The sequence below is a fragment of the Magallana gigas genome, chromosome 3 (assembly GCF_963853765.1).
Source record: "Magallana gigas chromosome 3, xbMagGiga1.1, whole genome shotgun sequence".
Lineage (NCBI taxonomy): Eukaryota > Metazoa > Mollusca > Bivalvia > Ostreida > Ostreidae > Magallana > Magallana gigas.
In genome coordinates, this window is record NC_088855.1 from 36539415 (window position 1) to 36776728 (window position 237314).

Here is a 237314-nt window from a genome sequence, read left to right on the forward strand (position 1 = left end):
AAGATCTCTATCAAACGTTGTCTATACATACTGCAATGACAGGAAAGCAAGCCACCTTGGTGCACCATTGCAAGATCAGCTTTCTTTCTGATCTTCAAATTCGCCATACCTAAAATTTTTGGACTGTTTTCAATTCCAGGTTAAATGGTTTCAATACTAATGCTTGAACTTTGAAACATATATAAAAATTTCAGTCTTTGAAATTTCATAACAATCTTAAAGAATCATTATTTGTTATTCATTACCATGAAGGAACATTGAAAATTTACTGGCTAATATTAAGTAGAAGGACACAGTTTTCTACATTGTAACTGTTTTTGGCATCGGCGATACAATACGGCGAATCTCCCACAGAAATGCTCCCATCTGGCAGTGAACGCCATGAAGAAAATAGCCGTAAAACGGCGAGTTCATTGTAGTCGGTGTTTGGGTTAGACTTGTGTATTGTTAAACACAAGTATTCCTTTTGTTCCAGCGTATTACCATTTGGCACCAGACGCTTGCAAATCTGTCCTCGGCCCTGTCACTGGCGAGTCCATCAAATTTACAGAAGCCCTGTCTGTGTTTGGGGAAGCAGTAATGAGTTTCCTTTAATTTGAAGCCCTGTTTACTCCCAGGTCTGTACCAGTCGTTTTAGAATGGATCCTCCAGGAGGCGCTTTGCGTTTGGAGGAGCGATGTTACGCTCCCTTTCAAAAGAAAGCAATTTGCATAACCCTATCCTTGAACCTATAATGATTGTAATCATGACCCTTTAATGAGGAATCCAGAAACTGTATTGGAACTTTGAAAAGATATACACTAAAAGCTAACCCACAGGCAAAAATTAGTTACTGAAATAATTATTTTCGCGAATCACATGATTTATAATTAAGGTTCTGGATCTTTTAAAGATACTTTTTAGGTTTTTGGATCGATATTGGGGAGGGGAGGTGGGGGTGATTTGAACATAATGAATGATCGTACTTTGGGGGGAAAATATAAAAAAAATATTCTATGAGACGAGAGTGATTATGTAAATTGAGTGGAACACAAGTTCTCCTGTGTTGGGCAATTCGTCAGGCATTGTTTATCTTTTGTATCGAAGCATCCGTCTGAAGGAATATATATTACCTGTCGACACAGCCTCTCTTTGAATGATAAAGTTATTTTGATTGCTTGCGACGTTTTCTGAGGAAACCGTATCCTTGTATAAACACATCAAAATTAATTTACTGATATCGAAACAGAGAGGGGAAATAATACCAGTTGGGTTTTGAAAGCAAATTTACAACAAAACAGACGGAATTCTTGACGAGCACGTTATAAAAGGGACGTTCTTTTTGGTCAATATTTGAGGTCACAGAAATAGCAGATTTGAATATAAAAAATGGACCGTTAACAAGGATTAATATTAATTGTCAATACAGAGCATTGTACAAAATCTGGACCTAAAGTTGTAAATACACGCTTCTTTTTACCACGACCACCAATTTCTTAATGATAAGTTTAATCGCTGCCAGAGACAGTTGCATTTTAATTATGAAGGAATATACAATTTTTATATACAGAGTATAAAGAAGAAGTACAATGTAGCAACATGACAAGCGTTGGGTTATCAGTGCTGTTGGCACTGTCAAACAGAAAACTGAAGCTGTCCAGCAAAAGAAGTTGTCCCTCATTTTCATATTCACATAGTAAAATTTTAAATTGATAAGGGAAAAAAAATGAAAATAATGGTAGGTATAACAGAGACAAATTGACAAAATAATCAGAAACAAATGACTCTTGGCCTTTTATCAACAAGAGGCCCTTTGTATGATACTGGCTTTTTAACCAAACTGGTCTTTTAATGGGGTAAGTTCATACATATTTACACATTTAAATGACACAGGTCGATTTCTGCATCATTAGTAGTTTTTCTAAAGGTTTTCTAAAGATCTCATTAAATTATATTTTAAAACAATAAGCATAGAATTTTGTTTAAAATGGACAGGCCAAACATGTATTTTGTCTTTAATCATACCCCAATCCATTGAATCACTTCTACTGTTACAGCAAATTAAACGCTTAATGGCATATTGACAAATCATAAACATATTAATTTTCCTGCCCATTGCAATCAACACACAACCATTTACTTTTTCAATATCTTAAGCAAGAAAATATGCGGATCAACTTACTCTTTTTGTATCCTAGTAGTTAAAGTAATAAGATTAAAAAAATAGTGGTATATTTTGTTCACATTCAAAACATGCATAAATTAACCTTAATGTCAACAATGCAATGGGATAAATTCTACAAATATAAATTAATTGAAGTTTTTGTAAATGAACAAAGAATTAGAGGACAGAAACACTGCTTTTATCTATGTTTAAATGGGTATTTTGCAGTTGAATTTTTTAGAAGCGTATTAAATATTATTTATTCGCAGACTTAATTATGCAGAAGTAATAAATCATCCAAATTCTGAGTGGTGACGTCAATGAAAAAAGTTGCTGAAAAAATATTCGTCTGCAAAATCTGTCTAAGCTTAACTTTCTGTTAAATAAACCCAGAGTGTTCTATGAATATAATGACTCAAAACAATAAAATAATATGCAAGTAAGCTGGTATATGCCAAAAAATAATTATCTATACTTTAAGTGTATCGTCACAAAATTGGACTGACTTGCTGTGCATACAAACGATGACGTCATATGTCTTGACACTTGATTGGGAAAAAAATGTGTAATTCAACTTTTAAATATCAAACTAAAATTGTAGATTTTTATTTGAAGATTTATTTAAATACAGTGAATAGAGATGATACAATGTAAACGGATAATGATTAAAAACAAAACTCTTCCTTAAATTATCACAAAGAGGTCTCATCTGTTTTAACTGACAAATGCAGTTTCCAATTATGTTAAAACCATTGTAGAATAATAAAAAAAAACATCTCCAGGAAATAGGAAACGTAACTAAGTCAAATTCTGGGCTTGTTTATTTTACATAAATCTTTTTTATGGAAACCCATGTACTTTACACAAAGTGTTTCGTCAACAGATACATGTTGATACATGTGATATATATTTAATATTTTCCATGAATTTGAAACTTCCTTAAGAAAAGAGAGAAAATTCTAAATATGTGGACATCGAGAGATAGAACGCCATAATCTAAGTAAGATTTATAAGGTAAAAATTTTACACGAACAAATGGATCATGATAGATAGACCGAAGTAAAAATGTCAGCGACTACAGGGAAATATATCACTGGGTTTTTGTAGGTATGTATAAATTGAATTACTTGTTTCTTATCGTAATTATATACATGATTACATATAGTAGAAATGGAGGCATCTTCTATGACAATCATTACAAGAACCGGTTTATCAATTGGTTGGTTAATTATTTTTCAATACAAGAATATTTCCTGCATGATAAAATGCATGGTTAGATTTGGAGAGATAGTTTAAGCTCCAAATGCAGAATTTGTATCAAAATTGGTATCAGTGGCCTCATTGGACAAGGACTTCGGACCAGAACTTTAATTTTGTTTTAAAAGTATATTGTAGGTAGGGATTTTTATTTTGAGAATACTACTTTTTCACTATAACTGTGTTGAATTTGATTTTTTTGTGTTTGTTTGCTACGAAATGGTGAGGTTTTTTTTATTTGTTTTTGTTTTCTTTTTATAAATTTTGGCAACAATTAACATTTTCAGACGAACATCTCGAAAGTACTACTGATGGGGAAATCTACGTAAAAGATGCGCATGCGCGTCACTCGTTTAGGACCAGTGGTCTAGCGGGAATATTACAGATTGATTTCCTGGTGTCACGTCATGACCTGTGAAAACTGTCACTGATCGAGCACCCTATTAATTAAACTGCTCGCCCCTCTTGCACCTGGCTGAAGTATACACATAACAAGAAAATTTCACCTGTACAAAAATTGGCGTTAAACATAAATACTTTCTAGCATCTCTAACCGTTGATACATTTTCATTATAGCATGTCTACATCAATTTTTTTTTGGTTTGTTTTGTTGTTGTTTTTTTCTATGGTTTGCTTTTTTTATACTCAATGTGGATATAAAATAAGGTGTTCGATTTAACAAGCCATTGCATACTGTATATATAAAGTGCATAATTTGTATAAAAAAAAAATAACATAAAAATTCGTGAATGAAATTGAAGCTAATTAAACAACAAACTACAACTTCCTGCTATCGAAATGCATGGGGATTGATAGCCGCAAATAAGATTTAACTTAAACATCGACGAATTACTCACAAACGTTAATCTATCGATAATCGTTAAGGCCGAGATTAACTTAAGGTTTGGTTTTATTTATGACAGTGCAGGACCAGTGCAGCTGCTAATTTCCTTTGCAACCGAATGTATTTCTCAAGTATTTTATAGCAAAAAAACATGAGGGTTTAAACCACATAACAAGTGTTTGAAGTTTGATTTCGTTGGAGATTGTGGGAGAGGATGGAACACATGGTGCTTAAAGAAACGCGCATAATTACTATTTCAATTCTTTGATAACAAGTAATGATGCGAGGTGCAGAAATCCTCAATTACAAGAATTTTTAACAGTAAACTCTAATCCTAAATCTAATCCTTATCGGGCGGGGGAGGGAGGTGGATGGTTGACTATAGTAGTTTTGTTCTGTCTCAGGAGAAAGGAGAGTTACAATTATTTAGCTGGTGTGGAAATAAAATGACTAATGCATATAGCACTATGAGAGTGATCATCATTTTTGATTGATAAAGTTATTCTGGTTAAATTTAAGGATGATTGACTCTAAAACAAATAGCAATCACCTACCCTCGTGAACTGCTTATTAGTTCATCTAAAATGATTTTTACAGAATGTCCTCTCAAAAGTTTGTTCGTAAAAATATTTATTTTTTTAATGACAATTAATAGCAAACGTTTGTATTTCCGTTTTACTAGTATATCACAATTAATAAGGAGGCAAATGAATGAATGAAAAAAAAAAATAAGGAATGAATACTAGTGAATGAAAAAAAAGAAATATTTTCGAGAATATTGAACTTTTTTGTTGCAAAAATCAGCTTAATTTGTGGCGAAGGAAGTCGCCAAATTAGTTTTTGCTTTGATGACATTGCAGCGTTATTCACAATAAAACGCCTTCTCATAACCACTGGTTTACAAATATTTAAAACATTACTGGAATTTTCCTCAATTTATTAATCCGCAAAAATTCAGAATGAACAATTCCCTTCCGTTTCATTTTCTAGATAAATAAATAAAATAGTTCTGTTTGAAATGTCATGTCTTTTATTTCAAGAGTTGAGTTTTTTCGTTGTTTTTTCTATCGGGGTCAAAACAAAGAAATGTAAAATGTTGTTTAATGTTGTAACCTACACAAATCAACATAGGGAAATACATAGCACATAGCTAACATTGTGTTAATTGTATGTTGCACGAAATCTCTTAAAAAGTTCAAATCTGAAAATGCGGAACTCCTCGGTTATTGAAATGCAGAATATTTTCATATTGTTTTAACTATTCGGATTTATAGCGTCAAAACATACTGTATAGTTCTGCACATGTAGTCATAAAGTTCCTTGCATCAAACATAGATATATAGGCCTATGTAACTTTTATTATAAAAAGATTACTTTCGTCCAATTGCGGCTTCTAATTTTGGTTCTTTAATTCTAACGGGCGTACGATAGTTTTCCGATCATGTCACATGTTACATATTTGATCCCGTTTTCTTGTCATATGTTTCATATTCGATCCCTTGAACAAACAAACAATATTTTCTAATTTTGTCTTTCAGGTATTGCAACTCTTTGAGTACTTAGTGTAGCTACCGGTTGATTCCTCTTTGGTAACGATGCGTTTTGAATGTCATTAATTTTTTTTTACTGAGATACGATGGTTCACCGATTTTGTATCATGGGGAAAAGCTGGGTTCAAAACACTGTTCATATTTTTCTTCAAAATCTGATATTCAACATGGCTTGGGTCTCTCTGCCTCTGTCAAAAATAACATACCGCCATGATGATTTGCGTACAAAGAAGCACTTAGTAGTCTCCAAGTATGTCTTCACTCTGCCTTCTGCTTCTTACCAAAAATAATCTTATAACATGTCAAACCACTCGATGGAGGTGAAGTGGATTTACAAGAAGTCTTGTTTCTCAATTAAAGGCGCGGGAAACAAGACGATGTTCTCCCCCACAGCAGACGACAGGAACAACAGGTTTGTGAGCAATCAAGGCGCAGGCAGTTTAATCAGAATTTGTTTAAACAAACTCACAGAATGAAAAATACACACACTGTTGTAATAAAACAAAGATTCTAGAGTAATAAATAGTAGAAAAAAAGTTTCCCCCACCAAATCCAATTAAAACAAATTCTTAACCATATACTGTGTTATCCGTGAAGAAATTTATTAATATAAGAAAAAGAAAAGCAAGGTTTTCTACTACCAAAACACATATACTGTATATTTTATAAATATGACCAATAAGCAAACATGTTCAATGCAACTGAAATTGAAAACATTTTCATTTATGATAATTTTATCGGATCAAAAGTGAACAACTTGAGGTGAAACAGAGCAAGAGTTCCAAGGTAATTTGCATATTTGATCAATGACGAGGATTGGGCAACCTTTTCAGCGTTTTAGACCGTCTTTTCAAGAAACCTCGAGTATTTTTGGTAAAGATGGCACAGTGCAAACCGATTATTTTGATCGTCATATACCCATACGCTGATTGATAATTAAACGCTCAAAGTATTTCTAATTACGACCACCCTGCACAACCAACTTCTATACGGCCAAGAAAACCACCGAGTTTTCCCCCTTGATATTTCTCACTACAATGTATTAGTGTAGACATTTTAAACATGAAAATGTCAAAGGAAAATATTTGATTGATTTACACCCCAAGAAGAAAAAGGGTGTTCGCTGATGACGTAGAAGTGAAGTGTTAAGATACCAAAAATAGCCCAGATTCAGATCGTTTCAACATTTTAAATTTAGTATCAAACCACAAGCAATTTATATGATGTAATCGTTATTAAGGGGGTCAGAGGTGATTTAGTTTGTTGCCAAGAAGCAATAAATTCACATGGATAAATCCTTTGCTAGTATATGCCTCCATCCAAACTACACTAATCCCTTTTTGGAATAGGACATCACATAGCATAGTGGAAGAATCCACTCCAAAACCGTATCTATTTTTTTAATTTGAACTATATCTTATTATATGTTTAAACATAATAAGACTTGGCAACCTATTCAAGCCCTCTACCAATCTACCTTTTGCGCTCCTCTACATATATTGCGTTTATAATTGCATGAAACGAAATCGGCATATTCTAAACATATTCAATACACAGTTCTTCAGACAATATAGAATTCGGGTGAGAAAATACACACTCTCGCTCGTGATCTCTGGTTTTCTACAACTGACAGTTTATTTTGAAGAAACGCAGACAGTATATACTATTTTAGATTCACGATTTTAAATCAATTTTGAAACAGAATATATTTATTTTGTGAACCTAAGCAATCAAATCTATTTAGAGTCAACAGTCTACATATATTTCGGGAGTGGAGATTTTCCCAGAGATACGAAATGGAAAGCACGTCTGATATAGTCTGAAATATTCCGGCTTTAGTTAGATGAATCTTTTTTTGTTCTTTTTTTTTTTGGTTGTTGTTTTGCATAATTTGGTTGTCAAACTATACTCTGTTTATTGATTTCAATTTGTATATGATAAAAAAAATTAAACTTAAAAAAAATGCATACATTACATTGTATATATACATATATATAAAAAAAAGTGGTAAACCTATTTGATGATGTCCGACCAGCATCTAGTGCCTAAAAAATTCCCCGTTTGAAATTAGGCGTGGAGTTACGAAATCGAAATTAATCTCGAAATAATGATTGAACCCCCCATGGCGAACACGTACCGCTCCTTAGGATTACGTGACCCAAGACGGTATCATGTCATGAACCTCACACAATGGACGTGCACAATAATCAAGGATACCGATCCAAGCATTGTGTTGAATGCAGCTGGGTTTGATTTACCTTTGAAGTTTATACTACGCTAAATTCAAACCCAGTAAATAGCAAAGCCAAATCAAATAGGTTACTATGGCAAAGAAAGGTTCAAAGCAGATATGTGAAAAGTGCTCATTTCAAATGAAGAGATACAGAAGAGAAAGCAAGGTATATTGTTCATCTTTCTTAACAGAATGATTCATACAAACCATTAATCTGGTGCTGGGATTCGCAATTTCAAGCCAGGAGTAATTTTTACCAACGTCTGTTGTTTCTAAAGATCCCGATAACCTTTTTATAAGGGAGACTGTTACATCATCAAATTTCGAACCAAAGTGGGCCATTACACAATGACGAGGCTACACCTATCTCGTCAATTCAAGCAGCCCTGTTACTAAAGCACTGCTGAGCTTGATCATAAACCAACTATCTTCGCAAAGATTTCATTTCTGATACATGTACGTACATTTCAATACATTTTTAAGAGGTCTTAATCAAATGGATTCAAATTAATCGAAGATTTTTTTGCCTCCATTGTGTGCAAAACTAATTACCCTAATCTGTGATCAATAATCTCCTCTCATCAAATAATAGAAATATTGTAATTCATATTTTGCCTACTTTGGGTGGGAAATGGTATAGACTTTGCTTGTTGCCCAATCCTATTGAGCTATCAGTAAAATACGTTTACATTAAATTATGATTTCTAGCTCACTAAAACCATTATCACTGTGTTTTAAGTGCATTGTTTTCAATGATCTATGACAAGAAAGTCCAATGTCATAAACCTCTTATATACATAACAAAATATCGTTAACATGAAGTATAATTTGTTTTGCATCTTGAAGTCAATTTCACATTCATCAAAATACACAAACTGTCTATATATACGTTTAAACATGAACAAGTCAATAACATCTGCTTTTCTGGATTTAACTATATACACAAATAACAATTTTGTTTTCATTCATCTACAAAAATTTAGGACATTTGTATAAAACTAAACTTTATTCAATATACAGTCAAACCTGTTTATCCTAAACTTAGTGGAACCAAGAAAGTCAAACCTTGTTACCTTAAACTAGATGAGACTGGTTTAAAACTTCTAGATATCTGAGTATTCTAGATATCAATGGTAAAATACTTAAAGTTTAGGTGGTTGGGACTTACAGATCACTTTGAGATATCCATTGTATTCGAGATATCAGTGTTCGAGATACAGAAGTTCAACTGTATATAAAGCTTCATAATACTAAGGTTAAAATAAATAAAGAGACAGTGGTTGTGACTAAAGACCCACTTCCACAAAACTTTGGTATACAAGATAATGTTTGAGATAGTAATATTCCTATGTATTTGATCAATAACCAGCATATCTAATTCCAAATATTATATGTCACATTGAAGCACGAGATTTCTAAACTTACTGGTAAATACATGTACCGGTACATGAAATACAATTTGAACTGCATTTTCAAGAGCAAATATTTTTGTTTATATTCTAGAGGACAAACACAGAATTATACAATTACTGTCATGAACAACATACATACACACGTCTCTTCATACATTTAGGGACTACATTCATTGTGGATAAGAATTGTCCCTTAGGATATCACAAGAGTAAGAATAATCAATTTGGTTAGGGAAACATGTTGACCATGATAAACAAATATAATAAATTGATAAAAAAAAAAATAACTTACTCTAGATCAATGTAAATATACATCATGTGTACTCCATATGTACTATGGTACTTTATCAAATGATTCATATTTGAAAATGTAATATTTGTAAGAAAGCAGAATTTTTAAAGCTTTCATTTAGTTTTCCAAATTCCAGATTCTTTATACCATCTATATACTGCAATAGTTTTGTCTGGTTATCAAACATTTTTTAATCATTTCAAATTAAATCATAATTAATAAATCATAATATGAAAACTGTCTACATGTACTTGTGTTTAGCAATTTCTATCATTACAAGAAGGTTTTACGAAAGTTAACTTTAAACAAGAGGCCCATGGGCCACATCGCTCACCTGAACAGCAGTTCCTTGTAACATTACATTTCGTAGCATAATTATGCTTTTTCTATTTTAAACATTGAACCCCTTTCTGGGGACCCAGTTATGGTCCAAGGTTTATGGTTGGCTTGAACAACATAAATAGTAACATAGGAATGAAAATGTGAAGCACTGCGGTGGGACCGCACGTACACAACCTGAAAAACTGAACATAGCAGAGTTCCACTTCAAGAGGAATAACTCTCAGACTGTACAGAACACAAGAAAGATAACTCTTGGTTCCACTACATTAGAGTTTAAACAATTTGAGGATCCTTGCATAGTAATCTCACAAACTGTAGCATTATAGTTCTCGAGAAAAACTTTTTAAAAACATTTTCAATATATCTTTCTATGTTAAACTTTGAACCCCTCTTGGGGCCACAGTATTAGTCCAGTGCTAAAGTTTTAATTATTTGGAATCTACATTATTTAAGGATGCTTGCCTAGTTATCTCACAAGCTGAAGCAATATAGTTCCCTAGAAAAAGATTTTTCAACATTTTCCCTCTATATTTCTATGCTAAACTTTGAACACCTCTTGGGGCCCCAGTATTAGATTGAGATCACGGCTTTTATAATTTCGAATCTACACTATTTGAGGGTGCTGACGTAGTTATCTGACAAATTGATGCATTGTAGTTCTCGAAAAGAAGATTTTTAAACATTTTCCATATATACCGGTACTTCTACATTTAACTTTAAACCCAGCTTGGGTCTCTAGTATTAGTCCAGGGGTCACTATTTTAAAACTGTCGAACCTTCATTATCCAAGGTTGTATGCATGATAGTAATCTCACAAATAGAAGCATTGTAGTTCTCGAGAAGAAGATTTTTTAACATGTTACCTTTATATTTCTTTAATAAATTTTGACCCCATCTTGGGGCCCCAGTATTGGTCCGGGGGTCACGATTTTACCAATTAGGAATCTACATAAGCGAAGGATGCATGCATAGAAATTCCACAAACTAAAACATTGTAGTTCTTGAGAAGAAAATTTTTAAACTTTTCCTTTATGTTTTTTAAAATGTTTAAATTTTGAACCCCTCTTGGTGCCCATCAATTGTCCGGGAGTTACAATTTTTTGAATCTACATTATTTAAGGATGTACATGTATGCATAGTAATATCCCAAACAGTTGCACTATAGTTCTTGAGAAGAAGATTTTAAAACATTTTCCTACATATGTTAAAATCTAAACCCCTACTGGGGCCCCACTTTTTGTTCGGGGGTCACGATTTTTACAATCTTCACTATGTATACAACCTTTTGTGTATGTATTGGCATTTTTGGTGAAGTGGTTCTTGAGAAGAAAATTTTTAAACATTTTTCATATGTAGTTCTATGTTAAACTTTGAACCCCGCCTGGGGCCCCAGTCTTGGTCCGAGGGTCACGATTTCTACAATTTAGAATCTTCATTATACATACAAGCTTTTGTGTAAATATTGGCATTTCTGGTGCAGTGGTTCTTGAGAAGAAGATTTTTAAAACATTTTCCTAAGGTATTTCTATGTTAAACTTTGAACCCCGCCTGGGGCCCCAGTCTTGGTCCGAGGGGCACGATTTTTACAATTTAAAATCTTCACTATATATACAAGCTTTTGTGTAAATATTGGCATTTCTGGTGCAGTGGTTCTTGAGAAGAAGATTTTTAAACATTTTCCTATGTATTTCTATGTTAAACTTTGAACCCCGCCTGGGGCCCCAGTTTTGGTCCGAGGGTCACGATTTTTACAATTTAGAATCTTCACTATGTATACAAGCTTTTGTGTAAATATTGGCATTTCTGGTGCAGTGGTTCTTGAGAAGAAGATTTTTAAAAAATTTTCCATATGTTGTTCTATGTTAAACTTTGAACCCCGCCTGGGGCCCCAGTTTTGGTCCGAGGGTCACCATTTTTACAATTTAGAATCTTCACTATATATAAAAGCTTTTGTGTAAATATTGGCATTTCTGGTGCAGTGGTTCTTGAGAAGAAGATTTTTTAAACATTTTCCTATGTATTTCTATGTTAAACTTTGAACCCCGCCTGGGGCCCCAGTTTTGGTCTGAGGGTCACGATTTTTACAATTTAGAATCTTCACTATATATACAAGCTTTTGTGTAAATATTGGCATTTCTGGTGCCGTGGTTCTTGAGAAGAAGATTTTTAAAGACATGCACCCTAAACTTACTGTTTCGCAATTATCTCCCTTTTGAAAAGGGCTGTGCCCTTTATTTTAACAATTTATAACCCCCTTTCCATAAGGATGCTTTGTACCAAATTTGGTTAAATTTGGCCCAGTGGTTTTTGAGAAGAAGTTGAAAATGTGACGGACGGACAGACGGACGGACGGACGGACGACGGACAACGGGTGATCAGAAAAGCTCACTTGAACCTTCGGTTCAGGTGAGCTAAAAACTCCAACTTAAAGATAAACAGTATATGTATACCAAAAAAGTCATGCAAAACATTTTCAATTTATAAAATTATGACAAATATAACATGAAACAGATAACAATATAGAAAACAATAAAACATGTAAATAGTTTATGCTTGTAAAACATATACATGTAAAAAAAAAAAAAAAAAAATTGTTAGTTCTAACACCCAAGACACATTTGAACTTGAATAGAAAATTGAACATTTAAGCAAAAATCGATAAATTAAACTGAGTGCATATGTTTTAAAATAAATAATTCACAATTAATGCTAAATGTTGCAAGACATTGAAGTAGTTGTTTTAAAAAAACAGAGAGGAATAATTCTATGATGCTCCACACCTAATGGCTACAGATAGTCTGGTAAATAAACTTATCTGATTACGGATGTACAACTTTTCAACCTCCTCATTGATGGTCAATCTATGAAAAAATAGCATCAAATGAACTACATGTAACCTGAAAAATCACCAAAAGACTATAAAGAGTTCCTCATTAGTAAATGTCTTCCTTATTTACCAATTCATTTCACAATCGAATGAATTTAAGTCAAGAGTCCCAGTTCTCCTACGTGTTGAGATATCAAGCATGTGAAGCAAGCACACAGACCACAATTATGATAGAGACCATGATTAGGAAGGGTAGCCAAGTCTTCAGAAACCCACAAACACTGAAACAAAACAAAATCAACATTGTTATAATATGTCACATGTCATTACATGGCTATCACATGGTTATTACACATCACATGGTTATCACATATCACATGTCATCTAGCATCATATTGTTATCACATATCACATGGCCTGCACATACATAATACCTGTCAATATCACATGATTATGGCATATCACATGTAAAACTCATATCATATGGCTGCCATATATCATAAAATACAACATGACTAGCAAACATCATCTAATATCATTGAAAGTTATGCAGTCTTACTTTTCATATTTTATTTATAGTACTGACATTGCTAAAAAGGACCTGAAGACACTCAAAGGCCTATTTCCTTTATAAACTACATAAATGAAGATGAAGTGCATCCCCTTTTTGTTTTCCTATGTTGTAAGCTTTTCTACCCGTATGGCTCAAGGAAAAATGTACAATGTACAAGGCTTGTTTGTCAGTCCTATAATTCATAACATGTCTTTATAAAACAATACATGTATCACCATCTGAAAGGTTTTACATACTGTGATAGTGCAGTATTACTCCTCTGAGCAAATCCAACCCCCCCTTCTTTTTTTTTACTCCTCACTTATTTCCTCAGCTAATGGATAATATTGTATTGAAGTATTTGAGGAATATGTTTATTATTATAACTAGAACATTTCGCAATGTTGGAATATCATTTCCAGCCACTGATACATTAGATACAAGAAAATAAAAGTGCATTAGGAAGGAATGGGTTTCTGTGTTAATTAACTACAATCCACTTATACAAGTTCAAGGTTATTTCCAATAGTGCTGCAAATCTCTGAAACGCATTACTGCAAAATGGTTTGATCAATTTCAAGGAATACAAACACATTACCTGACATATTTCCCATGGATGAGCATCAGTATACACAGAACTACCATGTTATAGTTCGATTTGTTGTCGTAGTTCATTAAGTTCAACGCCATGGCAACGTGGGAGTGACAATTATCACAGCAGAGATTGTGCTGAAAAATAAAATGGATTCTACTTTTATGATTTAGAACATTATGAGAAATGATACTCCTATAAAACATACTGGTATTATAGTCATTGATATAACTGTGCATTTATTTTTATTTTTTTATCAGAGAACAATTTGGTCAAATGGCCTTGAAACCTGCAAGCTACTTTAATTCATCACCATACATCAATAATATATGGACTGACACTAATATGATTTCTTGTTCATCGGACATCCAGTGTAAAAAGGTATAAGTGAGCGAGTGATTAATTAACAAAATAGTTATTTTTTGAACCAAAATTTTTAGGCTTTAGATAAATAAATTTGTGCGGATGGTTATAGTTTTTCTTCTTGTTTCTGATTTATAAATTTAATATGGATATGAAACAGCGCAGAATTTCCTGGATGCGGGAAATTAATAATAATATTATTTGTAAAGTTTTATTTTAATACAAGCGTGCGGGGTCTGACGAACAAGAAATTATAATGGTGTGGCCTTATTTGCTTTTTCTTTTTTATATTGCAGATGCTGTTGATAGAAAAAATTAAAGCTTGATAAACAATAGGGTATTGATGACAATTTAGAGGCAGATTATCAAAGATTCAAGATCATACAATACCTAAGATCCTCGTCTTTACCAAAACAGGTGACGCATTTGATTTAGTAAAAAATGGTTATATTTTTAGAAGCAACCAAATAGATATTTCTTGTGTGAATGGTTATTTATACAAATGCCAGCAAGTAAAACAGGACCCCAATACACATAAAAAGAGAAGTATATACAACACTAAAAGTTTATTGATAGAATAAAATAATTTGCACTAAACAATAATTTTTGGCAGTGATGAAGTACATCTTCCATTACAATAAATAATAACCTACGAGGAGCTTCTTGCATAACTAACTCCTCATTAAACAAGCATAAACTTGGAGTGATAAACATTTATCTCCACAAATCAAAATATTTTCCCTGCCGTCTCTAACTCTTGAACCGTCGGGAGAGTGTTTGTAGGGAGAACAGAATACGTGGGGGTAGAGAAATCATATTGCATAACACACCTCACAATGGGGGTTCAATTCCTCTGCAATAATAGTGCACAGACACCTGTTCTCATACACCTTGGAAAATGTAGCCGTCTTCACGGATATAGATACATCTCGTTATTGAATCAGAAATTAAGACCCATTTCATGAGCAGACTAAATTAAAACAATTATCTGATTTTCGTCTCTGATAAGGGATTCTACCGCCCCATGCTGGTTTTATGCTGTAATCAAGGTAGTGATCATCAATTTTACCTCCAAACTTTTAATTAAAGAAGTGGTTTATATGGTAATGGATTTCATATACCCTGCCCTCCTGGATAGGTAAAATGGTGTAAAATCGCAGATAAAATCAGAATGTACATAGGAACAGCAGAGATGTAAATTGTACATTGCAGTAAACAGGAATGGGTAGGGCATAATTCCCCTATCATATATGTGAATCTCCTATAAAATTCATATTAAGAATTCAGGCACTTTTTAAAAAAAAAAAATGGAAATTTGAAATGATTCATTTTAGTTAATAGACTCTTGATATAGAATAGGTATCTATATATTCTTGCAGTAAAAAATGTAGACTCATCAATTTTCTCATTCAGATAACCTTGAACCCTAATAGAACTACTTCAAAGGAGGGTAAAAAGGTCATCATCATTTAAAGTGCATTAGATAATTGAAATTTGTCATAGAAAGAAACAAAAAATCAAGCAACATGAGGACAAATGGTTATTAAAGAATTCACACTAAACTGATCAACACTTCAGATATTGCAGGGTACATCATACATTATAGGAAATTTGAATTATCTTTAAAGACAGTTTGACTTCTGGTTTTTTAATCTGCTTGCTGTGCACAGCATGTTTGCGGAATTTCATGAAACATCACTGATTTTAGGGATTAACCTCTTATAACATTCTGAAGGGTTATTGGCACAATGTAAAACTTTTATATTGTGGCTTCATCATTATTTGTTGAGTACATTTTTATTGTGGCTTCATCATTTTTTGTTGAGTACCATTTTAAGTGGATTTTGTTGTTGAGTTGATCTACAAAGTTAATGTTAATTGAAGTGCAATTTCTGATAACATATTGTATTGATAGGATCAGTGTCCACAAAATAAGGTATCTTTGAAACTAAGATTCGCATTAAATCCAAAAAATGCCAACCAATAATCTAATATTGATGTAACGTTCCTGTAGGTTTGATGTATAGCTTTTGAAAATGTAAGGTGTCTATAAATGGACATGATGAGCCTTAGATAAATAAGGTTATTTACCATTCTGTGTTTGTATTCCTCCGATGCTTCTGAGACAGACTTGTCCCACTTCTCCTTGCCCTTCGGAACATTGTTCAAATCCAGCTGCCAGTATCTGGTGATAGATGAAGGGAAATAACTCTAATATCAAAACAGCCAAGCAGTTGCCAGACACATTGTCAGTGGACACACTGAACGGTTCATTTACTTATTCAAAAATGAATATTTAAATCGACTGAGTATTTTCTCCTCTATTTCTTAAGAACTAAATCTTGATTCATTGTTTTATATAAACTGACAGGACTGAAATCTACATGATCCAGTTCTAACCAGTTTATTGATCGACCGAAACATTCAGCAACCTAAGAAAAATTTGGACCTGCATGAAATAATGATGATGATATGAGACTCAAATTCCTATATTAGAATAATTGACAATAATTACTTTTTACACCAAAGAAAGCATTTTCATTGTTTTAAATAAGTTTTATGAAATGGAACATGTGGAAAGAGTTTTCTTTATTGGGGGGGGGGGGGGGGGGGGGGGTTAGAAAAATGATACAGAGCTGTCAAATTCTTATAGCAAATTTAAGAGTTTTGAATCAGAAAAAGAATACCTTACACTGAGTATATCTGCCAAAATTTAAAATCATTAGACAAAAAAAAATCTTTCAATATTTTACAAGCAAAATTCTTACGCATTTACACCAAATATTCAGGTAATTTGATTTCGAATGAGTATTTAAGACTCTCATGAATCAGAATAGTTCTATATTATTTATGCATAATTAGATATAAATAATTAGTATGTACTTACTTTGCTGGTCTTCCAAAAGCCATGTCATCTTCCTATTGAGTGAATAGAGAAAATAGAGAAAAAAAATATGTAAGATTTTAAGGGGTAGTGAAGGGGGGGGGGGGGGGGGGGGTGGATATAAATGTTTAGATTTTTAAAAGTTCTTGTGTTAGATCTACTGTACTTCATTGTCAAGATATTTTGAATTTGATACATGTATTATTATGCTCATTTAATCAGAGTTAATTATGGCTATTGTTGCTCATGTGAGCGATGTTGCCCCTTGCGATTTTGATTCACATATTACCAAACCCCTTTTGTTGTTTTAGATTTGTCTTTATTCCTATTTAATTACCCCCCCCCCCCCCCACCCCCCTCTTTGTGGTACCACTTTTCTCTAGGGAATCATCATCTTCGCTAGCCAAGGGTTTTCAGTCCACTTCGCTTTCCATTTATGGGGAACAAAGTGGACCGAAAACCCTTGGCTAGCGAAGATAGGGAATCATGATCAAATTTCAATCTGCACAATCTATGCTTGCTCACAATTTTCAGCTCTTCTTTGGCTGAATGCTTTTTCAGAAGATCAGAAGATTTTTAAAGATTTTACTTTATATCTTCCCATGTAAAAATTTAACATCCCCCCCCCCTCAATTATTGCCCCACCATACCCTGGGGATCATGATTTGAAAAAACTTGAATCTATACTACATGAGGATGCTTTCACACAAATTTGAGCTCTTAGCCTAATGGTTTTTGAGAAAAAGTTTTTTAATATATTCCTTTGTAAAACTTGATTCCCCAATTATGGCCCAACCCTACCCCTGTGGACCATGATTTGCACTAATTATAATCTACAATACTCGAGGATGATTATACACAAATTTGTGCTTTTCTTGCCAAATAGCTTTTGAGAAGAATTCAATAATTATAAATTATCTCCCCTTCAGATAAAGGACAAACCTTGATTGAGCCTTCCGCTCAGGTGAGATAAAACAGATAAAATAAAAGCTTTTAATAGTATAAAAAAAAGGAATTTTGCATTTACCGACACAAAATATGGTCCAGCAAAATCCCTGATCACACCTGCTGATGTGGCAATTCCCATGTGTCCAATGAATGGAAACAGCCATCTGCAAATACATAAGATTAAGTAAAATAATTAAACAGAGATAGGTAAATAAATGTATGAAAACATCTTTTACTGAAATACTTAATTTCTTTGAGTGTTTTGGTGAGTTCTCTCTCTCTCTCTCTCTCTCTCTCTCTCTCTCTCTCTCTCTCTCTCTCTCATATTCATATATTAAGGACAGTCAAGATGAACAAGGTTAGAGAAGGATGCAAATGAAACACAATTCCCATGGCCCGCATTGCTCAGCCAAGCAACAATATCTTTGGACCAAAGTATATAGCTTACTTGCTATACTGTATTGTAATTAATTAAGGAAGCTGGCTAATGATGTGCAAAATAGGAAAGTTTGGAAATCATTAGTGTTTGACTGATACAAAGCTCATTTTACCAGATATTCATGCAGCAGAAACAATTATGTCACCAGACATGGTGCTGCCATCCAAACAAAGCAAGATGAAAGTACCTTGGGAAAAAAACTGCAATAAGATGCATCAAACTGAAAGAAAGAGCCTGAAAATACATGGTGCACCTTGAAGACGAATATAAGCCTTTCTGTCTACTGTTGAAGTTGGTGAGTAGCCCTGTGAGTAAATGCTGTTCCAAATTTTGGAAACGGTGAGCAGAAGTACAATAAAGAGGAAAGGCAGCAGAAAAGTCATCCTGTTTGGTGTGGCACAGACAAGAGAACCCAAACTTGGTGCCTATATCCAATGAGTAATTGTTTGATCACCACTGCTGACCCCAAAATTGGAGAATGGTCAAGTGAGCTCTGAGAATGCAATTGGTAGGAGAGAGAGAGAGAGAGAAAGAGAGAGAGAGAGAGAGAGAGAGAGAGAGAGAGAGAGGCTACACAGGCCACTAATGGAATGGTAATGCTGGAGTCAACAAGGAATTCCAGTCCAACCACCAATTTATTCATGTTTCTCTCCTTTAGCACGTACATGGTCAAATAAAATGAAAGTACACAGATGAAAACTCTGAAAAATTGCCCAGATATTTTGAGACTTCTGAATAATTAACAGATAAATGAGATGATGCGAGATTTTCTCAATACATCTTGTTTGTGTATTTTCCAAGAGTTGATATGCCAATGAATGATACTGAATTTTTCTTACATTGATTTTCAAAGTACATTAAAACTGATAGGTATGAGTATGATTTATTTTTACAAATTGTCAAAAAGTGAAAGGTATATGTGGCGTATTTGGAGTAAAATTCTTGACATGAGTTTTAGTAAAAATATACATCATGCTTCTTATAATTAGCCGTTTCACAAACTAGGCCCGTAAAACATGTTCTTTCTTTACCGTAGTTATTTGTCTCTAAACTTTGCTACACGTCTGATGAATATTAATGTGATCGGCCATTTGTAACGCCACTGCGCATGAGTGCAGGAAAACCTGGTATCGAAAACACGATGGAAGAAAAGTTTGTTTACAAATTAGAATCACAATTTTCATGTCTAAAATTAGATAATTCTTATATCAGATGATACCCGAAGCATTATTATTCCGTTATTCATTAATGTAGAACGATATAAATTGCTAATTATGTGTAATAAAGATGAAACACTATGTTAGCATCGACGACACGGTAAAATGAGTGAATAACCCCTCTCCCTGAGGGATGCATGTACTGAGAGTGTTTTTTTATTCTTTATTCAAAAATTTCTCTAAACGAAAATCCACTTGTGGTTCATAACTTATAAAGTAAAGACATGGAACACATGGAGCACGTACGAACCTGACTAGCAAAACCCCTACAACTTCATGATAAAAACTTAAGTTTAATTCGGCTTTAATTCCTATTCCATCAATCTACATGGTCTCCGACGAAAATCTTCCCTTTGTTCCTATTCTTTTCAGTCTGTGTCTTTTTTCTTTCTTGGCCAAATTTGTCAAACTTAACGGTATTACGGGTATACCTATCTTTCTCTTCGTCGCCATTGTTGTGATAGACTGAGTGTGGTATCACGTGGCTGATTTAAGGCAGGGTATATTCAAATGCTCTATTTATCGTGGACTCGAAAATAATTATGAAAATTATTTATTAATTTTTATATCTTTTTAACCTGATTGATATAAACTGCGTAATTTATTGTGAAAATATATCTTTATATAACATATTTAAATAAATAAATCAATCAAATATTTCTTAGAAAGAAAAATATGCCACATATACCTTTAAGGAATAGAAAACCTAGGATGAAGAAACTTACATCACTGAAAGATTCATCAGAATAGCTGGTTATTTTAACAAACACCTTCATCAAAATGTCAACCAAATATTAATGCAAGCAAAACCTCAGTGGAGAGACTAAACTAATTAAGGCTCAGAATTTGAGCACTTAGCTATTCATGGATACCCTGGAATCTTGTCAATACTAAGTTCTATAATTGGGTCATAATACAAAACTACATTACTCACTAACTTTTTCCAAATAAATTTGATAGTATAATATAAATCAATAGTTTACCAACGTGAACCACATAAAGTTTCTAAAAAATTAATATACCGTCTATAAATAATAAAAAGTCATGAAACTGGAAATTGTTTTGTATGTGTTGTAACTGCTACACAGTTTTCTCAAATACGAATTAATTTATGCTTACGTCAGGCATGGAATGGGTGTCCAAACAATGCAGTGTGGATACCTGCATTTAGCATGGTCTATTCGTACACCATTGTGTACTGGTAAGTGACCTGGCATGTTGTTAAAAGCTACTTTCTCTGACTCTCTTGTTTTGGTTTCTTCCATTCCTACGGGATGAATAATTATTCGTCCTGCACCTGCTAAAAAGGAAATAGTAAAATTAATTAAAACATTTTAATTAAAATAACAACTATTGTCATATAGTTAATACAGAAATTTAGATAGTACTTAATATTTATGAATTTAAATTTCTATTTACTTGTCTATTTTCTTTCGATCACTATACTTTATTCATTTTACAACAAATAACTACTCCCTAAATCTACATAGGAAGTGTAACTTGCATTTTATTATCAAAAATCTCATTATATGTGGAGTAAAATATTTCCGTTTGAAAATTAACTGAACAAAATCATAAATTTTGAATTTAATAAAATTTTACTGTGTAGTAAAGAATTATTCATTTGATGCAATTCTTATCTGATTATGGAAGTAGGTTTTGCTATTTTCGAGCACAAGGAGAAGACCGGAGAGAGGCTATATTATCCGGATTCCAAAATTGCGAATACACAATTGGTTTTGTCTTTTATATGTAAATATTTTATGATAATTTGTACACCAGCTTGTACCAATGAATAATCGTTTTAATGATAAAGAGATACATTTAAATGTTCTTGTCCCGTTGTGAATTTATCATTTCACAACTACTCTTCATTATATAAGCAAAATTATTGTCAAAACGGGAAAATTAGCGGGAAACATACATTGAGAGACCCAAGGTCAAGGTTGGCTTGTTCCTGAAAATAGCGTGTGAAATTATTTATGGTGTAGTTGAAACATTTGTTGATGCCAAATGGGCACCGGAGAAACGACCTCCTATCACTTACGGAGGATAGGACCCTCCGCAACATGTATGAGCATTTCCAACATCATGAAGTAAGTTGAAAGATCTACTTTCTGTTTGAGAAAGAATCCTTTGAAATACAAACAAGGATGACAGATCAACAACGTATCAACACGCCATTATTGAAGTCGTTAATTTCATTACTTCGTCAACATTTGCGAAGTGATGTGCATATTTCGCATTGCATTCACACCAAAATGGAGTGAAAATGAAAACATCACTATTTTTTATATATTTATTCTGGCCTAAATAAGCAATTTCAAGTGTTATCTGTTTATGTCTCTAATATCACGTAGATCTTATGGCGATCTAGCCATTCTATGTCCAAGAAAGTGACTCTTAAAATAAATTGTGATTATTTACACAACCCATTATAAAACTTTGATTGAAAAATGTTCATCAGATTCGTTGCACTTCATTTTTAACTTGTTTAATTTGCCATTTTAATGATTTTTAATAAAAGCATATATTTGATCTACATGTGCCTAATATCATGTATCAGTGCATTCAAAATTACCTTAAAATTCTATTGTTTTTATATTATTAATCTATTGGTGCATCATGGAAACTTTTTATAGGTCAAAGGAGTATCAAAATAAAGATTAAAAGCATACATGCTTAAGATTTTACAAAATATATATGATTGTCATGCATGTTTTCAATGTAATTGTGATTAACAAGATTTCATCTACATATTTAGGTTGAAATATGGTGTGACAAAATTTGGTCGAGCAACCAGCAACGATTATTACTTGGATTCTACAAAGCTAAAGAACTTCATATCTCGGATACATGCAGAAATCCATGCAATACCCTGCGATAATGGAGATGTTCAGTTTAGAATTGTTGATAAGGGCCTTAACGGGACCTTTATCAATGACACAAAGGTATAAACTTGTGTGTTTCTTTAGTAAATAATTATAACTTTCTTATTCTACCTCACGCACAATGTAGCTGTGTGAATTGAGTAATAGACAAATAGTCAATAAAAAAATGGAAGGATTGTGAAAAGAAACTGTGAGCATCAAGGTACACAATAATGGAAGATTTATGGAAGCCAGTTGCTTTTTCCAAGCTCCTTGTCTTGGTTCTTCATGAGATTTTTTTTACCTTGGAATAAATACTTTCTAGTAATTATCTTTTTCATGAACTAAATACTTAATTATATTCATCATAGCATTTGGTAATCAACCTTTGATATTGTGGTCATGAACATGTTGTTCAGTTTGATGCATACATGTATTTTGAATGTATTTTTAATAAAAAAAAAAATTCTTTCTTTAGATGAGTGGACCATATATACTAAAGGTTGGGGACAAAGTTACGTTTGGACACACAAATGGTTACAAACTAAAAGCTGGAGATTATGCAAAGCAACCAAACTCAGAATTTCAATTTATTGTAAGTGTACAGTCTTTAAGTACAAGTGACTAAAGTGCTTGCTAATGATGCAACAAAATTGAAATTGCATGTTAGTTTTATGGGGCAATCAGGCATAAACAATCACTTTTCCAGAACATGCATTCTTTTAAAATGGCATCGTTTAGTTAGATGATGCAAGGCGTATGCAATTTAAATTTCTCATACACATTCAATTGTGCATTTTATTGTTCCCTTATTATTGAGTTTCTTTTGTAGATCACTTCATTTTGACAGATTTATGTGAAATTTTATTTCACATAAAAGGGAATATTTGTCATTTATTCTTAATATGTAATGAATATTTTTGTTTCTTTTGTTTAAAAGAAAATATATTTGAGATATTGTATTATTACTTGTAATTACAGTTTGAAAAATTGATACAAAAAGAGGAGGAGCGAGGTTTTCGAACGGGAGATGAAGCAGCTATTAATGGGCATGTGCCCGCAAACGCCTCTAGCAGTGCTAACACGATAACAAGTCACAGCATCAAAAAATCTCCCAGCAAAACAGACCAAAAATACAATCTCTCAAAAGACTCAACTGTGACTTACACTGCCTCACCCAATGTGAATAGATATTCGGGATTTGATTTGAAGTCTTCGCCCTCAAATAGTGAAGACAGTGAGGAGGAGGATGACGATGATTATAAACCCAAAGTGAATACTCCCATCAGAAAGTCGTTCCCTGCGCGGAGCAGGTTTGAAGACAGTGATGACAGTATGGATTCTAGTCCCTCTCCCAAGCCAGTACGGAAAAGCTCGGGGTATCCAGACAAAAAGCAGAGCCCACCGGGCAAAGTGAAAAAGTCGGCCAGCCGGCTGTCGGGGGAGAATGGCTTTACTCCCCTGAGTGATCTCGCCAGGAAGGATAAAAGTTCTAAGACAAAGACCAGTCGAGTGAATGTTAACATAAACATCAATGTGGAGTCAACTGTGAAAAACAGTGGCAGTAGAACTAGCAATTCCATGAGGGAGCGAGACACTCCACCCTCCACTACACACCTGGAAATCCCCAACATACATCGGAGAAAACTCCTGAACGAAAAACAGCGCCATAGAAGCAGGTACAGGTACATATTGATAATGCGCAAAAACATCAAGCCATATTTGTTCTTCCTCAGAGTGTTTAATTTAATCTATGTGTTGCATGTTACAGAAAATTTACTTGTTGAACTATATCGTTACCTAAATAATGCACAAGCTTTTTATAGGCATCAACCAGATGCTAAATTCTTATGATAATTTTTCTTTAATAAAAATGTACTGTGAACAACATATTTCCACATTGCTAATTTTGAGTCTAACTCAGTAAATAACCATAACTGTGTATTTCATTGTTCATTGATTTTGAATGTATTAAAAAAATACCCTTGTTGTGTGTTAAATGTGAATATATTGTATACGCAGTATTTCAGGTACATTTGGAGTACATTATGTATTACTCAAACTCGTTCTTTACAATCTGCTGGACATTGCTATTTCAGCAGCAGCTCGGACGATTCCAATGATTTACCCACCCCTGACGAAGACAGCAGTCGAGATCCATTCTTCTCTAGCGAGGACAACACGGACAGTAAGTCTTATAATCCTCTCTGTTTTGACCTAATATTATAGCCTTTCTGGGAGCTTTGTTCTTAACATAATCTTGCCACCCTGCAGATTTAAAGAAGGTCCCAGGTGCCATAATGTTATATAATCTTTTAATTGGTTTATTTAGATAACATTCCAGTCCAGATAAATTTTTGACTTCTTCCATACTGGTTATGAAACCAGATTATCTTTGCCTGGAAAATTTATTCATGGCTATTCAACTACATTATGTACTTTAAAAGTAATACTACAGATCTTTTTTTCAATACATGCATATGTTTTTCTTTAAATTTGAAAAAAAGAAATATGTGTTAATAAGCTTGTGCTTTTTAAACCACAAACAATTCATTAAAGATAGAGTTTAACCTTGTATTCCAAAGGTCTGATATGAAAGAAATCATCAATAACAATTAATCAAAATGTGCTTTATGGGAGTAAAATAATCACTGAGGCTTTTATCTTCTTTCTTTTTTTTTGGATTTATTCATGTGATGTCTGGAGTGTGATTAGATTAGTAGATTTTTAAGGAAACAGGAAAATCATAACATACTTTCATTTTTTAAGTGTTTAAGAATGCACTGTATATTTTGTTTTGTGAGATGAAATTATCTGAATACCAAACAGTGCATTACATATACATGTATCCCAAACAGAGGAAGTTGCCAATCAGATAACTTATGCAATTCAAATCCTAGAAAAGGAAGGTATATGTTCCTATTCAAGTCTTATCATATTGATTTTTTTTCGTAAGTGAAAGAAGTGTTTACATGCTTGAATTGGATAGTAAAAATAAATACACCTCTTAAAAGGAAGATTTCTATATTGTTATCAGAACATCTTTTGTCACTTAAAGCCCATTTATTATCTGTTTATGTAGTAGTAACTTGATATGAAGAATGAGTTAAAATATTTAGACACATCCAATTCTTTATTTAAGCATTTCTTTATGTTTGTTTATTTTCATTTTTTGTATTGGGTTTTAGTTTTCTAGTTGTTTTAAAGTAACTCTTCAGTGCATGCAAAGTTTAATAAACTAACTTAATAAGTATGAAATGATTCCACAAACATTTTTAATATAATTTATTTAGAATTGAAAAATCAGCTCGTTTATTGCTTCAAAGATTTTATTATTCATTTGTGATCGTGATGTATGATATCAATTATGACATGTATATCGTATTATATGGTTTCTAATACCAAAATAAAAGACAGGAGATTCCATGTTTACGACTATTTTGCATGACTTGAACTTATCCTGTTTATACACATGAAGTTGTGGGAAAGGTTAATTCATTTTATTACTTAAACAATTCAGTGTTTGTTTTTGCTATAACAAGCATTTTAAATGTGTTACTTTTCAAAAAGAAGAGTGTACACATATAAATGTATGCTACATAAAGATGAAAGGTGTAAGGTATTGTACATCTGATAAATAGCCCAGCTTTCTTTATTGATTAAAATGAATCAGGCCAGAGTATACGCAAAAGAAATCAATATCTGCAGATTTGTGTTCTCATTAGCAAGTTACCTGTTGGGGTCTCCATAATGAATGAATCGAGGATTACAGATGCTTAAGATATCTGTCACTTAGTTCATATAAAGTATGATGGGGTCTCACAAGGAGAAGTTTTTGAAAAACTATTGAACTGGCAGTTCAGAAAATTGAAACACATTTAATCACCTGGATTTGTAATTAATCTGTTAATTACATTAACACATCCATCATGTTGTTGTTGTTTTACCATAATAGTTGCATGCTTTAAAATCTTTAGGTACATGTTATGATGTACATTATTTTTTAAAGTTTGTAAACTTCTTTTTTTAATTTAGTAAAAACCAAAGGCAAGAAGAAATCGCCAGTAGAGAAAAAAGTCGCAAAACCAGCAAAAGTGCAACGAAGCAATAGTAAAGGATCTGTGAAGGAGGCAAAGAAACGCAAGCCAGGGCCTGTAAAACGTAGGTCAAATTAAATAAACCAGCAAATGTGGAAGTTTCATATCATTTCATAATGAAAGTAGTTTAGAGAGCAGGATTTGATAATTGATATGAAAAGCAACTAAAGTGTATTGATTTTTCTTTATCTGAAAAGGAAATATTTAATTGGAATTTACATGTACTATGTTGCTTTCAGTTTTCTCACATTAATTTTAATAAAGTGACTTTATATGAGGATGGGAATTTTTTTAAAGGGGGGGGGGGAGGGGATACAGATATTTAGCATGCAGGCTTGTGGCTAGTCTGGTGCATATGTATTAAAGATGAACCTGATTTTTTTTTTCTCTAAAACAGCTACTATAGTTTAATATTTAAAAATTAACATGCAGAGAACCATAAGAACATTCATCAGAGGGTTATTCTAAGGTAGAATATCACACCTGGAAAAAGTCATCTCAAATTAAACAGTAAATTATTTTATTATGAAAGATATAATGATAAATAAACTGTACATATGTCAAATAAGAAAAAAAATTTGCAGTTTGGGGATAAAAAATTAAATTCAGTAAATAGTAACAAAAGCCTCTGCAGGAATCAAAATTGGGATGTATGGATCACAAGCCCAACGCTTTATCTACTCAGCCATGGAGTAAGTTACATGTTGCTGTCAATAAAATCCTTTTAATAAAACAAAATGTTGCTTCGATTAGAGGTCAGCCATTTTGTGATGATGTGTTATTCCACCTTAAGTCTAAGTATAGCACATACAGTGTATGATCTTGTATCTTCAGACATAGGTATTGCAGATATTTAAACCAACTTTTTTCATGCAAAGAAAGCCTCTACAAGGTTCACAAGAAACTCCAAGTCATAAATTTTTCCCTGCAAATCTGCCCTAAATGTATATCTGGTATTTGTTTATGAATATAGCCTTATTATAAAATTAGTCTGAGAACTGTTTTCTAATGGGTATATTGCAAAATGAAGTCTCTGTTAATAAAAGTTAGTTTTGCTTTCCTGTATAATAATTTTTATTAGGCTTACAAATTATGACAAATAATAACTTTACTGTTCTGTACAGCCGGAAAACCGGGAAGAAGAGGTCGACCCCCAAAGAAAAAGAAGAGGGATTCTGATGAAGATGATGATGATGACGACGATGATGATTTTTTCAATCGCGTGGAAACTGAAGATGTGCTAGAAGATGGAGTAGAATGGTTCGAAGAAGATAAATGTGCCTCTGGGGAATGTAAAAGGCCCAAAGGAAAGAGAGTGGCATGGGTAAGGAGTCAGGCCAGCAAATTTCAATGCTTAGTAGCATAAGTGTCTGTGCAAGTTATCTGCCCAAAATTAATTGGAACAAAGCTAAGAATTTGGTAATGACCATGCAAATAACTGTTAAATACACCTTTCTCAATTTCATCTCTAAATTATTGCTGAAACAAAAGTTCAGTATAGAAAAAAAAATTAAGTGATGTTTTTTATTAATATATTTTAAACAATTATTACGTCATATATGTCTTTTTGAAATGATGTTTTAGATTAAGAGGTTTTGTAATTAAACCTGCTACAATGCTAACTTGTATAATATAAACACATTATTTGGTTTGTTTTTCTATTATTTATAAATGTTGAGTTATCCTTCTTAGAGGATTAATGAACCTTAGATGATAATAACAATAAAGAGACACCCTCTTGTTTGACACAAACAATAGATGATATACTGGTGTTGTAACAATAGATGATATACTGGTGCTGTAACAATAGATGATATACTGGTTCTGTGTTTTGCTTTAGGTTGCATGTGATGATTGTGACAAGTGGTACCACACAGAATGCGTTGGATGTCGTTATGACCACGTCAAAGACTCGGACATCAAGTTTAGCTGCGGATGTCGATGAAATCCGACATCAAGTTTAGCTGCGGATGTCGATGAAATCCGACATCAAGTTTAGCTGCGGATGTCGATGAAATCCGACATCAAGTTTAGCTGCGAATGATGATGAAATCCAACATCAAGTTCAGCTGCAGATGTTGTGTAAATCCTGTCATTGTTTAATTTAGTAAATCTTGGATATTTAGTTAAAACTTGCAGGTATTCTATGGTTAAAAGTGAAAATTGTTCAATATACTGCCACTATGTTTCGTATGCACTGTTCAATTTTTTCACACAATCTCAGAATTTACTATTAAGTACTGGTGTATGTATTTCTAAACAATTTGGAAAAGATCTTACAATGAAAATATAAGTTTCATAAAAAAAAATCTGGCTTAGGGTCACTGATATTGAAATGTAGAAATATATGGAATCCAAAAGTGGGAAATCAACAGCATGTAATGGGAATATCGAAGTTTTTTTCTTTTATTAGTAGTAAACTCAAAATTACTTTGGTTGACTGTTCATAAAGGTTGGCATGTACATAAGCATATATATTTATTATACAATATGTATGACGTGCACACTGTATAAGGGTATTTTTACAACATTCTCAAGGAATCGCATATTGTTAAGTTGATTGCACAGTATGTATTTTTCAAGTGATGCTGCAGTCTTACCTTACATTGATCCAGGTTCTATGAATCTGATGTTATTCAAGTGTTTGTACATGTAATATGCATCGTTACTAGAACATAGGTGCATTATATATACATGTACTATTAGAAATACATTTATTTCACATCTAACTGCAAATACATGTATAGCATTAGCAGTATAGAAAAGTTCATGGGTTTTTTTCTATTTTGTTTGCAAATAATTTATTGTATGAAAGACAAGAAAGTAATGATAATGGAATGGACTTTTTTTTTTGCAAATAATTCATATTTACTATGTTTTGTGTTTTGTTCATGTAATGTCAAATGCTTCAGAAATAATCAGCAATATTTTTATGTTTTTAATGTATTCACCCTTATTATAATTGCTTTTTTTGCTTTGCAACTACCTACATAACTTTCGTAATCTGAAAATTGAAAACGAACATGTTCATATTTTTTGGTACCTCATGTTTGTATGTGTCATATCTATTTCCATGCATGTATATATATATCTACATGTTATATAAGCTGTTCCAGAAAGTGCTTATATACAGTACAGATGCAACTTCATAATGTTCTATTGCAATCATTTTTACTTTTCTTCCATTTTCTATTTCTTTTTGTCTGTGGGTTTTGTTGTTTTTTTTGTTAACTTAAAATTTTGCATATGAAACTTTTTAGTTTCTTTGAGATCTTACTATAAAAGCTATGTTTTAAAAAAGAATGAAACAGCAATATCATTTCAGCTTGTTGTGGGAATGAGCTATCGAGATGACTCAATTGGGCTGTTGTTTGATTGATATAACTGGGATAAGATTCTGAGATACTTCAGACCTGTATACTGTAAATTCCTAATTTAATGTGAGGAATTAATATCCGCGTAAAATCGCGAGAATCATCCTTCGCGGATTTTAAAATCTCCCCATTATTTTCTGAGAGTTGAAAACTATAAGAAATAAGGAGAAAATTTCAACGTTCGCAATTTTATATTCTCGCGATTTTATACAAACAAGCAGGATCACGGAATTAAGTACTCTCATAATTTTAGGAATTTACAGGATTCAGTGCTATGGCTTACACGCACCCTACGTTATATATTTTTCTCATAATAAAAATATATACCCTATATCTAATACAAGTACATGTGTATTATTAGATATAGGGTATATATATTTTTATTATGAAAAAAATATATAACGTCAGGTGCCTGTGCTTTGGCTGCATCTTGTAAACATAGTCATGGTTATGTAGTGCATTATTCTGTTTCGCGGTAAACTATTTTGTCAACTTATAGTTCACTCACAAAAATTTCTAATACTGTGTATTAGTGTATGCAGTACTCTCTGTAAATGTTGTTGCAGCAAAAATCACACAAGCTTCTTTGAATTTATAAAACAATCTTTTGATATGTGTTTGAAGTTTGTTCAAAGGATGATAAAATTGGGTTTTGTGATTCCTTTTATAAAATGATAAGCAGTTCTGCATAATATGCATGTTTTAATAGTGACATTACAGATTTCATGTTGACATTTTTTCATCATTGAGTCATTTGTACCTATGTTGGCAGTGATGCATAGGATAGACTGTTTTTAAAGCTCCTTTATTCCTTTTTTTTTTTTTTGCATTGCAATATTAATTAGTGGTACACATTTGTGTACTTATAGAGCATTTAGCTGCTGTAAATTACAACATTGTAGACATTTTTCTTTCATGATGTATCTATATTATTGTATATTACTGGTAGTCATTTTTGGTCAGTATATAGCTTTGTGTGGCATAAACTTAGTTATTGTATTCGCCTATCAATATTGCATGCCAGCTAGCATTATAAAGTACATTTTTTTTAAATATATGTAAATTTTCCAAATTTTGATTAAATTGTATTGCTTCTGTATCAAATATTAACTAGATGACTGGTAGCTTTCAGTGTGTACATGTATGTTTGTGCAAACTTTTGTAGAGGATCTTCAACACCCATTATGTGCTAAACTTTCAAAAATTATGCACTGAATTGTCAAATTAGAAGAAAAAAGTGTCGATGACATTGTACATATATATTCAATAGGGCCATGATTGTGTGTTAACTGAACTCGAAATGGTTTATTCAAATGTTAACATATTAAAAAATTTTATTCCTGTTGATTTCGCGACTTGAATCATACTACATTTGAATTCAGAATCTATATTTCTACATCATATCAGAGGTTTGAAAACGCATTTGGACAACTTTTTTTTCCTGTCAACAACATTGATGCTCTGAAGAACATTTTTTTTTAATGTTTTTTGGTTTTTTTATCATTGTCTTTTTTAATACATTATGGATTCAATGTACAGAAAGACATGAATGTTGACCTGGTCTTATTGTATAAATATTTAAACACAGTAGTGTTTAAGCAAAACCTTGTACAATAAAGACTGTTATTTGATAAAGTGTTGTTTATCTATCAGACTTGGCCATCTAGATATTTATAATTTAATCACATGGCTTTCATAGAAGATGGCAAAGAACAGAATGGGGTTAGAATAAACCATCCAGATGTAAATGAAAAGATACATATCATTGAAGGAGGAATAGGACTTCAAATATAAAATGGATGATGCCAGATCATCTTCAAAATTAACAGCAATTTAACAGAAACTGCATTTATAACTTGTTTGTGACTAATTGATTGGGGAACTGAGCTAAATTTGTTTGTAGGGTAAAAGTAGTAATAAAAGTATGCCACCAATTTGATGTGTCTATTTCCACTAAAGCTGGTGAAAGCAACTTGCAATTCATGCATTAATATTTTGGCTGAAATCTACTACCCTAAGGGAGTTTCAGTATGGATAACACTTGCCCCAATATATACAATAATTGATAATTCAAAACATCAATTTACTATGGTTATTGTAAATCTTTATTAATGAAGGTCATGCAAATATACATTTTGATAAATGCATGAATAATGCATTACATATAACAAAAAATATCCAGAAATGCATAGTACCTTGATTATTTGTAGTAATTAATGTTTTTAAGATATGCATATATGATGAAATGTTCAAGAGATTCATGTTTGCAGATACATGTACATGTAACTGGGTATAAATAAAAATACATAAGTAAAAGTCTTGAAATTGAGAAATAACATTGAAAATATATATAAAATATAGATCTATACATGTATATGTAAATGGCACATTTTTATTTGAAATGTGGAAGATGATATTCAATGTAAAATCATTCTTCAACTTCTCTTGCAGTAACAAGGCATCCATCTTTACTTTAGATAAGGTCTTGAGTATTAATAAGAGATGGATAAACATAATACGGTACATTTTCTAAAAAAAAAATCTAGGTTCATGATGTCAATTTGTTAAAATTGAGGTTTTCATTAAAATAGATGAGTAAAACATTTAACCAAATACAAGCACACAAAAAGTACTGGTATATATACTAGTCAATGAGTTTCAATACTGATATTTCTTAACAAGTACTAATAGAAGACCAAGTAGAGCACTCCAAAGGACCGGGGGAGTTAACTTGGAGCTGCCATTGATGACATCTGTGCAGTCTGTCCGGCGGCAGTAACACACACTACCCACAAAGCGAGTTAGCACCACCGTGTTGGAGAATTTACTTTGCAGGATGTTCTCGAAGTGAAGATTGTCCCCAGGAAGAGGAAACTCGCGGGCCGTGCACCCCCAGTCTACATTGATGTCAACATTGTAGCATGTCATAGAGAACACGTTCAGAGAAGCAGTCCCTGTAAGTAAACAGAAGTACAGTTTGTTAATGTAATATATGACAACAACTATTAAATTCAAATGAAGTATTAATTATAATCATTTGATTTTTTTTGTATACCTGTCTAAGGAACTCATGTATAGTTATCCTGTTAAATTCAAAGATTTTTTTCAGTGTGTATACGTTATGAACACCTTTTTTTTTGGCCTTAAACTCTACTTCTATGTGAGTAAGGCCATGCATCCTCCCAAGTTATTAGAGTTTCTGATCTGCATATATAATGTTATGTACATGATATTTCAAAAACCCTCGGTTTAGGAAGATACTGTAGGGTAATATACTTTCTTAAATTATTAAAAAGTTGACTGGTTAAAGGACATTTTAATATAATATTTATACCTATGCCATCCTGAGACATGACCTCTATGTATCCTTTGTAGAAGCCACACCTGATCTCTGTGTTAGTGCCCCCCACTGCGCTGAGGGTACAGGTGGTTGGGAGCACTGGCTGCTGATTGAAGGGCTGCATGGGGGTGGGGGTGGTGGTCATCAAGCTATGGTAGGCCAGGCCACACTGGGGGTCGTGGAGATTGGGGAGTATGGACTGAAACACGGTCCCCATGTTCATGACGCTTGTTGCAGTCAGTGAGTGACATTGTGTACACATTAGAGCTAGGAGAAAATAAGAAATATCAAAATAAAATGTTATGTAAATAAATCTCTCTCTCTCTCTCTCTCTCTCTCTCTCTCTCTCTCTCTCTCTCTCGTGCGATTTCCTAATAGCTAAATAAAATTACTTAACTAAACGATTAACAACAAAAAAAACATCAGTTTTTTATAACTGAAAATCAAATAATAATATTTTGCGCGAGATTCGAAAACTGTAATCAGGTAATACTTCCTGGAAATATTTTCAGGTAGATAACGTGATTGACTTACCTGAGCAAAGCGGAAATCCAACACATATCAGTAAAAGCAGCATGGTAAAATCCATTTTATTCAATAATCTTCTACTGGACGAGCAACAAGTATCTTACAGTTATCTTAGTTATGCTACCTTAACACACCTGTGCGCGGCCATGTTATTGCATTAACAAAGAGAGACAACTTGGACTGTTTCACAGGTTGCAAGCACCCCAGGGCGCATTTGCCATAAATATTCAAACAGGACAGATGTTGCACCGCGAGTTACATGGTATAATTAGAGCAACTGTCTGGTGTAAGTCTGTAAGCATACAGTAGTTTCCTAAAATACCTATACAGCAGCCTAGCTCAGGCACGTATCATTTTGGTGACGGGGGGTGGGGGGGGGGGGCTTCAGCAGCCCCCCCCCCTTCCCCCGTTTCTCGTAGCAAGCAGACATTTTTCATTGAATTGTCACGGAGTAAGGAAATTAATAGTGACAATGTAGTACTTAAATGAAGAACTCGTGGCTTTCTTGAGAAATGGGTAGAGTATGAGACATGCATGCATGACGCTTTTTAAGAGTATTCAAAGAAGCTAGAAATTAAAGAACATAAAATTTTTTCGCGTTACGAAGTATAGCGAAAAATAATTGTCCTGACGACATGTAAACAATTACGAAAGTGTGGGGTTACTAAGTTTACCTTGTTATGGAGTATTTAGCCAATGAAATTTCAGTATTGAGTGTACGTGTTCGAATTGATTCATGGGTTGTCAGTAAGGTTCACTTTCTAGCGCACGCCGTCCCGAGCAAGTCGTGTTTTTCGTCATGGACGCCAGACAAATACAAAGCTCAATTTCAGAAGAAGTAAACAGAGTTGTTTCACGTCAGCAGTCCGAATTGTTAAGTAGTTTGCAAAATATGATGGACAGTCGTTTGTCAGTTTTTCAACAAAATATTCAACAAATTTCCGCGTCTCAAATATGCAAAATTGAGGACAATTTGAATGAACATTATGTGTTTCGTAAAAAAGGAAACGAGAATCAGTATAAGCATGAAGCCCGAGTGCTCACGAAGTTAAAGGAGGCCAGGGAACATTTAAACTGCGGGAGTGACGATGGAGTGGAGTCGGCAAAGAGCAGTATCGCTGAAGGTATTGAAATGGTTAAAAATCGCCAGAAAGTGATTAAGTTGGCAGATTCGTCTCAGCTTGGTTGGAAAGTAGTCCAGGAGTATCAAGCCAACCCCATAGCAGACGATTCGGACGATGAGAAGAAGATGTACAGAGCACAGATGAGAGCCGAGCGGAAAGTTTTCAACGGGAGAAAACGTCAGAGATTCGAACCCTATCAGAAGAAACCAGCGACCGTCTCCCGTATGGAGACAGATGAAAGATCAACGAGCAGTGGAAAACCCGGCAGATGTTTTGACTGCGGAGCTAAGGGACATTGGAGTCGGGATTGTACGAAGAAAGATGACAAAGCAAACAAGATAAGTGAAAATTTAGAAAAAATTTTGCCTATTTCAAATTTGGCGCTTTTTAATGATATAAGTAGTATCATATCTCCAGTTGGTCGTTTAAGATCACGTTACAGCGAATGGGAGAAAATTGGGTCAGGTAAAACAATATTAGATATTATAAAGTCAGGATATAAAATTCCATTCAAAACAAATCCTTCTTCTATTGAATTAAACAACAATAGGTCAGCGAGAGAGGAACCAGAATTCGTCACAGGTGAGATAAGGAATTTGATAGAAAAGGGATGTGTGTCACGGGTAAGGGAAAAACCTACAGTTGTAAATCCTTTGACGGTGGCCAAAAATAGAAACGGTAAGCGAAGGTTGGTACTGGATTGCAGGCACGTGAATCCTCATTTGCACAAGTTTAAGTTTAGATACGAAGATGCTGTCACTGCAAAAGAAATGCTTAAAATGGGAGACTTTATGTTTACTTTTGACTTAAAATCAGCCTATCACCATATAGAGATTTACGAGGAACACCGACAATATTTAGGTTTCTCATGGGAAGAAAATGGCAAAATTTCATATTTCGTATACAATGTTTTACCATTTGGCATTTCCACAGCAGGGTACATTTTTTCAAAAGTTCTTAGAGAACCGGTGAGGCATTTAAGATCAGAAGGAATAAAAATTATAACATTTTTAGACGACGGTATAGCTGCAGGCAGCAGTTTCGAAGTGACATCAAACGTAAGTTATTCAATAAAAATGCTTTTTCAAAATTTGGGTTTCTTGTTTGCAGACGACAAATGTAATTGGATTCCAAGTCAAAACTGTGATTGGTTAGGTTTGCATTGGAATACAGAGAAAGGTCAAGTTCACATCAGCAACGACAGAATTTATCGTCTAAATTTGTGTTTAGATACTATACATGGTGAGGTACAGAAAAATGTATTGTATTTTCGTGCAAAATTTTTAGCAAAAATTGTTGGTCAAATTATTTCCATGAAAGTTGTTTTTGGTGATATTGTTAGAATGAAAACAAGATTTTTGTATTACTGCATATCAAGCAAGGCTAGCTGGGAAGCTCAGGTAAAAATAACAGCAAATGCTTTGAGAGAAATTGAATTTTGGCGAAAAAGTGTTTCAATTTTGAATGGAAACGGTTGTTCCATTGATTTTGTAAGTGCATCAGATGTATGCAGCTTATTCTTATATTGTGACGCCTCGGATGTAGGCTTTGGTGGTTATTTTGAATGTATCAATGATAACAATGAAAATGTTTTTATGGGGAGTGTAGTAGGAAATTGGACAGCAGAAGAAGCGATGCAGAGCTCAACATGGAGAGAATTAGAAACTGTTAACAGGGTCATGAAAAGTAAAGTCAGTATTATAAAAAATTCAAATTTAAATGTTATATCAGACAGTAAAAACGTTGCAAAAATCATGCAAGTTGGAAGCAAAAAACCATATTTGCAAATCATTGCAAGCCAGATATTTGAAACTTGCACCGAAAACAGCACTCAAGTAAGTAATGTATGGAAGCCCAGAAATGAAAACAAAAGAGCAGATTTCTTAAGTCGTGTAACGGACATGGACGATTGGTCAGTACACGATGATGTTTTTAACAGTTACGAAAAACTATGGGGTATGCATACTGTCGATAGATTTGCTACACATTACAATAAAAAGTGTGAAAGGTTTAATTCTAAATATTGGTGTCCTGGTACAGAGGCAGTCGATGCGTTTACCCAGGTTTGGGTAAGTGAAAATAACTGGTTAGTTCCTCCGCCCAGTTATATACCAAGAGTTATTAACAAAATGATAGCAGAGAGGGCCACAGGTACATTGATTATTCCGGAATGGAAGTCGTCCTCATATTGGCCTTTGATATTTGAGGGAAACTGTTATAAAAGTTTTGTAAAATTTTGTTATTATCTACCTGACAAAAAATTGATAACGCATGGCAAGAGTAATAAATCAGTTTTTGCAAAATTTCCACTGAAGTTTAAGATGTTGGTATTGAGAATACAGTTTTAGAAATAAATACATGTTCATAATATTAGGATATTTCATTTTGGTGATGACTAATTTTTTCCAGGACTAGGAGTACAGTCACATATAAACAAAGCAGTTACCGATAGCGGCGTTTCATTGGACAGCAAACTGGGGACTTTCAGCGAGCACATGTGTGGGTACCTTTTATCATCAAAGAGTGACAGTACCAACAAGACCTACAAACATGGTTTTCAACGATGGAAGAAGTTCATAAATGACCACGGACACAGTGAGATTCCAGCACAGCCAATTCATGTTGCTTTATATATTACTTATCTGTTAGATTCTGGTGCTTCGTATTCTACAGTAAACACTACAATTTATTCAATAAAATGGATGCATGAAATCAGTGGTTATCCAGATCCCACAGATAATTCCTTTGTGAAATCACTACAAGAGTCGGCTAAACGATTAACGGGTAGACCAGTGCGCAGAAAGGATCCCGTCGACCGTCAGATGCTACAGACACTGTGCGATTCGCATACAGATACTACGGATGTTCTTATGCTTAGAAATTTAGCTATGATTTTGATAGGTTTTGCAGGTTTTTTAAGATTTGACGAACTAAGTTCCTTGAAATGTAAAGATGTCATTGTTGAACAAAATTATTTGAAAATTTTTATTGAAAAATGCAAAAATGATCAATACAGAGATGGAAACGAAGTACTCATCGCAAAAGGTTTTACTAGTGCTTGCCCATATGACATGGTTTTACGTTATACAAAGGAGGCGGGAATTGATATGTGTTCTGATCATTTTATTTTTAAACCCGCTTTAAGAAGCAATGGTATTTCCAAATTAGTGACAAAAAATAAAAAGCTTAGTTATACTGCAGCAAAGCAAAATATTGTTAATCTTTTAAAAACTGTAGCTCCGGATTTAAATATCGGTCTACACTCCCTTAGATCAGGAGGGGCAACTGCTGCTGCAAATGCTAGTGTCAATGAAAGGTGTTTACAAAGACACGGGCGATGGAAATCGGTGTCTAGCAAAAATGTTTGTGAAGGATTCTGTAGAAAAAAGGTTATATGTGTCAAAACAATTGTTATTATGATTATTATTTTTTTTTTCTCTTCTTTTCTCTCCCTTTCTTTGGTAATGTCTAGGATCAGCCTGCTCGGTGCGCTGCAATGCAATTAAAGGGTGTTTTTATTATGTGTAGATATGAAATGAAGTGTGGACTAAAATTTTTTCGCGTTACGAAGTATAGCGAAAAATAATTGTCCTGACGACATGTAAACAATTACGAAAGTGTGGGGTTACTAAGTTTACCTTGTTATGGAGTATTTAGCCAATGAAATTTCAGTATTGAGTGTACGTGTTCGAATTGATTCATGGGTTGTCAGTAAGGTTCACTTTCTAGCGCACGCCGTCCCGAGCAAGTCGTGTTTTTTGTTTTGTTTTTTTTAACTATATATATGTATATATATATACATAGGTGTATTTTATATTTCCTATTTCTATAAATTATTCAAAGAGTGAGGTTCCGCCACTCGCATGTTTGCTGACTCCGCATTTGGCCGCGGATACACAGGTTTCCATAGTATTTTCAAAATTCCTGGGCGGCGGAGGAGGCTTAAATCATGTTATACCAAAGTGTTATGGATGCACATATTGTAATTTTTTTGTTACTCAGTATTAATGCCTTGTCCAATGGCTTGTTTATGTGTTTGAAAAATAAACCTGGCGTCAGCCTGCTCGGTGCGCTGCAATGCAATTAAAGGGTGTTTTTATTATGTGTAGATATGAAATGAAGTGTGGACTCGATATTGCAGGCACATAGCATCAGGGGGGCCAAGGGGCCTACCCCCCCCCCCAACTTTTTTTTCGCAGAAAAGATTTTTCTTAAATTTACATACAAAAAATTGACTTAACATGGAGATCCCCCCCACACACACACTTTTATGAGACCACGTAAAAAACTGAATTGAAAATAAGGAAATAATCAGTGGAATTGAAGTTAAAGGTATACCCCCCCCCCCTTTTTCCTTTTTTTTTTTTGGTCAAGTTTTTTGGATAAGTCTGCCCCCCCCCCTTTCAAAAACGATGCTACGTGCCTGTATTGTGAATGCTGCTGAGGGTTCTGTCCCGATACGCGGAACGTTTCTGCTTGTTTTGCCGGATTGTTCTGTATACATAAGGTTGTCAGGTATTTCATAGCCAGAAGTGCTGGAGATTAAGATATCATAATGGTGATTTGAAAGATGAAAGTGACCCCAGTGTAACAGCCTAATTTAAGTGTGAGTTGCTATAGGTTAGAATGAGAAAGAAGGAAAAAGTTGGGGGGTTTTTTTTTAATGTAAAAGAAGAATGATAAAGACTAAAGTCATCCGTAATGTGTGAGAACGGACTGTGGCCACTGATAGAATGCTACTGACGGTGGCTACCTAAGGAAGTCCAAATCTAGACTGGGTTTCCCTTTTACTTATACGCTCGTATATGTATCAGACTTTAAGTACAATGTAAAACAATGTGTTTGTTTCGCGTATAAAACTTCATGTACATGTTTATTGATAGACAATGCTTTAGATTTTCTGATTATTTTAAGCGACATTTCTATGTTTCACCAATGAATTTTAAGGTGTAAAGTTCCTATCGTGAATTTTTCGTGAAGTTGGCGTTAACTCGGTAGCATGCCACTCGGCTTTCAACTAAAATACTACCCAACTTTCACAAGCGTATCTTGTATTCGATTTGTATTGTAAATTGTAATGTAAAAGTTCTTAAAATTCTTATGGTGAATTCAGGGGAAAGCTCAATTCTCGCTCAAGTTTACGCTGAACAAAAATTAAAACCGTCCAAAACGAAACAAAAGTTCAAGAAGTTGCATGTATTTAAGTTGGTGAAATAAACGGTACATGGTATTCCAATGAAAACCGATTCTCCGAGTTCCGAGAGAACAACTTAAAAACATGCGGAGTAGCAACCTCTAATGATACACCGTCTTCTAATGATATAATGTTGCATTAGTGGTCAGGATGTTGACCACTAATGATACATGTATAATTTTATCCCGAGTCAATTTTCAACCCGGGTCAATATTCTATGTTACACGACATGATCACTATTGTTTAAGTAGTTTTAATTCAACCAACTTTAATTGATATTCAACTTAATAACAGATTAGTGATTCAGTTGTACCACAGACCACAATAGCAAATACTTTATCAATTGGACCTTTTTATGTTAATGAAATCCCTTTAAAATTAAAGTTTTACAATAATTTTTTAATATCGTAAAATTGTTTTTCTTCAAATTTTTCCTCAACTAAAAATATCTAGCACAACTCATCTCCTTTTTGTTTAATGATGATCAATTTGAATTTTGAACTAAACAAACGAAGTCACAAATTGTATGTATTTTGTCTGTATGCGACTATTTCATTTCAAGTAAAACGGCAAAATGTCAGGGGCAATGTCAGAATGGTGTATATTACAGTAAAGGACTATATATATGATCAAATACGCCCCCCAACTTTAACCAATTCTTATGTCGTATCGTATCAAAATCAAGTCTTTATCCAACATTATACAGAGGTTCTCTAACATATTAGACTCAACTTAAGTCACTATTGTCCATGACCTGTCCATCTATGACGTCACTTAAGTAGATTTTTTTTGCAAATGTAAGTGTCGTCATTTTTCCCCTGATATTTTGCCTTTGTAAGTATAGAGCGCAGATATATTATATTATATCATATTATATCATTAAAGGTTGCATATCCATCCACTAATGCAATTGAAAATGTGTGCAAATGTATATCATTAGTGGTCAAGGTAGTACGTATTTCACATTTTTTTGCCATATCATTAGAGGTTATGATTTTTGACCAAAATGATATAAATCTGAAATTATATCATTAGCGGACTGTTAGGTTGTTCGTTAATGATAAAATTATATCATTAGTGGTCAACATCCTGACCACTAATATGCAACATTATATCATTAGTGGACGGTGTATTCCAGCACGGATAGTCCGATAAAATTCAATGCACAAAATCGACACTAACGTGCGGAAATCCAGCACAGTTAGTCCGATATCACACACACTCCACTAACGTGCGGGGTTATAGATACATGTAAGTTTAGAAATATTCGATTTTAAACTTTTCATGTAATATGTAGAAAAAAAACCCACCTAATATACAGCAATTTTCCGGCCGAGCTTGTGATGTACATATATATATATATATATATATATATATATATATATATATATATATATATATATATATATATATATATATATATATATATATATATATATATATATATATATATTTTTTTTTTTTTTTTTTTTTTTTTTTTTTTTTCATTTTACTGCGTATCACAGCTGTAGCCAGGTCACCTTACACGTAATGAGCCAGGCTAAAGAGACTTCAGTGTACCTTTTCCATATGGAGCGTAAAAAAATTAAGGCTATGAAAAACAGTTAATATATATCTTTCGAATACTAGTATCACATGTGTGTAGTTGTCCTATTTATTGTAATTAGCAATTTTGCCTACTAACAGTCAGGAACGTCTTGTTAATAAACTGGTGCATGTACCAGGCAAGGAATGTACTTTTTGCAGTTAAATACATCTTTCAGTCACACAAACATTGCTCATGCGTTCCAACTGTCGAAAATAATGTATGGGAATTGTTTTGTAAAATAAAAAAATATTGATTGGATTTTATATACATGATCAGCCATACATGAACAAAGAACGCTGTACACAGAGTGAGAGAGAGAGAGAGGATGGCGTCTATTTAAAAACCATGTACTAGAATTAATGCTTAATATATCCATTATCTAAATTTGTTTCTAATTCATTTTGAGTTTATCAGATGTGGTTTTGTACATGTGAATTTTATTTTTTATGAAGTTGGTATCTCATCATTGGTCGAGCAATCATATTAATCAACAAGCTGCATATTGTAGAAACAGTTGAGTGTGCGCTACAATGTCCACCATTACGAACGTAAACAATTGATTTTTGTAGAAATAATAGTAGTGATATGATAATGATATCCAGATTTTAAATCATAAAATATCATTAAAAAACCTCCTAATTTTTTCAGATTGATGGCATTTTCTTAAAGTCATTACCCTCTTAGTCATGTTTTGATGCGTTCCACTGTCCAATCGCTCTCTTTTCATGCTGATTTTGTCAGGTTTTTTTTCGCTGTGCGTAAAACACGTCAAGCTGCCACCGATCGAAGTCAGTCAGTAACGCAGTAACCATAACGCTACCGCTCTTAGGACTTTTACGTTACGTCAACCGTAATCACCTGTGTGTATCCATTTGTATTATATATATATTTTTACTTACATAATGATAATAATCCATTCACAAAACATTAAAATATTTTTTCTAATGTTATGTCACGTCGTAATACAAAAATATCGCAACTTTTAGCGGAGCTCGGCGTTCGAGATATTTGATGAAATATGTAGCCAGAGTAATCAAATACTGTGAAGAATAAAGATAACCCTGTCATCATTTTCACTGTATCCATAGTTTTGGAGAAAAATTACAAATTACATTAATTTACAAATTGCATTCAAAACAAAATACCTTAGTCTTTTAGAACATTCACAAGTTGCATTCTGTTGTTGTTTCTACATGAAAAACTCCAACAGATGAATCCTTCATTTATATAATTTTTACAAGTACATAGTTATAACAATTTGACATATATATTTACAATAAAAAATTCAACAAATGACAGTTTTATGCCTCTGTTAAGTCATCATTGAAGTACAGATGGATTGCCTGGAGGAATGTGTCATCGTTCATACTGAGTTTATAGAACTCTTCATCCTCATCTGGAATACCATTGTCTTCCAGCGTTTTGTCCATATCCAGATTTCTGCCATCATACTTCCATGTGTAGCTGGCAGCATGGGCATTGTATCGGAGATATCGGGCCAAAATCTCTGTCATTGTTTCTTCTGAACACACCTTTAAAAAATCAGAACTCCTCAATCAAATGCACATAAGGTCTTTTATAGCACAGGCACCAAACATTTTATATTTTTTGATAGCTTGTAATGAAAAATGACAGGTAAAGGATATTAACAGAAAAAGACATATTTATTAGGTCATGTGCCTGATCAATCAACGAATATGCTTTTAAAACTAAGACTTTTGATACTGAAAATTTATACATGTACATTAAAAAGATTATTGCATAACTTAATTAATTCAGCAACCTACCTCAATCACTTGGTCTTGTGATGTTAAGGTATTTATTATCTTAATGTGTCGTGTTTTCTTTGACAAAATTCCAACAAGATAGCCCTCATCTCTCCACCAAGGGCGCCCAAAATCATTTGCCCAGTCAGCATCTGGATATGGTGGGGGAATGTGAATAAATCGTCCATTTGGACAGTATGGAATGACACATCCAGTCTGTGGGTCTACATGTGTACGGATCTGAAAGCATACAATCAAGTACACTGGATAGAAAAGACTTATTGCATGTTGTTCTAAACCTATGCATGATAAAAAAAAAATATCCTGACATGTATCTATAATGAGGTTTAAACAAACTGAAATCAAGCAATTTATATTGATATACATCAAAGTGTTTCCATTATGATATATGTGCTGTACTATGGAACTGTTAAGTAAGTCACATGAATAAACAGTTCGTCAGATATGACAATTAAAGTACATTTTGGCAATATTAGGTATTTTGTCAAGAATTCGAAACTACGTAGTAATTAAACCCAAATTATTGATATGTCTCTAAAACTGACTGAACAAAGTCATTATTTTCAAAACACAGTTGATTTACCTCTTTTGTTTTTGGATTAAACCAATGTGATATATCTTTTCCTGCTGACTGTATAATTGGTTTCAACAAAACATCTCCTGTAAATAAACAAATTAAACCAACTATTAATTATTATTCATAAAAATGCACTAAAAAAGTACATAGATTCTTCAAAAATAATGTCAACAACAACCTATGATATATCAATGAAACTTAGCTGACATGACATGCATGTGCTAGGCCTATTTAATTCTTTTCTAAAGAAAGATACAAATGAAATTTTTACCTTTATATTTTTCACACAGGGGTGTTAAGTTGTAGACTTTTCCCAAAAACGAGACCCATAAATCATCAGCTGTGTTATGTACTGAAACCTCATTTGGCGTGAAGTATTTTGGTCTCCCCATTTTGCCTTCACTCTTCTTGAAGTTGTCAATATCAACTTGACAACGAAATAACAATTTATCAGAATGTTAGAAGAAACAAAACGAAATTGTTAGATAAATAATGTGAAAATACGTATAATTATTTCTGGTGATATAAATATATATGTATTCACGGACAAATAAAATGTGATTAAAAATACAGTCAAATTATATATTATAATTGCAATATTACAGTTTTAATAAATTCTTTTTCTTAAAAACCATTCCATGTCTAGACTTTAAACTGGTTCTCTCATTGGCAACCAATCGTAATGGCAGGGGAAGTTGTGGTAAGTAAGGGATTCTTGATTTGCCTTTTAAATTCACATTATTTGCAATATATTTGACCTACATTCTTTAACTCTAACGCACATTAGTATGATATTGAGCTAGGTCAAAGATGCTTGATATATTTCGAGTTTCCTCAATACGTATTGCATTGTACAGTTATATATTAAGAGGGCACAGAGGCTTGTATTGAAAAAAAAAGCATCAGTCAAAAAGGGTTACTTCTAAACAGAGAACTCTAGAGAACTCTAGAGAACTCTGGCGATTTTTTCATATTTAAAGTATTTAGAACCTATTTTTGCATTTTATATGATAAAAAAAGTTGTATTTTAGTCGAAATATATATTTAAAATATTTGGATTTAAGTATTATTAATTATTTCATGCTAAACATCAAGTTGGGGGAGACTAAATTATTCAAAGGATCTCGATCCCAAGCAATTTACAAGTCCATTAAAATTATTCTTTCAACATTTAATATAATTCTTGATATGGATTTTATTTAAGGTTAATTATATTTTATAATTTCTAGCGTTAGTGACTTTATTCTCCGTTTGTGATTTGTTATGATTTTAATTAAGATACTGACTTTTTGCTTGCACAGTCGTCAACTTCAAATCTTGATAGTTTTACCTGAGTGTAATAAAACAACTCTTCTCCATGAATATGCATTTATAAATGGACAATCGAAAGAATATCCGAGATCCACTATGGCACAATTCTGGTGTGGTTACACATAAAGATACTAAGAGTTTCAGCTGGGAGTTGCCATGAAATTTAAAATTTACAACAATAAAACACTCTGACAGAAATCATTTTAAACGAATTAGTTTGACTTACTAGTATTTCCCTACAGTCTCAAAAAGTAATGAAAGTATTCATTTAATAACTCCCCTTATATACAGTCATTTCATGTACACGCAGTTTGTAGAAAAATTAGAAAACATACAGACACCAAAATTCATGTCGATTGTATCAATAAAAAGATATGATAATATATATGTGTTTTCAATAAAAAAGGCATAATTAAAAATAACTTTTACAAGAAACAAAACATCAATTGTGAGCAATAGAACGATTAACTAGTCAATATTAAATGGAAGCAAAGTCACAACACAGACAGATTGAAACATTAGATGCACCAAAGATGTGTCGAGATGTTGTCTCTTCATGGCATACGTCATAAAATAACCAGGGGTAGCATCAAAGCATAGGTCATTTGAATTTGTTGGATTGTACATAACAAAATTGATTCGTAGTGTTATTGCAAACAAAGACACTAGAAATTGTAAATATTAATTAAGTGATTAAAGGCTTTAAAAATAGTGCATGAATTGCCTTTTCCTTACAGAAGAAATTAAAGGGGCATGTTCACGATTGTGGTCAAATTCTATATTTCTGTTTTAATTATTTACAATATGCTTTAGGAATACATTTTTAATGATCAAATGAAATTTAAGAGTCATTCGTTAAGTAAAAAGCAAGATACATTTTTTCTGTACAATAATAATAACGTACGTAAGTTGTTATATTTATAACAACAGAATATGATCATTGAAATGTGATAGCTTAATATATATTATTTTGTGTTTTTACGTGCATTATTATACCAATGGCTTGAGGTAACCTGTATATAGAAACAATGTCTAAATGACATTAGATCGGGATTGGAGTTTGACGATCACGCCGACTAGATTTTCTACGGGAATTTGTCTTTAATTAGTTTAAAATCAACTTTAATGAGTTTATGTATGTAGTATAACGTTACTGAACAGATACATGCATAATAAAGCATTTATTAGCCCTTTTAAAAAAAAAAATCCCAGAGTTCTCTAGGGTTCTCTAGAATTCTTTAGAGTTCTCTATTTACTAATACTGGTAAAAGAGTTGGCATCTCGGAAGACATTTTTCTGTCAATGTTCTCACTTTTTATAATTTTTTCTGTATAAGGCCGTGGGAAGAGGCCTGGATGGTCGTGGCCATTTTTAGACCATGTTGACCCCCTTTAGACGAAGAGCTCTATGTAAATTAACATTTAGGAACATGTTTGTAATGTTAAAGATAAAATATTTGGATGTTTCTTTATTATATGATAGGTTATGGCCAAAAATATCGTGCTTAAAAGTTTCAAGGCAAAGTGTTGCATGTGTTGGCAGACTTCTTACATGTTTTAAAAGAGCCAGGATATAATTTACTGTCGATCATATTTGTACAAAATAGGGGTTTTGCACTTAAAAAAGTTATTTGTCTCCGAAGTTGGATGTTTGGACAACGCTTTAAAATTGATAATTTTATGTTTTTCATGGAGTTTTATCGATATTTAAAGGTAAATTGCACTAAATTTTTCATTTTCCGTATAGTGTTACAATTAAAAATCACCAAACATAAAAATTGATAAAGTGCATAAACGAAAAGAGCCGTAGCTATTACCAACAAAAACTGGCTGCTCAAGCGATGATTAAAAACGTCTTATATGTATTGAAAAAATAGGAATGATGGTTTTGAAGCCTAGAAAAATAAACAAATCGTCACTCTGGATACAACAACTCTTTAAATTGAACAGGTGATTATCATCAAAACAATTATTTAGCAAAACAAAAACAAACAAATCAAAAATTATGTTTCCGATGTTTGAAAACCATGTTAAATACATAATTTTTCATGATACCGGTAATTGAATAATTTAGCCTGAAAATGATTAAAATGATACTATACTTTTAACACACGATGATAAATAAACATATCCAAGCATTTAAATGATTTCAAAACATTTATAATAGTTGTGCCCGATCAAAGTTATGGTTGAATTTTTTATTTTAAAAATTAATCTTAAGTAGTACAAGCAAACAGTTATGAAATATGACACATAAACGTTCAGCAATGTTTTTGAAAGTTTGAAATTAATTTTTGGCCAATTTAAGAGATTTATTTAGAACTAAGGGGCATAACTCACATATTGTTTACATTAGAAACGCCATTTTCCACAATGCATGATGGAGCCGAAGACTCCGTTTTTGGAATCCCGACAAGACTGCTTAAGGTGGCTCATTAGACATTACACCTGGAAAAAAAAAATTATTTTCAAAAATTTGATTTAGAAAATGTGAACATAAGCCCCAGGCAGATTTGAACTCATTTTCTGCTGTTCACAAACTCGATTATTTAACCACTGAGTTAATATGATTATATTCAACCAAATTGGTTGATACAAACATTTTAACAAAACATTCGAATTGCCATCTTGTGACGTAGTGTCTTAAAAAGTATAAGTCTGGATGTAGTGAGGTACCTTAAATGTAAAAAAAAAATATCTGTATTAAAAAAAGTATACCTTTTATGTATTATATTTCTGAAATTTTGAAACACCTTTACCAGGAAAAGAAAGACACTGATAAAGATGCAAGTGAAGGGAAGAAGAAATTGTCCAGCTGGCTGAACAAAAGTATGAAGGTCAAAATGACAGATGGAAGAACTCTTATTGGTGAGTTAATTATTTTCTTTTTTATTACCGGTATTTGTTTTATTATTTTTATTTTGATATTTTGTTATTGTTAAAATCCTCAAATAAAGAGTGGTGGAACTTTTGCCGATATGATCAGTAAGAAACATTAAAACTATATTCAGTGAATTTGAAATTTGTAACTGGATATAAGATTTTAAAATAAAGTGTTTCCCTACTTTACATGGTATACAGACTTGAAAAAACTATATCATTTATTGTTTTGCATTTAAATCAATAATCATTATAATTTTTAATTTCAAGTCACAAAATATGATTAAGTTTTAAAAAAATTTAATTGAACCGAAATGTCTAATGCATATAAGGGGAGGGGGAGGTGCTTAACATTTTGTGCTGACCTATCTAATTTCCTACCAGGCTTATGAATCTTCAGTATTTTTTTGAGATTGGAATTGGAAATGTTCCTATTATCTATCATAGTCCTTAAAAAAAACATTTATCAAACAAAATAAATGTGACTAGGTCTGATTGGTAAGAACTTACGGTACATAGTTCTTTTTAAACATTGCTGTTGAAATATGTGTTTTATATATAGGTGTGTTCCTGTGCACAGACAGGGAAAGAAATGTCATTCTCGGAGGTTGTGAAGAGTACCTTAAACCACTAGGTATATGTTCTTGATATATGTGTACTTACCTGACCCCAATAAAATTACACTGAAAATTATATATATAACATATTGGTTTGGTTTTTTTTAACCAAATGTTGCTTTTCTTTGAATCTTAATTGCTTTAATGCCTGTTATGTCTAGAAAACATTCAAATCATTGAAAGCATGTATTTAACCAAAGAGTACTTCTACTTTTTAGAGGGTAATGAAAAAGAGGAGCCGCGTATATTGGGATTAGCCATGATTCCAGGTCACCATATTGTCAGCATCTCGATTGATAAGTCACAACTTCAGGACTCAGAATTTCAGTGAAGGGACAGAGAAAGTTATCACTGGAGTGGCTCTATCAAATGTGGCTTCGTGTCAGTGGAAGAAGGATCAATATAAGAACATAAGAGCCAATGTTGTAATAATATCACCAGAAAAGGACTTTGCAGAAAACAATCCAAACTGCTTCCATGTTATGCAATATTAGATTATCTTAACATTTAAACATGTATTATTGTTATACTCTGTTGTTGATATTTCATTGTTATTGTAATGAATTGTATACATCCATATTTCTATAATGAATTGGACAACAATAAAACGATTAAAAGAAACTCTCTTTTGGCGTTTTATTTCTTGAAATTTATTAATACATCATACAATTTAATAGTACCGGAGTACTATATTTTTTTAGTTTATGATACAAATATACTGTATTGTTTAAATACCAGTTTGCAAGTATATGTATTTTTTTTCACTGTTAAAATTTTTGCTTTGCTATTAAAACTTCATTAAGTAGCACTATTTACTGTAAGAAAAAACGATGTATGAGTTTTTTTATGGCAATAGCAGATGTTTTCAAAAAACCTGGCCCAGTATGTTCGAATTTAGGAATAAATTTATATTGATAATACAATGTTAAAGTATACAATTTGCTAATACAAGGATGGCATTCAATACTCTAAGAAAACATAAACCCAGTTCTTTTATTTTACTATTTTTATTTGATATTTGTAAATTGTACATAAAATTTTGACAATTTTTCATGCACTTGAAAATGTGGATAAAGGTAGTACATGTACTGGACACCATCTATTAGACTCTTTTTGCTGAGATGATAATTTTAGCACAGAATTGGCACTTGGTTGGCACTAGATATGGTATTAATAATGATTTAAAAATTTTTATTTTATTTTTTACCCAGTAATCCTGCCAAAGCTCCTAGTCCCCCTCCTCCCCCACCCCCACCTAGCCCTGATAAAACACCGTCCAACCCTCCATTCTGGAGCATTCCCATTGCAGCATTCATCAGCTGACCACCTTGTGGACCACTCATCATGTCCTTGACCTTTGACATCATCTGTTGACCTTGAGGACTGTTCATCATCCCTGCCATCTGGTTCATGTCTATTCCCTTGCCTCCCAGCATTTTAGAAATGTCACCCCCTGCAGGGCCATCTAAAATTGCAGACAGATCAGGCATTCCTCCTGCACCGCCACTTGGCCCACTTCCTCCAGGTGGTGCTCCTCCACCCATCCCAGCAAATATGCTGCTCAGGTCAGGAGTGTCACCACCACCTCCGAATATGCTGTTGAGATTGAGATCCTCTGTGGGTGGTTGTGGTTGGGGTGGGTTGGGCTGGGCTGGAGGCTGGGGGTTAGGTTGTGGAGCTGGGGGCTGTGGTTGTGGGTTGGGATTTGATGGCATGATGTTTGGATTGACCATTGGCTGCCCACCAAATTGGTTGTTAGATGGAGGTTGCTGGTTTCCATTATTCATGTTTGGTCCTACACTCGGATTTAGCCCCATGTTGTTGTTATTAGGAAACTGTTGCTGGTTCTGACCACTTGGAGCAGTTGGTCCAAAGTTATTTTGATTTTGATTGAAATTATTTTGATTTGGGTTGAAATTATTTTGACCAAAGCCATTAGCACCAGATCCGGCATTTGGATTAAAATTGTTGTTTGGGAACTGGCCACCATTTTGCCCTTGAGCAAAGTTGTTATTCTGTTGCATGTTGGGATTTGATTGAAAACCATTTTGATTTTGTTGAAAGTTTTGCTGTTGTTGATAATTATTCTGATTTTGTGGATAGTTTTGTCCTTGAAAGTTTTGAGGATAGTTCTGTCCAGATCCCATATTCTGATTCTGGTTGACACCACTATTTGGGTTAAACTGACCAAAATTCCCATTCTGTTGTCCCATTCCTTGAGACTGTTGGAAGCCCATTTGATTGGATTGATAATTGGGTTGCTGCATCTGATACTGGGGATTTGGGTTGTATTGGGGTCCACCCATGTTATTTCCCATAAGGGAATTTTGTCCAAAGCCCATTTGTCCTCCCATAGGGGGTTGTCCAAATCCCCCCATCTGTCCACCCATGTATGGCTGTCTTGGAGCACTGTTTCCTCCTCCCAAGTTTCCAAGAATTCCAGACAGACCCCCATTTCCACTCAAACTCTTAATCATGGAGGACAGTGGATCAATTGGTTGTGCTCTCGATTGAGTACCTTCAATCAGTTCTGGTCTTGGTGCTTGATTTGGTGTGGCTCCAGGATCAACACCAAGCATTGCAGCTAATCCATTATTTCTGTTTGAATTCCGTGTCAGAGATGATGCTGTGCCCAGGTTTCCTGCTCCTGCCCCTCCGCCTAGAAGTCCACTCAAGCCTCCTGTACCACCCAGTGCTCCTAACATCCCTCCTAAGCCTCCTGCAGGACTGCTTCCTCCTCCCATCATACCTCCCATACCACCAGGTTGTCCTCCTCCCATGCCTCCTAAAAGACCACTGAGAGGATCACTTCCACCTCCTCCTAACAATCCACCCAGGGGATTCCCTCCCCCACCACCACCTAAAAGACCACCGAGTGGACCTCCTCCTCCACCCCCAAGTAAACCTGCCATGGGATTCGATGATCCTCCACCACCTCCAAGCAACCCACCTAAAGGATTTGAAGAACCACCCCCACCTCCTAATAACCCACCTAATCCCCCACCACCCCCTCCTCCCCCGCCAAGTAACCCTCCCAGTAATCCCATAGGACCCCCACCCCCTCCCAACATTCCGCCAAGACCGCCTAAATTTTTCATACCCATCATTATTGGCAAGAATTTCATGATCCCATTGATTCCCCCTCCCCCTCCAAGAAGTCCGGACACTTTCCCAAGTATCCCTGATCCTCCTCCACCGAACAAGCCTTTGACTTTTCCCAGCAAACTGGTGTCCTCCAGCATTTTTTCGACTTTCTGTTCTTTCACCGGGTCGTTGTTAGCAATTTTCTTGATCTCGTCTGTCTTCTGGACCGGTGGAACCGTCACTACCGGAATCCCTTGGTCTTTTGCGTCTTTCTCTTGAACCTTGGCTTTCAGCAGCTCCAGCAATTCTGACGCGCTGTCGGCACCGACCTCTTTCGCTAGTTGGTCCAGCAGAGCTTTCTTCTCCGTTTCTTTGTTGTCGGTTGACGGTGGCGATGGGGTGATGTACGTCACTGTGTTGGGGTTGGGATTGGATGGCGGATTGGGCTGAGGAATCGGTATATCTGAAATGATCCGAAAAATTACCGTATGATATATATCTTTTCATTTATTCTTAAATAAAATCAACGTCCGTCAGATTGTAAGTCTACACACCTTTATGGGCCTCCACGGTAATTATTGGAGACATAATTCCCTCCCAGTGCGTCTTGGCATCTTTTACAATGGTCGCTCTATTTTAAATAAACAATATACCTTTAAATTTAAAATTTTCTTCTACAAACGAAAAGCAGACAAAAAAAACCCACACACATCCCCCAAACCCCCCCTAACCCCCACCCCCACCCCCCCCCCCACCCCCCAAAAAAAGGAATAAAAAACCACAAAAAATAACCCTAATTTACTAGTATTTCTTTTTAGATTATTTTATCTCTACGAAGTTCTCACCGTATTCTGAAGTCTTTAAGGTTCTCTACTGGCGCTTGCCATAGCATGGTTAGATTTGCCTTGAACTGGTTATTGGTGTGTGTCACTGTGTCCGCGTTATGGTGACACCCCATGGTTTTCGAGGACCTGCCCCGAAGCATCCATGTCCCCTCCGGTCGGGGGTTGTCTCCAAATACATCGGCAGGGAACGCCTGCACAATGAATCCTTTGAAGAAATCAAACTTCCCTTGTCCGTACAAGGTAACTGGAATAGCAAAATTTTAAAACAAATTCATTTAATGAATGGCAAATCCCCATCGAATATTTTAAGAATCTCAAATCTCCAAGAGTTCTGCAGACAATAGTGTCTTGGCTTCTAAATAATATATAGTCTTTCTTAAAAGGTTACCTATTTCCAAAGACTACATGAAAAATATAAAAGATATTCAGTTACATAGATTGTTTCGACAATAATGAAAACTTCATAAAAGTTCTCACAGAGAGTATGTAAAACAATGGAAAACGTAAAATGTATTAAGTTGTGACAAAGTAATTTATCCGGCAGTCCTTAAAGAAATGGTTTCAAAATCCCGTTTAGAAAAAAGAGTCTTGATTAATTAATTGACATTCGCTTTGTAAATTGTAAGTTTATTTGTATCGCATTTTACTTGTTATCAAATTACTTTTTTTTTTTTTACTACGGATTCATGTCAGAAATTATGGAATATACGTATCCCATTTGCAAAAATGTACTTCTTGCTTTTTTCCGTCTGCATGGCTTTTTAACTAACTTCAGACAAACAATTCTGTTGTTGTTTAAAAAATTATATTATTTAAGGCCAAAATTGTCTTCCTATTTAGAACTGCGATAAGGTTTTGTAGGTTTTTTTCTAATTCTTTGCCTTTAAAAAAAACCACGATGTGCGTTTTTGTGTTAAAAATTACTGTGCATATAATGCGACAAAATTACGACGTACTTGTCTATTCATCGAAAATGATTATAGGCAAAGATCTCTTATATAATTAAGCATAAGATAAACGCTACGATTATGCATGCCCCCAGGCTGGCTTGTTTAATTCATAAGATTACCTCTTTACAACATCTATCTTGTTTTCAATATTTGATAAAATCTTCTATAATCTCTAATACATTAGCTTAATCTGATGCCTAGAATGCGTTCTTTCCCTAATATACTATTATCCTTTTAATAGATAAATTTTGATTGGCGAAAATCGAGTTTCGAATTGCCGATGCAGCAAGGAGTATCACTTTCCCATTGCTCTTTAATGTTAAATGAGTCGTGTTCTCCAAATACATTACCCCATAACCAATGTTTATTAGAAATTAAAGAACCGATACTTTTCACAATATATTAATATCGAAAATACATAGGGTTAAACACTTAAAAAGAATACATTTGCTTTATTAAATGACGGGAAAAATCCTCACCGCTTTTGTTTAATTTCTAGAAAATGAACATACAAAAAAATGTTACCTTCAACAATATCCCCTTTGTGAACATGCGTTGTATTCACAAGAATTTTATAGGGGGATTGCGTGTATTGTGGGGGGTAAATGTCCGTTAAACTCCCCTCCCTGTTGTGTCGGACATGTCCATGACACCCGTATCCGTTCAAAGGTGCACCGGTTGGATAACACGTAACGCAAGTCCATAAAGTTAGTGAAAAACACAACAAAAATAATTTAAACATGTCTATAGGATAATAAATCCCTTTGTCATTAAGGAAAAATTCTCTTCACTTATGCAGCAAGGGTCCAGCCCTTGACAAACGAAAAGTCGAAAATAAACACTCTGATTGCTTCAACGTTATTTGACGTAATTGAGGCTCCAAAAGGTTGAAACAATTCGATTGTAAAATCTTTGGTAAAATAATCCAGGAGTTAAACAGGAATTAAAGCTTTGGGTTAGACAATGGCACTTTCGGTTACTTCTTGGTAAATGTTTCAATGCTAATAGATAACAAACTCTTCGAAATGGACATTGCACCGGTGTGAGGGCCTCACTTGTTTCAGGTGGTAATAAATATGATTGACGGGTATAACACGGCTATATACTGACTGACATTTTCTTGTTGGGAAATCACTTCCGTCTGTACTCACCCCGGGGCAGAGCGTGGAGCTGAGGGATCGGCTATTGGTTGAGTACCCGAAATATACTGTACCTAGGCTTATGTATTTACGAAACGTATATAAATCTTGCGGGGAATACACAGCGCCATGTCACGGGACGATGACTAACTTTTGCTGACAATTTGGCGCTCTATGACGCTAAAGTTTACCTCATGCAGAATGGGCGTCATTACGAAAATGACCAATAACTGCGGAAGTTCTTTTTTTTTCATAATAAAAACGTACAATATTCATCATGTTGAATCAAATTCCCATTTAAAGAGGATTTTTAAAAATGTTACTTGTTGTGTAAACTATGATTCAAAAATATGAATATCAATTGTTGACTGTACATGTTTTGAAGGCAATGAAACACAATGTAACAAAATTATAATGCTAAACTTTATTTAGTGAAAGAGAAGTTCAACTGTATCCGTATAATCAAGGTTTCCTGCAAGAAGTTCTGAAACAGCCTTTTCTGTGTCAGATGACTCCGTTTGCTGGGAGCTACCTCCTTTTTCGACCATTTTGAATGGTAAAGAGTTCAATATTTCTTTGGAAGCCATCACATTGTGTTTGTTTAGAACACCACTGAAACCCGTTGAAAACCTGGAACGGATGTTTGCGTCAAGTTGTTGCGTTCCTCCAGTTGTACTTTTGGCTATCTGAACCACGCTCTCTAACCATTTTCTCGACAAATCATCGCCGCTCTTGGAAACATCTTGGAAATAAAGAACACAGTTATGTAAAAGATAGCAAACACAATTAAACATGAAATGAAAGAAATTGTAATTAATTTTGAACTCAATATTATACTTACTTGTTGCTTTCACTGAAACAACTGGAGCCGAAATATTCATCCAGTATTTATTGTAGGACTGCACAACTGTTGCTCTAGAAATATACAAAAGCTGCAAGTGATTTCGTGGTAAGTGCATGCAGTTTTGCTAAACAAATAAAATTATACGTATTGAACTGACATTACCTAAATCTTATGTCAGCATCTGTATTCGGAACTTTGAATAATAATGCGATGTGTTGCCTAGAAGTTGACGAAGAATGGGTCACCATTCTCTGGTTCCACGAACATTGAACCTGTTTAATTTCTTCTGATGGAAAGAATTCTCCGCTGGATGGGAGCTCACTTTGCTTTTCTTCCATATCTAATACAGCTTCCACAAGGAAACCTTTGAAGCTTGTCTTCTCGTCTTTCAATGTAACTAAGAGAAAAATACAAATTCTGGTGAAAAAAGGAAATAATAATGAATGATTTGGAAAATGGGGAATAAGAATAATGATACAGCAAAATACCTGTTATGACACTTCCTCCGCTTGTCTCGGTGACATCCGTTGCCATGGATACAGAAGGTGTCCCGATTTGCGGTTGGATGATTTCTCCTCCAGATCGATGAAGAGGTTGACGTTGCTCACAAACTGACGTCATAGACGGCGCACCTGAACTGTAAGCCATTGTTTTCATAGCATAAAAAAGCACGAGGCAGGAGTAGAAAAATCCAGCATAACATCTTCCCACCATCTTCGTCAGTTCATGTACAAGGAAAATACACATCGCCTGGGGCTGTATGTACCTGTATATATCATATGTATTACGTTGTAGTTGTAAAATGATTCATGCGATATCGGATAGTGACAAAATAAAGGACACAGACATACAGTTCAATACTTGTAATTTGATTAAATTTTAAACATTTGATTGGTTTACGTTTTAATATTTTATTTTGGAATTAAAAAGAATATTACACATGGCAGATATGTTTCATCAGGCAACTGCTGGACAAAAATCTGTAACCAGATTTGTCGCTCTTACTGCCCATTTCTGTGGGTTTTTTTTCATCTAAATGACTTTAATAAAAGTACATGCTTGCGTTAAACCTACGACACCACCATTTACAAATATTATTTTTAAGTCTCAAAGGAGAAGTCAGATAATGGCTTTTCCTGTTGTTTAATGCTTTGAAAATTATCATTGTATTGGTATCCCCAACTATTCAGACTTCTCGTCTTCTTTATCATTCATTATTTCTTATGAATTTTCGGCAAAACCTTTACAAACAGATATTAGGATCAGTAGAGATGTAAGATCGGCCCTTCTGTACGCAACATATTTTATATACTGTATAAATCATCAGGTTATGAAACATTCCAGGTTGTTATTCATTTCCTTGTTCTACATGACGTTGAAAATTTGTGCAAAACCTGATATATTAAGGCAAATCAGGCCCCACAGACTGTAAACTGGGAATCGACAAGCACGTCAAAATTCCAAATTAATGTAACTATTGAATTCCAAACTATACAGTCTACATGTAACGCGTGATCCCCCTTACACTTTATACCCGTATGGTTTAGAATTTCTGCATAGATTTCCGATAAAGCGTGGTTTAATGCAAATTATGATGCATTACTTTATTAATCATGAAAACACCAGGTCCATTTTATTAGTTACTGTATTTTAAAATTCCTTTCCATAAGGGGGTACGAAAATTTTTCAATTGAAATAGGCATTAAGTCAAAGCATTATAATTACATGTACCATTACACAGAAGGCTACTTTATCATTGAAATCATTTCATGTTTTTGATAGCAATAAAAATATTCGATATTTTTTTTTTATTTACTTAACATATTCCCCTTCCTTCGTGAAACGACAAAGTGTTAACTATGAATGTCCAAAACGCAATTTTTGTATTTTATTGAACATGGAGGTATTACTGCTCAGTCATAAAATGTACAGCTCAGGTGGAGCGGAGAGTATAAATTTTGTAATAACTTAGTAAGCCTATTTTCATTTTATATGCAATCTTGGGACCAGGTAATTGTAATGAGAGAGACAAAACAAAGGGAAACCAGATTTTATATATATTTATTGTGATATCTTGTGTACTTCTGAACACCTAGCAGTCATGGAACCATATTGCTTTAAAATCAACTGTTCACAAAAAAAACAAAACAAGCCATCATTCTGAATTCAGTATAGACAAGTTCATCGTTCTCAAAATTTCACAAAGTGACCTCTGGGTCTCTGCAGTTTTTCTTTCACAGTAACAGTACAAACTCCAATCAACAGAAATTAATTAAAAGAAGCCAGTTAAAAGAGGTAAAATTAGGAGGAATTCATTCTCGATATCAAATACAATATGCATAAATCAACTTGTAAATTCAGCACCAATTTCATTTCAGATATGATATATTATTTTTTGTTTGTGTGTGTTCTTACAAAAAGCAATGATTTGCGAATGATTCTTTTTACTTTGACATCAAAATACATTAATATAAAGTAACTGCTGATTCAGGCATTGAGAACAACATTTTTTCCTTTCAAAAACAAAACTCTACAACACAGCCAACAAAATTATTTTGCCAACAGAACTTGTCTTCACCTGTTTGGGATTTCATACAGAAACTGAAATGAAACGGCATAAAAAAAAGGATTTCTTTACTATTTTTTCAAATGTGAGAAGAAAAAATAAATCAATAGGCATGAATATTAAAATCACATTTGTCTTTTAAAACAATTATCAACATAAAAAAAAAATATACAAAAAGTTAAAATGGTGGTTCATCTGACCTCATATTGGAATCACTAACTCAATGTTAAAAACTAACGACAAAAAAAAAAAAAAAAACCCATTTAAAAAAACAAACCTTTCTGTAAGAAAAAAATTAAGACAAGAATTGTAAGAAGACGACAACCACATCATTTGTAAATTTGCTTGCTTTACATTAGTTTTATTCAGCATCATCAGTATAAACTTTGCGTATACTATTTACAGCACTATCGGAATTTACAAATTATATACAGAGTCAAAAAAACAAAACAAAATGATAATAAAATGATCTACAAATTATACACTACATGGAGTACTATACACAACTTGGTGGGGCTAGGGGTGGGGGGTTGATGTTTGAAAATAAATGGAGAGAATCACAAACAATGAGGAATGGATCACATAGATTTACAATATACGCATTAAATTGAAGTCCTTTAATATAAGTAAGTTGTATTGTGTTTGATTGTGGAAAGCAACTGATAATTTGCTTTGACATCGATAAACACTGAAATTTGTGAGGCTTTGATATGTACAAGTTATTGTTGGCATATAGGCATTTTACTTTTCCTAGTTGAAATTACTTTAAAATTGTAAATATTTTCACATTTGAGGAGTACACGGCAGGTATGCAAAGATTTTATCAAATGAGTACACTATGTTGGCAAAAGTGGGAATATCTTGTTAGTGGAATGGTTCAAATGTTGCATAGAAATTAACCAAACAGAAAATATCTGGGCATCTACAAAGCACCTTTAAAAAAACTGAATTGAATTTGAACACTAAATGAAATGCACTACAATGTATCATTTAAACTAAATAAATTTGATAGTACATGTATTTGTAAAAAAAAAAAAATCTTAAAATAACCAAATTTGAACTAAAGTATTTGGTACCAATTAACTGCTGATTAAACAAAAATTCTACGGTTAAAAGAGAGGAGAGATTAAAAAGTGTTGAGACATATGAAGTAATTCTCAGTGTTCACAAACAAGATGTGGCAGAGTGATATAAATACTGATACACTGCTTCTGACTTAAATAATAGTAAATCAATGCCCAGTTACACTGGAACCACACAAACACATACATACAAACAACAATACTAATAAACAGAAGTTTGCTAGCTTGAGAGACAGCCAATTACATTGCATACTGTCGCTGTACGATTAAAAAAAAAATCAACTAGCAAATAAAAATCCCTGGCATACACTCGCAAGCAAAATAAAGGAATATGACCTTTTCTTTCTTTTTCACACACTCATTTACATTTCTCACTCTGGCTAACTCACGGACAGTATCATCCTTAGGGCGATCATAGTATAAAGTCATTATGCAAAAAACATGACAGAACTTGACAGTTGTTTGCTGTAAAGGGCGGACAACTCTCTTTTTCTTGTGGACACAAGCAGCGAGCACAGACTTCCGATTTTGTTGCAGTATTCCTTTTTTTGATTGAATGTAACATTCAGAACATCTCTTTGCTTCTCTTTCGAATCAAATTGCACAGGTTGTCAGCATCACAACTGAAAAAATATTTCGATAACAAGCACACTACGAAGAACCAAGCACACGTGAGACTATACAAGGAATCCTTCGGAAACTTGTGGGAATTGTCCGAATCGTTGTGCACGCAGAGTTTGGATACTGTTCATGATTTTCTTTTGATGTCCTATTAATGTGACCCCCACCCTTTGCTCTAAGTCCTGCTGAGTAATTTTCAACACTTGCTCTATTGTCCTGTAACCACAGTTTAAGAAATTGTCCATGTATTTCTCCATTTTGATGGATATGAGCCAACCTTCCACATTGGTGAAATTAGAAACTTCTCCTTGTCGATTCATGGGTAGTGTACGATTGGTGTCCATCAAAAACTCAGGCCTATAAAATACACATTTACAACTTAAGCACCTTTTTATTGCAAATTTAAGCAGGAGCTCAAAAAACAACTTAAACACTTTTCAACACCATTAAAAATATGATTTTATTAATTGATGTAATTGGCATAGGTAAAACAATTTAAACTAGTCATGTAGTCATTATAATAATAGACAGGTACATTTAGTTATATTGACAGACCTTGGCTTTGCAATTTTCCTTAGCAGTTCTGGAGCTCTGATGAACTTGTCTAGACTTTTGACAATGATGTCAAACTTGGGCCGGTTTCCTCGCTCTTTCTGCCAGCAGTCCAGCATCAGCTGATGGAGAGCCTCTGGGCAGTCCTGTCAAAACCAACACAACACAATCAGTCAGGCTAATTCACTTTCAGGACTGACCGTCCCTTACCAGCAACGGCAATTAATTGAACATGAATTTTACATTAAGGGAATGAAATATTGTTTGCATTCATTATCTTCATATCGTATGGTTGACCATGACATTAATTTTGCAAAAGGAAAAATTAAAGAAAACAGTAATAAAGTCTTAGCTTATATATGTCACTATTTACTTCATGAAAATCATCACTTATATCAAATATATAATTAAAAAATGAAATTGAGCCCCTACCATTGGTGGTGGGAGTCTGTACCCCCGGTCAACGGCCCGGATGACGTCTTGATTGGACCAGTTCCAATATGGCCTCTCTCCATAGGAGACCACCTCCCACTTGACAACTCCGTAACTCCACACGTCACTGGCCGATGTAAACTTCCGGAACGCTATGGCCTCTGGTGCTGTCCACCTCACAGGAATTTTTCCACCCTGCATACAAATATAAAAAATATCAACTTGGTCAGAATGATAATACTGCAGTTTATTGATATATCTATAAAGAATTTTTAAATCATAAGAATTTGTCATCAGGAGATGTAAATTACCCTTAAACCATTCCATATCCAGTAAAAGTATTAGATGTGTTCTCTTGAGTTTTGATATGTCAGTTTATTCCAAACTCAATTTGCGCATAAATGCAAAATGAGTTAAAGTGAAGTAATCTATTCTCGATCAGTGACGGAGAGGTTATGAAGGCGGTACATGATGCACCAGATCTTAATCTCCCTACCTTTGTAGTGTAGGCCCCATCAGTAGTGTCTATGTCGATTTCCCTGGACAATCCAAAGTCAGCCACTTTACAGACCAAATTATCATTAATCAGAATATTCCGGGCAGCTAGGTCCTGCAAACAATCACAAGAGAGTTAGCATTATATAGGCCATGCATTTCCTTCTTTCTGATGTGTAGATACTAACTCCTTAACGCAGACAATTCTGTGAGCTCATCATTAACCACTTAGCTATTACATCACAGATAAAATTTGTTTGCAAGTTTAGACTTTTTCTTAAATTTATCTGATATTTTGATTGAATACTTCTGAATCAAGATGAAACTGTAGAGAGATCTCTTGTTGAGATTTGAAAGGTATCCAAATGAGGATTAATCAAAGAATAAATTGGGTTTTCCCTTTCCTAAGCTGTTAACAGTGTTCTATATTCTTTCAAATGAGCCAAAATTTAATTATATGTATAGACTTTGATTGGAATTTTTGTACATGCTGATGAATGCTTGAGGTTCTTACTCTGTGTACGTAGCCCATGTTGGATAGGTATCTCATTCCTGATGCAATTCCTCTCATCATTCCAACCAGCTGTATTATTGTGAACTTCCCATCGTTATTCTGAAAAAATATTGAAAATCATAAATCTGTGAGGACACATTCAAACAAACAGTCGCCACTATGTCAAGCAGGCTCCTTCAAAATGATTTGTGAACTAATCGAAACCCTTATTAAAGAAACTGGCTGGCAACAAGCATGTGATGTGCCATAAAAACCAAAGCATTGCGCAACTTTTTACTGGGCAAGGTGAAGAGGTGACTGACAAAAAGATGGTAGAGATTCCTCTTAAGATGGCGGGAGGTGATCATAAGGGGGGATTATGTCAACAATAAAACGTCTGGGAGATAGTGAATTTCTATCAGACGCAGCAGTTATAAGAAACAATGAAATATGGGTCCTCCGTCAAACGGGATAGAAAACAATAAATTAGACTTACGAGGAAACCTCTCTTGATGAAAATCAGCTTATTGGGGTTCAAGTTGGGTTTTTTTTTGCAATGAGGGAATAATATGGGCAGACATGCATAAAACTTGCCCACAATAACCAGATTCTGCATTTCCGACCAATCCATCACTCATTTTTCCCCTTTCTCTGTAATCCCCCTGTCCTTCATCACAAAATAATTGATAATTTGTCTCTATAGAATGTGTTTTTTCTGTGTTCAGCATTGACTGGGATACTTTCTGTCCGTGTCAGGATTTTATTTTATGTGAGTATAAATAACTAGTCTTTTTTTTCTTCCTAGGTTTTTTGGTGAGAAGATTAATGGAGGTTTGATGGTGTTTGCGGGGATCTGACAACAATTGTCATGAAAAATGACTGGAAGGGGACAGAGCAGGCTTGATTGCATTGCAGCCACTCATCAAAATCCAGTCAGCTTCCCCTTGCCCTCTGCGATTTCTTCCTCCATCCATTTATTTCTCCATAAAACATTAGACAAAAAACATTCAATAAAAGTCTTGGATTGCAACAACAACTCAAAATTAATCTCATTTCATCATTCAGCAGGAAATATACACGAATCCTTCTTTCTTGCTCCAGTATAGTGAAAAAAAATATGGGACCAAAAATAGTTGACTGTGATTTCATGATAACATGTATTTATATGTAAAATGGTGCACAAGAGATTTTCAAGGCGTTGGGTAGAGGATAGGATTATGGGACAATTGATTACTAAGTAAATCCTATAATAGTAAAATAAGGGTTGCCTGACAATTTTTACAGGACAAAATAAAAGAAATTCATCTTAATATTGCAGGGAGCCACAAATACTTGAAAGCAAGAATTCAACCTTCATTTCATAAAACATTTAATCAATCATGTTTCCTCCCAAAACTGATTGTGCAATTTTACAAGCCCTTTATTAACAGAAAAACCCCTCTGACATTTTTCTTAATTAATTTTCTGCACCAGAAAACTTTCACATTCAAATTGAATAGTCAATGTGGAAAAAAGAGTTAGAAAGCTTCTTTAATACCACCCGTGGAAACCGAACGATTTCAACCTTTAGAGAAGAAAAGAAGGAAATTTAAAGACAAATGAGTCTTGAAATATGCAAGAACTTCAGTAGATTATTTCCCAAATTGGTAATTATTTCTCCCCCTGCAGCAAATTTGTCAAGTGGAGCCAGCTAGTATGGCACTGTCATTACAGCAGACAGAAAGGATGAGTGCTGCATTTTACAAACCCTTCAGCTCTCCACCAGGTGTTGACGGATAGAAGAGACTAATTGATATTTATGTCCCTTTGTTTCCTAGATTCTTCACCCCCAATTTTTGTTTTTTTGGAGAGGGGGGTCCCGACCACAGTTTAATGAATGTACATCTGCACTGGAGGATAACCAATCTAAATTGATTAATTATTTCTGGGCATTACATGACTGGACCATGGAATGAGTTATTACACTTCTTAGTTAATCAGAAGGAATTTTATGAGTCCTTTTATTTGGATGTGCCAGGATATTTTATGACAAGACTGGAATATCAACTAACATTAACTCATCAATAAGGATATTTTTCTTGATTACTTCAGGAAATCTATGGCACATCAGGGTGGGAAAAAAGAGAAGGCAAATTTCCATCTCCCAGTCATCTGTCTGGGTAAACAATTGTCCCCCCATAAAAAGTGAGGGGGATACTAATTGAATGATATTGCCTTGCCGTGATGTCTATTTTACCACTCACTGTGTCAGATTAATTCCAATCCACATTACAATTTATTTTTTATAAAGACAAGAGTTTCAAATATTCCATTATGAACACCCCCCCCCCCCCCAAAAAAAAAGACTAATGTAAATATGTACCATATATAAAAAAAAGAAAAAAAAAGAAAATTCATGGTAGACTTACTCGTAAATATGTGTCAAGCGATCCGTTTTCCATGTATTCCGTGACAATCATGATTGGATGGCCTGCAAAACAAATGATTACTTCTGCATCTTCATCTAAAAGCAATTTTTATTTGATAATGAAAATTCAAAGCAGAACAGATTTAATAATGATGGAAAACTGATACCAAAATTTTTTGGAGAATTTTTGGTAATGATGTAATTTTTAATCAGCAAAGCGGAAGGGAGTTGAAATTTTTTACAGTGTGTGTCTTTTTTATTTTAGAAAACATTTCCGAAGTGGTAGAATGGGCTTATGGAAAAAGTGACAAAAAAATCTTCAAATTACTTTTTGTGACAACTCCTTCTAGGAATATAACATTCTGATCGTCAAACTGTCCCATTATGCTGGCTTCCGTCAGAAAATCTAAGCGGTTTTTGTCTGTTGCACCAGGCTTCAAAGTCTTTATGGCTACTGACATTTCTGGCTTTACAGGATTGCGTAGTTTTCCTTTGCAGACATCGCCGAACTCTCCTAAAAATGGTAAATTTAGAAAACTTGAATTGTTGCACACAAATTGGAGTTTTATGGGCCAAAATGTTCATCAAAATACAATGAAGTTTAGAAATAGTAGAAATAGTATCATGAAAGTCTCATAAAATGGAGAACAAGAAAAAGCGATAAATTTGATTGTTGCGGGTTAATCATGTTATCTACCTCCTCCTATGACAGATTCAATGGTGATGTGTGACGCATCAATTTCTCTGGTGAACTCTCGCACTGCTTGGTTTGGGTCTTCATAAGTGTGAGGGTCAACGTAGGACTTGACACAGTCGTTGGGAGGAAACAGTGGCATGGTCACTGAAATTGTAGAGACACACAGTGCAGTATATACCAGTCACACAAAGTATTGGCATGAGGTTTTTTTTCAGGACCGTAAGTTGAAACTGCATGTTATCCTCTAAACTGTGTGGGATTCATTTTTTCCTTACACAATCAGTAAAAATGGACTTTTTTCCATATAAAATCAATAACTTTACAAGTTTCTTCTTTTTATATCATGAGACTTGTTAAACCAAATAATTAAATTTATTGATAAATTGTTCTAAATTCATGGCGTTAATGCACATGTAGTCATAGTACCAGTATAAGAAACATGATTTTGGTAAAATCAAAAAATAGATGGGATCCTAATAAGCATAATTTGTAAATGTTCGGAAATTCTAACCAAAGGGATTTATTTTAATCCAACTTTGTTTCATCTTATTTAACATAATGAGGAAGGACAACTGCAATCACTTATTAGATTACAATAAATTGTTTGAACAACTGGCAAGGAATGTGAACTGTCACAATATTTGTATTTTCTCTCATCATGTCATTAGCATATCAATGGGCGATTCCTTGTTAATCAAATTAGCCAGTTTCAGACCAAGCCAATCATATTGTACAAGCCAGCTCATTAAACGCAAGCACCTAGTAATTTTCACATCAAGGCTGGTTTTCTGGAGGAGAAACAGATCCATATTAATTGGAATTGAGAATTAGAAAAAACCCAAAGAAATCTTTTTTAAAACTCTGCAAATCTCTGTGTGTTATGGCTATCAGTGAAATGAAAAAACAAGGGTATTATAAGTTTTTGCCTCTTTCATCTTATCTTTTAAATTGAAGCATTAAATCTTGAAGCTTGTTTCACAAGAGCTTTGATGCATGTAGATTTTGGTTACATAACAATCCGGGTTTGAAGTCGCTTCCTTGTTTGAATGTGATAACAATATTAATTTTCAATGAAAGGACTCCACCTCTTGTATCAATACTACTCTGAAAGAAAGTTTCCATCATTTCCTTTCAACAATCTAAAAAGATTTTTTATTTTTCGACATTCACAGAAATATAAATGTTGTCGATGACAGCAATGGGAGGGGAAATAGGGGTGCCAGAAATCGTTGATGTGAAAATTTGGTGATATGAAAGAAAGAAAGATACATAGAAACAGTACAGAGTGGGTACGCAAGCAAACACAGGAAAGCAGTGTGCAAAAACTGTGCAGCACTATTGCAGGTGCACTCAAATAAATGCAACGCATAAGACATGAAGATCACACAAAGAATGAAACAATGTTAGTATCTGCACTACAAATTAAAACTGTGTTATGAAAATGTAAAAAGTTTGCAGAAGAAAAAGTTAGAAAGGGTGTACGTTGTTCAGAGCTCAGAAATTCTCCCCAGTTGTGGCCTTTTAGTAAGAATCTAAAACGCTAGAGTCTATATAACTACGTTAAGACAAGTATCCATGCTACTTACATCCACCATTCAAATGGGGCTCCAATGGGGGACAATGGAGAACTACAGGAATAAAAATTTATGAGTAAGCAGAAAAAAAAATCAAAATCATAATTAAAGCACAAGCCACACCAATTTTTTTCCTCAAGAGTGACACTTTTAGCTTGAATGTATAAACCATGATGGCAAAATTATATTGAAACATCAATCTTTCTAAAGATGATTTGTGAATTACAAAATATCTGTAGCAATCCATGGGGAGTTCAAATACACATGCAAATCATTCAAGTATAATACATGTAAAGAGATACATGTAATAGCCATGCACTGGTCAACTACGGATTAAGATTATTCTATACCTAAGCAAACAGCATCATAATAACTACTTTCTACTGGTCTACCGACAGACTTCATTTACAAGAACAGGTCACTTTCTTTGAAACCGTAACATTCCTTCAACTTAATGGCTGTATACACTATAGAAATTCCTTGCAGACATGCTTACAAATGAAAAACATGAAATCTCTGGCTGATAATGAGTGATAAAAGCAGACATTGATGGATAAAAAAAGACAGACGAACATAGTAAAAGACATACTCTGACAACACAAGGTATTGTGTTTTTGGTAAATAAAATTATACTGCATCATGCATACATTTTGATACATCAACCATTTAAGCATGCTATAAAGAAAATAAAAAATTTCATTTTTGCAAGAACTATGTTAGTTATTAGTTGCTTTGATTAATATGGCAGCTTTACTGTTAACAAAAATCATTCTCTCGCACATAGAACAAACAACCTCTCCATAATAAGGAGGGAGAAATAATTAATGCAAATCCAATTGTGTTCATTCACATTCCTTACCAAATGCAATCAAAAATGCTTCAAAGTGACACGAAGTGGGGTTATAAAACAATACACACGCAGTCCTAGCGACAGACCGACTAGTCTCTACGGTTTCTGTCACTAGCTGTTACTATGGCTACAATTCTGATTAGTACGTGCAAAACGTGCATACCCTCACCGGGATTATACGGCGGGTCGTACTCCCCTCCCCCTTTGTCGTTTTGGCAGTTTCCTTGATTCCTGCAACAGAACAACACAGACAATTATACAAAAATGCATCCCAGATTTATCGGCTGCTCCAAATCTCTGGAGCAACACTATTTACTCTTTTCTCCATCACCAAATGTCCACAATATGGTGTCACTAATTCAATAAGTTTAATTTATCAATTTTACAAGTCAATTAACTTCTGAATAATTGGCTTAGCAACTAATCTATCAAAATCAAGTAAATCTTGAACTGCCACTAGACATTGATAATTTCAGCGTTTTAGTATCCAAAGACACACCTTTTGATAAGTATCACGATCATCCCGGTCGCTATAGCCATACACAGGATAACGGCCAGAACAGCAGCAATGATGATCCCCACCGACATCTCCGGAGGGGGATCCATCTTTTTCTCTCCTGTTAAAACAACCCCAAAATTAGGACTACTTTCACTCCTATAAGGACTTAAAATACATGTACATATTATGAACAAAAATATGACAAGGTCAATGCAATTTCAAGGGAGCATGCATTTCATTCAGAATAGATCATTTTTTGAGGAAGAGAAATAAAAATATCTAGTGTAAAATGAGGGGGAGGCTGTATATGTGTAATGTGCTAAATAAATCTGGTTCATAAAAAAGATCAATATTGAAGAGGAAGCAATAATGTTGAAATTTTAAGTAATGCCAATAGTTAGCATCAACCAAAGGTTTAATAAATCAAATTGCTTTTGTACATGAAGACCAAAGATGAGAATTTATTTATACTTTATCTACACATCACTTTACTTTATAGCATTAATTTAGATACAATGGATCTCCTATTAACACAAAAGAGTATGTCTACAAGCACCAAACTGCTGAGTTTTAATTAAAAGAAAGCTAATCACTTGGATGATAGTTTGCAAAGAGTATGCATGTATCACAAGAACAGTTTTAATTAATTCCCCTACCATGCAACAAGAGTTTCTGAGTACAAAAGTACATCATAAGCTTTTAAAGGAAAGTAAAATCTTTAATGCATGCTTCTTTTGCATGCATGCTAATATGATGGGATATTTTTTCCTAGATTTTATTTTAACAACCTTTTTCACGTTGGGCCATTCCATTCCATCCACCTATTTCAAATTTGGACATTTTTTGTATTACAAAAACCTTTTCATTAAGTTTTTTACATTTTCAAATCAAAACAGGCAAGTACATGTACAGAAATTACGTGTTGAAATTGGCAGCAGAATCCTTTAAAATTATCACAGAATTCTAATTTTGGCAGAGAGAATTACGAATGAATGAACGTACCAGCAGTATCTCCCGGTATGACGTGCAGTGGCTTTGTGAAGTCGCCCCATCCTTTGTCTACCAAGTAACACCTCACCTACAATACACAAATACTCAAAAACATAATCAGTGTGTCAGGCTTCCAATTAAAAGGCTTGTTCAATATCATACAGGCACATGTATCAATTTAAACAAAACTCATTTTCTCCAAAAGATGATGTTCTTTGCCATAATTACATCCAACACTGATCTTGGCACAAGACTCATTGTTAGAATTCATGCAATACATGTACCACTTATTATATGATAACTTGTTTAGCATTTATCATAACGGAAATGCAGTTTTTATTATTACGCATACTTTTTTTTTGGGGGGGGGGGGGGGGGGGGGGTTGGTTAAAGGGTGTAATAGGGGTTGGGAATTAATTTTCGGTATGAACATATGCTAAGACAATTACAATATGCTGGTTATGAATTTTGAAATTGAAAATGGAATCATACAACTCAACACTCCCCAACACACAGACAAGACAAAAACTTAATTTTTCAGTTCAGTCAAATAATATATATTCACACAATTTTTATTTCTTCAACCACAAGAAACATTATCAGGAGTGCAACTCCTCTTAAAGTCAGACTGCAAGTCCCAGAATGATTAGGTTTATTGGAAATAAAATGACAAAACACTACACACTCTCAACTCGAGTCTCGAGACATGACAGCAACCATTCTTCCCATCTCAACGTCTGACCACTTCATCAATGATCGCACAAACAAAACGCCAGCTAACACCGACTTTACAAGGCTGCTCCGTTTTATTCTCATTATCTGTGATGTAGTCCTGTTTGGCTGTTATGGATTCCCAATTAGACCAAAAAAATGTGGAAATAGATTGACTGCATGCAAGCAGAAATATATATTTCAGTTTTGATTGATCATCTATAAGATTCTCACATAGATTTCAAACTTCTACAAATTTATTGTCATTTCATTAAAGTAATATCTATATGTGGCATTTGTCCTTTTTTTCTTTCAGTTTTAGTTACTGCTTATAGATTTAAAAAGTGAGTAATCTTTTTTCAGTGGATCCATAGTGTTGTCAGAAAAATTGAACTTAAAAAACTTTGTATTTATCTACATGCACTTCTGCAGTTTTTGTCAAATTTTTCTGTTTGTGTCCTTATCCACCAAAAAAAAAGAACTTCACTTCTGAGATAAAAAAAAAAGAAAAAGATTATTTTGGTACCAGTATATGGCAATAAAAAATCTATTCAGTGAAGCATAAAAATACTTGCAACATAAACAAGAGGCCCGTTTTCAAGATAAAAAAGTAAAATTATTGGGTTAGAAAATCATCATTACCATATGCTCTTTTTAAAGAGCAGCTTCAGGCCCTTCAAAAACCCCAACCCAGGAAATAGAGACTGATCTCTGATGAATTCGGTTCTGATCTAAGATAGACTTTAACTGTCAATTAATATCCTAATTTGCTAGGATGAAAAATAAACAGGTACTAAAACTTAAATATTTAACCTGTATTAAACACTTAAATTCCACAATTAAAGCCCCAAATTATAGGGTTTTCCTTGCTTCAAAGCTGGAGAAAAGTGTCTATTTGAAAAAAGTGCACTCGTCTGTGACTGTAATTCACAAATTTTTTCTTGCCTGCTGGCGACAGGTTTCTCCAATGGAACCTTACATAAAGCATGATAAAGTCTTCTGCTTCTGCATGTCTCGGGATTTTTATTAGAGCACCGACAGAAGCCTTACATCAGACTTACAGCCCTCTGTAACATTTATCTTGAGAGAAAAAACATAAGTTCACGATCTGATTAATTACAGGTTTGGTGCTTTTTCACCTTCCAAGCATAAAATAGCACAATTTTTATCCCGCTGATTGTGTGCAATAATTATTACTTTCAAGATTAGGGACCGCCTAGAACGAACTGTTGGCATCAATTTTTTTCTTTAAAAAACACACTGCTACTATCTAGTAATATAATTTGCTTTTCACATATCGGTGGAAACATTCATAAACAATATATTCTGTCATTCTAATCTTTAAACAAACACTTGTGGTATTATGAAACTCGTATTTGATCAGAGCCATTTTGCTGTTCAAATAACACAATTTCAGACAAAATACAACATGCACCACAAATCACGTTTCCCAACTAAAAAAAAAAAATTGACGAAGTTTGAAAAACATAGAGTAGGTAAAAAGCGCCTTTCCATCATTTTATTGCTTTTAATCCCATCTGTTGTGTTCAAATTGGTATTTTCGCTCAAAATTTTGACTCGATTTTTGAACCATTTGAAGATAAGAAATGTTTTGGTATCATCCCCCTTGATAAGTTTTGATGAATTAGATTACTGAATCACACTTGGAGGTGTAAAATTTCTTCCTTTATCAACACAGAGTAAAAATTCAGATCCCGCATGACAAATGTTATCTTGTTTTTATTCCAAGCGTTAATCACTAAGCAAGTCAGGCAACTCTGGTTGATAAAGGACAATAAATATTCTAAAATCTACCCACTCCAAACCATCTCTGTTTTTATACCTCCCGAACAATTGCCTTCTTGATAACTTGTTCATAAATATGACTGTCTTGTCTCTATCTGCATACTCAAATAACAAGATCCCCCAAGTTTTCCCTTGTTCTGTTATTCTAAATCAAATAAATATTTCTGACTTTTGCAAAAAGGAAAAAAATAGTCAAATCAAGAAGTCTAATTGCAGCAACTTAATTAAATGATGATCCACATAAAGAAGGGGAAAACAGAAAAATGATACTCCTACGGCAATTGTTTTTGCATGTCTCGATTGGTTAAATCATTGAACCATATGTTTTGTCCCCTGTTGTGACAAAAATGAAAGGTCCCTTGTTGATTTTAACTCTTTCTCCACATGACATGTTCAATATGCCCCTTAATTTCTTAATTCCCACACAACTCTGATTTTCTCCTAATACCTCGCATCCCCTTCATCAACCCCAATATGAATATTGAACAGCAAGCATTTACTGAGCCGTAAAAACTCTTCAATTCATTCCATCTTTTTCTTTTTGTATGTTTTTCTTTTTACACATTGAGAAGGATGAATTAGTTCAATGATATATTAACATTATAAGGTGACTGCATGTAGCAAAACATGTGAAGCCAAATATTACCAACTTGAACATTCGTTACCCCGAAGTTTATTTCCCGTAACATCACAGCATGGACATTCATTTTTTCATACTTTATTTCTTTTTGACATCTAAGACTGAGGACAATTTTTATAGCCTTAGCGTGTTGCAGTGTCATTAATGTTTTACTACAAGTCTGACACAAACAATAACAAACCCACCACCATTCATAAATATGCAGGATGTTAACTTACAATAATTACTTCTAGTGCATTTTATATGTTTCAATAATCTCCAATTCTTTTTGGTACATTTCATATGTTGGTTAATCTGGAGGAAATGCATTGATAAAGAAACGGTAAAATGTCCGGTGTTTGCTTTGATTTCTATCAGATTATGCAAGCGTACAGAGTTTATGATGATTTGAGCCGCCAGAAAAAGAAAAGACTCCTTATTAATTGATATGCTCCAAATTACTTTGCTTAAAACAAGAGGGAAAAACTGCAACCCACCAAAAGAAATGCAATGCAATTACAGGAGCTTAAGCTTAACAATTCAGTTGTTTTCAGGTAAAGGGCACCCATAGCAACATTTGATTAAAAGAAATGGGACATAAAAATGGTTCACCCTGAATGAACAGGGGCCATAAAATGCTTCAATTTTGTGCTACCAATCAATCCACATCACAGCGTTCAGGAAAACCTGGCTATTCCCAAAACATACATTTGCAGCACGCAGGGTGAATCCTCTGACTTCACCCTGTCCACTGGATCACGATAATCAATGATACAGGTCTCTGTGTGGATGGGGATACTAGAACACTTAATGCAACTATGGAGACAGTGTAGTGTCCATTATAATAGGTGATGAGAGAGAGAGAGAGAGAGAGAGAGAGAGAGAGAGAGAGAGAGAGAGAGAGAGAGAGAGAGAGAGAGAGAGAGAGAGAGAGAGAGAGAGAGAGAGAGAGAAATCGTCATGGTCCCAAATGAGTAAAAATAGTACTTTTAGAAAACTTAGGTTTTAGACACTGTCAAAACTGAACAACGTTTATCATGAGAAAGACTTAAAAGAAAGGGGGGATGTCGAAAGGTTGAAAACCTGACATTTGCTGACATTTGTGTCAATTTGACAGAATTTAGGATAAGATAACTGAAGAGAGTAGACATAAACAATTGCAATAATCCTCTCCTCCCAACACTTAATCACATCATTCAGTTTGCTCACAGATTTGAAAAGAACGCATGTGTTTTATCATTTACTGATACATGCACAGATAGGGACTCCGTTTTTATGCATTTAAGGCAGCGCTTAAAAAATCACAACAAGTCTTGACGCCTTTTTTTCTTTCTTGGTTTTCTCTTTAAATACAATACCAAAAACACTTTTATGAAGATCAGATTTTCAAGAAAATGGCTTTCCTTAAAGGAAATTGAAAAATGTCATTCAAAGGGTTTGCTTAGCTCTCTGATGCAATCAACCTGTGGAAAATTAAGTGGAGTGCTGCTATTTTATCCCAGAAAACTGGCTTAAAGACAATTTCCTCCATCAAAAATGTGTATGGCTAACACAAACACAGAAGCTTCAATAAATTGTCAAGCATTTGTAAATGTCCTAGTAACTCAATTATGGCATTCTCCAAGAGTTAGATCTTGTATTGAAAACAAATATCAATACACTTGCGTTTCTTTAGTTGTTGGAAGTGATACTTTTATGGACCATTCTTCATCTGACTAACCGCTTGTTTATATTTCTTAATGTTGATACTGCTATTCACAAAGCTTTCAATATAAAAATTCTTTTTATTTGTGTGACAATGAAATCCTTCAATAAATAAACTAACACTCTTTTTATAATGAGTCAAACAGATTTCAGAAGTCCCAGCAAAGTTAAAAAGGCAGATTACTTTGAAAGAACAATTTGCCTACTTAAAAACATTGCAGCACATTGCCGAAATAATGGCATGTTTCAATAAACGGAGTTTGTTTTGCTTCTCTGAACAAAGTCATAAGGTGAAGCATGTTATCTAAAACAACTCTCGTGGTCGGATTTAGCTCTGCAAAACAACATGCAAACCCAGCACAAATTTTTGAAATATATTTGCAATGTATGCAATAACAGAGATCATTAAGGTTTTTGATCATATACATATATCTATATTTCAAGAGTTTCAGTCCAATACAGCTCAACAAAAACTTTAAAACTTTTTACCTTGCTATACAAAGATCATGAATATTAACTGGTAAAAGTATCTAAGGCACACTTTCTGCATAGTACATATGTTTCTTTTTTAAAAATTAAATTTTGGTGGTGTTGGAAAGGTATGGAGTAGGGAGGGTGAAGGGGTTAAGGGGTGTCCCTTGATTGGTCCCTGAAAAAGTTCAGACACTTGAAAACCTACCTGAAGACTGTACTCTGTGCCAAGATTCAAATTCTTGAAAGTATAATTCTGATGCATGGAGGAGGTATTCTTTAGGAAGATGTCCCCGTATCCACCGAGCCTGGGTGCGCTCTTGACCTGGTAGAACAGGACCTGGTTCCTGATCCCTGGTACAATGTCCCAGGTGACCGTCACCTCGGCCTGGTTGCGGCTGCTGATCTGGAAATGCTGGATGGTCTGGGTGCTGGCTTTGGTCACGAACTGACCCTCGTCAAACTCGATTGGGATGTTGCTCTGGTTGCTGACGCCATTGACGGCAGACACTCTCACACTGTAAGTGGTGCTTGATGTCAGGCCAGTAATGGTCACCCTGACAACGACACCAAAACAAATTGTCTATGTTAACAATACCATAAGGAAATCTTGAAAATTTATCATTCTAATAAAAGGACAATGTTTTCAAATACTTTAAAAAGGCAATTATTATGACTCAAAGATTGGAATATAACTTTGAAAGGAAAAAATACGTTTTTAGCAACATGATTATATAGATGGATCATAATGTGATTTAATCTGCTCCTGCATCATACCGGGTTTGGTTGAGGTTCTGCCAGCCAGGGTTAAAGGACACAGTCTCACAGGGACTGCAGGTGATCCGGTACTGGACATCCTTTCTCCCGCCATCCGATACCGGAGGAATCCATGCCAGTGTAATAGAGTTATGGGTGATCTCCTGAGCCACCAAGTTCCTGGGCTTTGAAGGTGGCTCTGAAAAATTAAATAAAATACAATCAACTCATTTCAAAATTAATTTGAGGAAAACAATATGCCCTATGTACTTCAAACTGAGTCCATTGAAAAAAATGCTTAAAATTTGTGGACTCTTATGAGGGTTATGAAGTTCAGTGATCTTGTAATAAATGTTGAGGACAAAAGATGTACTTCATTGACATGAAAACTCAATGGTCAAACCAAGAAGCCTGAATATCTTTTTTACTGGGTTACCTCCCTTAACATGCTTAAAGACTACAGGTGTTTAAATGTGGAGTTGATAAAAATCTTGAAACTTTCTATGTGTGGCAATGTGCGAAATATCACCCTGTTTTAGTGTGTGCTTTAAAAACTTGTGCCCACAGAGCCATGACTATCTTCTTCCACCACACATTTGAGCTGGAAATTGCTCTCCCCATTATAAGGGCATTTCACTCTAATTTTCATAATTCTAAACAAGATATCAAAAATTTACACGATCAATTATCATGTCAATGATGAAAAGTCATAACCATAGCCGAGATATATCAACTATCTGTCTGTAAACTATGACTAAGGGAGACCAAAAGTCTCTGGGTTTTTTGTTTTGTCAACCACATGCCTCAGAAATCTTCATTTTAAAAACATGAAATAAGAAATGATGGTTTTCCTTTACTTTCACATTGACTCCCAGACAGGTATTCATAAAAGAGAGAAATCAGCACACTGAATACCCCATTATCAACAAATATTAAAGAACTCCATTTTGTTAAACATGAATTTCTGGTAATGTTCTGGTGACATGCGATTTTAAACCAAGATAGCTGCATGCTGGTGCTAAATTTGTTGCCTTCAATTCCCATTTACAAGAGAAAGGTGTAGGCCCAAGGCTAGAAATTTCTTTTATGACCAATGCTGAAATACATTGAAATTGCACTCTCTGTTCCCTTGGGTGTTCAATATTCCCATAATCTATCTATGAATTACCCTCATATGCTTTTGACTGAGGCCCTATATGAAACTTGATCCTTAAATTGGAATTTTTTTTCTAATTTCTAATTCTTGTGTACACAGTTGAATGTTCAAACACACTGGTTCTATTTTTGTAATCTATTAACTCATGAAAAAAATAGAACCTGTACTACATTTTCTAAAACATTGCCTAATGGACTACTTTTAGCAACTGATTATACTCTAGCTTCAAGTACTAGGTGTATACCTATAGAATGTTGGAGATAAAATAATGGTACATGTGTGTATGTATGTTGGGGGGGGGGGGGGGGGGGGGGGGGGGGGGGCTAACAGGATTTAAGTAGATAAGGAATTGTATTTCAGTAATAGGAAGTTACTGGCATTGCACTTACGGGTGCAGGATGAGTTTTTGCTGTCCCTGGGGTTGCGGAAGTACCCGTCCGCACAGTTACACTCCACTGACTTGGGGGCGTTGGTGTAGCTATTGGCAGGGCAGGGATAACAGGGTGTGTTCCCTAGCAGCCATTTATAGAAGCCAGGTCTACATTCTGAAAAAAAGAAAGGAATACTTTCATTGCATGGTCAAATGAACACTTGGCGAACACAGACATGACAAAAAATTCAACAGTCTGTTTGTAAATGAGCAGAAAAATTATCAAAAGTTTCAAACATATTTTTACAATTTTGGCATTTGTGATTAGTACCAGGACATGTATCTTGTTTGATTTTAAATCATGTTCCATTAAACCTTTAGATTCCATGAGCCTCTGATTTGCCCACAATAGTATACATGGATAGATAAATTTCTTCTTCAACAAAAGATACCGGACGGAACATGTACTTTTCAATGTGGTAACATGTGTACAAGATATTTGAAGGTGTGTGCATGGACCTAGTCCCTATGATATCAGTATCACATGCCAACATGTATTTGTCACGCTATTCAATGTGCAAACTGCATTTTTATCATTTCAAAGCAATAAAAATAATAATTTTAAAAAATCCACTTTAATGTCTTCCGAACAGCATGTCATTAAAATGCTTATATAATTATTCAGCTTCCTTTGGGTACAACTTTTCATTGAAAGCACCAAAAAATGGCACATTTTATATCTCAATTTATGTTCTTTTGAATGCAATAATCACTCCGACATAAAATATGATACTTTTTAACAAAAGGAAACTAAAAGCAATCTCCTACAGGAATTATTTGAAAACTGATCTTCTATGACAAGAGTCAGACAGCCAGGGATACTATTTCATCGCGGTTTTTATTAAATCCACTAGATCCTAGATATCAAATGTAAAAAAGTTAAACTGACAAAACAATCTATGTGTAGTAGTGGCTGAAACCTAACTCTGATGGGCTGCAATATGTTACAATATTGGTCTTTCACCCTGAAGCTACACAAAATTTTGACAGGGAACACTCTTTTTCACCAAAAATCTGTGATAAACAAAACTTCAGTGTAACTTATATTCCATTACATAAGATAATCATCTTTCGTTGTACTGCCCGCCAAAGTCAAACGCTCTGCTTTTCTTCAAACTAGTTGGTCTGTGTCAAATTCTCTCATGAGCCTCAAAGAGGTAATTGTAAATAATTCCTACGCTGAAGGAAATAACTGTACATAGATACTTGTACACAAAAGGATAGCAAGAGAAACAATGGCACAATTAATGCCGTTCCCATGGTATCAAATTAAATCATTTGATTTTATGAACACCTTAAGTACCATAAAGTACTCATTGCCGCTTGTATCTGTCAAACATTGCTGAATCTCTAAGGTACAGTTTATGCACTGAATCCAAAAGCCATCTTCTTCCTTTGCTCAGACCAGGAATTAACTCCCCTGATTTGCCATTCTTTCAATGTCCATCAAACTTATCAAACCATTTTTTCCCTTCGCAGATTTTTTTTTCTGAATGTACCAAGTCCATGGCTGCTGGGTTCATCAAATTTACAAACCATAAATGCTAGACTGTATCAGCCACCAGAATCTAAATTACATGAATAAAATTTTTCTTTGGGTCCAGTGGGGGAATTAAAACCCGCTGTTCAAATGAAGTTATCTGCCCATCAAACCAGTGCAATTTGATAGATACATTATTGGAGCTTCCTGATGGCATCATGGGGTAATTAACTGCCTTTAACTAATTGTTGCTGAATATAAAATAGAAGTAGAGTGTAAAACGTTGGATATTTCATTGCCGAGTCATAAAACTGGGCTGCATACAGTTTTACAAGAGAGATAGGAATTTTCAATTTTCTCCCTAAAATCAGTTACTTTCAGTGATGCAATTTCTCCTCATAAAACTTTTCCACTGCCTTGCACCCCAAGTTGTACGGCAATGATAATGATGGTGGCTCACAATTAAATAAATACTGAACAGGGAAAACATGACAATAAAATATTTTGTTAAATCACATTCTGTCAATCAAACCAGATATAAACCAAACAGCATGAAAGATTTTTTAAAAAATATATATTCAAAAAAATTAATCAAATTGTCCATGAAGTTTATTGCAAGCAAATACTGCATGCTTCAATCTTTTTTAATGCATCAATTTTTTTCCCCTCCCTAAAAAACTAAATACAAAGTTGTTGATAATGGAATATCCAAGTTATTTGGGAAGTCTGAGCAAATCTATTAATGACAGGTAATATTCTCCTAATTCCATTTCAGCACTTATTTCTTTCTTTTTCTGTAAGCCCCGTATTCTGTTGTTTGGGGGCCATTTATACACACACATTTCTACCCCGTTGACAGCTCTATTGTCAGTACACCTATACAAAAGACAGGCCACAGCAATCACCAATTTAATTCTCGCCCAAATCAAACAATATCCTCTCAAATCTGGAAAAGCACTACTCTAGAAATTGGTACCCAAGTGGTCTGGGCCAAACAATACGTTGTGGTCAGAATCATTTAAATGCCCAGAATCTGGCCCATTTGACCCCAATTACTTTACAATAATTCCTTCATGAATCAAAAATTTGTGGAAAACACATTCTAGCAGACAAAGCTGTGTGGTTATTTACGATACAGACGCACTCCAGCAGCGAGGAAGGTCATGCAAGAAAAAACATCTTTCATGGCTGACATACAAGATTTTAATGGATTTTTAAGGTCCTTTATCTAGAAAATGTATTTAGCTGGTGGTGAAAAAATACAGTATCAAAAAATCCGCCATTTTTTATATATCAAATAGTGACACATTTATTGCTGATATTGGTCATTTGTCAGTGTTCAAATACTTAATTTCATTTGAAAATTCAACCTATATAATTATGTAATTCAGAGTGTGAAATGTATCTATGAATCAAGACTGTATTTAGATGTCAAAATACACAACATATTATTTCATTTTTTTTTCATACTGTATCAAAACAATGCATGGCCGCTGATGTGATACAAACAACATATGGCAACACATCAATACCATTTCTGGGGTAAGCTAGGTTTCTAACAAGCTGCTTGACCGCTTGAACTGCTCTCAAATTGGCATCCTGCACCCCTTAGATTGTCCTAGGCAATTCATGCATCTCTTATGAATCCTCTGGTCTTTCCATGGCAACAATGCGGCCAGGAAAGAAAAATGTACCTTTATTACCTGTGCCGGATCACAGTAGTGGCGGCTTTGTCATGCAGAACAAAGGGTAATGGATGGGGACATCAATTTAGCAACTGAAATCTGTCATTATGACAAAAGTCAAATTAAGACTGGACCAGCAAATGTAAAGTGTTGGGCCTCCTAAGCACCATTGTATGGGCAAACTGCAACAGTTGTCTCTGCTATTATAACTACATGATACCCCTAATCCACAGATCAACCAAAATGGCAGCAGTGACTGTCCCAACATGTTCGACACATCTATGTCCGGTTACATGCAATAAAGGTTCAATGTATCTTGATTCAACACTATGACCCCTGCAATCTCTTTCATGGTTCTCGGTTAATTTCTATGCTTCAAAATCATTTTTCTCCTTTGTGTATCGAAGAAATGAAAACATCAAGTTGTCTGGAAAAAACTGACATTAAAATAGCATTTCCTTTTGATTTATGACCTTTCCAAATTAGCTGTTAGTTCATTTCTTCTTTTATATTGATATCCTTCTATTAGAAAAGAGCTCATAAAATCAGCAAGACCTAATTTACATATGCATCAAAGGTTTATCATAAGATAATCCCTTTTTTTAATATCTCTCACAAATCGCAAATCTGAAGATTAATATCTGTATAATCTATGGGTAATATTAAAAATATTTATAATCATCTATCCCTGTGTCCCCTTAACTTAGCTTTATATTGCCTATCAAGAAAGAGAATTTAATAACGATTGAAATTGATGACATACAAAAATCTCATTCGACCCCATGCATCTAATATTTATCTTCTTTTCTTTCTTTATCCCTCTCCCTTTACATCAAGTTGATAATCACAACTGTAGTTTTACCCTATACAGTTCATAAAAATTTACAAATGGAAATTCTAATAATATTTACCTGCTAATTAATGATTGACAAACTTTTGATCTCAGCACTTTATATTGAATTTCCTTATTTTCTTTATGATTGAATAAACTGATAGATGTCGTAAGAAAAAAAAATCTAAAAATAAAAATTTCATATTCTTTTAACCAAAAATGTGTTTATGAAAGTACTTTCTTCTACTCTCCTCCTGCTTAAGATATCTGATTGAGATGAGAATCAACAAGTTGATGTGAATGACACAACACTTTGTAGGAATCAGTATTGGACACCTTCTGGAGGCCCTGCCTGACGGTACACAGCCTTGGTGTCTAGCCTGGTGTACATTGCAGTAAATTGCTGTTTAGGAGAGTGTAAGGTTACCGATAGGTCAAACTATGATCGGCCCCTGAGGACCTCACCAACATCAAATAGCCATTACACCGTAAGAAGCTATATGGTCAATTGAATTTAAGGGAAAACTGATCATGGACGTGTCTGCACTATAATCTCTTTTTTCTTTCCCCATTCACTAGCTGTTTATTATAGCATAAACACTACCTACCATTAAAAAAAACACTTTTTTGTTTCTTTTTTTCTTACAACTTTATCATTAAACATTATTTTGCCAGATTTATTTTGTTTCCTAGTTTTGCCAAAAGGGTGTCTTCAAAAAATATTTAATTTATCTAAAACTAATTTAAGAACTTAAATAAATGCAAAGCGGTCTTGTCTTGTCCAGTTTAACAGTATGAAGTACCAAGGCTATCATGGAAACATACCATACCAGTCAGCTTTTACCATTAATGTGGTCCAACAGAGTCGGAGTCTCTAACACATTTGTGGAGAGAAGAAAATGAGACTCTGACACTTTCGCTGGAGTTAAGATCTATCCTTTCCTTATCAATGACACTTCTCATCAAAATCATGCTCTCCAGTTTGTATTACAGATCTTCACTCATTTCAAACCTTTTCCTCAAAAAACCATTTGTGCATGTTGTTCTTCCTGATCTTTTCTTACACTCCCCTCCCCCTTTAAAAAAAATTCGGATGATTTTCTTCCAGCTGTCATTCCTATAAACATACTAAATTATATCTCTCTTTTTTATATATACATTATGTAATGCAAAATATAAACGATCTACAGAGTTTTTTGTTTGTTTTGGTCCTGCTGAATCCTCCTCTGAGTTAAAATAATCAACTGGGATAAAAAAGAAAAAATGGTTCTTTATCTGAACCTCATGTGTGGTACTTTACAATTTTTTTTTAGTCCTGTAAGAAAACTATTCCAGTGGTCATAAAGCAGTCAACCTACAGTGATATGTCTTAAAAAAAACGCCCAGCTTTTTGGAGATGAAAAAAGTATTTCACTTCGACACCAAAAAATTTGGCTTTGAAAAAATAAAACCAACTGTTTTACTGATAGTGCCAAGCTGCACCATTCTTTATGAGACTACTGTCTTCATAACTTCTTACAGATGTAAACATATGTTCTAACATGCATGCCCCCATTTATTTTTAATTGGTCTGACCCTAAATGTCCCCCCTCTGCAGTTTCCCCTGGCTGTAACACCAATCTCACAGCTAGATAACAATGAAAACAATTAACCTAAGGCATGCCCAATTATTTGTAAACAGCTGACTTTAACACCACCCAGGGTCTTACATTACGTACTTCTTGCATTTACCACCATCCAGATTATAGTTTTACGAACAAAGTCAATTAAAACGTAGAAAGATCGATGCATTCACCTTTCAATTCTTGGCTTATATTTAGTTTAAAATGCACTTTGAAATGTTATGATTGACAAAATAAAATGAATAAAAAAAATTGAGGAATGAATTTTTAAGATGATGATGATGGAAGCACTTAAGTGACTTGAGTTGTAAGATTACGAAAAAGCATTCATATCAAAGCAGACTGTTGATATTGTTTATACTGATAAAATATTTTCAACGATTTCAAAAGAATATATGCATTACGTAATAAACTGACAAGGTCCAGGAAAAAATACTCACCAACACATGCATTTTCTCCTTGTCCCTCATATCCAGACAAACATTCACACCCCCCAGATCCGTAAATCCATACCCCGTCGCTCTGGCACAGATATTTGGGGCGTGTCTTCTCGGCCGCATTGGGTACACACACCCCATAGTGTTCCTCAAATCCTGGATTCTCCCTACCAACGGGAGTCTCTTGGAAGAATGCGTAATTTTTCGTAACATTCGGACACATTATGTAGGAAATTTTTATGGAGATCAAAGTGACACAGGCTCCTAGGTCCTGAAATGCTATGTACAGACCCCCCATCCCGGGACTGAGGGACACATCTCTAACTTCTGTGTTGAGTTTGATGTCTGTATTTGAATCATACAAATTGTCTGCTGCTATCTTGTCAATGTGTTTGTATGACACTGAGTCCCATGTTGGCATGTGAGCATTTGCAATGTCTGCATCTGCTTCATAGTAGTATAAATTGAAAGTTTCTTTGCACTGTTTGATGGTGCTCGGATCTGAATGTTGAACACATCGCCGCATGGAAAATCGGATTTCTATGCGTATGCTGTTGGCTCCTCTTCGTGGAATGTAAGGAGTCCTCAACCAATTGTCCACATCAGGACTGCTGACGGAACAGGAAGAGAAAATCCGGATTATGTTTCCATTGTCTCGATAACTTCCCTCTATCCACTGCAAAAAAAATTGAAATCAAATTCATTAAAGCAACTTTGCATAAAAATTTGCTACACAGTAGTATCAAATTACTAATAAAGTTCCATTCTGATAAATGTTATAAAATGCAATTTTATTTGACAGCAGAAATTTGGTTTTCTTTCAATTCACTTGAGCCACTTTTCCTAATCTTATCAATTAGACTTAGGAGTGGGTGGGAATTAATTAATAGCTAGACTTATTCTAGCCTGTGAGTCTCGTCAGCTGAATATCACCAAAAATTCATCTTGCATTCGAATGGTACCACACATTAACTGATTAAATCTCAAATTCCCCCTGATCCAACCAAATCCAGTCACAAGTCAATTCTCACACCTTAATTAATTCTTATACCATAAAGAGGCCTCAGTTAGAATGCAAACTTCAAACACCCTGTTATGACCAAAATGCTATCAACATCCTTACATGTAGGATAAGATTACTGCCATAATGTAAACACCCTCTATCTTTTGGACATGGATAGGTTTTGGCAGAGGCCAGGGAATTCAAATACTAGTTTGTCACTGTCAGTGGCCCTATCACATATTGATACAACAGATGCAGCTGAGATACCCTGGTATTTCTTTGATGCAAGTGTTGTGTATTTTAATCCCTACTGTCAGAAGCCTGTCCAATTGGCTAGGGGGAAACTTTAGTTATTTCAACAAGGTATGTGGGCTGCAGACAAAAATCAAGTTTTTGGAAGAAAAAAAAGATCCCGCCAACATTGGCCTCTGCTGATCTGTATACAAAGACTTCATAATGTATACACAAACTGTTTCTGTACAAGACAAGCTGTTGCCGAATGGACCGAAAAACTTCCCATATTGACCTCTCAGAAATAGGGTTCTAAGTGTATTTATGCTCTTGGACAAATACCTTGGAAAAACACACAGGGAGCAGGAAAACTTGTTACAGAGAAGTCAATATTGTTGTAACTGTGCAATGCTATATATTGACAGTTCTGTTGCCAGTGTTCAATACCCCAATCCATTTACCAAACAAGCCAGCTCTATGATGGGAAAATCAAACTACTGGCTGTCCAAGATGAAAGCCCAATTGCCTTAGTCTCAGAATTAATAATGACCCTTCAACTTCTCCTCTATTGAGCAAGTATTACCTCCTGCCTCGTCTGTGCATTTACTTTTGAGAGAAATTGAAAAGCTCTTGAACTCTGATTTTGTTGTTTGTTATAGAAGGTGACACAAGCCGTACTTAGAGACATAGGATTATGAGGTGTCCCAAATAATGGAAAATAAAACCGCTAGTCATCAATTTCTCATGATCAGAATTATTTTAGTCACCAAAACATGTAAATCAACTGAAATTATTAAAGAGTAAAACAATCTGGCTTCATTTATTTCAGTTGTAACAAAACACTCCTACATTATTGTGCTTAACCCTATAACCCATATCGCTGTTTGCAGATAGGGAGAGATTTCATTGGAATTCTAGCATAGGAATGGTACATTACAAATCCTGCATGGGATACTATCATCCCTGGCAAATTCAATTATCAATATACAGATATCAAATGAATCTCAACAAGAGACCTATTATAGGGGCAGCTTCATCAATTCTATAGAAATTTATCACTATTGATTCTCCATAACCCCTGAATAACATGTCAATCTTCACTCACTACTTACACTCAATTATATAATGTGTTATTCCTACATAAAAACAAGCACATTTTGCTATTCGGTTTCTGTCTTCGCTGATGAGCGATGAAGTGGTATGTATACATGTATATTAAAGAATGCCATCTAGGTTAATGTGCATTGAGATCTGCATTGTTCTGCATGCTCGCAATCTGTGTCCAACCGACATAAATAGAACAGAGTATATAAACCACAGTCACCTTCCTATGATGAATTGAAGGTGACCATGGGATTTTTGATTAATGAGAAAACTCCCCGGCTCAGCTCGGGCATGTAATGTCTTTTCAAACCGAGCTCCTGGACCTTGCACTAAGAGGAGTGTTATGGAAATGAAAATCCATCTGTTAATCATGGATGGTTAAGGAAGAGATGTCTCATTTTAATCGTTTACAGAGAGATGACTTAGACAATCAACATTTCTTGAATTTTTCTCTCACAAGACCTACACAATATAATTAACCACATCTATCATAATGAACTGTCATTCATCATTTCCAGGCATATAGATGTTTATTCCACATGTACAAAACGATTGAGTACCAAACAGATGACAAGATTCAAGTACACTACATGCATGTAATACATTGTATTTCAATGCCTTCCACCCAATTCCCCACAAAAATGTAAACCCAGCATGTATACCAGAAGTGTGAAGTTAATCACTTCAGGAAACAACATAGGTGTGAAATTATACATCAACACCTTCACACCGCAAAAACAAACACTAACTTTAGTTTCTGATTAATCCCAAACAATGGAGCGCCATCTCGCCTTGTAATTACTGAGGCGGTAATTAGCGGAAAGTATTATGTCAGAAAAGTTATACATCAATGTCAAAAGGCCAGACCTATGACATTCCCTTCTGAAATCCCCCTCAAAGCAGAAATGATCTATCATATCTTATCAATATTCTACCGTAAAAAAAAAGAAATCCCCTGTAAACACGACTCATTATTTTCTTGTTTCTCCATTGCTTTTTTTCTGTAAGTTTCAAAGACTTTTAACTTGGGAGGTTTTTGGCCTGATTGGTGTAGTTCCATTAGCTACTAGGCTTTCCTTTTCCCAAGAGGTGGGCTTCTCCAATTTTACTGCCAAAGGTTTGGGAGAAGGGAGAAAAATTTCCAACTTATCAAATTAGTTGCCTTAGGAATAACTAATTTTCCATCCATTTGTGTTTTAAAATGTTATCACTCTGAAACTCTTGAGCAATTTTCATGTTTTTATTCAAGAATGACTCTAATTTCTCCAATTAATCAAAACTGCACATCCGCTTCTATATTGTTCACTACAGAGAACTGAACTGATCAGTAAGCAATCAAAAATATTTAAACCAGAAGGGTTAAAATTATAACTGTATAAATACATATGACAAAAAAGAAATTTCCCTGGTCTCAACAAACAGTTTTACCATATATCAAAAATGTAATTTTGGTAATAAAAAAGCAATGATCTCCTTCAAAATGGAGATAATTGTTCCTGAAAAGATTTAATATATGAATGTGAGCTTAGAGATCAAAGAGATGAGAATTCTGAAATTAAATAATATACTCCTCAGTTAAAGGCCACAGAAGGCCCGGATAATTTCTAATGCACTTTCATGTTATCTTCACAAAAGCTTAAACTTTCCTGAGTTCTTAAGATATGGCAATAATATGTGGGGGTACAATGATTTTTTTCTAATAAATTCAAGCCCCCAATAATCCTCTCTTTCTTCCAATGCAGACAGCACCTGAATTCACCCTGCACAAATACTCAAACATTTGACAGTTCAAACATCTTCAGTGGCCACTCGTTCGGTAGGGTGAAGGGGTGAATTAGGTGTCTTATTTCTCCAGGTATGACTGGCGATGGGTTAGCGAACAATCCAGCCTTGTCATAACCATAACAAAATATTCATCCTTAGTAACACCCTTAGAACCGCAGGCTCTTGCTTGAGGGTCTTCCCACATTCGACCAATTATACACCTAAGCAAGTTTTCTTCCAGGGGTACAAAAGGCTTTGACAAGAAATATCAAATATTTCTTGATATCACCTATAACAATCTACGACATTCAGACACCTCTTTGTCATAGTCCTTTCATTAAACCTTCTGAGCCCTTCAAAACTGTCCAAGAAACTGAAAAGGGACCATAAGGGAAAAAAACTCCCTTTAGCATCTGACCCTGCTTCAAAACAAGAACAGCACCAAGAAAAAACTTGCATTCTTACGGGTATTCCAATTCTTCTTTCTTTACCCTGAAAAAGTACAATGCACTTTGCAAAACAGTAGGTGTCCAGGCCCCTGAGTCACTGCAAGGTAATCCTGAACCACCTAGGCGCCATTCTCCAGGTAAAACAAAGACCCGGACAACAATAGATAAGTGTGAACCATCAAAAACACTCGAAGTGACAACAAACGATAAAACTGGCAGCCCCTATCTCAGAGTCAGTAGCCCTTCTCAGCAAGCGCAGAGCAGATAACTGCATTATTGAACACCATCTATCTCCATATTTGTGAACATACGCAGCGACAAGGAACAGTTTATGTTGGATATTGTGTGTACAACTACCCCAGGTAGCAGTCAGTGTGCCAGGAATGCGGGACAGTTTAATCCATAGGGAGATAGGGTTGTGCTATCTAGACAATGATGTGTATCGGGGACTTCTGACCCCAGATAACCTGACATAGAGATGGTATTTGCTGTAGGAAAGCCAGTTCTGATAATATCCCTGCCCATTGACAGGTCATTATGACAAAGTAGCTCTTGTATAGGCACTGATTACAATTTCTGACTGCTGACATCATCCACACAAGTAAGGACATTTTATGCAAGTCCTTCACTATCATTGCTTTGTTCTCTTTCTACAGAACTCAGTAGAGGTTCTTTTTCTCTACAGAATGTAAGTAGTTAAACATGTTCCTACAGCATCTAAGGTAATAAAAAGTGCTGCAGGTACTTCATCTTACTTCAGAATTTTCCAGTCCCACATGATGATCTGGCACTGCCATTTATCAACAAGAGTAATAAAATAAGCCTTGGATTTGTAATCTGATATTGTTTTCTTGGCATATGCAAAAAATTCTAAATCCATTTAATTGTATCCCACCTAGAAATTTTATTGAGCTGGCCCAGGCAGTCGCATTCTAAAGCTTAATATACTTACACAAAATTTTTTGGATGCTGAAGCAATGCAATGATAAACGTCAAAAAAAATAACGAAGACTAGGACGGAATTCTCCATAATACAAGTCTTTGCTTTATGACTAAAGGCTAATTGTAGATCAGTGTTCCCAATGCTTATCTTGTGTTATTCTGTGTTATTCTGTCAGAGGTAATCCCGATTCTAATAATGCCTAATGGCTGGAGACATTAAATGATTCTGATATATATAAGAAAGGAATCGTCTGGGGTGTACAAAAGGAAATTGGGTTGTGCATGCTCTAAATGTATCTGTACCTAGTGCTTTCTCAGTGAAAAACCATTTATATACTATTTATCTTGGATTGGAAATCCTCAATTGCCCATTCACATGCTCGGCAAGACACCAACATTTCTAGATATCAGAAAATTTGTCCGAACCTGTCTGAAAAGTCATCAATAAGTCATAAAAATCTGTGGAGATTAAACATTGGCTGGATGCTGGAGAATTTTTTAGCAGTTGTTACGACCCAGTATCATGACACCCTTGGCAGGGAAACTAGTTTCAAGCACGGAATATCTAGAATTCCAGTTTTCTCCTAGCTCTTTTCTTCATAAAACCCCTATGGACAATATTTCCAACAACTATTAACGCTCAGTTTTTTTTCACTATAAATTATATAATCTTGAATACATATGCTAACCTTATTATCCAAGGTTAACAAATGCAATAAATCATTTTCCATTTTAATAAAAGGTTTTCTGAAACAAGCTTCAATGAACAGAATTTCTTCCCTATGCATGTTTATTACATTGCGTCAGCATGTCAATAAGCATGACCGATACTAATGAATTCGCCCAATGCTCCATTTATCATTTTTAATTCCCATCTTAAAAAGCAATTAACAGGAGTCCCATAAAACTCAAAGTGAACGAAAAAAATATATCATAAAATGAACATTACTCTGGGAAGAGCTCCATCATCAAAGACAACTTTTTAATTTCACTTCAGTACACTTATCGACTAAACATGTCAATCAATTGACGTTCGTAGTCCCCAAAATCCATTTTGCTTCTTTGGTAAGGCAAGATCAATGAGAAATGACAAAACCTTGATTTGGGAGGGGATTACTATACTCGGCTTGCCGAGTGAATGGTATTTGAATGTGCACTTCAAGCAAAGAGTGTCTATGACATATCCTTATCTGTTCAGATCCACAAGATACCCTCAACAAGTTGACGTTTCTCCGTCACATGGTAACCGAGCTATTGTTCCCAACGTTTCCATATTAATAGATTATACAATGATACATTAGCAAATAGGGTTCCAAATATGCATCAAGTAATTTTTAATAATAAAATCTGCTTGAGACAAAAATCCAAAATGAAGACCTCTGTACTTCGATCCTGGAATTTCTTGGTGTCTCGAGAACTTTGAAGAGGCGACTACTTGAAATCAATATGTTTTCACCTGAAGCATCGTCAACTTGGGGTGTAAGGGCTTCCTCTATTAATCTACCTTTAACCACAGCAGTGATGAGCAGCCATACTTTCATTCATTATATAATAGATCCCCTTCACAGCAATGAAAATCCTGACAAGCTTTAAATGCCGAAAGATATTAAGCTAATGAGCAATGGGAATTTTTTGTGAAGGATTTATCTATTTTCAATTATTGCACAAATGCAGACCATGGAATAATACCTCTTGTCTGCTTATAACCTCCCGGAGTAATTATTTCTAAGATCAATAATATTTTTTAAAGAAAGATTCGGCTTTCTTTATACTGGCTATATTCCATTCAACCAACAAAAAAAAATTTTATTGAGTGGGAAATTTTTCCTTATACCATATTCAGGGTGGGTTTATTTCTCAATAAAATAACAAATCTTTTTTAATTTTCACTAAAGTGTGGGAATCAAAGTTTTTGTTCTTACATGCCCGTCGGGCAAATAACATACACCTGGATTTTGAAGACTGGTAGTGGCCCAGATCTCCTATCAAACACACCTTTTACAGGTAAAAACAATATTTGCAATGACAATGGATCTGTTGAGTAAACATTTATTTATCCTCTCGCCATTCCAACCTGACTGTTCAGCCCCGGATTAGAAATCTGAATTTAGCCGACACAATCCCTGCATAACGCTTGGATTGTTGGGGTTTTGGTTAAAGTCTGACCCTCATTTTCACCTGAGGTGTTGAAGAGCTGAGGTTCGGTATTATTAGCCCTATCTTGCCACCTGTCTGTCTGTTTCCAACATGGCTGATTCCCCACCTTTCCATGCCACTAGTTTCCCAATAAGAGGATACCCGAGGGAAAATTTGTGCAATATATCCAACGTTTGTTAGCACTTACAAAGAATTATGTGTGAAATCTATTCAATAATTAATACACAATTCATTTTCCAAGGCCTAAAATACCTGATCTTTAATTCAATACAAAAACAAAATGATCTAAAATATTTCTTACTGCTTACAACTTTATTCTTTAATTTTGGAAGGGGGGAGGGTTATTTTATTTAGAATTTTATTTCATTTATTGGGTGTAATATGGAATGCTTATGAATCATCACAGCACTGAAGTCTGATATAAACAACTGGGGTCTGGGCCTGAGCAGAATGGACAAGGTGTTGACAGCCCATGTCTGCTTTCACAAGCCTGCTCAATCACAGTCTCGCAGGTGCTTGACATTTCTAAATATCACAAACAAAGTCTACATTGAAAAATAGTGACAAGTATTCCCTACCTTTCAGCATCCCCATACTAGCTATTTATATGTTTTTTTTTGTTTTTGCTTCATTTTTTAATTTTTTAGGGGGGATGGGTGGGTGGGGGTTGTTTGATTTTTTTTGGTTGGTTTTTCTTAATTTTATTTTTTTTTTTGGGGGGGGGGTGCTAGAAACAATGTAAATCAACAAAATAATGCTAGGAAATATGATGAAAAAAGATGTAATATTTCATATTATGACTTCTGTCCACTCTGCATTGTTCACATCAAAAAGCAGGGGAGACTTTATCATCATAAGAATTATATTTCCTCCTATATCATAACAAATGAATGTAGAACTGACACCGATTTGATGGAATACATATTTCTTGGTACGTTTTTTTTTCTTTTGAAATACTGCTTCAAAATGAAGAATGAAATCAAGCCCTATTCATCAAAATCTCTCCCCATAACTTTAACCAAGGAATGAGTCATTTGGGCCTAGTAATTTTTCATACCAGCCTATAAATGCCAAGAGTATTATGTATTCATTTCTTTTAAAAGGATTTAGGGTAAAAGAAACTTTCTTCTATTGTCTACCATTTCCCAAATTTTCAGTTTCATGCTTGGCTTCAAAAGCAAATAAACAATTTCTTAAGAAAGACTGGTCATGCCCCAGGAGGCCAAGATGGATATACATAATTGTAATCAGAATGGAACATCTCAACTTTAACATTGATACTAAGAAAGGGTGCTGTTGATTTTATTAGCATACACATTATGAATGACTTTAAAGTTGTTTTGGGTTGAGGATGCTACTTGTGGAAAGACTAAGTCCCAAGCTATTATCTAAAAGCAATCTAATTAAGAATTATCAATAGAGTTTTAAATATTGATTCAACTTAAACAATCCTCAAATATTTGGAAGCTCAAGCCCACAACTTTGTTTCAAGAATCAAGACCAGATTGCAAGGGTAGTCACCGCATGTCAGATGAATCAGAAGAAATATCTGTTTGCGAGTGTCCCCTGTGCGATATGTTTTGTTTGCTTTTTTCCAGAGTGACTTAGTTAAAAATCTGTTTATAAATTTGGAGTTGATTGTTTTCCAACGACACAGGAATTGATTGGTATGAAAATTTCTACCTGCGGTCTCCTTTATTTTTCATTTTTTTTCCTCTTGGCCTGATCAAGCTATCAACGATAAAGTAATAAAATATGTCTTCATTGTTTGATAAATGATTTTTCACATGGTCCTCACAAGAACATATCAATGCGTAACCAAATTGCATGAAAGGGAGCGTCAATACCCAAGCAAACAGGCTGCAATTAAAAAACGGTCCCTCAATCCCTTACAAATAAAAGTTTGACAAGTCCCCAACAATCTATTCTTTTGAGACCTACATAACCTTTGAACCCTTTAAAATTGGTCTTTTAAATGGAACCATCAATTTTACTGAGGCACAATACACCATTACCCACCAACACTTGCTTTTTATACAAAAAAATTCCTACTGTGCTACAACAAAGACAGTCAACAACATGGAAAATGTGGAACCCATATTGTCAACATTCAACTTCAGATGCATATATCTACAAATATATATTATTTTTCTTTTCAATTCATGGCATGAATACATTTTTAAAATCATTAAAGTTCAAAATTTGTTAAACTAATAAGTTTGTACTTTCTGAGTAATTTAAGTGACTAAAGAGGAGTTGGATTTCCAAAAGGATCTAAAAAATTTATTCCTGTATATTGTCACAACTTTGGAATTTAACTACATTGAAGCATAATTTCTTTTTTGAGTAACTTAATCTTGCCCATTAAGTAAACCCTGCAAATGTAAACTACTTGTGTGGACCATTATATAAATGCCCCCTATTATTTACTTCTAGCCCAAATGTAAGAAATATTATCTTTATGTTTAAATTGCTCAATTTGCATCTTAAAAAACCTTGATGAATCTAATCCCCAATGTCAGTTGTTCATGGCCTTTTAATTCCGAAGTTCTGTCTTAAAAAATAAGGAGAACATTTTTCATTTTAATTTCCCAACACAACCCTTTACAACATATGATCTCCTCAAATAACCCTTTCTATGGACAATAGTCCCTAATCCCCACTAATCTGATCTTGACAATGATTAATGGGATTATCCCCCAATTAGCTCAGTTGTATATACTTTGTATATCCGTATACTTATCCTTCGTAGTACCATACAAAGATTACAGTCAAATGTCCACAAGAAAGCCCATAGGATTGATTTTTTCTGCTTTCCTGAGCTGCTTTGAGAATTGACACATTTAATTAACTTGGTTGGCATAAATAGATATTGGCATTAATGTAACATGTAAAATTCATACCACTAAAAGAAACTTAATTTTCATCTTTAGTTTTCACCCCCCCCCCTCCCCCACCCCCCAAAAAAGAAGACTGCACTAATATTAAACCAGACAAGTTTTCTTGGCAAGTGGAACAAGTAGAACACCATTTTGCTGTGAGTCTCCTAGCTCCTTCCCTTTCCTATAACAATGAGCTTTGTAAGTTTGTGTAAGTACTCAGTGGGACCTCGGAAGACACAGCAGGTTCTCCGCTGAAAGAGCTGACTTCCCTAGCAGATAAAAAACACTTGAATATCGTTGTATCAAAGGTTCAGACCTACAGTTCAATGCAGTGTCCTGGCATTCATCTTGCAACACACCCCTTTTCTTACAAATATATTTGAAGCCCTTTCAACTCTTTAATTATTTTAAACCATTTTTAACAATATGCATATTCTATCAGATGTACCCCTGCAATATCTTGTGTTTGCACTTCCAATCCTGTTTTCATTTCAGCAAGAGCTTTAACAAGTGAGGTCTTTCTTTTAGAATATCACAAATTTTAAGGGCACAGCAAAGGGTAACAGAGAGGCTTTCTGTGCCATTGGTACCCAGAGGAAGTTGAAGAACCAATTAAAATATCTGTCATCAAGAAAGATAATTATTAGACTAGGTTTATTCAACATGAATAACTTCAAATCTTTTGACCCCTTCTTAGGTGCAAAACTACCCACAGCTGTCAGAAATAAATTCTGATAGAAAGGTGTTTTTTTTCCCGAATTTACATACATGATTCAATTTATCTTATGCTCTCTGAAATAAATTCTGAAATTCGAAGTGACTGGTCATTTTTTGTAAGAGATTTTCTGTGTATTAATACATGAATGCCTGTGGGCTTACTTCCTAACTCCCACCCCACTTTTATGATATCAAGATGTCTGACCATCAAGAAATCATGTTCATTATAGGCGCACTTTTTCTAAAGAAAAAAGAAATGGAAAAGACATTTATTGTGATCTTTATGGCACAAAGAAGGATCTTCCTTACAAATCTACAGATAATCTACTAAGACCTTGTACTACTGCAACCAAAGTTTTTATCATATTATACTTAGATGATTGCAAATATTAACTTAATGTATCAATAAATGACAAGGGTAATATAATTCTTTTTACCCTAATACATGCGTACTTGTGCCAATAATGAAGTTTATTTCCAAGAAAATAGTAAATATCAAATGATTCAATCAAGTTCATCCTGTTTACCGAGACTGTTCGATTATCAAAATATGACATCATTTTATTTGGTGAGGAATTAATGCTTCTTCATCCATTTAGACTTAACATCACATCATTAGATAATACTCCATTCCAGAAATTAATCACAAGAGTTTTATCAATGGTTGCTCTTAACAAAAATCAAAATATTGTATAAAATGCCCCAAGTGGAAGCTACAACTGTCTGCCCAAAGTGGAAGCTACAACTGTCTCCTAGATATCTATCAACCCAGTGTTAATCAAGAAACACTGATTAACAGTATACATCTCAGGAAAATGCACTGCTTAATTCTCTGTCAAAACCCCTCCCTTGATAACATACACGATAACATGCATAGAATATGAAATTTGGAATTTCTAGACGAATCCATAACTGCTTTTTTTTAATGCCCCGAAATGTGAAAAATCTGCGAATTTATATTTCTAATTTATCATACGTTGTCTTTCTGTCTGTGAAAACTTGAATATTTTTCTCGCTTTACTTACCCCTGTATTTGAATCTGATTGTCCATTTATGTGTGCTGTCCAGTTCTTTAGGTTTGAAAATTTAGATGAATCTAATAAAACAACTGAAAAATAGAAAAGAATACATTGATAAATGACTTGAATTTCTATAACTGATCAAAAATGCAGCAATGGAAACATTTTGTACATACATTTTCTCTCTTTTTAACACTTTTCTTTTTAAGACTTCTTCTTTTACAAAAGTTTGGCATTTATTTTCATGGTTTAAAATTGCATTTTTCTGTGATCTTACATTTGATGATTTCTATTCAGTCAATTCTTAATAGAAGTCAGCGATAAATAGCATAAATGGTTCACTCCACAATTACACATAGCACATCTACTACAGCAGTTATTAATGGAGATGGAGCAAGGTAACACAAAACACTTTCAAAAATGAAAATCAAACAACATTTCTCCATTCAATCTGAATTTTAAAGCAAAAAAAAATTTAATAGCGAGCAATTAAAAATATTATGGCTTCTTTTTTGAAAATTGCTTAACACACTTCATCTACTTGATAAGAAATATTTCAATGATAAAATCACTTACAGCTTTTCTGACTATTTACTTTAATGCATGTTTAATTTACTGAGAAGATTTGAGGGAAATTCTTCCCTTGTGCAATAAATCTGTAACAGGGTGTGAAATCTAGTACATCTGATGGCAGTGATGAATTTAATGTGTGGACCGAAGGTTCACATCTTGCACTCTACCAGTTTAACAACCCCACAGCTACGGGACCTTGGTCAACTGCTACAGGTAACAGGTGAGCTTGATGAAAATGCCACAAATTCCCTAAAATGTAGGTATTGTTTTGTCTGGCTCGTGTACCTGAGTCTAACATCGTTGTTTAGGATTAAGCTGTCACCGACTTGCTCAATGTTGCCGTCAATCTTCCTCACTCAATGTGCCATTAAAAACATTCCTGGACCCCAGACTTAATTCATACATAAATTAAAGCCAGTCTTATCGTAGAGATCTAATATCTTTTTTCCACATTTAATTGGTCATAAATTGCAGCAACACAGACTTTCTGTCTTAATCTGCACCTGCACAAAACTTTCTCTTACCAGTTACACAACAAATTTTCTCCCCATCCCAAAAAAAAAAAAATAATTTTTTTTAATGCCATCGTAAAGCCTCTCTTTACTGCTTATCATATCTTTATCTTTATTATGCTATAAAAAATATTAATAAAATATAAACATCAAGCTGTAAATTAAACACTTCACATCTATTAGAAATCTCACACTGACCATTAAGTTAACACAAACAATGCTACTTGCCCTAGCAATGAAAATGGCAGCTAAGGTTTACAACACAACACTACATAATCAAATTGATCGATTCTGTAGCTGTGTGAGTGACCACTAGCCTGTTATTAGCATTATCGCCAGAAAACTACCAGTGGCTTATATTCTACTCCTCTAAAGTGACTGATCACAGCTAGCCAATCAAATAAACATCACAAGGTGATCATTTCTGTAGCAGTTTCATCTACATCAGAATCTACAACACAGTACGTACTCTCATAAAATGGACGGCCTGAAATAACAATTTATGAAAAGAGAAATTTTCTCAAATATTTGAGGTGTTGTTTTTTTTCTTAGGTTTCCATAAGAGCTCTCCATTATGAGAGTTAATAATTACGAGCAGGGGTTTTAATCATACGCTAGTTTACTAAGCAGAGTGATAAGATCACATAATTGGTCATGTATTCATATCAGCCTAACTTGATCACAGAAAGTACAGCACCATGCCACATGACTCACTTTCACAAAGTCCACGGGCTAAAAAACCAGGACTGCAGGGCCTGAATACGTGAACATGGTGAATGTTATCATCCATGGATATCATAACAAACCATCATAACAAACCACAGAACCACAGAGTGGTGGGGGAAAGGGACACTTTCTCACTCTCGCTTTCAACAGTTCTTTTACCCAATGAAATAATAAAACATTGCGGAGAAGGTTCGAAAATGAATCAAGTTAAAATCGTGTGAGAAAAAGTGGCCAAGGAAGTGTCACAATGAAAGTATAAAAAGCATACACTTCATTCACTTAGCACCACCCAAATCTTTCAAGTTCAAGTCGGCCTGTGAGGGTGAAGAAGTACAAAGGTATATATCTCTAAAAGGTGTATCTCTGAATGTAAGGGGGCTCTTTTACAAGGCCGGTTCCTGATCATTAGCCCTGATTAACACTGATCAGGTGTGATGCTCCTGACAGACAGCTCTCCTACATCTGTTATCACTGAGCAGCTCTTTTTTTAACAAACTTGAAACATATCGGTTCTAACTAAAATAGCCATCTACCATCATCGACCATCCCGGAGTACGATTCATTCTCTGCATCTGCTTCCCATTGGCAGGTCCTTCCAAATATTTACAAACTCACTGCATATCTCTGAACCATAACAAGCCCCAACAGCCCAATTTGTATGTCATGTTTTTTTTTGCCCAAATGATATTGTTTGCTAGATAAGTTCCAACACATTGTTCACTTACTAGAGGAGTAAAACTTGTAAAAAAAAAGTGGAATAGCATTTTGGCAACATGCATTTTCCCTCCCTGAAATCTGTGAATGATGTTCTTTGATATTTTTGTCCTGTTGAGTTACACTATTGGTTTCTATGTTGGAAGTTGGCTACAGATAAAGTAATCTTTATTTAAACAGCAACCTGATGCAGATGCCTAGCAAGTGATCTCCTCAGAAATCTTTCTATTCGTACCAAAAAATGCTGCTCTTGAAAATTACACTCGGTTACCAACAGGTATATGGTAATAAATTGTACGATTTTTATGGATCATCTCAACTAAATGGACAACACATGGCTTCAAAATTATTAAAGCCACATTTCAGTTGAAAACAAAATTGTTGTAACAGATGAGGGTTTTTTTTCAATTCCATTTATGCCATTAAGTTGGAGTAAGTCAAGTAGATGTGTTTAAATTAATTTCAAAATCTGTAGAAAACTAATGCCATGCCACGGCAAGGCAACGACACTGAAAAATATGGCAGCTCTGTTATCAGAAGAAAGAGTATTCTTCATTCCAAAAATTCTTGAGTTTTTATTTTGAGAAATATTTTCAAGAATTGAAAGCATCCTTAATTTCTTCACATGTTGTTGATCTTTTTTTTTAAAAGAAAAATTAAAGTTTTTTCCAAACTAAACACCTAATAATTTTGAATTTGAATTCAAGTCTTAGTCATAGATTATGCAATGATTATCTTTTACAGGTTGCCAATCAACAGCTACTAATGCAAGATTACTGCAAGGAAACCAACAGTTTTGGATTTCCCAAAGGCACAGCAAATGAGCGAAAGGTCGTTGCAAGGTGTTAAAGGCACTCAAATGAGGAATTACACCCCCAAAAGAGGGCGAAAAACAATAAAACGTACTGCAAGAAGTGCCAAACACAGTACTATGGGATCCACTTGTATTCCTCTCTTGTCAATACAAAGTTGAAATACAACCCAATTTAATGGGTCTGAGCAAATAGATTTGATTGTGGACAATCTTCAATTTTCACTTTGGGTAAGATCTCTGCTAAGAGATGAAAACTTCAAATTGCCGATTTACCTCTTCATTGAGATGGCAACGTAAAACAACTTGCACCCTACACACTGTTCTTATGTTAAAAAATATGTAAGTTTCAAGTTCATTTTCAGAATAACGCAGACATGGTCCAATTTACATGTCCAACTTCTTGTTTGATGTTTTTCCTATTTTATCATTGATATCAGATATTTTATAAACTTTACCATCTTGTAAAAAAAAAAAAAATTTGAAGCTTTACTTCCTACAAAAAATCTTCATTAGATTTCACAACTAATAGCATCACCATAAATGCAAGTTGTCTACCGAATAAAGTTACCAAAATTCCACAAAAACTCCAAGCTGCGAGTGACTGTCAACCTAATGGCATTAGGATTCTAATAATTCTTCAAAAGGCTGTATACATCAGTCACATCTTTCAAATAACAAATACTTAGACACCCAAATTCAACTAAACACATTGAAATCTCTTAAACTAGAAACATTCAACAGGAGGAAAATCAATGCAAATAGGATCTTGTTTGACAGCTAACATATAGCAGATTCCTGGAAAAGAATAAATGCCATCATATAAACTATCCGTTCTAACAAAAAATTAGAGGGAGACGAAATAGAATTAACATTTCTAGCTTTATTGCCATGTTACAGCAGCTGAATGGAGAGAGAGATATATAGGCTTGACAAACACATTTCTTTTTTTTTTTACATAATGTATACACACAATTCTAAAATGCATTAATCTAACTTTTCTGCATATGACACGATAAGTTTTACTACGAGCATATTAGTTTTATAACTTTGAAAGAGATCCAAAGAGCAAGGAATCTTGGAAACTTTTGACTTCATTTTTTTTGGTCTCTATTTTTTTTTTATCTTAATTAATCTTTCAATTTTTTCAGATTCAAATATTATTCAATCATAATTTCCAGAACATTTGATAAAATCTACATCAGGTTTGATAAACCGTAAATCTATTAGCTAAAATAAGTCATCTCCACTCATTTCTGTGAAGTAATACAAAAAAGCTGTCATCCTTGTCAGGACCATGTGATGAACCCAAGGAATAGAGCTCGAGGACCGAATACCCCCCACCACCCCAGTTTCCGTCCCTCACCAAAAATTGTCATGCAATATCTGACTTTTTCCCATTGTAGGAAGCAATCATCTTGCTTGTCTGTGAAACATAACACATGGTTCACTGGACCTACCCTATCACAAAGATCCCAAAATCCTTTGAGTAAGAAATAAACATTTCTGCAATTTATGTGGAAATTTGGGGTCTTTGAATTTCTTTTTTACCCATTGAAAGCTGTGAAATGAGGCGAAGAGGTAGATGAAAGACCCCTGCAAAGTTGCCTGGAAAAGACAGAGTTGTCAAATGCAAATTAGAAGCTAAGACCAGAAGCATAATGCATACTATTCATTTTCAAGATTATCAATTCAAAAAACATGGATGGGGGAAAAAATTGAAAGAAGTGTGGAGATGAAAGCCATGAACTCTAGGGGGAGAAGTACAGTGATAATCAAGTCTTCGAATACCGGATAGCAGAAGCATTGGTATAGAAGACTTTCAAACACACATCACTGGAATCCAATGCAGGATATGATTGAGTTTCATCTTTATAGAAACTGGTTTCTAGTGAGAGATTTTGCAGAAATTTTTTTTTTAACATTATTGTCTAAAACACAGACTAAAAGCCCGAGGCATTTCAGTTTAAAATGCATTTCGCTGAACATTTTCAATATAAAACTTTAAAATTATCAACCAAATCAAATCCAAGTTCAAAAGCGATTTTCACGCTCTCACAGCATAAAAATTTGATTGAACTGAATGGGTTTGAAAATAAGAAGGGCAAATTACGCACCTTTTGACAACCTGCCTGGCTTGATGTTACCCTTGAGGTTACAAGGGTCCCTTCCTCGCAACCCAATTTTCACCATTAACCAAATAATTGTCAAAACAGTTCAGCTTCCCAAATAGGGAAAATGTTCTAAATTGATTACCTAACAGAAAATGAGCACATTAAACAGTTGACATGAATCAAATTTTATAGCGAGTACTTCAGCAGAACACCTCTGATTTTCGTTAGCCTTCCCAGTTTTCCCGCACTTAACTGCTGTAGCGAATTATATTAATAAATCAACTTGTTGCATAGGGTTCACAATTATTGCTCTGGCAGTGAACATTACTACTGTAACTTAATTTTCTTTTATTGAATACCTAGCAGTAAAGAAGCACAGGAATGCTGCATCACTGCTGCCAGATCTTCATATTTCCCTTCATGCAACTCAAACCTATCTCTCATTAGTCATTAGCGCTGACATGGAAATAAATTAATTCCCTTTTAACCCTCCACTGCATATTTACCCCCTTATCTGAAGCCCTGCGAGCACAGAGTACCCGTTATCAAATTAATTAATTTGTAACATTTGAATTCAAAATAAATAGTCTGTAAGTCAATAGACCAAGGGATTAGGGTGCAAGGCAATAAAGGAGGAAAATGCCCACCAGTGTATCTAGATACCCTGGCCACGACTGTTGCCACCCAGTGTTATCACTTGTTACACTATAACCTAACCAAGATAACTCCAGAGCTCTTAGTGAATTTGATTTATAACGTCCAACTCTTCTATAAAATGGTCCCTTTCCACAACAGAGAGCTGCAAACTTTCTCCTCTTGAAATGCAGGCTCTTTACAATATGTATGAAAAGTGTTTCAAACACTAAAATCTATGGTCGATTGTGATGGCAGCATTTGTTAACCGACCTGTGGTTAATTTCATCGATACCAGTTCTTATATTATTCATTACCTCTAAAGACTTTGTCTTTAATGGACAATTACTTAGTACGTTCCAGTAACCCATTTATATTAATTTTCACCTGTTCAAAATCATTTCATGTATGCTCTTGCTGTATGTGGTACACATGTACGCTTAACTTATTGGATATGTAAGAAAAAACTACAACATTTTGCTTCACTTTCATCTTTCACAGGTGTCAAAAAATGCTACATAATGCCTCATTATTACACGAAATGACAGACTTTTCAAAACACCAACTGCTGGGCCAACATGCTTTGAAGTATTATAGCTAATCGACTGTAAACATTTATAACTGCAAAAACAGTGAGTGTGATGTCAACTTCTTATTTTTATTTCCACGTACATATGAAAAACAAAATGGTGTAATTAATATTTGGTCGGCCAGACAAGTTTGCGTTTTTCTCTCTTCTTCCCATCATGCTCCATTGCTCCAGTATTGTTTTACAAACCACTCCTTTTAGTTGTAAAAGGCTTTCTTTGTCACTAGTCTATTGTGTAATTCTGAAAGTTTACTCTTCATTGCGAGGGTTAGTTTACCAGTAACACAGGGCCTTACATACTTGCCTGAACATAATACTACACATTAACAGATCAATTCCCTTTTCCTCTCTGCGCAAAAATAACAAAAACGTTAGCTCTTCGTGTTTTCTTTCATCCTTTTACATCTTTTTAAGCCTTAAAAAGACGTTTCTAAATATCTCACCACCCCCCCCCCCCCCCCAACATACTGGGTAATATTTTCCCTCAAGCCTACTTTATTTTCACCATCTTTTCTTTAAAGAATCTAACTTCAAGCAAAAAGGCTTATTACATAACTTTCTTGAAGTCAATCACATCTTTTGTTTGCATCGGTGAATCATTTACATTTTGAAAGATTTATTAAAAAGAAACTTGAGAGAAAGGCCATTGCACTTCAAAGATGTGCTTGTTAGTTTCATTCTTCAAAAGTACCGGTACTCTCTAATAGATTCATCCTGGAACTTAAGACTAGAAACACTTGTAAATATCTTGTTTTTTCAACAACATTACATAATGAATAGTTTACCCCAGGCTGATTTACAACTCCATTTGGCGTCTTCCTATCATGTTCAAGAACATAAAATTCATTCTAATTATGAAACGTATATCCTTTCTTCCTAACTGCTCAAACTGACACTTTTGGTCAGCCTTCATCAAAATCAACCCCCAAATTTTATCTCTCTGACCCTAGAGCACCTCTATAACATGAAACTGGTGTAAAAATACTCGCCTTTAAAAAAAAATCAAGACATTTGATATACTAAAAGATTATTTCTTTCTCCAAGCAATTTTTAACACCACTGTAATCTATGTTTGAATATTTAAACCAAGTCTTTCTCATCATTCAAATGTTTTAACCAATTAACCTTAGCATTTTTTTTTTACTAGTGAAATTTTTTTTAAGGTTTCCTTTTTTAAAACAGAGTTTATTTATATAAAAAAAACAACAACTATTAATACATCTAATTACGTCAGTTTAAAACTTATACTTAAAACAATAGTTTAATGAGTAGTTTGTATATAAAATGATTTAAAACTTTCTATAAATGTAGATTTTTGTAAATAATTATTTCAGTCCCCCACCCCAATTTTATAACCTATTTTTCCCAAATCGAATATCACAAACAAAACATATTGTTGCACTTCTTTGGGCATGATGCACACACTGCTTGTATTAGTATAAGTACCGGTACTTAAGAAAAATAATGACGGTACTTGAGAAGTGAGTGCGATTCTATCAGAGCGCTACCACTTCTAAAACAAATGATAAATATCAGGAGGAAGGTATTTCCTTTCTGTAATACGGCAATCACTGTGGTTATGGCCGGTCCAGACATCAGACGTTACACCAACAGTAGAGAAAAACATACTGGTGGCTCACGTCTAAGACTGTCCATTAACACTCAGCTGAGGAATATCAACACTTGATAAGAATAGAACAAATTAATCAGACAGCTTTTTTAGGACAGTGATGAACGTAACCAATCAAAAAAAATCTGTTACACAAGAAACAATGTGCATTAGGTCATAATATAAAAGACTTGAAGTGAGACCTACTGTTAGGACTAGCACAGATGATAATTAGATTGAGTAACCCCCGTCCCCCCAACAAATAAAATAAAACTCCCTTAATCCACCATAAAATACCCTAACAGTACTTATTATCAGGTGGACAGAGTGAACAAAGGGCCCCCGACTTCTTATCATGCATGGTCCCACTAACAAGTGCTCTATCTCCCTCTCTTGCTATCAGACTTGATCCATATAATTATACAAGGTTTCTTGACAAAAGAACATCATTCCATGCTGCTCAATGACAAATAAACAGATTAGTAGATTGTAACATGTAATAAATCCATACTCAGTATCCCCATGTAGATAAGTGTTATATTGTCGGACAATGGCTGAATGGCTTTACAAGTTTTGGAGCTTCAAGAGACTCAAACTCCTATGCCAGGCAGATTTACTGAGTGTGAAACAGGTCATAAAGCAATAATGCATACAGGTATACCCTACTTAATATGCAAAGAAGGCAAACAAAATCGAGTATGATTGATCACTTAAAAATATATTGTATACTATAAATGCCATGTCAAAAATTTCACCTGACTGAACAAGGGACTTTGAACATCAATAAATCAGTCTTCCCCTTTCTTTCATTACAAGTTATTTCATAATCTCTCTGTTTGAACAAGCAAGCACACCATCAATATTAGCCATCTACCCAGGCTTGTATTTACACCTATATTCAGCACAGGAACCAGGTTCCATTTTAATGGCTTCCTCTGTTTTCAACATCTCAATTTTCACTCAATTTTCCAATTGAGTGGACAAAACTAATGGCCTTGGAACTCCGCCTCTGTGCCCACTACTTTCCACTTTCCATAGCTCAGGTAATTTACGCTGGTCATCGCCATTTCACTAAAACCCGCCTAAAGCGAGAGATTGTCCAAATCTAAAACAAGTGATGATATCTCTGTGCTCCATTTCACTTAGTGGACCCCTCTCAAAAATATTGAATGTATCTAAAGGATTTGTATGCATTAAGAGTGAAAATTACTGAAGAAAAAAGACATCCAGGCATTTTCTCGCCCAATAAAAAGGAGCTAGGTATTACTTGTGGATTGTTTCATCTTAGAGCCTGCTTTTGCCACACACAGTTAGGTATCAATTCTTCCAACAACAACAAAGACATGCCTATTCTTTTTGTTACTACAAGGTGTGTGGAAGTAAACACTTTCATTCAAAGCTTGATAGTATTAAAGCCTTTCTTTTACCAGTTTTGCTAAATACTGTCACAACTTCAACACCCATTACATAACACAATCAAATCATGACACCAAAAGTTAAGTGACCAAGGCGTCCTTTCCAAGTGTAATTCAAATTAAACGCATTTTGCATATCTTAAATGTCTCTGCAGGGAATAACAGAATTTAAACTGATACTATGGCAATCAAGAAACAATTTAGTCGGCATGATAGTCGACCTTAGGACTATTTCTGATAAGGTTTCGGCCCCCAGCTCGGTGAGAAATCACCTGGACTAAAATGCCATGTGAAGAGTCTCGATCAATGTGATAAATTCCTCTAAAAAATTCTTTACTGCACTTCTACTCCATTGTTATATATATGCAAACAATTTAAAAACTTCAATTCAATTTTTATAAATTTTGTTCTTGAGTGAGGGAAGAAAACCACCTACTAAGTTTATTGGAACTTGATATGTTTTTGGTTTGGAACACAATCATTTTCGATTCACTTCCTATGAAAGTTTCTATTAGAAATGGAGCTGTCCCTAGCACAAAAGCAGTTAAAAGACCATCATGAATTCCTGTCTCATGTTTTCGTCCGCTGGGTGCATCAAGACCCTGTTATGTGTTCCAGCGCTCAAGCGGAATAATTCCTCGACTGAATTTAGAGCAGAAGGCTACAATTGTTGGTGAATTTAAAGATGGGTAATTACCATAATTACACCACAATGTCTACTCTTGTTTATTCAGTAATTGCAGGTACTGACAACTGAAATATGAAATTGCTACCTATGACAACGCCAAATTTACCAATATTACTCTTTGTCCCACTAAAGGAGATATCTTCTTTGGGAATTTAAAATTACAGCTATGTTTTATATTCTCCATACTGTGATACATGTTCAAAAAATACTCAATTTAATTTGTTTTCCGTCTCACTTAATATTCTTTTAAAATTAATTTTAATTTCAGCTTACCAACAAATTTTAATTTAATTGAAATATACTGATTTTAAAATTATGAAATGGTTATGTTTCAATGAATAAGTTTCAACTGTTTCTTTTCTTTACTTTTTTTTAATTTCTAGTAAAAAACGTACACAATTGTTTTAATGTTAAAATAATCAAAAATTTGAAATCCAAAAATTTATTAGAAAATCAATTCATAGAATTTACAGTTCAGACAAAGCCTTGGATCCTTCATATGGTCAAAATTACTAGGACCTATCCAACGAACAAACCTTTTTTTAACACAAATTTATCACAAATATTTCTAAAAGTTTTTTATGATATGTGATTTTATAAAACTAAATCCTTTACAAAAACACATCTCTGTACGTGTTACTGTAGACTGAAATAAATCCTTATAAGTTTCGCATGAAAGGTTTTAATATAGGAATTCTTTCGAGTTGAGTAAATCCCTTCTGTCAACAAATCCCGAAAGCCGACAACCAAAGAAAAATCTCATGACAGACCCAAGTGTCTTTATAGGTCCCCGAGTCCACTCACCAAATTTCCATGGAATGTCAAAAGCAGTCTTTTGGTAGATAAAACTTACATAAAGTCTTTCTATATTTTAATATTCAATCTCAAATTTGAGAGAGCTATTTGCCCCTCGAACATCTATAGCAGTACAATGTTGTGGTAATCAACACGAATTTTCTAAAACATCGCCGATTTTTTACTTTTTTATATTGTGAAGGACAAAACAGATATATTTTGACTCGACTTACCTTCCCTAGTGCATAGTCCCACAGAAGATAAACAAATTAAAACAATAAAATACGGAGCCACTGAAAACACCGTCCGTCTCCTCGCCATGTTTCACTTTCTGCTACCAAAATTGACGCATGCGCGGTGATATTTGTATACATAGGAATGAAGTGCAACACCTCCGTGTTTTTTCTTTGATTGAACACGCGCTCTGTGTCCTCATCAGATAAACGTGATAATGGATTGTAGGGGTGGAAAATTTATGTGAAATGTAGGAAAAATATAAATAACAAACTTAATATCAACGATCACCAATCATTATTACGCGGATAGTCCGATGTTTCGTTAAGAGTGTCACAGGAGTAATGTCCCTTAATTATTGTGTCCACATCTGAAGTGGAAATCTCTAATTCGACGCGTCTAACTAATAAATTATTTTTTGAAATATGCAATTCTTAGAAGTCTCCATTTTCAAACAATATTTCAACAAAAATTAACATGTAGACAAGACGTTAGCTGTTCTGGCTTGATGATTGAGCAGGGCTACTGTGATTTTTAATGCTCTCTGTCCTCCTTGATTTCTTTGTTGCTATTCACTTTTTGTCACGTTTTTACGGTACCTACATCTATTACATTAAATCTATGTGCATGTTGATTTGCGCATCATGTAATCATTTATTGATGTTAAAGAATAAACTGAAATTGAAATACCGGTCGGGTCCATAATGAGTCGTTTAATACAAAATAATTTTTATAAAATGATAGTTTTATATCGAAGAAATAAATGTATAGGCCTATTACACCAGCTAATAATTTATTTTCAAATAAAAAAATAACGTTATTAAAAATTAAATACATCTTACGTAATATAGAATCGTTTTCCGTGGAGTTAATTTCAAACAAAAAATATCAATATCCAAGGATGCGATTTTTAATCAAAAACGTAATTCCTGCATTAGTCCTCAAGCTCTGTACACTCATTCATAATCTATACATCTTTGTGTTCATTTTGTAATTGTAAATTCTGGCATTATCAAATCTTTTAGTATTTTTTGTTTAATTATTTTCTTTCTTTATTTCTGTTCCAATTTTCATTTTATTTACATGTATATATATCCTTTATGGAAAGCTGTACACCCCCCCCCCCTTCACATTATTATTATGTTTTCCTATAAAATAATTTCCTATAATAATTTCACTCAACTACCCCCAAATTCCACAATTATCTTTCCACAATAATTTTAATCTAAATTTTATTTTTTGTTTGGCCTACACCATTACTTTTTAATAACATCAAATCATATTTGTGTCCTGGTTCAAAATAATAGATTGAATGTCACCAAACAATAATTCTTATCAAATTCCACATCATATTTATGTTTGATGGTATAATAAAATCTGTTTAAAAAATCCGAAATATATTCTGGTCAAAATTCTGGTTAAAATACTAAATAGTGTGTAACATATACTTTTTTTTGATTATAGCAAGCAGTATGCGGTGGCTTTGTTTTACTTTATTCAGGGTTTTTTTCAATCCGGGGGGTGGGAGAGTTGTTTCTATGTTTATTCAGATTCGTTTCTCAATGGGTTCACCTGTACTATTGCCGTGTGTGTCTCGTCTGTCAGTCTTGTTTATAAGATTAGTTACCCAGACGTTTTCTAATTGATTATGGTTTCTTATAAGCGTGATATTATTGCTCGTTATCTTACTGAGTTGTTACCTTTTTTCTTGTGATTTGGTATTAGATAGCGGTATCTGCCAGGAGTATAGATCAATATACAAATTCACGTATGTACACGAATAAAATATTTTCTCTATCAAGTCGGGTCGTATTGATCAATTTCTCCAACTTATTCAAAATTTGTAATACTTCACCCATTTTACATAGTCTCTCTCTCTCTCTCTCTCTCTCTCTCTCTCTCTCTCTCTCTCTCTCTCTCTCTCTCATTTCAAACCATAATTTTTTTTAAACATATTTTATGTAAACCAGTGAAACTTGATAGCTCATACGTACTTTAAAGCGTGGAAAACTTAGAAAACTTATTAAAACCGAAGTTTATCTTGACAAGATGTAATCCCCCCAGCCCTATGTATTCGCATGATCAGATGATATGCTATGTACAACCCTCCACAGGGTATTTTGTAGAAGATGCATACTGTTATAAATTGACATATGAATATTGAATTTAGTTAAAAACTCAAGAAATGATAAAAAAACAACAGATGTTAAGACTTAAAGAATCGCGTCCCCGCCCATTTTTTGATGCACTGCATATTGAAGGAGAAAAAAGGGTGTTTTTTATTTTTCATAATCGTACATAGGGAGCTATTTCAAAAAGAAAACAAAAAATTGTGATTTATGAAATGTTTCGAATTTTTGAAGCGAGATACCAAGCTGTTTTATGATTTATTAATCAGTATAGCATTGGTACCGTCTTCGTAGATTAGCGTTTGATGAACATGTGATGCAGAAACGTACGTAATTTCTATGTAAATGAACTTGTTAGGGTTCAAAACTTCATCTATATTCCTGATTTGTGGAACAGCTTGGAGTAAAAGAACGAAGCGTTTGTAATACAAAGGGTAATGAATTTTTACAACGATAAAATCAATAGATTCATAGATCAGACAGTTTCTAATGAGGGTAAGTCTTTCTCTTATCACGTGCATCGGTCTCCGACACGCGGCTATTACAACACAATTCCGGGACCTAATCAAGGGCCATCACGTGCCGTGGAATCGCGATTTTCACGCATGGCCGATTCCAGGCATTGGTTTCGCCACTTCCCGTCCTGATTGGCTTCGATAAAGTTGAACTGGATCGAATTGATTGTTATACCGTCTCGACCTAATCCAGACGATAGATACCTCATAATTACGTAAATTCATATCTCAATTAATTATTGAATAGAATCATTACAGCTACAATTGCAAGATATAGGAGCCCAAAAAACTGGTCGACTTTTCAAAAATCCGAAAAATTGCGTTAATTGTATTTTTTTATAGCAAATTATTCTGCCGCTTTTTTTTCTTTCACCGAAACGTCATTAGGTGATACGTGTGCTAAAAATAGGAACAAATTTGATTATACAATTAAATGATATAAGTAAAGATAATACAAAAACACATCTGGACTGGATATCTCGTTATTTCTCGTCAATGATTTACACATGGGATGGAATACTGTGAGAAAATCCCAACTGCGTTTGATCCATAAATAGTCATTTCCGGATATGGAAGAGTTATGAAAATATTCTGTATCAAAAATCTTACTGAAAAGGATCGAAGAGCGAGTTTCTGTGGGGTCATAAATTGCGGAAAACTGTCGATTTTTATGTGCTGCTTCACATTTTTGCTGTTGGACCATCCGTCGCGCGGGTGATAAAGCACAGATTTAATGCCTCCCGGCCACGGCCATTTCTTGGTCAGCTGGACAGTGCCATGAAATTTTCTGGTGCAGTGGTGTGGCTAAGTTAGTGATTTATGAAAATGGTTTTTGCCACTGCAAATCTGTGATGAAAAGATAGGAGGATTTGGTTGTCAAAGAAGTGTCTCTTTATAAATCCCGGAAAGGGAAAGAGCGCGCCAATTTCTTGCACAGAGTTAAAATTCATTTTTTGTTACAGATTATGAGCTGTGTTATACACATCCTATTCAATCTGAATTATACATTTATAAAAAAAAAATGTTATAATCTTTTTGTAATTTTATACTTTCATGTATAATACTGTCACATAATGTCGAATGAAATAAAAAGAATTGCTGTGATCAATAAAGTCATGAATATGTATAAATATTAACTTGCTCTAGTAATGTTAGGCAATGTAAGAATGGAAATCCTTTTTAAAAGGCTTATGAAAGCTTGATTAGATGAAAGTGTGTCACTTTGAGATACAAATGTGTGCTATTACATCTTCATAAATACTCTTTCTCAAAATACATATAGACATGTATATATATACTGTTTGTTCAGCACTACACGTTATACTGACATTTAGACATCTAAAGATTTGTTAGAAAATGCACTTTTTACACATTATGGTGTTTAATGATAGTAGAGGATATCAATGATGAAGACGACGACGAAAATAATGATGTTGATGATGACGACGATGATGTTGATAAAAAAGTAAATGAAAACATTAAGCCATATGAAAACTGTATCGAGGTCGAAACTCGTTAACAACGATCAAATATTTTATTTGCTTTGTAGAATCAAAATTTAACAAGAACAATTACATTATATGAGGAATGTCCAATAAAAAGATATATACGTGCATAAAATAAGAGATAGAGTTTATTCTAATACTGGTTAACTTTAAGGAAAAAATAACAACAAAAACCATGTTTATTAAATATAAAAACAAGACATTTTTAAGAATCCCACAAGCTGTTGTTATTGTTTTGGGGGTCAAACAAACATTTGTCTTTTTTTTTTTACTTCCTGCGTCAACATTCATTGGATATCGATATCAAAACGCCGAAACCACAAACATGTCAAACAAAACAAGTAGAAAGTGACGGCGGTCTCAAACAGTGCGTGTGTCAAAGTTTTCACTTTCGTCTCTGTAACACAAGTCCTCGGGTGAACTTAATTAACAGCGGTTTTTATTGGCTGAATGCCGATGACGTGTGTGTGTCTGAAGGTGACTTGACGTTCTTCATCAAAGATGGATCAAGTACTGTGTAACTGATATCTTTGGCTCGACAGCGCATGTCTTGTCGAAATATCCGGTTTCACGATTTAGACAATCTTCTTCACTCCTACACCCATCTGTACCCGGATTAATGAAAGACAGACGGACATCAAAACAATATACATAATTCAAAGATATCTGATTATTGATAATATGATCGCCCGCCAAACGTGTATAATTTATTTAATCATTAATAAATTGTTATCACATACAATTTTCCGATTAATATGTTTTGTTCTACACTGAAGCAAAAACTCTTTCATTTCATTAGCTATAGGCAACCAACTGTTGCCATTTTCTTTGGTCAATCTGCACAGTTTACAACAATGTACAAACTCGTAGTACGATGGCATAAAAGCATGATATCAATAGTTGATTTACTTAGGGGAAGGGAGGGAGGCTTTCCCACCCCCTTATGAGTGCTTAAAAATGACATTTGTCTCTTATAAATGTGAAAATGAAGTAAAAATTATACCGGTATGATAGTCTGATATAATTTTCTATATCGGATTCGGGTTCGCCCAAGAACAAAGAAACGAAATCATGCAAGGTGGATGCCATCAAGATTTTGAAAACTGCAATGTACGGACAATATGGACAATATCAACCTTCTGCAGACAGAAAAAAACCCGTGAATAAACAGAGTTAAGATATGAATCATGTTCGACAGACATTTCGTCCATGTGACCTCCATTCCGCACACCATGTCTTCTCCCCAACAGTTGCTAACCATTAATTAGAAATTTATCATATTTGCTTGAATTTTTCAACACCAAACTACCAATCATCAAAGCATTGCAATGTCCAATTGAAAAATTATGACCAGCTGCCCTGTGTTTTTCAACACGGCGCCTTTACTCGATGGATTTTCAAACACCAGAGCTGAATTTGTTAGTATTCGTGTCCGGGTGTTTATACTATATTTCACATAACGCATCATAAATTTCGGGTAATCTGGATAAATTTTTTTCTTCAAATAGAAAAGTGTTTGTTAGTGTTTTATTTATTCCAACTTTTCATTTAAATCATGTAGTTTTTCCGCCTTTTTTAATCAAAAGTTGAGATATTTTTCTTCGTTTAAAATAAGTTAAATTCAATTTGAATGAATAATCAATCTAATGTTAAAAACGTTTCATATTTCAATTCATTGATTGTCATGTTAACATTTTTATTTCTAGAAATCAGAATAGACAAAATTGTACCCCAGAACAAAGCAATACAGATTTGAAATAAAAGGCTTATATAGCGATTCAAAACTTTTGTAGTTTAAAACATTATTTTTCTGTTTGCTCATTGATTCCATGACAGGAAATTATCCTTGTTGAAAGGGATTTATTGATTAATTTCATAATTAACGTAAGTGTTGGGATAATTTTTACCCGATAACTACATCGTAACAATGGCGCCTCGAACAGAAAGCAGACAGGATACTTGAATCTAGTTCGTTCGTTTTGTTCTATTTACAAGTATTCGATGGACTGTGTATTCTAAAAGGTGTTGGAAACTTCATCTGAAGTAAAAAAAAAAAAATTAAAAAGCTCTCAATTTTAATATTTTGAATTAATCAGAAAATTGGCATAAAAAACCACCTTGCGTATTAATTGAAAAAAAAAAGAAGTTTTATTTTGTTCTTGTACTCTGTCTTTCCGACATAGTTCAGTCACCGAAATACAACAATTCGGCACTAGTTCATAATTATCAAAGGATATCGCTAGAAATAATATTGAAGTTAAATTTCAATTTCAATTTAATTGATTTATCAACGTGCGATAAAGATCACCGGGTGCAATGTTTTGGGAATGTGTCACCGCACATCACAACCTAACCACTTCGTCACCGCCCATATTCTTCCGCCTTAGAAAGAATCACCAAAATGGCTTGACCGCAGGCAATACGGGACTATTGACTTCTAGTACACTTGAAAAAAAATATGAATGCAGATATCACATCTGTTGTATAAAGAAACTGTGTACCCTTAATTAACCTGTATACCCCCAAAATATCGTTAGATGCGGTTAATCAGGGTTATTGCACCGCTATACAAATACAGACATTTAAAACCATTTCCTTGTCTAAAGACCGGAGTACATTCTTTAATTAATAATAACAAAAACTGTGAAAATTCAAAGAAGATGTTTTTGGTTTTTGGCTTGTCGTTTCATTGCACATGCCGTCCCGCGTCAGTTAATCAGAAAAAATGAATTGGGTATTAAAAAATGTATATCCTCAACCGCAATTTTATTGCACAAACAGGGAACGATTTCTGGGCTGCGTATGGGTATAAAATATGTATGTGATTAATTTTTCTGCATCACCTGGATAGTATACAATTACACCCAAAAAATAACACTATTTATGATATCTGGGTTTATACAGCGTCATAAAATTGCCAGAAAATATTTATGAGGAAAACTTATCTATATATGATTTTATTTGATTGCAAAAAGTGGTTACAGTTCGCGTGTTGGCAGCAAATTACAAACTTTCCTGTGATTTTCTGTGTTTGTTTCATTCATCAAAATAATAATTCAGGATCATATTTCGTTTTCTTTATGAGTTTTTCATGAAACATGATATTTAAGATATTTCATATTTTGTTATCAATGAGAGAGAGAGAGAGAGAGAGAGAGAGAGAGAGAGAGAGAGAGGGAGAGAGAGAGAGAGAGAGAGATTTTGCATCCACATATTTCTCAAATGTCATTTAAAGTAATGAATAATTAAATAAACCGGTAATTCACAACCTTGATTAAGTTGTAATAGATTAAATTTCACTTGCATTTATTTTTGTCAATGTGCCTAGAAATACCAGATAGCTCCAATGTATTTTGCTATTCAATATAAGTACAACTTTAAATATTACAGTCCATCAATGACATTAAATATGAAAAAACCAAATTAAGACTCTCGGGAGACGAAACTGGGGGATGACATAGAGTGCTCTAAATATGTCATATTGTATGAAGTTGTAAGATAAAAAGTAGGAGGAATATTAATGTATAATACTGAGACATTCAGTACATGAGATCAAATAAAATAATGCAAGTTATACATTTAATTAACTCGACATTTCAGTTTGATTTCATAACAAAAAAGCAAAATGTATGTCTCTTAATACGCAAAAAATAATTATACGAAATTTCTGGTAAGTCGGTAAATTAATTGAGAGAAAAAAATGATTTTAATGTAGATGTTTGTGTTTGCTTGTGTTTCTCATCTTCAGCGAATACGTTCCTTGCCCGGGTAGCTTCTGTCAGAACCTGATTTACGCAGAGGACAGTTTTTATTAGAGAACGGCGATTGTATATTTTTCTGCATTAATTTGCAAAACTCATGCACCTATATCTGTTCCATTCTTGACCGGTTTGCTTCCGTTTCTGTGCGTAAGTCCCGAGTCATAACCTGACAACAACGGTCGTTAAAATGTTAAACCAATTGTTCGAAATACGTTACGTCTATTTCTTATGCTATATCCATTCGCTTTGCCCTTTGCGAAATCGTAACTATAACGACGAACGGATCCTGTATGGTAAATGTATGGAACAAACCCATACTCATGGCGTAAGCCCCAAACGGTAGCGTTGGACGTCACTCAACAACGGGTTACCGTTCTGCCACCGTATTCTTATCCGCTGAACGTCCATCAGCGTAATACATTCACCGTTTATCCGTTTGCAATGCCCGCAACCGTCATACCCTAATGAACAACAAAGACTGTACGTGTTTTCTTGTTTTAAATCTTGACAACCGTCGGTTATTTTTAATTCGAAAGGTTAAAAAGTTTTGTGGGTTTGTGGCAAATATACAAGTTTCTAGCACTCGTCAAATGATCTGCTTAGATCGAGACCCCTTCCCCCATTACATGTACAACCTTGTTTTCCTTTGACCATCTGCTCTGAATATGAAATACATACAACACAAGGGGACGTGATTAAAACCAGGAATTCTATGAATATCAATAGTAGACACGCATGCATCGACTAGATGCCGTATTTATTGTTTCCGTTTTGCTCGGTGCTGCGATTCTTGCTTATATGAACCGGAAATAATTGACACGCGGCTAATGGCGGACTCTTCTTAATGCTCACCGTAAAATGTCCATCTTGAAACCCGGGAACAATTAACCCCGTGTGGGGGTCGGGTGGAAGGTCACATGACAAGAATGGGACCACATCTCGCGGGATTATGTATGCAAATTCCAGTATCAATCTGTAAGACGAACAAGATGATATGTTAATATAGATCAGCCCAATAAATGGAGATGCGATCTAATGACTCGTGAAACTGGACATGATTATTCCGACGAAAAATCATTGATTGAATTAATTACTAACTGTATTTCAATCTCGGATTGGTACAGCTATTTCTTTGACTTATATGACAGGTCTTTGAAATTAAAAAGTCATAAGTTGCAGTACATGTATTTATATCTATGATACATGTAGATCTTAATTGCACTCTCTATCAAATGTGTTCATTTTACGTTTCTTTCTAACGGAAGAACGGTCATGAGACGAGTAAAAAGGAACCTTGAAAATAACCTTTTATTTGAAATAATTCAACAGAGACACCTATTAAAAAGAAAACTTGAAACTACCAGGTTTTTGTCTCTGGTTAAAAATAGTTTTTATTCTAATGGCATCGAACAGAATAGTTTCAGTTCAGTGAATACAATTATATTCTGACCAGTTGAGATAAAATTAAATGCATCATAAATACAGGCAGCGGAATTGTTATTTTACAGAAACCGGTATTTATGCAAATTTTTCAAATGTTCTCTCCCTGTCGTAAAAATACAACACAATTTTCGCAATATGTGGAAAGAAAACCTTTACGGCATAGTCAATTTTTATGATTATATGCAAGACTTCAATCAGTTCCGAAATGATGAGAATCTGTAACCGATACTCTCCTAGATCGCCGCGTGCATGCTGTAATAATTCTCGATCGGCATTTGTTATAGTGCACAGTCAAAAAGACAAAACGGCCTATCGACTCTACATCGTCATAAAACTCATAAAGTATCAGGTTGTTTCACTAAATATAATCGATCGGTGCGCGCCGATTTCAATTAAATGAGCACAAAATATTAAAAATCCTAGTTATTACGTAATATTCTGAGTTCTAGCTTAACATACCCATGCCATAAAAATCAAGATGTAAGGGAAATGGGATCCTATATCAAAATAATTAATAAAATATTTTGTTTAGAGACAGAAATTTTGCATGAAATTAATCGTCAAAATGGCAAAATTCGAAACCCAAATATTTAAGCCGGGCGGGGGAATGCAGTTACGTGCTTAGGTGTCCTTGAAATTAAGGTCAGACGCAACCTATTTTCCATCTTCCCCCTATTTTTTCCATCTCCACAATGTGAAGATTTCCACCAAGTAATTCAATAATTATATTTTTATGTTATATGATACCTTTTAAATGTAGATATAAAGTCTTCAATTGAAAATATGTAATATTACTTTATTTATAAGGATTCAAATGCATTTTGCATGCTATTTTAAGGAAAATTATAACTATTCAAGCTCCGAAAAAGAGCCTGTCAATGTACCCTGAATTTTGGGGAAATTAAACGTATAAATGTTAATTAATAAGGAATAATATAATCACGGGAAATTATATAGAATTGAGGATCCTTTACGTAAATTATCTAAATTAGGTATACAAAGAAAGGCAACTCTATTCAAACGCAACGCCCCGATACACAATTTTAACTGATTCCCGGGTTATCCCCCGCGTACAGGTAATAACAATTTATAAATAGAAGCACCGCCCAGCTCAGGTGAGAGAACTTGTAGAACCAGTTTGAATGAATGGAATATACGTTCTATTAATAGCAATCGGGATAACTCCATTGAATGTAAATATATCTAAACACGTTTGTTGAGGGTAGGGCAACCCACTGAACAAGTTGCTGAATGGTCCAGCACCGATAACCGAGAAAGAAGGAAAAAATAAACTAGTGGGAAACACTCAAAGAAATCGGGAATAACGACCCTCACCATGCGGTAAGATTTGCTTAGTTATATTGTTTTTAATTCCATTTAGCCGGGTGGGTCTTGATAATTTGTCAGAGTATGCATTGAAATGTCCACTCATTGATTTAGTGCATGGGGATTGTTGTCGTACTTATACATTGTACATGTAAAGCGGATATTGTTGTTACACAAAAAGTATACAACATTAAAAAAAAACCAGTAGAAGTTGTGTTTAATAGGGGCAATTATATATTTCAAGAGCTACATGGTGCATATGCTGCTGTTACATATACAATGTGCATTCCAAAGTAGCCTGAGTGTATTGTGCTAATGTAGTACACATATAAATCAGCATCACCAAAAGAAATGTATTTTCATAATTGAATGTCAGGAATAAAGAATTTTTAATTGTAATCGACATTTAATACAATGTGACAAATGTTTATACCCATACCCAGTTACGCATCCCACCCTCGTAAATGTAATGGGGTGTTTCGGCAGCGTCAACAAAACATATACTGACATGAAGGGATACTACTGCAAATTTTAAACCTTTTGAGTATATCTATAAATGCAATGTATGTAATGAAAACCATGATATATTTCCATACTGGATATGCACATATATAACAATATTTATGGTGGTGGTGGTGGGGGGGGGGGGGGCGGTATGTGTTCGAGAGATACATGTGATTCACTGCATATAAAAAAAAACTGCAAAAGATCATTTTATAGATAAATAATTAGATTAAACATATATGCTCATGTTTATAATCTATGTTTTGTTGATCAGGGGAGAACATGAAAAAATGCATTTTAACAGTTTTTTGGGTGTGGGTGGAAGGGGGGGGGCAGAGGATGTAAATACAACCAGTCATTGATTTGATAGTCCACAACAATACCCCAAACACTCACAGTTAACCTGTCAGATGTTATCAATATTTTTATTGAGCTTGTGAAAAAATATTGTGTACTTGTGTATAAATATACAATATCTTAATATCAATGAGTACTAATGTATACCATTCTACGTGTGGGAAGGCAAAGGGCGGGGTACATACATGTACATACCTTTTCACATGTTTATTTGTAACACGCGAAAATGTTTTTTTCTGCTGTTGGCATCAGCCCATTGTTTGTATTTAAATAAAATTTGTGATAGCAAACATTCTTGTTCATGTATATTGTATATATAACACATACATGTATTTCAACATAGATTACTTATAATCTGAATGATCTATACAAACTATATAAAATGATATATTTAAATATACTAGATGTATTTGATAATTGAGTAAAAAAAAAATCAACTTTACTTGTTTGTCCCCAAAATTGTTTATTAAATTTGTTTTTAAAGACTTACAATTCTACAATTAAAGAAATACAATTTTTTTTTGTGATATACATATAAACGCTACAATTCTTTTTGACTCCAGTGAGTTCTTAAAAATAGAAAATATTCTTAAAATCCATTACTAAGATTTGCCAAAACTAATAAAGACACAGCGTGTATCAAATATTCATATTGTATTTTTTTTTCGCGGAAAATTGAAAGTACAAGTATGTAATAAACTTTGCCTTTATCTTTTGATAACACTCTTTACGTATATTCCCATTAAAAATTGATATTTTTTTTACAGCTGGTGTGTCTGTCTGTGTCTCCTCGCTGTGATCACTCTCTCCAGCTCACAGACCCTGGAGAGAGAGACTTGTGATGCCAGAAGGTCCGAGGTGGACGTCAATGTCCCTTCAGCGGATGCCCTCATTGGGGGCATCTTTATGATAAGAGAGCCCCTGTTTGGAGGCTACACGTGTGGGGGACCACACAGAGGTATGACACCCGTCAACATTGAAAAGAAATTTCAGTTTTTTTACAAACAATATAAAACAAAGTCAAAACGTCTTAACTAATATGCATTAAAAAAACTAGATTTTCCTCATGAAATTTATGAAAAAATTTAAATGTAAATTTTTCTTCATCAACAGAACTGATTCAAGTGTACGAAGCAGCAAAATTTGCCATTCAGCGTGTAAACGCCCAAAACATCGTACCTGGCATCAGGCTAGGTAAGCATTTGTTTCTCACCTTTTGAAAAAAACATTAATTAAAAAAAAATCAAACCTCATGAATTATCATTTTCAGCTCACCGAGACGATGGTCTGTAATCTGAGATTACAATGTACCTTAGTTTATTATTTGTTTACATCTCGTTTAGGAATGAAGGCCTATGATTACTGCGGCAGTCCGTTCATGGCCGTGCGCGCCGCCCAGAAGTTTTATCCACAGTTCTCCAATACACAGTTGTCCTGTACTGACGGATCGAAACTGCATCTGGGTAATCAGCTCTTGCTTTACAAAAAACGCACAAAACAACAAAACTTTAATACTCAGAGTAATCTACATCAATGAACTCAAAAAAATATACACCTCGAATAATTTAAATAAGAAATTCATAATATATTCGATGTTCGTTTTACATGTATTTAGAATATAGGGATTTCATTTATATTTGATACAATTTTCATTCTTTAGTTTAGTTTTTATGACAAAAGCTATCCCTAGTACCTATGTGAAAATAATAAAGCTTCCACATTTGTAGGAATCCTGGGTCCTTTGACGAGTAACACTGGGGCTGTGGAGGACATGATGTCAGATATCCCAGCATCCCAAATCTCTCCCCGTACCCTGCACCCAGACCTCAGTGATAAATCCATGTATCCATATTTTCTGAGGACAGGACGGAATTGGTTTTCATTGACCAGGGTAAATACATGTAGATTCGAGTATTTGTATCTAGTCGGTACGCCTTGCCTTTACATTTGATTCAGCAGCTGTTCATGTGAGTTTATTTTCAATATTTTATTTTCGTGTGCAGGTCATGACCCATGTCCTGAGACAGATGAACTGGACACGAGTAACTGTTGTCTACATTGACTCGCCGATGGGCAGACTTGGGTACGAGAAGTTCTCACAGAAAGCTCTATCTGAAAACATCTGTATATCCAGCGTTAAACGGATTCCAAAAATGGCCACCCAATCTGACTACGAAGCGAGACTCAATGACCTTGGCAACGATGGTGTGAGAGTAGCCGTGTTTTTGGGGACAGGGTCAGAAGCTCTCACTCTGTTAAGATCAAATGTCGGGAACCGCGTGCAATGGGTAATGGCAGACATGATTAGAATGATGTCCTCCAATCCTCCCAGTACGTTCGCACCTAACAGCAAAGGCGTGATTTTCGCCCTCCCCAAAGATCGCCAGATCCCGGAGTTTGAGAACTACTTCGCAGCTCTGTCGCAGACGAACCCTCCTGTTGACAATCCTTGGCTTGCTGATTGGTACATGACGCTGTACGACTGCAAGTTACCCGGTATGTACTCGCAGACATTTTTCTGTTGATTCCGATATCAAAGTGAATCGTTGCTTGATTGTTCTCTTCGACCTCGTTTTTAAATTGCATAACTATTTGACTCTTTGTTTTCTATTAGGTATTTCCTACGCTCCATATGCCACAAAAGTCTTCTGTTCACAAACTATCTCCAAGAGGTCCATCTACACGCAGTTGCCCTACGTGCAGACGACTATTGAAAGTGTGTACGCCTATGCGAAGGCACTGAGAACGGCCCAGCGGAATCGCTGTGGAGATAGCTTCAATGGAGTTTGCGACAGCTTGAGATCCATGCCCACTTCAGAATTCCACAACATTCTCAAAAATACGGATTTCACCGTAAGTGCATGTAAAAGATCTTCAAAGAATATATTGAAGGGTGCCCTTTTGTATTTCAAATTCAATTTATACGAAAAAACCATGTTTATCAGACACAATCTTGTTTTAAATTTTATTACAGTTCTCTGCATCTGATGGTATTCAGAGTCTACAGGGACAAAGAGTCAGATTCGATGCAAACGGTGACATCATTAATCAAGATTTTACAGTTTACAACTACAACAACAGATTGTCGAACACAAATTTTGTCTTTGAGGAGGTACGAAAGCAGTTTGTTTTCATAGTATTTCTCCCATTGATCCATCTAATCCTGTGTTAATTTTTAAAATTTCGTATTGGGTTTAGTATCTTGATATTTGTAATTTGTAGGTTGGATCATACGAAAACAATATGCTCACATTAGAGAAACAAAAAATCAGAATGTATGATGCTTCCGGTTCAAGTATTGACGTAACTTCCTCCTGTCCGGCTGAGGGATGTCGGTACTGCATGATGCCTCCCAGCTCCACGGATTTCTATTACAATCCTGGGGACATCAATATTGGCGTGGCTCTATCAGCTCATAACGCTGGAAACGAGATATACTCCTGTGATGGTGATAACCCTTATGGTATGGCCCAGGCCTTGGCCATCCAGTACGCTATAGAGAATCTAAATGTTGACATGCCGGGCATTCTCAACAATGTACGCCTTGGCACGGTTATGCTTGATGTTTGTGAGAACCCCGACGTAGCTTCACTATTTTTCAACAATTTACTCGGAAATCGAGAAATTGTGAGAGATAAATATGGACGAATGGTAGACCCAAATTCCGTGAAAGCAATCATCGAGGGGTTAAGTAATGCAGGAGCTATGTCCTTTTCGAAAGGTATCCAGATGTACGGATTGCCTCAAGTGGGCACGGTAGCTTCCAGCACAATTCTGATGGACCATACCAAATACCCACTCTACAGCAGAACAGTCGAGAGTAATTATTACCAGTCCATTGCCATGGCCAATTTCTTCGTGAAGAAAGGCTGGTATTATATACAGGCTGTATACTCTTCTTCAATGCGCCAGGATTTAGATATGTTAAAAACTGTATTGGCGGATTTTAATATCTGCCTGACTGCTGAGTATGAAGTTACTGACCACGGAAACGAAGGAATGATCCTCAATAAAGTTAGATCAAACCCCCATGCAAAAGTTGTTGTCATGTTACTAGAGAAAAGTGACATCAAAGAGATGCTTGAAACCATTAAGGCAGCCACCTGGGATCAAGGCTTTGTAATCGTTGGTGGGGAATCATGGGGGAGTGATAACCTTAACTTGCTAGGACTCGAGGATGTTGCCAATGGAATTATAACATTCCAGCCACAGATTGGTCAAACGTCAAACTTTCAAAACTGGATCAACCAGAAACAGCCCAGAACAGCCATGCATATTCCCTGGTTCAGAGAACTGTATGAAAACGCTTTCCAGTGTTATGTTGATGCTGATTCTAAGGGCGATTTCAGTAACGAGTGCCCGAGCCCCGGACAAGGTTTGTCCAATTCTCCGCTATATGAGTTTTGGTACCAAATGACGACATCAATTAACGCTGTCTACGTCACTGCAAAGGCCCTTGACGAAACCCTGAAGCATTATTGTGGGGCTACATATTCTGGAGTGTGTGTTGAATATCGCGCTGCAAACGACTCGAACAAAATTTTATTGCAAAAAATCAGGAGTGCCACATTTAGTTTGAGCTCATCTTACCAGTTTACTATGTACAACGGGGAAGCTCATACAGGCGTTGAAATCTTGAACTACAGACGAGGACAAAAGTATGTCTCGGTAAGTACATGATCGTAAGTATATAACGATCGTATTGTACACGTATAAATGGTCAGTACTGGAATTTATCGAATAATTTTAATAATTTCTTATTTTTGGATTAACAGGTTGGGCTTTACAACTCGATATCAGGAGTTTTAACGATATCAGACAACACACTGACATATCCGTCCTCTATCCAGCCAGCTACAGTTTCCTCCTTATGTCCAGGTGTTTGTGCAGAATGCTCCTATTTGACAAAATCAAAATACACGTATGAAGCTGGTGACGTCACAATTGGCGGCGTTTTTGGACTGCATAGTGCTAATGAAATGTATCCTACTTTGTGTGGAAGTATCAACGCGGACAATGGCGTGCAACTTGGTCTAGCTATGCATTACGCAATATATATGATTAACAGTAAAATGGCCCCAGTTTCCTTGAATGATATTACGGTTGGCGGACTATCACTTGATCATTGCAGTATTCCGTTAAGACCTGGAGAACTCATTTCGCAAGTATATACTCAAACAGGTCCCTTGTCCGACTCAGACAGGATGGAATTAGACACTTCTGGAATCTTAGGATGGATCACAGACAACACTGCGGCTGTAAACAGTGCTGCCACGGTGACAAATACTCTAGACATTCCTCTTGTTAGTCCCCTAGCATCCAGTGCGGCTTTCCAGGACAAAGATGAATATCCAAACTTCTTCAGAACAATCCAAGGCGACGTGACGATATCTGCTGCTATTGCCAAACTAGCAAAATCTTTGTCATATAATTATGTTAACGTAATATACTCCTCTGATTCGTTTGGTAAAGGTGGCGTCGAAACGTTTGAAGCGGTGGCAGTGCAAGAAGAAATCTGCATTCTTCAGAAGCTAATGGTGTCCCCATCAATGAACGCTTCACAAATATTACGACTAATTTCATTCAGCACAAGCTCTGTGACCGTTCTTTGGACAAATGGTGCCGACACCAGGTCTATTTTCAGTGCTAAAAACGTCAGCAGTGGAGCTTATGGAAACCTTGTCTTTATTTCCTCAATGCCATATATGAATTTGGCAAAATCATACGGTAAAAGTTCTTCTAAGACGTTCTTTTTCAACATCAAGACCAAAAACGATCCTGGCTACATCAATTTCATGCAAGCAATTTCCATTGACGAAATCTTGAAGAATTCGTTCCTTTACGAGTACTACACCAAACTCTTTCAATGTAATCTTCCAGGAATAAACATGTAAGTACACCAATAAATAATTCAATAATAATCAGATTAAAAATGCAGTTTTGATCATTAATGCCAGTAATTATATTTAGCAGGTTGACATTTGTCGTAATTGTTGTTACAGGTATAATACCCACTGCCCCCAGCCGTACGCCAGTCTAACATCCGCCCCAGGGTTTGCACAGGATAATTACGTGGTACCCACAATAAATGCAGTGTATTCATTAGTGGGCGCAATGGACGCGGTCTTAAAGGACAAATGTGGGCAAAACTACAAAGGCATATGCGCGGCCTACTCGTCAACACCTAACATTAACCAAGTGATCATGGACAAAATGGAGAGCATCTCTTTCAGAGACCCCCTTGGTAATAACTTTGAATATATTGACCGTGAAGGCAATATGGGTATGGACGTGATATACCTCAACAACGATGATTTGGCAACGGTGAGTATTTATTGAATTATTTGACTTCAATTGGAGAGTTCTAAAACCAAATGGTATTTTGAAAAAGACAAAATCTTTATCGGATAATGCAATGCTGCAACATTATACTGATTATATTATATCAGATTGGAGAGTTTGCCGGGGCGTCCTTGCGTTTACAAGCTTTCATTCCACCAGAAGTCTCTCCTCCAACCTGCCCACCTCCTTGTCAACAGTGCATTCAGAAAAAAATCGAGTTCACCTACATACCAGGAGACATCCTCATTGGAGGTGAGTGAGATGAACCGAATTTTCAAAAGATTTTTCACAATTTCTTGTCATGATTCTACTTTTATCGCATCTTTTTATCTGACACAGGTTTATTTGACGTACACGAAAACAGCTTTGTGCCTTTTTCATGCGGTAACCTGAATATACAAGGAGGATTCCAGCTTCTTGAGGCCTTCAACTACGCCATCGGTGAAGTAAACGATAAAACTGGACCGTTCCAGAATGTTCTAAAGAACGTCAAACTTGGTGGAATCGGTTTAGATGCCTGTCAGAGCTCCATACGAATGGGCTATTTGGTGTCTGATGTCCACAATGGTATAATCAAGCTCACAAGGAATGGGATCACCGTCAATCCTGATGATATTCGTTTGTATGTTGGAGGCGGATCCAGCGACAGTTCCGTGTATCTGGCACGACTGTTGAAATCCTTAAAGATTCCCCAGATAAGCTACATGTCCAGTAGTGACTCGTTGTCTGATCAAGACAGATACCCTTATTTCATGAGGACAGTCCCAGCCGATGACAAGCAGTCCCTAGCAATGGTCGAATTTCTGAATAAAAACAATATCAGATATGTTCAAATTGTTCATTCCCCTAGTGACTACGGGAAAATGGGAGCTAAAAATTTCGAGTATCTTGCTGGACAGAGTAAAATATGCGTTGCTCAGACCGTAGAGTTTCCCGATAATTCATCTGTTACACAGGAAAGCGCTGATAAAGTTGTCAGATCTTTGCTTGAGAAACCTGTCGCCAATACAGTTATTGTCTACGCCGGTGTCAAATACATCAACGAAATGCTTAAAGCAATGACCAGAAATGCTGGAGCAGAAGGCAAGTTCAAATTCATTGGCTCTGAAACATGGGGAAATAATTACGGTGCAATATCAGGAGTGGAGAGACTAGCTAAGGGATCCGTTACTTTAACTCTTGAATCATCAGATATTAGAGACTTTGACACCCATATTGGAGAAAAATCTCCAGGAAATTATCCCGAAAATCCATGGTTCCCTGAGTTTTACGAAGAAATGGTAAACTGTTATCTAACTGTCCCAACTAATAGACACCAGACGCCATGCCTCTCTCAAACAATGAACATTGCTGCTCAGCGTGACTACATTCAAGACCCTGGCATTCTCCATGTCATCAACGCAGTCTTTTCTGCCGCTTACGGCTTAGATGACGTACTGAAAACTCTGTGTGGCGTGAACTATACAACAGTCTGCGAACAGTTTAAAAATAATCGTAATCGTCACAACCTTCTGGTTCAGAGCGTGTTAAAGTCTAGCTTTGTAGATCCTTCAGGAGTTACCTTCAGCTTCAGGCCAGATCGACGGGATGGAAATAAGGGTTATGTTTTGTATGACCTAAAAGAACGTATGTCTATGAATGAGCTGGGATACACTTATGAAAAGGTAATGCTAGTATTTCAAGTCATTGTTACATAGAGGTTCATATGAGTTGTTCTTTAGACAATCGTCTTTTAAAACATGTCAAAGTTTATTTTTCGTCTTTTTAATTAATTTTTGAATTCTTTTCAGATTGGTAAATTCTCCAGTCAAGATGTCCTGTCCTTGGATGCAGGCTACAGAGCGGGTTGGGATGGCAGCTGTGAAAGACAAGGATCCTGCTCTGAATGTCCAACTGTTCGAAATGCATTACAGAGGTACATGCTTCAGCCAGCAAAGGACCAGTCTACCGATGGTGCCACCCTTCTGGCCGTACTTCCAATCCACAAGCAAGGAACGGACCCATATCTTTGCGGTCAGCTTGATATGGATGTATTTTACAATGCCCTGGCGTTTATATATACATTGGATACCTATTTCCCGACGACCAAGTATAAGCTTCGGGGTCTTGTCGTGGATAGCTGCTCCAACAACTTGCGAGTGGACCAAGATCTTTATAGTTTGTTTTCAAAAGGACGGCTTTGCAATACCGCCTTCTCCTTCGATGGAAACGTAAACAACAAAACCCTTGCTGGTGTCATTACTAGTACAACAAACCACGTTATTGCAGCAAATAGAGTTCTGTCTCCTCTCAAGGTACCCATTCTAAGCAACAGCGCGACATCTACCGTTCTCAGCAATAAAGATAGTTATCCTTATTTTGCAAGAACTGTTCCACCAGATAACATGCAAATCGATGTGATTGTTAGACTTTTAAAAGAAAAGAACTGGGACTCGGCCTCTGTAATATACAGTGCTGATACTTATGGTAAAAACTTATATGATTATTTCTTGACCCGAGCAAAGGCAACTCAAACATGTGCTGGTGCCCAAATCGCGATTCCAACTCTGGCAACTGTGGAACAAGCAAAGAATGCAATTAATTACATAGAGAGTAATTCTAAATCGAAAGTCATCATTCTAATGGCCAGTGATCCAAGAACTGTACTACAAGCGGCAAAAGAACTGAATGTACTTGACAAGTATGTATGGATTGGAACAGATTCCTGGGGAACCAGTGCGAAAGTTGTCCAAGGGATGGAAGACGATCTTCTGGGTTCAATCACTATTGAAATGCGTTCAACCACTGTACAAAAATTCGGCAAATACGTAAGCGAATTAAAATACAATGCACGCAAAGGAATTCCAGACGACTGGTTCGAGGAGTTTTACCAGATGTTCCATCGCTGTAACATAAAAACCGCCAAGGTCCAATTTCCACAATATCCGGACTGTACAGAGCAAGAGGCGATAGACTTTACTCAAATAGTATCCCAGCCATTCGTTCTCAACACTATTGCTGCTACGTATGCTTATGCGAGAGCCATAGAAGCTGTGTCCACTGGGATGTGCACTTCACATGCTTCTTTTGGATCATGTTTCAGCGATGAGACTGCTTGGAATAGGCTGTTTGAAAATATTTTGAATGTAGATTGGAGCCTTTCATCTAGTTTGGAACTCACTCAAACCTTTATTTTGAGATTTACAAATGATCGTTTTTGGGACATTGGTTACAACATCAACAGTTTCATAGATTCGTCAGGACTTCCCAAGTACACAAACGTAAGAAATATACCGGTATTAATTCTGTGAATTTAATTTCATCTACATTACAAGTACTATTCACTTTTAAGGTTTTATCACGAGATTTAGATTTTCTTTCCACAGCTATTTGCCATTTATATAAATTTATAATCTTATGATTAATTTCCTTACAGATTGGGAGCATGCTGAACCAACAGTTTTTGTTCTCTGCAGACTATAACACTTACAAAGGAAACGATTGGTCGGCTTGTCGTAGTTCAGAGGTTTGCGATTGCTCAGCTCCTGTCGTAAACGCTTTAACAGGCAACGATACCATGAGGCGCACAAAAGTAGCGGAACCGAGAAACTACCTCTTCTACAATATCATGAATACAACAATTAACAACCAGTTTGTTCCCATATACGATTTAACGTACAAATGGCCGATTTGGGCTATTGCTGTGGCGGTTCCTACGTGCGTAGGATTGTTCGTTACCATTTTCCTATTTTTGTACCTTTTGATTTTCTATGAAATCAAAGGAGGCACAACTCTTCTTGGTTTCATGATGATGCTTGGTATTATGGGTATTTACGCCCTCAACTTTGCCTTCTTCCTTCCGGCTGCTACGGATACTTGTGGCGCAAGGCAGTTCTGTTTGGGAGTAGTGTATGCAATCGTATTTGCTGCCCTTCTCGTGAAAGCTGTGGATAACTGGCGAATCGTTGAGAGCGTAGAATATGACAACAAACAATTGATAAACGAAAAGTACAAAGGGCTCACGAACAAAATAGTTTTACTTCTTATGGCAATAGGAATAGTTTGTGTCCAGCTCATCATTCCTATCCAATGGCTGGTCCATCGTCCACCCTCCGCTAGTTTGATGTCCGAAGCCACAGAGATCCACGATTGGATGATGTGTGATCCGCATGACGTGTACGACGAGGCGTTAGTGATGTCCATGATTTTTGTCATGTTCTTGGTCCTGCTAACCGGAATATTCTCTGCCATGTCATGGGACAATGGAAACAACAACTACGAATCTCGCTGGATCCTGGTGTGCAGTGTGTGTACTGCTGGCTGTTTCCTGGTGTGGATGATCGTCATAACGAACGCATCACCACCCTACCGTGATGGCGCGGTGTCGCTTGGGAACCTTTTCAATGCCACTGCTATTCTTATATTTACGATCATACGGAAAGTGGTGATCATGTTATGGCCACAAGATCCGGATGATATGGAAGGAGAAAAACCTGCATCAGTTATCGATGATAGAGGTAAGAACTTAAGAAAAAACTAAATAACTGAAAGTCGTATTATTGGTTTGAATTTGACTGATATAACTTACACTGGTGTCTTTTCTGAAGGCAACGAGCTGTATTCCACGGTGTTTTCAAATGCGGGCTATGACAATGATGACGCAGTCTTCCAGCCATCTTCTCCAAGACAAAGTGAACTCGATAATGGGGATGTTGGATTCTGATGATTTGTGAGTAATCAATGCTCAAATTTGATTGGATGATTTGATATTGAATATAATTGGTAATATTGGATATGTTTGTACATGTATATGTAAGTAGAAACGTAACAGAATTAAGTATTACTTTAAGTTTTAAGAGTTTGCTGTTTTGTTTTTTCAGAGTGCTTAAAAATTCAAAAGTGCTACCATGGTATTTGGAGCCAAGATGAATTTCAATGTCTCACTTGCGCCATCTACAAAGGGAAGACAATTGCCGATTTTCTTAAAACATGAGAACTCTTGTGACGTTGTCTTCATCGTTTTGATAAGCTTGATAGGAACATATAGATAGAGACTTTGTTTTGATTTGTTTGGATTTTTTGAATGGGTAACGCGTTCAATATCTGCTATAAACTTGTACCTTGCCATGTTATTACAGTATGATGTAGCTTGACTACAGAAAGCAGGAAATCTCAATATTGACTAGAAAACTGTTTCATTAATTATAATTAGATAATAAATGCCATTTTTGTATGTGAGATTTAGAATGTGTGTGTACTTGTGGGTGTCTAAGAGTGCTGAAACCGGCCCGTGTGAATCTTCATTCTTTAGATCACATTTTGAAGGGATGTTGCGAAAATGTGACAGCAGGATTCAAACTTTGTTAATATATAATTTTGTACCATTACATTATTGTGATATATATTTTTTACACAATAAATATATTTTGTATTCTTTTCTTTATTTGTTTGCATAATATATGATAAAAGAGATAAATTTTTCATATTCAAGACCGAATCTAGAATTTCTGCGCATGTAATTGAATCATTTTTATCTTGAAGGAATTCTGATATACAGCGTATACATTTTGCATTTTTTTTTCAAGTGATAGGGCAGTGGATTCCTATAATATGGTACCCGAGACAAATGGCTAGCTTGAAATTAAACACAACACTAAATTAATTCTGATTTGATTTGAACATACCGGTATCTATATACAGCTGGGATTGGGCAAAAGTTAGAGACGTAGACCGTCCTCTCCCTAAATGTTTTGAATTATTTTTTAATGTAGGCTGTATAGAACCCTTTCAGAACAAAACATTTTTTTTCTGTAATTGTACCATAGGTAGATTCAATTTTAATCACACTTAGTTAAACGATTCCGATATATACATGTCTACGAAACGTATTGGAATCTTTTTTGTTTAATATTGAATTTTTTACGAATTATCTCTCTTTTCTTGAAAATGTTCATTCAATAACCTTGATAATAACCACACTGGCCAAGATAATTTAAAGGGTGATTGTGTTCACTACGTATCTGTCAAAAATTCGACCATTTTCATATACTGTGGTTTCATCATCATTAGCTTAACACCAGTTTTAGTGGATTTCGCTGGTGAGTCTCCCTACAAACCTTACACAACAGACGATATTGTAAGGAATCACGGATTTACGTCTCCTTGAAACTGTGAAAACTTTGTCGACCAAAATGTTGTGCCGACGAACATTGATGAAGCCACTATATTCGCCTCAAAGATGGCATGTAAATAGTTCAACTTTATTGCTTAAAAATCATATATCGTATACTGCAATAGTTTTCACTCAATACAATTCACTTGCGATGATTAAAACAGGCCTTTTTTATCCATTCACGTTCACTTCTTGTACTTCTTGAAATCATCAGAACTCAGAGACTCACCAAACTCGTATAATTCAATATAAAGCTTTGGACCAACTAACCCAAAACGACTGCTTACTACAAGAAAGGTTGGACAATTATCTCAAAATCTTCAATCCTGTATTTGCCAACAGAAATGTTATTATTACTAAAATCATCAGATTTGGATACGCTAACGGAATGATGGATACTAGGTATGATAGAATCACCAGACCTGCTTATAGAAAAGTTGGTATTATTGAAAAACCCACGAAACTTGTTTATAGTTTATACTGTAACGGGATGGAAGAAATAATGACAGACCAGATCGGGATTCGAACCCAGACCCCCCCTGAATCTCTAGTCCTGTGTTTTTCGAACTGATCTATCTGGCACATGTATTCGAATCGGTCTGACCGTCATAATACCAACAGAAACGTTAGTACGGTACTCAAGAAATACCGTACCAATACATGTGCACACCAAAATGTGGTTCATCAGAAACAATTTTAGTGTTTTTTAAAAAAGCTTTAGAACAAGTTCTAAACAGCAATAAGTGAGTTATCAAAATAATTTCATTCTTATTTTTATATGTGCCGTAAACCCTTGTGCCTGAAATTGAGAAATGCGTACCACGTGCTTGTTAGTTGAGATTTTTGTGTTTGGTTTTTGCTTGTGAAGATTTTTTAGATGAGTCTGGTCCCCGCTTTCAAAAACGATGCTACGTGCCTGACCAGTGAAATAAATGTAAATTTTCACATCATGTATTTTCTACCAATCACAAAGGAGAGGAAGTGAACGACCCGGAGACTGTAAATTATTTCGACTCTTTATACGTCTTCCATAAGATGGGTTCTACTACTCAGGGAATTGCAAGACGTACGTATACTGTACAGGTTAAATGGTGAATACTATTCACATATTCAATTTACCTTAAAGTCCAATAGAAATATAAATCATACACATCTCACAGAATCACCAACTGAGCTGCATGATTGTACAAAAATGGAGCGGTAGGTACCTTTATATACACTCGTTTAAACCAAAGTGAGTACAACTCACGGAATCTCTAAACAGGTGCTCACCAATAAAGGTAGTAAGTGTACTTTTACAAGAATTATACTGACCAGAAGAAGGCATTTCTTACTTAAAAAATCAGAAATATATTCTGGATGATACATGTTTACTTCCCACACCGGTACATACATAATGGTGAGTTCTACTCACGATAGCAACAGGACCTTTATTTACCAATAAAGAACAAATCAACGAATCAATGCTGAAATTCGGTGATGTACAAATTTATTTCAGGCAAAATATTTTCATTCATTAAGAATAATCTCATGTTCGTGACAAGTATGTGTGATTTATCCCTGTCACCGCGTGTAGCTTCTGGTCCAGAGGAATGGTTCCTGTTGAACAATACGGCCATTCATCAACATGTCTGCCGTAAATGAATATCGAGTTGACATGCGCGAAAGGCGAACGGAAGTGGTATCAGTTCCGTCATTGAACGCCCCTCTCTCCTTGCCTGAAAGATTCAACACCATGTTTGAGAATATCGGTGACAGTTTAAATGCTTTAATTAATCATTGGACAAACATCCGTCTTTTGTTATGTTTTGAAAATATGACACATTTAAAAAAATACAGAACCAATAATTATCTTTTTTGTTCTATTTTTACAAGGTCATTTCAATATCTTTTTATTTAGGATTTCTTATCACACCATTTTACTTGCTACAACAAAGTGAAGTGCAAATAATCTTAGTCTTTCATTAAAAAGTCCATTTTACTTTATCAATACCCACACACAGTTGGAACATACACATCAGCATTGATCTTTAATTAAGCCAGTTTTTCCATTTAGCTATTTATACACTTCAATAAACTGAACTCGACGAAATTGATTATCTATCTATTGAATCTATTTTAGATTTTCTATGAAGCGTCCGTTGTTTACGAGAATTCAACTCCTAAATACTGATTACATTTACTCTCTTTTGTCGTGGTAAAAAGGTCGATTAGATGTACTCTCTTTTGTCGTGGCAAAAAGGTCTAAATACAAAAGCGTAGATAGTTTCACAAGATTTCTCCAATGAACAAGTCGTTAAAGTCAAATATGTGCAAAATTTGCGAATCGTGAACTGCAGCAATTACACGATTGTAAGACCGACTTTAGCAAAATGAATTATTAGTATGCTAAGTACTTTTGTTATTTTCTAATTTTTACTGGGCGACAACACATTAAAAAGGAATACAGTGTAACAAACATAAATCAAATCAGACGTGAAGATGTTTATTAGAATTCATGAAATACTGGTACCGATTCAAACACATGTCTTAACACGGATTAACACTTGCTACATGCAATTGTTACTTCTTTGTTTTCAATTGGTGCTGTGGAATATGTAAGAAAGAATACAAAAAATTATTAAATAGAATAAACATCCAACTAACTGAAGTATGTCTAGTTTAACATTTTTTTAAAATCAAAGTCATCTGTAGATACGTTTCATTATATTTTTGTTTGAGTAAATACTTGTGATTACTCTTTGGGCTTCCTATAAAACGCCAATTGAAATTACCCCGTTTTTTTTTAAAGATTACTGAAAGTTCTAAGTTTGTCAAATTTGAAAAATTGTATAAATTGACGAAAAATGACACGATGACAAAGAGATTTACATTTCATGCCAAGAACAAGCCAGCTTTGCGAACATGCATGCAAACTGAAAATCAAATGATAGTCCACAAAGCTCTACTTAGGTACTTTTTCTACTTCATTACTCTACAGCCAAAGAAATGTCAAAATATATAAGTTTATGTGCCTCTGTCACAAAATCTTGTATAATACTACATTGGGTTGAAAGAAAAAACTAGTAGTGCTTTTATTACTGTTTTATGAAATAATTATATATTTTTGGATTTTTTTACAAAATTGGTTACAATTATACTTTTTACATATTACTTTTACTTTTTGTTCAGCAATAGGTACCTTGTTTTAGTATCCAAAGAAGTGGACGGTTCACGTTTTGCAAGGTTGTCTGCTGAAAAAAATAAAAATCATAGAAAAGTGTTATGTGTTTATCAGCCCACAGAGATCAGGGTAAAGTTCAGACAATATGAATATGCAGCATTCCAATATAATATCATATCATGTCAAGTCAAAAGCACAGCAAACTGGTTTTCAAAACACCTACATGTATGTAAAAAAAAACCACACACACAAAACAAAGATTCAGAATACAGAACTACATGTATAAAAAAAAGGGATTGGAGTAATTATGAAATTTTACCCTTACAGACGATGTCTCGGAATGCCCGGCGAAATTTGACGGAGAGCATATTGTACACAATGGGATTAATGGCGCTGTTGATGAAGACCATGTTTCGACAGAAGAGCCAGAACCAGGAATCTTTGAACTGGAGCAGGCTGTCTTGGAACGAGTTGTACACTACAACAATTCGGTACGGGAGCCAGAGGGTTCCGAACAGCACCACTATCACTATGAGCATGCGCACAACCTGCGTGAAAAAAACAGCAACAATCCCAAAATAATCAAATGATGCGTTTCCGGTCTGTAAATTAATACTTAAATGATATTGTTCTTTGTAAATGTTAGTATATGTTTTGGTTTTAACTACAAAAGTTTCATATCGGTCTCTTCCATGCTTATAATTTAAAAATTTCCATATTTAAAGAAGATTTCTCGAGCGTATTAATAATATGCTCGGAAGGGGCTTCTGAATAACCAAAACTTAAATTGTTAAACTAAAATGAGATTGTTTACTTCCCTACCGTTAATTTTTTGAAATTAGAATTGGACAAGTTATGTTTTATATTTACATGTTTCAGTGTCTTTGCCTGTGATAACACTACGTATCGATTTTGTACTATACAGTCCAATAACTTCAAATGCGGTGCCAGCGGGGTTTGATTTTTTATATTTAAACATTTAATCGAAGAATGGCTGAAAATTATGTAAATATAAGTAATAAGGAATCGTTCTTCGAATATTATGAGGTGATAATTTCGGTCGGGGCATGATCAAATCTATCATAAAGCCCTTCGGGCTTTATTGGATTTGATCACGCCCCGACCGAAATTATCATCTCATAATACTCAAAGAATGATTCTTTATTCCTTAAGTAAGTCAAGGCGGAAGTTCTTTAAATTTATAAAAGAATGTGTTGCATTCCCGATTGAGGTTTTTAGTGTTTTCGGTTTTTATAGAAAGTGTGATATTATTTTTCATTTTTATCGAAACGTTATTCATATGAAGAGGAATTTGTCATTATAAATTTCAATTAAAACGCCAACATTTTACATTTAACATTTCTTTTAAAAATAATTGATTCATATTAGGTTCAAATTCAAAATCTTATTTTTTTTTCAAGGAAATTTTTTGGATGTTTAAAGCATTAAAAAGAAAATTTCAAAGAATTTTCGTAATAAAGATCTGTGAATCTATAATATCAATAATCAAAAGATTATTACGTATGAAGACCATATATGAATGATAATGCATTTAAATATCAATTTATGTGTTATATGTCTCATCCATTGGAACAATATTGGAAGAAATATCTCAATTTTTTGAAGTTTTCTCTGCTGATCCCATCTTATGATACAGTGTATCCCCGTCTAAAGTGAAGTGTCTTTTAATGTTACTCCAAGGGTTATGACATTCTCATGTCCTTGAAAACTAGCGAGAGGTGCTAACATTTAACGATGTTTGTTCCAGATAAAAGGGAAAAAGATAAAATGGAGAGAAAAAAAAAGAATTTAGACGTATACCGGAACATCGCTCAAGTGTGATCGCAAAAAAATGATATTGATTTATTATTCATGAGTCAACTTATGCGATTACTGTACTACAGCATGCTGAAAAAATTGCGTAATTTTCTCTTTTCGCTAATCAGAGTGGTTGTAAATGTTATTTTTCCCGGTTTGTTCCAAATTAATTGAGGTAATCATACTTCATTAGGTACTGAAGACAATGAAAGTACAGATGAAAAGAAAAAAAAAACCACAGACACAACTATTTCCCCCAATCTTTCATTCACATTGTCGTAAACATGAAACAATTGGTTCCGACATCGAGTCATAAACTCGTTTCACAAAAAGTATGAAACAAATGCGGTAGATTCCATGCATGATAGAGAGAAAAAGTGCATTATTTCGCAGAGTTGACGTGCTCCGTGTTGCACCCTCGTTACCTATCCTTGTAACGGAAAATTCTGTCGAGGTTTGAGTGTACTGACTGACAAGATACGACATCTTCATTCATTATCGTCAAAAAAAAAGTTCACCGATCCTGTATGAAATGAATTCCCCCTTTGAAAACACAGACTGTTGATTACAACATATACACGAGTCACGTGACCAGTTCCGAGTGTTCGACTGGTACCGTACTTCTTGATTCATTTAGAGATGATTATCGATATCGTTTTGGTCTTTATTTTATTTTTAAAAGTTTAGATAGGATCAATGCCCTGAATTATAATAGTACATAGAGGAAGTTATGCCACTTGGCCAAACGCCGTCTGTTTAAGATAGTGACGGCAAAACGCCAAGCCTGGATACCTTTGAAGCTATACTGTACTGAAGACTTCCAGATAGTTTTCCATGGCTTTTTGTATTTTTTTGGGTTTGGTTATATTTATGGTGTAGATTCAAGTTATTGATGATGCATATCGATGTACGCACTTTGTAACACATGGTTTACATAGCAGATGATTGTATAAAAGAGTGTTAGATATGAACATTTGACATTGCTGTATGAAATAGCCGAAATAATTATATTTTCAATAATTTTGATAAGTTTTATCACATAGTAGTGATTTAAAGTCAATATACAAACAAATTTGCTTTAACGTTTTTATGTCCATCTCATCTAGCGGCTATAGATAACTGTGATATTTTATTAACCTAAATTCTAGTGTTTCGCGCACCCAAATCTGCCCTCTATTCAAAAAATTTACATAGGACTTTCGGTTCAGTAACGCTATTAACCAATTTTTCTTTCAGATTACACAACGTTTATTGTACAATTGTGCTAGTCTCAGCTTAGATTAAAAAAATTCTGGAAGAAAACAAAAGTTATTGACCTGTTCATGTTTTTTCATTTCTCATCCGTTTTTTTGTTTTTAATAACCATGAATTTTGAATTTTGTTTTACAAAGAAGATGAGTGGATAAGGCGTGTAAAATGCCTATATAAGGACAGATAAGGTACTGAAAAGTTATATATATATATATATATATATATATTTTCAACATAACATCGATTTGTAATCCTTAAATATGATCAATATTTGGAATATCTTGATTTACACTGGCGTATGCGTATAAAAACCTCCAAATAGTGTCATTAATTAGATCTTCAACGCCTTTTTGTTTATAGCACGAGTTTGTGCTCCGTATTTTTGTAATTTTCTAATTAAAGTCTAACGGAAAACAAATCGATTTCAATCAAACGTGGAGAGATGACACATTTTAAAATGCAGTGGTTAGAGCACCAGAAATTAGGAAACCTTACATAAGTAGGCTTTTTAGGTTGTGGGTTCGATACCACTAAAATTAAAGGTAATTGCGTTTTTTCTTCTCGTTTGTTAAAATATTCAAATCTATACATTGTAGTTAGATATTGTGATTTTGCAAACTTTTATTATAACAGTATCAAATAGATTTAATTGAAAAAATTTGAAATTGAATTTAATGACTAAACAAAACGGGCGTTTGCGGTATTCTATCCTTCAATCTTCTTTAACACTGAGTAACTAGAAGGATATCATTAGTACGGTAAAAATAATACATCCATCCCCAAACAATCACCCCCAAACCACAAACGCTGTAGTCATTAGAATAGCAAAATTTTGCTCAAGTATCATCAAAAAGGTCTACAGAACATGGTATTGCAAGAGATGAAAAACTTAACTTACCGGCAAAATCTGTAGAACTGCACAGTATGTTCATCACAAATGTTTTCTATTTAACTTGATTTATTTATCTTCATTTTTTTCTTTTTTTTCCCTTTTTTCCTTTTGTTTTTGTTTGTTTGCTTGCTTGTTTTTTTTTTTATATATATAACAGGGAAGTTTCAAGATCGGATGTGTTCCGTTTATAATAAGATTCTCGTTGGTTGTTGGAACTTATGTTCAAACCTTCCAACATTACGAGCAATACTGTGGTTTCATCATTATTCGTTGAATACCAATTTTCGTGGATTTCGTTGTTAAGTTTACCCATGAAATCAAATGTTCATTGAAGTGCAATTTCTACAAACAATTTGTATTGATGGGGTCATGGGCCACCAATTTACGTATCCTTGAAACTGTGATTTTCGCTTTAATTTAACCACGAAAATTGATACTCTTGAATATTAATGAAACCACAGTATATAACTCATTAACAAAAGCAGACAATTCAACGTATTTTGACTAAGTCAAGGTAGACCATTTATAAAGCTTTCAAAGCTAACAGTCCTTTACAAACGGAACAATTTGTTTTTAAAAAGGAAAAGCGCATCCTGTCTTCTACATGCACTGAGTTTTCATACTTTTACAAGTATAAACAACTCTGCTTTTGACATGCATCATGTTGCATGGGAAATATACAATTAATGGCATCCCGCTGCAGTTAGATACAATATATTTATTGTTATTTTACATACATGTATTTTGTTTATTATATAGCTCTCAGTTGTTAAATTTTTGTAAGGAATAAAGTTTATCTGTTACATCTTTCTTCCTTTTATTATGTTACGCACATTTTTCTTTTATCTTTGTTTTGATTTTGACAAAATCAGTAAGTAAAGCTTTTAAAGGAAAAACTTTTTTTTTTTTGGGGGGGGGGGGGGGTATTCTCGATTATGTCGATGAAATAAGCTAGGGTGAAGTATTTTTAGGTTTAAATTGTTTCACACAAAAATTATTCGCCCTATAGATATTATTCTGATATGAATACACACACACAACAAGAAGTGAATCCGTTGATTTTCAATTAATATGCGCAAGCAGATTGCGCAATGATAAAAGAATTCAGTTATCAAGTATTACAATTTCTGTCCAATAACAAAGGTCATGTAAAATATTATCTTGGAAATTGTTCTATTTGCTGCCTATCAATCAATGCATTATTTGATCGCCGCGTCTAAATGGCACCAATGACTTAAATTGCGGAAGCTCACCGTTTACAATAAACATGCCTTATCTCAACACGAATTCCCCCCTCTATCTTCATTTGCAACGCAAAGATACTTGAACGGAACAAGTGGTTGATATTCCAGTAGCGGCTATTGAAACAGCATGAAATATTACGGTGCATGTAAATATCACTGTAAACGAAATTACATGTCAAAACCAAATGCATTTGTAATGTAACAGTTAGTAGTAGACACAGCCTCCGGAAGACAATATATTGTGTTTGGTAATACTGCATGAATAGTAAGCAAAGCTGCAGGCCAGTCAAATTGTTACTAGTATCGATATTGAGTGTACTGATACATCACGTAAGTCACGACGTCAACCCAAAGCACTTCAAACCCTTTATCTTTCAACTCGTTTCATAGTACTAATCCACAAAGGAATCCACTTACTCTCTCGGCAAATAGGGCATACAATGTATAAGCAAATACCCATCAGATCTGCCTTAAACATTTTTAAAAGTATTGTATTTTTGGCCATACACTAGTATTAAGTAAAGAAAACATCCAAATCCTAGTAGTTTAGCTTTAAATAACTTATTCCTTCATCTTTATACCGAGCTCTTCATTAAAAGGAGGTAAAAATAGCCTAAAATGGCCACGACCATCCAGCGCTCTTAAACAATAAAATGCTTTATTTTGTTGGTTCATGCGGGTATGAAGGTAGCGAGCATTGCAGAAGCGGCTTATGTCATTTTTTTTCAATGCTCGCTAACTTCATCACCAGCATACATAAATCGCCAAAGAAAGCCTTTTATTGTATATATTTACATCTGTTTCAAAAAATTGATTGCATTAATCATATAGTGTAGGTAAAAGTAGCTCAATTACTGTTAGTGTACATCAATACGATTAATTGAATTGATTTGGCGTCATTTCCTTCACTCCGGTTTTTTTTTTTAGGTTGCTGTTCAAATGTTTCAATCGATCGATAAACTAGTTGGATCTGGATTGTGTTTATCAAAGCCCTGGCAGTTTTTGATAGAGAATGTATGAATCACAATCTGTTTTCTTCAGAAATATACAAGAAAATACACAGTAGATGTAAATACAGAACTGTGAAAACGGACCAACGGACCAATCCCTTTGCTTTACAAAAGCATGTACTTCTATCGGTACAAATTTTCTTTGACATCCATCAACGGCAGCTTCGAACTTTACCTGAAAAGACCCCCCCCCCCCCCCCCACACACACACACAGAAAAATTGGATGAAGATATTACTGGTCGTCAGTGGGTGTAGCTAAGTTTATACTATACAGTTATTGTGTAATCATTAGAATTGATGGTCGCTATATTTTCTTCAGTGCCCCTTTCCCTAGACGAAAAACCATTTAAAGAGAGTTATGATATCTTTCATACTAAAACTTAAAACTGACGCCACGAAAATATATCTCCACGAATAATTGGCCCCCACGAATTCAAATGATTCCACACTATTGTTCCTTGTTGTCCCTGATTCTATTAGCCGACGTATATATTGACAACCGTATAACTGCTCGGCCATTTCCGTCACCGCAAATAACGGTAACGGAAAAGGGCGAGAGTGATCAGAATGACTTAATTGACTGAATCACAAGAGATCAGAAACGATTCTGTAAAGAGCATTACAAGAGTTCTCACAGAATCTCACAGATACAAGTTACAGCGTTACAATAACTCAATCAGTGATGTGATAAATTGTGATTATTACAAAAACTATCGAAGTCACTAAAGGCTTTGAAGCGACTGGACCATTGTGTATCATTATCGTAATGGGAAATAAAACAGTATCATTCTACGACTTAAAGAATAAAAACCCGTACTAGATTTTTCCCAGTTCAATTCTGCCTATGACGATTTACACGTAAATAGAGAAAACAAAGAGACAAGTTGCTGTCCTTTAAAAAAGGACTGCAATACGTGGACCATTTGCATGTGTTTCCAACGAAAACGTGAAAGCCTTAAGATTTTCAAAGATTCCACCGATTCAAGCCCCCTGCTTTTAACTACAAAATTTGTACGTTGTATTACGTATATGTATAGCCCTGACTTTTTATCTCGGAATTTAATGGGTTCATACTTCTAAAATAATTATGATCTATATTAATGATTAATATAGTATCAGACATTCGGCGAATTCTACTATTTGCGCACACATTACACTATCTTGTTTACTATGCAGTGACAGCTTTGTGTAAATTATATACAGTCACATAACTATTCAGTCATACTTAAATGCTTAAAAACTTTTAATCGGCATGTACTCTAGCCTCGCCAACTAAAAAAGTAAAGTTGAGCTACATATGTATTCGGAAAACAACAAAACGGTGCAAATTATATATGCTATTTGATGCAAGTTGTAGTTTCGGCATAACATTAACTTATTTCATAATACTAACGGTTTATATCATCCCGATCATTTCTTTAAAATGAATAGTTTGTTTCTGTACTGTTTACCGACAACTTTACAATTACAGCGCCTTTACACTTATTAATTATGTGCATATGGCATGGAATCCCGATCCCGATTCAGATGAAAGTATGCTAGCCTGGTTCCCTGAGCTACCCATTACGCACAGGAACCAGGCTAGCTCATGCGCAGGCTAAATTTTCCCCATAGCATCCGGTTTAACCTCGCTTATATATTTTCTGCGTGGACCTCAGGGTCCACGCAATAAATGTCAATTTGTTCCCCATGGTTTCAAACTCTAGTGAACTTCAAACACGACTGATTAAATGCATGTGACATTAACAATAAAAGCAGCCCGGCTACTGGAGGTAATTAACAATGCACGACAAACGGAATAGATTCGTAAGAATTGCGTGCTTACATTAAATCTATGTGATTGCTTAAAGAACATTAGTTTTGTGACTATATTTTTTTTCTTTTTTTATGAAATAATAAGCTATCGTAATTCCCCATCTACAGTCCTATAGCTATAGGCTGGTGTTTTGGAACTCAGTACAAACAAGGATGTCTCTTGATATTAGCGGCGGCTCTATATTGCCCGTAAAAAATGTTACGTTATGACATAGTATCTCGTGACAAAGAATTATATCTAAATAATTTGTCAGCGTCCTAATGCTTTTCCGGATTATGCTTTCGTGTAAATTTAGGTTATAGTTTTCATGGCGGAAAGCTTTATGTGAATTTGTAAATCCCGCGTTCTCGTTTGATCATTTCTTTTGCAGAAAATCTACACAAGGTAATAAAAGCAGTGATTGGTATTGTTAGAAGGAATGTCAGAGATCCTAGAGCCAGCGATAGAGGGCTCCTTTTTACTTATCTCTCACGAATGCCTACGCATGAAATTAGTCCCTGTACCATTATATGATACAAACCCATTTTCCGATAGGAATTTGAATTGTACGTATTTTCTACTGAATCTCAAACATCAAAACGTTAATGTTACCACATACTTCCTACTTATAATTATAAATCAAAGTACTGAAGTACTGACGGGAGTTGATTTTATCGATTATCATTTATTTTAAAATCAACTTATCTTGCGTGGCAATTAGTTTCTAGTCTGTATTTAAATTACGCACATTTTTATAATATGAATTTTAATTAGACTTTTCAGACAAGAATTTAGAGAAACCCCATATAAATCATGTTGTGTAATATTTAAAGATAGATTTCAAACTATGTATTAGTAATCGAAACAATTCTAAAAATTGTGTGGATCCAAGCACTATTGATATTGAACCCCAGTCTCGTTCAACCAGACGCTCAGCTGTCTCCGTTAATCTCCGACAAGCAAAAGAGCCTCTCTGTTTGTCGGAGACGAGCGTCTGGTTGAACGAGACTATATTAAACTCTGGCGTAGGAATACTTGAGACTAAATAAATATCTAAATTGTTCGTATTATATAAAATCTTACTATTTTCAAAGTGTTTATAGATAAGTTTCCTTGAAAACAATGCTTCAGCATACATTACGTCGAATTTTTCTATTATATTCAAGAACTAAGACTTGTCAGCGGTGATGATTTGTGCTTAGGTCCAAACACTGTTTCACTTTCAGTTTGCCAGAGTGACTGCATTAGAGAGTTGATTAAAATCAACTCCCAAAAAAACAGTTTGAGAACAAAGAAATTCATTTGTTTTGTGTGCTTTAGAAAGAAAAAAATATTCATAATTCAAGAATATTAATTACACATGTTATTGTTTCTTCATTCTATTTCCAGTCTAGATGACTGTATAGTAACGCAATGCGCACATCTACATTTCATGTCCTTGACATTTGATCTTCTACATACGGAACTTAACCTCAAGATCCCCTTAAGAACTGAAATTTCTCAAATTTACATTGTAAAATTACCAGAATTATGTCTCGGAACCCCCTCCCGGCAAACTCAAATATCAATCAGATCCTCCTTGGAAAAAAAATCTGGATCTGCGCTTGTTCTAACTAAAACAAATGGACTGGTGATATACAATGCGGTGAAAAGTATATTTGGTGCAAACTCAAAAGAAATGCAACTGACTGAAATAAGTTGTAATAATCCGATATTAATCGAGACCTTTCCTATAAATTCACGGTGCCACGATATTTCCACGTAAATTCTGACAAATGAGACCGATGTTGTGTAAGCGTCTTAGTCCGCTTTTATTATTCGACATTCATGTACTTTGAGTCATTATAATTTATACGCATAAAATGTTGGTCACATTGGCAGAAAAAAAGGACTGAATATTAAAATTAGTCACACACACTCCGATCTAGTAATATTGGCTTTTTTCACACATTTATCGCCAAACATTTAATTTACATATACAATAAATTTGAAATTTAACCAATCTTAAGTGCAACAGTTCCCTGTGATATGTCCTTGACATTTACCTATCATCTTCTTTGTATGACATGAAACATGTGGCACGCAAATCCCAATTTAGCTGAAATATACGACGCAGATGTTTCTTTTAATGTACAGTCAAAATCTTAGTCATGCACTAAAGAAAGAAATATCAAACATTTAAAATGTTCCAATTCAAGATCAGTCATTTTTTGTGTGGGGTAAGTATGCAGACAACTTCCTGGAAACATTCAAAATATCGAGCTGATTCCAGCTGCTGTCATTATTTGTGACGCAGGCGTCGAGCTCGCTGTCTCTGAAAGACGATGTTTGGGAGATTACTGGAGATCGGAACCTCTTGGGTGTTCGTAAAAAAAACCCCCAGAAAAAAACCCAGAGGAAACAAAGAAAAAAAACCACTTTCACATTTTCCCTTGTTCCATGTCAACGAAATATTTTTCCATCAGTATCACACGCCTTGAAAAATGTCTTTGTTTTTGTTGATATCTCATATGCTAGAAGGCTACTAAGTGCCATTTCTTCCAAAATAAAAAAAACACCCTTCAAATTGCCGACTAAACTAAAAAAAAAATACACCAAAGACAAAAAAATATCTGCATCAAAGAATATCTGCACTTTCGAAGTGTGACAATATCAAAAGAACTAAAAGCCATAAATCGTAAGAGCAGTTATAGTTAAGAACAGACTGTTGAACTAAAGTTCGTGTATCTTCAACCATGCTGTATTTTCAGTGGTTTGAACGTTTGATTCACGTGACAGTACAAATACATATGTTCTATGTTAATTTTTAAAGGTTTAGTCATGCATAAGTAAACCCTCTTCAAGTGATAAAATGATTAAATTTCCTTTATACTTTTAATAATTGTAACAAACTTAAAAAATGTCTTGTTTAAAAATGCATTTGTAGGAGTGAAAGTTGTTATTTTTCTTTGTCTTTCCAAAAATCTGTATCTGTAACGAAAGTTCACTCTTTTCTAGGTTCTCTTGAATGTCCTTAACAATTTAATAATTAAGATTAATAGAACGATTGCATTGCATGTTGCAATTTTCAGATAATCTGTATGCGACATTCATGTGCTTTTTGATCATTTTCAGTCATCTGTATTGTTGTTTTGAAGTCAATTTCAAGTGATTACGGATTTTATCGTTTGTTTGTTCGCCAACATGATACTATATTCTGCTTCCCAGGGTCAAAATTTTTATTTTCAAATCATTAATAAATTTTTGCAGGATCAACAAATCTAAGATAAAAGGTTGTTACAAAAATATGTCTTTTGTAATCAAACTAAGACGGAAAAAAGGAATTAGGTGAGTTATGTTTAAGTGAGCTTGTGTCTAATAACGCAGTCAGTCTGAATGCAAAACAAGCACGCCATATTCCCATTGCCGTGATAAACTATCATCGTTTATGCTCTTAGGGACGGTCGCCATTATTGCAGTTGTTCATAAATTCTTGACTAGAATATAGATTAAAGATGCCAATGGTTTTACATCACTTATCCATTATTGTGTTATTTCTATCTGAAAATTCGAGTTATTTATGTTCATTTGCAAAAGTGTTGTCTTCACTCAAATTGAAGATTTTATGTCTCTGTTGAGTTAAATATGCCTTTCAGTTAAATGCAATTGCGCATAAACTACAATATGGATTAAGGTTTTGGCTAAAGCAAACTCGACTCTATACCCATTTACGTATAATACATGTTTATCCTCCCGTAGCCGTAGCAAGCATAAAACTCTCATAACCTTGTTACTCACTGAAACAACTCCCACCTTAACTTGATGCATCGGTTGCAATTACAACGGCAACTAATTGCTTTAAACAATATAATTCATATTCCTGTTGTTTGAATTTGTATTAATTACGCACTCAACGTATATTTTTCTTTTCCTCTTTTCCCTACCCTTGTACATTTGTTTTAGATAGCACTCCGATATATTTTCAATAAATCAAATGATAATTTCAATCCCAAGAACATTATTACCGCCTTCCTTGGAAAACGGTATAAAGAGTTGAAATAATTTACAGTCTCCGGGCTGTGCACTTCCTCTCCTTTGTGATTGGTAGAAAATACATGATGTGAAAATTTACATTTATTTCATTGGTTGATATACTGTTCGGCACAAGGGAGATAATTTTCTGATGATCGATTTTACGTACGACTTAACAATTTTCGTAGATTTCAAATCTTAAAAAGTGAGAAAACGAAAGAACAATAAAAATGGCTCTTAGTGAAATTCAGGCTTTCATTTTTCTGTTAACTAGTTGAAAGAAATATTCTGTAACATCTCTTGAAATAATTTGTCTTTTTCTTTTTGTTTTGATTATACAAATTATGAAATACCAATGAAATTTGAAACGGTATGGCTAATATCAGTAAACAAGTTTGTATCAATCGCAACTTTTCGGGCCTTTCCGGCAAGCTCGGAAAAACACCTCGAATGTATTAACATCACCGGATGTTAGAATTTTATACAAAATGGAGTCGCTTCCCATTAAAATAAGTATCGGCTAGACAGTCTTGTATGTCGCTTCTGTGTTATATTTTAGTGTATATCGTTTACTTTAATGAAGTATAGCTCACATCTCAACAGATCATAAAATGTGGTCTATTTATTTCAAGTTTTACAAAAAGGGGGGTTGTCATGGACGCCTAGGTAATACATTCGAGGTGTTTTTCCGAGCTTGCCGGAAAGGCCCGAGAAGTTGCGATTGAAGTTTGTATATTAGATACGGTGAAACTAATATCAGTAAAAATGAATGATACTGAATGCAGTTGTATTAACTTTAATTAACTTTAATTAAATTTTACTACAGTGATACAGCCCTTCCTAAGATCTCTTTTTACCTTCTATAGTTGATTTCAAATAAATAACACGCTGTAAATAATTTTCAATTTTAAGCACGCACGCTTAAAAGTCACATATTTAAAAAAAAAAAGTTTGGCACGCTATTGCATGGAGAAGAAGGCGATATTTATATAAAAAAAAATAATTAAATTGTCTTTGATATCTTATTGCTGTTAAGAGTTTGCTCTAAAGACGGTAAGCTTTTTTTTAAAAGCTAAACTTGTTGCTAGCGCTCTCGAGCGCTAGCAACTACGTTAGTCCTTTTCACTGGAATACGCATACTCGACTTCATAGTAGGGGATTCTGGGAATACTGTACTACTGTAGATAAACTGTACCATTTGAATTTCGTTTTATCATCTTCACGTGAAGTTTTGTGTTTTATTGTTAATGTCAAAAAGTAATGGTAGCTTCGGTCTTATAATGCAAAGTTATTTTCAATATTATAATAAATAACATGTAGCTAGCTTTATCTTAAATTCCTTCAAGCTCGGAAGACAACCTCGGATATGTTTTCCGAGCTTGCCGGAAAGGCCCGAGAAGATACGATTGCTACAAAACAGTACCAATGGTTCCTGAAAATTTTCACCTCGAAATTGAATTTACAGTAGATACATAATGATTAAGGCACAGCCAATGAGCTATGCCATTGCTGATGTGTAGCCCACTCTAGATTCACAATTTTAAATTGAGACCCCACTCCAGCACGATTCCAGTACACCACTGTGCCTTCCTATTGTTAATTAATCGATTCAGAAATTTAAACCAATGTTTTAGAAATCTGCTTCTGTGTTTTATGATTGCTACAGCGCTAGCTCACCAATCTTTTTTAAAAGATAAGCTTGTTACAATATAATGTCCTTCTTTAGACGATGAGATTTATTCAACATATTTGGGGGGGGGGGGTTAAATGTCCTTGTTTCGTTCATCATTAATAAGATTAGTCAAGACCATATTTAAGACCTTGAATCTGGAGACAGGTTATTCCAACCAAATTTCCTCTTGATTTTTATTACAGTTAATTGCATTGCAATATTTCTGGAACCAACAATACGAATAATCAATCAAATGTGTCAGTAGCTAGAAGACAAAAGCTGCTGTTAAAAGATACCAGTTTCATTATATTTTTAATTTCGAGTATAATCTATCACCACCATTATCTAATGGCATATGCAATGTATGTTTGGTGGCGAACCAGTGCACTACGTTAGGAAATATTCTTATTTTATTTCAAAAATGGCTGTAGCTTATTGTTTCAATTTATGCAAAGAATTCACCGATATTTATTTGTAAGTAATTGAACTCTGAAATTTAGCCAAAAATAATCTCTGATTAGGGTTGTATAAGACAAGATGAAATGTTGATTTTTTTTTTCAAGGAATTTATGCTAAGCCTTAATAAAGTTTTTCTTCACCTGGTTCAGTGATATTTTAAGATTTTGTTGGATTAAAAATATTGTATGTTTAGAAATAAATAAATTAGGGCTAAACAAAGGTTGAAATATATGCCCTTTTCAAATAAATAACACAGAATGTTGACCTAAGTTGTGCTGAACAAGAAAAAAAAATTCGGTACTTCCAAGTTATTAATTTTTTTTGTGATCTAAAAACACTACGTTATTTTCATTCATTCGATCTGAATGAAATATGAATCAATTTACTAAAATACTTGCGGAGGCATACTATTCTAAAATAGAGCACGACGAATTTTTTGTAGGAAAACCTTAATCCACTATGTATTAAACCCTGACTACTTTTTGGCATAGTACATGCACAATATAATAATATACAATTATTGCTGTCTTTGGGGTCTTAGCTAACTGAGAAGTACAATATTCACCGAGCCGGAGCCCAGGTGAATATTCATTGCGAGGGTAACACAATCATCGTATTGATCGAAAAAACAGCAATATTTACTTTATTATATGATTCACCGACGAATTGATACAGACATATCAAATTGAGTGTTATAATGCGAATATTTTAATTTGAAGCCAATGACGAACAAACTGAGAAAGGCGATCTTTTCTTGTCAGAACAATCTATTTTAGTCCAATGTAGAGAAAATCAAATGTTATATTGACCTCCTAGGACACGTGCAGGTGAATATAACTTTATAATTTGTTTCTAGATTGTTTGATATCAGACAATATTACACGTATAATTTACATCATCTACAAAAAAAATTAAAATGCGGAGATTTGATGTACATATTGTTTGAAATACACTGAATGAAAATAAGAATTCTATAGTGAATATGAATACATGTATACTGTATTAAAATATGTATAGTAATTATAGCAACAATTATGTAGCCCATATTTGCGCGGTCGATGTCAAAGCATAAACTACTATTTCTTTATTTTAATGCGTTCTTGCAACACCTTGATAATGAAATATATATTTAAAGTTGTTATCATTAGAACCAGAGGGAAAATCTCTATAAGAATCAATTTAAAAAACTGAAATTATCAAGATTTTCAGTTAAGAAGGTTTTTGCTTGGCGTGTCATTTAATGTAAAAACCCAATCGTGTTTTGAACTTGCGATTTGACGCTTTAACATTTTGCGTTAAGCTGACTTCAAAAGTGTGATAGAAAAAGTATAAGATTACAGTTAATTTGATTACTAGTATTTCGAAATAAAGTTTTAGTACATGTACGTCACAATATGGAGGTGTCCCATGCCTGTCAAGTCAGAATCCCAAGACACCTCAGCTTATCATGAAAACATGTTTTGGTGTCAAATTCTTCATTAGCTCCCCTGTTGTTGATTTAACGTTACTGCTTTTTTGAATACTTCAGATATTTGTCCGTTTGTTCCTAGCTAATAGCAAGCAATGGAGGTATACAACAGAAAATTGTAAAATGCTATATATTTTTTTTTTACAAAGATTTATCATATTTTAGTGTTTTGTTTCTCCTCATTTATAAAGATGATATTATTGCTTCAATTTGTTTTATCTTATCATCCGTTTCAGTCTAATTAATAATCCATGTATAATGTGATGAATGACGCCAAGTTTATAACAACATTTATCCTCTCGTGGCGGGATAAATATCGCAAAAAACTTTGATATCCAGTGGTTCATTCAAGGTTTCTGCTTTGGCTCTTTGTTTGTAAAATGCCAGCCTTGTTTTATCCCATATCAAAGTATTTGTTGAACTTTAAGTGTATTTGAATTTGATTGTCCATAAAAAGATACGGAGATATAATAGCTATTATACCATTTAAACGATTACTCATTAAAGAGTTATGGGATTCGTTAACCTTTGGATCTTAAAAAGAAACAATTACATTAAATTAAACTTTAGAAGTGTTGTTAACGCCAGAATCTGACGATTGGTGCTTCCTTTTATCGAAAAGCGAACGAAAGTGTTTGTGAAGTGTGAATATCAACTTTTAAACACGTAAGAAACTGTAGTTCGCAGGTCGTCCATCCGAATTTTTTTCTTTTTTTTTTCAGACCTGGAGCTACAGACTTGCATCTCTCTCTCTCTCTCTCTCTCTCTCTCTCTCCATACAAAAAATTGAATTAACATGACGTTGCTCCCCTCCCACTGTTATGGGACAATGTACACTATTGAATTGAAAACAAGGAAATAAACAGTGAAATTGAAGTGAAAGGTATACCTACACCCCCCCCCCCCCAGATTAGGATTTTCAAAAGTAACCTTTTTTTTTGCTTGTCAAGATTTTGGATGAGTCTCTCCCCTCCCCTCCACTTCAGAAGAATGCGCGTTTGCTCTGAACTCTGAATAAACAATTGACAGGATCTTGGTTCTGTTTAAATCACATCTGTTTTCCTTAAAAAGTTGGCTTCATTGTACTTGTACTAGTATCTGTTTCTATCGCGTTTTGCTGACATACGTTTAAATAGAAAACACTGAACTATCTTTATCAAATTAATTACTTGTGTTACATAAGCAAAAACCTTAACAGATTGGTTTCCATCTTCTGTAACTCAATTAGATGCTAGTTCAGTTCCAGCAGATTCTCAGATTTTATCAGAGCTTTAGATTAAGGTTAGATGTTAAGTACGAAAATGTTCAGCACAAAAGAAATTGTTGGTTTTGATTTGATTTATGTCCCCTTTGTTTCTTTTTTTTCAGCAATAAAATAACCATTTTTTTTTTCATCAAAGACTTTCCTGCGTGTATGTTTTTTCTCTTCTTTGGTATTTTTTAAACGTTAGGGCAAATTCGTCTTATGTCAAATACTTTTCTAATTATTAACATGTGAATCGTACTTTTGAGTCTTGCAACGGAAACGACTTAGACAAACTATTTAAAAATCAACGTCTTTCCAAAAAAAAAAATCCATTTGTAAAATATCTAGTAGATTGTTTACTGTGTCCTAAGCAATTTCATTCATTCTGAGTAGTTTGCGCTGGACCGGAAGTCAATTCATGATTGATTCTAGGCAAACCAAAAGTACGAAATTAAACCAACGTCGTAAGTTTCAGAAGGATTTGTTAAACTGAAGCAGTTTTACGTCAGAATCCAACTGAAGTGTAATAGATAACAGTGGATTGTCAGATGACTTCTGTTTTACCAGATAATCATTACACACTTGAAATTCGCCACTGAGCTGCTAAATGTGAGCGTGTTCAGTAAGGAAGCCATTTCTGGAAATGGAATCCGAAATCTCAATTAACGACGCTTACGCCTTCTTGCATATATGAATTCCCAATAAAAGCTTTTAATAATTTTAAACAAGATTTTGAGTTTTTAAAAAAAAAATTCTTGACAACTTTTTTAACTCAAGCGATTTTACTAGATTGTATTTTTTCTATTCGTTTGTCTATTTTCAAAAAAGTTTGAACACATTCAAAAGTCTTTTAATCCAATTTCAATTACATTTATATAGGCGAGAAATTAATATAAATGAGCTGATAAATCTTAATACCAACAACCAGAAACAAAAGCAAGGAAAACACCCAACCAATAAATACACATAGTTTACGTTATATGCATAATAGGTAATATTATAAAGTAAATTTAAAAGATGGTAATTATATAAACCATCAAACGAATTTTAAAAAAATCATATTCTTTCCATTTTTAACCTTTTCAGAGAAAGTAGTACTGTCACTTTATAAAACTATCTCATATTTTTTTATTGTACCGAAGAAATATCATGCAATTATATTATTATTTGTTTGATTGTGAACGAACGATAACTCAACACATGGTTTCGACACCAACAGTAAATATTTAAACACCATTAGATGGTACAATGTATGAGATATTTTTGCAATTTTTAATCAAAATATGAAACACCTGATACACGAAAGTAAACAATATCACCGAAGATAACGCTAACTGTTTTTTGCAACTTCCAAACCATCGCATCTGAGATTTAATCAAGGTAATTTGTGGTGTTTATTCCGTTGGTAATTTTTTTCCAACATACTGTTATTCAATTACGGCAATAGGTTATTGGATCTTTTAATTACCTTTAATTATGGAGAGCAGAATTTTGTGTGTTACGTAAGATAAAAAATGGATATTGCAGAGACAAATGAATTGTTTAATTGCTGTTAACTATTGTTAAAATAAATCATCAAATCTGCACAGTCAGTGGGTTTCATCGCACTGATGGAACCAATTTAACAGTGTCAGCAAAATTCTTGGAATATATAAGCCAACATATTCATTGAACTCAAAATTATTTGCTTCCTCAAAATTCATAAACCCACAAAATATATTGAACCTCGAAATAAATTGAAACGAAAATAGCCTACCTAAGAAGTTATATTAAAACGATCGAATCTATGCATAGAGCAATAAATGCATATTCATCGAACACTCGCCCACGCAAAAACAAAATGACTGCTCAGTACATGCACTGAAATATGTATGTTATATATTCATTGTACTGTAAAGAAGAATTATGTAATAAATACTTAGTGCCTGATAAACACTAACTTTCACCGGAAACAAGTACGTATGGATGGCGAGGTAAGTGGCATGTAAACAAGATGATGGTTAAACATTGTTGCTTAATGTAAAAAAGTAGATAAAATGATCAATATCTAACATGCACTATATTGATGATGAAACATGATAAAATCATAAATAGGGTTTGAAATGCAAAATGAACTTTAAAGAAATCAAATATGGCCATTATCCGCATTTTACAGATTTTATACAGAGATCAGAGAGACAAATACCGCAATTTTTGTACTATATAATCGCTTCACCACCAACGTATATTAAATCTTTCGGATTCCTACGGCAGCCCGTTTGTGTCAGGTATAAAAAGAACTAACGGTATTCGATATGTCGGAGGCCACTCAAGTATAACCATTCATTTTCTGATATTAATATTGGTTGAACTTTGTGATAAGAACATAAAATAATACAAATTTCATATCAATAGTATGGTATGGTATGGTATGGTATGGTATGGTATGGTATGGTATATTTCAATTGATAGAATGGTAGGGTATGGTATGGTATGGTATGGTATGGTATGGTAGAACATAGTAGAGTAAAGTATAGTATAGTAGTAAGTATAGTATAGTATGGTATGGTATGGTATGGTATGGTATGGTATGGTATGGTATAGTATAGTATAGTATAGTATAGTATAGTATAGTATAGTATAGTATAGTATATTTCAATTAATAGTATAGTTTAGTATTTTAATTTTCATATCAATTGAAATGATGCTTTTTTCTTCGTTCGCTTTTCAGTTTATAAAGTGGTAACCGGTCAAACTCAATAGTTTTATGCATGTAACTATTTCAAAATTAGCTTACACCAAGCGCTAGCGAATGTCTAGCGATTATCACAGTTTATCCGAGACCGAATAAAAACTTCTATCACGGAGCCGATATTTATTTTGTGACTGCCAGATGAGTTTTGATAGCCAGTTAAAAATATTCATTATTGCACAAACTGGCTTTATTGCGTCACGTCTCTCGTAAACCGTGTAGGCGGGTCATGTCCGTTCTACACGATAATAAACTTTTTAAACCAATATCTCTTATTAAAATTTCTCATTTGAAAACAATAACAAAATTGTATTACTGATGCAGACATACAGCTAGACAATTATTTGAAATTATCTTTTAGTAATTCATAGCGACAACAGTAAAACAAGAAGTTGAAGGGGACAGAAAAAATATTAATGATATTGTTATCTGTATGCACTCGATCTTGAGTTCAACGTTGTCTGGACAAAAGAGTCATGGAAGAAAAGATAATCATTCGGGCCTTGCATGTAATTAATGATAATATTAAGGACCTCAAAAATTCAGTCCCAAAACAAACTTAAAACTGCAATTTAAAGACATTAAGGACGTTTTACAACATTAAGTGGCAATATTAGACTGAAATATAGAACCTTGGTTAAAATAAAATGTCGAGGTCAATTAATACCTCAAAATAGATCAGCCTTTATATAAAAGTCAAATGAGTCTTGACTAATCTTATCCCAGAAGACAACAATCAGTATTCATTTTGCATATTAATTTACAATTATTGCGGTTTTGAGGTCAATTCGATGATTAAGCTACTCGAGACATTATTTACTGAGCCGAAAGCGAGGTGATTATTTTACTTCGAGGGTAGCTTATTCATCGTAATGACCTAAAAAAACCAACAATAATTGTTTTATTAAATGATTCAGCGACAAATAGATAAATACATATCAAATTGAGTGTTATTACCGTATTCCTTGGAAGACGGTATAAAGAGTTGAAATAATTTACAGTCTTCAGGTTGGCACTTCCTTTCCTTTGTGATTGGTTGAAAATACAAGATGTGAACATTTACATTTATTTCATTGGTTGAAATACTGTTCGGCGCAAGGGAAATAATTTTCTGATGATCTTTTTCACGTACGACTTAACAAATTTCGTAGATTTCAAATCTTAAAAAGTGAGAAAACGAAAAAGCAATACGAATTGCTATGAATGAAATTCAGCCTTTAGTTTTCAGGTGAAACTAGTTGAAAGTAACATTCTATAATATCTATTCAGTATTGAAATTATTTGGTTTTTTTTTTAGAATTATTTATTCAAATATTTATACAAAAATGTAAAAAAAAATAAAATGATGCGGTATGCCTTATATCGGTAAAGTTATTTGCACCTCAGATAGATAAATGCAGTGGTATAACTTTGATTTTATCAAAATAATACGAGTCTACGACCCTACCTAAGATCTCTTTCACCCTATAGTCGATCTCAACTTACAAGCTCGGGTACGCAGTTCTCGATTTTAGACACGCAGGCTTAAACGACACATGCCACAAAAATGTTTGGATAAATCCACTCGCCATGCTATGTAGAGGAAGGTGACATTTATATAAAAAAGAGTTAAACTTACTTTGATTACTAAGTGCTGTTTAGGGTTTGTTCTTAAGACGGTAAGCTTTTTTAAAAAACTAAACTTGTCAAGCAAAGAGAACCTCATCATCGTTTAGTTTGATGCCATAGCCGAACACATTGAGAAACGCGATATTTCATTGGACGCATTAATAATAATAACCAATCGAAGCATTTTGGAAATTCCCGATCTTTTCTCAGTCAAATTTAGAAAAAAAAATAGAATGTTATATTGACCTTTTAGATCAAGTGCATCTGAATATTTTGAAGTACATGTCATACACCTACAAAATGTAAATATATTTGGAATAATGTTTGTTTTGCAGAATTTAGTTGTTGAGTCACCTTGACCTAAGATAAGTAATATAATTTATACAATAGTAAAAGATTTTTATAAATAATCTTGGTTGAAAGTACTTTTCTTAGTAATAAAGTTACGAGGGTCAATCAAAAAATACGAACACAATGTGGCTGTCTATCATATATTTTTAATGAGAGTCATACTTAACAGATTAATCTGGGCACCAACACTTATGTTATTGATATGCGAAGTTTTAGTCCATTTGATGAAACGGTATTTTTGTTACCCCTTTTCAAAAACAACATGTTTTGTCACCACGGCGCGTAGGTTTCGGCGAAATTGTCGTTTTGAAAAAACAAACAAATCCGGATTTGTAAAAGTCGTCCCGGTTCGGGTTTTCATTTAGCAACATAATTCTACATCCTATATAAAGAAAAGCATGCTCAAAAACAGCATCGAAGTATTCATTATTCGTAATACGAAGAAAATGAGATTCTACGCTAGTATCAAAGTAAAAAAAAACATTTAAAAACGAAAAAGGATGGATCAAAACATGATCGAAGTTGACAGTAAACATCTTATTTCATGATGTCGGTTGTCAAGTCAGAGAGCCTGAACCATCCTCAGATGCTGAACCAACTTTCGCCCAAAAACGAGGTTTGTTGTATATATTTTTTAAATCCATCAACAACTGAAATTCATATTACTACCCATCTTATTAAAAAAAAACCAAAATGTGTACTTTGAAGTCACGATTTTTGCATTTTTTTTAAGATGGAAAAAGCTTAAGCAACTTCTTACTGTACCAACACTGAGAAAGCCAAAGAAGAAATATGATTGAGCCCCAGCATTATATGCATTAAGTCAGCATAATTTACTGATTAGAGTTCTCACATGATAAAGACTGCAAATCCCTAACATTTGAAATATATCTACATTTTTAAAAAACAAAAAATAATAAGTAATAATAATAGGAAAGAAGAAGTGGAATACACTTGAAGGGTGGCAGTTATTTCAAGAACACTGTCTTAAGCTCTTAGTAGGAGGTACAGTGAATTGGACAACACAGCTCTGATGTGATAAATTGTAAAATGTGTCATTATGAAAATGTATTAAATAATGTCATTACTTTGATTGTAGATAACTTGCGAGTCACATATGTTGAGCAACTTTTTCCACAAAAGGAAATTTGAAGTTTTCCTTTGGTTTGCTACGTTTATGGTGATGAAAAATCATTGGATGTACCACTTGATGTGCTTTGCAAGTCACTCCACTTCTCGTCTAGTATACATGATGTACTCACAGAAAGGAAAAAAAACCAAATTACACAAAAGTATTTGCTTGGAAAATGCAAGAATTAACATGGACTGAATCCTACCATATGTATTATATGACAATGTTGATGTATTGGTAACTGAATGGGTGACTTTCAATAAATACACATTTGTTTGTTTATTTTTTTCCTCCCTCCCTCGTAGGTTTTAAATTTTCATGTGACGTTAAACGTAGAATTGATTTTAAACAGCCTTACAATTTAAAATGGCACTGAACCACTTAACATCTTACTTGCACACATCTGTTCGAGAATTATAAGTTAGTTCTTCAAAGTTTTCATTTTCTAACCGTGTATCTCTTAGTTTATAGCAAGGATAACCCTAGAAGTCGGTTGACGTTACTTATTTTTTATTTGACCAAATATTTACAGATATTCTACTCTCTTTCGGACTGTTTTATATTAAAAATACAATTATCACCACCCCCACAAAATTTATTACAGTTAAACACAAACTTGCAAATAACTGTTGACTTATTTTTTGCACAATTGAGCATTTTCACAGCTTGTGTCGGCTTTTTCCTGGGTTAAATCCATTTTGTTTGTACCTTTCGTTGCGTCGTGACGTCCGGCGACGTCGATGTTTTTAGTCAATTTTAAAGAGGACTATCTGTCTTTATAGTTACTAATATCTGTTCGACAAAACAATATATCCTGTCATTGTTTGGAACTTAGAATACCAAGACACAACTTAATTTGAGGTTTCAATATCATTTGTTTTTAAGCCCAATCTATAGAGATATTACTTTCAACATTATATGGATTATTGTTAACATTACACAAATTTTGACCGTGCGCCGTGACCTCATTTTTGCAGGATTAGATTCTAAATAATTCTTAGAAATAAAGGAATCTATTAACTTTTTTTTCTTGGAAATTGTGTGAAACTGTTGCTAAATAATGTCTACCAAATTTAGTAATGATATGACGTTAAGTAACATAGCTATGACAAAAGTCTTCGTATTTTTTTATTGACCCTCGTATGTTTTGTTTTTCTATTTTACAACATTTGCAATCATTGGTAACACTAGGGCCCTTGACACAATCTTGGGGCTTTTTTAAAGGATCATTCTGATTATTTTACACAATCGAAGTTGTGATTTTGGATGCAATTGCAATTGGATTTCAATTTATTTATTTTTATATATCTGTCTACAACAGTATATACTTGTTGACCAAGTCTTTTCTACGTTCTGTGAGGTCCACGGTTAACAATCGCAATCAATAAAGAGCTGGTAAAACAAAGATCTTGCTTGCAAACACCATTCCCTAGTGTTTTTCTCTCTCTCTCTCTCTTTCTCTCTCTCTCTCTCTCGTACGATAGAAGATAACAGTTTAATCGTCTGTCCATCTAGTGAGAATTCTCGAAATAGATACATGTACTCAAAACACTAGATTTTAATATCAATTATATGTTAGAGTCAAAGGTTTGTATAACAATCTGACCCCGCGTAGTCACCTATTTCCGTTTTATTTTATACATGGACACACCCAGATGTAAAACCCAAAGAGACACTAAAAGTTGGTAGTTGTGGGTAACCATTGCCATGGTACCGTGGCTAAAAATGGAAAAATAGCAAAACTTACGAATTTGAAGACATATTACCAGGTTTTGCTCACTAACATTAAACTATCAAAGACATACACTAACATCTGTTATCATGGAAACAATTAAACATTTTTGAAACCGTTTTTAATATGGCTTTTTTTAAAGTCGAAATGAGAAACTATTAAATTTTTACATCCCTATTAATGTCCATGCAATATACATTTTAAATATGAAAATTGGTAACCGTTGCTGTGGTAAATATGGCCAAGAAATAGGAAAAACTGAAAAATTGAAGGTGATTTTGATATGATGCAATTTCTTTTAGAATTTTAGCCATTTTTTCTGTTGAAGCAGGTGAAAATATTCCTAATTTTTTCCTTATTTACTACAGAAAGCTTTGTTATGCAACTGAAAAGTGTTGTTACTATGGAAATTATTTGCATAGAAAAATACGCAGATATTTTCATTATTTTTTAAGTCCATAGCAACGGCAATTATTTTTGGAAATTCCAGATTTTTTTCAGGTTTCTTTAGAGTTCATGACATACTGGATATTTGCTTACCAATTGATATCAAATACTTATACTTTTTATGAGAATTATACCTATTCAAAAAAGACTCAAAATATTAGAATTAACATTATTTTTCAGCTCTTTACCACAACAACTGTTCTCAATTTTATTTATAAATTCCTTATTGCACAGTAACTTAAATGTTTTTCTTTCTCTTGAAAAATTACAATTTTTTCACAATATATTCTACCCTGGAACCCCAAAATTGTTGTCATTGTTATTCTCAAATAAGCATAAAATACCATTTTACATCTTTACCCTTTGCTACCATGGCAACGGAACAACATAACAACAAATAAATGTTGTCGACTGTTTTACTCATCAAAATCTATCAAACCATTAAGTATGAAGAAAATCAGTGACTATAAGTTGCCACCGATTAATAAATCTTACATCAAATTGATCTTATACACTTCTTCATTTATCTATGTTTGGTCTGAAAAGGATTACTCATTATAGACTATGATTAATGAATAATTTGCAGGGTTTCCGCTCTCTGTATTCAATAACCGCTATTTTATTCCGCTTGGGATTCCGAGGATTTCAATTTTTTACACCAAAAATAAACAGAAAGTCTGATGAATCTTTGTCTCTATGCAGACACCAAAAGCATGAATATTTCGACGGATTTAGTATCTTAGAGCATTCGGCACTATATTCGCTAAAAATATCACCATTGGAGATCATGCTCTGTTATCTGCGAGTGTCCAATCCGTGATTGAACAAATCCAACCGATGTATTCTAAATTACAAAGCAGAACAACATTCTAGTGGTCAATTTAAATTCTTAATTAACATTTTTCAATTTCCGGTTTCCGAATTTCCGCTCTAGCCCTAGCCCATCTAAAGTATCATTTTTTAATTAAGCATACTTGTTCTGTCATCACCAATCAGACTGTAATAAAACGGTAAAAACCTCTTCCATGCCTGCACTATAACCTTTTATTTAACATGCTAATTATATCATTTGTCATATTTGTACTCTTGAAAATGATTGTACTGATTGGCAGTGCAAATTCGAAACAAGTTCAATTCTTCGGTGGAAGTCACAAAACCATTACATATTTACATACTTGTATTCAGTATGGAGGTCAATGTCAGATCTGTATCTAGTTCTACGGACTAAGTACACTGTATATGCTGTAACAGAGCAAATATACTCTTTGACATTTGTCGAACCTAATAACAACATCCCAAAGACATAAAAGGTAGCAGAATGCAACGTTGATATCTGTATGATATTACAAAAAACAACAACAAATCGCACTCAGTCTGGTTTGAAGTTGGGATCTAAAAGCGGACACCGTTGTGTTGATACAGAATGAAGGAGATCAAACAACCTCAAATGCGTCAGGACAATTTAATTTAGCTTATCAGAGACCAAACAGTGTCCTCCTCATGACTTGTATTGATAAAGGCTATTCATTAATATTGGGTTTTTAGAGCCCAGAAACTATTTTATGTGGTGCTATACATTGTTCACAGCATTAAAATACCGTGGTTTCCTCTTGAACAATGTTTAAGGTTTGCTGACGCGTATGGCGGATTTCTGACTCAATGGTCGTTCGCAATCTGAACCATTAAAGCCGTCAGTCCTTGAGTCCACGTACGTCAGTCTAAGAACTCTGATGGTTCAGTCTGACAGTTCTAGAAGTAGACAAGCTGAAACCGCCCGGATAATGATTGTAAACCTACACCGGTTCCATATAACGCATTGCCTTTCAGAAATCCGTTTTATTATTTGCATTCTGTCACCAATAATGAAAATAATTGCAGCTCAATCACTTACTGGTATTATTAAACCTTTCCTATGACAGGAAAACGTTTTGTAATCTTCCTGAGGTAGGACGTAATTGTCAATGGAAACATATTACTTTCATTGTAATATTGATAAGAAGATTTGCAGTTCGTGCATTTAGTATATAATGTCAAGTTGTTTATCGAGAAATGTATAGGCTAGATGATACATGTAGATACTAGAACTTGTATTAAGCAGGCGTATTTGGAGTTCCATGTCACTGCAGTACTAACTGCTATGAGAGTTGAAGCTTATGCTTGATCCTGGCTTATTAGTATATCTTACATGCTTATTTGCCAAAATTTCAAAAGAATTAATGCTCATAATATCTTTTTATATTTCCGGCTTTTTATTAAGAAGCACCATATCGCTCACAGGAATTCAACTCGTTACTTGGACCAAAAACGCCAAAGAACTTTAAAGAACAAAATCATAGTTTCCATCGTTTTGGTCCGTCCCCATTCGCCGATTGTGGTCCCGATTCTCAGCCCATGGGTAACAGCAAGACAAATTAACTTGATAAGCTTGCTTCCACTTCAGATTTACATGTCATTGCCTCTGCGTTCTTTATTAAAAATTGATTTCAGTTACTTAGTACATGCATTTCTACATTAATCTTTGAACCCCAAAATAGGGTCCTCACAGTCCCCAAGATTCATGTATGAGCACAAGATCCGCAGGTTTTGATACAATATTGTTCTTAAAAGGAATATCAACTATTAATATTTTTGTTAGTGTGTCTCTCTTTCATTTGAACAACTTAAAAGCTGGTATTCAAAGGATGGTTGTGCAAAGGTTGGCTAAAATTTACATCGTGGTTCTAAAAAAGTAGAACATATCTCAAAAAGACAAACAGGCATACTATCTCTCAGCTAAGAAAAATTAAAATTCCCGTTTTCGCTGGGTTTTTTTTTTGGGGGGGGGGGGGTCTTATTTCTTTTTATTTATACACTTTCAAAATAACTTTTGTAAAATGACCTTTTGGTCACCTTCGAAACAAAGCCGTCATTTGCAGTACTCATATTATTAGCATAAAGACTTTTTTTTTTAAATTACAGCCAAAGATCACATCTATTTCAATTACAGAGACAGCTAATTTAAGATACTAGAAGTTCCAGCCATAGGATTTCCACCTCAATGCTTTTCTTTATTTAAAAGATAATTTGATTAAATTTCAATTAGAAAAGGGTATCTAATGGCGATTTTTGTAATTATAATGAAATAAGGCTTGGGAGGATGGAAAGTAAATTAGAATGTCTGGTGATAAAACATATAGAGTAGGAGTATCGGGTGACAGATAGAAGGCGTCGGCGGAAGGCAATCACAGACAGGAAATTGCTCATCCACAATCCAGCTGTCGTGGTCAGAAAGCTTTGTCGTACAGTTAAGCACAAGGGCGACAGTAGAAAGGGGCAAGTTTTATGAGGCGTGAGATAATTCGAACCGAACAGTAAAATCTCTCTTTGGTTATAACTTTCCTGGCTTTGCTGTTCAAATGAATATGATTGGACAGGTCTAACACCGTTTTTGGACAACTGTAATACTGTTTATCCCGTTATTTTCGCGATGATCCAATATTCGTTTTTGCGATAACTTTTGAACCGTAAAGGATGCATTGCGCAGAAATAATGTCCGATATTGTACGCTATATATTAGAAAATTTCTCAAACAATGACTTGCGCAAATGAAGAATGTTATTTTTTAATTTCAGTTTCGTAAAATTTTGACACATGAAAAAAAATTACAGGTATACTATATTGACAGCAATTTAAATCGTCTTTAGTTACGAATTGCAAGCAAACATAAAGGAATTGGACTGTAAATTATGTTAACAGTCCTCAATTTAATCTCATCAAAATTAGGAACTGAAAACTCCAGATTATTCCGCCAAAAAAAAATATCTAGTTGAAAAATCATTGCATTTATTATTGATCCCTCATCTTTGATTTTAAAGGATGTAAGTTAAAATATTAAGCATTGTTTTTTATATTATTTTACATGTATATAATTTGTATACTAGTAGTTTATGATAAAGTTTACCGTCATTTTTGGGAGTTGATTTTAATCAACTCTCCTATGCAGTCACGCTGGCAAACCGAAAGTGAAACAGTGTTTGGACCTAAGCACAAATCATCACCGCTGACAAGTCTTAGTTCTTGAATATAATACAAAAATTCGATGTAATGTATGCTGAAGCATTGTTTTTCGAGGAAACTTATCTATAAACACTTTGAAAATAGTAAGATTTTATATAATACGAACAATTTAGATATTTATGTACTCTCATGTATTCCTACGCCAGAGTTTAATATAGTCTCGTTCAACCAAAAGCTCGACTGTCTCCGTAAATCTCCGACAAACAGAGAGACTCTCTTGCTTGTCGGAGATAAACGGAGACAGCTGAGCGTCTGGTTGAACGAGACTGGAGTTCAATATCAACAGTGCTTGGATCCATACAATTTTTAGAATTGTTTCGATTTCTAATACATAGTTTGATATCTATCTTTAAATATTACACAACATAATTCATATTGTAAATTCTTGTCTGAAAAGTCTAATTAAAATTCATGTTATAAAAAAGTGCGTAATTTAAATACAGACTATAGAAACTAGTTGCCCTGCAAGAAATAAATGATAATCGATAAAATCAACTCCTGTCAGTACTTCAGTACTTTGATTTTATTAAATGACCATTTTCGACTTAGCTATGTGTTTAATTTCATCATTTTAAAATCAATAAAGCACAAACATTCAGAAAAACGAGTAGACACCCCCCCCCCCAAAAAAAAAATAAAAAAAACAAAAACAAAAACAAAAACTTGTTTGTAAGTTCTACTGGAAATTCACGAAAACGTGGCTGCATACTGACGTAAAACAGGGAATAAATTTGCTGCATATTGATTATATAAAAGTATAAAGAATTTACTACCTCGCCCAAAATGGAAAAAAAAACCAGTAATCGAAATTGGGTTTATGTTAGGAAATCTTATTAACTCTGACTATACAATAGGCGTTATATTCAATGACAAAGATTCAAACCACCAGGAGTTTTATTTGCAGTCTAATAACAAGTATTGTTCAATCAAATGCTTTCTATTAGTATATATCGCTCACGATCATTGCATTTTTTTTGGAATACGTGTAATTGTGTCCATTGAATGATACAAAGTAAGTACATTTAGGTTACTCCTGGGGCATACAGAATCTTGGTTTGCTAACTAGGTTATTCAGAGTTATTTTGTTTTTTCATTAGAACACCCCTGGCTTATTGTTAGTATATCAAGTTCTCAAGATAAGAAAAAGATCTAGAGAACTCTTAGTTGAGTCGATTATCATTTCATGAAATTTTCATTTCATAAAAGCAACCGGTTTTAGTAATGAAATTAAAATTTATTATAAACAAGTAAATTAAACTACATGTATATCAATTGCAAGCATGAGTACGTGTTGTTTTGTCGATTTGTATTTGATTGCAAAGAATGAGTATACTCGATCAAGCGGTTTTTTTTTCTTACGTTGTTAGTGCAAAGGATTGGAAACACGATATCCATTCTATAGTTTAAGGTTTTTAAGAGGATGTGGCTCATCTTAAGAACGAACAAACACTTGACTGTTCATTGATATGAAAACGAGATATCATGCTGAAATGGTTTTCCGGCGTCATAATTAAAAATGCACTGAATTTCAAGTTTATCACTACTGATGTTTCTGTTATACAAGAAAATGAGAAGACTACAGATGTGTTTCTACACGAGCATCAATCATGCGTAATGGCCTTTGCATTTCCAGGAGCCTTTTGACGAATGTTGCACATCATGTGAAGTTTACGTTCGATTTGTTTTCTCGTTTAAAACGTGAAACTCATTAGATAGTTGGCAAAAAGCTTAGGATTTCTTTTCAATAAACCTCACTAAGATAATTGTTTTCATTTTTCAAAATAAAAAAACAACATTTAATTCGTTCATTCTGTCTATATCGCTTGCCATTCAAGAGACAAATTTGAAATTAAAGCGGGGGCGAACGTCAGCTTTTATCCTACGTGCGGAAAACTGACGTTCAGAACAAATGAGCGGTAATAAAAGATTTCCCTGTGGTTCTTTGTTGAGCATTAAGGTGCATTTTTAGGAGCCGTTGCTTGCGTAATTGATTTTAGCAGTAATTCATGATGTCACCCACCCCACATTCCCACAGGCCACTGCGCTAATCCGTGCATTGGTGGCATTTTTATTTCCACATAAACAATCTCATGTAAAAAAAACATTTAACACAAACGTTGCCTTCATTATGAACTTACAGGTATATTTGTTCCCAATTAGTTAACACATATGTGATTACAATATTTGCAAACAGATTTATGCATTCCAGATACACATTTCAGTGCATAATCTAAGAGCTGAAAAAACGATTGATTGACACCAATTAAGAGTTTCTGATAAGAAATGGATGTTAAGTATTCATAACAGGTAAGTATTCATGATTTCCTACCAAGGACACCATTCCACTTAACATTAACAGTGGAATGTAAAGCTACCAAAACATTTGCTTTTAGGGTTTCTTAGCGGATCAAAAGTTATACCATCCCCAATTTTCTTAACAATTTTGATAAGTCTCACCTGCATTCTAGCCGCTGCCCCGCGGTTTCTGGGTTGTAGGGACCGGTGTTCCGTGCTCCTTGGGGCCCCGTCCTTCAGCAACAACCGGATCATGAAGAAATAAAGAACGGACGATAGGACGAGGGGAACAACATAGAAAACAACAAAATCAAACACATAGTAAATCCCGTAGTAGTAGCGCTCCAAAGTATATGTACAGCTCTGAACCACGGTACCATTCCGGGTGTGGGGGACTACTTTGGCTAAAGCCAGCCACGGAGAGCAATATAAAATAGCCAGAGTCCACAACACAAAAAGTATCCTCCTTGCACGACTGACCGTACAAATTGTTTGAGCTTTTAAGGAATGACATATTCCTATGTATCGTTCAACGGTAAAGGCACCTATTGAAAGGGAGGACACATTGGCGCCCAAATATCCCAAGAAAACGCACAACGTGCACATAAAAGATCCGTAAGGCCAATCTTCCGCACGGAGAAGGGGCTCGGGAATTGTGGGAAGGTTTGAGGAGATGAGGAGGATGCAGTCAGCCACACAGAGGCTAAGAAGGTAACAGTTTGTGGGGGTCTGGAGACTTCTTCTCTTCAGTATCACAGTTATGACCAAAATATTACCAGCAAAGCCAATGATGAATATCACCAGGGGCAGCCCCACGGCCATGACCGTATATTCCAATGAGGGCCCCGCCCGAGTGTCCAAAGTGACATTTTCGGAGCTCTCGTCCATCCGCATTTAAGTTGGGGAAGAATATTTTTTTCTGATATAGCCGCGATGTTTGGCAGTGAACAAAGTTTTCAATAATTTCGCCTATTACGGATCAGTGACTGATTTGCAGATAAATTTCCCTGGAGAACTTTGGCATTTTCCGAGCTTCCCTTACCAACGATTCCCGGTATTCCTTCAAGTAGCAAGCAAATTCTGATTATAAGTAGCTTTAAGCATCTTAATTTTTACTCTCCATCGCTTACCACGCTAAACCTAAATGCAGGATATAACCGATCAGCACCGCGCGCTCAGTAACACAATATCGCCTCCTTCACTGTTTCTTAGCTTTAATAAGTAATTGATTTAGCGAATGTTTTAGATATGCAAAACGATTCCGAATAAATTACATCATTAATGACTGATTTACCATTCGCAACCAGTGATAGATAGAAATCTGTCGCATACTTGTCGGGAATGGGAAAGCTTAACGTTTTCTTTTTCTCTTTCTAAACACGGAGAAAACTACATCAATAGCATCTTGTATTGACCGTTTTTGTTTAAATATCTCATTAGAATCGCTATATGATGCATCGGAATGTCAATGCTGTCATAATCTTCAAAAATATCAACCATCAGACACGTTAAATAGATGCCCTTTGAAAATTGTCCAATCTTTTTTGCGTACAGGTGATGTCATTTTAAAAAAAAACATTTTACATGAATAATTTACGATGGAAATTTTTTGAACATCATTGTTTATACATATATTATCTGACAATATTAGTGTTATTCCATGTATGCAATCAGCGTAATTAGTTTTACCGAACAGTGCAGCCTATTGTTTGAATAATTTATGTGGTTGTTTTTAACAAGAGACAAATTGCGCTCACAAAGTTGTTTAGGCAGTTTGAAATATTAACTCAGAGAGAGACAGAGAGACAGAAAGACAGACAGACAGACACATGCACCAATTTTAATGGAGTCAGGGGGTTCGGACTCCTCCTGGAGAAAAAAAAATCACACAGTACAGTTACAAAATCATTCTGTAGGCCCAACCCCACCCACCCGAAAACAAAATTACCCCTCAGACGACTACTTCCACCCAGTAAACTGAAGAAAAAAATCTGGACCTGCGCATGAAAATCAATCAATCATGAAGTCCATCAATACCAAATCAGCAGGCACGTAGCATCGGGGGGGGGGGGGGGGGGGGGGGGGGGGGCAGGGGGGCCCACTTTTTCTCGCAGCAACAATTTTTTTAAAATTTACATATAAAAAATGGAATTATCATGGAGTTGCCCACCCCCCCCCCCCACTTTTTTGGGAGTATGTAAAAAATTGTTATGAAAATAAGGAAATGAGGAGTGAAATTGAAGGTAAAAATTGATATGAAAATAAGGAAATGAGGAGTGAAATTGAAGGTATATTATACGCCAGCCCCCCCCCCCCCCCCCCCCCCCCGGATTAGGATTTTGAAGATTTTGGGAAACTTAAAATTTGTCTTTTTGGGGGGGGGGGGGCTTGTCAAGACTTTTTGGATGAGTCTGCCCCCCCCCCCCCCTTCCAAAAACGATGCTACGTGCCTGGTCAGGGAATGTTCGGCAGAGTTTTTGGATCTTTGAAGACGATCAAAATTAATCAATCATTAACGAGTAAGCCCGCGGAAATGTCGTCAAAAAAGGATGTATTGTTGCGGCTGTTTATTTCATCTCCATTCATCACTTGCTGCTTTCTGGGCGACATTTCATTATACTCAGTTTTCGTATCCTTTGGAGGTTTTAGACTTCAAAGGTAAATTAAGATTGGAGATTTTTTGTATGAAGTTCCTTGCAAAAATTTCGCTAAATCGATTTTATTGACATAAATCGTATCGATGTCGTGACTAAACCCACGATTGTCTGGGCTTAGAGCAGACTCGCGGGGCTCAATGTCTGTTCTGTTGGTTTGTCAGTGGCTCCTCTGTGTATTTCAATTTGTTTTCTTTTGAAGCTCTAAGAAAAATAAATACTTTTTACATTTTTGGTAATTAATTCAAAACTCACTGGATATAAATGTCCTGTAGTTTGTTTATTTTAAACAGCCCAATTGTCGCAACATTAAAATCAACCTACTTCATACATGTATTCAATAACGATAGTCAGATAGCACGTAGACTATTTTACTTGCTCTCAACGTAAGCAAACTATTCAAATGAGGGGTGCTTTCTTGTTGCAAAACCAGGAGGATAATTGGTATGCTCAGCTGTAAAACGGTTTAACCAGTGCTCTAACGTATCAATATGCCGTGAAGTACTGGGGACGTGGATGCTTCCATGTGATAATTAAATTCTTACACCAAATGTGATTTTCATTTCGAAACACTTCAGGTGAAGATAACTTGTGTGACACCTCAATTATCTATAAAATTCGCATATATATATAACCCTCCCTTTCACCCTCAAATAGAAAAGTTTGTGACCATGACCTCGACTTTTTAAAGATTTCCTTGAGCAATTGGTCCACAGACAAACTTTTTCAATAAATATATATCACACATGGTGAATTCCCGCATAGTCAATGAGTAATGACGACTAGCATCTTCTAGGCTGCAGTACCATTTATTGAGATCTGTGTGTTTACACACGTTTGCATAAACCAGATTAGAATCAACAGTCACGCAAAACATAAAACATTTACCAATGAACAAAAATTGATGTGTTACAATAAAAGTTTACACTGAAACATTTCAAAATAAGATGGGAACAGACCATGACTGGCGTTATCACTGAAAACTGTCACTTCACCTACACAACGCTAACATAGTGACATAGATATAGGACTTGAATGTATAAAACGGTTTGATGTCTTATTGTTATAATATACATGTAAACCAATCATTCTTACCATGATTTCTATTTCCCTTTAATACTATTGATGAAATACAAAAACGGTTCTATACAATGACCAGTTTATCTACATTGAAAAATAAAAGCCCTGAAACTTCTGAAGATGAAAGGGGGGAGGGGTTCTAGTCATGTTAGTAACAACAACCTAAGTGGGTATGTGTAGATAGATAAATCAGATGCATATGAAAAGTAAATTTTATGGTTTGTGTATATGTAATACTTTTACATGCTGAAATAGCTTTACATACTCTGCTACAGAGAATAAAAACTACATTTACTATATGTTCATATCTAATGGGAAATAAATAACACTTTGGTGTAAACAAATGTTCTCACAACATTGGTATATGGACATTGTGAAACCAGGTGAAAGCAATTGAAATGCTGACAAACAATAAAATAAATTAAAAACTAAAACACACTGTGCAATTTTCAGGATAGAAAATAAAATAAGATATACATGGTATACAAAGCTCACTCACTCTCACACTAATACATGCAAAACTGTTTGTCCAAAGACGGGTACGTCTCCAGACAAATTGGTCTGTAATGCTGGGTAGAATAAGCTGTAATTATTTTGGCACATCTAGTAATACCCAAACAATGGCTACACATATAAAAGGAACACAAGTCTATGCAGCAAGAGAAAGTTCCACAGCGACCATTAGACAAAACGCACAAAGAAAGAAAACCTCATTAAAGCAGACTTTGACAGGTTTGAACAGATTCCTTGATTCTATATGGAATGTACATTGTATCGACAACACTTGATACTCGATGTAATACTAAACTAAAACCGCAGACCATGTAATGCTGATCTCTGTAAACAAACTGTACTATACTCGAATGCTTATACATGTATATATCAACTGTAATGCTAAAGTCTGTGAACAAACTGTACTATACCTGCATGTTTATACATATACACAGTCAACTGTGTAAACAAACTGCACTATACATACTACATATAAATACGTGTACACTGTCAATTCTTCACATTAATTACAAAAACTCAACAGTTCTATAATAATAATAACAGATTTTATAGCACTCAGTCAACAAAAATAAATAAAAATTTAAAGATATAACAATTAGGTTTTTGTTGACGCATCCACATAAAGAAAAAAAAATAAATTATAAATATATATGACACTTGAACAATAGTTTTCTTTCTTTCTTAATTTTTTTAAACATACATAATTTATAAAATATCTATACATGCTGCTCTGTGAAAAACATTTACACTGAAATTTCAACATGATTAAGGTATAAAATATACATTAACACATGTTCATATCAATGTATCATAATAGCACAATATCACAGTAACAATATAATAAGATTAAGCTATAATCTTTGATGGACTCCATCAGTCTCCAATGATTTCAGATTCATACTTGCTAGGTGCACACCATAAGACCAACTGGATGAATTTAGTCACAGTGTCTAAAAGAGAAAACAATAAATTTAAAAAACCGCGAAAAATACAAATGTGCGAGTTTTTTTTATATATTTCAGAGGTCTCTGATAAGAGAGGTAACTCTGACTGGAATATCTGAGTATATCTTAACACCCCCCCCCTCACTAGGTAGAATTGAATTGTATAGAATTCAATTATACTTACCAGTATATGGAAGAGATTTCTTCATTACTACAAATGGAACATAGAATACTAGGCCACTGATGACAAAGATGAAGGCATACAGGAACTCGATCCTTGGATCATTGATTATTGGGGCTATCACTAGGTATATGGACACACAGAGAACACTTATGGGTAGAATAATGGGCACCTGTCAAAAATAACACACACATTAAAAGGGTAACAAGGAACTTGCAAATAACTTAATTGTAAAAAGAATCTAACAGGCATGAAAGCCAGTGTTTATTCTGTCAAAATATTTTATATAATAATGCATTATCTCAGTTTTATATACAATCAATGACTTTTTATGTAAAGCTTATCTCTATGTACGCTCAAATGAAGGAGAAGCTTCCCCACCTTGTAAGGTCTCTCAACATCTTTCATGGTGTATCTAAGAACCAACAATGCTGCCATTGTACTGCCGTAAAACATCCAGGCTGTGAAGCTGAAGAAATCAATCAGAGCAAAGATGTCTCCCAATAGGACCATTAAAGCAGCCAGGAAAGTCTGCAAAACAAGGAGAGGTCAATCAATAGATACTATAAAAGGAAACTTGGCTATGTCAGTTATCACAGTCTTTGAAGAGTATGTGAACTGTTTACGCTATTTAGTTTTTATCGATGCAATTAATCAGTCTTATAGCCAGAAGTTAGCTGATGTTTTTATCAGAAAGCTGCTTACAGAAACCAACAGAGATGGGAGAGGGGTGAACTTCTTCAGATGAACGTAGGACAGGACCTGAGGTAGATGACCCTCCCTGGCGGCCACAAATGTTAATCTACAAACAAACAAAGTGATTCGATGAAAAAATGAAAGAACACGTAGTCCATAACAGGCTACAAGAAACCAAGTCTCATTTTTGTTATGTAACGTTTGTGTTATTTGCCTGTACAAATAGCAGTACCTCCAAGTTGCTAATATTTGCTACTTTGAACCATTAATGCATGTTAAACCAACATACAAAGTAAATGTACTATATCAAAAAATTGTCCTAGTTTTCAAACCACTTGATTTGACATAGCTTCAAGTTGGTTTACAATATTCTCTAATAAAAGCTTTGAAATTCAATTTATTTTGGAGACTGTATAATGTCTTAATACGTTGGCAATTTCTTGATCCTAAAATTTTGTACCTTCCTCCAGTGAAACATGAGCCATTGGCAGCACCAAATGTGGAAAGGGCCACAGATATAGGTATAAAGACTGCAGCAACACCCAAAACCCTGTCTCCCCAGGTCTACAAATAACAACACAGAACTCATTCAGTATTCAAGAATAAAATATGGAGATGCTTTTGATTTATGATCATACATGTACAATAATGAAGTGAATTTAATGGAGTTATAAGGGTCTTTGAGATATGTATTTATCACAAATCTCAAACATTCCAGAGTCATTATCAGAATGAAGGCTGAAAATTCTTTTCTTTAGGAAGTAAGCGAATGTTGTGTGTTGTGGATGGATTTGAACCACTCACTGCGGCAACAGCTGTGGACTGAAGCAGCTCTGCCCGGGTCATCACAGTGAGGTAGGACAGGTTGGTGAACAGGTAACACACCGTCACCAGCGGGATACCAATCATGATGGCCAGGGGAAGATTCCTGTCATCAGCAACAAAAACACCCATCAGTTATATTTTGTCTATAGACTGTCCTAAACTTTCATTAAAGCACATCTTCCTTTAATCCATGTGAACTTTGTTATTGGGATTGAATCAGGCAATTAAGATCTATCAAATTTATTTGTGTCTTATCATAAGATCAGACGCCACCTATCTTCCATTTTTTTCTTATCTCTGCAATGTGAAGATTTCCACAACATAATTTCAAAATCATATTTTTGTGTTATATGATCTTTTTCTATTTGGATAAATAGTTTTAATTGAAAATATAACAACTATACACATTAAATTGCATTTTGCAAGCTATAAAAAGAAAAATTCCAAATATTCTAACTCCAAAAATAGCATGAAAATGCACCCTGAATTTCTGGACATGAACAACTGTTTAAATGCTTAAAAAAGAAAAAGAATTTATCAAGGAAAATTATCTTTAATTAACTGAGGAAGTTCGCATTTAAATTGAAAGATATCACATGTCAACCTATTGCATCGGCTAGAAAATTTGAACAGATAAAATTCAAATTAAATACTGATGATTAAACCTGTTTATTCTTTACAGTAAACCCCTGTTTTCTTTCAGTGACTACAGTGAACTTTGTGTTAAACAGAGATGATTAAAGTCTTGACCAACAAATAATTAGAGTTATCTTTCTTCCCATACGTACCTTCTTGGGTTCTGAATTTCTTCGGTGATGTAATTTAAGTTATTCCTGCAAAAAACATCAAAACAAATCAGTATTAAAAACTACTTCCACTTCCCCCAGTATTTTTAAAAAGACTTTTCTGAAAAAGCATACACTCATTTTATTTCAATACATTTGTATTCCAAAATAATTTATAATTACCATCCATCATAAGCCCAAAGTCCATCATAAAAAGCTAATGCTATTAAGGATGGTGACTGCACAGAATCCTGAAAACCAGTGTTAATTTCCTCTACCTCACCTGTAATATACACATATATGTATGCAATCTATTGGTAAAAAAAAAATAAGGTAATAAAATTTCTCAACACGAGATTAAATTTCTGGAGTAAATCAGCGAACATTCTCACCTCTTCCCATGTAGACAAATCCCCCTATGGTTATAACAGCAATAGCGATCAATTTTGCTGCTGTGAAGAAATTCTGTACCTTTGTTGCCAGCTTCACACTGTAGCAATTGATAGTTGATACAAACACTGAAAAAGATGAGAAAAAATTATGGTATTAAAAATTATTTGCCCAGTGGGAAAACGATATATACCGGTAGATACATTTTAAACTTTAATTTTTCTCTATGGTACACTGTACCCAGAGTAAAACTTTCACTTACAAAGACACACGATGGAGACGATTTTGACAAGTACATCAGGGGGTCCACACTCAAAGAAAGGCTCAGTGGTGTACAAAGCAAAGCTCATGGATACCACCCCAAATAATGCAGGCTTTAGGATCAGAACAGAGGTCCAGGCAAACAGAAAGGCAGGAATGGGGCCCAGGGTCTTATGGAATGGTCCAAAGGCCTCGTGAAGATACGCATATTCTGCTCCAGACTTGGTAATCAATGTGCCAAGCTCTGCATAGGACAAGGCCCCTGGAAAATAGAAGACTGCAAATGAAAAATCTTAGACTTCATATCTAATATATAATATCTATGTAGGTTTTCTTTAAGGTTTTTTTTTTTTTGTAAAGTGAGAATACGAAGTGTTTTAATCAAATTAGAAAACAATGCCTACACCGCTAGTTAGTGTGAGTGCATTATATGCTAATACTTACTTTTTTTGAATGAATCTACTTTGATACATGGTTTATTTTTGCATTTGATACGTGTAAGCTTTTAGAAAGTCATAAACAAAATACATTCCGAAATAAAACAGATTCATAGCATATGTTTCAATATACTTCTATAGTGTGTGTGAAAGTAAAAGGATTGGAAAAATCTTGTTGGTTTTCTTTTTTCTTAATGAATATAAAACTACATGTTTATTACGTGAGTTAGACTAAAAAATAAAAGGCCGTGTAACAGAACAGAATGTGACATTGAAAATAGAATGCTTGAGACTGAGTGATATTAGCACAGTGGGAGTTATAGGACTGTTCCATGACCAAAGTCCATGCGGAGGGCATCCTGGCACATGGTTCAAGTTCTCCTACAGCCAAAACAAGGGCTTGTCATTGTAGTCTCTCCAATATGCGAGCATATTGTTGTGTGGAGGACTAAATGGCAAGCTGCCTAACAAGTTAACTGGTCTCCTGAAAAATTCAGTCTCTTTAAATTTTGATAAGGATATGCATCTTGATTACATTTATAAAACTGCATCTTTTAGAAAAAAATTCTAAATCTGGAATTGTTTTCTGTTAGTTTATTTTTATTTTTCACAAATAAAAAGTTCTGATTTACCAATCTATTCTAGATTCTTTTCTTGATATCAATAAATCTTTGAATGTTTTGATTCGAAATTTCAAACTAAAAATCATTTATATTACTTAATTTCAAATTCTAAGTATGACAGCATTGTATATTTCTGTTTTCCAATTTTGTCTGACATTTCCCAGGAGAGTTAACAAATGAAACCATATGCGTCACTCCAAGATGTCCGGGAGGATATATATGGCTTCTCTAGAAAATTTCAAGCTAATGTGCCATGGATGTCTCTCCGTGAAGGCCTTTCTGGAACCAGCCCTTCCTGGAACATAATTCATCACATTTCATATTTCTCAATCAAACATTAACAACATGTCGGCAATCGGATGTCGGCATAGCCTCTGCTTTCCCCATCATCTGCTGCTTTACAAGGAACTGTTCCAGAAAGTTTTCTGTGGAGGATTAACTGGCCTACTTAAACCTTAGCAAAAAAAAGGTTTTTAAAAGGAAATAGACCAGGGGGAATAAAGTTTGAGGTGACATTTTTGTCTCTCCAAGATGTCCGGGAGGGCAAAATGGCACCTATACTCCTATGCTTATGGATGGTATCAAGACTGAAGCTGATGAAGAAGAAAATGGATAGTGAGGATGATAAAACACAATTTGGTTTTTTGATATGTACATAAAGGACAACAGTCCTTCAGAAACATGGCTTTAATGATGTTTTACTGACAAAATGAAGAGCAGATCATACTCTGCAATTATGACATCATCAGCCTCAGTTCGGGCAAGCTTGTAAAATGTGCCAGAGGGTCTCTCCAACCAGAACCAATGGAGGGCTAACTGGCACTAATGTATGTCACCTATATCAGCCGAGTGCTGCAGTGTCTCTCCACGCACACAGGAGGGCAAGACAGCACCTGCCAAGCACAAGGGAAGTGCTTAGTCTGATAATCATGTTCATAATCATTATCACAAGAATCTTCTAAATTTTAATTCCCTTATGAACTTCTGAATATAAAATGCAATTTCCCTTCTCTGTAACAATATTTTTTTTATTATCTAAAATAAATGGCCTTATTTATAGGTTCAGCCATGAACATGATTATCAAACAATACACAAAGTGACAGAATGATCAGTTTCCACAGTTTAAAATTCTCTGTTCATGTGTGATAGGTTAAGGAATTTTGATTCATGACCGAATGATTTTGGTTTTAGTGATGGTGTAAAAGGGTGTGAACTTTCAAATATTCCTTGAATTTCTTTTCAAAAACATTGAGCAAGCAAACAATTTTTCATTCAACATTCCCCAACCCCCCTAAAACACACACCTACGTAAACAAACATCAAATGTATTAATAAGTAAACAGGCTATCTACTGTCGCATACTCTGTTATTGACAAAAAGATTAAATGACAAACAGCAACATAATCTCTCAGGATTAAAACTATCATGCACACAGTGGAAAAAAATCAATCTACATGTTCAAAGCTCGTACAGCAAAAGCCGAGATTGCATTCTAATTTTTTTTTTTTCAATCAAGGCTTTGTGATTTCTCTAAAAATTGTATCTATAATTTAAGCTGTCTGGTTTTCAATGCAGTGATCTGTTTTAGTGACAAAGAATGCATTCAAGCTATCATACTCCTCTACAGATTTTAATGGAAGCACAATGATTCTTAGAAAAAGGATAACATTTTTAAAAAGTTCTTAAGAAAGCTGATAGATAGATGCTTAGAAACTGCATGAATATGATTATAAATGGTACATGCTGACAAGCAATGACATGAAAAAATGAGATTATATAAAGTTGTTGATTTTGCTTATGGTCATGTGCCAGTTCCTAGTATGTCTCACTAATAAAATCTAGTGTTCAATTAAGAAAACTTTAATCTATGATTCAAAGCAATGGTAGAAATTGGGATTTAAAAAGGTGAAAAAAATGTCTTAAACTCAAAACATCTAAAAGAGGAAATAAAAGTTTTTAAAATACAAAATAATATGTTACATAATTATATATAAAGAAAAAAATTACTACACGAAAAGCTACTAAGCATAAATAACCTTTGCGCCATTTTTACAGTTTTTACAAGTCAATTAAATAAAAAATATTTTAAAAAAAGCCATTATTGCTTTAAAAAATAAAATAAACAGTAAAAAATATATTTCTAATAAAAATAATTAATAAATTATCTGCAAATTAAAAGAACAGAAACTGGCAGATGACAGACTACAAAGTGTTGCCTTCTGGGACTGGAGTAACATAGAGCTGGTTGCTCAGGTCCCAGGTATATTTCTTTTGTTTCATGCATTCAGTAACTGATCATTCTACCACTAGATGAACTAAGTCAGGACCCAAGACCAGACTAGCTAGACAGGCCAGGGGGCAATCTTGGAGGAGGCTGACAGCTTGTTCATGGTCCCTGACAGAGGGTGACCTAGATATTGGTCATCCTCAGGAAGAGGCTCCCAAGCTGACACCCTCGTTTGAGACAGACAGGAATACGTTGGAGGGGGAGGGGGTAAATTTTTGGGCAGAAAAGCTTTCTTCCCTTCTTTGTTTCATATATTAAAGAGCCATGTTTATCCCTCCTTCTGATTAAAATTTTTGGAACAGCCCCTTTCCCTGAAAAAAAGGGAAAGAGTAATTATGGAGAGGGACGGTAACTGATTCAGGTGGACCATTCTTGTTTTGGGGTTGTGTGTGGTTTATTTTTTCTTTACCATAGTTTCAAGCATTCCCTTAAGTTTCTTTTTTGGGGCAGAGTTAAAAGATATATTAAGCATGCATGCAACGAAACATAAAAACTTCCAAGCGACCCATCCCAATTTGATTGTCCTGGGATAAGTATTAAAAAAAAAGTGCAAAACCAATGGAATGGCCATTTCTTTTTACCCTGCATTCATATGAACATGTACCAGCCCTGAATCAGTTTCAAATTAAGCAAAAAAACAGACTGATTGCTTCTACAGAACACCAGGTCTGGGGTATTACATCTGCATCCTCATTGTGTCTTTAATTCCATTCAATCCAGGGGAAGCTCAAGTAGACCTGTGTGCAAGAAAACATGTTTTAAAACATTTTATGGCGGGGAGTTGAAAAACTTCCCCATGCAAACTAACAAGACATCATTTTTTTTTAATTTAAATAAACTTCGAGTAATTCATAGATTCAAAACATAAAAAAAACTTATACATGTACTAGTATATACTGTAACCACCATATTCCAGATTAGATAGCACTTACCTTTTAAGCATGCACATACAGAGGTATAAAATAGCATAAAGCATTCTTATATACCGGTATATCAAGTATATGAACTACACAATACATTTCATCTGGATATACAGTTACAAGAATAATACATTTTGGAATTCTGATTTTGGTTTTCATTTATGGTTACATGTTTACCCTTTACTCACAAAGCTGTGACCTTACCAAACAGACTGATGATTCCACAACCAACCCACACAAGCAGGCTCAGACCCACAGACCCGGTTCCTGCTAACACGCCTTTAGGGGAAATAAAGATGCCAGATCCTACAAAATTCACATATTTACAATGACAATAAAAACAATGCCCTTATTCATCAAAATTTAAACCCTGAAATTACAATCTCTAAAAAATATTAATTAAATATATCAACAACATTTTCCTTTTGATGGACCAACTAATGATAAAAACTATATGCTAACTTTAATTTACAATACTGCTTTTCAATTAAAACTAGTTGTGCAAACAAATTATTTATCTAATCTAAATGAATATCAAATCCAAAATAAATGCATCAAATTGAAAATAAGTTCATACATGTCAGTTCAAAATCATTTGTGAATCAAAATGGAACGTTAACGTGAATAATGTCATGACAAATCTGAGCAACGACCTTTGAAATAACACATATTACAAGTGTGCATGAATTTGTACCAGCTAGTGCAACATATTTAGACTTTCAAGCATTTTTTGTCAGTAAACCAATTTAAATATTCTAAACAGATACATTTTTATGTGCACCTGTTTTTTGATTGACACATTTTTTTCCCTATTATTTTAACACATATCTGTTACCTTGTACAATTTTTATGACTCGAAATACTTCAAATATACAAAATTTATAAAAGAATTCTAAAAATTGTAAAATCAAAACCAATTCAAACAAGTTTAAGGTTTTAAAAAAAACCCAAACCAAACAATGTAATTATTTATAATCTTGTTAACAACTAACTATGTATTCAATTGACGTACACTATCAATCTGTAATTTATTCAGACGAATAACAAGCACCATACTGTTTCTTTCATGCTTTTCTATTTCAACTTTTTTTTTTTGAACAGCAAAAACAAATTTATTTCATTACAATTTTAAGAGGTCCATGCAGTAGCCTGACTGGGAAAATAAAATAATTATTTAAGGTAAAATAGTAATTTTTCTCTCCTCTTTTGAGTGGCATCAATCAAAAAAGAAAACTAAAAAAAAACAACCATGCATTTACAGTAAATAGAGGGAGTGTCACTGACCTATCATTGTCCCCACAATGAGGCAGATACCCGACAACAGCCCCACCCTTTTCTTCAGGTTGACATGGCCAAGGTTCCTATCCTTCAGAGCCTCCTTTCCCTCTGGATTGTTGTTGAGGGAACCATTACGATGGCTCAGTTTTCCTTTTGCCAGGCTCCCGTTCATGTCATCCAAATTCTGATGAGGAGGCATACTGTCTGTGGATGGAACTGAAAGAAATTGAAAATGGATGTAATTATTTCCATTACATAAAAAACATGGAGTAGGAAATGGAAAATTCCCATCTTTCATTGATTTTTTTTTCTAGTTATAAAACACTATTCATAAAATCTCAGGACATTATCTTTCTACTAGCTGATGAACTGAATATCGGATAAACATATTCCAATCAAATTTCTCCATCTTCTACACATAAATCATTGCTAGCCGGTATATTAATGATTTACTCACGGTAAAGAATGATATTAATCCCAGTAGTTCAATACTAAATCACCAATTCTCTTGTAGAGTCAATTGACAAATACACCCCATATTATTTACAGAGAACAAATTCATTGATCTGAAATATAAGCAACAGAAATAGCTGCTGCTGCTGCTGGCCTCACCTCAAAAGGAACAGAATGTAATGACGACAGTCTACTTTACCACTATGGCAGCCAGCCGAGTTCTTACATCAATAGCTCTGCATCTATTTATAGCAGGTTTACAGCGCGGAGAAGTTTTAGCAAGAATTAATTCCACAGAAAGTCGTAAAATTGTGTCTGATAGATGAAATTTTCTCTCAAAGATGGTGCTCATAGTATATTAAGAACCTCCAACCTTACTCCCATGTTACAATTGCTGCATTTACATGCAGGTATAAAAGACTTTTAACCCAACCTTGTGTGCATAAGACAAACATGCAATTGCATCATTTTTTTTAACAAAGAGCATAATTTTTTCATTAAATTGAATAGATTCTGTTACATAACATTCATTGATTAAACACAGAATGAGCTACCTCACAATGAGAAAACTATATTTACAAAAACACACATTGGCATCTGCTACTGTTTACTGAAGCCACACAACAATGTGGTCAATCATTCAAAGCACGGTCATCTGACATTTGTGTAGGAGTCAAGAACCTGTAACAATTGCTCTGTACTTATTTCCCAAACTAATTACTGTTCATTACTACATTCAACAGATAAAGTGTCAGAAGCCTTTTTTTGTAATGTTCTTGCAATGTTATTGAATTCTATTACCAAGGTCATCGACAATCTCTTTTTAATAGCAAGACAATTAATGCAACTTTTTCAAAGTTAATCAAAATAGTGAATTAACATTTCTAAAGCTCACCTTTCTTCAAGTCTGAATGTGGTTTAAAACTTAGAAAGTCCAACAGCATTTTTAGAAGCTTCCTAGATATATGAGGTATACCACTACCAACGACTAGACAAGAAATGCTAGGAACTGAGCTCACACGTAGTGCTCTGTATATTTCACCCTAAGAGTTCTGTCATAGCAATGTACAATGAACCTGTCTGTTTGAATAGGGTCTAGTGCATAAGAACAAAATCATTCAATACACATTTTTTTTCATGGGTGCCAATATATTTTGTGTATCAATGAGTTTTAAACCCCTAGCGGTTTCTTTGACGTCAAGAGAACTATCAGATAAATGGAAACTTTAAACCACACACTGAATACTGCATGTCAAGCCATTTAATCTAATTATCAACCCTGTAAAATTTAATCGATTATGATTTTTTTTCCAATCAGGGTGAAATGATTGCATAATCAAATTCAGAAAACGTCTCCTCTCCAATTCGACCAATTGTACTCTAGATAGCTAGATAAAGAGCAATTTACCTTTTTTATATGCTTCTGAATTCTTTGTCATCTTCTTGCTTGTATAGATTCTACAAAAAAAAAAGTTATGATTTTTTTTTAAAAGCAAATTTTTAACACCAGTAGGAAATCAATATCTTACCTTTTATTCTAAGACATATTTAGCATTTTACATTGCAAACATATTTTCTCAAATGCACCAGCAATCTTGTAATTTGCAAACCTTTCTTTGATTCAGTAATGTAACACTGATCAAGTCCTCTCCTTAAAATATTATGCTTAGCAACTCCATAAAGATTAAAGTCTAATCATTAATACATTAAACCGCTAACATCATAAAGAACTTTCATTGTACGGTTATAAAATCTTCTGTTTTCACGCAGGTTGGTCAGAGGATTTAAAAATACCCTGCCAAGAAAAAGTTGAAGCTGACAGAATAGAAAGGAGTAGCTTGGTAAACATAATTTTCGGGGGATCAAGTTTTGTTTTTTTGCATTAAAGTGCTTTCTTGCAATTTTTTTGTAGCCAGATGAATTAATGGGCCTGTACATCTCTATTAACACATGCAATAAATCAAAGCAGAAAAACAAAAAAAAATAGAACAAAAAAAATCGGAAGAGTGCTCAACAGAAAAACAAAATGTACGATATCTGCCACTGATCAGCAGATATGGAAAAAGTCCCATCTATATATTAAGAAGATCTAGTGCTGTGATTTACTACAAATATTCCTGTGGGATGTTAGAGCTTGAAGGAATGCTTGCATGATAAGCAAGTAGGCTTGCCGTGGAGAGTTCCCATAAAGCGATGGTGAAAGCTCCTGATGATGGCTGATCAGAGATCACTATAGAAATCTTTTCACATATATAAAATTGCTTCTTTGGCTTATTATATATCTGATTAACTTGCGCACATTCAATTAAGAAACTTAACTACTGAAGGAAGAATCAAACAATATCCATCATAAAGAGGGATTTTCCAAATAAATTTACCATGGTAACTTTTTTAAGCAGCACATAATTATTGGCATTTACATTAATTTTCAATCACTACCTTAATTCAATAGCTGTGATTAGATATGGAACTTATTGTACTGATTGAAAAATGGACAACTTTCTTTTTCGTGGAAATAACTACCTGGTATTCATTGCAATTAACTGACAAATAACCACCACTGGAAATTAATTAAAAACTCCCCTTCTTCTTTTGTAGCTATACCAACACATCAATTACACACCGAGAAAGTCTGTTTTTATATATACATGTACATCTATACAGATAATTTCAACAGAATTAACCCTGGTACAAAATTCAATCATCATGCAAGTTCAATTTGGACACAATGGAAAAGTATGCGTAAAATTTACACACCGAAAAGCTGTCAAACATTGAGTTAAAGTTTTGACATAACATATAATTATGTGTGACGTACAATGCATACATGTTATATAAACGTTAAACAATATTATGAACCCTTTCTCCCCTTCACTGATATTCTTCTTTCCATGCTAGTTACAAATATTGACTTCTTCAATATATATACAGAAGAGAAAAATTGCTTCATAATATAAGTACCAGGGGTATATAATCTGATAAACCAAACTGACCTTACTCCTGTTTTATGTAATCAAAGAATACAGACCACTTTAAGGGAGGAATGGGTCCGTTTGTAACTCCCAAATACCAATAGAATAACAAAATGGAATGTTTGAGTTGACAACAAACTTCAATAACCCTTTTAAACTTTAAACCATTTTTCCTATTCATTATAATAAAGGCCACAATACTAATATTGATACTTATGAAAAAGAACGCTAGAAACTGGGCTAATACGATATGGTCAACAGAATATCAAGGTCATCACAAGACCAAAACAACAGTACAAAAACAAAAAGTGCATTGAATTAATTCACTCACTAATCATAAGCATATGGTGTAAATGTTTAAGTGGTATTCAAGTTTTCTAATTCAGATCTAATTTAGATCTAAAATTCCAATCATTCCAATAATTTTCTTAGTACAATAATGTACCGATACACATCATAGCCCCCCCCCCCCCCCAAAAAAATTTAAAAAATAAACGATGTAAATCAATCTAATTCCAAATTGAACAGTAGAGGTCAAAAGTTTAATCAGAAGATTCTTTATCGTTAAAACTGCAATTTAATTTTACCAGCAATTTAAATTGATTAAAAAGCAACTAATTCTAAAAGCGTTGTCACCAATACCTTCTACAGAGCAGAAACCAAAAAAAAAAAAAAAAATTTCATCTTACCACTCCCTGCGTGGATTTTACTCTGAGACTCTGAGTGAATGTGTGCTGTTCAGCAACTCGCGTGGAACTGATTCTTAAATCTCAATGACATCCACTGTTAAACCTTCCAAATATCCCAATCAATAGAAAAGAGATTCCCTGAATGTATGAGCTACTGGACACACAGCTTAAGGCAGATTAAATACAGTCTATACCGATCATAACAAGGGTACTGTTCCCAACTGCTACTTATGGCTAATATACAATACCTTTATCGTAAAACATTGCAATAATTATTAATTAGGAATGGGATAAGGATGACCACTTTAACTTATAATATTTCTCTGAAATCAATCTTATACAAAATAGGGCATATTTTTCAACGTCATTTAATGAAATTAACAGTAAGAATGATCAAATTGATAACATTTATGCATTTGCACTGCAAACTTTACCCATTAAAATTATCAATGCTATAATCTTGTACTATACCTGCTTTATCATTGAAAAATTAAAAACAGCTGCTGTGCATCCAAATGACTGCAGGGAAATGAAGCTCACGGTAAAGGGCAAGTAGATGCAAAAAATTCAATTCAGAATAAAATGAGCGTTAGTGCATGGGCGGCACACGTCGTCCTATTCCAAATACGGACTTACGACAAGGTTAATGAGTGTATCTAAGGAAGGCACTGGTACATACACATTTGATTGAGTTAGTTGAGTAAGCTAGCAAACTGAGAGAGAACGTGCCATTTTGCATGGGATTTCACCTTGATGACATAAACCTACCAATCAATACACGTTATTTGTTCTGTAAAGGGACAACAATCGGAACTGGATTAAGATGGCAACATTTATACCTGTCATTTATTATGCAATTGCATAGCTGTAATTCAGCATGACAGTTTTCAGAACAATGCAGTACAAATACTGTGCTATGTCTTATTTTTCCCCATAGCACACATTTAGGAGAAGGTTGAGAGGATATTAAAATGGTACAGAGCTGCTCATTTGTTCTCCTTTCTGTCAGGACAATTAACTTAATGCACATCAGGATATTAAGAGATATTCCGACAGCAGAAAATGAAGGTTTGCCCTGTCTTAACCCTAGATGCCCAACCTGTCAGAACAGCTCAATCTGTTCATTTTTCATAGAGAAAAAACCAACAAGATGTATCAATGTGACAAGAGTGCCCCACCAGAAAACACTAGCTTCAAAAACATCTTATTTATCCAATGGTTGAGAAATATCTTATCTATAGAAATACCGGTATATAAACTCATCATTAATGGATACAATTTTGTTAAGTTTTTCTTATGGAAATGTTGACCTGCACATATCACTTTCAAAAGCATTTTGTGTGCCTATAACACTGTTTAGAATTAAACTTCAACTTCTATTATGATGTTAGAACTATCAAACAAATGCTCACACAGACATATGCTCATAAATCGTATTAAATCATTTGATCATTTTCATTACAGGCCAATGGTTGCTTGCTTGATAAATTGATTGGCGTATGTTGGTTATTTAAAACATTACAATTTTTTTCAAAACATAGATTGTCATCAATCTTTCAGGACTACATTCTTATAGTTGAGCTTTACTCCCTGGGATAAGATTAGGGCACAGTGATTGTAAATAGTCTAGTAAGATCATATTGTCACAAGTAACTGGATCACTATTAAGAAATTACCCATCAAACATACCAGTCCTTCCAAAAAGGTAATTGCTCGTTTGAATATGTTTTCAAAATGTCAATCTCAAAAGCCCCCAAAACAGGGTTAATCTCTTTGGTAAATCCATGCATTTCTTTTTAATGTTTACAGAGATTACTACAACTTTTGATCAGTGACAAAACATATGTCAACTTGACCTAAAAACTTTCATAAATGGGACACAGTGGTTTAGTATCACTAGCATCTCTCTGATAATTCTCCTAAAAGGTCTACCCCGCTACTTTCCCTGCTGCTTTTCAAACATCAAGGTCGCAAAATGGGGCAGTAATTTTTCATAAAAAATATTTTCAACAACAAGGAAAGCGGCTCTCTGATGGATTGTGCCCTTATTTTCTTCCATGGTGAGGCTGGTGTTGTTGCCTTAGTCAATAGCTACGTTAGTGTCTATAACATGTGCATCCTATAAACAGTAGGAAACCTGTTGTTTCGATATTCTTACACCCCATGCAGTCTTTGTTCTTCATGACTGTGTAGTCGATTCAAGTCTCAGAATTATAATGAAAAGCATCCTGAATCTGTCAAACATATATACCTCGAAGCTCTGCACACAAAGAATGCACATTAGTGTTATATATATCATTATTGGGGGCACTTGAACTAGACTCGACCACCCACAATATCTCTATTAACACATAACAATATACAGTTAAATGTTGATATCTCTAAACTGATTTCTCATATACAATGGATACATTGAAGTTATTTGTAAGTCCCAACCACTTATTTTTTAAGTATTTTACCCTCGATATCTTGAATACTCGGATATCTTGAAGTTTTGAAACAGTCCGAGATAACAAAGTTTGACTGTACATGTAGCTTTCAGTATACATGTATATTGATTATAAAAACATGATCATTTCATCTCAAAGTGACTGCTTTAATTGAGTTTGCATTGCACTTAATTTTGTGCATTTTAATTAATTACAATATATTCCAAAAAATATTGAAAACCTGGGCCCCCTTGGTATTAACAATGTTATAAACAGGTACAAATTGCAGAATGAGCTCATACAATGTCATTACAAGTACGTATTTCAGAGAACAATTACCTCAAAAGATAATCATAATGAACAATTTGCCACATAATCTATATATAATTACAATCTATAAAGCCTCAAAAATTGATGAATACAACTTCTAGCTACCACAAACTTATATCCTTTATGAATTTTGCTGATCAGATACGTTGATACAGTAGAAACAAGATACAGTAGAAATTGATTGTAGTTACATTATTATAGAGAATATCAAAATAAATACTCATCAAATAAATGTCAAACTAATATGATAAACTTTATTACTGGGACCTTCAAATCTTGTTATATAATGCTTTTTGTTCTTGGGTCCTATATGTGACCCCCAAAAAACCCTTGTTTTATCTGGAAATTGATTTAATCAAATCAAAGTAGATCATTTATAATAACCATAACCATTTTACAATTAATTTTTAAGAATGTGCTAGCGAACTATAAAATATTGTTACAATGTTGATTCAAGAATTTTTTAATACTAGTATATCCATATTGGCACAAAAGGAGTTTTACTGAACATATTGCATGGAAAATGAATGTAAATATCCTATTTACTGATAATCAGTTTTGACATATGAACCATATGAATCAGTAACTCTACCATACTACAATAAAGACCCAGGAAGGGCCAGGATCTTTATATATGTCCAGAAAATTTATACCTTCAATCAATATAAGACTGTCCCAAGATATCTTGAGGGAGCACCAGCCTACTAGCATGTATAAAGTTAAATATTACTACCATCCAAAAGGAAAACAGTCACAGATAATAATCCAATTATTCTTGTCAATTACCTACATTTTACCGGTATACCCTTGACCTATTGATTGAAGGGTCATCTAAGGGAACGTGAGTGAGAGTAAATCAATTTTTGTGCATATATCCAGCGTACATGAGCGAAAGCATTTGTACTAGGAGAACCCAGCTTTGTACGTGCAAGATAACATGATTTGGGTCCACACACATCAAAAGAGAATTTAATTATGGAAGTAGAGTTCAGGAAACTTCATTATTCAAATCTTTACCATCTTTGTAAATGATACTGCATGATTGCAAGTACAAAATAGAACTAAGAAATTTTCTAAACAAAAACATCTTAATATACAGATGAAAATTAAAAAAAATAATAATAAAAAAAGATATGTTTGTATTTCATGATTTCACTTTGATAAGAAGTCTATTAGAGAAATGTAATTAATAAGCTTGCTTGAATGAAAATTAATGCATTTGCTTTGCATTTAAAAATGTGTAACCTTGGAAAAATTATCATTGAAGCAATAAATCATACTCAAATGTACTCTCTTGTGTTTGAAATGTACTTTTACCTGAAAAAAGCCTCCTAAAATGAGAAATGAGAACATGCAACGCACACACTTGTATAATCCACCTTCCACTACCCAAGATCAAAGTTATCTAAGTTGTCAGTTGACAGCATGGCTATATACTGTCACCTTATCATCGTGTCAATCATACCCCGTCTCTTAATACCTCGTAGTACACCAGACTACGCTCTTGTCCTAACATATAGAACATCAACTCATACATCAGCAGTTTTAGCTGCCACTGCCTTACATCTTAACATGGGATGGCATAACCTGCCACTAATCTGGAGTATGAGTAATAAACACCTATATGTACCATTACAATGAATCCTACATCAAGACATAGAGTATGGTAATGACAATTCATAATTCATCTGAGGCAAAATATACCTATGAATACAATTTATACAATTCTATTTGATTATAGGATGCTGTCACAATAAAATAATTGCATTTCTTTCGGCTAGAAATGTTTGAATCCATTACTTTTTCCAAAGCTAACAAATGAATATACATGTACTGTCACATGTCAATGAGAAGAACTAATACCCAGAGTACCTTGTAATCATTTATGACTGCATGACGTCATTTAATAGTTTTTTTCCCAAGATTACCAACAAACAGTTACTTATGCACAAAAAATGACAAAAAATTACCATTATTTCCAAAAACATTGATTTTTTTTTTACAAACAATCAGACTTCATTGACCTGTTTTTTTGTCTGACAAAGGCTACAAAAAAAAGTAATTAATCAAATACAATATTTTACAATCACCCTAATTAATTTCATCAGAAAATTATTGCTAGTTTGCGTGCAAGTTTGATTCATCAATATATTGGGTATATTTACTTTTTAATGAAAATGTAAAACTTTCACTCGTTTCATTGATATCGATATCTATAGTCTGTCCCAAGTTATTGCTTCCATCAATTTTTGATGATTTTTAATAAAAATACACATACCTGTGAAAGAAATACAATTGAAATCGATGAAAGGCAATATATCCAAGATATCTTCATTGAACAATTATCCCTTTTCACTCATAAAATTTCACAGGAACGAAAACAATTTTCTTACAGAGATTTATAATGGAAAATGTTTACATCTTTTCTCCATTCGGAATACACTCAGAACACATCGCACAAATTTTTAACGTTACCATCCGGGCTTATTAATGGCTGATGCAATGCAAAATCTCCGTAGACTTTCAATTTTTGGATGTGTATTGAAACCTGAAGCGGTAGAGGGGGCGTTTCAAAACAGATTATCTGGACATTTTTCATATTAGTGGATGAACGTAGTTTGAGCACAAAGGTATTTACTATTACAATGTATTGAAATATCAAGCAAAAAGTGGTGGAAGCAAAAACTCGGGACAGAGTATAATTCACATTCAAATACATGTATCATTCTTATACTCAAGGTTTAATCTTCAAGGTTGTTGTTTTTTTTAAATCATATCTGAACAAATTCATGATTTTACCAGAGTTTTCTGTAATGTTGGGATCTACAAACTTCGATCAATTCACCGTTTTCTCCAAGTACATGCATATACTTTATCCAAATAAAAAATTAATATTTCAGAAATATCAATTATAAGCTTTATTTATGGTTTGTATAATTAACATGATTATTGATTTTTATTTATAGCTCATAGATATAAATAAATATGGATATAACTTTTTGCTCTACATGTATGTTATTGTACCAGCCATATTTTATTAAGAACTGAAAATATTTATTAGACATCATATCATCTGAAGCATGTTTTTGCATTGTTGTTGAATGATATTTGTTCTGGAACACTAAAATATCTTATAAGAACACTATAATTTCAAAATTAATGTGTATCTATAACATAAGATGATGTGCATGCTGACTTTTTAATATTAAAATGCCCTTCCTGTTAGCTGCAAGCCTAAAATACTGAATGGATCTGGGCATGCAGGCATCAGAAAGAATACATAAAAAATAACATATCACTGTAAATCAATACAGTTCATGTAAAACTGAGCAGTCGAATAAAAACATCAAAAGCCCAAGGGCCATAACTCTGCTGACAGTTCAAATGCATGCTGTGTCTACACGCAAGTGAGGCAACAACAAAACCTTAATGCTGGATTATCAGGGTAATGTAGGCATAAATTACATCCAATTAAAGTATATATGACTTGGAAAAACAACATAACATGCTCGTAATTGGAAAAATGTCACTGTTTTGTGTATGAAGAAATGTCAATATTAACCTGACAAGAATTGGCTGAGGTTTTTATAATTATAAATGATGTAATAATCCCACAATCGTGGCTCCAAACTCTAGAGTACTCTATTATTACTGTAAGATTTAAAAGTCAATTATATTTCTTCTTGCTTTTTTAAGATTCATATTTTTTTATGGTTAAATATGAACCGAAGTTGAATTAAATCAATTAAAATATAATTCTGGATTTTAAATATTAATCGAAGTTCAAATCGATTCACCATATATATATTATTCTGGAAAGTACATCATCGTCAATGCTTTTTTGTACTGAGCTGAAAAAGCGTGGGTTGATTGACAAAGTAAGGTACAGGTGTTCGTGGTCGGATCCTACATTACGTCACAATAAAACTGATATCTATTTCTCAATTCATATGTATGTACCGGTAGTGAGGAGTTTGAATTAAAAAAACAAAACAACATCAGATTGCATTTGGGCAACAACAGATTTAAAACACGGTCTTTGATAGCTACAAAGAAATCCTGTACCTTTATATTATTGTCCGTACCTTAGCCATTGTAGATTTCCACATCAATTGAAAACCAAGAAGACTGAAAAACAATTTCATGTACATGCATACAATGATTGATGTATATTTCAACAAGCAGAGTCCAAGAACAATTGCCCTCAAGTAACCTTTTGACCTGTATCTTCATTGCATCAGTTATCGTCTAGACCGGAATGCAAGAGGTTTGATGACAGCCATTAAAAAAATTCCGGCCTTGACAAGGCATTTTGAATATACATGTATGTATCTATCCAAGCTAATATCATCCCATCATCTCACCTTTCAGTCCACTGGGTTCAGAGGTTTTAGAATTCATACTGATTTGATACACTGTACAATGCAACCTGTATAATACAATACAAAGTGAAAAGTTCAGTGCATCCTGTCAACAACTGAAACTTGCCATTGTCCGCATAAAACCTGCACCACGACCAGGAACATAGGACAATGATTCCATTGTTTACACTACTCTGATCCTTAATATAGCTACGTCCTTTATACCGGGTAATTATTAGAAAGCATTCCTTTGAAAGGTATTTAAACAGTAACACATTACATTCTTATATGTTTTGTCTCAGTTTCATTTTAATTTTTACAGTAAGTAAGTAAACCTTAAGAGGACTCGATGGTCTTGGCCATTTTTAGACTATTTTGGTCTCCATTAGAAGAGCTCTATATGATTATAAGGGAAAATACCAAAATTTAAAGATAAAATATATCAAATTTTTCTTTATTAAGTAATAGCTTATAGCTTAACGAATCATGTCTTAAAATTTTAAGTAGATCTGTATGATATGGTTAGTTTTATTGACCATCCAGCTTCCTAATCAAGAATTATATTTAGAGGATGCATTTTCGTAATAAAAATTCTGGTGATGCTCTCAACATACAGCACACATATGACGAGTCAAATCTCATCAATGGATAAATACCTTAATTCGTATTAATTTCAGTATTTCTCTAAAATATGCATTCCTGCCATTGTAATTTTTTAAAGGTATCCACTGGATTACCGAAAATGTGCCAAAACATTATATTCAATTTTCCACACATATACCAGTATATAATCAAATACTGCTGACCATAATCAAATGCTGCTGACCAACTGTAATTGCATGGCCTACAAGAAAAATTTCACAAGCTTCTCATGTAGGAACCTTAATATACCGGTACGGTAGTCAAGAATATCTCTTGCCATGAACAAGTCCTTTTATGTCTCGTGTATTACTTTACAAGTCACAAAAAATCATTTAACGCAAAAAATGCTATCACTGCAGGTGAACCCAGATTACAAAGTCATCTCAAACAAAACTTACTTTACAGTATCTGTGAAATATGAAGCTAGAATAACTTAATTACCCTAGAAATAAAGAATTTCTAAATACAGGACTAAAAGATTTCTCATTTTTTCTTTTAAAATAACTAAATAAATAACCAACTGACCTATACAATAGCTGATGGTTTGGTTTTTCTTTCAAAATAGCCTTGCATATATCCTACACATATGGATTTTTTTTTTTTTGGTCTTATATTATAAAAGTATAAGTATTTATAAATAGATCAGCCTCATAAACTTTAAAATTCAATTCTCAGAAAAAAGATTGACGGCATCAAATTACATCAGGTAAAGCAGTCACGACTGAGAAATAAAGATAAACATATCAGGCAAACGAAATATTAAAAACCAACAAATAAAAATCACATGATCAAATATACTTGCATTTTAGTCAAATTACCTTACTAGCAAATGTAAATTACCTAGTAAGCCTCCACAAATTTATAATTCCTTCAAAACTGCCAATCAATTCAAGAAGCTGCTGTGAAATCAATAGTCAATGCCAGTTCTTTATTGTTATATATACTCTATGTTGAAATCTCTTATTTCCCTGTGTGCCTCTTGCTCTTTAAATATAAAGCTACTGTACGGCCAACCAATCCTATTTTGAAATTTCATCGTCTTGACACTGAAATTGAACTGACTTCTTGCATCAACATTTCTAAAGTTAATTCATTCCTCTTGAATTAAATAAGCTTCAAATTTTTACCATCAATCATAAACTATTTGCTTTAATTTATAACAGCTAAAGTGCCATGATGATGTTCACATTTATATTAAGTTATGATGTAATCATAAATTTAACATATTTACTTATCTACTTGCTGGAGTTGCTGCACTAGGTTTTTGTTTAGTGTTGCTTTTTTGAAGTGGGGTTTGATAAATTTTTCTTTCCTTCTTTTCTATTTTAGGGTGATTTTTTCCAAGATATGTTTTAAGCACAATCTGTAAGGATTCATTGGCATATATTTATAAATTTAAAGTACATGCACATACTGTATATCAAATGTTAATGTCCATGCTTCGATTTATTTGCTCTATACTTTTGTAACTAAGAATTGATTTCTTTGGCTTGTACATCATATCTTATTTTATCATGCATCTTATCTTTACCGTATTTCCTACTGTAATGAAATTAAACATCACCACCAATCCCCTAGCTGATTCACTAGGCGCATAATACAAAGCATGTGCACTCAGTGGAAAATTAAAGTTATCAATCACATGAAATGTAATTGTCCTCTTTATATAATGAAATAAACAGAACTTTAATCAGTACAGCATCACTTTTCAAATGAATTCATTTACTTACAAATTCCTTAGAACTACATCATCTGTAACCTAAATTTAATATGGAGAGCTCTGCAACTCCAAATCAATACACATCAACCAATAGGTGCGTCTTCAGCAATATTAAATTTTTTGTTTCTACGTCTTTCTTTTCTTCTTTTTATGATGCTATTAACCTCCTCCTCCTCCTCCTCTTCCAGTATTAGAGAAATGTCAATGTAATGTATGAACAATTACGTTGACAAAACAACTAAAGGGGAATTTATTTCTTTGTTTATATGAATAATTATACACAATTACTAATAATACATGCTGAAAACAAAAAATCTCTGATGTCATATTGTTAAATCTTTGTGCCAGGGACAGACAGATATCAATTTACCAACTTCAACTAATTCCTGTGTGATGCAGGTATCAAATAACTTTTTTTATTGATCCATACAGATTCTTTGCATGAAATTTACAACTAATTTAACTATTTGCTGTTCAGTATATTTCAATACTGCTCTAGTTTTATTTACAACTGAAATAAAAATTGTCTTACCTTACAATATTTTAATGTACTACGATGTCTGGTACAATATTTACAATTTACAAGTTTATCCAACGGTCTCCCCACATCATTTTGGTACAGTAATATGCATTACTGTATGTATGATTATATATACATGCATGTATATGTAACACTATAACCATTCCCCCCAGAAACTGATGCCTGGATGTGCCCCAGGGAGTCCATTACCCAGTTCCCTGTAATTTGTCAGCTGTCAAGTCTGAGTATTACCATATCGGTACAAATGAAAGTAATCTAGTCCATTGTTTATGTGTGAAATATGATGAAAGAAGCTTACCAGTACACAAAAACCAGGACATCAAATATTCACCCCCCGCCTTCATATCATAACAAAAATCCCTACATTCTGGGAGGCAAGTCTTTTTTTTCTCCAGAATAACATTTATGTCTATAATATTACATATCTGATTCAGTCCTCTGATTGCATCCTTTTCATCAACGGTCAGTGACCTGTGATCTTAGAAAAATATACTGTCTGCAAAGGTAATGTCATTTTGAAAATTGTAAAATTCTATACATGTATCATGGACAAAAGTCAACTTCCCCGTTAAATGAACACCATAACCCAATTTATACTAGTCAAGTAAATACCCAACCATATTCTTATACCAATTTAATGATTGATACAGAGTAAGGGAGGGGAGTTGCATTTACAATGTAACTCCTATTTCATCTGGATCTCAGTTTTATTTTTGCCATTTCCTAATGAGAAACATACCATTTGTCTTCCTAAAAATTTAACTCAGATAATTGAATAGAAAGAAAACCAGTTAACTTGTTACAATATAATATTTACTTCTTTTAATGTCATAATTGTATGGTTTAATAAATCAATAACATATTTCAATTTGACTAATTTAAAAAATTTCAACAATTTTCTGAATTAAAAGGAACTAATATATCACCAACGTGCATGCAGTGAGAGTCTGGTATATTCTTTAGGCATCAATGTTTCTTAATTTCAGACGTGCAAAATAGTTTTTTCATTTTTCAATATGAATGAAGTCAATCTAATACATTATAGGATCCAACTGATAAAATATTTTGACCTCTCTAGCAAAGCCTATATAAAAATTTAATCAAATAACAATCTTAGATTCTCCATTGGTATGTCTATAGTGTAAGGTAATGATAAATCTTTTCAAATTATTATTGGTGGTAAAAATCTGCATATACTGCATAATTTATTTTTTTTTCACTTTAAATTTATTCATGATTGACCAATTAAGAAATCGATTGCTTGTATAACTTTAACGTTATGTGTTTGCATGTGCACTTTAGTCAAGAACTAAAAATAAGAGAAACGTAAGTTGATGGCACATTTTTTCATAGATAACATATATTCCTATCATTACCACAAAAACTGAACTGTCGATATCATTATTTCTGTACGTGCATGAATACACAGGATCTGAAGTAATATAAACATCTCTTAAGTCTGGTATAAAGTAAAAATTCCTCCATCAACAAGCTAAAGTTCAAAGATTCAAGCACAATATGTGGCAAAGACATCAGGATTAACATGCCCCATAATCATCCATATGTTTATGCGATTCCAAAACAACTATAACTCAATTCAAACCACCCTTGGCATTACCATCAGCCAAGAGCTAAGGAAATCATTAATGGTTGCAGTTCATTAATCTGATTTTGTATAAAAATATTGTTTTGGAAAGATATTTCCAAAGTAAGTGGTGTATCAAAATACATAGGGATGCTGAACATTGAAATAATGCCAGATCCTTTCTATTTTTAGCATCAAACAAAGTTTCCCAACCCCCTGAACTGTCATGTCCACATTTCAGTGTACCGGGCTTATGCAAGTTCAAGGTCAGACGAAACCTCTGTTTTATAAAAAATGCCAATCAAAAACAACAAACTAATGTCAACATATCTTGTAAACATAAACATGCATTCAATACTACAATGTTTATATTTTTTTCAGTCTTACGGTGCTCATGAAAATGGAAAAATAAATACAACTGTATCCAATATATTCATATGACATGTTTGTATCTCTACCTACAACTTGTAGGTACATGTATGGCTATCGTTAGCTAATAAAAACTTTGGTAAGGAATAATTTTTAAAAATTTGATGAGAGACTGATTCGCCAAGAAGTTTTTGATCTTCTGAGAGGTTTATAATATCCAAACTGTAGGGTTAATGTTACAAGACTGAACTTTCTAAAGTGAATTATTTGGAAGATAATTAAATGACGAAGATTTAACAATTGATGTTACATTGTATTTAATCACTAAACTATCAGTATGTCAATTTGCCCTGCAAAAGCACACACGTTAGTATTAAAAGATGAATGGGTGTTAAAAGTCCAAATAGGCAAAAATCTATATATTCTGGGCAATGATGGATTATTATGTTGCCATATAGTTCACACCTCAAAATAAAGACAAAAGGGGTTTTTTTTTTCGGAAAAAACACATTGTAATGATCTAATGATACAATAACAAAATGTACAAATCTATTGAAAAAATATAAAAAAGACTGAATACATACAATTTGCTGTCCATGGCACATTTCCTCTCACTATCTTCTTTACTTCTGCACAGAATCAGCTCACGGCACATTTTACAGTTCAATCAAGTTTTTCACCGTTTGAAATCGACTCCGTAGTCACTTAAAAGAATTATCAATTACAAACAATTAATATGCATGAACAAACTTATTTTAACTTTTAATTTTGTTGTTTATGTGCATGCAATCACCATAATCACCAGAGCTCATCCAAAACATTTCTGTTTCTTACTATGTGACCATTTTGCAGATCTAGAAGGGGGGGGGGGGGGGGGGGGCGGACCTCTCCCTCCCTGCAAATTCAAATTTCTTTAAATTTACATTATGAAACTAACCCCCCCTCCCCCTATTCTCTTTTGAGAAGTGGACTGGCATAGCCTACATCCATGGATGTAGGCTATGCCTGTCCACTTCTCAAAAGAAATACCCCCCCCCCCCCGGAAAACATAAATAACCGTCAGACCCCATCCCCCTGGAAAAATTTTTTTGATCCGCGCATGTGCTCGCATCTATTGTCTTCCTAGTACAGAATAAAGTGGTCACATAGTAAGAATACAAAAAGTTCGTGACAACCCCCTGTAACGTGTAACAACTAAAAAAACATCCACAAGGGCCTACCTTGAACTAAATTCGAGCAATTCATATTACAAATTCATTTATAGATATGCAACAGTACACAAAAAAGAATCTAATTGAGCACAGTGTACAGGTCCAGTGATGTCAGGGATTATCATCTTAGCCTACTCGAATGTGCTGCAATCGAATCCACCCGCCATGCAGCAGCAGCATCAGTGTAAATTCTGAAAATTCCTTCTATTCGGATACTTCCGGAAAAATTACGAATTTAAATAAAATGAAAAATATCTTAGTGTAGACTTTTAAATCATACGTGAATATTAGCAAACTTATATTTACTTTATTTATTATCTATATCACGACAGAAGATAACAGGAAACAGACTTGTGACAGAAAATGCAGGGGTGGCAGGGAGGGAGGGGGGGGGGGGGTTTAAGAACATATTTATCTTTATATTTGTAAATACATGTAAAACCGTGAAGGTAATGATTTGAACAAACTGATTTTTTTTTATTAAGGACCTGTATACATGTATATGACAATAGTAAGTTTATACTATAAATCTCTTTTTCTATTTGTTAAGCTGAAGAATATCATGGCATGTATGTACACATCAATCATATCCCCGAAATATATTTGTATGTTGAAGAGGTCTGTACATAGTGTTATACTTGATGAACAAAATAACTGATATGCTCTGTCCGTGGGTGTTCGGATGTTATTACTTGTTTGTACATGTAAATCACATTCTACGGCCGTTGTAACGAAGAATTTTGACCCAGGTTGAAAATTGACCCGGGGGTCATTTTTCCACGTTGAATATTGAGACCAAAATTGTTGAATAAAGACCCTAATCCGTTGAAAATTGACCCGCAACGTGGAATTTTGATCATGGAAACGGTTCAAAATTCAACACCAAAGAAGCGCAAATTGACGAATCAATGTTTTTAACTTGAGTTTATCCAATTTAAAATTATCTGTTTTTACTTATTTATTCTGTAGATTTACATGTTAACATGTTCTAACTGGGGGGGGGTTGTTAAATATGTAATAACTATTTTATTCATAATAAACTTTTCGCATATAATTGCTGTTTTGTGTGATATCCATATATTAAAAAAAATATGATTTAAAAAAATAATTGTATACATGGTTACACCTTAAACAATTAAATTCAGTAAAACTCCTTTAATTTTTAATTCGCTGAAGAAGTGTACAAATATAATTAATTTTAAAAAATTACAATACGTCATATTGTTTAATTTTGGTTTTACATTCACCCAGTAAATTGAAACTCTGATATTGTTCGTTGTGAATTTTCTGGGTGGGTATATATACACAATTTACAGTATGAGAAGTTTGACACCAGGGAAACTGTCAATATTTGATACAGCATAATTTACAAGAATGATGATATACACAGATTTTACCTTAATTAATATTGGATTAACCAAGTTGATAAAAATAAAACAACTTCTTAAAGTTTTAAAAACTTGTTATCTAATCTATTAAATTCAATTTATTTAATGTATTCATATATTTTACGGATGAAATGTTTTGTAATTGTGTTAGCTACATGACATATATAATCAGTCTCTGTATACTTCTGTGTTTTTTGGCGATATAGTCCAACCTTTTGACCCGATTACAACCGTTTTCTAGTGGATCATTTAAGATAAATGTAGGCAAACGGTTTAATGATTTTTTTTTTGGCATTAATTTGGCAGAGTTATTAACTACTTACAAGTTGCCAACCAATTGTAATATCAACACTAAAAGTTATAAACAATGGTTGTAATTTTTAATGCACAGTATACCCATATAAGATAAGACACTCGATTAATCACAACAATCATGGTTAACTGAGGCTGTGGAAACGTCTTTTGAATAAAATGACTATCATTTTCATGTCTCTGGGATAAATTTATACGATCGTGAACTCTAAATACAGGGCGACTTCAACTCTTTCGGAGTAAATTCCGGCGAAGTTACATGTACCGATCATAAAGCAAGTATTTCGCCAAAGTTGATGATCGAGACTATCAAGATGATTGTAAAACGAAAACGTTCTTCAATAAAGTCAGGTTTCTGGTTTCTTTAAAAAAAAAATCTTTTCAATGTGTTAAAAAAAACCAATTCAGTCGGCGGGATTTCATTGGGTCGGTCACGAAAGGGAAAACATAGATATTTTTAATTTTGGCCTAAGGACAATATATTTGTTAGACATATTTATCAGAGATTATGACAAGTTTAAACTTTAAATTCTGTCACACGGGGAATGAAAATCAGTTCTATGTCAAACAGTATTCTAGCCCAACTCGCCTGTTTCATTCCAAAGCAAACGGTCATCTTCTTAGCTTTATTTACGTATTGTGATAATAAATGGATATCATATTACCAGTCTCAAGATTAAATGATTAATCGGACATATCAACCTAAAAAGATACCAGCCACGTCCACATAGGTATCGGACAGTATGAAAATTTTAAAACTGAAACTTTCAAATATATGCATGATCAAACCGTATAGAGTAAGTTACAGTTTAAATCAAAACTCTGAGGTTGGGGTCAATTCTCAACAGGATCAATTGTCAACGTGTCGTGGTCACCAGAGTTTAGAAAAATCTTTCTCATAACGTTGAAAAATGACCCATGGTATAAATTTCACGATTTTGGTCTCAATTTTCAACGTTGAAAAATGACCCCCCGGGTCAATATTCAACGTTGAAAAAAGACCCCCGGGTCAATTTTCAACCCGGGTCAATATTCTTCGTTACACCGTAAAGTGTTCTGTTAACTAGATTCTAACCTGATTCTAGTAGTACAAAGATCAAAGACCAAAGTCATTTTTAAGAGAAAACATCTTCAAATGATTTTTTTTTATTGTTATAGACTACCTAGACCTTAGATCTAATTCTTGAAATACATGTGTAACGAAAAGAAAGGTCAGTTATCTCATTAAAGGCCATTTCGTGTCTTTAAGCAATTTGTGTAAATTTTCTGAGTTTATAAACAATTTTCTTTGATGTTTAGTGCAGGTATGAAGGTATCAAACATTGCAGGATAAAAAAAAATCATTACTCGTGTAAGGATAGTTTGAATCATTAATGGCGGGAAACCTGAGTTTATATTGATATACGTCATCTTTTACACGAAGAAACTGACAATAATGAAAAAAAAATCAGCAACACTTTAAAGTGAAAATATTTCTGGCAAATGAGACCCATGTCATTTTATTTTTCGATCACAGTTCTTCTAAATTAAACCCAATACAACTATACTTTAATCAGTTTCGTTTCTGAAGAATACAGTGTCATTGTATGTTCTTAAATTTCATGAGTCTGACTTCTAGTACCCAGGTTTATATTTGATTTTATACACTTACACTCACGTCAATAAAATAAGTTTGGACATAACTATGTGTTATAAAGTTAAATTGAAGTATACTTTATATCAAGAACAATACAATGCACCCCCCCCCCCATCCAAATTGGATTGGATCCGTTTCTTAAGGAAGTGTACAAAAATTTGCAGCGCATAAAATATTCGTTTACTAGTATGCCGACGAATAACTGTGACAACAAACCCATCACTCCCCTCTCCACCCTCCAACTCTAATTACCAAGTGAGAAAGAAATACCCTTTTACGCAAGGACCCTCAATTTATATATTTACCTAAAAATTTACCTAAAAAAATGAATACGTCATCTTCCCCTGTGTCCATTACCAAACAAACATTTGGTGATATGAGATACATATGCATGTTTTGCAATTGCAATGAATCAGAACAGCGTTTTGGTCCAAATATCGCTATTTGTTAGAATGTGTCGAAACGTTAACTAAGTAATGGGTACATGTTACATATAGTAATATAGTGACCCAGAGAATGATTAATTCTATTTAGAACGTTGACCACTACGTACCGACTTAGTGCTCAACTACAACTAGGAATTCTAGCAACTGAAATATTTGGCATTATGAAACTAGTATCATTACAAAACTCCAAAAACCATGCCTTCATACACGTGAATGGCCTGGGGTCCTTCTTAGGGTTGTGTTTGGGGGAGGGTTTGGGGGGAGTTGGTTAAGGTAATGTAACTTAAGGAAATGCTAGAAATTAATCAACTGATCTTGGATACGGCGTTAAAATAAATAATGGTTAGAATTTCTGCATGTCTAGTCGACCTCATCCCCCAAGAGCTCCCCCGGGTAGATACATAAATAGCCACATGTTTGGGGATATCTTTGTGAATTTGTTCTTGCTTCAACCATGATGTTCCTAGTGATCGCCGCCTCTCTCTTCGCTGTGTCCCAGGCCCAAGTGTTCGGAGGACTTGGTTGTCCCACCACCAACACTGTGGCCAACTTCAACCTGACCAGGGTAAGACTCTTATTTCGTGTCTTATAATTATTTTCTTATTGTTACAATTTTCTTCATTTGAAACACAAACCATGATTTCAAGACAAGAGTTTTAGAAAGTTGCACGCTGTTTTTAATCAAAATGCGCTGCCGCTTGTTACATGTTCATTGTTTGTCTTTGTTTTTATAGTATCTTGGAACATGGTATGAAATTTACAAATTTAAAGCCAATTTCGAGAACAATCAGAAATGTATCCAGGCCAACTATCAACTGAAAGCCGACGGACACATCCGAGTAAACAACACCGGAATTTCTATAAGGTACGTCTAATAAATTATCTATGTAGGTCCCTGACCAGACTATTGACCTATATTAATATATGCAGAACATGTATCCGACAGCTGGAATAACATTACATGAAACTATATGATATATTTCAAAATTGCCAACGTTGTCAAAATGAGTTCATCTTTTTCCTCTGTCTTGTGTATAGTGACGGAATGCCCAGTACGGCCATAGGAGACATCTACATTCCTGACGTCAACGACGGGTCCAAACTGAAGGTCAAATTCGCTTCCGGTAAGATTTTGCATGTACGCTAGAGATGTGCAAAATATAGCTACTGTCCTGAAGATAACTACAATTTGAAGTTTAAAACCAGTTTGAATATATTTTACTTTCAAATTTATAAAAGAATTTTAGGGGGCGTTTGAATAGTGATTATTTAAGCTAAAAAATTTGATTGCAATGAAGAAAAGAGATTTTTAATTTTTCTGAATTTGCAGTGTAAAACAATCACGCTTCTTTTCGAAATCAAATATTAACATCTTCTTTTTAAAAATCTTTTAAAAAAATCGATTGTATTCATAGAGCGACAGGCATTAAACGAATGATGAGATTCCATAACATATACATGTCTGCGACCCCTATTGACAAAATAAACTACAGAAAAATATACCATGATTTTGAGTAAATAGAATTTGAATTTTCTCATTAATGTCAATAAGTTTGAATCTTTTTTGTTACTGGAAAATTGTCGATATATCTATGATTCTTTAGATTTGATAACAGCAAATTGAAACTTGTGAAGTGAATAAATATGTATAGAATATAACTATGGACGAAACAGATGATATATGCATTTAACGAAATATAAAGACCAAACATGACCTCTCTACACTTGTACATAGGGCAAACCCCTAATTTATATATCCCTATGTGTATCACCAAGGAGAGCATTTTATTGTTTAGTTGCTCTATTGGTATATGCTATTTTCTAGAAGAGATATAGTTTTAAACTATCAAACAACTTGTTTTGTTAGATGTCATCAGTCAGGATTTTGTATTTTGCAGCTGCACCTTATGGAAACTACTGGGTTTTAGACACAGATTATGAACACTACACACTCATCTATTCCTGTACCAGCATTCTTGGAATCAGCCATTTTGAATTTGGGTGGATATTGGCGCGAACAAGAACCATTCCCGATGCAACGACCCAAAAACTGTTCGGTATCATGGAAAATTTCCATATCAACAGCCACCATTTTATGAAGACTGACCAAACCGGCTGTTAAATCCATTCCTTTGTTATGTCGTATTATCATCATCTTTGTGTACATGCTTTGACTGTTACTGCTATTTCTGTTGAGTGCTTTATGGTTATACTTGTTATTTTATATAAAATTATGAAAATAAGATAAAAGGTTTGTTGACTTTGTTCTTCTTGGGCCAAAAAATTGGGTTAGATCTAATTTGCACGGTACTTTTTAGATGTTACATATATATTAATTTATTTAAGAAGCTGGAACGAGAAGGCGATTAAGAAATTAAATGAAGTCTATTATTGCAACAAAGTGCGAAGTAAAAGTAAGTGTAAGAAAACAAGAAAAAGTTGTAAAACTGATCAATCTTTAAGAAAACAAAAACAACTTAATTAGGACTCACGACCAAAGTAACTGAATCAGATGTTCAGTTTTACGTAGTAAAATATTCAATGTATCAGCTCGATGCCGTTTAAACATAAATGACCAACTTGTATACAAATCTTGTGTGTTAGGATAATTTCGTACTTTTTTGGGGGGGGGGGGGGGGTGGGGGTGGTTAAACGCAGCACCACTAGGCTACCACACACTAGAACAACAATTTAGTCCAATTTTTGAACAATGCAGTACAGATAGGCAAACTTTTTCCTTTTTAGTGTCTGATATAAACCAAATGCAAAACGGTTCAGTTTCAGTAACAAGAATTAATGCAGTCTTGGAAATCGGCGTGGCACTTGTCATAGCAGTGTTTCTGGTTGATGATTTCTAAGGTGCCATGACACCCGCCGACACGCAGTACAGTTAAGGCGGTCAATAAAAATACGGGCAAATTTTTGTGATGAAAACACGTATACTTTAGTTAAACTGGCATGTCCTTTTTAAAATCAATAACAGTCACTCAAATGCAATATATTTCTAAAATATATATATAACAGTACAATATTTTATGTTCATAGTGGTCACGTGATATGGCAGTCGCATGGTACAAGCAGATGTATTTGTGGTTTTGAGGTCATTTAAAAAATTCAATATTGCAAGGGCATAATCATGCCAAAATTCACAACTGAATTATGAAATAACTTGATGTTATATCGTAGATTTTGAAAAACGGTGCGAACTTTTTAAGATAAGAATATTTGTTAGTAGAAACCGTAATTTATAATGCATATGTTGAATAATTTTGAAGGTCACGGGGTTAATTTCATTAAAAAATAATTAATTTGTAAGATTTTACAAGGATCGTAGAAGTTTTTAAGTTACATAGCATATTTCAAATTCACATGTAAAAGTTTGTCGGGATCAGGTAAGTGTATGCCCTTGCAATTAAGTGATTTATTTAGGTACTCAGATTTTAGATATACGATATTTTATACAAAACCGAGGTGGCTTCTTTATACGATGCATACTTTTAACAAAATGAAAATAAGACTATATAGGTAGCATTCTACTAATAATAATTTTAAACAAAATATTCATTTATACTTTTCCGTTAATGTATGACATTTATTTTTCTTCACTATAAAACTGCACGATAGCCTTCAATGATTTAACTTAATGCGTCATTTTGAAGCATATGACGTCATATTTTGTAGTACAGCGAGAAAGACATCTCGCTTATTTTTCAGTGTGTACGATATAACGGACATCAAAATTGTAAGTAATAGCAATTGTTGTTTTTAATTAAAAGATTAGTATAAGTTAATTTTACTAATAAATAGATTAATAAGTACTTTCGAGGTTTGTAATATACTGTGATGTCATAATGCACATTTCCCGTACTTTTTGTCTGAACGGAGTTTATTGACAGCCTTAACTGTGCTGCGCACACATGTTGTGACACGTGGCCCTGCATCCAATGGAGATGTCCTCACACTCACAGTTACACGACTTCCCCTCATTCCAGACGCTACAAGCCATGGCTACACTGGTCACTAGGGCTGTTATCACGATAACTACTAGGGCTAACCTGTGAAAGATTAAACGCACGTTATTGAAAATGAGGACAGTCATTATGCAGTAATGATAAAAAATAAAATCATTATAGCTGTTGGGTTCTCTTATTTATAATAATATTGGTTTAGGTCGAGTATCTATGAATACATATTGTACGCTTTTCCTTAAATTGCTTAGAAGTTTAATCGAATACATGTATTCCCATATATGTTGTCAATTTATCGTTTCAAAACGCCTTTCTTTGCATTTGAAGCAATGAAATAAACAAGCTTAGTTTTCTTTTAAAAAAATTAATACATGTTAAATAAAACGAAAAATTATGAAAACTTAAAATATGTAAATTGTTAATTGTAAATTTGGATGCTATAAATCAAATGAATTATTGAAACAATAGAATAACCTGATGACTCCTTTCCCCATTGTTATGGCTGTTTATTTTAAATACCTTGAAGAAATCTAGATAAGACACCAGAGACATGTACAAATAGAACAAAGAATCATGCTGAGAACTAAAGACGTCCGACCGTACATGCATCTATACGTACAACAGAATAATGGTATTATTCCTTCTATGGATTACTATGGATTACAGGAATTGCAAGAAAAGTTTATTTTGATATTCGGTATAAAATAAATACCAATCACCTTGACAATTTTTAGAACATCAACATTCATGCATGCATTGAAAGTGTCCATTGATAATGGGAATTGAGGCCTACATTGCTATAAACTACAAACTATTTTATATTTACTGGCTGGGAGTATTATAAAATATTATATAGTATTTGTATAAATAGAAAATTCAGTTGTCTTGAAAGTACCTTCAAAACAAATTCAATATTTGTAAAACTTGCATTGATTAATATTGAGATAATGAGGTGGGGGTAAGGTTATTGACATAAACATATATTAGTTTACACCATGATAATTCCCCATTAATATTTGAATTATGTAATCTTATTGAATGTTATGTATAATAATTTACATGTATAACATGCAAAGTAGATATTACATGTATACAAATGTTGTACGAGATAAACAACTGAAAAGAAAAAATATTAAAAGGAGTTGGGGACAAGCCTGATTGATATGACATGACTTAAGTTGTGGTTTATCGCGAAGTCTCGTTACAACTGAGAAATCTCGATGGGACGTTGAACATCACACAATCAATATAGAGGATGTATAATAATCAATGGTTTAAAAAAAAAGTATACGCATACAAAACACGCATGAAATATAAGTTTACTCTTATATAAAGCAAAAGAAAAAATACAAAAATTTTATTGTTATTAATCATGCAATATTCTTAAAATAAAAATCTAAGATCTAAAATTTTTCCAATTCCCCAAAAAGGAGACATAGATCTGATATATGTACACGTACATGTACATCATATAAAGGATATTTTGGGAATATGCATTTAGAATGTCATCTGTATAATGTGACCGTCTAGAGCTATAAAATACAATACCTTTTTATTCTATACAGTATTAGATTCTTTAAAAAAAAAATGATAATGTACACAGACATATTATATCAGTATCAAAACGTTTCGAGATGCTTTTACATGTACAAAAAAATGTAATATATTAAAAGTGATTTTGCGTCATATATTATACAAATATTGACTGGGGTTGAGGGCAACATTGATTATATTAGCCCCCGAGGGACGAAATATTGCCCGACGCGAAGCGGAGGGCAATATTTTCGTCCCAAGGGGGCTAATATAATCAATGTTGCCCGAAAACACAGTCAACATTTGTTTTGTTATATGAAGAAACAAACCAAAATTTAAGAAAGTAATTGAAAACAGATCGCCGTAATTTTCTCAGCTCAACAAAGAATTCACGAATTCAATTTTGTGCAAAGTTCATTTCCAAAATATCCTCAGCATAAAACGGTCACTGGTGATATTCCGCCGACCGGAAGAATTAAAATACAGATGTTCTACCTGATTTTACTTCACAGTGATTCGCAAATCCTTATATCCGTTATGATAGCAAACCGTCGCATTGCGCGTCCGTTGTTTACTTGCCTTGACTGACTGTCTATTATGACGTCACCTTGTTTTGGAGTCGCGAAGAGTTATTTACGTCATCGTTTACGAATCAACAAATCAGAGGCGATTATTTGAAATAGAGGGAATGTTCTCTAGATATTATTCCTAGCCAGTCAATATCAAAAAAATATTGACCGGTCAATATTTTTCGGACGAGCTAATATTACAGTTATTGACTATTTGTCTATATAGAGTTATATAGTGAGAATATACTACTGAATATAACAAAATGTTTTATCTTCTAACGTTATATTGGGTATGGCAGGATATATAAATTTCAAACATAGTACTTAGCAAAAATGAGTCGGCGGCGAATTTTTTTCATTTATAACACAGAAAATACATGTAAAGAAAAATTTTTAAAAAATGAGAGGAAAAAAATTATCTCCATTAAATACAAATATGAAAAAAACCCCAATGTGATTTAATTGGCAAATATTTAAATTGTCGATGACTCTCGTGATATTAACAAAATTGGTACCTGCCTACTCCCATCGAACGGCACGAGTTAATGTCCCTGAGAAGAGTTCTTTTGATAGAGAAGGTTAAAAACGTTGAGGTTATACAACGACGGTCCGAACTCCGATGTCTGTCTGCTTGTGGTTGACCATATCCATGAACTGGATCAAGGTAACAATTTTACAAAAAAGGATTTGTGTTATAATGCGAAAAAATGAGAAGCATTCAGAATTTAGAAATAGGCCTAAAACCCACCCCAAACATACTGATAATAACTGATGAAACAGTGCATACATGCAATGACAAACATATATGGCTAGAAATTAGTCCTGACTCTTGGCCTGTTATATATATATATATATACATAATCATGATAATAGAACCAGAAGTAAAAAATCCAAATGTTGCATCTCAAAACCCTTTATTCATTGCTTTGGTTCAAATAATTTCTTTCAACATAGTGAACATACCAGGGACATAATTATGTAATACTAGAATATATAGAGAGTATATAAACAACTGATAAATCCCTGAACATACTTAATTATCCTTTCTCAAATAATTTTTTACGATAAATTGGTTTATATGGTGATTTAATTGCAAAGATATTATTGATTAATATTTTTGAAAAGCATGCCTTGCTACATGTAATATTGGGTACATAAATGATAACTAAAAGTCATATTTTGTTCTCCATGCAATATGAATTTATTGAATAATCCACAATCTGAAACTTTAAAAACTTTTAATGACTGTATAAATAACTGTATTTGGATGACTTTGATTGATTATTGCCCAAGATTAATTACAATTGTTTAAAACTGATCTCTGATTTTCTAAACCTAAAATTCACAAATACTCTTATTGCTTAACAGACCAACTAAGGAATCATTAATATCTTATGTGTAACAAATGGAGAAACTTGTGCTGAGATCCTGCATCAAATGCCAGTCATTAAGGTTCTTCTCCTCACCTACTCAACTTTCTACTCATTGGGTCCACACAACCGCATCCTTGAGACAGAAGGCTGGCAGTGGCAAGGTTGGAGGCTGGAGGAGGATCAGACGTGGTCTGCTCTATGGAATCGGTGGTGCTACAGCCTCTGGTGGTATTCTGTATGCTATAGCAGATGAACCCCAAAGGCGCAAAGTACGGGTGCTTCTAGGAGGAATTAAAAGATTTTTTAGGTTAGAAATAAATCTACCAGGTAGATTTTGATTGTATACTAGCTGGTACATTTAGATGGGTTTTTGTGAAGGAAAATTTTAATGTTTTTCAATGAATTTAAAGTATTGGTATATATCAAAGTCTAAATGTAAAATATGCAATGGTGATTATAATTTTGTGGTAGAAATTTGAGTTGTTATACAATTTAACAATTTTAGCTTACAGGTACCTTGCAGCACATAATTTCAAACTATAAAATATATATATTATATAGTCACCAGGCAGTATCTATCTCATCAAAATGCTGTAAGAATATATGCTAATTAAACTCTAGGAAATTATTCCTTTACCATATAGTAATGTAGATAATATTTTATGATTTTCAGGTCACTTAAAATAGGAACACTGATTTCTCTTGATTACAAATATAACTTATGGGGCATAGCAGAAGACTCCGAAGAGTATAATGAATTAATAAAGCCTTGTCATAAGAGAGCGGCCGAGCGTCTACTTGAAGGATGTTTAGCAAATGGAGGCCTTTATGTAAAACTTGGACAAGGACTGGTGTCCATGAACCACATACTGCCCAGGGAATACCTGGAAACTCTGGTAGTTCTACAAGACAGAGCTCTTCCAAAGAAACCTCATGATGTGAGTTGCATATAGAGGATTAACAAATTTTGAACATCCTGTAACCCTTTGACTTAAGAATTAATTTGCTGCGCACATCTTCCAATTTTATAAGATTAACTTTTACATTCTCTCATTGTTTTGATCATATTAAACTAGTCAGACAAAACATAAAATTCCTCTAATAGATTTTCTATCTCTTTGTAAGAATTCATTTTTTTAAAAACTGTTTGTGAAGTGTCTGTGTCAGGAAAGAGATTTTTAATACTTTAAGTGGAGGAGTCAGACCTGATAGAGATAAAATTCTAATGAGATGAAACGTAGTACTGGTAGTCTGACATGAGCATGTTCTGAAAAAAGAAATAATTACTTCAAGTGGAGTGTCTGATATAATTTCAGATAGAGCAGCTATTTCAAGAGGACTTTGGAAAACAACCTCAGGAATTTTTCAAGAAATTTGAAGAGGAGCCAATAGCGGCTGCCAGTCTAGCTCAGGTTCACAGAGCAGAGACTCATGATGGACAGCAAGTGGCTGTCAAGGTTGGTTGATTAATCTTACCAAGCTTGAAACAAAATAAAAGGCTGATAGTAAACCAGTGTTGAAAATTATAGCAAAAGTGTTCCAAAAATGATTCAGTTACATTGTTTTCCCTTACATCAGTCATGAAGATAAGGAAAAAATAGATTTTTGTTTTTATTCTGGTAATTTGCCTTGTAGTATTTTTTTGTGACTATATGCTTTATTACATATATTTCACAGTACGGTACATTTAATATTTTGAACATGAGCACCATGACTTATAAACGAATTGAAAATGTGTAATATTCTGTGAAATACAGGTTCAGTACATAGACCTACAGGACCGGTTTGCTGGTGATGTCTGGACCTGTGAACAGCTGTTGAAGTTGATTGGTTGGATGCATCCAAAGTTTGCATTTGCCTGGGTTTTGCAGGTTATTAAGTTTTCAGTTAAAAATAAATTTTACAGTAATATAATTACTGGTTAAAAAGTTGGTAATTCAGTCTTATGCATGTATTTTTCTTTCCTACAGGACTTAAAAGATACCTTAGTTCAGGAGTTAGACTTTGTGAATGAAGGAAAAAATTCTGAGAGATGTCAGAGCGATTTAAGCCATCTTAAATATGTATATGTGCCAAAAGTTCACTGGGACAAGACCTCAACTGTACGTACAAATGATTTACAAATTTGGTTTATTGAAATTAAGGTTACCATTTTCTTCTCATCTGCTAATCTATTATAATTTCTGTCCATCCTTTTCTCTGCTTTGCTTTTGACCATCTTAATGTTTGGTCCATGATATCATCCTTTCACATCCATTCACCTCTATATATAGTGTCAGTAAAAGAAAACAAGTGTTTGATCTGTTGGATTTGTTATTTTCAGAGGGTGCTAACTGCAGAATTCATTGATGGGTGCAAGATTAGCAACAAAGATGCCATAAAAAAAATGGGGCTTTCATTGTATGATGTAAGTTATTGAAAGATATACCGGTACTTATAACTAGTACTGTAATTAATTAATGCTATAGGTTAGCAGCAATGTACCCCATCTTTCTCCTGAACTAAAATAACCAGAGATTAAACTACATGTATGTAAAGAATGCAGATCTGTGCATGATAAAGTGTAATTCATGAGTAGGTTGCCTTATACAAATGTGTGTACAAAATGATTCCAGAATTTTGTTTTCTGTAGGTTGACCAGAAGCTATGCCGGGCGTTTGCCGATCAGATTTTCCTGTCTGGCTTTGTACACGCAGATCCACATCCAGGAAATGGTAAAAAAGTGTTAACAAATATATTAGTCATCCATTATTCTAATTACAAAAGCTCACTTTCATTTTAATATGCCTTTGCTCTAATTATAAGAAATGTTAGTAAAACTTAGAACACAACTTACACAAGTGGAATTTTCCAGTATTGAGACATATTGTTGTCTTTAATGATGTTAAAAAAAATGTAGTAGTTTAATATTATTTTAATATACACACTCAACTGATATTTTTTCTTTCTTTTTTTTTTAGCAAGTTAAGAAAGCAGTGTTTCCTCTTTTTAATTGGGATGCTCAATTTTGACACTACCCTGTATTAAACAAAATATTACTCAAATTCTATAAGTGCCTTGAATTCTTTTTTGTATCCTTTACAGTGTTTATCAGAAAGGATGTGAAAGGTCAAGCCCAGCTAGTGTTATTGGACCATGGTCTGTACGACAAACTGACACAAGATGATAGACAGTCCCTGTGTAGTCTGTACAAGGCCATCGTACTCAACAAGGAAGACAACATGCAGAAATTCTCCAAGGCCCTAGGAGTGGATGGTAAATGATAGCTAGGGACAAAAAGGGCTGGACTATTTCAGATCAAATATCTTTGGGGTTTTCTTATGGGGGTAGGGGTGGATGGGTTTCTGTTTGAGAGTAGAGCGTAGTAGCACATACATGTATTGTAAAGTGATAATACAGGGATGGTTTTGGTTGGGTGGTCAAGTACAAAAGCCCCAAAACATTACTGACACATCACAGAGACTGCTGTCTCTATACATGTTATGGGTTTTGGATTACACATATTCTTAAATTTATTGTTTGTTTATATAATTGTAATACATGTATTCATGAAGAATCTGTAATACACTGTAAATGTGTAATACACGGTATATGACTATTTGATGTACCGGTACAATTGCAAGTTAAGCTCTTACTGATAAATAATGGTATGGTATTACATGTATATGGTAATTGTTGTAAATATTGTTAATGCAATGTCAGAGAAAATCTTTACTTTTTGTTATAAATATTTCTTGCTTTTGATATACTTTGATATACTATAATTGATGGATGAAGGGAAACCTTTAGCTTGAAAATCTTATTTTGGCACTACAAGGGAAATAACTTGGGTGAATAGGTTTAGCCAGTGACATACATGCAAATGTATTTTCCTATATTCAGTACAATATACAATGTATCTGCAATGTTTGAATATGATAATATATTCTTACTAAGTATATATTCATATGTATTTACCATTTATTTCTGCTTGTTAAAATATACCATATTTCATTTCAGATCATGGAAAAAATTAAACCACACTTTTACACATGATGAGGCGTACCATCCATCATAAACTAACTTCAATTCTGTTTACTTTTATTAGACTACCAGGTATTCTGTCTCCTCACCAAACAAGGTCGGGTGCAGTTTGACAAGGCCCCTCCTTTATTTCGACACAAAATTTTGTCCAAGAAGGAATATTACGAGCTCTCTCCCGAAGTCAAGGCTGAGTGGCTGGAGGATTACCATGCTCTGCATGAGCGAATCCGTCTAGTGTTAAGACAGATGCCTACTGGTCTTTTCTTTATTTTTAGGTATTAAACCATAAAAAAACTCTTCTTCCTGTATAATCCGTAAAATGCCAGATTGAAGTTAACTTACTGTATACAGCTTTAAATCTTTGCCATCTTTTTTAATTTAAAACTTTTGTTAATTCATGAATTACATCCCTTAAAATTTGAATTTTTTGAGTTTTGAACAACATGTATTTGAATTTAAAGACGTTTTTTAAAAAAAAATTTAAGTGCAGTATTATATTAACAAGTGTAATTAATGTACCATCTAAAATGGTAATTGCAATATAAGTAAAGTTGTATATAGTATTTTATATGTTGATTAAAATCACAATTTTAGTGTGTGTGGTTTTGCAATGCTGTAAATGTGGGATTAAAATTAAAAGATGTAGACTGTATTCATGGATATTTCCAAGTGCTGTTAATCAAAGGAATCCAAAATGAAAACAATTACCATATACAGGGAGATTATTTATACCTTAATTTACCGGTAGTGCTATTTAAATAAATAGCCTCGTGCAGAGTATACCATGTTTATAGTTTGTTAATTAATTTGTTTGTTTTAATTTTAACATATCATTTTAGTTTTTATGCTCATGCATGCAAATTAGTAAGCTACCTGGTATAGGTCTCATATCAAACCAGATTTACAGCAATGCAAATACGAAAAATTTTTCTCACTGGTATAATGAAATAAGCATTTTTTAAAAATAAGTTTTCATTAAAAGTTTCAGGTCTGCTTGGCGGAATTGCAGAGTTTATTTATTTTAATTAATTAGAGCAAGGACATTAAATTGGAAATTATAGTTCATGAATGATGGATTTCAATGCTGTATGTTTTAGATCACGATGTATTTTGTGAAATTCTGGTCCAGCGTCCTGTTAGTAGGTCGTCTACTTATTTGCCAAGTCACATGACCAAAGAAGATCTCAAACATATGCAATATATGGCACAGAAACATTTTGATAAAATCATGCAAGTCTTAAAAGATATGCCCAGGCCTATCATACTTATAATTAGGTTAGTTTTTACACTTGTCTGCTTCTGCAAATTTTGCCCCATTTTGCTGAATGCTTATTTCGTTATATGAAGAGAAATTTCACTTGCATTAAAAATCTGCCAGTTGTGTGTTGTTTCACATTTCTTTATGCTGCTTGATCTGTATTCTAGGTTATCTGAATTTGCTCATTTTAATTATATATAAAAGTAAAACATAATCTTTAAACTCTACCTAAGATATGAGAGCCAACATATTGTAAAATCCACAAATATAATGAATTTATAAGATTTACCATAAAAAAATTACTTTAAAAATATTTTATCCAATATGCTTTCAAACTATTATTGTTTATGTATTTTATCCAACATCCTATATTCCTAATATATCTTGAATATTTATAGGAATATGAACACCATCAGGGCAATTTGTCAAGAACATGGTAATCTCATAGACAGATATGGGATTATGGCAAAAAGGTAAATTTTAGATTCAGCTGCATTTTTACTTGTTGCCCTGGTATTTTTTTTAATAAAAACTTACTAAACAAAGAAATTTCAATTGGGTCCAACAATGGATTTTACTATGCAATTGAAAATAAACCGAACATATTATCAGACCACTGTTAAAACAATAGTACTGGTATACAGTTCTATGTATCAGATAGCAGATCAACTTGTTGTTTAGAGACACTTAAATGTTTTGGATTTATCAGCATTCTTTATTAGATGATTACATGTACATTAAAATGGTAACATTGATGTGTTCAGAAAAAATTTCACTAGGATATCACTGATTTATTTTTTTCAGTGCCATACGAGGGGCACGGAAATTTGGTATACAGGATATCTCTTGGACGGGGAGGATCAAGGCTTGGCTAGAGATGATGAATTATGATTTCCGCATAAAAGCTGAAAACTTCAAAATATGGATAGGGATTGTTTATTTGCGTATTCTTGTTTGGTTAGGGAGAGTGCCATCTTTAGAAGAAATTCGATCAGTCATAGAAAAGGAACAGAAAAGGTATGAGTTCAGCAATAGTCCAAAAAATATAGATAATTTAAATATTAAAGTAAAGATATAAGATAGTTCAATAAAAATGCTAGCTGCAATAATGTAGCCCTCTTCAATTTTTTATATCTGATGTTTACTGGAGAGATGCTTACTCTCCCCCCCCCCCCCCCAAAAAAAAAATCGGGAGAGGGCTACATTATTGCAGCTATAAAAATGTATTTAATATGTATATTTACATTTTAGGTTAAATCCAGTGTGAAACAACAATGTAGGAACAAACTGATAAGAGTTTATTTATTTTATTTTGTGAATTTGTGAATTATTATATTTGTACATATTTTAAGACTGCTGTACTATCGGTATATGACCGAGCTATTTTTAAACATTATGTACATGCATATGAATTTTTAATGATCCATGTTAAATCAGGGATAGAAATGACATGTTCTTGCATATCTTTGAAATGTCAGTAGACTGACAATTTCCAAAATTTTTTTAGTAGCACATGAAATGACTTAAGCCACAGGTCTATAATTATGCAAAATCCATTAACTTTAGCAAAAATTAATTTTTGAATGCTAGTACATTTTGTTCTCTTAAAAAAGAAAACTTTAAGTTTAGCTAGTAAAGTACTACAATAATTCTAAAAAGTTTTCCGATCAGGATATATTCTCTGTCGTTTATTTTTAATTTGAAAATTGTTTAAATGCCACAGAGGCATACTGGTACTGTACCAGTTATCGGCTAAGACCAGTTATCGGCTAAACTGAGAGTTCGGGTTTATAGCACGCGACTATCCGAGATTTTTCAATTCAGTCGTCTGTTTCGAATAAAGAAAAGTAAGTTTGCTTGAAAACTTTCTTAAATATGATTTAACCATGAGCTTGAACGATCATTGTTTACCGCTGATTTACATCTTTGCACTTTCAGCAGTGGGGGAAGTGGCGTAATAAGTTAAAACTAGATTATAGCATCTTTGTGATACGTTACCATATACCTTCTTTGATTTAAAATGATATCAATACATATTACATGTCCAAACAAAAGGAATTTATTAAACTCTAAGAGATTCATAGCGCAGTTGAACACCTGATTGCACAATATTGTGTATTGAAAAGTCAACGATTTTGTGTACTATCGTATGATAACAAACGAATACCTGGGTAATTTTATGAATTTTGTTAATGTATTATAACCCTTGCTACCTTTAGTCTGACCCAAAAAGGGCCATAATTCAAAGTACATTATGCAGAGTATCAAATCAAAATGTACAGGGATTTTACTATGTTATTATCGCAAAGCCGATAACTGATACAGTAAATTGTAAAACATGGCAAATTCGGGGCGTGCTAAAAAGCACTAAAACAATATGTTTTGAGTTCTTAACAATGATATAATCTAACAGATGGATAAACAAGGAAATCACCATTTAACGTATGTCAAGTTTTATCCAAAAATATCAAGAAACAAGGAAATACAAAAAGAAAACGTTAAATTTTAGCCAATAAGTGGTACAGTGCCAGTAAATTTGAATATAATATATATTTATTCAGAATGTTTGTTTGTTATACTTTGTGCATCTTTATTTATAAATAAATTTTATAAGAGTAAAACATGCATACACTTACTTTAACCATCTTTTATCATGTCAGGTAATAAAAGTGATCATATTAAAAACTTGTTATTTTTGTGATATCATAATAAGAGTTCACATGCTCACAAGCACATGCAAGCACTTGTATGTGTTATGAATATTAACAGTATTCCATTGTATGATAGTGGCCATATGATACACTTTACAAAACCGACATTATCACAGAAAAAAGTTCCAGTGTTACAGCATATGAAGCAGTCGGTGGATTGATTTTCATTGAAGTACTGATAATGAGTACATCTTAGTCATTTATGAAATATTGCATGGGTATGTAAAGTCATATCCACCATTTAAGATACCATGCTGTAAACATTACATTTGGCTATATATTCTAATATTTACATTTTCCAGTGTCTTTGCCTGTGATAACGCTACGTGTCGATTTTGTACTACATGTATATAACCCATACCGGTAACTTCAAATGACGCCAAATTGAGGTGCCAGCGGGGTTTGCTTATTTATATTTAAATATTTAATCGTACGATGGTTTAAAATAAATTATATAAATATTAGTAATAAGAAATCATTCTTTGAGTATTATGAGGTGATAATTTTGGTCGGGGTGTGATCAAATCTATCATAAAGCCCTAGCTTTTGGCTTTACTGAATTTGATCATGCCCGACCAAAATTATCACCTCATAGTACTCAAAGAATGATTCCTTATTCCTTAATTAAGCCTTTTTGGCAGAATGCAGCTTAATTCCGCTAAATGAAGGTCATTGCTAAATATCTTCCATATATATGAGAATAGGAACTTCAGGAAAACATTCAAATCCATGCCAACTTGTTGAAAAACTATTTTGCACCAAATATTGTCCACTGTTCATGCCACATATAATATGTTCACAGCGAATGATTCAAACATATGGATACTGATCATAATGCGTTAGTATGAGGCTATCCAGTCTGTATTAGTGAGTTACATGATATGACTCAATCAGTACAATCGTACAGGAAGAAGAAGAAAGAACTGTAGTCATATTTATTGGATTTACATGTAATAACTACTGGTAATAAGGTATAAAAGAACAGCTCATATACTAGCAACAGAGAAGGCTATTTTGTTTATTTTTTTAACCAAAAAAAGAAAAAAGAGAAGATATTGGATATATATTTTAATTAACCAATAAACTTTCCAGTTAATCTACATGGACAAAAAGTTGTGTTACATAAAGATGACAACATTTAATTACAGAGAGAAATGTAAAAAAAAATATATAAAATTGGTACAATTCTATACTAGACAAAAACATAGAATTATAGATATAAATATTTTTAGGACCTGAATGACAACACAGTATCTGAAAGATTCACATGAAGGATTCTGTTAATATTTGTTGTGTACCGGTATATGCAAATTAAACTACAAAAGCCATGCATAATAATTATTTTTATCCCAGTTATTAAGTTTCTTCTATGTGATTTACAGAAAGTTAAAACATTTAAGCTGACATACAACCACATATTCTATTAATATAAAGTATATGCCTGTATTTACATATAATGTAGTACCAGATATCCCATTAAAGATATATATAATGTTGGTTTATAAGGATGATGTTATAAAATATCTGTAATTTGCATTGTATAGCAGCAGTATCACCCAATACCAGTTAATCAATCTTGAAATTGATTCAAGTGTTTAAAATACCTAACAATCTAGAGCACAGAAAATAAAGCAAACATAACATATTAATACATGTACAGTCATTACAATAATCTCAACAAATAAAATTTTCTCAATTTATGGATAATGAATTTAGAATTTAACACACAAATCATTTCAATCCAATTTTTACAGTGTTTTAAACATCAGATTTATTTTTAGATTAGTTTCATACCATAAGAAGATGGCTATTTGCTCAAAAATTATTGAGAGAAAGCCACCAAAAAGCACTATGCATACCGGGAAGACTATCTGTTTTTATCAACATGCATGGTCTTACTGTTGAATTGTAGTCATAAGTACGAAATTTTTAAAGCTGTATCATGCAACTAAATTTTGATTTATTGTTTTAAAAAAAAATTATCATTATGTACCAGTATATACAAACACAATTAACATTACTATAATACAAACATTTTTCAAGAGCATATTATTTTTAGAAATGAGGAAGAATTATTAATGGTGCATCTTCAGTGAAAAAAATTCACTATGAAAAGTATTGATGTTCTTAACCTGGTATATATGTTTGCTAACGTTAACAGTACAAACCAAAAATAAACATATAAATATTTTCTAATGAAACATAACAGGGAGATTTCTTGTTGTTTACAAAGATATTTGTTTTATTAGCTTTCATAACTATAATCTTCCTTGTAGATTTTGTTTGTTTGTTCTTTTTAAATAACAACTTGCACTTGATATTTTTAATGACTGTGATTCAGTTACATTGTAATGGCAAATTTAATTTATTTCTATGCACTAAAAATCTTGAGTATACAGCTTTAACATTTACATCCTACCCTAAAGAAAACAGATATTACACGTAAAACATTTATGTAAATTCGGCAAAAATGAATTTAATTACAAGTAATAGCCACAGAAATTGTAAATATACATGATTAATCTAGAATTTATTGCTAATGAGATACAATTTGCCAGAAAAGCATGAAATGTTTATTTCTGGAGTTGTTGGTCAGACAGATCAGGATTTGAGGTTGAACACGAGCATCAAGAACTGTTCATATCCAATCTGTATCCAGCCATCTTGGTCCGTGTCGTAGAATCGGAAAGCACTAGTCAGAGTCTGCAAATACAGAGAAAGGAAATAGTAATGGACTCAGATAATTACAGTATCCTCTCATCAGTCATACTCATGTGTACTAGTGAATACAAATCAATGGCTATCCCCTTAAAGGAAGAGAACATGATAAAATTATCAAGGGCTCAAATTTGTCTGTTTGGTGTGTATAATGATATCTGAAAACCGTTTAGACAGAACTTTCCTCAGTAAGAAGATATGCCACTTAGAATAACTAATTCTTGCAATCCATGAGCGCTGCCATATTGTTAAAATCATTACCTCCCTGCTGGGTTATCTCTAAGCATCTAAGAGAGGGCAGCACTGATGCTGACGCTAGTGAGACACATTTCATTTTTACACACGTTTAGTACCAGAGATAAAATGCCATCATCAGAATGTGAATTGAAACTTGCAATGGATGTAAAGAGTTGTCATTTTTAAACAGTGTTTATGGAGGAAGATTTTGGATCTCAGAATGATGCATTCCCACCAGCAGTTAATGTGACATGTAACTAGAATGGAATGTCCGTGGATCAGTGTTATTGTGACCTATTTTTCTTGCATTCGGGAATTTCTTATTAATGAGTTTGAAAATTATGTGTGCTACATAAATGAGCACACAAGTGCATTGCTCAGCATCCTGACTTTTAAAAAGTGTCTTAGTCCTGTTATTCTTCTGACAGCATAAACAGAACCGGCGTACATATATCATCAAGATCTAAGATAAAAACAAATCAGAAAAATTTCCAGGGCATTTAAATAAAAAGTAACAGTAAGAAAGCATAGCCACAAAGAAAATGAAATTACATTTTTATATTAATTTAAATTGAAATCTACAAACAGCATTTTATTTATGTAAACACTGACTGCCACATCTCCGTACAAACATCTGGAATGCGATGGTCTCATATTTCACAAATTAATTTATTTATTCATTTTTTGCACAAATCATCTATAGTTATCTGAGGTTCATTTATAGAAATGTACTAAATCCTTGTCTTCTCATGACAGTATACAAAATTTTTCTTGATATCAAGGCATATTTTTTCCTGCAACTTTTATCAACTCTGTACATAAACACTGGCCTAGTTCCAACATTGACCCAGTCACCAGCAGCAAAGTGGCTTATCTACGTCAGAGAACAGATGCATGCTGGGGAATAATGGATTACCTCCATAAACCTTTCACTGCGAGTGTTAAATTGATAAAATCTCTTGATAGAAATAAACAAAAAGGTAACGGACCTCATTTTTAAGTTTCAAAAGGCTTTTAAAATTAATTAAGCAACAATTAATTTTTTCATGTTCACTTCCTTTAATAGTATCATACGTATAACTTATATGAAATCATCATTTGTGCATGTGTGTGTGTATATGGAGTAATGAACTGCAATTGCTCTGCTGGTATATTTACCATGTTGTGCCGATGCATGTGTTGAATGTGCCAGCAGAGCAAATGAAAAAGTCTAGCACAATACCACTGCTTACATGTACTTATGTTTGCATCTGAAATTTTGAGACTTATTCTATAACTTTTTAAGGGATTTTAAGAAATAGTATTTTTTGACTGAGAATTCAACTGGTGGTTGAAATAGCATCCATGTAAATACCAGTATATGTGCATATACATATACAAATGCAACTTGGAAACAATTTAGAATTACAAGCTTATAAATATATGTTTAAAACTGATATACCAGTGTAATGTACTAATTAATGTACTTGGGATGATTTTATTTTAGTCCCATTTCACGCCTATGATTAATGGGGGGGCTCTGTATACAATGATCATTTTAAATTTTCAAGAATCTCATACTAATGAAATTAGGATGTTATATTTTGTATATGTCTAAAGAAGATGACAAGAAATTAAATACTGATTTCAATGGTGACAGTAGCTTGCTTAAACATAAATATTGAATAAAAGAGAAGACTCCATTGATTCTTTATTCTATCTCTTTATTTGATCTTGATTGCATTAAATCAATGAGTCAGTTAATATGGAATGTATATCCTTGTAATTCTGTAAATAAGCAAGTTTGAAACTACGGGTATTCATCTGAAAAGGGCAATTTTGTTGAAAGCCACTGACCTGGAGCACCACACAGCACTGGATGAAATCGTCAAAGGCCACAGTGCCCCGCCCTTGTCTGTCAAACTTCCTGATCAGTATTTCATAGAATTTGTCTGAGAGTCTGTAACCTACAGAAAGAAAATTGGCAAAATGTACACCAAATATTCACATCATAAAGCAGTCTCAACTTCTTGTGGAAAGAATGTGTGAATATTGTGTTGACAAAGTCATGACTGGAAAAGCTGCCAACTGAACTACCAGTACTACTGGTATTATCCCTACTTACATGTACCAACATTTTCCCTATTATTCATAGGTGTTGAAATGAGGCCATTGAGGTGGAACTTTATTGTGGACATGTGAGTGGATGCTTACAGTAGCAAGTAATAGGGAGAATACCGTGACTTACCAAAGCTAGTTAGAGCCTGTTTAAGCTCATTTCTGTCAATAGAACCAGAATTATCTCTGTCGTAACTCCTGAAAGTGTTCTGCCAGTCTGTGACATATTTCCAGAGGGAGGAAAATTCCTGGAAATTTATTGTTCCACTGTTGTCTTTGTCAAACATTCCTGTAAAACCAAGAGTATTTAAGATTCTTTTCCAGCCAAAGCTGATACCATATTCGTTTTTAGGGCAATCTAGACAACTTTTGTGCAAAATTTGAGAAAAGCAAAGATTGGTCGACTTTGGTGAATTAGTTGATATCAATGCAATGTTACCTGCTGAGTTCAAATGATTGAATTTAAGTAAGCAATGATTGATTTTTCATGTACTTGAAGGAATAATGAACTCACCAATCATAAGTCGAACAGTTTCTGGATTGAATGGGGTCCAGGTACCTAATAGAATAAACTTCAAATTAATACACACATGTATTCTTTTTAAACATTAATGGCTGCATAAAAAAACCCAAACAAATGTTAATCATGTTATAATAGTATTAGTAAAATGTATCAGTTCATAACTTTAACATGCAGAGAAATGCACGACAAGAAAGACTTATTGAAACCTATGCCCCCATTAATTAAGCGTAAATGTAAATTGTAAATGTACATATAAACATTATTGGTTTTTGAAAATAGCAATATTAAAAAGTGGTGAATTTTTTACATTAGAACCCTCAGAGTCATACATATCATTTCCATAATTACTTCGATCTTCGAAAAACTTTTCAATATCAATTTCATTTAATTCAATCAGTAATGCCCTGAAACATTAAGTGGACAGGTCAGATTTGTATTGACGTAAACGAATTACGAATTGCAATTAGTATGCAATGATCTTTATCTGAAAACAACAGAGATTGGCAAAAGTACTGAAAATTTATTGGATGTATAACACTTGGAGTATCATGGAGTATCATCGTATACTAAACTGAAAGGGCAGACAAATGCAATGATTATCTTACCTTATTAATCATACAAATTAAGTAAATTAACAAAGAGAAAGATAAGGTACTATTTCTAACTGCCATACATAGCATTGGTAAGCACCTTTAGTTTAAAACTTTAGTAAATTTACTCATATTTTAATTCATATTCTACACACTAAATGAAATCTGTAGAAAATTTTAAAAGATGTTAGTTCCATCAATCATATACATGTACTGATGATTCCAAAATTCTTTTATTCGAGAAAACTGTTAATTTGTTAATCATGGTGCTTACCATTAGAGAGAGCTTGCTGTAGTTCTGATGCTGAAATTGCACCGCTTTGATCTTTATCTATCCTAGAAGGATAAACTTTGGCTTAACACCATGCAACATGCACCGATACGGGGAAAACAAACAGTGGATTCTTAGTGCATGCATGCTTTCAATTTTTATCAAAATTTAAATGCTCAAATTTTCCCAAGAATTCTAACTCTGAACAAGGATACACTAATACAATGTAAAATATATCATTTTTTAAACCAAAGCTTTATTCAATACCCCACAGCAGCCATGTAAAATAATCTAGACTAGGTGATATAGAATGCTGACCTTCCATGTCATATTACAGTAAACATTTACGGTTCATATTTAATCTTTTAAATATACTTGAATATTTTACATGTTACAGTTTACATGTATACCGGTATATACTCTTTAAAGTCAGTGTTTGAAAATTCCTGGCTAACATAAAAGATAAAGTAGACTTGGATCACATAAATCCACTGTTTGTTAACCCCTTTTTGAATACAATCTTACCATTGGATAATGCAGTTTGAAGTTCATTAACACTAATCTGACCACTGCGATCTTTATCAACTCTAGAAAATAATGTTTGGCGGTTAAGATTAGTGTCCATATATACATGTACATATATATTTGACACAATACTTTTATACAGGTACAGTGTACATGGTGTATATAATATGTTTTGTAACAGGGACTTGAATCCTTGGCAGTCAATTGGCGTAAGATGTAGACATAAATTCGAAGTCATTTGTTGATTGTTGAAACTGAAACTGTAACAACTGTAAAATGTAATAAGCAGCATGCATATTATAAGACATCTGCGAGAAAAAAAAAACAACATTTAAAAGTTTCTTTTAAGAATAAAATACATGACGGTCTTGTACATTTGGATAAAAATCATAATCTATATACATTTTAACCACAGGCACCTGAATTTTCATTAATCAGTTGCTTAATAAGTCATATATCGAAAAATTCTACCCCTACTATATATAGTAGGGGTAGAATTTTTCGATATATGACTTATTAAGCGACTGATTGATAAAAATTCAGGTGCCTGTGTTTTAACACATGACCAGCTAATGTCAGTAATGACATCATTTCAAAATTATTCACCCAGCAGTTACTGTCAAAAGTAGTGGATGTATATAATTAGTAATTTATAAAACGTAGTTTTAAAATATTCACTCCTATATGCCCAAAACAGAAACTTGTCTGATGTAAAAAAAAAAAAAAGAGAGACAAGGGAGTAGCTTTCTTCAGGAAGTTCGATTACTCAATATATAGATTCATTTTTCTGACAAACATCGATTCATTACCTTTGAAATATGCCCCACAAGAAATTAGGATCCATCCCAGGAGGTCCTTGGGGTGGGCCCTGCTGATAACCCTGTTGCTGTCCGTAGTACGCCATTTGTATCGCCTGAAAATTCCTGCTAGAATATGTTAGTCAACTTAGTGCTGTCGAAACTTTCCTTTTGCGAATGAATAGTCAGGGTTATTTCAGCATAAGGTTTTCTGTATTAGAGTAAGCGTATAGAAGACTCAATTTTTTTTCGGATTGCCTCGAACGATGTTCTCTGATTGGATGGTAAACACCCGAAAACAAAGTCCTTAGCAAATCTGTAAACAATAATGGATTCCGTATTTTCATAAATGAAAAAGGTATAAGCGTTTACCTCTGATTTCTATCATTACTTTACTGTGTTTGCTACGAACAATCAACTAATGTTTATTCAAAAGTAAATTCGCCATTTTTTAATTCCAAACCAAGAAAATGTTTAAAACTCTTTGGGTATAGATTAGAAATACGTAACGCAGTGGTGCATGTACGTTCACAGTGAAAACTTTATTTTCAAAATTTTAGGAATCTAACAACTAAATGACCATGCCAGGGGAAAGATTATTATATGGAGCTGCGGGGGAGCCCCAGAACACCACAGTACTGATGGAGACCATTTACAAGCTGAAACAGGAAATCCAGAAAAGCAATGCAGAGAAACAGGCCTTGGCAGAGCAACTAAACTGTCTCATTCTCTTAGTGAAAAGGTACATTTGATTGTCATTACAAATGAGTCTCTGGGAAATTAAATTGGTTAATAGAATTAATATATATATTTTTATTTTTAAAAAAAGTGTAATATCATATGTCACCTTTTTTAAACGTATATATACAGTTGAAATCGATACGAAGGAAAAATTGTGAGATCTCTTCTTTGACACATCTTCTGTTTTTAACCCAGAAAGATTAACAAGAAAGAAAACAAATTCCTTACGGAGATTTGAAATGGAAATGGTTTACATCTTTTCTCAATGCGGAATTACTCGGGACACCTCACACAATTTTTTTAAGCTAACACTATCATCTAGGTACTTTCATGTCATTTGCAATGCAAAATCCTCATTGACTTTATATATTTAGCCTCATATTGAAACCTGACAAGCTAAAGGGAGTGTTATTGATCTGATTGAATAAACATCATTTGAACCCTGGGGTATTTATATAAAGATATCTGCATAAAACTCATGGGACAGAGTATAGAATTAAATGCTCATCATACAATAGATATCATACCAATATGTTTTTATTTTAAAACAGATCTTGGGATGGAGATCACAATGCTTCACTTCACTTAAGTAATATTGTAGGTAAGTATCAGGGGTATTAATTGAGAGAGAGAGAGAGAGAGAGAGAGAGAGAGAGAGAGAGAGAGAGAGAGAGAGAGAGAGAGAGAGAATCATCTACAACCTGCAATTTCATTATTTCATTATGTTCTTGAATTATGAGAATAATTTTTTGAGATATTTCAATTTTATTGTAATTAAAATTATTTTTCATGTGTATTGTGTATACATATTCTTGTTTCATTCAACATATAATTGACTATGAAGTATTTGAAATTAAAATTAATGTTTTGCAGGTGTTCCACCACCCAATTTCCATCACCCAAATAGCCCTGAGGGTATGACCACAAACACACCTGTACCAGAGAATGAAAGGGTATGAAAATATTTTAATACTCAGATATTTGAGCGAATACTTTTCTTTGTCTTTTTCATTCGCACAACAAGAGAGATACTCAAAGATCTACATAGAAAATGTAAAAGTTCCTTCCAATTAGTCCAATCATGAATTAAAATTCTGCTTTGGATATAATTTTCAAGACAAAGGCTGTCCAGTTATGGGAGCGTTTAGCTATCAAACTTCTGGAGCAAGACAACATGAAGATCCAACAGGAGATTCATCATCGTCAGCAGCTGTATATGGAGCGACGACAGATGTACATGGATGAACTCCTGGAATCCCATAAAAAGGAAATGTCTCAGCTTCCTGCCTCTCGCAGCAAGAAAAGTTTGGAGGAAGTAGACAAAAAGTTCATGAAAGTTTACAATAAGGTACAGATCTATCAGTAGTATCTTTCAGTGACCTGCAGATTTTATAAATAAGATTTCAATAATTTAAAGCAATATGAGCTGTATTTTTTTAAATTTTATTTTGCTGCATTTTGCTGCAAAAACCTGCTAGTATGCTTAGTCTACATATAACTTAAACAATTTATGATAAATAAGTTTTGAAAAAAATCAATTTTTTTTTGTCAAAAAAAAGATTTATCTTCTAAGGGTATATAGCAGTTCAATTTTGTAGAGGATGACAATAATTCAATTTTGCTTCAATTAAAGCTTCTTGACGGCTTTCCTCACAAAGATAAGGCTAACAGAAATTTAAAAACCATGATATTTTTTGTTATTTTAGTAGAAAATAACAGTTTGTAAAAAAAAAAATTCAGCATGAAAATTGCAGCTTATATTGCTTTAAAAGTAGAATTCCGGTCATAAACACAATCAAGTAATCATTCGATAAGCTTAAATTTTGAATGTTTTTCTGCAGGGTTCCAATATCAACAGACCCTCTAGTGGAACAAGCACAACACAAGCTCGAGCAAAGAGCGCAGTCACCAGAACTAGAAAAGACAGTTCAAATGGAATTGAGTTAACCATAAATGACATACTCCATCCAGAGCATGCTCATCTAAGACAAGAGACTAACACTGTATGTAAAATGATAACAATTTATAAAAATTAGATCAATCTCAATACTAAATACATTTCCATGCCATGTACATATTAAAGTTTCATTTGAGTGAATATATATATATTTTTTTAATCTTATGAGCAGGCCTTCTCCGGACTATACAAGTTGGACAAGGAGAATACCAGGCACCAGTCCCACAGTCGACTGGACTATGACGACCCAGACAGATACAAACCCGCTGTAAGTAACACACCATTTCTAGCCATCCTTAGTTATATAATGTATCTAATTTGATGATAGAAACTTTCAAATTTAAAAAATCAAGAGAAAACACCTAAATTGACATTAATGTTCATTTATCTTGACAAGATCCTTTTAAGTACACCAAATTGTACTTAGTCAATTTATAGAGTATTTTTGGGACTTAAAAAAAATTATTTTCAATTTGATGATCTCAATCTTAATATTTTGCATTTTTAGCATGCCTTTTTTAATGTTTCTTAACCAGGGTAATCTCTTTGACCTGGATTCGGTGTTTGGACCAGATGACCAAGTACCAGCTTCCAAGCGACCAATCAGTGCATTCCTTCCAAATAGCTTGGAGAGACAGAAACAGAGGCCAAAGAGTGCAGGAGGTTTGTTGATTAGCTGGTCGAGAATACGAAGTGCATTAATGCCTGTATTTATCATACTGTACACAGGGAAATATTATCCCCATTTATTTTGCATCTCATTTAGCCGCGTTGTCAGCGGGAGAATTTAAGACTGGGCGAATTACACTGTCTCAAACCATCTCTCTTTAAATACAACCATATCTGGGCGAATTCAAAACGTTTGCAAGTGAAGAAGGGCAAAAATAATGTGGGGTGTAAATAAACCTGAATACAGTACATGTATCTGGATTGCTATTGGATGCTTGGATCACCCATTTAATATTTTTGGATGCTATTCAATGAGTTTTAGACAGTGCTACTGTAATTAGGATATATAAATGTGCCAAACAAATTTAATTATCAGACAGAGGGTATATAAAAAAATTAACCGTAGATACAGTAAAACTTGGTTATATCGCAATTCTAGTGACCATTTGATTTACTTTTGCTTTATCTGTAATTTGTTAGTACTGTACGTGTAACAAATTTTTAATAATAAACAAAGCAAATTCGTTTTATACATGTTTTCTTCTACATAACCACCATTTATGTTTATTAAGGCATTAATATTTCAAAAGTACATTTTAGGAAACTGAAACTAATCTAATTGGTTACTGAAAAATAAATTTATTTATACTATTATATCAATTAGTATTTCTAACTTCAACAATTTTAAACCATTCATTAAAAACGATGAAAATTTTTATATTTTATACCTATACGAAGCTCAAAATCAGCATTGCTACAACTGTAAATCCATTATAACCAAGTTTGTTTTTAACCATAAAATTTCACAAGGATTAGTGAAGAAGACTGCCGGGGACTTTGCAAAACTTTGCTACATAAGATATTTCGCTATATTTGTGTTTGTACTAAACTGTATAATGTTTATTCAACTTTTGAGTCATTTTACCCAAAAGCACTGACACAGAGAATACAGGTCATGTCCTTATCATTTTCTCATTGGGATTTACCTGGTAAACAATGAAAATAAATTTGGATTTTCCAGTTATAAAATTGAGTTAATCAGTATATTAGCTTTATAGTCATAAGAGGAAGCAATAGATGTTCTTTAATGACCTGTATTATAGAGAGGCCCATGGAATGACTCTAACTTGATAAGGAAATTCATCTAAAAGTGGTTAATATGACATTTTATAAATTTGATTCAAGATCCATCATTATACATTCATATCAAGGGTCTGAAGCCCTCTTTAGCAATTGCCAATGCAATTTTGCTCTCCTGCCTTCTTATTCGTAAGATTCTGCCTTGTTTTTTAATAAAACATTTCTCATAAAAACAAAGTTAAAAGTTTATTAAAATTTTATGAACATACATTTTATGAATATGTGTACCAGGTCCAAAGTTGATGAGCATTTCGTTAATTTATATTTCATGAATAGTCCAAAGTTTATTAGAATACATAACTTTGAACTGGAACTCAAATAAGCACTTAATGTAATTGAGAACTCTTATACTTTTATCACTCAGAGAATTCATTCTATAACTGTTAACATGAATTAATAATCATGTTTTTCTACAGATTCAAAAATTCATTATATCTGCAGGTATCCTTAGTCTGTTATTCAGTGGGCCAACTGATTATTGCATCAAAACTGTTATTGTAAAGAAATTCTATTCTACAATCTATAGTTAATGTGAATCTACATGTATTTACTTTCTTTATGATGATGAATTGAATAAGTATATAATTGGCTTCACATGAATTGCTTATATCTATTCTTTCAACAAAATAAAATTGAATCATCACTGGAACATTTTCCCAAAATGTATGATTATTTTAGGTAAAATGGGTCTTTATTTTATTGACAAGAAAAGACTATTAAACAGGATGTGCAAGTTATATATAAGTCAAGTAATACATGTATCTATCTAAATTTGGTTTTTTTGGTCAGATACTGTATGGACTTGTATCACAGTATCAGTATGTTTGAATATTTATCTAAAGCAAACATTAGGGAATGTTTCATTCTTTTGCTTATATTTTTTTCCCAACAGTATTCCTCACTCAGAAGCACGAGAGACAGTTAAAGTATGATACAACAAGACCTGTGTCAGGAAAACCCTCAGAGAAAAAGAACAACCAGAGAAGGAAGTCTGCAGGTCCTAAACTAGCAGGGGGCCAGCTACAGAGAGAACAGGAGTATCTAAACCAAGGTCCTGTAGATGCAGCAGACAGCAAAGAGGAAGGGTCTCCTAGCAACACTCCTACTCAGCAATATGAGGAGGAGGAGTCAGATGAGGACCAGCAGCCAATCAGAATCAAGATGAAGGCACACCCAAAACGTCCACAGCATGTGGACAAATTTTGTAATGATCTGCAGGAAATGGAGGAGATGGAAAATGAATTCAAGAAAAACACGATAGCTCTGCAAAAGAAACTGGGCATTGGTGATACGGGGATGGTTTTTTAGTTTCAAGACTGACAATAACCTAGTAGTCCTTTAAATGTACTGCCATTAATAACTAAACTGCTGAAATGTTGTAAATAACCTTTTTATTTGTGTATTTGTTGTTTTGTGATAGATTGTTCAGTATGATTTTTCTATTCCCAATGCAGGACAGCTGCTATAATAGTTTTGTACGGTGTAATGAAACTTTTCATTGAAAAAATCTTTAAAATGTGTAAATTATAGTACTATAGTTGACTAATAATAGCATTGTTAAATATTGACCAGCTTTGTTATGTGGGTTGTTTTAAAATGGTGTACATACATGTAAGAGTCCAATGTGTAACATAGTACATGTAGTTGATTGAATATTTCGTCCATTCCAATTCTGGTACATGTATATTAAATTCTTCCTGTTTAAATTGATTTTATTGTGTTAACTGTGACTTTTACAAGATACAACAAACTAATTGTTGAACTGAGTGTTATATTCTAATCTTAGAAATAAAAAACAAAAACTTGATTAATGAACATTTTGGTTTATTATACAAGTATTTCGCCATCATAACATTTAGTCCTATAAAAAAGCTGAGTATATACGTAAGTTGTATTTTTGTAGAACATTTAAAGAAATGACAATCAAGTTTTTCATTCTCATGCTTCAATAATAACGCAAGTGTGCATTTAAATTCATCAAAACATTTATAAACATTTTGATTGGTTGTCCTGGCCAAAAAAATGCGCACACGAATACACATGAATGATTTTGTTGTGTAATAACCTGTTTCAGTATGCTTGTACCCTTATTCTTCTGATGAGGTCTATACAATCAGTCAAGGAGCTGGATTGAACAGCATTTGATCCGATGGTACAATGTGTAGGGTTAGGTTCAAACAGGCAAACAGTGGATGCGGGTTTCCTTCATAACTGAAGATCTTCAGTACGATTATGTAGGCCCCCTGTATGAAATAGATTATCAAAGTGTGTATAGAAATATGACATTAAATATTTAGCATATATAGATATATATAGATATATTAGTTTTTCATTTTTAATGATGGAATTTAAGACTTTCCTTAATTTTATTAGCTTAAAAAGTACATAAATGAACAGAAACTCGCACAAAAAAAAAAGTCTTTTCATTTATTGCATGAAATTTTTAAATGAATTAAAAAAACTTACGACTGGCAATCTGTTCAAATCGCTGTATTTGTATTGAAACTTATGATTATCTGTTAAAGAGAAAACGGGTTTCATACTATTGTCAGTTGCATGAGAAATATATAGACTGCTTGTAAATATTAAAGTGAGACGTCAGAAAAGGACATTCAGACATATTTACGTCATTTTAAAAGATATATGAAGAATTAAATGATCGTCTTATACTAGTAAAATATGTACTTAAGAAAAATGGGAGAAAAGTAAGAAAAAAAAACACCAAAAAAAACAAAAACGAGACAGCGCCAACAATTGACATACTAAGTATGGTTTTAAAGAACAATATGCACGTATCTAAGATGTTTTAACATAAAGACTAAGTTGCTTTGTCATAAACTGACGTAGGACTAAGAGGTCATTATCATAGTTTACAGGTTTACAGATACTTTTGTGATTTACTACCTCCTTTCTTCAAAGGACATTGTATAAGCGGTGTCACTTTACTGATATCATTGCAAGCGATCTCTTGAACCACAGAGAAAATAGGATCAGAGCTGCCCTCCATGTACACATCTACATTGGCTTGACCCTTTCCGAAGTCTATGGCTGTTTAAGAAAAAAAACCCCGATTTATCAACATGATTATTGCAAGTAGACTTAAAACATAGAATTAACATACGCACGCACGCAAGCCCCCCCCCCCCCCCCCAACTCATTTGCATGAAATATATCTTACGATTTGTGATGTCGAAATATAACTGGATAGACTTATCCGGGTCAATAACTTTCGGTCTCCATGAAACATTCAAATGGGCTCCATCTGGTCCTAAGAAGAAAAAAAATACGATAACAAGCAATTCAGATATAATGATAAATGCAGTCAATATATTATTGCTCACCACAAACAACGGCTGTTCCCGTATTGTTATCAACTTTAAACTTGTTCTGAAAGCTAGCAGCATTGTATGCGTCCGAAGGCAGCGAAGACCCAATGGATCTCTGTTCCTCGCTACTTTTCCCGCCAGATCGAATGGTCTCCTTGACTGAGCGTCCACTCCTACTACCGTTCCCCTGGGTGAACGAGAGAGCGACGAAGACAATGATGGAAGCCAATAACTGTACTATCAGACTGTTCATTGTGAAGTCAAGCAAACCTATGTAATGGAGGAATATAACTCTTCATAACGACTTATGAATAAATCCTAATATCAGTTTGACTTCCTGGTGTTGACACTTGATTATAAATGCGCGTTCATGTTTTCTAGAACTTTATTTTGGGGTCAGTTTAATTTTAAAGTTCATTCAAGAAAACCAGTATACTTTAGTTAAAAGAGGTATGGGATAGGAGTGTGTAAAACTTTTATTCGTGTTGAAAAAACATGAAATCTGATGCTTTCATTTTAATTTAATAAAAACCCACCCTGTTTGGGTAAAAAATAGTCCTTGTGTTGTATTTATGTTACAGGAGAGGGATGGACATGCACTTGTCATAACGCATTGTCAACCCCAAAATTAGCATAATACAAAATCAACCATTAATAAAAGACAACGATCTGTAAGTCTCAGTTGCCTATAAAAGAAACCACGAAAGAAACCCAGATAATTGTTACACATGTATAATCCCATTTTGAGAGGGGACAATACTTCCTCGTTTTGGGTTTTTTTTGGTATGTCATTTTTCCGCAAGCTCCTCTGTAAACTGTTAAAAATGAATAGAAATGTTTCAATCTGCAGAAAGGAAAATACCTGTATGTACAAAACAATGCATGTCACCAAAGAAAAACAAATCAAGGAAATACATGGAGGAGGACTGCGTTAACAACTGTCAGCTTTAGGAAGAGTTTACAAATTGACCGAAACCAATCAGGAAAAAAAAACCCAATTATTATATTCATCTGCCTGGAAATTGAGAAAATGAAGTTGGAAAACAAAAACCAAACAAAATAAAAAACCATTAACAACACCAACAACAACAACACCACAGCTATGCAAAATAAACTTGACTTTGGTGGCATTGGCTTCAATGTCTTGCTGGCAAAAGCCTCTTTGAAATGTACTATTTTTGTACGGAACAACTGAAATACTGTAAGGTTTGTGTTAGTTTATTGTATTCTCTCATATATATTTTGTGTCATCGATTACACGGTCAGCCTGAAGTGATCTTCAACCGGCCAAAGGACTTACAAGCACTTATTTGTTGTACAAGTATATATGCATTATTCTTAAGAGAAAACGACAGTGTTAGTCACGTGTTTAAACACTTGTATTGTTATCCTCACAACAAGTGGCACTTCATACGTACAAGTTCTCAAGCATTTTCTACATGTACATGTATATCTAGTGTTACATAATTGTCTGTAAGTCCACATCTACAGGATTTTGTTAAAATTTCATTCCTAATCCTTAATATTATGAAAAAACAATTTAATTCAAAAATTGGTTGCGTTTAAAGTCTTTAGTAAGTTTCATTTATCTTCATCTTATAGTACTGATGATTTATTTATAGTGATCTCTTCAAACTTTGATACTCGAACAGGCAAACAGTGGAATGTGGAGCATTTGTTCAATGGTGTAAGATCCCTCTGCGAAAACTCTTTGATTTAAATATACATTCCTTAATTTCATGAATTGTTTAAATGTTGACGACTTTTTCTATGGAGAACGTAAATCTGACAAATACTGATGGTTGTTAACTTTTTCTATTTTCAAGACCATTAAATAAACGAACGGATATATCAACTTAACGGAACTGATACTTTATTATAACTATAACATTCAGTGCCACTTGAAAGTTGTTTAATTATAAGTGCGTGTATGTTAATCATTAAGGAGCCAATCGTCTCCGAAAGATGTACTACAGCGACTAACCCGGATCTGGATTGATGGAACAAATATAGTGCATGATAGGAAAATGATTTTGCATTGTATATTACTGCATATATCTGCTGTAAGTTTCTTAACAATGACGTATTTCATGTGGAAGTAAACAAATGAAACACTATCATTTTCATCATTTTAGAGACTTCTATGGTTAATTAATAGGTAAAAAGTACTCAAAATTGCAAAATAAGACATAGGCTACTAGCATTTGAACTATGTACACATCTTTATGTATCTGATGAACGATGTCACTGAATGTCAAATAAACATATTTGTTTTTTCATTGCATTGTAATGGGAGAGTCCATGGTGGAGTCGGTTAACCTGTTGTGATGCACAATATGTATTATTATACTTTCATGTTAAATACTGAAATCTGATTGGTTTAGACGCAGTTGATATTCCGTTCTATTACCCTCAGCGTTAGCAACACACTTGGCAATGGGTAACACAACGAATTGTTACATGCGCGTAAATGATGCGCGTACGGTTCGCCGTAAAAATTCAAGTCATTCCTATAGAAAAGCAGTTTAGTTTTCTTTAAAATTATGACATTCAGTATAATAAAATAAATAGTGCCTGTTTGGGAGGATAACAGTCGAAATCGACACCCCTCGAAAACCATTGTCAACCTCCGCTTCGCGTCGGTTGACAATAGTTTTCTGGGGGTGTCAATTTCGACTGTTACCTTCCCAAACAGGCACTATTTATATAATGGCACGCATAAATTTAAACATACAACAAATCATTAAAATCATTATATTTTATTAAAAGATTATTTAATAACAACAAAGAAAACCAACACAGATATAGACGTTTATCACACGTTTCATCATTATAACAATATGAAAAATGTCATTTCACACAGCCTATAGAACTTTATCTTCTAAAACTATCATATTCCTGTTTATCATTATCCATATTTTTTTCCGACTCGATCTTAATTAGTATAATTATCTATCGTTAACATCAGGAAATGTGTTAGAGCATAACTGATGGGGGAAATAATTGAATATTTCTGATGATGGAATGGCAAGGTCCACGTGTTTTTCTAAACAAGCTGTACCGTGAAGTTCAAACAGGCAAAGAGTGGATGTGGGTTTCCTTCGTAGCTAAAGATCTTAAGTGCGATGGTGTACGTTCCCTGTACAAAAATATCAAAATTTTGATTGTCACAAAATCATTAACTATATATCAATATGTTTCACCGATTCAGGTTTACTTCAGTCAACGTTTTTTTAATAAGATTGAAGAATTAAAGGATTAAAACAATATGGAGCATTTACCTAATTGCATCATGTGATTGCATTAATCAAATATTTAATCTATTTTGTTTGACTCTCTACAAAAAATAAAGTTAAAAAAAATAAAGATGTAAAGAACTTACAGGTTTAAGCGCTTTTAATTTGTTGTACTCGAGAGAATGTACAAGTCTATCTGTTAAATAAAAAAAAACACCATATAATGTATAAAAGACTAAAACTAGTATTAATCTCTGATTCAATATACATGTATAACATTGAGCGATGTTTTAAAAATTAATTCAATTAAGCAAAATAATGCAAGTTAATTTAATTTACTTACTTCCCTTTTTTAGAGGGCATTTAACAAATGGGGCCACTTGAGCAATTTGACTGCATGACATGTCTTGATCCAAGGAGAACATCGGGTCACTGCTACCCTTTTGATATAACTCTAAGTGAACCTGGCCCTTGTCGAAGTCGATGGCTGATAACAGAAAGAAAAATGTAATTAGTTTTCAATTTTTGGAAAAACATTCAATTTTAAAAGATGAAAAGCATAAGTGAGAGATATCTTACGATAAGTGATGTCAAAATCAACCTTGACGGACTTCTGGGAGTCGACGACCTTCGGTTCCCATGTGATGTTAAAGTGAGCTCCCTCTGGTCCTGCAAAGTCGGGTTTGAAAACTTATGTATCCCCATTCTTTTTTTAAATAAAGATTTTCGGCATACTCTTATTGTATTTTTGATGATATCATACGTTTTAGAATTGTTTGCACAAAATTGACACTGCAAAGAGATCTGATCATTAACTAGAATAAACCTTTGCGTTATTTCATACAAATTTTGAAATATTGTAAAAAGTTATCAAAAACTTACTGATTAAAGGAACATTTACAAGCTTTACGACTTCTGAGCAGTGTAAAAGCACATCGTTTTTGAATTAAGCAATTTATGAGTAGAATGGTCCACCTACTAGTAATTAACCACCTACCACAAACAACGGCTTTTCCAGGATCGTTGTCGGTTTGGTCTAACCACCGTAAGCCGGAGAGCGGCAACATTGTTTTCATCTTTCTCAAGCTAGCAGCATTGGATGCCTTTGTCAACAGCGAAGATAACGAGGTCCAAGAGTTACTATTGTCTTCTGGGATTTCAAAACTAGCAGTATCTTCTTGTCCCTCCTCTCCTCTTCTCCAGCCAAATCGGATGATCTCCCTGATATTTATTTGTTTGTTGACCACGGCATATTTTGGGAGTCCCCTCCCCTCTCCATCCTCTTGGGAGAATGCAAGACTGACGAAGACAACGACGCAAACCAAAAACTGTGCAGCTAGAGTCTTCATGATCAATTCCTGTAGGTGAGAATTGAACTGTAACTACAAATCATCAAATGCATATATATATATATATATATATATATATACTAGTTGTAGTTATGATCACTTTAAAAGATTTAATTGCTTTATCTTTTAAAGTACAAGTATCTCATTACGAAGATAAACAATGTATAGAATATAAAGGGAAAACCCTCTGATGTACTTTAGTTATCTCTTAATGAGCACATTTATGAATTTTAAAGCAGTATTATTTTCCTGGATCTAATAATCAATATACGATTTAACGAGGAAGAAATGACGGTTTTTCCTATATTTTCGACCATTTAAAGTCCCCTTCAACTTTGTACATTGGAATGATTTGTCTCTTTAATGCTATCTTCTATCCAGGTTTTGAACTGATAATTTTTTGTTTTGCTCGTCTGGAATAAAATTTCATAACAATTGGTTCCTACACATGCAATGCTTTAAACGAATTCTTCAAAGAGCCATTCTATTCCATCACGATACTTTAAAAGGATTGCTTTCGACACATAGTTAATGGAGAACATTACGTAATTTTAAACACCACAAAGCTTTAATATAGATCTGTTTACATGTGGGAAAAAAAAAATAAAATAAAATGCCAAAAAACTTTATCAAATTTAGTGTCGTTTTCCGATATCTATAATGATTGAGCAATGATGAACAATTGATTCAACAACTTTAAGAACGCAAACCTGCTTACACGAGTAATCATTTTTATGAAAGTAAAAGTTGATTATCAATGATGATATAAGAATGGCGGTTGTTATGAAACATGAAATAAAATTAATAAGCGACACTCGTCTATACCGTTATGATTGAAAAACTAGTTATTGGCAGTAAGAGACCTGTAAAACAATCGACAGATTATTGCTATTGCTTCATGCTTTTGATTGTTCCTTGAAGATTTTGGTCAATTGCAGATGTAACATTCCAAAATCATAGCTTTTTATTCAAATTATAATGCTACTAGGTCAACAATGCTTGAAAAGCATTAAAAACCTAAGATTTACGAATACCTTTTAATCGAAATATTTCTTTCCGCGGACAACTGAACCAATCAAGTTTTGCGAAACAAAGTTATCGTGTCGTAAAGTCGGTATATAATCAAATAACGTTCTATCAGTTATTAAAAATCTTAACACCTTAACTTTTTATATATACCAACCGTAGATTGTTATGGTAGGTATTGCGCAAAGTGTTTTAAAAACGTGCTCTGAGATACCGGTATTCAATTATCATACAAAATTCCATTTATATTATTATGAATACACGAGTTCTTGCTAAGTTATCTATCCAAAACATGTTGATATTGAAAACAAAATCAGGTGTTAATTCAATATTGACGCCCTGTCAGACTCAATGAGAGAGAGAGAGAGAGAGAGAGAGAGAGAGAGAGAGAGAGAGAGAGAGAGAGAGAGAGAGAGAGAGAGAGAGAGAGAGGTGTTAGATCTTACCTTGGATTGACCGAAGTGAAATTGACAATGAACTGGTTTTTTTAACGCCCCATCCAAGTACTTCCTGGTTAAGGTCAGACGACACGTTCCTCAATTTTTTTTTTACAGCCATTTAAATTTTCGATTCACTGACAAAGCACAACTACCACAAAAGATATGTTTTTA

General features: G+C 33.9%; 18 protein-coding genes and 1 long non-coding RNA gene across 53 annotated transcripts; 8 read left to right on the forward strand and 11 right to left on the reverse strand.

The window, feature by feature from the left end:
• Positions 1 to 12822: 12822 nt before the first annotated feature.
• On the reverse strand, positions 12823 to 21190 carry LOC105343130 (transmembrane protein 222). 2 transcript variants are annotated; one of them, XR_010712105.1, is made up of 7 exons: positions 21016 to 21190; positions 18320 to 18404; positions 17296 to 17327; positions 16500 to 16593; positions 14052 to 14182; positions 13031 to 13181; positions 12823 to 12934 (listed from the first exon to the last, which is right to left on the reverse strand). XR_010712105.1 is itself a non-coding variant. In XM_020073280.3 (6 exons), the coding sequence occupies exons 1-6, from the start codon at positions 21159 to 21161 to the stop codon at positions 13094 to 13096; spliced, it is 576 nt and encodes a 191-aa protein (XP_019928839.3). In that variant the 5' UTR covers positions 21162 to 21190; the 3' UTR covers positions 12954 to 13093. The 2 variants fall into 2 exon arrangements, 1 of the variants encoding a protein (XP_019928839.3); XM_020073280.3 differs by lacking the exon at positions 12823 to 12934 and having other exon boundaries at positions 12954 to 13181.
• A 464-nt stretch (positions 21191 to 21654) lies between these two features.
• LOC105343131 (nucleolar protein dao-5) lies at positions 21655 to 31865 on the forward strand. Of its 9 annotated transcripts, XM_066079495.1 has the most exons (10): positions 21655 to 21992; positions 22661 to 22847; positions 23245 to 23361; positions 23748 to 24451; positions 24866 to 24954; positions 25625 to 25675; positions 26802 to 26927; positions 27988 to 28187; positions 28704 to 28803; positions 28909 to 31865. In XM_066079495.1, the coding sequence occupies exons 1-10, from the start codon at positions 21910 to 21912 to the stop codon at positions 28911 to 28913; spliced, it is 1662 nt and encodes a 553-aa protein (XP_065935567.1). In that variant the 5' UTR covers positions 21655 to 21909; the 3' UTR covers positions 28914 to 31865. The 9 variants fall into 9 exon arrangements, with proteins under 9 accessions (XP_065935567.1, XP_065935566.1, XP_065935568.1 ...); XM_066079494.1 differs by having other exon boundaries at positions 28704 to 31865; XM_066079496.1 differs by having other exon boundaries at positions 24869 to 24954; positions 28704 to 31865.
• Positions 31866 to 32825: 960 nt separating this feature from the next.
• Positions 32826 to 34281, reverse strand: LOC105343133 (uncharacterized). Its single transcript, XM_011450343.4, has 3 exons — positions 34112 to 34281; positions 33572 to 33844; positions 32826 to 33191 (listed from the first exon to the last, which is right to left on the reverse strand). Exons 1-3 carry the CDS (start codon positions 34164 to 34166, stop codon positions 32896 to 32898), a joined length of 624 nt encoding a protein of 207 aa, XP_011448645.3. The 5' UTR covers positions 34167 to 34281; the 3' UTR covers positions 32826 to 32895.
• A 409-nt stretch (positions 34282 to 34690) lies between these two features.
• LOC117692387 (uncharacterized) lies at positions 34691 to 38998 on the forward strand. Of its 3 annotated transcripts, none has more exons than XR_010712107.1 (2): positions 34691 to 36915; positions 37639 to 38998. XR_010712107.1 is itself a non-coding variant. In XM_066079503.1 (2 exons), exons 1-2 carry the CDS (start codon positions 34905 to 34907, stop codon positions 37642 to 37644), a joined length of 1578 nt encoding a protein of 525 aa, XP_065935575.1. In that variant the 5' UTR covers positions 34691 to 34904; the 3' UTR covers positions 37645 to 38998. The 3 variants fall into 3 exon arrangements, 2 of the variants coding, with proteins under 2 accessions (XP_065935575.1, XP_034335949.1); XM_066079503.1 differs by having other exon boundaries at positions 34691 to 36476; XM_034480058.2 differs by having other exon boundaries at positions 34691 to 36287.
• Positions 38999 to 43220: 4222 nt separating this feature from the next.
• LOC105343134 (cytochrome b5 domain-containing protein 1) lies at positions 43221 to 44821 on the reverse strand. Its single transcript, XM_011450344.4, has 4 exons — positions 44647 to 44821; positions 44382 to 44458; positions 43799 to 44017; positions 43221 to 43543 (listed from the first exon to the last, which is right to left on the reverse strand). Exons 1-4 carry the CDS (start codon positions 44765 to 44767, stop codon positions 43313 to 43315), a joined length of 648 nt encoding a protein of 215 aa, XP_011448646.1. The 5' UTR covers positions 44768 to 44821; the 3' UTR covers positions 43221 to 43312.
• A 182-nt stretch (positions 44822 to 45003) lies between these two features.
• LOC105343135 (N-alpha-acetyltransferase 38, NatC auxiliary subunit) lies at positions 45004 to 49803 on the forward strand. 2 transcript variants are annotated; one of them, XM_011450345.4, is made up of 4 exons: positions 45004 to 45075; positions 48448 to 48553; positions 49128 to 49199; positions 49401 to 49803. In XM_011450345.4, the coding sequence occupies exons 1-4, from the start codon at positions 45058 to 45060 to the stop codon at positions 49511 to 49513; spliced, it is 309 nt and encodes a 102-aa protein (XP_011448647.1). In that variant the 5' UTR covers positions 45004 to 45057; the 3' UTR covers positions 49514 to 49803. The 2 variants fall into 2 exon arrangements, with proteins under 2 accessions (XP_011448647.1, XP_065935583.1); XM_066079511.1 differs by lacking the exon at positions 45004 to 45075 and adding an exon at positions 47360 to 47398.
• LOC105343137 (uncharacterized PE-PGRS family protein PE_PGRS46) lies at positions 49580 to 55069 on the reverse strand. Its single transcript, XM_034480063.2, has 4 exons — positions 54587 to 55069; positions 53112 to 53355; positions 52821 to 52897; positions 49580 to 52729 (listed from the first exon to the last, which is right to left on the reverse strand). The coding sequence occupies exons 1-4, from the start codon at positions 54801 to 54803 to the stop codon at positions 50379 to 50381; spliced, it is 2889 nt and encodes a 962-aa protein (XP_034335954.1). The 5' UTR covers positions 54804 to 55069; the 3' UTR covers positions 49580 to 50378.
• Positions 55070 to 55382: 313 nt separating this feature from the next.
• On the reverse strand, positions 55383 to 56899 carry LOC105343138 (putative defense protein Hdd11-like). The gene is made up of 4 exons (XM_011450347.4): positions 56533 to 56899; positions 56207 to 56441; positions 56042 to 56115; positions 55383 to 55942 (listed from the first exon to the last, which is right to left on the reverse strand). Exons 1-4 carry the CDS (start codon positions 56789 to 56791, stop codon positions 55629 to 55631), a joined length of 882 nt encoding a protein of 293 aa, XP_011448649.3. The 5' UTR covers positions 56792 to 56899; the 3' UTR covers positions 55383 to 55628.
• A 1190-nt stretch (positions 56900 to 58089) lies between these two features.
• Positions 58090 to 106840, reverse strand: LOC105343139 (ephrin type-A receptor 4). Of its 7 annotated transcripts, none has more exons than XM_066079505.1 (19): positions 106692 to 106840; positions 95286 to 95368; positions 83015 to 83687; positions 76915 to 77070; positions 75391 to 75568; positions 74822 to 75170; positions 69315 to 69390; positions 69101 to 69133; positions 68313 to 68430; positions 67983 to 68044; positions 66976 to 67017; positions 65390 to 65533; positions 65021 to 65206; positions 64694 to 64788; positions 62307 to 62405; positions 61794 to 61907; positions 61298 to 61492; positions 60869 to 61011; positions 58090 to 60670 (listed from the first exon to the last, which is right to left on the reverse strand). In XM_066079505.1, exons 1-19 carry the CDS (start codon positions 106777 to 106779, stop codon positions 60370 to 60372), a joined length of 3135 nt encoding a protein of 1044 aa, XP_065935577.1. In that variant the 5' UTR covers positions 106780 to 106840; the 3' UTR covers positions 58090 to 60369. The 7 variants fall into 7 exon arrangements, with proteins under 7 accessions (XP_065935577.1, XP_065935576.1, XP_065935578.1 ...); XM_066079504.1 differs by having other exon boundaries at positions 67977 to 68044; XM_066079506.1 differs by having other exon boundaries at positions 64694 to 64755; positions 67977 to 68044; positions 106692 to 106839.
• A 10375-nt stretch (positions 106841 to 117215) lies between these two features.
• Positions 117216 to 129992, forward strand: LOC105343140 (uncharacterized). The gene is made up of 17 exons (XM_066079512.1): positions 117216 to 117386; positions 119000 to 119190; positions 119346 to 119426; positions 119576 to 119695; positions 119960 to 120123; positions 120236 to 120728; positions 120847 to 121085; positions 121207 to 121344; positions 121455 to 122900; positions 123008 to 124122; positions 124235 to 124556; positions 124682 to 124826; positions 124914 to 126238; positions 126365 to 127834; positions 127990 to 129070; positions 129161 to 129282; positions 129434 to 129992. The coding sequence occupies exons 1-16, from the start codon at positions 117382 to 117384 to the stop codon at positions 129274 to 129276; spliced, it is 8451 nt and encodes a 2816-aa protein (XP_065935584.1). The 5' UTR covers positions 117216 to 117381; the 3' UTR covers positions 129277 to 129282; positions 129434 to 129992.
• Positions 129993 to 132197: 2205 nt separating this feature from the next.
• Positions 132198 to 166420, reverse strand: LOC105343141 (thyrotropin-releasing hormone receptor). Of its 6 annotated transcripts, none has more exons than XM_011450364.4 (4): positions 165270 to 166420; positions 134214 to 134436; positions 133907 to 133955; positions 132198 to 132443 (listed from the first exon to the last, which is right to left on the reverse strand). In XM_011450364.4, exons 1-4 carry the CDS (start codon positions 165999 to 166001, stop codon positions 132419 to 132421), a joined length of 1029 nt encoding a protein of 342 aa, XP_011448666.2. In that variant the 5' UTR covers positions 166002 to 166420; the 3' UTR covers positions 132198 to 132418. The 6 variants fall into 6 exon arrangements, with proteins under 6 accessions (XP_011448666.2, XP_011448662.2, XP_011448664.2 ...); XM_011450360.4 differs by having other exon boundaries at positions 134208 to 134436; positions 165270 to 166419; XM_011450362.4 differs by having other exon boundaries at positions 133907 to 133958; positions 165270 to 166417.
• Positions 166421 to 168551: 2131 nt separating this feature from the next.
• Positions 168552 to 196462, reverse strand: LOC105343143 (b(0,+)-type amino acid transporter 1). 10 transcript variants are annotated; one of them, XM_066079514.1, is made up of 15 exons: positions 196294 to 196462; positions 195658 to 195777; positions 180844 to 180893; positions 178989 to 179198; positions 177909 to 178010; positions 173438 to 173698; positions 173178 to 173303; positions 172969 to 173068; positions 172789 to 172833; positions 171980 to 172103; positions 171636 to 171739; positions 171185 to 171281; positions 170861 to 171010; positions 170483 to 170651; positions 168552 to 170304 (listed from the first exon to the last, which is right to left on the reverse strand). In XM_066079514.1, exons 2-15 carry the CDS (start codon positions 195726 to 195728, stop codon positions 170228 to 170230), a joined length of 1686 nt encoding a protein of 561 aa, XP_065935586.1. In that variant the 5' UTR covers positions 195729 to 195777; positions 196294 to 196462; the 3' UTR covers positions 168552 to 170227. The 10 variants fall into 10 exon arrangements, with proteins under 10 accessions (XP_065935586.1, XP_065935587.1, XP_065935590.1 ...); XM_066079515.1 differs by lacking the exons at positions 195658 to 195777; positions 196294 to 196462 and adding exons at positions 183097 to 183199; positions 183568 to 183585; XM_066079518.1 differs by lacking the exons at positions 195658 to 195777; positions 196294 to 196462 and adding an exon at positions 191699 to 191789.
• LOC109620569 (uncharacterized) lies at positions 192879 to 195507 on the forward strand. The gene is made up of 3 exons (XR_002201253.3): positions 192879 to 192977; positions 194897 to 194970; positions 195086 to 195507. It is a non-coding gene; the product is annotated as an uncharacterized lncRNA (long non-coding RNA).
• A 4011-nt stretch (positions 196463 to 200473) lies between the features above and the next one.
• Positions 200474 to 202327, forward strand: LOC105343145 (apolipoprotein D). Its single transcript, XM_011450381.4, has 4 exons — positions 200474 to 200631; positions 200801 to 200931; positions 201105 to 201190; positions 201965 to 202327. The coding sequence occupies exons 1-4, from the start codon at positions 200521 to 200523 to the stop codon at positions 202186 to 202188; spliced, it is 552 nt and encodes a 183-aa protein (XP_011448683.2). The 5' UTR covers positions 200474 to 200520; the 3' UTR covers positions 202189 to 202327.
• Positions 202328 to 206674: 4347 nt separating this feature from the next.
• On the forward strand, positions 206675 to 214950 carry LOC105343146 (uncharacterized aarF domain-containing protein kinase 5). Of its 2 annotated transcripts, XM_034462221.2 has the most exons (13): positions 206675 to 206800; positions 207505 to 207816; positions 208183 to 208447; positions 208826 to 208966; positions 209267 to 209380; positions 209480 to 209611; positions 209833 to 209916; positions 210142 to 210223; positions 210594 to 210764; positions 211597 to 211807; positions 213189 to 213263; positions 213595 to 213807; positions 214042 to 214950. In XM_034462221.2, the coding sequence occupies exons 2-13, from the start codon at positions 207542 to 207544 to the stop codon at positions 214055 to 214057; spliced, it is 1779 nt and encodes a 592-aa protein (XP_034318112.1). In that variant the 5' UTR covers positions 206675 to 206800; positions 207505 to 207541; the 3' UTR covers positions 214058 to 214950. The 2 variants fall into 2 exon arrangements, with proteins under 2 accessions (XP_034318112.1, XP_065935592.1); XM_066079520.1 differs by lacking the exons at positions 213189 to 213263; positions 213595 to 213807; positions 214042 to 214950 and adding an exon at positions 212630 to 212794.
• Positions 214951 to 216422: 1472 nt separating this feature from the next.
• Positions 216423 to 223460, reverse strand: LOC105343147 (programmed cell death protein 6). Of its 2 annotated transcripts, none has more exons than XM_011450386.4 (6): positions 223272 to 223460; positions 221941 to 222002; positions 221068 to 221112; positions 220684 to 220842; positions 220293 to 220402; positions 216423 to 218204 (listed from the first exon to the last, which is right to left on the reverse strand). In XM_011450386.4, the coding sequence occupies exons 1-6, from the start codon at positions 223364 to 223366 to the stop codon at positions 218103 to 218105; spliced, it is 573 nt and encodes a 190-aa protein (XP_011448688.1). In that variant the 5' UTR covers positions 223367 to 223460; the 3' UTR covers positions 216423 to 218102. The 2 variants fall into 2 exon arrangements, with proteins under 2 accessions (XP_011448688.1, XP_011448687.1); XM_011450385.4 differs by lacking the exon at positions 221941 to 222002 and adding an exon at positions 222463 to 222524 and having other exon boundaries at positions 223272 to 223459.
• A 12-nt stretch (positions 223461 to 223472) lies between these two features.
• On the forward strand, positions 223473 to 229573 carry LOC105343148 (uncharacterized). Its single transcript, XM_011450388.4, has 9 exons — positions 223473 to 223617; positions 223820 to 224001; positions 224552 to 224601; positions 224874 to 224953; positions 225118 to 225348; positions 225842 to 226003; positions 226130 to 226225; positions 226494 to 226620; positions 228659 to 229573. The coding sequence occupies exons 2-9, from the start codon at positions 223835 to 223837 to the stop codon at positions 229072 to 229074; spliced, it is 1329 nt and encodes a 442-aa protein (XP_011448690.2). The 5' UTR covers positions 223473 to 223617; positions 223820 to 223834; the 3' UTR covers positions 229075 to 229573.
• On the reverse strand, positions 229574 to 231430 carry LOC105343149 (uncharacterized). Its single transcript, XM_011450391.4, has 5 exons — positions 231108 to 231430; positions 230945 to 231034; positions 230671 to 230814; positions 230233 to 230282; positions 229574 to 230009 (listed from the first exon to the last, which is right to left on the reverse strand). Exons 1-5 carry the CDS (start codon positions 231343 to 231345, stop codon positions 229884 to 229886), a joined length of 648 nt encoding a protein of 215 aa, XP_011448693.2. The 5' UTR covers positions 231346 to 231430; the 3' UTR covers positions 229574 to 229883.
• A 2405-nt stretch (positions 231431 to 233835) lies between these two features.
• Positions 233836 to 236100, reverse strand: LOC109617045 (uncharacterized). The gene is made up of 6 exons (XM_020073275.3): positions 236019 to 236100; positions 235326 to 235686; positions 234908 to 234997; positions 234672 to 234815; positions 234475 to 234524; positions 233836 to 234231 (listed from the first exon to the last, which is right to left on the reverse strand). Exons 2-6 carry the CDS (start codon positions 235675 to 235677, stop codon positions 234139 to 234141), a joined length of 729 nt encoding a protein of 242 aa, XP_019928834.2. The 5' UTR covers positions 235678 to 235686; positions 236019 to 236100; the 3' UTR covers positions 233836 to 234138.
• Between the last annotated feature and the right edge of the window lie 1214 nt (positions 236101 to 237314).

Bases quoted from the DNA above. Each gene is read 5' to 3' on its own strand.
- LOC105343130 (XM_020073280.3), bottom strand. From the start codon at position 21,161: ATGGAAGAAACCAAAACAAGAGAGTCAGAGAAAGTAGCTTTTAACAAC. The intron at 18,405-21,015 runs GTAAGCATAAAT...ATGTATTTGCAG, and splicing joins ACACCCATTCCATGCCTGAC to ATGGCTGTTTCCATTCATTG. The intron at 14,183-16,499 runs GTAAATAACCTT...TTTATTTTTCAG, and splicing joins AGGAATACAAACACAGAATG to CACAATCTCTGCTGTGATAA.
- LOC105343131 (XM_066079494.1), top strand. From the start codon at position 21,910: ATGGGCACCGGAGAAACGACCTCCTATCACTTACGGAGGATAGGACCC. The intron at 23,362-23,747 runs GTAAGTGTACAG...TTGTAATTACAG, and splicing joins ACTCAGAATTTCAATTTATT to TTTGAAAAATTGATACAAAA. The intron at 24,452-24,865 runs GTACATATTGAT...TTGCTATTTCAG, and splicing joins CGCCATAGAAGCAGGTACAG to CAGCAGCTCGGACGATTCCA.
- LOC105343133 (XM_011450343.4), bottom strand. From the start codon at position 34,166: ATGGATTTTACCATGCTGCTTTTACTGATATGTGTTGGATTTCCGCTT. The intron at 33,845-34,111 runs GTAAGTCAATCA...ATTTTCTCCTAG, and splicing joins TGGATTTCCGCTTTGCTCAG to CTCTAATGTGTACACAATGT. The intron at 33,192-33,571 runs GTATAAATATTA...GTTTACTTACAG, and splicing joins CATGTCTCAGGATGGCATAG to GGACTGCTTCTCTGAACGTG.
- LOC117692387 (XM_066079503.1), top strand. From the start codon at position 34,905: ATGGACGCCAGACAAATACAAAGCTCAATTTCAGAAGAAGTAAACAGA.
- LOC105343134 (XM_011450344.4), bottom strand. From the start codon at position 44,767: ATGGGGAGACCAAAATACTTCACGCCAAATGAGGTTTCAGTACATAAC. The intron at 44,459-44,646 runs GTAAAAATTTCA...GTTTATTTACAG, and splicing joins CCTGTGTGAAAAATATAAAG to GAGATGTTTTGTTGAAACCA. The intron at 43,544-43,798 runs GTAGGTTGCTGA...GATTTTTTAAAG, and splicing joins CACAAGACCAAGTGATTGAG to GTGTGTTCAGAAGAAACAAT.
- LOC105343135 (XM_066079511.1), top strand. From the start codon at position 47,366: ATGTTTTTCATGGAGTTTTATCGATATTTAAAG. The intron at 47,399-48,447 runs GTAAATTGCACT...CACCTTTACCAG, and splicing joins AGTTTTATCGATATTTAAAG to GAAAAGAAAGACACTGATAA. The intron at 49,200-49,400 runs GTATATGTTCTT...TCTACTTTTTAG, and splicing joins AGAGTACCTTAAACCACTAG to AGGGTAATGAAAAAGAGGAG.
- LOC105343137 (XM_034480063.2), bottom strand. From the start codon at position 54,803: ATGTTTAAATTATTTTTGTTGTGTTTTTCACTAACTTTATGGACTTGC. The intron at 53,356-54,586 runs GTAACATTTTTT...TTGCTATTCCAG, and splicing joins CAAAGGGGATATTGTTGAAG to TTACCTTGTACGGACAAGGG. The intron at 52,730-52,820 runs GTGTGTAGACTT...GGATCATTTCAG, and splicing joins TACCGTGGAGGCCCATAAAG to ATATACCGATTCCTCAGCCC.
- LOC105343138 (XM_011450347.4), bottom strand. From the start codon at position 56,791: ATGTGTATTTTCCTTGTACATGAACTGACGAAGATGGTGGGAAGATGT. The intron at 56,442-56,532 runs GTATTTTGCTGT...TTTTTCTCTTAG, and splicing joins CGGAGGAAGTGTCATAACAG to TTACATTGAAAGACGAGAAG. The intron at 56,116-56,206 runs GTAATGTCAGTT...GTATATTTCTAG, and splicing joins GATGCTGACATAAGATTTAG to AGCAACAGTTGTGCAGTCCT.
- LOC105343139 (XM_066079504.1), bottom strand. From the start codon at position 106,779: ATGGCGAGGAGACGGACGGTGTTTTCAGTGGCTCCGTATTTTATTGTT. The intron at 75,569-76,914 runs GTAAGTGCAATG...TTAATTTTTCAG, and splicing joins CAAAAACTCATCCTGCACCC to AGCCACCTTCAAAGCCCAGG. The intron at 60,671-60,868 runs GTCTGTCAATAT...TGTATTTTATAG, and splicing joins AGGAAAATTGCAAAGCCAAG to GCCTGAGTTTTTGATGGACA.
- LOC105343140 (XM_066079512.1), top strand. The intron at 122,901-123,007 runs GTAAGTACATGA...TTGGATTAACAG, and splicing joins GAGGACAAAAGTATGTCTCG to GTTGGGCTTTACAACTCGAT. The intron at 124,557-124,681 runs GTGAGTATTTAT...ATATTATATCAG, and splicing joins ACAACGATGATTTGGCAACG to ATTGGAGAGTTTGCCGGGGC.
- LOC105343141 (XM_011450356.4), bottom strand. From the start codon at position 166,001: ATGCGGATGGACGAGAGCTCCGAAAATGTCACTTTGGACACTCGGGCG. The intron at 134,437-165,269 runs GTGAGACTTATC...TTTTTCACGCAG, and splicing joins GGGCAGCGGCTAGAATGCAG to GTTGTGCGCATGCTCATAGT. The intron at 132,444-134,207 runs GTAAAATTTCAT...TGAATCTTTCAG, and splicing joins CCGAGACATCGTCTGTAAGG to GCAAGGAGAGAGGGGCGTTC.
- LOC105343143 (XM_066079514.1), bottom strand. From the start codon at position 195,728: ATGTGCCGTGAGCTGATTCTGTGCAGAAGTAAAGAAGATAGTGAGAGG. The intron at 180,894-195,657 runs GTATGTATTCAG...TTTTTTTTGTAG, and splicing joins TGTGCCATGGACAGCAAATT to AATCTATACAAGCAAGAAGA. The intron at 171,740-171,979 runs GTGAGTGGTTCA...TGTTATTTGTAG, and splicing joins AGTCCACAGCTGTTGCCGCA to ACCTGGGGAGACAGGGTTTT.
- LOC105343145 (XM_011450381.4), top strand. From the start codon at position 200,521: ATGATGTTCCTAGTGATCGCCGCCTCTCTCTTCGCTGTGTCCCAGGCC. The intron at 200,632-200,800 runs GTAAGACTCTTA...TTGTTTTTATAG, and splicing joins CCAACTTCAACCTGACCAGG to TATCTTGGAACATGGTATGA. The intron at 200,932-201,104 runs GTACGTCTAATA...TCTTGTGTATAG, and splicing joins AACACCGGAATTTCTATAAG to TGACGGAATGCCCAGTACGG.
- LOC105343146 (XM_034462221.2), top strand. From the start codon at position 207,542: ATGGAGAAACTTGTGCTGAGATCCTGCATCAAATGCCAGTCATTAAGG. The intron at 208,448-208,825 runs GTGAGTTGCATA...ATATAATTTCAG, and splicing joins TTCCAAAGAAACCTCATGAT to ATAGAGCAGCTATTTCAAGA. The intron at 210,224-210,593 runs GTAAAAAAGTGT...TATCCTTTACAG, and splicing joins AGATCCACATCCAGGAAATG to TGTTTATCAGAAAGGATGTG.
- LOC105343147 (XM_011450386.4), bottom strand. From the start codon at position 223,366: ATGGCGTACTACGGACAGCAACAGGGTTATCAGCAGGGCCCACCCCAA. The intron at 222,003-223,271 runs GTAATGAATCGA...TTATCCTTCTAG, and splicing joins TTGTGGGGCATATTTCAAAG to GATAGATAAAGATCAAAGCG. The intron at 220,843-221,067 runs GTGAGTTCATTA...TTGGTTTTACAG, and splicing joins AACTGTTCGACTTATGATTG to GAATGTTTGACAAAGACAAC.
- LOC105343148 (XM_011450388.4), top strand. From the start codon at position 223,835: ATGACCATGCCAGGGGAAAGATTATTATATGGAGCTGCGGGGGAGCCC. The intron at 225,349-225,841 runs GTACAGATCTAT...GTTTTTCTGCAG, and splicing joins TCATGAAAGTTTACAATAAG to GGTTCCAATATCAACAGACC. The intron at 226,226-226,493 runs GTAAGTAACACA...TTTCTTAACCAG, and splicing joins CAGACAGATACAAACCCGCT to GGTAATCTCTTTGACCTGGA.
- LOC105343149 (XM_011450391.4), bottom strand. From the start codon at position 231,345: ATGAACAGTCTGATAGTACAGTTATTGGCTTCCATCATTGTCTTCGTC. The intron at 230,815-230,944 runs GTAAGATATATT...TTTCTTAAACAG, and splicing joins ATATTTCGACATCACAAATC to CCATAGACTTCGGAAAGGGT. The intron at 230,010-230,232 runs GTAAGTTTTTTT...TATTTCATACAG, and splicing joins ATTTGAACAGATTGCCAGTC to GGGGCCTACATAATCGTACT.
- LOC109617045 (XM_020073275.3), bottom strand. From the start codon at position 235,677: ATGAAGACTCTAGCTGCACAGTTTTTGGTTTGCGTCGTTGTCTTCGTC. The intron at 234,816-234,907 runs GTAAGATATCTC...TTCTGTTATCAG, and splicing joins TGATTTTGACATCACTTATC to CCATCGACTTCGACAAGGGC. The intron at 234,525-234,671 runs GTAAGTAAATTA...TTTATTTAACAG, and splicing joins ATGCCCTCTAAAAAAGGGAA to ATAGACTTGTACATTCTCTC.